General features: G+C 45.9%; 1 protein-coding gene across 2 annotated transcripts; it reads left to right on the forward strand.

Annotated features, from left to right (window-relative positions):
* Window positions 1-14,381: 14,381 nt before the first annotated feature.
* On the forward strand, window positions 14,382-223,925 carry ATF1 (activating transcription factor 1). Of its 2 annotated transcripts, none has more exons than XM_085654542.1 (7): window positions 14,382-14,493; window positions 36,649-36,774; window positions 95,346-95,446; window positions 96,365-96,489; window positions 99,720-99,902; window positions 183,006-183,165; window positions 222,920-223,925. In XM_085654542.1, exons 1-7 carry the CDS (start codon window positions 14,383-14,385, stop codon window positions 223,062-223,064), a joined length of 951 nt encoding a protein of 316 aa, XP_085510668.1. In that variant the 5' UTR covers window position 14,382; the 3' UTR covers window positions 223,065-223,925. The 2 variants fall into 2 exon arrangements, with proteins under 2 accessions (XP_085510668.1, XP_085510669.1); XM_085654543.1 differs by having other exon boundaries at window positions 36,649-36,759.
* Window positions 223,926-243,793: the final 19,868 nt, after the last annotated feature.

The following is a 243,793-nucleotide window of genomic DNA, read 5'->3' on the forward strand; positions in this document are numbered from 1 at the left end:
CGGTCCCCACAGAAACTGGCCTAGCACCGAGTTCACCAGTCGGAACCAGCGAGGCGTAATCGGGTACGGGTGATTCTGAAGTTGATACACCAGTCGGGGAAGTGCCACCATCTTAAAGATCGCCGATCTACCGTATATCGTCAGCGGCATTCGGGACCAGGTCGCACCGTCTTCCCGGACGCGTTCCCAGACCGGCGCCACATTTCGTTCCCACGAAACCGCCGGAACCTCCGACAGGAAGACCCCCAAATATTTGAGTCCTCCATCTGTCGTTTGCAGCGTAGACGCCCACTCTCACCCGGTCGCCCAAGACCCACAAAGTGGACTTACGAGGATTCATATATAAACCAGATGTTTCCCCGAAGATTCGCATTATCTCCAGTATGCGTGGTCCCGACCTATCTAATGCTGTTAGGAAAAATAAAACGTCATCGGCATATACGGCTAATCTGTCCGTCAGTCCAGGGGCCCATTCAAAGCCCCGCAGCTGCGCATCTATACGCACCCATGCCGCTAATGGCTCCATGGCGATGGCGAATAAATATGGCGACAGGGGGCACCCCTGTCTAGTACCCCGACAAATAGGGAAACCGGGGGAGACCGCGCCTGCCACGCGGACCGAAGCCGTCAGGTCAGTATACAGAAGCTTCACATAAGACAGGAACAGAGGGCCCAGGTTAATCTGGCGAAGTAGAGCAAACCGGTAAACCCAGCTTAGGGAATCGAATGCCCTGTTCATATCCGCCAGTAAGAGTGCCGCCAGCTCCCCCTTTCCCCGCACCGCCGCCAACGCCACATGAGCCCTCCGAATATTGTGCCGCGTGGCTCTATGAGGCATGAATCCGGCCTGGTCCGGATGAACCAGGGTCGAGATATGTGGCAGAAGGCGATTAGCCAGGGCCTTGGCCAGGACCTTGGCCTCAACGTTTAAAAGAGAGATAGGACGATAGGACGCATGCTGCTCCGGAGGCCGACCAGGCTTATGGAATACCACCACTTCCGCATGCCGCCAGTCCCGCGGGCATATTTTCGATTTTTAAGCTTATTTTATGCATGTGATCCTTTAAGTGTGTACTGGTGACTGTTCCAGTCCAACTATTTCCTTTTCTGCTTATTTTAGTTTTTGATTGTTCGCTTTCTTTTTAGATGCGATAATGTTTATTATAACCACTGTGATTATTGCTCTCATGACATCCCAAATAATGAGGTGTTTGCATCTTCATTTTCTTTAAAGACACGTTGTTGGACCATTTTTTGTTGTTGAATATTTGCTATTCTTTTGTTCTTCATTCATTCACTGTAATTTCACCCCACGATCGTTTTGAAAAATGTTAAGTTCAGGGAGATGCATGCATAGTTCGAGACTTTTTGTTATTAGTTCTACTTTTGGGTTAACATGAAATGGGACCAGAGACTTTTTCCTAGATAGTCAATTCTTGTGCACGTGTTGTGATGATATGAGTAAAAGGAAAAGTACCTACCAGTAAGGTTGTGTAATTCCCATATGTCACTTAAGTTGTTAATGGAACATAATTGTTGAATTTTGGCTCTTGATCTGTTAGGCCTGCATTTGCATGACACTTTTCTTTTAAGTATCTGATAACAGGGGTGATTGAAGTCCTCACCTAGAATGAGTTTGTCATTTTGTGGTATCTCACTTATTCCACTATTTTGGTTTATCTGGCAATTTGAGACCTCTCCTGCTTGGGGCATATACATTTACAATATAGTAATCTTGACCATCTTTGTGGATTGTGGTTATAAGCCAGCTCACTTCAGTATCATGGGAGCTTGATAATACTGATATACCTGAATTTTTAGAGATTAGTGAATCCACCCTTTTTTTTTTTCTTACGGACTGCTGGAGAACGTGTGTTTTTTTTGTAGAAGGTAGCAGTAATCTCTAAGTTTATAGCAATAATCTATTATATTTAATTTTTTGACTGGGTGATATAGTCCCTTTTGTGTTCGGGGAAAGCATTATAGTCATCATATCCCAAGAGGAGTATTTGTTTCGGTGCTGTTTGAGTGAGTCCATTGAGCAAAAATAATGGGGTGACCCGGTGTCCCTCAGAACCTGGGTGGGCGTATTATATAAATACAATGGTTCTGTCGGGACAGAACCATTGTATTTATATAGTTTGAGTGAGGCCAACAGCATTAAACGTGATTGTAGACCTGTAGAAGGGCCCAGTGAAAGTAGAGGGATAACAATAAAAACAAGTCAAGAATAAGTTGTGAGAAACTCAAAATTCCACACCCCTTTGTCTTCACTCCCCCCACCTTTACTGCTGACCTTTGAGGTCTATTGATGGATAGTGGAGGCCACGAGTGACCATCCTATTCACAGCTCCAAAGCACACAACTATCGGTAGCCTAAATTCCAAATTGCACAAAGAATGAATACCAAAAGTGTTTATAAACATATGAATGTTTGACAATGTTCAGCATTCCATCCATCATCTTTTTGTGTTGCTATAGTCGCCCTAAGTGGGAACGGTATGCCCAGTTGTGGGTCCTGTGCTTGCTATGCCACTGGATTCAAGCTAGTCTGGCTGATGAGGGTTGATACCCTGAAACGGGTCTCAGGATGCTTGTTTTTCGCCACAGTGAGGGCCTGGCCTGGCAGTTTGGGCTGGACTGTACCTATGGGGGAACAGGGTCAAGACTAATTTGCATATGACTGGGACCAAACTGGGGTGGCACGGCGAGCAAAAGAACGATGGAATTAACCCAGATTTGTGTCTAGGGGTGAATGTTTCACAATTTTCGGCATTCCGTCCATCATCTTTTTGTGTTGCTAAACATAAGATATAAACTGTTACAGTGATATGTTTGTCATATATCAATTGTAACTTCAAATTGAAATTTCAGAACAATAGTGAATTGTTTACTCACAGGTATTTCAAATATTCAAGCTAGCAGATCAAATAAGACATCTACAGTTTTTAACCCCATGGTCATAGATTTACTAACAAAACTCCTAAAGTGAAAATTCCAGATAATACTTTTCCGTCCTACCACTAGGCCATAGAGTATGATATCTTAGTTACACATGTAAAAAGGGTTTGGGAAATCTCACTTTCTCAGCAGACTTTAAAAAATGCATCCCTTGTGATGGAGTCAGAGGAGCTCAGTGAAGCAAGACCAACTAGAACTGGAAGTATCTGGAGATAAAACTGATAACATCCTACCCTAGACAATAGATAATGACCAAGATAGTGGAGAGAAATTGACATGGGTGTGGAATTTAATAAAATATCTACTTGTCTATGGTACAGGTTGCATCATAAGTCTACTTGTCCTGTAAAAAAAAAAATACTCTTCTCCCTTAGTATTTAAGATGGTACGGAGGTTCTCTTTGTACTTGCATGCAAGGCAACATCACCACAAATTCCTAGTATTTCTTTCTGTTACTGCATTATGCATATCAGACCATGACAAATTTCATGTCTTATTCATCACAAAAGAGCTGCTCCTAGTGTGATAACCCAAACGAGTTACAAGAACGTCGTGAGTGTGGGCATCTCACAAAAAGATACCTTCGTTTGATGGAGGGCGGGCATACACTTGACGACAAGGATGCACTTCTAAGTGATGGAGTGGGGGCCCGTCACTATGTGAGTGAAGTTAAAAATCATTATAGTAGTCAGTAGCAGTTCTTTAATGTGAGATGAAAACTATATGATATTAAAATATAAGTGCGACGATGATTGGGATGTTTATTGTTTCCAACCGTCTAGTGAATGATCTCGTGGATGGTCGACATGTTTCTGCCTGGGTGGCCCCGAAGGGTCCGTGGCATTCATCAGGACCTAAATAAAAGAATAATGGGCTCCGTTCTTACCACATATGGTAATGTGTCACCACTGCGGGAGTGTGGCATAGGTCACACTTCACCGTCTAAGAGCTGCTTCCAATAGTGAAGCCTGAAATAGAGTTTTTGAAAAACAATGTAACTCGCTGGGTCGTTTGTACCTGTAAAGAGAAAAAGAGGAAGAAAAAGAGACAAAACAATGCATGCATTGGGTGTCGTGCGTGACACAAGTGTGTGCGTGACTTGGTGGCACTCTATTTGTGTACACTGGTGCGAAAATGTGGTGGCAGACGGTGCTGCCACCAGGCTTACCCTAATAGTTTGGACAATTTGCCCCATGGGGGAAGGGGCGGAGAAGAAAACCACAGTTGTTTCCTCTGTAAGAGAAAACATGACAAAACAGTTCTTTAGTAAAAGCGTTTAGTTAAAAAAGGGGAAACCACAGAACGAGATATATCGTCATGTTTAGCCAGACTCGTGAAGTGAGTCAGCAATGTTCCACCTTTTCACATACCCATACTATCTTGCTCACTCTATCATCAATCACTTCAGACACACTCTTACTGTAACTCGTGATCAGCGCGTCCCGCAACCTATACGTCCGCTCCCGGTCCTCCCGAATGTGAGAATGTCAGGGAGCGGGCGGAGTATATAAAGGTTACTTCCCGGTGCTTAATTGGGGAGGGCGGAACAATTACCGTGAGTTGACAGCGCGTGAATGATTCCCGGTGTCCCCGGCTGCTGCTGCCTGGAGCAAGGATGTCGGACAGAGGCGTGTGAGAGTCTCAAGGAGACGCACTTGATTCGATGAGAGGAGGCTGGGTGGTAGCGGCCAATGGTTGGTGCCGAGAGACCTGTGCAGGCGATAGTGCGCTGGACAGTTGGGAGTGGGGATGGTTACTCTCATAGGATGCACTGTAGAAGAAATTCTAAAACCCGCTCTGATAGGTGGAACTGATGCGGGGGGCGTGGTCGAATATCGAGCGATGTAGCCATGGATGTATCGTTGGCATGGAAACGCACATGTAGTGAGTGCTCACGGGGTGGTGGCGCGATCCTCCGGGTGTTGGACTCGGAGTGGAGGTAACTCCGTGCTGGGTATGTGATATATTAATACAGACGATGATTGTGAGGGTCTCATGCTTGACACGTGTGATGGAGATTCTAAACCATGCGGTTGAGTAATGCCTACAATTCATGCAGGGTCATAAGTGGCAAGCGCAACTCTTGGGTCCATGGATGTTTATATGATCATAAACAGGAGCGACCTCCCGTGCAATGAACTTCTACGGTTATTAGAGGACCGCTCCCATACATACAGCAGTCAAGATGCGCTGTGATGAATAAAGCCTTAAAAATGGTATCTCAGTAGTTTCAGAGTAGACGGTCAGTCACCATTAGGTTAAGCCAGAGTGTATGCGTCCCATACATATTAATGCTCACACCAGGTGTTAGGTATGGGAGGAGGGGCTAGAGTGTGGTGTATGGGTCCAGACCATGATGTAGCATGAGTTTTTTATGAAAACACATATACATCGTTGGAGAATGATAGTGTATTCTAAGTACATTGATCCTTCTATCGTGTCAGTTGTAGCCATGGAATATCATCGTTGAGACCCCTCTCATGGGTACGGAGGCGGTAAACCCATCGTTGCTCTCTAAAAAGAAGGTTGGTTGTAAGGTCAGATTTCTCTTTTCTCATGACTTCAAGTATAGTCCAACTGAGGTCTGTTTCTTTGTGGTTTGCTTCGGAGAAATGGCGAGTCAACTTAGTATTGGTCTTTTTGCACCTGATAGTGCTTCGATGTTCGTTGATACGAGTTCTGATCTTCCTAGTCGTCATACCTACATACTGGAGCATGCAGGGACAAGTTAGGAGATAGACAACATTCTCCGTATTACAATTGCTGAATGTTTTGAGTTTCCAGGGTTTTCCAGTGCCTATGTCAACCTCTTTGGTGTTCTTTGTGAGGTTACAAGAGTTGCACATACCACAGGCAAAATGACCCACTACACGTGGTTGGTCCCAGAGTCTGGGTTGTTCAGTGTCCTCCAATGTGGTCATCTGGGCGTGTACCAGTTCATCCCTTAGATTTCTGTTGCGTTTAAATGCAAACAGGGGTGTTTCCCATTGTTTCCCTGCGCTGTTCAGTATATGCCATCTTTTTCTGATGATTTTCTGTATAGAGTTTGATGCTGGTGTAAATGTAGTGACACATACTTGTCTGTTCATTTTTACTTGCTCGGTGTCTTCCAGTAGGGCTTCTCTGGGGTTATTGCTTGCTCTTTTGTTGGCCCTCTTAACCATTTTTCTAGGGTAGTTACGTGCGATGAGTTTGTTCTCAAGGTGTTTCGCTTGTTCTTTATAGGTTTCTTTTTCAGAACAATTTCTTCTTATCCGTAGAAACTGGCCAACCGGAAGGTTCTGTCTGAGGGCTTTTGGGTGGTAACTTTCATATAAAAGTAAGCTATTCTTGTCCGTGGGTTTATTATGGACTTTGGTTGAAAACCCTCTACCAGTGAGTGTGATGTCCAGGTCCAGAAAGATAGCGTGGTCCTTGTGGATGGAATGAGTAAACTTTAGGTGTCTGTCTTGGGAGTTTACCCAATGTACAAAAGCGGTTGCATCTTCTTCTGTTCCATTCCATACAATCAGTACATCGTCTATATACCGTTTCCAAATCTTGAGATGACTTAGAAACGGGTTCACCGGATTGTTAACAAAGTCATCCTCAAATTGTTGGACGTACAGACAGGCCATACTAGGGGCAAAGGTGCTCCCCATCGAAGTTCCTGTTATTTGATGGTAGATGGTTTGTTCATATTGAAAAAAGTTTTCTGTGAGGGCCAGTTCGGCACATTCCATGACAAAGTGTTGGGGAGTGATGAAATCCCATTGCCTGCGTAGAATGATGTTTTCTACGACTTCCAGTGTTCTTTGTTGAGGTATACTCGTGTACAGGGCTTCGATGTCCATAGTTATAAGCCAATCACTGACGGGATCTATCTCCAGATCTCTTAGGAGGCAGAGGACATCTTTAGTATCCCTTAGGTAGGATGCGGCCTCCTTCACAATTGGCCGCAGGAACCAATCACAAAATTGTGATAGGGGTTCCAGCACAGATCCAATCCCTGATACGATAGGTCTCCCCAGGGGGGGGCATCCGATTCTTGTGGATTTTTGGGAGGATGTAGAATCTGGGCATCCTAGGTTCCGTACTGGTCAAGAAATCAGCTTCTTGTCTCGTAACCCAATCGTTACTGAGTGCTTCTTCCACTATGTTCTTTATTTTGTTCATGATATGTTTAGTGGGATCTGTTTGATGTATGGCATAGCTGTTGGTATCCGCTAGTAGTCGTAGGCACTCTTCATGGTACATTGAGCGATCCAGGATGACAGTGGCGCCCCCTTTGTCCGCCGGTTTTATAACGATGTTATGGTTATTTTTGAGTCTTTGTAGGGCCATCCGTTCTCTCCCCGTTAGATTATCAAACCCTTTGGTGTTCTGGAAATCTATGTTCTCAATGTCTCTGAGTACAGCGTGTTCGAATGCTAGTACTTCACACGAGATACTCTGCATAGGAGGTTGGAATGTTGATTTTTTACGTAGCCCTGTCGATTTCCTGCCGTCTTCACTGGTTTCTAGCATTCGAACACGCTGTACTCAGAGACATTGAGAACATAGATTTCCAGAACACCAAAGGGTTTGATAATCTAACGGGGAGAGAACGGATGGCCCTACAAAGACTCAAAAATAACCATAACATCGTTATAAAACCGGCGGACAAAGGGGGCGCCACTGTCATCCTGGATCGCTCAATGTACCATGAAGAGTGCCTACGACTACTAGCGGATACCAACAGCTATGCCATACATCAAACAGATCCCACTAAACATATCATGAACAAAATAAAGAACATAGTGGAAGAAGCACTCAGTAACGATTGGGTTACGAGACAAGAAGCTGATTTCTTGACCAGTACGGAACCTAGGATGCCCAGATTCTACATCCTCCCAAAAATCCACAAGAATCGGATGCCCCCCCCGGGGAGACCTATCGTATCAGGGATTGGATCTGTGCTGGAACCCCTATCACAATTTTGTGATTGGTTCCTGCGGCCAATTGTGAAGGAGGCCGCATCCTACCTAAGGGATACTAAAGATGTCCTCTGCCTCCTAAGAGATCTGGAGATAGATCCCGTCAGTGATTGGGTTATAACTATGGACATCGAAGCCCTGTACACGAGTATACCTCAACAAAGAACACTGGAAGTCGTAGAAAACATCATTCTACGCAGGCAATGGGATTTCATCACCCCCCAACACTTTGTCATGGAATGTGCCGAACTGGCCCTCACAGAAAACTTTTTTCAATATGAACAAACCATCTACCATCAAATAACAGGAACTTCGATGGGGAGCACCTTTGCCCCTAGTATGGCCTGTCTGTACGTCCAACAATTTGAGGATGACTTTGTTAACACTCCGGTGAACCCATTTCTAAGTCATCTCAAGATTTGGAAACGGTATATAGACGATGTACTGATTGTATGGAATGGAACAGAAGAAGATGCAACCGCTTTTGTACATTGGGTAAACTCCCAAGACAGACACCTAAAGTTTACTCATTCCATCCACAAGGACCACGCTATCTTTCTGGACCTGGACATCACACTCACTGGTAGAGGGTTTTCAACCAAAGTCCATAATAAACCCACAGACAAGAATAGCTTACTTTTATATGAAAGTTACCACCCAAAAGCCCTCAGACAGAACCTTCCGGTTGGCCAGTTTCTACGGATAAGAAGAAATTGTTCTGAAAAAGAAACCTATAAAGAACAAGCTAAACACCTTAAGAACAAACTCATCGCACGTAACTACCCTAGAAAAATGGTTAAGAGGGCCAACAAAAGAGCAAGCAATAACCCCAGAGAAGCCCTACTGGAAGACACCGAGCAAGTAAAAATGAACAGACAAGTATGTGTCACTACATTTACACCAGCATCAAACTCTATACAGAAAATCATCAGAAAAAGATGGCATATACTGAACAGCGTAGGGAAACAATGGGAAACACCCCTGTTTGCATTTAAACGCAACAGAAATCTAAGGGATGAATTGGTACACGCCCAGATGACCACATTGGAGGACACTGAACAACCCAGACTCTGGGACCAACCACGTGTAGTGGGTCATTTTGCCTGTGGTATGTGCAACTCTTGTAACCTCACAAAGAACACCAAAGAGGTTGACATAGGCACTGGAAAACCCTGGAAACTCAAAACATTCAGCAATTGTAATACGGAGAATGTTGTCTATCTCCTAACTTGTCCCTGCATGCTCCAGTATGTAGGTATGACGACTAGGAAGATCAGAACTCGTATCAACGAACATCGAAGCACTATCAGGTGCAAAAAGACCAATACTAAGTTGACTCGCCATTTCTCCGAAGCAAACCACAAAGAAACAGACCTCAGTTGGACTATACTTGAAGTCATGAGAAAAGAGAAATCTGACCTTACAACCAACCTTCTTTTTAGAGAGCAACGATGGGTTTACCGCCTCCGTACCCATGAGAGGGGTCTCAACGATGATATTCCATGGCTACAACTGACACGATAGAAGGATCAATGTACTTAGAATACACTATCATTCTCCAACGATGTATATGTGTTTTCATAAAAAACTCATGCTACATCATGGTCTGGACCCATACACCACACTCTAGCCCCTCCTCCCATACCTAACACCTGGTGTGAGCATTAATATGTATGGGACGCATACACTCTGGCTTAACCTAATGGTGACTGACCGTCTACTCTGAAACTACTGAGATACCATTTTTAAGGCTTTATTCATCACAGCGCATCTTGACTGCTGTATGTATGGGAGCGGTCCTCTAATAACAGTAGAAGTTCATTGCACGGGAGGTCGCTCCTGTTTATGATCATATAAACATCCATGGACCCAAGAGTTGCGCTTGCCACTTATGACCCTGCATGAATTGTAGGCATTACTCAACCGCATGGTTTAGAATCTCCATCACACGTGTCAAGCATGAGACCCTCACAATCATAGTCTGTATTAATATATCACATACCCAGCACGGAGTTACCTCCACTCCGAGTCCAACACCCGGAGGATCGCGCCACCACCCCGTGAGCACTCACTACATGTGCGTTTCCATGCCAACGATACATCCATGGCTACATCGCTCGATATTCGACCACGCCCCCCGCATCAGTTCCACCTATCAGAGCGGGTTTTAGAATTTCTTCTACAGTGCATCCTATGAGAGTAACCCTCCCCACTCCCAACTGTCCAGCGCACTATCGCCTGCACAGGTCTCTCGGCACCAACCATTGGCCGCTACCACCCAGCCTCCTCTCATCGAATCAAGTGCGTCTCCTTGAGACTCTCACACGCCTCTGTCCGACATCCTTGCTCCAGGCAGCAGCAGCCGGGGACACCGGGAATCATTCACGCGCTGTCAACTCACGCTAATTGTTCCGCCCTCCCCAATTAAGCACCGGGAAGTAACCTTTATATACTCCGCCCGCTCCCTGACATTCTCACATTCGGGAGGACCGGGAGCGGACGTATAGGTTGCGGGACGCGCTGATCACGAGTTACAGTAAGAGTGTGTCTGAAGTGATTGATGATAGAGTGAGCAAGATAGTATGGGTATGTGAAAAGGTGGAACATTGCTGACTCACTTCACGAGTCTGGCTAAACATGACGATATATCTCGTTCTGTGGTTTCCCCTTTTTTAACTAAACGCTTTTACTAAAGAACTGTTTTGTCATGTTTTCTCTTACAGAGGAAACACAACTGTGGTTTTCTTCTCCGCCCCTTCCCCCATGGGGCAAATTGTCCAAACTATTAGGGTAAGCCTGGTGGCAGCACCGTCTGCCACCACATTTTCGCACCAGTGTACACAAATAGAGTGCCACCAAGTCACGCACACACTTGTGTCACGCACGACACCCAATGCATGCATTGTTTTGTCTCTTTTTCTTCCTCTTTTTCTCTTTACAGGTACAAACGACCCAGCGAGTTACATTGTTTTTCAAAAACTCTATTTCAGGCTTCACTATTGGAAGCAGCTCTTAGACGGTGAAGTGTGACCTATGCCACACTCCCGCAGTGGTGACACATTACCATATGTGGTAAGAACGGAGCCCATTATTCTTTTATTTAGGTCCTGATGAATGCCACGGACCCTCCGGGGCCACCCAGGCAGAAACATGTCGACCATCCACGAGATCATTCACTAGACGGTTGGGAACAAACATCCCAATCACCGTCACACTTATATTTTAATATCATATAGTTTTCATCTCACATTAAAGAACTGCTACTGACTACTATAATGATTTTTAACTTCACTCACATAGTCACGGGCCCCCACTCCATCACTTAGAAGTGCATCCTTGTCGTCAAGTGTATGCCCGCCCTCCATCAAACGAAGGTTTTGGAGGGCGAGGACTGGTCAATGATGAAGCATGACACCAGGTGGTGTGTGAGACCAGTCCGTATCTTTTTGTGAGATGCCCACACTCACGACGTTCTTGTAACTCGTTTGGGTTATCACACTAGGAGCAGCTCTTTTGTGATGAATATTTAATATTGGAGGCTGCTGCTCCTAGAACCCCATGCCTCTAGTTCCCCCCTCCACACATCCAGTGGAGTTCTCTTGTGATTAAATTTCATGTCTTCCCTTGCATAAAATCTGATGTTTGTGCAGCTTCTGAGTGTCGGAATGAGTTGAGATTAGTTAAGCATGTAGTTCTTAAACAGGCTGCTTGTGACAATATAAATTGAAAAGTCAGTGATCATTCAGTATTATCCCTTTGCACAGCTGGTTTTCGAAAATTCACTTCTTCAGTTGTCTAGTTTCTCTATGGAAAATTGGACACATATACCCCATTTTCTTTCATCATACTTCACACAGCCTTAAGATTTGTCTCCATAGTAAAAAGCATTGTTTTGTAGGTCATTTCCTGAAGTATTAGGACATTCCTGGGATGAGAGTGTATAAGGTTACAGGAAACTTTTACTTGGTGCATACTACCCCTCAAGTTCCTTAATGAGTTTTGATAAGTGACAGAACCTAACCCAATTTGCAATAAAGAGTGATCACTGTTTGTTATCAATTGTTTGCAAATCGTTTATGAATTGAGCCCTAGACTGTTATCACATAAGCCATTATGTACAACAGCTATGACTTTCTTGTTAAGCTTGATAATAAATGTCCTCCACATTATCATTCAGTATAAAATAGCCCATTTCACTCAGCATTTCAAACAAAATTAAGCCACACTGGTCTGCCTTACATTGAGATGGAAATAAAACTCCAGGTACATTGATCTGGAAACACAAACAAAACTCTAGTAACATCTTTAGTCTTGTAAACATCAATTGCTTGGTTTGATACGTTATTATTTAGACCATTGTTAACCCCTTCGGCGCTCATGACGGAACGGTTCCGTCATGAGCGTCGGTTGAGCTGTGCTCATGACGGAACCGTTCCGTCATGACCACGCCCGCGCAAGCAGCGCTCAGCACAGCGGGGGAATCCGCCCCGCATGGAAGGGGTTAAGCAGCTGTGCATCTTTTGTTAGTTCCTGTGTACAGCAGCAATATTATTGGGAGCTTATCACTTCTTTATTGAACATTTTCTCAGGATGCTTATAAATGTTAAACATTAACATCAAAATACCTAGGTCATTTAGTACACTGAATCTAATAAAAAACATACGTTGACAATTGAGAGGTAAAATCCGATAACACCATAAGATACTTATGGAAAGGAGAGCTGCAGGGCCTCCACTATAGTGGGACCTTGATGGACTGTTTGATTCGAAGATGTGCATGGTGAGTGAGTACATAATGGCCAAAAAAGAAGGTACAAATTCAAGTGCGATATAAGCAGATGATTGCTGCATTATGTATGCATGGTGTGATGTACTTCACTGTTACTGTCATCTCTCTCATATTTTCTCAAACTTTATTTCACACCCATGCTAGCACTAAAAGGTTACAAAAAGCACTGAAACCTCCACAGGTAGAATTGATTTTTTATGTTTAAAATAAGGTGTACCATGTTGTGTGGAACTCGCATTTGCAGAAATTCAAATATTTAAACATTGCCAGTGGCTGGACAATATTGTCATGATTCACACCCTGTGTGCCTGTGCCCATCATTAGGGGGGCTAGCTGTGGGACTTTCCAGTGCTCAGATAAGCTTCCGGACCTTCCTCTACATCCATATACTTGATTCCAGCTTCTTGGACATTCTAGATCCATTCGGGGTTTTGTGGATGCCAGTCTTTTTTCTTACAAAAGGCTCAGATACCTACAATTCCCTCTTCACTGCTTTGCCTCCATCCATGTATTCCAAAGAATAGTGAGAAATTCAGCACATCTGTGGCTGGCTGGTGCTAGTTTTCTCACTCCTCAGGCATGTGATCATAGCGACCGCTTTCTAGCCTCTTTGGTCATTGGACTAGTGTTGCTATTTGATCGACCTCTTGTTGGTTAAGTTCCTGAGATTTTGCTACCTTTGTCTCCAGAAGAGCCTTGAGCCTTAGCTTTATCTTGTTCTCTTTACTAGCAATGGTGCTACCATGAATCTTCATTCCTGAGCTTGCACTATTTTAGTGCAACCTTTATTCTCAAAAATGTATCTTTCTGTAGTTATCTTTTTCCCACTTCTGCCTTTCTTCCCCTTTCCCCTAGTTCCAGTTTCTAGTTTGCTACCTCCTTATCCTTCCTGCCTTAGCTTCCAGTTTCCTTTTGTGGTTGTTTCTTTCTGTCTAGTGTTCTATTCCCTTTGTTTCCCTTTTTTCCTGCTAAGCACTCATCCTCTCCAGCTCTGTGCCTTTTGTGGCTGGCTATGTTAGGTCTCAGCCTTGCATTTTCTTGTGTGATTGCCAGGATTCGTGGGCACAGCTGAGAACCTAGGATGTGTTTCTCGTCCACTGTGAGCATTGTCTTTGTTACTTTTATAACCTCACCATAGGTCTCCGCTCCACAGACCCTGCCTTTGCATGTATATTCGATCTGTGGGTATTTGCAGTCAATATCTGTAACAGCAGTTGTGGGTGACGAACATCCTGAGCTTCAGTGTTACCACGTAGAGCTCCTAAGTGCTTTGCCCCACGTACCCTTGATTGTTAATGTTTTTGTATATATCGCTTTCATGTCCTGACTCTTAGTTGTTCTGAATTCTGTATAGCCCATAGAAATGGCTGTTCTTTCTGAGCATGACTTCTTGTTACCTTGTGCAGAGCTTTTCTATTGGATCCCTTTTCTTCGCTGACTACCTGCGTGATCTTGGACAGCTCTGTACCCAATATTCTGTTTCCTTTGTAAGCCCTGCCACAATTCCTTGTCAGAGTCCCTTACAAATATTAGATTTTGACCAATAAACATTGCTGCTTTCCACTTTAAAAAAGCAACCGGACACAGTTTAAGATAATTCATATACTCAACAATGTAGTTTCGACCAGAAGATCAACGTTTGTGCTTTATACATTTTCTTCTTATGTTTTTCAGTCGATGATGGAGGAGGTTCACAAGGCCACCAGTAACAGCTCTGCAGCAACACATTCTGTTACCATACCCACTTCAACACTACAAGCGGCTCATCTCTCTCAAATTGCCCAACAGGTAAACTATTCCTTGAAATTATAAACTGGTGCAAAAGAAAGCAGACAATCAGAAAAGCTTATAGAAGTCTAACTCATGTTAAATGGAAAATAGCCATCAAGCATCAGTGGAAAACTACAGATAGACACTAATGAGCAGGTGCTCTTCTAGGAAGAATGCGAGAAACCCTTAAGATGCTGCAGTAAGCTAGGGTAAAACGTCTAACTTGACTAATTTCTGCACTTTTCGCTTTGGTGGTGCTACCTTCAGAATGTGATTGGTTTCAAACTGCCCATTAAAGGTTGTAAGAGACGTGAAACAGTTTGTTCCAGCTCTGCAGTGAATCTCACAGTCTCGGATGGAATCATTAACAGGGGATCTTTCCCAGTACTAGTGTTCGGTTTTGGAAGTCTATGCAGCCTCCCACCACTCTTTTTTCTTCACAGGTGGCTCTTCAAGTGATTCTTGATTGCCAGTCCCACTTATCAAATATGTGGGTCCAGAAGCATGTCAACAGTTAAAGGAGAAGGGTTATCATCTGGTCGGGGCAACGTGTCATTGATTAAAGGGAACACTTGTTGAGTCAGTAGACTCACCTCTCCACCAGACACTCTTCTTTCGGCCATCTCTATCTCCTTTGACGTCCGCAGCCCTTAAAAGAAAGGAATCCAATGTGTTTAGGTCTCTCACCCTTGATCACATGACTTGGCCTTTCATTTCCCCATAGCAGACTGTTGTACCTCTAAGGTTTGATGCAAAAAGTCAAGAATCCCTGGTTAGAGGGGGGCCCAGCCCAGCCTCCTCCGGGCGTGGACGGGCCCACCCGCGGCCCTGGCACAGCCCCATGCACGTCCTGTGCCGCGGAACTGCTGATGCTTTTTGAGCGCGTGAAGTAGAACAGGGGCTCACGGAACACCAAGTCCCCAGCAGTGCGGGAATAGCCTGGGAATCCAGCACGCTCAGGTGAGGAGCAATGCTGCTGGCGTTGGCTGTTACACCAGACCGTGGAACTGCTGGCTTTTTTTGAGCACGTGAAGGAGAACAGGGGCTCCAGGAACACCGAGTCCCCATCTGTGCGGGAATAGCCCCGAAAGCCGGCACACCTCCGGTGAGGAACAATACTGCTGGTGTTGGCGGTTAGGGCTTCTTTACAGTGGACAGTGACACAAGACAACGAAAAATATGGGCGGAGCTTCAAGTCCCTATCTCAATACAGCATGCCTCGCAGAGCAGCGCAAGCGCTGCCCAGGCTCGACCTAAAAATTCATTAAGAATTGGTAATATGAACAGAATATTTTATGAAATTTAACGTCTTCGTGGCCCCTATTTTTGCTGGGAACTGGACGCCTACAACAATTTCATTGCATAAAGCCTAACCACTTCAGTTTAAAATTTCATTGCTACATTTTTCATCATCATCCTCAATTTTATCCAGTGGATATGCATGGGGTTCGCCTTTATTACTGAAAGCAATTTGGATGATGCACAAATGTAGTTTAATCAAAATATACAGGGGGCCATTCACAAAAGTAAACTTACATATGAGTAAATCTACACGTGTAGTTTACTCTTATACTTTAGAGTAACAATACTGCTTTCGGCTTTTCACTCTTTCCAAGCGTTCACAAAAGTGCCCATGTTCAGAGTACACAAGGTGACTATATCAGAAAATTATAGCTACAGTGACTGTTATAATCTTCATTGCATTGCCAAGACTCAGGGGAGGTGCTGGCCCATCCAGGTGGTCTGTGCCCATAGTAGAACAAATCAAGGCAACTTTTATTCTTACTGAGTGGCCCTATGATGAAAGGCAGAACATCAGCAGACAAGTGAGTGTAGATCCTGCATTGGCGATATTTCTTAAGTAGCAACAAGTAGAAATTCTTCTCATACACAGAGGGGTGAATCCATCCAAGGACAGGCGATGAAGTATCCCACTGAGAGCCTGAGGGTGACTGCAACATCGAAGAGAGTAGGCCAGACCAACAGAGGGATCCAGTATCGAGGAGAAATTTACTCAACCCGTACAGAGGTGGTAACGATTAGGGGTGATGGCGCCTTGTTATGGGGCTGCCAAGAGGCAGATGGCGATGCTAGGCCACTTGAGGTCTGGACCACATGCAGGTGGCAAGACAGTAACAAGAGGAATTCCAGCAGCATGACCTGGTATAGGGCTTGGTGGTGTTGTGGTGAAGAACACTGCTGGGCAGGCATCTCAGTGAGGTGCAGTACACTTTCCCTGGGAGAAGTGAACCCTTGCCTGCTGTCTACAACACTTCTCTATGGTGATGAGTAACACCAGACATAGACTATTCTTGTGATGGATCCGGATATACAACAATTCACCGAGCTTGTGTGTGTGGCAGACTTTAGCTGGACAGCCAGGAAGGCAGCTTGAGCCTGAGAACGGAAACTCTAGAAACAGCAAATACTTTTTCTGCACTATAAGAGAACAGAACCATAATTTAATTGCAGGTGTAACTTAGCAGCTGAAATGGGTAGATTTGAAGGTAACATCACAGGGCATCCTATAACTACCTCATTCTGGTTCTTTGGGTTGGTATGGCCCTCGTGAATCACAGAGCTAGAGGCAAGGCCTCCGGCATTTCAGTGGGTTTCAGAACAGACCATGGCTGTCTTATACTTAAATGAATCATAGTTCCTTGCTACCTTCCTTACTGACTCTGGTTAATTGAAAGTGTTAGTTAATCCTGAATGCTTTTCAGCTCTCCTTTACCGATGAAATGAAGTGTGTTCCTTGGTCATTTTAGAGGTGGGGAAATAAGGGGATAGTTCCCAAGTAGCGCTTATGTACAGTTATAGCATCTGCTCTTCCTCTGGGATAAAACTCCAGCCCAAAAATATTCAGACAGTTACCAGTACGGGGGGGGCTTAGTAAGGAGGATGAACAGCGGCAGTGGTCTTGGTCCCCTTCTATCATTATGTGACTGACAAGTGCCACGGAATGGCAATAGTTCTGGGCAATATAAGGTAAAAAGCTTACCAGTGGGTTGCAGAGGGCACGGATCATGTCATACCTATATGGGCAGCTCATGATACAACCATGCAAGGTGGGATAGTAGAGAGTTTAGAGCCAGCACACTTCTTGAGGTGGCTCTCCATTCTCCCTTGTCCAATTTTGTTTGATTCAATACTATTCATCACTTTCCGAGGCCAGCTCCTGCAAAATAGACATATCTTTTAGGCAGCCTATGGGAAACAAATTAGTTTGCACAGCAAACATTGCAGCATCATTGGTTTGCAACAAAGCAGCTTGTCTCAAGGACATTGGTGGGTTGCACACTTTATTATAGCTATGCTTTGAGATAATAGCAAAGCAATCAGTTTAGTACACACAAACCATTCTTTGTGGGGGTACCTGCAGAAGTCAAGAAATCCTCTGCATCCAGAGAAGTCCAAAGTCATGCTTGACTCCGAACTTATAATTTGAGTCTGAATACAGTTTCAAACCTTTTCTCCGCCAAGAGACAGGCTCAGATGAGGACGACAAGTTCAGCAACCTGGGTAGATCTCGCATCTGCCTTGGGTGGGGGCATGGCCTGCAGCCGGCGAAGATTGGCACACTGAGCGAGCTGTGCTAGCTGGCAGCCTATAGCCCCGATCAATCTGTTATCATCCGCATCAGAGGAGAAATTTGCAGGTGCAAAGGACCGGGGAAAACCGATTGTAAATTGACCCCGATCAGCGCATAGTTTCAAAGAAAGTGGAGAGCCGTAACGGAGCTCGGTACATCAACATGACGACGCTCGCTTGCTAACCGCGGACGCGAAGCATCCGGGTGCTGGAGTGGTGCCACGGTGCAGATCTCCCACAAGCAACACAATACCCGGCTGGGCCCCTGGCGCTCTTGGACTAAGAACCCAGGAGGTCGACTGCCTTGATTGGGTGGCCGCGGAGGTGGCCACAGAGTGGGCGGATAAGACGACAGCCAGGCCCGCTGCCTTGAGGCGGAATGAGGGCCCGCTGGCGGACTAAGGTATTTACACGCCCCTTGAGTTGAGCGGGAGGCACTGATTTGCACCCTGGAGTGGAAGAGAAGCCGGCAGCCCGCCCTGAACTGGGAACCTGGGGACCGTTCGGAGGAGAGTCAGCGGGCCAATGGAGAGATAGGCCTTGTTACTCGCATGGGGGAAGAATATGCGTCGACATGACCAGACGCATCCAACAAGGTCGGTAGGGGAAAATTGGTTTCCTCCCTACACTGCCGAGGAGTATCGATCAGAAACCGCAAGCAATAACTTACAGGCAAGAAACCACGACTTGTGAAGTACACACAGGAAGACCTAGTTGCCCTGACCCGAATGCAGCACGAGGCCGCCCAGGATGGCCGGAAGCAAACAGTAATGGTTCGCACCAAGGGCACGGGCCCTGGCCAGGCCAACCAAATCGACAAATACGTGGTGTCAATGGGCCGGGAAGGGGGCCCCACTGAAACCAGAATGTCAGCCGAAGAGGAAGACCACACTCCTGACCCCTCTTTAAAACACATTATGGCGGCAATCAGAGACCTGCGGGGACATTGGAAGCCAAACTTGATTCTGTGACGGAGGAGGTGAATCTGCTTAGAACAGGACTTTCAGAAACTGGCCGATAAAATGTCGACAGCTGAAGCAAGCATTGGGGGCCTACAATCCAAAACGAAATGCCTGGAGGAGCAAGTAACGCTGCTGACCAAACACCAGACAGACATCATGGCCCGGCTGGAGGACCAGGAAGACTGAGCCCACCACAACAATATTCGAGTGGTGGGTGTTCCGGAGGGGTTGGAGGGACCATCAGCAGACCTCTTCCCTGAGGACTTGATCCTCAATACGCTTAAGCCCAAGGGTCTGTCCACCACCTTCTCGGTAGAATGAGCCCACTGCGCACTGGGGCCACATCCGCGCCCTGTAGCCCCTCCCCGCACTATTGTAGCTCGTCTATTACATTTCAGAGATAGAGATGCAATCCTGCATGTGGCACGAAAGCACAGTGACCTTCACCATGAAAATGCCATCATCCGCTTCTTCCCGGATTTCACACTTCATTTCCAAAGACAAAGGCGCACCTTCAACGCAGTGAAACAGACCCTTCGAACACAGAAGCTGAAATATGTTATTCTGTTCCCAGTTAAACTTAAGGTCATAGCCAAGGGTAAGTCGCACTTCTTCACAACACAGAAGAAGCATGGGACTGGCAAGAGGGCTGGAGGAATATCAGGCGGAAGGAGAACAGAGAACGACCTCACTTCATGAAGGAACGCGGCCCAGAGAGAAGGGGTTCCAGCTCACCGCCTGACAAGAGAAATACAAGTGACTCACGGGGGATTGTTGATTAACCGAGGTATCTTAAAGTTGGGTGGGGGGATTTCGGACTGGGGACACTACTACTAAAAAAAGATTTTTTTGGGGACACTCTGATCACAGTAGTCTAGTGCAGCACCAGAGACTAACGACCTAACCTTAGGGGTTGGAGATATTGACACAGTGAGTGTCGACATATGCTCTCCTACCAGAATTTCAAGGGGGGGTTCATCTAATCCGCCTGCAGCAGCTCTTTCATCGGCGCTTGCGGCTCACCCACGACCCCTCGACAGTGGTTTACATAGCACCGTTTGGGCGACAGGCACTCTGTATGTTGGGGAGGCGAGAAGTTTGTAACTTGCCTAGCAGGGATGCAAGGGGGGTGGGTTGGGGAAACTGTTTAGTTTTGTTTCTTAATCTTGCTCAGGACAGATACAACCCTAACAAATTGTATGTATGCACCAGGCCTAACAGATACTCCCCTGACGTAGTGATGCTGCAGGAGATGCATTTGATAGGGAACTACGACAAAGTCCTAGACCGTTTTGGGTACAAATTGATAGCTCACTCTGGATACTCGACACATGGCATAGGTATTCTGATGCTGAACACTCTGCCCTTCACGGTGGATAAAATCTTGCATGATGATGCCAGCAGCTGTGTGGCTGTTGCAGGCAGATGGGAGGGGCGGCCTCTCGCATTTTGCTCGTTTTATATACCGCCGAGATTACGTGCTACTATCCTTTCTGCAATTTTTGGGAGTTATTCTGCTTGTATCATAAACTGGACCAAGTCAGTGGTATTTCCTTTGTCGACCCCCCCCCCCCCCTCCTCCCACACACAACTCCCGGCGAGATGCGCTGCCCCGATCACTACAGAAAGTTTTAAATACCTGGGTATTCAGTTGACCCAAGACCGCCAATCGTTCTTGATTCTTGCAGAAAAACCTTAGTCCCTAACTGACCAGACTCCGCATGGATGTAGTGCACTGGAGAACCTTGCTGCTGTCTTTAATGGGCAGAGCTGCCATTTACAAAATGATGACACGACCGCGCCTTATGTACATACTGCAAAATACCTCGTATCCTGCCCTCCCAGCCTTCTTTAAGAAAGTATCGCAGGAGCACAGTACACTATTATGGCAGGCAGGTGCACCTAGGATTGCCCTACACAAGTTACAGAGGGGGGTGTACAAAGGAGGCTTAGCTATCCCCGACATCAAACTTTACTATTGGGCCTCGCAACGTCTGATAATAAATGACTGGGTCTATACGGCCAAGGAGGAGCCGGCCTAAAGAGTACACAGGGATGCAATGCCAGGCGGAAATTACGAGCTATTCCTGTATGTCCGTAGATCACATTGGAACTGGCCAGAACATATCGTGGCAGTGATGAATTGCTGGACTGAGGCTAATAGGTTCCTAGGGTGGCAAAAGAGATTGACAGCCATAATTGATTATGTATTAACTGATGTGAGAATGTGGCCCAGTATCAAACAATCGTCGCACTGTTAAATGGCCGAAAGTTATGGCAAACCCAGAAGTGTATTCAGAACTCTACGAACAGTTTGTTGCCTCCTTTAATCAATATGAGGGGATAGACCCAGCTAGAATACCTATTTTATCAATCCATAAACAGATGTTTGATGAACTCCAAAAGATCTTTTATAAAGAGGTATCTGTTACTAATGCGACTTATCCTAGATGCAATGTTTGGTTTGACTCTGTATGCAAAGCAACGAAGAACTCACTAAAACTTGCAATCATTGAGGGTGATGGAGGCAAAATTCATAATGCCAGAGGAATCTATAAATCCCAACGTAAGCAGACTAAAAGATATCGGGAAGATAAGTTCTGGCAGGACCTACTTGCAGCCAGTAAAACCAAGGACAGCAGAACCTTTTGGAACCTAGTAGCGCAAAAGAACCATGAAAGTGTGAAGTACCTAAGTTTTAACTTATCACCTGAAAACTGGGTTGCTCATTTTTCATCACTATATTCATTAAGAAAGCCTGATGAGCCAGCCAGTGTGATTAATATAGCTGAAGATACAACTTTACCTCATTCAAAGCAAAAGCCAAATTATACACCCATCTTGTTTAGTCTTGATGAGACAAATAGTGCAATACTTTCTCTTAAATTAGCTAAGACACCTGGGCCTGATACAATTCCGGGTGACCTTTTTAAGTCAGAGCCACTTATCTAGACAATCTATTTTAATCATCTATCAAATGCCATCACGGCCGGGGGAGATGTCCCTGATTCATGGAGCGAGGCTATGATAATAACCATATTTAAAAGGGAGACGCTAATAATCCAGCCAACTATAGGCCAAGAAGCGTATTAGATAATACCCAAACCAAAAAAAAATCAGTCGATAAGTCCTGATTAAACTAACGGAATGGATGGATGAAAAACAAATACTCTCTCCCTTCCAAGCTGGTTTTAGATTGAAAATTAGTACTATAGACCAGATTTTTAGATTTTCTTTTTTACACTGGAAAAATGTGCTTTTACGCCACGGTACGATGTATGTTGCGTTTGTAGATCTTAGAGCTGCCTTTGACCTCATTCCCTTTTCTAATTTGTGGCAAGTCCTGCTTAACCTAGGTGTCCCCAGCAATCTTGTACATTTACTGAGTAAGTTACACAAGAATAATTATACCCAAGTAAGCTGGGGACAGAATGGCGAACTAGCAGATCGCATTCCAATTGAACGGGGAGTCAGGCAAGGCTGTGTGCTCGCTCCTACTTTGTTTTCCCTCTACCTAAATGATGTAGTCAAGGATTTGGAAAATTGTGTAAATGACTCCCAATGCTGAATAACAGGAAGGTACCGATTTTATTATTTGCCGATGACTCATTATTCATTTCTAAGTCTCCCATGGGTCTGCAGACCCTGGTAAACAAATTTTTAGACTTGTGCAATGAAAGGGGTCTCAAGCTTAATGTTAATAAAACAACTATTGGGTAAGGGGGCCAGAAGAGGTAAAACAACTATTAGGGTTGGTAATGAGGTCCTTGAGAGGGTTGACACTTTTGAATATTTAGGAGTACGTTTCATGGATAGTTTTTTTTTTTTTTTTTTTTTTAAAACCTTTATTTGTGCATAGTAAAAGAACAAATACGGGCCTACAACCATCAGGCCGGCCACAATACGGTTGAGCACAGAGACAAACAGTACATCCCCTGTGCGTCAAGGTCAAGATTAGCAATGATTCAGGATTCATACACTGGAGGGATCCTTGACACCAGGGGAAGGAGAAGTGAAGGTTAATTTTAAGGTTTTCAAAAAAAATTTTATCGAGAAAGAAATCAGTAAAGGATAGAAACAAGGAGATTCGAGTCCGCGAGTCGGCTTCATACACTGGAGAGCAGCAGCATCATTAAAACAGCCATAGAAAATCTCATACAGTAAGGCGATGCAGTTAGATAACAGGATCATCACAGCAGTAAATACGCACCCCCTAAAAGCCGCCCCCACTCAATCCACCCCACACCCGGACCCCGAATCGAAACAAGTATAGCGCAGAGACATGAAAGAAAGAGGCCCATAGAACTAAAAAGAGACAGTAAATTACCCCCCCACCCTACACCAATGCGGAGGCTATGGCCTGCCCCCCCCCCCCAGCATAGTGCCTGTCGCCCAATGAACCCGAAATATAGACGAGAGAGAAAGTGGGAATAGAGTAAAGAAACTAAGAGAAGAAAGAAGAAAGGAGGCGGGGAGGAGCCCACGTATCCTCGGAGCGCCCGACACCACCGGCCAACCAAGCCTCCACACACTGAAACCCCACTACACCCAAAGGCGGTCGTGTGAAGATAGCATGTAACAACAAGGAAATGAAGGCAGACAGATCGCGACGAGTGCGCACAACATATGCAAACAATTCCAGTCCCAGTCCAGCCCGTCCGTGAAACTATGATGATAGAAAGTAATCTAGCCCTGGCCCGATCGCGGGCTTACGATTAGACCCGCCCCCTCGTGAATGCCCCGCATCCCGAACAGACAAAGACAATATGGCCGCTTGGAAGAAGATGGAGAAGTAGAGTCACAAAATGGCCGCCAATCATCTATTGAGGTCCCCTTGCACACCATATAAAATCCAGACCTGGCTTGTAAAGTACATGAGTTCCACATAAAAGGAGCCGTAGGCCACCGTGAACGGTTCCTCGAGGTCGTCAGGTGTAGTTCAGCTGGAAGGTCCTGCGGGCACGGTGAGGCAGGCAACAACAAAGCAGGCAGCAATGACCGGGGAAGCAAAGTATCCGCCATTGAGCAGGAGAGCGATTGATCCTGGGCGCCGGGAAAGCCAAACGCAGACACCAGTGGAGCACCGCTACACCCAGTCGTTACTTCCCCGCAGGAGGACCACAGCACTGGCAGACTCACGTCTTGTTGATCACAAACGGGGCGCTCACGACCCGCAGCAGACAGTGTAGAGTCGAACCGCTCACTCAGCGTTTGCAAGCCGACACACAATTGCAGACGAAAGTCCCGCAGGGCAGCCAGAACGGAGCCGTATGTCAGCGGAAGCTGCGCCCCCACAGCGGCAGCAATCCGGGACGGCACTGGGGAGCTGGAGTCCGGTAGAGGGAGGGCGAAGCGGGCAGCGGGCGAGACCGGAGCATCACCCCCCAGCAGCGAGCAGGCAATCAGCGCCATGTTTTACCGCTGAACGGTACCGTGGCCAGGGGGGGGATCGTGACAAGGAGGCAATTCCCAACAGGTCTGCGCCGCAACAGGTGAAAGCCAACAGTCGCTTCCCCTCCCTCGGGCTCTCTTGCAGCCGACTAGACCATAGAAGAAGGGGGTCTGCAGCCTTCCACAGCGTGGTCCACAGAGCGGGGTAGGAGACCCGTCACGCCGGGGCTTACCCTCTAGCTCCAGCCCGTCAGGTGCAGGGTGCAGGAGGTGTCCGGGCGCCTCTCCCCCGGCTCCTCCGGCGACCGTCCGTGGCGTGAGGCGGGATCGGGACCTCGGGGCTCAGATTTGCACCAGCGGGTCCGGTGACTGCGACGCTTCCAGGGGGCCGGCCGAGGCCACAGTAGAGCAGGGGTCCAGTGCGGGGAACAAAGGCACCAAGAACTCCGGCATCCGGGCGGGCTAAGACTTCGGGAAAGCGGCGGCGCAGTCAGCGCGTCGTCGCACGCGTTGCACCTCGAAAATCGGCAAGGATAGGAATCAGGATGATAGTCCGAGGCCAAGGGCCGACGGAGCCGGGCGCTCAAGCGACTGCTCCGGTCGCCATCTTGGCTCCTCTTCATGGATAGTTTTAAGTGGCTTGACCAGCTTATGAAAAGTAAACTCCTTATCAAGCATAGGTCTAATGCAATTCTGAGGACGCAAAAGAGAACGGTGTCTCATGTAGTATCCCCAGTTCTGGAGATTTATCGTACCAAGGAGCAAGGAGCTGCTCTCTATGGGGCTGAAGTTTGGACCCATGTTGGTGCACAGCCCTTGGCACTAGTAGAAAATAGCTTTGCTAGGAAAGTATTATGTCTCCCTCATAGCACACCCCCTTATCCCATTGTATTTAGAATTGGGACTAAAAAGAATAACTGATTTGGCTGCCCTGAAAATACTGGTTTACTGGGTTCGTCTCTGGTCTACACCAGAGCTTGTAGACTATACGGACTCTTTGAGTGAAGTTTTTAATCTATTGGGTGCTAGATCGCTCCCATGGATTGCACATTTTTTCGTGGATGGGAAAATTAGGTCTCCATAGATTCTGGGCTGCTCCCACTAAACTAAAGAACATTGACAAACTTAAACTTAAAAGCACTTATTGGGATTTTATCGATGAAGGTTTGCTAAAAAGTTGTGTGGGATCGCTGACCAATAAATCTCTTGATTTTAAACCTCACTCATTTTTTGAGGAATACCTGGATTTTATACCCTCCGCTTTCCCTAAAAGCCTTTTCTTATGGTTTTGTCTGGGGACAGTACCGATAAGATCTTTTACACATAAATGGAATAATAAAGTACATTTAACATTGACATGTCCAATGTTTAATCAAGGTGACGAAAATGAATCACATTTATTATTCTTCTGCTCAGAGTATTCCTACGCCCCCCGCAGGAGATAGATTATTCCTATTTGTCGTGAACTAGGGGTTACACATTATCAAATATCCTTGAGGATCTTAAAGACCGATCTTTCCTTTAGAACTGTTTTAGCTGTTAGTATATTTTTAGAGGCAGTTTGGTATAAACGCAATGCAATTTAAAAAAATAAACCAGTGTAATGATTGAGTTTTATTTTTGTAATAATTAATTGTTTCCCTGTTTTGTATTGATTAAATGGCGTTTTTATTGTTATTTAGACTTGTATATTTATTACGGGTTTTGTACTGACGCCGCTTATGGTGCTATCTGTTTAATTCTATGTCAGGACTGGAGGCGAGGATTATGCCTTCTTTCTTCACTTTATTCCATTAGCATCATGAAGGTAAACAAAGACTACGTTTCCCATGAACCACAGGGAAAAAAGTAGTCAAAAAAACAACAACATGGTAACAACCAATCAGTAACAAGTATCAATGTCCAATCCAGAGCCAGAGTGTCCCACATAGTCCTTTGCTAGTGTCCCCTCTTCCTCTTTCTTCGCTTTCAGCAAGATAAGTATTCAGTTATTGTGCTGTGTAGTGCTTAACTACATGTGTCTAGCGTTTCTGCTGTGATAATATTTCATGTATAAATCTTTACACATTTCTAGCGTTCTGCTGTGTTTATGACGTATGTTTTCTTGGTTGGTTTGGACCGTATGTCTTGCGCTTTCACTGCGCTGCTACCGACTTCTTTTTGCTTGGTATCTTGTGTTTGAGGGCTTGCGCGCATTCATTTTGCGCTGCTGCATAATTATTGTATTTTAAAGGAGCCGCGGGGTTCAGGGTCTCCTCGTCCCTACGCGGTGCGTTGCTGGCTTTGCTCTTGCGAGCTCCCGCCGCTAGAGGGCGCAGGAGGCGCGTCGCGTTGGTTGTTTCTCTTCAGAGATTCAAACACCGCACGCGCGTGTCTGTTGAAAGCCCCGGTCTGAGGAGTACGCCCGTCTGGGGTCTGTATAGGCGATCGGCGGTGAAGTTAACCCGCGATCGGCCGAATTTGAATACATACGCTTTGTTTTCCCCACTCTGCAGCATTAAAAAGGGGGATTTCAGAGTCCAGTAAGTGGAGATTGAACGCCTCGTTAGAGGTCTAATATCTTCCCTGTTCAGGGACTTTTGAAGGGACTCGGCCCAGAACGGTGTGCACCCCCCTGGCACTGGGGGTGTTGTGTTGCTTGTACCTTTTCTTTGCCAGCAGTGTCTCCTGGGGCTTGAACCCCTGCAATTGCGGCTCTCCAGTTCCGCCAAAAAGTTGGCTGACACCCAGCCTGTTATTAAAGGCCTGCCTACTGGCCATTCTTGTTGCCACTCCATAGTCTTTCCTTGGGGGTAATGGAGTATTACGATGAATTCCGGGAGGAGGAGGATCCTCTGGCAGAGATTCCCTGGGGGAATGCCTTTTATGAGGCAGTTGATTCCTCGATTTACCAGACTGTGGGCCAGGCTATATCCCCTCTAGAGGACAGGCTTTCGCGCCAAATAAATGAGGCGTTCTCTTGCCTGGAACAACGCATGGGTGCTCCGGCAGCTCTGCCTACTCCCTCTGTCCCCATTCCTGCGGGCTCCCCGCCAAGCAAGCTTCCCCGGGTCCCTGGGGTGGATTCAGACGCTTTCGAGCATTTACGGCAGGCTTTCCTTGACAATCAGGCCATACAGCTGGTTATTGTCCCCCGCCCCTCTAGATACTGACCAGGACACATCAGGCGATCTGGACTCGGATCCCGGTCCTCCGCGACCTTGGCTTCCTCCTCGCGCTACTGTTTCCCCTTCGGTCACCTCAGATATGTTGGACCCAAATGATATTATTGATCCCCGCTCTTCGGAGTGGGTCCCTGGGGAGAAGGTGGCGGCTTATGTTGCAGAACACATCCGTAGGCCTTTAGAAAAAGAGGCTCGCATCTGCCTGAGGGCGCTGTGCCCTCGCCCCTCATTGGAGGGGAAAGTAGCTCTCACCCCCGAAATTGATCCCAGAATGTCCACTTTCCTACAAAAGTTCATTTGTGACCCTAAAAAAGGGATAGATAGATCCTGGAGGGCTTGCCAGGACAATCTCCTGGACGCTCTTGGTCCGGCTACCAAAATTCTAGATATAGCTGAGGAGGCCAAGGAGTCGGGCTCTATTATTTCTCCTGAAACCCTATCCAACTGGGCCCAAAGGGTGGTTATTTTTTTGGGCAATACAAATTGCGCCCTCTCTACAGAGCGCCGCAGGTCCCTCCTTATAAAGATCGATCCCAAGCTGGGAGACCAGGCGGATTCCGAGGCTGGCGCCGTGGCTCAAGGGGGCTTGTTTGGTGAGCCCTTCGTGAAGGAGCTCGGCAAGTTTGTAAATACCTTCACATACCTTGACAGGGCACAAACTACCATTAGAAAACTTTTTCCCCGTGTTTTTAGCGGGGCCGGCCGAGGCAGGGGCCGCTCGGCCTGGCGGGGTCACCAGCAGGGTAACCAGAGAGGCTCCGGTCAGTCGCAGGACTAGTCCCGGTTCGGGAATTTCTACCCTACAAGGGGCCGCTGAGGCAAAGGAAGAGGATTCCGAAGAGGATCCACCACCTCAAACTCCGGTGAGTCTTCACATTTTTTCCCCATCAAAGCTAGGGGTGGTTGGCAAGTTGTTAGCAGGCTTGGTTGTCTCTCACGCACGATGCATGGGTTCTCTAAACTGTGCAGGGGTTTCATATAGACTTCATGGGGTCCCCAGTCCAGCACACCAGTCCCCGGCCCATCCAGTTTTCGGCTCCAGATGCAGTCTTGGTGGACGAGGAGGTCGCATCCCTCCTTCGAAAGGGCGCCATTCTCCCCACCTTCCGCCACCCATGAGGGTTTTTGAGCAATATTTTCTTGGTAGACAAAACAGACGGCGGCAAGAGACCCGTCATCAATTTGAGCGAATTCAACGAATGGCTTGTATACCGCCATTTTAAAATGGAGGGAATTCATCTCCTGCGGGACGTTTTGCACCCCCGCGATTGGATGGCCCGTCTGGACCTTAAGGCCGCCTATTTGATGATCCCGATCTTTCCTCCGCACAGGCGGTTTCTCCAATTCATCTGGCGCAACCACGTTCATGAGTTTGCTTCCCTCCCGTTCGGTCTCTCTTCAGCACCGTGGTGCTTCACCAAGGGTCTCAAACCGGTGGTGGAGTTTTTGAGGGCAAGGAGGGTCAGGATGATCATGTACTTGGACGATATCCTTTTGATGGCCTCTTGCCCACGCCAACTGGAAGTGCAACTTCAGATGGCGGTGGGTCTCCTTCAGGATGTTGGTTTTGTCATCAACGAGAGCAAGTCTCTATTACATCCAACCCAGTCGCTTACCTTCTCGGGGTTCGTGATCGACTCAACGTCGTCCACTCTGTCTTCCAGCCCGGAAAATCTCCAAGATCAGGCACGAATTGCGTCGCGTCCTATCCAGACAGAAGGTCTCCCTCCGTCAGCTCGCCCGAGTAGTGGGGCTCCTGTCGGCCTCCATTCAAGTCATATTTCCAGGCCCGCTTCATTACCGGGCCTTGCAACGCCTAAAAGCGTACTTTCTCAGGAAAGGGTTCCCATACTCTCACACGGTTTCACTCACTACCGAGATCCAATGGTGGCTGGACCATATGGAGGTCTGGAACAGCCGAGCGATCTTCGGGTCAGTGCCAGAACTTGTGATCGAATCAGACGCCAGTAGAATGGGCTGGGGTGCACGTTGCGGGGAGTTGTCCACAGGAGGTTTGAGGTCTCCAGACGAACAGAAGTTACACATAAATTGTCTGGAACTTTTGGCCGGTTCGTTTGCCGTACGTTGCTGGACGAAAGACTTGGTGCGGCCGTGTGTTCTGCTGAAGATGGACAACATTTCCGCAGTCCGGTACGTAAACCATCTGGGAGGTACCAGGTCCAAAGCCCTCTCAGACCTAGCGGCAAGTTTCTGGCAATATTGCCTGGACAGCCAGTTAACGGTCACAGCGGAGTAGCTCCCTGGTCGGGACAATTTGGAGGCAGATTACCAATCTCGCCACTTCCGAGACTCCAGCATGTGGATGTTGGACAGGGCCATATTTGCAGCTCTGAACGAGCACTGGGGCCCATTCTCAGTTGATCTGTTTGCGTCCAGACTGGACCACCAGACGCCTCGGTTTTTCAGTTGGAGACCGGATCCGTTCCTCCAGGATTGGAGTTTGGAGCAGGGATACGCGTTTCCCCCGTTTGCGATAATCATGCGCTCTTCAGCTCAGATTCGCAGGCAGGGGCGGACCTGGTGATGGTCACTCCCCTGTGGAGGTCGCAAGTTTGGTTTCCAGTTCTTCTGGAACTTTCCTGGGATTTTCCAATCCTACTCGCCCAGTCTCCCGCTCTTCTCACGATTCCCGACGGGAGTCTTCACCCGCTGGTGTCAGCGGGATCGCTGCTTCTCATGGTGTGGCAGATTTCCGGGGTTGATGGGAAACCTCAGGCCTTTCGCGAGCGGCTGAGAGCCTCATCTCAAAAGCTTGGGCCGACAGCACAGTTAAAATGTACAAGTCCGCGTGGAGCCGATGGGCCAGTTGGTGTATGCGGCGGGGTTACGATCCCTTGGTCGCAGACGTCGTTCATATGGTGAATTTTCTGGCCCAGCTAGCTTCAGATGGGTTCGCCTATCGGTCCGTTAATACCTTCAGATCAGCTATTTCGTCGGGCCATGTACCGGTTAATGGCACACCTATAGGAGAGCACCCCCTGGTTTGCAAGCTGCTTCGGGGCGTGAGGCTTTCTTTATTCCGCTCTGTGGGACGTGAATCAGGTTCTCAATCTTTTTCTCTGCTGGCAGCCTAACAGGTTTCTCTCTCGGAAGGAGCTTTCAGCGAAACTAGCAATGCTCCTCTGTTTGGTTTCTTGCAGGCGTGTCTCGGATGTTCGCGCCCTAGACATTTCCGGAAGGATGTTCACCCCTGATGGGGTCACCTTCACCCTACTACGTCGCACTAAATGCCATACTAGGGTGATCTCGTACCCGGCGTTCCCAGACTCACCGAAGTTATGTGTGGTCAGATGTCTCAAGGCATATGAGGACATGACGGAGGAGTTTTGTCCTCCCGGAGAACGCCAATTACTCATTGCGCTCCGTAAACCCTTTAAAGCGGTTTCCTCACCCACCAATGCCAGATGGGTCGGTGGGTGATGCAAGAGGCTGGTATAAGTCTTCGAGATTTTGGAGCACATTCTGCTCGTGGGGCAATGGCATCAAAGGCGTTCGGCCTAGGTGCACGTCTAGAGGATATCCTCAATGCTGCTGATTGGTCTTCGGACTCTACTTTTAAGAGGTTCTACTTTAAACCAGTGCTGAATATGGCTCAGCTGGTTGTGGGCAAGCTTTGAACAAGCATAATCCTCACCTCCAGTCCTGACATAGAATGAAAAATGTCCTAGCTAACGTAACGGAAAGTTTCAATTCTAGTAAGGACTCGGACCGAGGATTATCCCGCCCTTTGCTCCAGGAGGAGATCCCTCCCCGTATGACAGTAAGTAGATGTTTTCCAGTGGTGATAGTTGCTTTACTGATTTGTGTAACCTGTTTTGCTCTGTAACAGGGTTTGACTGTGTTTTCCCTGGGTAATGTGTCCCTGTCGTTTGCAGGTTCTGACGCTCAGAAACAAGATGTTTGAAGAGTGCGGAGCAGCTGTCGTCGTGCTCCGAAAGAGGAAGAGGGGACACTAGCAAAGGACTGTGTGGGATGCTCTGACTCCGGATTGGACATAGATACTTGTTACTGACTGATTTGTTACCATGTTGTTGTTTTTTTTTTTACTACTGTTTTCCCTATGGTTCATGGGAAACGTAGTCTTTGTTTACCTTCATGCTGCTAATGGAATAAAGTGAGGAAAGAAGGCATAATCCTCGCCTCAGAGTCCTTAATAGAGTTGAAACTTTCCGTTACGTTAGCTAGGAAAATTTTCATTCTTGTTTAACTAATGTGGTACCAGATGTCAACTGATTTTGAAGCACTAGGCACTTCAAACCTAGGTATGTCCCTGATGAGGGTTGATACCATATATTGCCACTTATGGTGCTATCTGTTTGATCTTTACTAAAATATTGTGGTATTAGATGTTAATTGATTTTGAAGCACTTGGCACTTTAAACCGGAGTATGTCCCGGATGAGAGTTGACACCATATATTGCTGCTCCCATTGTATATGGATGCCTGTTTTAACCCATGTTTTATCTTTTATCGTCTGGTTTTTATTACTATTGCACAGTTTGTATTGGAAGTGGCATTTGAAATAAGTTATATTCCTCTTGTGCTGTGGGTGCTCACAGCCTTTAGCCTTGATTGAAATGTTGTATTTGGCAATAACACGATCTATGTCTATGTATTGTTATTGATATTTTTATGTTTTGTTTGAAACTTTGATGGTTGTAATAACCGAATAAAGTAAAGTACCTTAGACAGCCATGACACCTCTATGGTCTGGGGATCAGCTGAAAGATGTCACCTCCCTGGAGGGGTTCAGGGGTTGGCAGGTAATTGGCATTGACCGCCTGGGGGACATATAGAGGAACGGAGCACCTATCCCTTTTGACGATCTCCAACAAGAATACAATTTGGCCCCCACCCAAAGATTTTCATACTTGAGGCTTATGCATGCCCTACACAAACATTTACACCAGGGCATGATCCCTCCAGATTACTCCCCTCTAGAAGATAGGTTGATGCTGGACCCTATCCCTGAGAAGAGGACGGCAACAATATACCAGAAGCTTCTCAACAATGCACAGGACCTGTTGGACTCCCTTTGTAGAGCCTAGCTAGATGATCTGAGAAATATGGAAGATGATGATTGGACAGGAGCTATACAGAGCCCCAGAGAAATTGCGATACGCACACAATTTTGGCTGGTACAGCTTAAGGTACTCCGCCGCTCCTATTATCCACCCACATTGCTCCATAAATGGGGGAAGGCACAGATGATGCAGTGTGTAAGAGGCTGCAATCAGGAGGGTTTCTTCTTCCGCATCCTATTGGAATAATATTTATTCATTCTGGCATGGGCTGGCCCAAGCAGAGCAAATGTTTGCAAATTTCGCAAACCGAAATGTCGCCAGGCGATGTGGAGCACGCTCGCCCCCATCGGTGGTGGAATGGGAAGCTGACCACAAGTGGTGCCAGAGAGCGGAGGAAGTTGTATATAAAAGTAGAGGATGTTTAAGAAAATGGGGAAAAATATGGTCCCCATGGCTGAATTACAGAGGTACATAACAAAGCCTAATTATCTCGCTGCACAGATGCCCTCCTCTGGGGAGAAAGGCACTGAGCTTACAGATGTTTGCCCACTGTCTTGGATATACTTGTTCTTAGACATAATGTTTACTTTCAGGATAACAGTGATTATGTAACTCTTTCAATATGTGTTACCAACTCAGCCTGGTTGTATGCATGCAGACACATTTAACTGTGTAATGTCAATTGAGCTTGTTTAATAAAAAGAATTTTTAAAAAACACATCTGCCTCGGGCAAGTGCTGGCTTTCAACAATTTGATATCCAGTACTTACAGCTTAACCTACAACCATGTCACCTTTGTAATTTCTAAGGCATGACCCATCCAAAAAAATACTTTAGTTCAGTTTGGTATGGATCCATCTGTAAGATTAATGTGAGGATTTGTTACATGCTCAGTTGCAATTCAACATTATTGGGGGTTTCTTTTACCGGTGGTCATCAGAGGTGCCAGGCTGAGAATCGAGCAACAAATTAGTGTAATATGGGAGGCGGATAACAACAGTATTTCACATCGGGACAACTTGGCAATGGAAAGATGTTGATTTTTGGTTGTACAGAACTGAGCAACAACAGAGAAATGTAGAGGAACAATCCAGGTGGAACACAAAGCAATATGTTCGGATAATTCAACAAGATGCACCAGCGGCTACAGAGCAGAAGCATGGAGGGAGAGCTGCCTCTAGGGATTCTAAAGCAGAAGAAGAGTACACTACTTTTTTTTCTGGTCTCCATGATCTTGAACTGGTACCCCAAGGACCAATCCATCACATTTATGACTATTCAGAGTAAATGGTCTTGCATAATCAGGTCACCCCAAGGAGGGTGCAGAGGCAGGATCTTATTTTATATGTACAAACGCAAGTTCAGCTCCTCTAGACCACTGCCAATGTTCATGGGTGTACTTTTTACATAATTCTTTATGGACTTTGCAACAGCAGCGCATACCCAGTGTCCCATTGTCTGCAGGACCCAGCTATACCTAAGACATTTCAGACCTTGAAGACAGCCACTGGACAGTGCAACTTATGGATGGCTTCAATCCGTTCTGATGACAAGTGGCACTTTCTGGCAGAGACCTCGTTACCAATACATAATCAAGATTTCTCCTTGAAGCCTTTTGCCGCTTCTTACATAATTTAGTGAGGAGGTAGTCAATGTTGTAATGATCTAAAGTAACTGAGGCCAACAGTAAGACATCAACTCACTGTATGAATATAGCTGCTGGGAATGAGCAAAATATCCAAATCTTTTCTTAAAGCTTGTTTAGAAAAAGATCGGCGAAGACTACGTAAAGCTTAGAGGGAGTCTCAGTTAAGGAAGTTGAAATCACCTAAATGAGAACATGAAGAAGATCTGGCTCTCATCAAGGCTGCGTATCGAAAAGAAGGATGAACACAGATCCACCACTGTAAACCATTGGGCATTTATGGGGATACAAGTAAAGTGGTGGCTGTGGGCCACAGGAAACATGGGGATAACCATTTGCAATTGTGTGCAGTTCCTGCTCGACTCCGCAGTCATTGGTCTTTTTCTGCAGTCTTTGTATAAAAAATGGACGTATGACATCTGCTGACAATCTGCACCAAAACCCCCTGCTATCAAGTCCTCAATGACTGATATTATCCCTCTGCTTTTGGATCTACAGGATGCTCTTTTCAGGAGTAAGACAGAAAAGCCCGATCGCTATCCTCCAGGATCGTGATTAGCCAGAGCAGGAAAAAAGAACTGGAGTAGCTGCCATTGACAAGGCATCAGGGGATGCCGGTGAAGTTTGTTTCCTGAAAGGAGCATTGGCATTTTTACAGCCTCTCCAGACTACATCCTATTGAGCAACATTGCCTTCCTTTTCTTTCACTTTTTTCTTTAAACGTTTTTATTAACTTAGTGACTGTATTTGATTTTACCATGTGTTCGTTCTTTAAAAGAAGTATCTCCAGGATAAAATAAGCAGTAATTTTTTTGAAATTATAAGCTGAACATGACTTCTGGATTTTGACACACAGCAAATGTGGGAAGATAATAAAAGATGAAAAGGCCTAAAAATAGTTTGTCTTTATAAAATCTGACTCGCCTTAGCAAGGACTTGGCTGGATCAGTGGAGGCAGAGTGAGGGAGGGTATTTCGATATGTAGTATTAATTGATGCCGTAGTATGCAGGTTTGCATAGAGGATGATAAGACGGAAATAAGACAGACCTAGGATGTGTTACAGTCATTGAGAAATGATGGTGGGGTCAGGAGGATTCAGTTGACTGTTACTATTTGGAAAGTAGCCACAATTGAGGTGTTAAGGAGTGTCATTTTTGGACCAAAGAGGGGTGTAATTAAATCAAGTGTTGATTTTAGGAGATGTTTGATGGAGTCCCTGTATTCTGGTGTAACTAAGCTCTTTTGATGCCCCAGGGCCCCATCAAACCCCCTTTCCCACTAAAATTTGGTCACCTCAATCTTGAGTTGTCTGATGTTTTTACGTCCCATCTCTCTCCAGCTGTGTAGGTCTTTGCTACGGATCTGATTTCTGTAGTTTTGCAAATTCATTCCTGTCAATACGTCATAGCATTTCATAATGCCTGATCTAAGGGGTGAATACTTTCATAGAGATGAAAAGAGCAAGTGTATACCCTGGGGACCTCTCCTCGTGCTGTCTAACTTGGGGCCTCCTGAAGGTTAAGAAACAGCTCTCAGTCACCTCCTGGATCTTTTAGGACTAGACCTCTTGATGGGATGGATGTATTACTGTTTTCAGGGGAACAAGGCCTGTGTGTGACCATGTCAAACTCCCTTTTCATTGTGGTTGTCGCTTTTATTTTATTTTTTAGGTCTCTAATTTCAGTCTAGGATCATTTTCCCCTTGGCACCATAGACTTCCACCACGGGGCGCAGTGAGATAAGAACCCTGGGACTTCTTAAGCCTCTCACAACACCAGGGTTCCTGGTCTCAGCTTAGCACATACCCTTTTCCTTCAAGCACACCTCTGCTAATAAGGGGCATACATTATTCACCGATTGGTTGTGTTGGCGTCACTAGTTACATGAACAGATGTTTTTTGTTTTTTTATGCGTGGTACCTTACTTACTTAATAGTTCTCTTTTGAATAGAAACTTAGGCGATCCAAGGAGCAAAGGAAGAATTTTTTATCAGAATAGGTAACATTAATTTCCACATGTGTATGACCAATGCTACTCAGCCATTTTGAAGATTCCTTTTTTCATGGACTTTAGTATTATTTCTAATTATTTTCTTCCTTAAAGAACAGTCCCCTGTAGAGGATATTTACCAGTTCTTCAAATAAAAGCAAACTGTTGTGACAGGCTCTTTTCTCCAGTGATTTACACTGTTATCCTATATTGTATTCTCTAGGCTAGTCCATTAATTGCCCTTTCTCATAAGAAGTTCATTTATAAACATATTCCTTTGATTTTTGTGAAAGTCGCATGATATCTAACAAGCGATGGCTATGCTGTTTTAATTATTTTTATTTTAATGTTCTGAGAATTTGTTCTCCCAATTTTGTTTCTTTAGATGTCTCTAAGAAGTCCTGGTCCTTTAACCGCTATACATGGCCCAGGAGAGCAAATTCAGGTCCAGGGAGTCATTCAGACAGCACAGTCCTCCGTAATTCACTCACCACAGGTACAAACATTACAGGTAATTGTAAACAACACAGGTTCAGGTGCTATGTTCACAGTAGTCCTCCTTTGACATTATAGTACTGAAAAGAATTTTAAATTCCTCAGCAGTAGGTAATTTCCATAATGCCTGTGGTGTAGAAACAGGTAATATGTAAAGTATAATTTAAGCATTTAATTTGCACTGCATTTTTATCATCTTTTGTCTGTGACATACATGAAAAGGTAAGAAAAACACTACTTCTGTTCAGTAGAATTGGTCTAAAAAATTTGAAATAATTGGTCTCGTTTCAGTTAGTCTTCAGAAAAGAGGCTAGGCCATATATCCGTACTAAAATTAGTTCCATGTGATAAACTCCTTTTCCAAAGCATGTTTTATAAAAATCACTTGTGAAAAACATCTTTAATAATGGCATAGTTTGTGTTTGTAGTTTAGTATTTTGACCAACATTATTTTCATAAATTTCAACCTTCCCTTGAAAACATTTTATTCAATTTGTTTTGTTGCATCTGTTTCTATTTACATTGTGTGCGTGTACAGGTGTGTTTGTTTTTTATTATGTTTTCATGTTATTTTTATTGGTGGGGAAAGCCCCCAAAATCCCTTACACATATATTGATGATTTTATTTTTGTTTTGTTTGTTATTTTATTGTTTGATTTTGAAGAGTGTACAAGCCCCAAGTCTTGTTTGTTATATGTTTTATATAGATTTTTCCTTGTCTCTCTTCTAACATACACTATTTACCATTCCAAAATGTTTCATGGCATGTGTGGCTGTAGATACACCGGCTTAGCATAAGTCTGCCGTCTAGTGTTGGGCTTGGAAGTGTGCGAGTTGTTTTTTCTTCAAAAAAGTTTTTCGAGTCACAAGCTTTAGTGACTCCTCCTCTTGTTTGTTGTGCACATGGTTATCGACTCCTTTGTTAGATTGTTTTTTCCGCTGTCGAGTTCGGTTGTGTGTTCCTCTGCTCCGGTGGACACAGTCATTAGGATTCTCTCTAATACCGTTGGTATGCTTTTCAATCAATAATCTATCCCTAATTATAGAAATATAAAATTAACATTGAACTCGTCCAGGGGACTCGATTTGCTAGCTCCCTTCGGGGCGAAAATTCTCGTACACGTCTTTGTCTGTGCCACGCAAAATATCCACACACAGATATACACAAGGTGTGTAATTCCTGTTTATCTCCTGATCATCAAGAAGAAAATAGTGACATCTGTAGATCGTTCCAATCAAAAAAGACTTTATAAGATGGCAAAACCAGAAGACTACAAATGTCATGACGTAGCATCAAAGACCCGCCGGACATTTTTGGTTTGGAGGAACCGTAAACAGAATGGAGACACATCTGTCAGCAGCAGATGAGGGTAATTTCTCTCCAGAACAGAGTTCTGGCTCTGATGCAGAACAGGATACTCTCACATTAGGATAACAAACCATGAGTAATTTGCCCCGTCAGCCTCCACCCCAAAAGTCTGCTGTTGGGCCACCACTGCCTACGGGCCATAGTCTGTACAGACTGGTTGATTCCTGAATGTCTAGCCTCGGCTCAGCTTCGAAGAAACAGCCTACATCGAAAGTCCTCAGTCCGAAACACTATGCATTGGAATCAACCCGACCTTCTGCACTGAGACAATATAAAGCACATGCTACCACATCTTCAGAACTAAAATCTTTGGGTCCGAAAAAGCAACTGAAAAAAACAAAGCTGTTGCACATTCGCCAGACTGTACAGCCAGTACTTGAGCAATTGCATCAGCAGCTGGATTCTCGCCAAAAACACTTAATGATTCTCACTGTTACAGGAAGAATCCTCACTACGCCCACTCAGGAACATGTACAACCTGCAAAAAGACAACTTTTGTTTCGAAACACAATAGACACAATAGATATTCCTTTGCTGTAAAGATGAAAAGGAAATAGGCTAAAGCTATTAGTCAACTTCGCTCTAGCCCTCCTCCAATCCCGGACATACAAACTCCATCACCACAACAGTCACCAATTCATGACACTGTAGATTCACCAGAGGAATCCCTACATTCTTTACATTCTTTTACAGGAGATGGGAGGGGACAATGACTAGCATTCATTACCTCCACAAGACTACTGGGGGGCATTTGACACAGACCCACCAGGTAATACTGATCCTGATCTTTACCCATCCAAACCTTCTCCTCCTGATGACACCACTACTTACCATGACCTTATCAGATGGGCGGCTAATTTTCACAAGGTAGCACTACACACTGAGTCAATAGAAGATGAATTTCTATTTGAAACTCTTTCTTCTACTCAACGTTCCACACAGTATCTTCCCATGCTTAAAGGGATGCTCAGACACACCACATCTATTTTTAACGACCCAGTTAGAGCTAGGATTATTACTTCTAGGGTTGATAAAAAATATATACCTTCCCTAGTGGACCCTACATACATAAGAGAGTCAACTCACACCGGTCTCTTTGATATTGGATACTGCTCGTAAATGAGCAAACTATTAAGCAGCTGGTGAAGCTCCTCCACCGAAAGAGAGCAAACATATAGATGCAGTGGGAAAAAGTGTAGCAGCACAATAATTAAACCATTGGAGAATTACCTACTCTATTGGTCTTTTATCATGATTTGTTAGGGCATACTGGGACGAAATGGAAGAAATTCGACAGTACCTCCCGGAAGACCATAAAAAAAGGCAAAACTAATTGCATCTGAAGGAAAACCTATCTCCCGTACAAATACTAGATCTGCCCTTGATGCTGCTGACACAGCTACTAGAGATCTAAATACCAGCCTTATACTAAGACGATATGCCTGGTTAAGGGTATCTAGGTTTAAACCAGAAGTTCAACAACATTTACTAGCCCTTCCATTTGATGAAGAGCATCTTTTTGGACCACAATTGGATACTCTCCTGGAAAAAATAAAAAAAGATAATGAAACAGCAAAAACAATGTGAGCCCTTCAGACATAATCACAACGGGGTTCCTTTTGTTGCTCCACATATCATGGAGGATCTAAAACGACCTCCACTGAGACATCTACCTCCTATAATAAGACACAAAATCAAGCATTCTCTCCTAGAGGATACTATAGGGGATCCTATAGAAGAAACCATGGTAGAGGCAGATGTAAAGGAGGTATTACCAAACCCTCCACCACCACCAAGCCGTGACTTTCCAACCATTTTCCCGATCACACAACACCTGTTGGGGGAAGACCACAACAGTTCCTTACCGCATGGATAAGTATCATATCCAATCAATGGGTGTTAGATATTATCGAGCATTGTTATTGTCTGAAGCTCACTTCAACACCTCCAAACATTCCACCTCACACCTACAGACCATCAAAAGCTGTAAAAAGAGAAAATTCAAGCTCTATTGAGCAAAGTAGCAATAGAGCTAGTGCCATTACAACAGCAAAACCAAACGGATGGAGCTCTAAGACCCATCCTAGACCTCAGACCTCTGAACAGGTACATACTCTCAGAACATTTTCATATGGTCACTCTTCAGGACGTCGTACCACTTCTCCACCAGGGAGACTTCATGACTGCATTAGACCTAAAAGATGCATATTTTCACAATCCAGTTCACCCAGCACACTGGCAAAACACCATGTTTGCTTTCAACGGACAATACTTTCAGTTCAAAGTGCTTCCGTTCGGGGTCACCAAAGCCCCCAGGGTGTTTACCAAATGCCTAGCAGTAGTAGCAGCTCACTTGCGAAGACAAAACATACAATCTACTGCACCAACATGGTTTTACAATCAATGCAGTCAAATTACACCTGTATCCTCTCCAGATACATCCCTACTTGAGAGCCATCTTAAATTGTCAAACAGGAGTAGCATACCCAAATGCAGCCAATATATAAACTTTCAAAACCCTGGTACCAGAGTTTCAGCCACAAAAACAAATATCGGTGAGAACAGTTATGCGTCTCCTAGGGAGCCATAGTAGTACCTCAGGCCAGACTCAATATGTGCCCTCTACAACAATGCTTAACGCATCAATGGTCTCAAGCGGAGGGTTAATTAAAGGATCTAGTGTTGATGAGCTCTCTGCAATGGAGCAACTCCAAGAATCTGTTACAGGGACGGCCTTTTATAGACCCAATTCCGCAAACAACCATAAGAACAGACTCCTCAATGACTGGATGGGGAGCGCACTTATTGGAAATGACTGTACATGGGCACTGAACATACAGTCAATCCCTTCTACATATCAGTCACCTAGAGCTGCAAGTTGTGTTCCTCTAGCGATGAAAGCATTTTATCTTCACCTCACAGGCAAGGTAGTCTTAATCGAAGCAGACAACATGACTACCCTGTATTATCTGCAAAAAAAAGAGGTGGTGTAGATCTCCACCGTTGTCTCTCCTAGCACAAAATATCTGGAAGTTTGCTCTACCACACATCATTCAGTTGTACGCAGAGTACATACTAGGAGTAGACAACGACTTTGCGGATCTCCTCAGCAGGAAATGTCAACAAATCCATGAGTGGGAACTCAATATAGAATTCCTACACCCATTCTTCCAACAATGGGGACAACCAGACTTAGACTTATTTGTAACACCACAGAACACAATAAGCCTCCAGGTTCCAACACCCACAGTCCAAAGGCAATGCACTTTGGATCAGTTGGTCAGGGATATTTGCTTACGCTTTCCCACCTCTCCTCCTGCTTCCATTTGTAATTCACAAACTGAACAAACATCCCTGGTACTCATCCTAGCTGCTCCCACATGGGCCAGGCAACCATGGTACGGCACACTAGTAGAGTCGCCAGTAGTCCCACATCACCTACTACCCAACAGACAAGACATTCTCACTCCGAACCAAGGAGCAGTAAAGCATCCACACCCCAGGTCTCTCAATCTTGCAACTTGTCTCCTGAGGTCTAAGCATTTGGATACCTAAATCTACCACAAGAATGCATGTATTTCCTAAAAGAAGCACAAAGACTTACAACAAGGGCATGCTATGCAGCAAAGTGGAAATGCGTTGTTCATCATTGTCGCTCAAAAGATATTGATCCACTAAATGCATCACCTCAAAAAATTCTTTGTTACCTACATCACTTATAAGCTGCAGGGTTAGCTTTTACTTCTATAAAAATACATCTTACAGCGTTAGCTGCATACCTTCAAAATGGAGAACAAACTTCTATATTCATAATTTCCATAATTAAAGCTTTTCTACAGGGCCTTAAGAGTCATTCCACCTAGAGCTCAACCCACACCAGTTTGGAATCACATTAGATGTTAACAGAGCACTAATGTACTATATAGATAGAACAATACTTCCGGAAAACACAACAACAATTTGTGGCATTTTCCAAACAACATAAAGGTAAAGCAATTTCCAAATCGGTTATTGCACATTGGATAGTAAAATGTAGCCAAACCTGCTATGCTAAAGGCAAACGACCCCTCCCTATCCTACCAAAAGCCCACTCTACACGCAAAAAGGGGGCCTGTATGGAATTTCTAGGGAATATTCCAATAGCTGACATATGTAGAGCAGCTACATGGGCTACACCACAAACATTTACAAAACATTACTGTGTAGCTGTTTTTGCACGACAACAAGAAAAGTTGGTCAAGCAGTACTACGTACAAACAAATGCGCCAGGCACCGTTTAGTCACCACTTACAGTGAGAACATGCCATCAAACGGTGAATGGTACTTACCCTGTAGGCAGCTGTTTGTGGCATGTAGTGCAGTAGATTCTAATGCACCCACCCTCCTCCCATGTGATTTGTGCTCCTTGCATTTATATACATTTACATTACATTATTATATGGTAATCTCCATGGAATACACTATCCTTTCACTCCATCCTCACCCGCCAAGCGAAAAACAATCTAACAATAGAGTTGATAACCATGCGCACTAAAAACAAGAGGAGGAGTCACTATACCTCGCGACTCGAAAGACTTCTATGAAGAACAACAATTTGCACACTTCCGAGCCCAACACTAGATGGCAGACTTACGCTAAGCATGTGAATCTACATAACCACATTCCACAAACAGATGCTTACAGGGTAAGTAACATTCACCACTCATCATATGTTTTAAATACGTTTAAAAAAGTCTCCAGTAAAAGTTATAAAATGTTGCCAACTTACAAATACATATTATTAAGCAAAATGTATTTTTTGTGCCATAGAAAGTAATGATTAATTTGTTTTAATATATTATTGTAAAAGATGATTTTGAAAAGTACTTTTTTTAGAAGGTGATTTGAAAAACCATGTTATCATATGCCAAAATAGAATTGCCTTCCCATCTGTTTGCAAAAATTTGATTCTTTAGTGTGGCTTTTGTAACCAGGTAACAATCTCAAAATTTCACAGAAGAAAGATGTATTGCTGTCTTCCCCCAAAGCCTTCTTCTACTACGGCTCCACTTTTTATTGATGTTAGATGATCCAGCATCTGCTCAGTCGCCTGACATTTTTATATGTGAAACCCAAATAAATTTCTCTTTCAGGGTGCCCTAACCGGGTTTTCTTAAATCACTTGGTCAGTTCATTTTGATATAGGTGATCACTTTAACTTCTGTTATGCCTGCCACTGTTGTAACTGAAACCTAAATCATTTTACTTGGTCATCAGCCCTTGAAATCAGATGTTGAAGTTGCATTCAGTTTGGAAAGGTGTTTGTCCCTACTTTTTTCCAACGTTATCTTGGAGCAGATCAAAGTGAACTTTCGCCATTCACTTGTCATTACAGTTGTGCGTACAAACCTAACAGTAAATATTAACAAAACCATTAGATTTGCTTTTGTACCGTGTGTGTACACAGGGGTTCACAGCAGTTTTCTACAGTGTGTACACACAGGTTTACAGTGTGTTATATAAATAGGGATATGCACAGATAGATATATATATCCAGTCATTAGAAAAATGTCCATCTCATGAGGGGAGCACATGATGATATTCAGTTGTGGAGTACAGGGTGGTGTGCAGAAAGGTAGGGATGCAGAAATACAGCTGAAGTCGATTTGCAATAGGAAAAGTAGCTCTGGGCGATGTGCTTCAGTGGGGGATACTTGGTCATGTGCCTCAGTGAGTTTTAGGTGATACTCTTACGAGGCCAAAGAGCTTAAGCATTTTGGGGCACAGCGATGTGTGGTAGCGGGTGACGTACAGGCCTCACGTGGAAGTGTGGTTGGTGGACCAGGGTTGATGTCTTAGCAGTGAAGTAGTCTATTGGAGTGGTGTGTTATATTTTTTGTTTGGGAATGCACTTTGATTTGGTTTTGCCAATTTCCTTCTCTTAAGTGAGAAAGTACTTTTGCAGAGTAATTAATCATACGGGAGACCGCATTTGTTGCAGAGTAACCCGATGACCAGTCCATATTATTTTCATATATACAGACAGTCTATTAAAACACTTGTCTGACTCCGAAAGGGTGTCTTTGAAAGCCACACTTTTTTTGCGTTACTGATCGCTGTGTCATTAATTATAGTTACATACTACTTTTGCTGTTGCAATAATAAAGCCTAGAAATAAACATACACAATTTCATGCAATATTCCTGTATCTCTAAAGGCTGTGGAATGAAGAAATTAGTCAAACGGCTTTTATTAAACCAAACCAACAACTTTAGTGATATTTATGCTGCAAAGCTGGAAATTTCTTAGCCATGTGGTGCAGTGCTAAATCCTTGAAGGCAGGATTGGTCCACGATCAATAATGGACTGAGATAAAAAAAAAAATTGAGGAGGCAGCAAGAGAATAAGGCGCACTCCAAAAATTACAAAGTTGGTGTTGAGTTGAAGATGGTATTATTAGAGGTCACTCTGTCAGCAGCACTTGTCCATTGTGCATCCAGCATTTTAATGGCCCTCTTTCACTTTTGCCTCATTGATACCAGTTGCAAAGTGTGAGGATTTGAGTATATTATATGGTATGGCTGTGGGGACTTACCATGAAATACACTCGGAAAAACTGTCTTGGGTCCAGTCAGGCTCATTTGAACAACCTTCAGGTCAACCCTGGGTAGCTATGGCTATCGAGCAGCAGGTCTTGAACAAACCTTCTTAGTGAAAAGCATTTAACAGTACCAAACAACGAAATAAGAAAGCCACACAACACAAAACAAACATGAAAAGAATATATAAAAATTATATTTTTATGGATTTTTAGAGTCCTTGATGAGCATAATCCCCTGGAGGGTTCCGGAGATGCAGTTTTTCCACAGTTTTTATCATTTTTAATATCGGCTGCAAACAAGCAGTGGTCCACAAAGTGCGGAAAATTTTCAAAAGTTTAAAAAAAGTTAGTTTGGTTACTCCAGCCGGCTTGGGCGACCAGATTCTACAGGATAAAGGTCTGACGGGGCAAATGGGGTAGATTTCGACAGTTACCTGGCCACCATTGCGCTTTTCAGTTCCGTTCCAAGCTTTACAGTGCAACCACAATAGACTATAATGGATTGGTCTTGCAGCTGGATGAAAAGATGCTCAAAGATGCTCCGATTGCAGTGTGGTCAATGGGTTCCTTTGTGGCGATTCCTCAGTCTATGGATGATGTGGGGGCAACTTTGGCCACAGAGGTCAATGTCCCACGAAGTCCCCTTAGAGACAGTGGAAGGCCAGCTGCGTCTGGGCTGCTGGTCTCTGCGCACAGCGAGTGGGGCTTATGTTATGGGCATCAACAACAAATTATTGGCCTTTAATGAGATGGTCATCAGAGGGCAGGCTGATCCAGCAACTATTTATCACACCTGCTCGTGTTCAACTACACTCGCTCTCCTTACCTCTGTCCCGTCCGTACTCTGCTATCCTGAAGGAAGTCAAAGGCACCAACCTCCTTTATGAAATCTACATCGGAGGCGCAAACGTTTGTTCTGACACATATGACCTTCCCTTTGAATGGCAAGGGTTCAGTTGAGGCCAGCCAACCCAGTGAAACACCACCAAGTCTTTGGTCTACAGTTGCGCCCCACTGCCCACAGTGCCGCTGAACCAAGCATACTCCGTATCCCCGGTATCTCAAAGATTGCTTTCAAAAAGGTAGAGGACATGGCAGAGGAAAGCAAGAAAGAACCAGGTTATTCATGGTAACCGAGCTAGCCATCCTAGGGCTATTATGGACCTATCTGTCCGGCCAACATCTAGTCCCAAGGTTCAGGACGCAACATCGGTCATTCCAGTACCTCTCCTAATAGAAAACACACTGCCATAGGGAAAGTAGACTTACCCCATTTTCCAGCCAACTGTTGCTCCAAAGGTATTTCAACTGCAAACCAGGTCAGATACCTGAAAACAAGAGTCAACCCCCCACCCATAGGCTTCTTTTCAGATTTATCCATCCAGCCTGATCCACTGACTGTCTGACGGGCACATTCCGCCCGTAAAGCCAACAGCACTCTCTGTGTTTTGTCTTACCTTGTGACAACCACATCACTTCCATGAACGGTGTTGTGTTACACATCCAGCAAGTCGCCCACAATCATGCCAGCAAGGAGGGAGCAATTATAAACATCCACCAACCGGACCAACTTTGTGTCACTTGCCCTAAGGGCTCAGTAGCTGTATTCTTAATGACTCTGGGTACAGGTGCCTCTTTGTCATCATCCCTGCTTATAGAGCCGCGGAATATGCTAGCGAACCCGAAACATCCGATCAACAGGGAATTAGAGAGCCTCACAGGGGCCACTGAGCTTAAATACAGGTGTTGTAACATCAGCCAGCTCTGAAGCTCATAGTAATCCCCGTTTGCATAGGAAGAAATTGTTGTTGATTCACAGTTATACATCCAAAAGTGATCATGACACTTAATAGGAGTGCTATACTTAATTCAATTTACACCTTAGCGGGTCTGGAACATATAGCATCCAATGATCTCTAGTTCTTGGAGTTTAAGCTCCAACCCACGATGCAAGCTAGAGACATGATTGTGTCTTATTGGTCCATTCAGGAAGTTGCCAGTCAGGTCTGAGAGTACAGGGACAAATTCCTGGACTGGGGTATTGAGCTTGCATTCCAAATCCCCTCCGCATTATCCTACTCCTTTACAGCTGAGTCCCACAAACGCTGTCCCCTCCTACAGAGGCATGCTCAGAAGCGTCGGTGCTGATCAACAAAGGAACAGCTATGAGCATTTGCAAGTCACCAGCGTTCAAACTAATGGCTGTCCTCAGCAAATTGTCACCCTACCCCTCACTCCTCAGGATGGCAGTATGGGGCACTGACGCATACGGGAGACCTGTAAAGCATAAGATCTAACCTGCACTCGTACTTTACTCTTGGGACATCAAATGCCAAACTCACTATAATGCTGGGCAAAACGAGCAATGAGCCCCTCAGGCCGGCCATTGGTACCACCACATTTAAAGCTTTTATTTTTCCTATACAACAGGATTTACCTGCTGCGGTAAGAGTGAAATTCCCTGTGAAACGTCCAACTAAAATATGGGGTGCCCTTGTGATTTCTCCTGCAATCTTCATGATGAAGAACCTCCATCGCAGAGTCACTTGAATTCCCCAAACTGCATGGCTCAGAAGCTGGCACTCCTCTTCTGGAACGTAGCAGGTCTCAGGACCAACTGTAACAATATCTTGTGGGCCGACTTAATGGAGACTTATGCAATTATCTGCTTGCAGGAAACCTGGTATACCATGCCTTTACATTTAAACAGCTTCAAGACTTTCCTTCTAGCTGCCTCTCCATTCTCTTTTGGCAGACCCATGTGAGGTCTAGTAATTTACCTCTCAGTAATGGTACATACCAGAATATTTTTCTACAACAGACACAACTTTCTATCAACTGTTTGGCCTCGAATTTAGAGATGATACAAATGTTGGCATTATTAAGTTCTATATTAACATCCCTTATGTCAACAGAGTCAGTGTATTGTCTGAGCTGGATACCACAGACTTGGATTCTTTTATTCATGAAGGTGGGAAAACACTGAACATGGTATTGGGGGGGGGTGGGGGGGGGTGGGAGTATTTTAATGGCCACTTATGCCCCCCGTCTTTTTGAGATGCTTGCAAGGTTTTAGAATCAGAACGGTTTTCACTGTCTCATTTCTCCAATGAGGCCTTTGGTAATGGCCTTACTTTATTTTTGATCAAGCACAACTTGGGCTTTTCTAATGAGTCCAGTGGTGGTAATGTCCCTTCTTGAATACATTTGTGGGTAAAGGAGAGGGTTCCCTATTGATTTTATTCTTTCTAAGCCAACTTATACAACTGTACCTGCAATTTCAGCACCCACTTGAGTCCTTTTAGTGATCACCTGCCGCTAAGTTAATCCATTAATATCTCCTACTGGCAGGCTACTTATCAACTAGACAGGCGTGTAACACACGTTTCTCTCCATGGCAAAAAGGGCTTGTGGATCAAGTGGGAAACTGTAAATACCAAAACCCTCATGTCTAAGTTGGCAGCAGGTAAACTTCCCTTGTTAAATATTTGTTTGGGCAATGAGACAAACCCTATTGACATTATTTGGGCTTTTTCATATCTTTCCGAGACTATCAAAACTGCACTTGATTGGCCCCAATATCCACACTTAGGGAAGCAGAAGGGCTGGTTTGATAAAGAATGCTCAAGCACACACAAGGCACTCATGCTTGCTTTGCAAAAAAAATCCCATAGGCTACCGCAAGAAGTGGTCTAGTGTAGGAAAGCCTACCGGAAGGCAGTGAAGGCTAGGAAAAACACTTTAAAAGAGAAAGTCTGGGAGGATCTTGAGGAAACGAGTTGTAAGAAAGATCTTGGGGCCTTCTGGGGTACTGTGAACTGGCCCTTTTTAAGCAAGGCCAATGTGCCTTTCTTGGCAAGTGCTATATCAGGGCAGGAATGGGCATCTTTCTTCGGAGGGGTTTACTATGCGGGACCCAGGGAGAAAGTGACAAGTGAATTCAAGCCTATTCCTTGTGTCGATCAAAGGTAAAAATTCCAGCCTAAATATCTTCTGTGTTACGATGTAGTGTTGGAGGTTATAAGAACAAGCCCCAGTTGTGAAACCCCTGGGCCCGATGGGGTCCCTTTTGACCTTTTTAAGAGCCAGATGGAACTCTGGACCCCACTGGTCACAAATGTTCTTGTGGCAGCAAGCTGCTCCAGTAAACCAGCCACTTGGTCACAATCTATTACTGTCCCCATCTTTAAAAAGGGGGATCAAGGGCATCCAATCCCTCTCCTGGACTCTACTGTGAATATCTTTGGCAGTGTCCTCTTATCACACCTTAAAAGCCTGGGCTGTGGACTCCAGAACACTCTGATTATCAGTATGGGTTCAGGTGAGGGGCTCGGGATGGAGCACCAGTGCCTTAACCGCTCTCTCCTGGTGGGCAAATATAACATTGCTTTATTTTTCAGGTTGATGGACCAATCCAACACCTTTGATTGTGTCTCTCATAGCACATTATGGACTGTAATAGAAGATATCGACATGGACAGGTCCATAATCAACCCCAATATAGAGAGATGTTGGGATTCCAGTGCATCAGTGCGGTATGATTTGGGGGGTGGAATGCTCGGAGTCTTTTGCCATCCGCAGGGTGATAAAGCAAGGTTGTGTCCTTGCACCTTTTCTCTTCACATTTTAAATCAACTGTCTGGAGAGGGAATTGGTTGAAAGGACTTGCCCCAGATCGGACAGCATCCTATTCCAGCTCTGCTGTATGCAGAGGACGCTGTCCTTAAGAGGTGTACACCCCCTAGCGATGCAGCATCTCCTTGATCGATTCTCAGCCTTTATGGAAGGGCTGAACATTAAAGTAAACATTAGGAAAACTTTTGTCATGTTGTCACGTGGCCCATGAGGACATTGTCGTCTTCCCTAAGTTAGCATGAGCAGGCTGCAGACTGTCCCCTACTTTGCACATGTTACTACATGAGCTTATTTTGCAAATGCTTCTTTTGATATTTTCTCATAAGAACCCACTGTTGTGTTCCCTATTTTCTAGGTTCCTGGGATTTACGCTGAACATTGCGAACAAGGTCGAACAACAATGCCCCTTTTTATTCTGTTCTGGTCAGGCCCTAGCACCTAGACAAAACATACAGATGCAGCTGTTGCTTGGGAACACGTACTTTGATCTTATTGAAATACACGGATAGGAAGCAGACACTTGGAGAGGGACTTTTCCATGGTGCAGAACATGACCGCACCTATGATGTAGAACTAACATCTATAGACTGAGGTACGGGGTCTGCAGATAACACCCAGATAACTTCTAATATATAATCATCCTGCATCTATACAAAAGGAGAAAGGTTAGCCTACTCTGACACTCACTATGACAGCTCCTTTTATAATCTAAGGTTTCCTTGCTATGTTGACTGTATTTGTATTACACGTTTTTATGCTTATTGTGTCACGTATACTGCATATAAGAGCACGTTAGTTCAAATAAATGTTTTAAACTTGTTCAGGTCTCTGTCAGATCTTATTGTGGACAAGTACAAAAGTGTGAGCGAAAGGATGTGTCTTGTAACCGCGATTCCTGAGAGAGTCGGGAGTGTTGTGTTCTGTGGTGTCTTTCTGGCAAATTGCCTAAGCGTGGCTGCTTATGGGGCTGGGATTTCAATGAAGTAACTGGGCTACAGATAGCCGAAAATAGGTTTGCCCGTTGCCTGCTTTCCCTCCCACAATGCACGGCCACTTTTATGTGTCTTAATGAGTTGGGATTAATTCCCTTGGAGGACAAGATACGGACCTGCGCTATTATTTTCTGCTGACTAGTTTGGACCAATGAGTCTTTGGCATTTAACAGAGCAATTATTCAAGACTGACTGCCATTGGGTCAGGGCCTGATATTCATTGGCTGGGGAAGATTATGGATTCGAATTTGGCTCGGTCTACATCAGAGCTGTTTGAGAACCCCTCACCCCTTTTTTCCCTCAGCAAAAGGATACTGCGAGATATGTCCCACGCAAAATATGGGACAGCAACGTGGGATAAAGTTAGAACTTTTCTTTCGGTTATATCTTGTATCTCGCCGGCCCCTTCTGAAGGCCCACAGCCATATTTGCTACTCTGTACCTAACATTGTCAGAATTAACTTTTCTTGAAGTTTAGACTTAATTTATTCCATCGACTAGTGGCATTCCCTTACTACAGTAACTAAGAGCGTAATCTTCATCCCTGCCCCTGTGATTTTATTTCTTCAAAGCACCTTACATGTTATCTTTTTTGCAACTTTTATTCTAAACCTGTTGTGCACGATTAGCTCCTTAGTCAACCCCTCGTAGCCCCCTCAGACCCTCTCACTTAACAGGGCTGTGGCCCTTTGTTTCTATCTTACACCTTGAGGTGTGAGAATGCGGTTCTGGGCACTGGTGTCGTGTTCTTCACATTAAGCCCGCCATTACGGGTTGTAATTTTGACTAAACCCTGCTCTCTATTTTCCTGGAGTTATCGTGTGTGTAGAGCTGGCATATTGGCGCTCCCATCAGTGCATTCTTTAGACATATTAAAGTGGCAGATATGTTTCGCTGGAGCGCATAGTGGACCCTTAGTTGAGGTTTGTGTTCTCCGTTCTATCACTTTGCATGGGTGCAGAAACCTGATTTGGAAAGTTTTACAAAGGTTTCCTGGCATACTCCTCCGAATGTTTTTGTGAATCTCCACTTGAGTCCATGCAGACGTACTTGCTCATGAACTTGCAGATTACCCAGGAAAACAAATGTTCTGATTTCCAACAAATAGCATACCACCTTGCGAAATACATTTCAGAAGTAAAAGCTCGCCAATTTTGGGAAATGTTATAATCACGTTTTATTTATACGCGCATGAACAGAACAAAGGAGAAGCGGTATAAAAAGAAAGCAATGGTGAGATGTTCTTTCAGCCACACAAGGCAGCTGTGATTACTTCACCAGGGCGGACACAAAAAACTGACATGGCCAAAACAAGCCTTCAAAACTGCACGCACACGTTTAGTTCCTTCCTTTCCCTTTTCCTTTATTTTCCTTCCACTCTCCCTCCCCGTTTCTTATTTTCTATTTATTTATGTTTTAGTCTTCATTCTCTCATCATTTCTCTATTCCCTTACCTCCTTACCCTATTAATCTTTTTCTTTACCTCTTTTGTTTAGATATTTTTCTATCCTTTCTATGATTTATGTCTCCATTTGTTTTCTTTGCCTATCATTTCGTTCTTCTTCATTCAACAGTTTTTAGACTTTATTTTGTCCTTTCGTTATTTCCTTTTTCTTACTCTTATTTTCTTCTTTCCTTCCATTTTCTTTCCTACTTTGTCATTATTCAGAAACTTGGCCCACTTCCAGTTAGTAAATAAGAGAAAAATAACTTAAAGTGCATGACTATTCCAGTGTGTTGAAAATGTTATATCTGGACAAAGACAGGGGCAAACACCACTGAACATTCATGAGACATAGGACAGCAGGAATAACACATTTCTGTTTGGAGCACATATCACAAAATGCATATTTGGATATTGTTTTTGCAAGGAAAGGTTTTTTGTTTTTTGCAAATGTATGTCATAACAGCGATCCCTATAATTAAAAATAACGTATAAAAAAATCAACCTACAACTTATGGTTGGGGTTAAGAACCATGTTGATCCCGTTCATGCACATGGTTTAGTGCACAGATCCTGTAATGGCATAAAGCAACAAGCATTGGGAAAGCCAATAGGTCTCGCCTTTGGGATCTTATAAGTGTTTAGCCATGCAACAGTTAATGTTGTTGCACCAAGGATATTGTGCTGCAAATCTAAATACTTATAAGGTCCCAAAAGCGAGACCTATTGGCTATGCCAATTCTTGTTTGCTTTTCTATTGTTCTTTATGTGGATTTCACGGATTGGGGAATGCCAAGGTATGATACTGCCTTTTTTACGTTTGTTTTTATTATGTATTATTGTAGATGTATTTGGATGTTAATTGTATTTTAAAGTATTTTTCTTTTATTGTACTCTTATGGTCTATTTATTTAGATTGAATAACGTCTATTCTGACTTCCCTGAGTATAAATACCCTGTTCAGCAATAAACGGTGTCTCGACATTTTTAAGTATTGTTCAGTTGAACACATCCTTCTCGGTGATTTCACTTGAATGTGCTCCAAGGCTCACTCTACATTTGATCTTGGACTTTGGAGCATTAACAAATTGTTAGTCTTGGAAATGAAAACATGAGCCAGCTACATTTTAAATAGTTATATTTGTTGAGCTGTCTGAGATTTTCGTTAGCATCATGCAGAACAATTGTATTTAGCACTTGATACAGCCAATATGCACAATAGCATCAGGCTCCCTTTCATTTCCGTTCTATGCAGCACATTTCTATCTTTAGTGATGCTCACTTTGAGAAATCTGAACAGCTACTAGTAAGTGCAAGTGATGTGGTATTATACAAAATACCTATTCATAGAAAGGACAAGGGCCCATATGTAAGAAAGGATTTTGCATTTCTTAATGGTCGGAATCGCTATTCCGGGCCATTAAGAAATGCAAAACTGCCTTTTCTTATGTACAAAGGCATATATGGCGTCGCAAAATGCGATTTCTGCCCAGCTCAATAAAATTACTATACTTTCAGTACACCAATTACTCTTTCTTTGCTCACTGTATTTTTAGTTAATGTACTCATCTAAGCTCGCTTCTATTTTCCCTTCTAGTATGGTCTCTAGAAGGTACAGATTTTCTTTCAGATGAGGCACACAATGTTTTATCTAAATATACTTTTATATTCTACAACCTAATTAACATACCTGTAAAGCTCTGTGCTGTTCTTCCAGTTTTATTTCTATCTCTGATCATAGGTTTTTATTCCACATGTCCAGCCATAACTCCTGCAAAGCACCACCTCTATAAGTAGTAAAGCAAGGAAAATGGCTACCCCTCACCATGTGCTCTTACTTATGCTGCTCTAGTTATCAAATCACAGCATTCCCTTAATCTTTCTTTTTTTTTTTTTGCCACTTCTAAATGATCAGTATTTCGTTAACTCTTTCCTGTCTCCTAGTTACACTTCTGTGGTCACACCCCTCTCATAGACCCCCCCCCCCCCAGTCCCCACCTCTTTCATCCCACTTAAAGCAATGGAGATCAGAACCTGTTTTCCATTTACCAGAAAGTTCAAAGGCTTAGTATTTTAGCCTTTTTGTGCCATAAACTATGTGATTGTGGTGCTGTGATTTTGGTGTACTGTGATGAGGATTTTTTCATCCTATGTAGCCTGATGTAAACGGCCGATTCACAAAGCATTTACATTCCCTGGCTTTATATTTGTGGATGTTATACTGCATAACAAAGACTGTTGAATTATTCTGCGGCAATAGGATAGTCCATTACTAAACTTGCCTTTTAGCAGAAGATAAACATAAGAACATTCCTCAAAAACTGTCATATGGACAGAAGTTGCCCTCGAGGCTATTTTTTTCTTTCTCAAATCTCATTATTTTAGCCTACTGACTGATTTGGAAAAAAGGAGCAATATTCATTTACTTCTAAAACAAAAAAACATGTTCTGAATGAGTTTAAGGCTTATCGCTAAACCCTTGTCGCTCCTGAGCTGTATTTGCATATAATCTTTGTCATAAACTTGAAAGTAAATGCAAAATATTCAGAAGGAGTTTTGATGTTAAGTTGTGAAAAGCAAACAATTGAATTTAAAATTGTAGTTATACTGGAGGACATCAAACTTGTAGATAAGAGTTGCATTTTGTATCTTTTGTGTTTAATATGAGCAAAAGCTTTGCGAGAAGGAGGAACACTTACTAGAGAAGCTTGTCGGGTGTGTGGTAATGGAGATGGTGGGAAACATGATTAATGACTAATGAGCAATAAACAGCAGTAGTACAATCATCATAGACTTCTCACTAGATTACTCATTTATTTACTTTATGCTATGGGGCTAGCAAGGGTAGGCCCTTGTTGAAAAGGACATATATGGCCCAAATCTGTGAAATGTGCTATTAGCAAATTGCAATTTAGCGATGTCCTAGTTTGCAATTTGATAATAGCTATTGTGATTCCGTACAAATCGCTATCAGGAAATCGTAGAGTACAAATATTCTGTTTTGCAATTCCCAAATAGCGATACGCAATTTCGTAAATATGGGTCAAGATGTTTCAGAAATCCAACTTTCCCATTTGGTGCCATTCAGTGAGGCGCCAAATTAGGGCTGCGTTCTCATATCAGGCCTCGGATAGTTACCTCTTTAAATAGGAGCTCATAATAGATCACAGTTTGGATTCTAGCTAGACTCTGATTACGCTACCTTTCTGATTGTGCAGGACTCTCAACACATCAGGCCATTGCTGTTTTTCTAGTTTGAAGAAGAGTCTTGTGAATTGAGTTCCAAATTTAGTTTTAAGCATTCACTCGATTTCACATATTACTATAAGTAAACTCTAGTTCTGCAGATCAAGGTGTTTGTCCTCAGTCTGACATTGGAAACGTGGTCACATTGTGTATTTTGAGGCATATCTCTTAATCTCACTGTGCTGCAGTTCCCTTGTTTGCTGTAATTGTGAACCTATACCAAGCACTAGGTCTAGTAACTGAGCATTTATATTTTATTACAAGATAACCTCTGCAAAATCTTGTCAGATTTAAAATGTGCTTTATTGTTGCATGTTAGTTTGGTATCTTGCAAATGCAGCACGGGTTGTGCACTCATAAAATTATATATTACCGTACTCAAATGAGCAAATCTACTCAAATAGGCTGGAAGTAAGCCAGCAGTGACTGTTTCAGGGCTGGAATACACGGTGAGTTTATGTTCTCCCACAACTTACGTGTTCTATTCATGAAGCCCTCTCCAACCTCTCCACTGCCCCCATTGAAAAGGTGGGAAGATCGCCCTGCCCCAAAGCATTGTGGGACTGCAGGCAAGAAGTGTCTTCAAGGGGGAGAAAAAAATAAATAAAAACGTGTTAATAGTATGACTGGGAACCTGGAAATGTATAGGTTTCCAGGTCTACTTCTGTAAGCGCTTGTATAATTCCTGGAAATCGTAATTCTGCATCCAGGCAAGGTTATAGACCTGAAGGTACACTTTTTTTTTTAACTGTATGAATAGGGTCCCTCATTGGTTCAATGGTTACAAGTGGCACAAAATGGTCCTCCAGTGATTATCCTTTACTATTTCATTTATTCATTTTTTTATAGTGGCATTAGATTATGCCTTGGAGAAATGGTATTTAAAGTTGATAAACATTGCAGAGCAGTTAAATAAAACTGTCTATAACCCTTGTCTGTGTTTTATTAACTTGCAGTATGTTTCAGGTGCATTTCAGTTTTGAAGCAAACCAATTGTACAGTAGTTTACTGTCTGCAGCCTTGGTCTATTTTTCCAAGTTCCAAATGTATTTATTTTTTGGGGTATATTGCTTACTTTCAAAGTAAAAGCGTCAGTCTTGCTCATTCTATATGTATGTTCATTTGATAAAGGAGCATCTTATTAGAACTACTGTATGTAATGCAAGCTGATCTTCCAACTCACTCTATTTCCAGAGGGCTCGATCCCTATTGGTTAAGGCTTTGAATTATTGAGCTATCAGGGGCAGATTCTCTGTTGTAGCGGAGGAGCATTACCCCACTTAAAATCCCACCAAAACCCCAGAGATGAAAAATAAAATGGCAATTTATTACCATTTTATTTTAAATCCCCCGTCCCGATCAGAGCATTGGGACAGGGGCGGGCTGCTGCTGAGTGGCAGCAGCAGGGAGGAGGGTGGCGTCCCTATGCACTTTTGAAGTGTGCGTGCCATTTTAGCCAGCCGTCTTGCGATGGCCAGCCACACATGCACACTTTAAACATCTCTAACCCAGCTGTCTTAAGACAGCTGGATTTGAGCACGTGCAGGCCTCCAGAGCGCTGTGAAACGCCGAGTGAGGCCGTTCCCTCGAATCAGGGTGCTGTTCTCATGCTGCAGGAGAGCAGCGCCAGGATTGGTCAAGGGAGTTGCAGCATCCAGTTCCTGTAAGAAGAGGTCCAGAACAGAGGATGTTGTGTTTTTTTAAATATTATTTTTGCTCGCGCCCCCCATAGATGCCAGACGCCACTGTGAACCATATATACAAATTTGAACATCTAATTCATAAGGCTATTCATCTTGCTTTAGCAGCAAACAGCCCTCACCCCACACCCCCTGTGTGAATAAATAGTGCGAGCAATGTTTTGGTGGGTATGGAGACAGTTATAAACTCCACGCTTGTTATTTGATAGCGCCAGGAGACTCCGTTAGGAGTGGCAGCTGCGCTTTATAAGCTATAATTTTCATTTCATTTCACGCTCACAGGAAGAGGCTCAGTACAAGAGTGCGAGACCAGGAGGCAGTTTGGCTTGTGGCACAGAGTAACCGGCTCTTATGCAGTAGCATTCCTCGTTCTTTGCGCTGAGCCGCTTCCTTAGGGCAGCACTTCTTGCTATTCAAAATGTCTACTTTTCAACCATTCCTAAAAATATTTGGGGGTTTTATAAATTTACCCAAAATATTCCAGGACTGGACTTGGAATACTAAATAAGCCTCCTGGAATATTTGGGGGAACGTTTTTCTTTCCCCAAATATTCTAGGATAGAGTTAGAATAATAATTTTGACCTTCCAGTGTCCAGGGCAAGAAACAGGAATGAGCGTATGCTGCATCTAGCCATTATAAGCAAACCCCTTAGGCCAGTATTGTCGGTCTCTGCCTCTACCCGTTCAGTCATTTCTTTCCATTGACACACCCTGTGTGAGCTAATCACACTTCCAAAGTCCCCACGCTGCATATGCTTCAGCACTGGGCTTGGAATGATTAACCTCAAGGGGCTCTCGCACATTTCCTTAGACGTACTCTCATCCTGGACAGGTTTCCTTGCTCTGTTCTCAGTGGTGCTGTAATAATTTTCGGAGCGAGTGTGGTTCTGTCAATGTTAAATCACTGAGCACTAACGTCACATAAAGAGCAAATGAGCCATGCCCATTTGGCAAGAGCTGTAAGGGTGTAGTATGTAGCTGGTGTTGTATTTTGGAACACACTGTCCCAAATATATTACTAAAGCATGGTAGCTCATTGTTATTTACAGTCAGAACATTCTCCATTGAAATAGCCTCTAAATTTGCAAAGGCACACATTTGTACTCATAAAAGTACATGGTGCACAATCAAAATTTATAAATTATGTTTCAGCAAATGATTGTCATTTGTGCATCACCAAATGTCATAATTTGTTTTGATCCTTTTAAAATCTTTGTTTCCATCACACTTCAATAATTTTTTTTAAAAAGGCCTTCATATGTGTTTTGCTAACCAGCAGCATAGCTGTGTGTCTAAGGCCCTAGTGAAAAAGGAAAATGCCCCCCTTGGTGTGGCTTGAGCTTTAAAGTACCGCAATAATCAGGCTTAAGTTAATGTATGGTATTTACCGAGCCATTAAAGTCACATCATAAAACAAATATACATTGATTGATTCTGGATGAAAGGGTCTATTAACATACGTTATAAAAGTAGGTTATTAAATCAAAGAAGATCAATTAAATAGTGTAGTAAGAATAAAATATAAATAATTTCAGTATTTAGATCGTAATCACATAGAATTTAGGATGTAGTTAAAAACAACAAAACTCGCTTCATTTCCCAGGCACTGCAGATAAGAAAAGGCTCCTGCATGCAATCTAAAATCCAGAGCACGCAAAATGGGGCGCAAAAACTGTCTCTTTCGGGACTCGCAGTCTCCTTCCTAGACCCTGCCCCGTGTCCCTTATGGCCTCAGTTACATGTGTAGGCCATGACGGAACGGGTCGGGTGCTTTGAAAAACTGCAGGTTCCAGTTTAAACCGGACTTGGAAGATTTCTTTTGGTGCCTTAAAATTAAGCCTTTTGAAGTTAATCTGCATCTCATAAATATGATAATTTGATTATGCATTCCACTGAGTGAAACATTCAGAAGTTAACTAATACACTTCAGACTGATTGCCCATTATTTAGTTGTGTGGAGGCAGTTTACACAGAATAAAATATCCTGTAAGTAGAGGATATTGTAAATGATCTTGCAGATCCACCGCTAGGCAATAGAACACAGCTGCATGATAACCCTCGCCTTTTCTGGAATAAATGCCCTGCAATGATAGTTATTGTTTAAATGATTTGAGTATATGGTATCCGTTCAGAAATGTATCTCTCTTTTTTAGATTTTGAAAATCTTTCACATGGGATTTCAAAGTTATTGCTTGGTGAGAGAAACTACTGACAAATCTAGTTAACAGTTCCCAGGCAATACACACCCTTTGTTCGTCTGAATGCGTATGTGCTCCTTTTAAAAACTCTCAAGCAAGTAAACTTTCTTCAGTGTCGGATTCCTGAGTTTCCTAAAATGATTAATGATCACCAGGTGCTAAAACCATACATATATTTTGGCTTTCAGATCTGTAGATTTGCTTAAAGTAATGCTGAAATAACTCCAACCTTGGCTGAAGACATGCTTCCTTAGACACTTGCATCTTAATCTGATTGGTTCGGATTAGACCCCCCTCCATAACCTGCCCAGAGCGCAAACCTGGGGATATAGCTCCCACATTCAAAGTGTTAATCTTTTCTCTTTCCTAACTTGAATATTACACGTCCTAACCTGAATTTGCTTATTCTGGGTGTTCACTTCTCATTCTGTCTGCCTCTGTATTCTGGCCAATCATTGACACTACCCAGATTAGACATTCTGATAATGAATTGAATTTGCCATCAATCAGAAGTATAGCTGGGATTAATTGTGTCTCAGGTACACCACGCTTGAAGCTAGCAACACTGCCTCTTTTGGTTTGTCCTGATCGCTTTTTGATGCAGTTCTGTGTTTACTTTTTGTCTCTCTACCAGAGTTTTTGGTGTAATCATTGGGCTTTTACTGAAGCTTGATTTACCGGTATTCTGGTTTGTCCTGCTTTTTTTTGCAGCCCAAGTCTGATAATTTCTCCTTGCCCTACTTGCAAAAATCAGTAACTGTCAACATAAGTTAGTCTTGTTGATACAACTGCAGTATCTCATAACTTGCAACCCATAAATGGAAGGAGGTAGTGGCCTGGTGCAATCAGAGCTCCCACTTAGAATCCAGCAGTCCAGTCCCAAAAAACGACCTCAGGCAGAAGTAGCAACAGATACTATTTGGTCATCACTTTTAAACACCATGCAGCTCTCAGTAAATGCCTGTTAGACCTGGCATCTTTTGGCATGTTTCCCCTCTCTTTTTGCTCTCTGACCTCCTGTTTAGTGGCATCCTGGACTTCGTTTTTGCTGACTCGTCTCTGTGCACTTTACCATTGCTGATCAGTGCTAAGGTGCAAGTTCTCCCTCCGTAAATTGTCATTCTGATTGGTTCTCCGTATTTGATTTACTGGTAAGTCCCTAGTAAAGTGCTCTTTGCGTGCCCAAAGCTGGTACATCAAATGCTACTAGTAGGCGTGCAGCACTGATTGTGCCACCTACACAAGTAGCTTTTCTAATGTGCCTCAGACCTGCCACTGTAGTGTCTGTGCACGCAGTTTTAAATTGCCATGTTGAACTAGCAAGTGCACCCACTTGTCAGGCCTCATCCTTCACTTTTATGACATAAGGTAGGCCCAAGTCAGCCAAATGGACAGGGCGCAGTGTACTTAAAAGGTAGGACATTTAGTGGTGTGCTTTTACATGTCATGGTAGTAATAATACTGTGCATTTCGTTTTTCACTATGGAAAGACTATCTCTTCCAGAGATTAACATGGGGTCTGGGTGGAAACACCTTTCCAGTGCAGATTCCCATTGGAAGATGATATAAAGTTGGAGTTTGGGATGTCTTACCGTACAATTTAAAAATACACCTTTTAGTGAAGATGTTTTTTAAACTGCGTGTTTGAAAATGCCACTTTTAAAAAGTTGTAATTTCTTGCTGAACCATTCGGTGCCTCCCCGTGGAATCCACGTCTGGTTTAGATTGACAGGGGCTGTTTGTGCATTCACTGCAGACACACAAAGAGAGTTGAAGTGTGCCCTGCATATTCTGATGGGTATTCGTGAGCTAGAGCGGTGGGAGGAGTTGTCAGTGACACCTCAATAGGGCTGTGTCTGACTTTCACAATGCTGTCTCCACCACCTGTGATGTGGCTGGACCAGGGCGGACAAAACTGGTTCTAGTAAGGCAAGAAAGATTTTTCTTTTAAGTTTCCCAACTTCAAAGACTAAAACTGGTATAAGTACTGGGGCTCTAATCCCACAACGTTAGAACTCTTTTGGACTAAGGAAGCTGCCAAAAAGAAGAGCTGGAGAAGCTGTCAGGAGGAACTTCCGCTTTGCTGTGTTGGCCTGCTGCTTCTGTCTTGGGTAGTGACAAGACTGGATTGAACTTTCGGTATCTTATTTCCTGAGTTTCTCCAAGGTCTTGAAGTAGAGCTTGCCTACTGTTGGAAGTGTCAGCAACGTCAAAAACCTCAAGTTCATACACCAGCAGCATTGTGACAAATGTGTTTAGTTATGCAAACAGAATAAAAACAACTAGGACGCTGTCAACAATGCCACTGCCAGCTCTGTGACCTGAAGGCACCGCCCGGAGCATCGCCACGCTTCACAACGCAGCCCTGATCTTACCGACTCCGCCACATGTCACCGACACCACTGCTTGCACCATGACCTGTGGGCACCACACCACGCATCGCCTCGCTGCCCTGATATCACCGGCGATGCTCCACACACCGACAACGACGCCACCGCCTGCACCATGGCCTGTGGACACGGCTCAGGAGGTACATGAAGCATCCCCCGTACAATACCGCAGCCCTGGTCCACCGACATCTGCATCATCGACTCCAGCCTCGTCAACTTACGCCGCTGCTTGCACCCCGACCTTTGGGCACCGCATGAATTATCGCCCCGCTTTGCATCGCAACCTAGGGTTTACCGGCGACATGCCTTCAGCAGTGACCATGACGCTGCCTGCACCATGACCTCTTGACACATCGTATCACCCCGCTTCACACCACAGCCCTGTTCTCACTGAGGACGCCGTCACCGAGCTGGTGCCTGCACTGCGACCTGTGTGCACCGCATGTATTATCGTCCCCGCTTGGCATCGCCGCCTGATGCCAGTGCTCTTGACTTCAACCTCACTGAGTTCGATCCGCAATGCGTGTGATTTCAAGGGCCCAACGACTCCTTCACCGACTTCCGGAACCAATGCCTAGTGATGCCGTTGACCCTTCGGAGCTCATCGCCAGGTCTCCGATGCCCTACATTTCCAAAGGTACTGTTTGCGGGACTTCCCGACACCTTAGCTGGCCCCCGACCTCGCTGTCGCTCCGAACTGTTGAATTTATTGTTCACAATGCCGTGATAGCGCCATACGGATCTATCGGCTTCAAGGAACCGCCTATTAAGTTGATTCTTGCAGTATTTATATCTTTATTACTGTATGTTGGATCTTTATCGTTTTGGTCTGGTTTTACACAGATAAATACTGGCTATTTTTCTAAAACTGGTGTGGTGCAATTTTTTTTTGTATTTTCACTATATTACTGTGTATTATGTGCAAATGCTTTACAGATTGCCTCTGAGATAAGCCTGACTGCTTGTGCCAAGCTACCAAGGGCGTGAGCAAGGGTTATTTTAGGTGTGTAACTCCTTCACCCTGACTGGAATGAAGAGTCCCTACTTGGACAGGGTGCAAGCCACTGCCAGCTAGAGACTAACAAGGCCCTAAATTATCAGTCTCACAAAATGGACATTCAGCTATCACTTCTCAATTCTTTTGCAATATTTGTTTCCAGAATGGCTGGGAAACTCAACAAATTGAACAGCTTGATCAAGCGAGCCCAATCGACTCCCAGCTGATGCAGGACAAGGGTAATCAAGTTCAGGACATAACTGAGTTAACTGTGACTCTGAATACACCACATTCCCTTTATTCTTTAGCCAAGCAGGTGGAATCAAAAAGTAACTCTGAACCAAATTTGCATAGGGCTGCCTCCCCAACAGAGCAGCGGAACAACACCGTATTCCACTGCAAGTAAAGAAGGAAAGCCAGAAATAGAAAGAATGACATCGCTGTGAGCATTGGGGGAAAAAGACTGATGCCTTACTACAACCCAGGCTACCCTCTACCCTTGTTAGTCTTGAGCCAGCTTAACACATTACCTCAAAGTCCCGAAGTCACTTACTCATTCATTACTCAAAGGTGCGCAGGGCACATCTCCCCCAGAAAGAGCTAAACCAAAACCTCAATTAAGCATAAATGTACAGAGGAAGCATAAGGTCAGAACTGGAGCTGGTTAGCACGCACAATAAATGGTGCAACCAGCACCCCTTGACAGAGCCCACAAAGCAGTAAGCGCTCGCTGGTGAGGTCAAGGCCACACCGCCTATGCTCTATGAACATTAATGGCCTTGGAAACAAAACAGATGCCCAGCTCCTACTCTAATTACAATCTATGATATCATCCTCCTCCAGGAAAACTAGCTTCAACACCCTTTTCACATGCAGGGTTGTACGAGTCATCACGTCCTGGCTTGCAAAGGAGCTAGATACAGTCACCCCAAGGAACGCCTGTCAATTTATACATCAATAGCAAGTATTGGCTCTTTTAAGGAACGCCATGTGAAGTCTACTGTAACAAATGCAATAAATGCTGTTAGAGTTACAGTCAGCTGCGAGAGAACAGAACTTTAAATGTATATATAGATTCCAGGGAAAGGCCAAAGAGCTCAAAGCTACTGGTCAGTGAAACCACAAGGCTTTTAGAAGAAGAACAAACCTTAAAGTTCATATGAACCGGGGACTTTAATATACATTTACTTGGAATGGTAGTGGATGAAGATCTTATAGCTGCCCAATCGTCACAATGAGATATCCCACAGCAGGGGGACAATCGAGCGGGATAACAAAATAAAACAAGCAAGCAACTTCGGAGGGAGCTAGAGCATCTTACTTTTTGGTCATTAAACAGCAGGTTTCCAGATGACAACCCTTCAGCAGCAACGTTCCACTCGATGATAGCTAGCTCAACACTTAATTATAAGTTTGTCACTCCTTCTTTGTTCCACAAAATCTGCTCATATCATTTGGGTGAGAAAGAAATTGGTGACCATCTCCCTTAAGAAGTCACACTCAAAGCGGGTCCAGCATTTTTTTGTTATTTGGCTGAAGTACCATGTTCAATATACACCATGAACAACAAAAGGATTAAATACATTTCCTCTTCTTTAGACAAGTTCATAGGATCAGCTAGGGTCTGCTCCAACGGCAGCAAGATACATCCAGGAATCCCTTAGCGAAGGAGCTTGGGGGAAACATTTGCCACCCCGATAACGATAAGAAACACACCTCAGGGAGGGAGGTGTCAGGGATACTTCACTCCCTCACAGCAAGAGCAAATAAAGACGCTCAAGAAAACCATAACTAAAAACCTAAGAAACCTTTGATGGAGCCTGTGCAATATTAATTTACAACAAGAGCTGAGTCGTAATAAAGCAGCATTCTAAAGGCTACATTGGGCCATAAAATGACGAGAAGATTTGCTTTGGGCAAAGCTGCTCTTCTACATAAAATGTAATGACTGTGTGCAGTTTTAACATATACACACTCCAACCGCCCGTTTCTATTTGAGCACTTCAGCCACCTTGAGGAGGAGGAAGGAGGGGGAAACAACTTAAGAGCTCTAGAGGAATCTTTGTCTGACCTTACCAACAATAAAGACTAAACACATGGTCAAGCAGCCTATGGCTAGCGGCCATCACAAGACTCGCCCACGGATGCCCTCATAACATCTAAACGGCAAATGAGGAGACAGATATCCAAAGTGGAGTTCCACCTGCATTGTTCAAGCAAGATGCAACTTGTCTGAGAATTTGGAGCTGGTATTTCAGCAGATGTTAGCGGAGGATTCAATCTCTGCCTCATGGAGATGGTCCATAATTTCACCCATCTATAAACACGGTGATAAGAGCAGTAGAAAAAACTATCGACTGGTGTCTTTTCTTGATAACTAGGGCAAATATTTAGCTGGCATCATTTTAGAGGGTTTAAAATCGTGGGCCTCTGGTAAGTCCATCATCCCACTACATCTGACGGTATTCTGTTAACATATGGAACCCACAACCAACATCTTTGCCCTATCCTTATTGATAGATGCAGCACATGGGGCAAAGGTACCCTTGTATCTTTGCCTTATTGACTACCGGTCTGCTTTTGACCATATCAACTGAGGCAAACTGTGGCTTAAACTGGCCAACTGGAAAATTCCAACTGACCCTTTGAAGCAACTGGTTCTGTTCCATACAGATTCATGGGTACAGGTCAAGGTGGGGGCTGGGACGCACCTCTCTAGACGTATTCCAACTGCCGAAGGGCTGAAGAAGGGGTATGTCCTTGCCCCCACTCTGTTTAATCATTTCCTGGCTGCCCTGACATCAAGTCTTGACTCTGATGCCCGAAGTTAGGAGACATGGTTCTCTCTAGTCTCCTCTATGCCGATGACTTGGTGCTAATAAGTCGCAACCCGACTGGGCTGCTCCATCTACTTGATGTTACACAAGCCTATTCAACAGAAAACGGCCTGAAGATTAATTTAGAAAAAACAAAAACAATGTCAATAAGCAGTGTAAAAAGGAAGAGCACCTTACTGGTACTTGGCTAACCAACTCTTGGAGTCCGCAATGGAATACAAATACTTAGGAGTTATTATAAGCAAAAACAGATCATTTAAATCTCAGAAAGAAGCTCTGAGGAGGAAAGGCAACGCTTGGGCTCCAGCTTTAAAAAATCTGAAGAAGAAAGTGGCCAATCCTACGCTCTCTCCATTGCTCCGGGTAATACAAGCAAAACTATTACTGACGATAACATATGGGAGCGAGCCGTTACAAGGTAGAGATGCACCCCCTCTGGACGGGATTATGGTTGGGGCATGCCGACGATATTCAGCCTTCCCAAATACCTCTTCAGCACATATAAGGCTTGAGATCAGGATACAGAAGCAATCTCTGGCCAGAAAGGGGGTGTATATTAATTGCTGGCACAAGATCAAGAGTGCAGAGCTGGACACATTAAACTTGCGTCTTTGGCTGGTGCTGAGGGCCAATGGCAACTCTCCTGCTAGAACCTACCTCAGTGGGTCAATAACACAATTAGACCTACAGAACCTCGGGAAACATCTAAAACCCATTCTAGCTTTAAAAAGATGTAAATAAAGTCATCAAACTGGCCTCATTAATTGAGGGTAAGGCATCATTGGCAGTCATAGCTCACGGCTGGTTTGTTTTGCACAGTTAAGAGACCGCAATACCACAACCCTTCTTTCCAAATGTGATTCACCAACGCAGTCAAAGAACAATTCTTGAGATACTATCTTGGTATATTAATTTTGCTATTACATCAACCATCCTGGAAGTGTAATCTAGCCATTACCTGCTGTCACTTGTGCTGAATAGGGAGAGAAGATCTGCTGCATTTAATATGCATCCGTAAGGAGTTAAAGGATGAGTGAAGTGTATTGTTACGACCACTCTTTAATCAAAGAGGAATCCGAACATGCAGGAAGGTAGTCCACTCTTGGCATGCTATGCCTCTAGGGATCTGCAACTAAACTGCCGTTTTGTGAGGTTCTTAAACAAGGTAGAAAGGAAAATAGCAGCAATGAAAATTCATGGTGGCAATCTAGATGTACAATGATGTACTTGTTAAATATTTGCACAAAGGGAGTTGCACTGAAAGGGCTGCTGTGTGAAGTTTCACAACAGCTGCGGCCATTTGTGCAGGTAATCTTGGAGGGGGGCCCACTAGAATTACCCCTCCCAACTGCAAGCATGTACTTTAAGGACGGTTGGGCCACATTTTCACTTAAGCCAGATGAATGTTCATGTTTACACAAAGAGAGATGCAGAAAAGGACTGCCAGTAAGGCTCCTTAATAACATAAACAAGCATTGGCATAGCCATTAGGTCTCGCCTTTGGGACCTTATAAGTGTTTAGCCAGAGATATCGACTTTGCCTATGTCTTTAAGCTGTGCTGTACTGAAGTCTGCAGCATGCTGAAAAGTCAGAAGCATTTTTGTTACCTTATAGATGACCAAGAAAGCATTATGTACAACTGAACGACCATATTAAAAAAGTATTAATAATAAATAATGTCTTGAGTTTTTCTGTCCTTTCAATGCTGGCAACTTCTATCTGCCTGTCCCAATGGTTGCTTGTTATGGGTTTTTTTGTTATGGAGGCATAAATAACAGGAGGGTGAAGGTTGGGAAATAGTACCTGTATAACAGTCAGTGAAAGAGTCTGTCAGTCAGTCAGTGAAAGAGAGTGAGTGAGTCAGTCAGAGAGTCAGTGAGAGAGTCTCAGTGAGAGAGAGAGAGAGAGTGTCAGTCAGTGAGAGTTAGTCAGTGAGAGAGAGTGAGAGAGTCAGTGAGAGAGAGTCAGTCAGTGAGAGAGAGAGAGTCAGAGAGTCAGTCAGTAAGAGAGAGTGTCAGTCAGTCAGTCAGTGAGAGAGAGTGAGAGAGTCAGTCAGTCAGAGTCAGTCAGTCAGAGAGAGAGTGAGAGAGTCCGTCAGTGAGAGATTCAGTCAGTCAGAGAGACAGTCAGTCAGTGCATGAGTCAGTCAGTGCGTGAGAGAATCAGTCAGTCAGTCAGTCAGTGAGAGAGAGTCAGTGAGAGTCAGTCAGTCAGTGAGAGAGTCAGTCAGTGAGGGAGATTGAGAGAGTCAGTCGGCGAGAGAGAGAGTCAGTGAGAGAGTCAGTCAGTCAGTTAGTGAGAGAGAGATTGAGAGTCAGTCAGCCAGTGAGAGAGAGTGTCAGTCAGTCAGTGAATCAGTCAGTTAGTGAGAGTCAGTCAGTGAGAGAGAGATTGAGAGAGTCAGTCAGTCAATGAGTGAGAGAGTCAGTTAGTCTGAGAGTCAGTGTCAGTCAGTGAGAGTGTTGATGTTGCCTTGTCCTGTGGGAGAATTAAAAAAAACAAATAAAGAACGAGAGACAGAGTGCAAGCAAAACACAGAGTGAATAATAAAAGAGAAAGCGAGAGAGAGTGCATGAGGGAATAAATAATAAAACCTCAGAGTGAGAGCACCAGTAATTATGGAGGGTGTATATTCAGGAGCCCGAAGCATGCTCACTCTCTCCCCTTGGAGATGCGGCGTGCGTGGGGCACTGTGCCCACAAAAACAAAAGCACGCCCTTCTTACCGCTCGAATTCTTGGCTAATAAAAGAATCGGACAAGAAAAGAAAAGATTAAAAGGGAGGCGAATTCAGACAGCAGAGAGATGTTTCCCAAATGTGCAGCTGCAGGAAGCACTGTTTATTCACGGGTCCGTTTATTGTTTTTTTAAGATTTTTATATAGCGCGAACTAGACCAGTATCAGAGCGCTTTACATGAGCACCAGTGCTCATGAAAACATTAAACACTGATTAAAGATGAAAAGATTAAACACTGATGGAAGTGTTTTTATCCCTCTAACCTGCAATTTGCATTGTTTACCATTCTGCCCTGCTAACAGTACAATCTGCCATGTGGTGACGCTGGTATTTCTTTCGTGAAATGTAATTTTGTGGTTGAGGCGCGCACCCACTTTATCCGTTAGAACAGCAAACCTAAGAATAAGAGGTCTTTGTAACTTATGGTCTCCTGCATTCTGAGGGGGCAGATTTTTATCTTCTCAAAAAACCTGAGAGCGACAGGTTAAAACAAATTACTTGAGTCAATAAGGTGCTGTGATTGTGTTGCTCTGCTGTCACCATGTGGCAGAAGACAGTAATGCTGCTGAAGAAAAATGAGTTAGGAATCGAAAGAGTAATTAAGCACAGATAGAGACCGACACACATTGAAACCCAGTCCAAACAAGATGGTGTCGGACTGTTCACAGTCTGACGGACACGCGCATGCCATTTGCATTGGACAAATGGCGAGAGTAGCCATCTTTGTCCATGCAGATGCGTGCAAGTAAGCCCTTGGGAGAATTGATTACAAAAGGCACTCGCGTGGCGAGGGCAGCGCATGAGCTGCTTTCGCCAGGCGAGACCTAAAAATGAAAGACGGCAGCTGAGGTCATCCATGCTGGAAAACTTGGAGCGGCTTAATAAGATTACACCTTCGAACCGAAAACATGCACTTAATGGACGGTTTCAATAATTGTTTTGCACATATGTTAGTTTGACCTGAAGTGGCTTAATAGAACTGTACTTCTGAACTGAAAATATGTACTTTACGGATGGTTTGCTACTTTTGCATGTGTGCCAGGTGGGGTCGTATATTGTAATGTAAATAATCATGGCAGGCACTTGGGTTTGGAACCTTGCATTTTTTTGCTATTTTGCATATAAGACATCTCCGCCAATAATAATGCCAATTTATTTAAACCCTTTGTCCTGTGGAAATGGTTTTAGACTAACAGAATTTTATAATGTTGTTTTAATGTTGCAAAGGTTTTAATTAACCATGCAAATAAATTAACTTGAAGCTTGATAATTTCTCCGCAATTTAAACTTATTGTTTATCTCACCGGATATCCCTATTGTATAGCAATATTTCTATTAGCCATTGTAAAGTAGAAGATTATTGGATGATGTCCATGCCTTACCGCACTCATGTCGAGTTAGCAATATCAAATAAAACAACAATCGAGTCTTAAGGCACCTTTCCCAATAAAATACGTGGTAGAACTTACCTTGACTTTTTGATATTTATGAGAATCAGTCTTTCTTTGTTCCAGTAGGTCTTCAGTTCAGGACATGCCACAAACATGAAAATCGTCAGAAGCTCGCACTTATACATGTGTATTTGCAGTTATCTTATCATTTCATTCTGTTGTGTCCCTCAAAAGAGATTACTTTTGAGAGAAATATATACTTGCCATACATTTTCCATTGTTTGTCCTGCAAGCATCCCTCCTAAATCGCATGTGGTGCTTTAATTTTTGATTCATCTACTGAACATAATGCTTCGTACCATTTCGCAACTTGCTGTTTTTTTAACTGTAAATTTCCCTGTCCATATGGTCAAGCTAATCCCAATGTTGGGTAACTTTGTCAAGATAGTAGTCCTATCTGTGTCCTTTATCAGATCTTTCCATGATTTCAGAGTTGTCTCTTCAACCAGATTACCCCACAAAAGAATGCCTGCTTTTTTTTAATGATTGATTCACTGTGTCCTTTATTATTATGGAGTTTTTGGAGAACCCCAAATTGGTGACCTACTGCTATAATATGTTATGCCCCTATCCAAGTCTGTTGTAGTACCAAAAGTGTTCCAGTATTTAGGGTGTCTTTCATAGATTCACATGCCTCCATCGTTCCCCGTCGTCGGAGTGGGAGTCCCACGGTACATAAAAAAGCAATAATTATGCATATAATAACTAAAAATCCTTGGTAACCTAAAACCAGGAAGTAAAGTAGCCTAAGCAACAAGGAAAAAACTTCCACACCTATGACTATCACAGTCATTATGTACAGTCCAAACTGCAGCCAATTAGGTGACAGCACCCACCAGAATGTTCTCCTCAGAGGCTCAGGCCCTCAGATTTTCTACCGCACGTCGTGTGAAGGGAGTCTCTCTGAGCTCTGCTCAGTACTTCACTGTTTTTTCTGTTTTTTTGCTTACTTCAGGATGTCAACTTCTAGGAGGTCTCTCTTTAGGCCTTGTGAATCTTGTGGAAAGCGCCGGCTATTCTCTGAAGATCCTCACAAGAAGTGTATCTACTGCCTCTATCCGGAACATGAGGTGAGGGATTGTAAGATATGCAGGACCTTCCCTCAGAAAACCCTCAGGGATAGGGAAGGGCGGCTACTTCTGTGGCTACAGAAGATTAAGGACAAGGATAACCCTTTATCTGAGGTGGAAAGTGCAGCCTCTGGGTCGTCTGTATCCTCCAGAAAGAGGATGGCTGAGAAAAACGTATCCTCTCCTGGGGCAAAGGGGTTGAGAAAGGTTCAGCCTGCTAAAGGCTCTGGCTTGTCTTCCTCTTCTTCAAAGAAGGCTTCTCCACCTTCCAAGTCTAAGCCTGCTACGCCCCCGAGAAAGACAGGAAAGTCTCTGGCTTCTAAAAGACTTCCTAACAAGGAATTACCTCAGCAAAAAATGCCGAAGGCGTCGTCGACGGCATCGTCGACGATTATCGTCGTCGACGCTACATCTACGTCGACGGTTACATTCTCATCTCCAAGACCGAACATGATTGACATCGGCTTTGTCTCCGTCGACGCTGGTCTCCGTGGTTGTTAGACCCATCTCGTCGACGAAGGAGATTGTCTCTCGTCACCGCTCCATCGACGGCAAGGACAAAGAAGATCTCGTCAACGACTGCTGCGTCGACTGCCACCTCGTCGACGAAGATTGCCGCGTCATCGACGGCTGCCTCGTTGACTAAGACTGATTCGTTGTCGATGAAGATTGCCTCGTCAACGAAGATTACCTCATCGTCATCGACCTCCTCGTCGACGAAGATTGGCTCGTCGACGGCTAACATCTCGTAGATGAAAAATTGCCTCGTCGTCGAAGACAGCTTCCTCATCGACGCACATCCTTTTGCCGCCACCACCATCGTCGACGGTCCCGTTGACGGCATACTCGTCGACGCCTCTCTTGTCTTCCTGTACAGATTTACAGGTTTGGACTGCAACATCGGCTACTGCTTCATCCACCCAGCCTTCGAAGGCGGCCTCTCTACTACAACGTCGTGGCTCCTCATTGAAAGCCCGGTCACCATTGAAGCTGCCGGAACAGTTATTAGATTCTTCATAGCCACCATGCTGAGACCAGAAGATACCCGTGAAGGATAATATCTATCATCCTCTCTCCATCTCGTTACCTTCCATGTGTATCACCATTGGGACTACATGAGGGTCCTTTCTTGTACATATACCTATATACAAATAACGCGCAAGGAATGTAATATTCTTCCTATGGCCCTTTCTTTCCTGAGACGAAACGAGCTCTAAAGGACTACATATACCGTTTTTGGATATTTTATTTGCCTCTCATATAGTCCTGACGAAGTTCCTGCATGGAACGAAAGGCGTTGGCTGTGCACTGTTCGTGTTAAAACCATCAGAATAAAAAGAGAAAAAAATATTAAATTTTTTGGACTACTTGATTTAATGTGTTCAATTTCAATGAGTGCACCTTCCACCTTTGGATTTACAGTTATTAGATTCTGAAGAGGACGATGAGGAGGATGAATCTGGAGAGGATGACAGATTCCGCACTGCAAGGAGTCCATCAGAACTATTTATTAAATACCAGGATGACGACTAGGAGGAAGAACCAGATACTGAGCCTCAAGCTCTACCTCCTGTCACAGTTCCCTTAGCACAAATGCCTTTGGAATTACTGAACAACTTACAATATATGTTGCAGGACTATTACCGACGCTTTCCTCCATCGAAATCAGCAGAGTCTCTTCCATCCATGCCTATGCCAAAGGTTCCCATGACTTCTTTCCAATCTCCCAGACCACCTTCTCCACTGCCATCTCGTCATTCCCATGATGCAAATACAACAGATGATGACAGGGAAGAGGGAGAGGTGGATGACCAGTCAGTACTGTCGGAGTGGGACGAATACCCAATCCAAACTCCGTAACCGTCCGCTCCGGCCCCTGTGGACTCTCCTCCGGTGGATATCGGAAGTTTTCATCTCCTTATGGCGAGAGCAACAAAGAGATTTCTCATCCCTATGGAGGCAAAGAAAGATGACTGCTTTCTTTACGATTTTAAGGACCAACCGCAAAAGCAGATCAGAACAATTCCAAAAATACTTTATCTGGAAGAAAGGCTCAAAAATCATGGCGACACCAAATTCTCTTCCAACAGTCTTGCCTCGGTTGGACAAAAAATATAAAGCGCCAAGCGCCGGCCAGCCCAAAGCTGACTCACTTCCTGATTGAAGTGTTGGCATCCAGTCAAAGCTCTGCACGAACAGTCCACTATACTACATGGTGGCGCTATCTATAAAAGTTTGAGATGAGTATGCACACAGTGTTTAAATAATTCAATATAAATTAAAAATGAATGTCTACCACCAATGTAATTCTTATAGCTTTGGGTTTCCTGGAGTAGTCAGAATTGTCACACTTGTAGAAGTGAGTTTATTAGTTTTATTGGTACTGTCATTGGCAGCGCTGGCAGGGGCAATGGGTGATGTAAGGGATAGGGATCTCCCTAGAAGAGCCATGAAAAGTATTTGTTATAAATTGAGCACTGCTTGCACCCTGCCCTTTGTCTATCCCCCTTTTAGAAACCACCAATAATTCTTTAGCACTTTGTTGGTGCCTGTTTATAAATCTCCTTCACTCTTCATCCCTCTTAACATGAAAGTTTTTATGTTACAAAAAGAGTAAGAGATTTCCATGTTTGACCAGGTTGTGACTTGTTTCCTACAACTGATTAGTTCATCTGCCTCCTCTAGGTGACTTACATTGACATATTATTAACTCTCATCACTCTCCACATTACTGGGGATTTCATTTGTACCTTGGCTCCTCTAATTGAAGTTCTTCCATTCTTTTTTGTTTAAGTCCTTTGTTTCTCCTCTGTAGTGCAACAGCCAACTGACTTAATAGAGAATGTAGTAGTTTGGTAAGTGATTGTTTTTGCCTGTAAGGCAACTGTTAAAATGTACTCTCTGACAGTATACGTCAGAAAATACGTCAGAAACTTATTTATAATTTTCTTATGGTTACACTGAAAGGGATCTTGATATAGTCTTTGTACCTTGTGTTCCAAATCTGGCTCACACTGTCCTCATGCACCTTCTTTTCTTCAAGTCCTCCCCTTGTTCCTTCTAGAGTGTTTTTCTAACCTTTCTGATGTTTCTGCTTACATTTTACTTTGAAGTTGTGTGGCTGTTTCCTGTTTAGATTTCTCTACTTCTTAAGTGAAGTTAACATATCTTTCAGGACTGTGTCCACAAAGGTATCATCTAATGGATATGTGTCTTGGATCTGTTTTTTATTAGTCTCAGATATACTTTGTTCCTGCTATCGTGCCATAACTGATTACTTAATAGAACCTTTGGGGAGAGGATGTAGCCTTACGGCTAGAGCGGTTGACCTTGAAGCTGGGGAACTGGCTTTGAGTCTCGGCAGGGATGCTCAACATCCTGTGATTCTGGGCAAATCACTTAATCTCCCCGTGCCTAACAAAAATGAATGTGTCCATCTGTAACAAAACTGGTGCTCATGTAAAGCGCTCTGATACCTGATATCTTCGGGTCTAGTTTGCGCAATGTAAAACTAAAATAAAAATAAAAACTTGAATCCACCTGGAAAGTTCCCATGTGACCGCTCCTGAACTGCGTTCTCAGTTGCAATTTCTAGTCCGCTCAATGCCTCATCTATTTCTAGTATTTATATTTGGTATTGTTTGTGAGCTACATTCCTCTACTCCAGCTGAATCAGGATACCTAATTTTATTTCCCCTATGTACCTGGTATTGCGTCTTTTCAGTGACTACCTCAATACTCAAAGGGACTAATGATTTGGTCTAGAACTGTTGAACAACCTCATTTGCGGTCCTCATCCTATTCCCTGTGCGGCTACTTTCTTCTGAACCTAATTTTGATTCTGGCTTGCTAAGCGATTGCTCCTCAGTTACTATATTAAACAAGCTTTGGCATAGCCAATAGGTCTCGCCTTTGGGACCTTTATAAGTGTTTAGCCATTCAACAGTTGATGTTGTTGCACCAAGGATATTATGCTGCATAACTAAATACTTGTATGTTTTGAAAGGTAAGACATATTGGCTATGGCAATGTTTTTATAGCATAACTATGTTTTTAAACACTTATACAAAGTATTGAAAAATCTTGTTATAGCCTTTTTGCTTAAAAAGCAAATGTGGAACAGCTTTACAATTAGTTTTAATGCTAAAGTAGCCTGAAGGCTAAAAATACAAAATGTACCTTCTGAGTAATGTGCAGTAATCTTTCTTTAGCATACATAAAACACCCAATTAGAGCTTGGTAGTTTGGATTTTATTTTTGAGCTATTGGCATTGCTAATATGTGTTGTTTTTTTGGCACCTTATAAGTGTGTAACCAAAGATATTGGCAATGGTTTGTCCAGGAATAACTGACAGATGTTTGTTAGTTTAAATTTTATTGCAAGAATTTTTAGTTAACATTTTTAGTACTTTAAAGTAAGTTGAGTGTAAAAAAAAAATATTTATGATGTACATTTATACATGTTTTACAAATATATACATTCTGTTGCAATATCTTATAATATTTTTGTAATAATGCCATTGCAAAATATTACTTCACATGTCTGCGGTAAATATGGCATAAGTGCATCGGATAAGTCTTCCACATCTGTATTAATCATAAACCAGTCCATTAGAAGTTCATTGCTAATATCCATAGATTTCTATGTTTCAGTATTGTGCACTTGTGTTGTTATTGTAGATGGCCCCAGAAATCTGTGCACACGCAGCAGCCACAGGTTCAAATGAAAGCAGGGCTGACTGTAAGTTTCATCCTTCCTATAACTTGAGAAGAGAGGCAGCATGTGCTAGGAGAGAGTGCTTGTTTATATGGTGTGTGTAGAGAGCAGCCCCTGTTTTTTTTTTTATTTCAAATCTTTTTTATTGAAAAAGAAATAGAAAAATGACAAATACATACAATAAATGACATATGTAGTCCCAGTACAAAACAGACAAATAGGACCTGACATCCGGCAGGTCTATAAGTGATCACGGACAGGTGTAATGCCATAGTCCTCATAAACATAATAATAAAATCAGTAGGTCAGATCATTAACTCAGATCATCACGTCAAATTAAATTGAACTAAATTAGATCAAATAAAGCAAACTAAGATATGTCATGAATCCACGCTAAGCATACCAAGATCCGATTGTGCTATGTTGAGTGAGCACCATTACTGCCAATACCCTAGTTCATGCGCGTTACCGTCACGAATACCTATGTCGCAATCCGCGACGCCCTTTATGACAGTGCATTATCCGCCATATCTCCCTATCTTTCAGTCAGGGTGGGTCAAATGAGAATGAAGATCCATCGAGAGCTTTCCATAGCCTCTTGTGGGAAGCACGCCACGGAGAGGAGTGCAGAGCTGGATTGTCAGCTCCTCTTAGAATTAAACCTCAGAGGCGCTCTTCCATTTACACAGCACTACCTTACAGGCTAGAGTAAGCAAGATATCCAACAACTGGCGATCATTGGCATTATGGAGCTCCTGATCTAACGCACCCAATAGAACATAGACAAACTCTCTTTTAGGTTTGATATTGAAAATATGTTCTATGCAATCAAAGACTTTTCCCCAGAATGGTCCCAACGCAGGACAGCCAAAGAGCATATGAGCTAAGTCTCCTACCGCTGATTCACAGTTCCAACATAGGGGGCTATCCCTCAGTTGGGGTTTATAGAGCTTTTCTGGCGTCCAGTATGTCCTATTAATGATCATGTACTTGGTTTGGGCTAAAATTGGGGAGATCTAATTCGCTAGGGCAGCGGTATGTATCAAATCCCAGTCAAACACTAAACCGGTAGAGTTGGGTTCAGATTCCCACTTGGATTAATTCTTCTTGTGTGTCTTCCTTGGGGCAGGGAGAAGCAGCCTATAAATTTTCGAAACAAAGTGACCAGTCTTCATAAGTCATGGGACATGGGTCTTAAGCCATGGGTCACCCGTGTTAAGGGAGCGAGTAGACAGAATAACTTTGAGTTTCAAAAAGTCATAAAAATCCATCGGTGACAGATTGTGGCTGGCCTGGAGCGAGGAGAACGGCAAAGGATGACCCCCTTCAAATAAGCCGTTAACCAGGTTAACTCCTCTCCTTGACCAATTCCTCCACTGCAGAGGTTTCCCTCCAGTCTTAAATAATGGATTATACCATAAGGACACCATAGTAGTCTTCCTCCAAAGTAGTCCTACTTTATGAGCTTGGTCAAGCCTCAGAAGGGCCCTTCTAGTGTTTAATAAGATGTATTTGGAGTGGGGGAAATGGGATAGATCCATTGTGAGTAATGCTGTAAGAGGAGCTTTACCAATCAGGAATTTTTCAATATCTATCCACATCGGAGTGTAGTTCGAGTCCTCATCCAGCCACTGTGCCCCCTGTTTACAGAGAAAGGCCGTCTGATAATTCCTGAAGTTAGGGAGACCCAGGCCGCCTTTTTCTTTTGATAGCTGTAGCTTATTCATTGATATCCTGGGTTTCTTCCCCTACCACAGGAACTCACCAAATAGCCTATCCACCTTTGTCAAGAAGACCTCCGAAAAGGTCATTGGTAACATACTCGCCAGGTAGTTTACCAATGGGGTCACCATCATCTTTAATGTTTCCGCCCTGCCCCACCATGAAAGATATTTCGGTGACCATCCTTCTAGTAATTTAGATATTTTCTTTAGAGTCAAGTTTTCGTTAACCCCCAATGTTGTGATTAGATCCCTATCAAACTCCAGCCCCAAATACTTAAAGCAGCCCGGTTGCCACGTCAGACCAGAGTTCCCCATAACCTCTCTATTTCCCAGATTATTCAACAATTTAACCTCCGTTTTATATTTATTTAACTTGTATCCCGACACCCTGGAGAATTCGTCAATGGTAGACATGAGGGCCGTTATAGCCTCCTCCGCTCTTTCCGATACAATTAAGACATCATCCGCATATGCATATACAGTCTTCAAACGGGATTCCAGCAATACCTTAGTTAGCTCTCAGGTGATAGAGAAATGGCTCAATGGCTAATAAGAACAGTGAAGGGGAGAGGGGACACCCCTGTCTGGTTCCTTGGTGCAACTGAAACGCTGAAGAAAACGAACCACCAGCTCTAACTCTAGCAGAGGGGCAAGAATATAGAGACATCACCGTCCTTGTAAAAAATTGACCTAGGTTGAATTTATTTAGTACCGCATTCAAATAGTTCCAATCGACTCTATCGAATGCCTTTACGGCGTCAAGTGTGACTGCGACAGTGGGGGTAGATAGCAGTTTTGCTTTTTCAAGTACATGTGCTAGTATCCTGGTGTTATCACTGGACAGTCTATGTTTTAAAAAGCCTGCCTGTGAAGCGTGTATCAGTTTGGGTAGGACCTTTTGAAGTCGATTAGCTAGAATCACGGCTAGGAGCTTACAATCAAGATTAATAAGTGAGATAGGCCTATAGTTCTTTGGGAGCGTTGGATCTTTCCCTTCTTTTGGAAGTACCGCAATGACGGCTTCAGATAGCGTACCTTTCACCTCACCAACATCGCTGATTTCCTGAAATAGGTGCAAGAGTGGTTGTGATATGAGTGAGGAAAAACCCTTATAGAATCTAGCAGTAAACCCGTCCGGTCCGGGTGCCTTACCGCATTTTAACGATTTAATAACCATCTCGACTTCCTGAATCGTGATGGGACCATTAAGGTCTTCTCGATCCGTAGTAGAGAGGGAGGGAAGATTACACTCATCCAAATAGCCCTCAATTTTGGAGTCTACCACCTCTGTATTTTTGGCATAGAGTTGCTCATAAAATTGTTTGAATACTTCTGCTATCTTAACCGGGTCCGAGTGCGCCGTCCCCTCTTGATCCCTAGTGGAATTTATCATATTTTTCTGTATTTTGAACTTGAGGTATGCAGCGAGGCTCTTCCCTGCCATATTTGATTCACATAGTTTGAATTGTTTCCTCCTGGTTAACCAAATCCCCGCTCTTTCACTTACTATTTTGTTATATTCGTACTTCTTATTAGCTAGTCTATTCAGTGTTTCTTCCTTCCTATCAAGCAAGTGTCTCTTCTCCAGTGTGGCAATTTCTCCCTCCAGAGCCTCCAATGCTTTACTGTGGTTCTTGTTTATGGCAGATTTTATTTTAATAATGACCCCTCTTATCGTGCTCTTCAGTGCTTCCCAACGTATCAAGTCAGTAGTATCTCCCATGCTATTATGTTCTAAGTATTCTCTAATAGCGGTCTCGATCGCTACCCTATGCTGTTCTTTGTCGAGTACCTCCTCATTAAACCTCCGGATTGATTGGTGATTGGAAGATTTGACGTTCGAGATGGACAGGGAGATACATGAGTGATCGGATAAAACCCTTGGTTCTATGGATGTTTCTTCTATTCTGGGAATACCATTCTTTGTAAAGAATAAATAGTCAATCCGGGAGAATGAGTCATGCGGAGGAGAGTAAAAAGTATAGTCTCTCCCGTCAGGGTTCTGCAACCTCCATGTATCTACCAAATGGAACCGGGTACATAGGTTAGTGAAAGCCTTATGAGATTTGTTACTTCGAAAGGAGCATCTGGAATCTCTGTCCAATACTGGGTCAGAGGGTAAGTTAAAGTCCCCTGCAAGTACGTGTATGGCTGAATCAGGGATAGTCTCGATCTGCTTGGACAGATCGGACCAAAAAGTCAGATCACATGTATTAGGAGCATAGACATTCGTGACATAGAATTCAGTATCATCTTTAACCAACTTGGTTGTAACCCATCTCCCCTTAGTGTCAGTAGTGGAGGAAAGCAAATCTACGTTAGATTTTTTTGCAATCAATGTCAGGACCCCATTTTTCTTCCCTATCGCCTCCGACCCTGTAACCTCAACAAAACGTTTATTCCTGAGAGTATGAAACTGTGTAGCACTAAGTTTAGACTCCTGCAACAGGACAATATCACCTTTTTGCCTTCGTAGATAATCCAGGACTTTCTGGCGTTTAACGGGCTGATTGAGACCCTTGGCGTTGAGTGAGAGTATTTTCAAGTTGTTCACTCTTGTTACGCCTATAGGAGTATCAATTGTGGATAGTGACATAGTAAATCAATCGTAAAACATGGTGAAATGGTAATAAACTGCACTTATATGTACCACCCTCGGTCTCACCAAAGATACCCAGACTACCACAACATTGGGATGCAGGCAAGAGCAGCGCCTGGTCTGATCCTGGTTAAGTGAGACAACCCTAGGTTGAAAGGTAGCAACAGAGGTAACGCAATAGAACATTCCATCCAGGCCTTGGCAGTATAATCGGCAGAGGCATTGGCAGTAAGATGATTCCGGACCTAGTATGCATGGGATCATGACGACATAAACAACACAAAGGAAAATTAACACAAAAAGCAAACATTTACCCCACCCTGTCCCCCTTCTCCGTCCTCCCTCCACCCCCTCACCCCCCAAACCACCCTCCCCACCCCGAGATAAGCTAGTAGACATGGTGACACGGAAAAAACAGTGTCCCTCCCATGGCTTCAAGTCGTAACCATGTTGACAATTCGGGAACTAACCCAACAATCAAAACAACACATAACTTGTGCGTCCATTAAGCAATATCACTGTTATAGTAACAAGTAACTGATACAAGTATATCTGCAACCGGACCATCCCCTTGGTGGGGTTATTTACCTTCACTGACCACATTAACTATACCGCTACACTGAACAAGAAAGCACAACCGAACAGGCCTCCCATCCACCCCAAAGGACTCAATACAAGACCCCCTTTATAAGCACGGCATTGGATGCATCTCCAGAATACACACAAACGATCCGGGGTATCAACAGGACGGGATGCACATTTACGAATCGGATTCTTGAATGGCTGGAAACCATGAGTGCACTTAGCGTACTATCTAGTGGTTAGCATTCGAACAAGGCACGAAACACATAAGAACACATAATATAGAACTAGTGCATCCCCCTTCCCCATGAACATAGCCCAACAATGTCCAGTGCAACAGCACAACAGTGCACAACAGTGCAACAGGACCCTTCAGCACATGCCCTCATGTGACAGTTTAATCTGCTACGTAAACATGCCCTCATGTGACAGCTTAATCTGCTACGTAAACATTCAGAGAGAAATCTTATTTAGAGGAGGAAGCAGAGGCCAACGGTGGCGTATCCATATGGAGCTCTTCGCCTCCATCCAGAAATTGCCTGAGTTTTAGTGGATCTGTGAAGATCTGTGGAGAACCTTTGCAGGACCTACAAAACCACATTGGTGGCCCAGTGACTTCAACCTTGGACGTAAAGCAAGAAAGGCTTTCCTCGTTTCAACAGTTTCTTTACTATAGTCCTGTGATATATAGACCTTACTTGATTTCCATAGTACGTGGTTATTTTTGCGCACAAAGGATAAGATTTGATCCACATGTTGGTAACGCAAAGGTTTACAAACAATAGGTCGCGGACCTTTTTGACCCGGCGTGATCCTGCCCGGAACCCTATGAGCTCTGTCAAATTCCAGTGGGTGATGGAAGTTAAGGTTGGTTGCCTGCGAGAACCATGCCTCCAGAAATGGAACACAGGACTCGTATGCCTCTTCTGATCCTTCCGGAATTCCAAAGATACGTAGGTTCCCTCTTCGATTTCTGCCCTCCAACTCCGACAACTTCCTTGACATCTGATCTGTGGAGACATGTAGGTGTTTAAGAGAGTTACAGGTTTTGTTCTCTGAGTCTTCTAGACGACTGATTCTCGATTCCGATTCCGTGAGTCTGGCATTAGTGTCTCGGATATCCTTCCGGATAGCTACAATTTCTTCCTTTGTGGACCTCGCAATCTCCCGCACCTCCTCGAGTTTACTCAATATTATGTCCATCGTATCGGTCACATCCTTCTTGCCTTTGATAGGTGAGATCGGATTAGGGGGTTCAGCCTTAAGTCTCTTGAGGTTCTTTGTGTCTTTATCCCCCATTTTGAAACCACTGCTAGAAGTCACTTGACTCGACTACCAAGTAATAGACCGATAGCTCTTATGATGGCCAAGTCAGCCCGTGGCAAGGAGTCTTCCACCGGACACAATACATGCACACTGACACGATATGCACACTAAGCCGGATACCACTACAGGGTCCCCTCTTACCGTTGGCAGCGGCGTGGTTAGAGTCTTAAAACAATAGAGTAAACATCAGCGCTCTACTTGTGACCAACATGTCGTACAGTGGGTGCGGTGTTGTGGAGCCCATTTCTCACCACGCTCGTCACGCTCAGACCCTCTTGCGCCACTAGTATCAGTGACCGACCGTTTCACTCAGCATATCCGAGCCATTTGCGACCTCCTTGCGACTTTTCTGTGACCCATATGCTGCTCAGATCTTGTGGACTACAAACATAGATATGGTGCTTCTAATCTCATCTCACTTCATCTCATGTCATCTCGTGTCATCATGTCATGCACAATGCCATCCCCTCGTTGTCAGCCTCTCTTAGATCAAATTAGCTGTACAAAGCTTCCATAGCACTCACTGGTTAGAGCCAAGGAGAGTGAAGTAAGTCTCCCACCAGGAAGCCCACTCCTGCGCACCCCTATCGCCGTATGATGAAGTATCTGTGAGACCAGCGGCTAACGCTGCCGACTTCAGTGTCCTGAAAGGAGCCTAATATCCGCCGTCACTGCGGCCGCCATTTTATGGAGGAGCGTCCATATACACCAATCCAGCTCTCTACCTGAAACACGATGCACCCATTTGCAGCATTAACAATAAAGTACTTAATACGTTCCAGTATCAATCTCGCGTTGACCTCCTGTAGGAGAGTAGGGTCTGCAATCCTATGATCACCCAGATTTTTTGCTTTTGCTTCATTGGTTTACGACTTTCTCCGGCTGTGGGCCTGCCAATCAGACCCACAGCCTAGCTGTTCTCTCTCGAAATTAACACACATGTACATTAGGTGCATCCACTAATTGGAACTGGGCCGCCTTGTCAGTCCCTGTCTCAGCATACCACAGGTATCCAGGGCATCGGTGTACCCAGGGCCTACCAGGGGCTGAAGCATGTATTATGCCACCCCCGGAATGGCCGCCCAAATCTGACACAACTGGCTGCACGACAGCTGGGGCCACGTGGTGTAATCACCCGTTGCTGTAGGTGTAGTATTCCTACACCTAAACCCTAAAATGGACACATGGATTCCTATCAGTCACTCCTATAGCAGGCCTTAACAATCCTGAAGGCAGAGTGCAGGGAATCATGTGGGACGGTGCTCTGGCGCGAGCTGAGCCCGTCGACGGCTTGCGGAACCAAGTCCTAATAGCCGTTCCATGGTGACGCGGGCCAACTACTTTTAATGCATTATAATCCTTGCGGTTATTTGCTAACTTTGGCATCGCATCACCTATACATGTCGAGTAAGGTGTCATACGAATGGGAATACGAACCCCTCGCCAGTCCTGGTGACGGGGTTAGCATTCCCCCCTTTTAGAGGGACACGACATGGAAGTAACCTTGAACCCCGGTTAAAGTTGACTCAAGCCTCAGCATCACAAAATGGATGCTGCCACCAGACACAAGTCTGACCTCCTGCTGCTGGGAGACCTTCCAGCGAAGGGAGCTTGGACAAAGGGTTTCCTGTCGAGGGCGGTGTTAGCACCATCCCAGACAGGGTTTGTATATCCCAGGTAGGCAGGGCTGAAAGGAAGGTGATTGCCAGTGGCACCCCGGTGCTCACTGTGCATAGCCCGGCTCAAACCAGTTTCGGGGGCACACCAGCCCCTGAGCTGGCGCGAAGCCGGACAAAGGATAGGGGTGTAACCACCCCCCTCCTGGCTCCACCCATAGGTAGAACCTAGTCACGGGCCAGCCCCTTTTTCTTAGAATAAAGGTAGGAGCGAGTCCCCTTCCCAAATTGGATAATCAGATAATCGGATAACTCCGAATCACGAACTACTTTCCACGAAAGGAACTCTTGACTATTTCTGAAGACTCTCCCTTGTGGCTAAGGAGTAGCCACCCTGCACCAGCAGGCACCATCTAAGCGCTTGCGGTTTGCTGTAAGTCTCTCCTACGGATCAAGACTGCCCAGCTCGACGAGACCCGAGTTCCCTGCCATCTCTGACCTTTTACCTCCCTCATCAGCTCAGCTGAGAGTCGTAGGTGTGACGAGACCTGCGGGACCGGCTATCTTCAGAACCTGCACGACGCTTATCTAGCACGCCCACCGAGGGACCCTCGAGTGAGTGCACCTAGGGTTTGAGAAGCCCTAACCCTGAGCAGCTCCAGCATCGAAGTCTGCCCCCCCCAGCATCCCCGATATCTGCGTGGGGGCCCTTCCGCTCCTTGTTGTTCACCGCGTTGTTCGACCACTTGCCGACCGGCTTGTGGCCCTCTTCACGACGCACCACGCTTGTTTCATCACTAGTCTGGGTGCTCCAGACTGGCTCTTGCTCCCCTTCAACGGAGGAGTACCACGGACCCTCCTGGTCCACTCCCGACGCCATCTTGACTCCCCCGCTTGGGTGGCCACTGCCAAGATCCGCTGCCCCTTCCTGGGCCCAGCATCATCGACAGCAGACACCTTCGTGGGACAGCTCGCCCTCCATCCTGGTCGCCGCCGCGCCTCCTGGTCCGAGGAACAGCCGAGTCCGACGTCACCCACTCACCTGGTCGAGGTGACTTCAGCCGGTACCCTCCTGGTACCCACCCGATCGCTGGCTAGCGGTTGAGAACTGAGTCCCCTCTGCTTTCAGGTTTTCCTTCACCACCGATCCAGGCTTGGATCGCTCTGAACATCGTCACTGGTCGCCTGCCAGCAACTTCTTCTTTCAGGCTCCTGAGACTACACGAGGACTCCCGACATCTTGCCGAACTTCACGCAGCCGCAGCCTCCGGGCTAGGTAACTCGAGCATCTCGGTGCTCCATCGCAGGTTCGCTCTACAAGTGTCCAGTTCCTTTTTCGTTTAGTCCCACTGATCGGATCACTCCGGAATCAGTATCTCCAGACTCTAACCATTCGTATTTCACTGTTAGTGTAGATGGTTTCTCGTGCCCCTCGGGCATTTGTGTAAATTGTGCAACTGAAGTATTTTCCTAAGAGTTTTGTAGTGTGCTTAGCTCCCTGACTCATAAAGAGCCAGGGTAGTCTTGTTATAAATAAATATCCTTTTATTTTCATAACAACTTGTGTGGTGTCCTTTCACTTGGTGTTCAAGGGGTATATGTGATGGTAAACAGCTGGCTTAACACGCCCTCTAGAGTTTAGCCTAAAGACTGCTCGTATCCACGCTACTAGGATAGCTGGTCTAAAAGGTTGACTTACAACCAATCATCGATAAGGGTCGTTTGGAATGATACACAGTGATCACTAGAATAGTGAGCACTACATATCAGGCCAACTTCTCACATTGGTGAGCAGCGGTTGGGATTTGAGCTTGCTGTTGTTTTACCACACACGTATCCTAAGAATATCGCAGTGAAAGATCACATAAGTACCCAGGTACATATAACTTAACTTAGAATACTCCGAGTTCTACTGAACCGGCTGTTGTAGTGTAACAGGGCTTAGCACACCCTGACTACAACTCTTAGCAAGGGATCAGTAGGTAAACCCATAGTGTAGGTAGGTGCAACACTTACACCTCACTAGAAAAGCATGTCGGTCCACGGAGAGTCTGCAGGGACTCCCTTAGTGGTCAGTGACCCTCCACAGGTCGTGTCACGATATGCAACTCTTAGCTTCAAGGAGATGCGACAACTGTGTGCCTCCAGGAAGCTAAACCAGGGTTCTAACCCTACCATCGCAATACTGATAGGTCTCTTAGAGGCGTACGATGCTAGGAGGTCCTCTAACCCAGGTCCCCCCAGTGCAGATGGGAACATGCCTCCCTTAGAGGGAACCCTCGGTGACCCAGACCTCGACCTCCACACAGAGGAGGAGGACGAGGACGAGTTATCGGGAGACGAGGCAGACAAAGGTCCAGTGGTAGTCGGCAGGCTTACAAGGACCAACTTAAGCAGGCATGGGAATGGAACTGGGGGAGCCCCGGGCCCACGCTCAAGCAGGCTTAACCTTGGGAACGGACGAGCTAGGTCTCTCTCCAGAGGCTCTGGCAGATCGGTTCATACACATGTCTCTCAGGCACCTTCTCAGAGAGGAATGACTTCCCCTCAGAGGAGGGAGCATGAAGCGAAGATGCGGGAGGTCAATCTGAGGATCGAGCGGGAAGAACTTGCCCTCGCCAAAGAAAGACTTGCCTTAGCCCGAGAGCAGAAATTAAGTGGGTTAGATCCCACTGGTGGCAGCATTCTCAATAGAGAGAAAGACAGGGGTATAGACACTAGACACCTGAGTAAAATAGTGCCCCCCTTTAAACAAGGGGACGACATCCACAAGTGGATAACTGCCTTGGTGAGGGCCTGCACTGTCCAGTGCGTCCCCCCAAGTCAGTGGGCAGCTATACTGTGGCTTTCCTTTGAAGGTAAAGGAAGGGACAAGCTCCTCACTACAAGAGCTGAGGATGCTAACAACTACCAAGTCCTGAAGAACACACTGATTGATGGGTTCGGCTTAACCACGGAACAGTACCGGGTGCTGTTCCGGGACACCCAGAAAATTCAGTCTCAGGATTGGGCTGACTTTGTCGATTGTGCCACTAAGGCTTTGGAAGGCTGGTTGCTGGGTAGCAAGGTTACTGATTACACAGGATTGTACAATCTTATCATGCGAGAACAGATTTTAAACAACTGTCAGAACCAATTGTTGCATCAGCACCTTGTCGACTCGGATCTGACCTCTCCCCAAGAATTGGGAAAGAAGGCAGACAGATGGGTCAGAACAAGGGTCAAGCAGAACCAGAATCAGAACCAGGGTGGTCAGAAGAAAGCAGACCAAAAGGGTAACAAGAACGAACAAAATGACCAGAAGTCTTCGCCAGGTCCCCAACAAACCAAAGAGGGTGGGGGTCAGGCTTCACAGAAGAAGAAGACTCAAGAAGGCCAGTCAAAAAGGTGGTGCCAATACTGTAAAAGTAAGACTCACTGGTTTAGTGAGTGCACCAAGAAAGGAGGACAAACTCCTACCACTGCAGCCCCTAAGGCACCTGCGCCCCCTAGTACAGTCAGCAGTGGTAGTGCGCCTCCCAAGGCATTAGTTGGGTTAACCTTGGGAACCGAGGGGAGTGACGACTTAGTCGGCACGCTCACTCAGGCCGTCCTTGTCTGTACAGGGGATATGGATATGTCCCCTGATGCCAGTCCCAATACTTTGGGCAAATACAGGCAGACACCTTTGATAAATGGAAAAGTGGCTCAGGCCTACAGGGACACGTGTGCCAGTGTCACCATGGTGACGCCTAACTTCGTGGACCCTGGACAGATCATGCTAGGTACCAGTTACCTAGTGACCAATGCCAGCAACGTCACTACCAATCACAGTATGGCAGTTGTTGATTTCTCCTGGGGAGGGGTAAGTGGCCCGAAAAAGGTTGTGGTTAGTTCAGACCTCCCCGTAGAATGTCTGTTGGGCAATGATTTGGAAACGTCACAATGGTCAGAAGTGGAGCAGAGGACTCACATGGAAATGTTAGGTTTGCCAGCACATGTCCTTGCTGTGACCAGGTCACAGGCCAAGAGATGCCCCACTGAACAGGTGCTGGATCCTGGAAGAACGGACCAGACACCTTCCAAGAAAAGGAGCAGTAAGGGTAAGGCTTCGCCTTCCCCCTTGCCCCAGGTCGTGGATCAAGTCTCCGAGGAGGCTGACCTTAAAGAACTGAGGGAAACTGAGCCGCAAGAGCTTGAACCTGGTCAGGTTGAGTTTCTGGGCTCAGGGGGACCCTCCAGGGAAGACCTGGGGAAGGCACAGTTAGACTGCCCCTCACTTGAACCCCTCAGACAGCAGGCCGCTGCTGAGGCTGCAGGGAACGCCACAGGTACCCACAAAATGTACTGGGACGATGGACTCCTGTACTCTGAGGCAAGAGACCCCAAACCTGGTGCGACCAGGAGGCTGGTCATCCCCTTGTCTCTGAGAGGTTTCCTTCTCACCTTGGCCCACGAGATTCCCCTTGCAGGTCACTTAGGCCAGAATAAGACTTGGGACAGAATTGTTCCACACTTTCACTGGCCCCACATGTCCGAAGATACGAAGGAGTTTTGCCGCTCCTGTGTCACTTGCCAAGCCAGTGGTAAGTCAGGTGGCACGACAAAGGCCCCCCTCATACCACTACCCGTGGTGGGGGTACCCTTTGAACGAGTGGGGATCGACATTGTCGGACCAATGGAACCCCAGACAGCATCAGGGCACAAGTTTATACTGGTGGTGGTGGACCACGCCACCAGGTATCCTGAAGCTATTCCCCTTAGGACCACTACAGCACCTGTGGTGGCACGGGCCCTACTTGGAGTGTTCTCCAGAGTGGGCTTCCCTAAGGAGGTCGTCTCAGACAGAGGTGCAAACTTCATGTCGGGATATCTGACTGCTATGTGGAAGGAATGTGGTGTCAACTACAAGTTCACCACACCCTATCACCCACAATGCAATGGGCTGGTTGAGAGATTCAACCGGACCCTAAAAGGGATGATTCACGGACTACCTGAAAAGCTTCGGCGGAGATGGGATGTCCTGATACCCTGCCTCTTGTTCGCCTACAGAGAGGTCCCGCAGAAGGGGGTTGGCTACAGCCCTTTTGAGCTTCTGTTCGGACATTCTGTAAGGGGACCCCTTTGTTTGGTAAAGGAAGGATGGGAGAGACCTCTCAGAAAGCCGGCATCAAACATTGTGGACTATGTGCTCGGTCTCCGCTCGCGGATGGCGGAGTACATGGAGAAGGCGTCTAAAAACCTTGAGGCGAGCCAAGAATTACAGAAAGCTTGGCACGACCAAAAGGCTGTCCTAACTGTGTATCAGCCTGGACAGAAGGTGTGGGTGCTGGAGCCAGTGGCCCCAGCAGCACTCAAAGACAAATGGTCTGGGCCCCACACGATCATTGAGCAAAAGGGAGAGGTCACCTACTTGGTAGACCTGGGAACTCCCCGGAGCCCCCACAGGGTGCTCCATGTAAACAGGCTCAAGGCATATGTCGACAGGGAGGGCATGGGCTTGCTCATGGCCACAGATGAGGGACAGGAGGAGGAGAGTGACCCTCTCCCAGACCTGCTCTCTCAGAACCCTGACGATGGATCAGTAGATGGTGTTGTCTTTTGTGGCAGCCTCTCTGGACATCAACAAGAGGATTGTAAACAGGTTCTTCAATCCTTTCGACATATGTTCTCTCTGACACCCAGTCAGACCAAGTGGTGTACCCACGAGGTCGACACTGGGGACAGTCTGCCCGTAAAGAGTAAAATCTATCGGCAACCTGATCATGTCAGAGACTGCATCAAGACAGAGGTGCAGAAAATGTTGGAGCTGGGAGTCATTGAACCCTCGGACAGCCCCTGGGCTAGCCCCGTAGTGCTCGTGCCGAAACCTCACACCCAGGGCGGTAAGAAGGAGATGAGGTTTTGCGTGGACTACAGAGGTCTCAATGCGGTCACTAAGACCGACGCCCACCCGATACCAAGAGCAGACGAACTTATCGACCGGTTGGCCTCGGCCAACTACTTAAGTACGTTTGACCTAACAGCTGGGTATTGGCAAATCAGGTTAGCTGAGGAGGCCAAGCCCAAAACAGCATTTTCTACCCCGGGTGGGCATTATCAGTTCGTGGTAATGCCCTTTGGTTTGAAAAATGCACCTGCCACCTTCCAAAGGCTGGTGAATCGAGTTCTCACTGGGTTGGACGACTTCTGTGCGGCGTATCTGGACGATATCGCTGTCTTTAGCTCCACCTGGGAGGATCACCTGGTCCACCTGAGGAAAGTGTTAGAGGCCCTGCAGAAGGCAGGCCTCACTATCAAGGCCACCAAGTGCCAGATAGGGCAGACACAGGTTGTATACCTGGGCCACCTTGTAGGTGGAGGCCAGGTTCAACCATTGGAGAGCAAAATACAGGCCATCCAGGACTGGGCTCCTCCAACCACCCAGACTCAGGTTCGAGCTTTCTTGGGCCTGACTGGTTATTACCGGAAATTTGTCAGAAATTATGGATCCATTGTGACCCCGCTAAACGACCTGACAAGTAAAAAGATGCCAAAAAAAGTTCAGTGGACAGCAAGCTGTCAGAAGGCATTCAATGACCTAAAGCAGGCCATGTGCACAGCACCTATCCTAAAGAGTCCAGACTACTCCAAACCATTCATTGTCCAAACAGACGCTTCGGAGCTGGGTGTGGGAGCTGTTCTATCGCAACTGAATTTTGATGGTCATGACCAGCCCATAGCTTTTATTAGCAGGAGGCTGACCCCCAGAGAGAAGAATTGGTCAGCTATTGAGAGGGAGGCCTTTGCTGTGGTTTGGGCCCTGAAGAAGTTGAGGCCATACTTGTTTGGCACTCACTTCAAGATTCAGACCGACCATAAGCCCCTCTTGTGGCTAAATCAAATGAAGGGTGAAAACCCCAAACTACTTAGGTGGTCCATTTCCCTACAGGGGATGGACTTCACAGTGGAGCATAGACCTGGCACTGATCATGGCAATGCAGATGGGCTCTCCAGGTATTTCCACTTAGAGCAAGAAGACTCACCTGGTCAAGGTTAGCTTATTGTCCCAAAGTTTGGGGGGGGGTCATGTAGGAGAGTAGGGTCTGCAATCCTATGATCACCCAGATTTTTTGCTTTTGCTTCATTGGTTTACGACTTTCTCCGGCTGTGGGCCTGCCAATCAGACCCACAGCCTAGCTGTTCTCTCTCGAAATTAACACACATGTACATTAGGTGCATCCACTAATTGGAACTGGGCCGCCTTGTCAGTCCCTGTCTCAGCATACCACAGGTATCCAGGGCATCGGTGTACCCAGGGCCTACCAGGGGCTGAAGCATGTATTATGCCACCCCCGGAATGGCCGCCCAAATCTGACACAACTGGCTGCACGACAGCTGGGGCCACGTGGTGTAATCACCCGTTGCTGTAGGTGTAGTATTCCTACACCTAAACCCTAAAATGGACACATGGATTCCTATCAGTCACTCCTATAGCAGGCCTTAACAATCCTGAAGGCAGAGTGCAGGGAATCATGTGGGACGGTGCTCTGGCGCGAGCTGAGCCCGTCGACGGCTTGCGGAACCAAGTCCTAATAGCCGTTCCATGGTGACGCGGGCCAACTACTTTTAATGCATTATAATCCTTGCGGTTATTTGCTAACTTTGGCATCGCATCACCTATACATGTCGAGTAAGGTGTCATACGAATGGGAATACGAACCCCTCGCCAGTCCTGGTGACGGGGTTAGCATTCCCCCCTTTTAGAGGGACACGACATGGAAGTAACCTTGAACCCCGGTTAAAGTTGACTCAAGCCTCAGCATCACAAAATGGATGCTGCCACCAGACACAAGTCTGACCTCCTGCTGCTGGGAGACCTTCCAGCGAAGGGAGCTTGGACAAAGGGTTTCCTGTCGAGGGCGGTGTTAGCACCATCCCAGACAGGGTTTGTGTATCCCAGGTAGGCAGGGCTGAAAGGAAGGTGATTGCCAGTGGCACCCCGGTGCTCACTGTGCATAGCCCGGCTCAAACCAGTTTCGGGGGCACACCAGCCCCTGAGCTGGCGCGAAGCCGGACAAAGGATAGGGGTGTAACCACCCCCCTCCTGGCTCCACCCATAGGTAGAACCTAGTCACGGGCCAGCCCCTTTTTCTTAGAATAAAGGTAGGAGCGAGTCCCCTTCCCAAATTGGATAATCAGATAATCGGATAACTCCGAATCACGAACTACTTTCCACGAAAGGAACTCTTGACTATTTCTCCCTTGTGGCTAAGGAGTAGCCACCCTGCACCAGCAGGCACCATCTAAGCGCTTGCGGTTTGCTGTAAGTCTCTCCTACGGATCAAGACTGCCCAGCTCGACGAGACCCGAGTTCCCTGCCATCTCTGACCTTTTACCTCCCTCATCAGCTCAGCTGAGAGTCGTAGGTGTGACGAGACCTGCGGGACCGGCTATCTTCAGAACCTGCACGACGCTTATCTAGCACGCCCACCGAGGGACCCTCGAGTGAGTGCACCTAGGGTTTGAGAAGCCCTAACCCTGAGCAGCTCCAGCATCGAAGTCTGCCCCCCCCAGCATCCCCGAGATCTGCGTGGGGGCCCTTCCGCTCCTTGTTGTTCACCGCGTTGTTCGACCACTTGCCGACCGGCTTGTGGCCCTCTTCACGACGCACCACGCTTGTTTCATCACTAGTCTGGGTGCTCCAGACTGGCTCTTGCTCCCCTTCAACGGAGGAGTACCACGGACCCTCCTGGTCCACTCCCGACGCCATCTTGACTCCCCCGCTTGGGTGGCCACTGCCAAGATCCGCTGCCCCTTCCTGGGCCCAGCATCATCGACAGCAGACACCTTCGTGGGACAGCTCGCCCTCCATCCTGGTCGCCGCCGCGCCTCCTGGTCCGAGGAACAGCCGAGTCCGACGTCACCCACTCACCTGGTCGAGGTGACTTCAGCCGGTACCCTCCTGGTACCCACCCGATCGCTGGCTAGCGGTTGAGAACTGAGTCCCCTCTGCTTTCAGGTTTTCCTTCACCACCGATCCAGGCTTGGATCGCTCTGAACATCGTCACTGGTCGCCTGCCAGCAACTTCTTCTTTCAGGCTCCTGAGACTACACGAGGACTCCCGACATCTTGCCGAACTTCACGCAGCCGCAGCCTCCGGGCTAGGTAACTCGAGCATCTCGGTGCTCCATCGCAGGTTCGCTCTACAAGTGTCCAGTTCCTTTTTCGTTTAGTCCCACTGATCGGATCACTCCGGAATCAGTATCTCCAGACTCTAACCATTCGTATTTCACTGTTAGTGTAGATGGTTTCTCGTGCCCCTCGGGCATTTGTGTAAATTGTGCAACTGAAGTATTTTCCTAAGAGTTTTGTAGTGTGCTTAGCTCCCTGACTCATAAAGAGCCAGGGTAGTCTTGTTATAAATAAATATCCTTTTATTTTCATAACAACTTGTGTGGTGTCCTTTCACTTGGTGTTCAAGGGGTATATGTGATGGTAAACAGCTGGCTTAACACGCCCTCTAGAGTTTAGCCTAAAGACTGCTCGTATCCACGCTACTAGGATAGCTGGTCTAAAAGGTTGACTTACAACCAATCATCGATAAGGGTCGTTTGGAATGATACACAGTGATCACTAGAATAGTGAGCACTACATATCAGGCCAACTTCTCACACCTCCCTTCTTATTGTTGCCTTTCTCGCTCGCCGACAAACACACAGGAGCCTCGGAGACTCTCACATCCGCCATTTTGCGTCGTCCACGCGTCGGCATTTACCGGCAAAAACCCAGCATGTCGGGCATAATATATATCCACCCTTCTCCAGTCCTTTATCCAGTCCTACTCACACTTTGATGTGGTAACAATGTGGCCCCCTCCGTTCCTTCGAGGAGGCAGCAACAGCGCCAGCCCGGGGTCCAGCAGGATCATACGGCTGCACGTACTGCTCGTGGCCGTTCTCCAGGGCACTCGCTCAAACCTTGCCGTCGGATCCACTTAGAAGTCTCAAATTCACCCCTGAGGTAGACCTTAACCTCCGATCGCCAAAATCTTCATTATTAGCATTCACGGATTAGTTTGTGACTCCCAAATTACTCCGTGTTTCATTGCCACTGGAGGAGCAATGCGCTATGCCGCCATTTTCTCCGGTGTCCAAACCACGCCCCTCAGAGCAGCCCCTGTTTTAATGTATTATACTAAAATGTATGCTATGCTAGCAGATACTTTTGACAAAATACCATTATTTTTAGTGCAGCTGCTAGATATGTAGCACCGTTATTGGCCGAGATCAACAAGCCACAAAAACAGATGGCCCCAGAAATCTGTGCGCACACAGCAGCCACAGGTTCAAGTTAAAGCAGGGCTGACTGTAAGTTTCATCCTTCCTATAACTTGAGAAGAGAGGCAGCATGTGCTAGGAGAGTGCGCTTGTTTATATGGTGTGTGGGGAGAGCAGCCCCTGTTTTAATGTATTATGCAAAAATACATGCTAGCAGATACTTTTAACAAAGTATGATTTGTTTTTAAGTACAGCTGCTAGATATGTAGCACATTAATTGGCAGAGATCAAAAAGCCACAAAGTTGTTTAAAAGGAACCGGTTGACAAGGGAGGGCGAGACAGATGGCCCCTGCGCGCCACTGCTCGCTCACGCAAGGTGGATGCCACCACAAGCACGAGTGCTTGAAAAGTGCAGCCCGATTTCTAAAGGTCATCTCCTAGGGCAGCGCATTCGCGCTGCTCTAGGCTCGACCTGAAAAGGAGCGCAGGGAGTGTAGGTTTAATGAATTTCTCTGCTTTGTAACTCTTTTCTCTCTTTCTTTTTTTTTTTTAATTCTAACTAGATACCTTGTTTGTGCAGTATGTTTAAAATTCCCCTCTTTTGGAATGCTTTGCCGTTTAGTCAAGGTTAATGGGTGTATTTTAGCAGACATAAGAGTGTTTGTGTTTATTTTGTCTTTCCATCCGTCCTTGATTCTTTATCCAAGCGCTTTTTGTAACTTGCCTCAGTAGTATGTGCCCCCCCCCAATGTATTGGAGGCACTTACTTTAAGTGATACTGAGGTTTAATGTGACTTTTTAGGTTGAATGCAAGTTGTTTCTGTGCTTATTGTGTTTGTTTCCCTTGTTTCTGCAAACATTTGAGGAGCCAATCAGTCATCGAGTTCTTTCCCTGGTATCTGCAGACACCTTTGTGTTTGGCATACAGCTTCTTCTGTTGTGCTGACACTGGCCCAAAGATTAATCCCGCAGCCTCCCTGTCTTGCTGGAGTAGCTACGCGGCCCTGAGCGAGCCGTGGAATGCTCCCAGACTCACTCGCTCACTCACTTGTGTTCATGGAAAATCGGGCACCCAGAGGAGATCTTGAAAAATTATTTGATTACTTTTTGTCTTGCCAGATGCTGATCTGTCTTTGTCAATTTTGTGCCATGTTATGCCCTTCTCTTACGAAAAGATTTGGGGCCTGAGTATGGCCTCTTGACAGGCCCATTGAGACTGCTGTCATGTTCCTCCCAATCTTCCATCCTAACACCTTCGCAGTTGATGATTATGGTGGCAGATGTAGAACATACAAAGTTTTGTCTCCATTCACATCAGCCATGTCATTTATCGAAGTTGAATTTCCAGCAATAATATAGTACATTAACAATACATCTTCTCATTTGTACACACCATCCTTGGTATTTACTGTACAAAGTCTAAATAGAACATAATAGAAATGTAGAAAGCCCACTCACACTCTTTCAATTGTACTCAGAATATCAAATAGTTTTTGCTTGTAATGATCCACACTGAACAATCCCTAAAATAACACTGGCTAAAATAAAAATATATCTCTTAAAAATGTTTTGGCAATTCCTATGAAGTAAATATTATTAATGATAACTCGTGTACTAGCCAACTATGTCCTCTTGTGCCAACCATCTATGGTGTGACATCACAAAGCATTTGAACTTTGGTCTTGTAGTCATTATGAGGTCTTCAGAAGCCTTTAGTGGAAACATGACCTTACAGGAAGGCTGTAGATCTCTTTTATTGGTAATTTGTTTCATCCTACTTTGCTTTCAAATGTTTATAACTTTATGATTTGTTTAATTCCAATCTGAATGTATGCAATAGTATGTGGGTAAGAAGTAACTTTTAGATTTTTTGTTTCTTGCAGAATAGGCCTGCCTTCTAGTCCCAGTGGGTTATGATTTTTACATGTGGTTGAAATTTAAAATGAATGATACGGTCAAATTGTCAAGTTCTTCCAGTAATTCTAGTCGACAGTAGATGGAGCTACATATTTGACTGATAATGTTTTCTAATGCTGTATCTTGAATTTTTTTTATTTTCACCTTTGTTGAACTGCTTTATTCTTCCTAACATGTCATTGATGGTTTAGAAAATGAAAATTGGATATGCTTTTCAGGTTGCCTCTTTATCAGAGACTGAAGATTCTCAAGATTCGTCCGACAGTCTAGACTCCTCAAAGAAGGCCCGCGGAATCTTAGCTCGTCGTCCATCATACAAGTGAGAAAACTTTGAGAGGACATTTTGGAAATATCAGTAGATGAAGTTAAAACTGTAAAAGACTGAGGTGTGTGATTCACACCACCAGAAAACACAATTGTATAGATTTGTTTTCTCTAGCTTTTGGACATTTATAAGTGTGCTTGTCTCACTAACAATTGGGAACATAGAAACTCTGATTTGTGTTGTGCTAATTTTACTTAGTTGATTTACATGTTGCAAAATGCAGGGGATATTAGAAAACGAGTTCAGCAGAAGGATCTAACCCATTGGGCTTCAGTTTATTGTTGAGTGACTTTTTCAGTGTTGCATACTAATAAACAAAGCAAAGCTTCTTAATCTTACACTTTAGTTTAACAGCACTCCAAGACGCAGTCAATGTCATTGTTCTAGCAGTGTGGATTGTAGATACAAGCAAATTATGTTGTGCAATGCCGATCTAAAATGGAATATAGAGGACTATTGCATCAGAAATGAAAATCTTTTTTTGCTGAGCTCCTCTCAACACTTCCCACCTGTTGTTGCCTTTCCTTTTTTCTGAGTGTGCTCGTTTCAACCCTATTGATGCCTTGCAGCGATGAAAAACCCTTTTAATAGCAGGTACATATTTGCCTCTGTGGCCACTAGAAAATCTATCATGGTCATTCCACTTTACAACACTTGACCTTTTCTTTTTAGCACTGTGGTATGGAAACTAATAGAAGTACTTGAAAATATTTTGTTAATATGACATAGCATGTGAAATAAATGAGCCAGCAACCCCACACTTTATTAAGCATACAAAGTAAACTCTGTACTCCCAGTAGGTAAAGACTCATAGCCCTTAAGTCCTTTTGAAGCATCTACATTTTATAGCGGCTTATGAGCTGTTGTGACAAAATACTTTCCTTTAAAAGTGAACCAGAGTTTCTTTTGTAGGAAAATCTTGAACGATCTTTCTGCTGAAGACCAGCGTGAAGACGACGAAGAAAGCGCTGACTCTTCTGCTGTTTCTTCTATGTCTGGTCCCACATCCATTTACCAGACCAGCACAGGACAGTACAGTATGTGTTCTAGTTATCTACCTTATACCTACACTGTACATACAATTTAGTACATGTATAGTTTTTGTTTTTCTTTAACTTGTGTAAAACGGAGACCAGGATAATTCGAACTGAGTCCAGGTTTATAACATCTGAATGCCCAGATCAGTTTTGGCCCTGTCTCTGAGAGTTCTGGCCAGCTGCATAACGATTCAAACTGAAAGCTTTTAAGGATACTAAGGAGATTAGTTGGCTATGTAGAAGATTGCGCACACATCTGCTTTCACCATATATTCCTCCATGGCTTGTGCATTAGAACACAGAGATTGCGAAACACAGAATGCGTTGTGTTTTATTTACAATTAATGTTAACTTGCTAACTATCTTTGGGTTATGATGTATTTTCAAGAAAGTATTGTTGCACGGTCTCTAGCTGTAGTGCAGAAGTAATAATTAGGACTATCCGTATCTTCATATTAAATCACAAATTACGTTGTTTCTTTGTTAGGCACTGTAGAGAAGCTGTTGGGAGAATACCTTTTATTTTTCCCAACAATTTATCTGAAATAAGTATTTGTAAAGTGTCTACATAGCTTTTATTTTTTTTAAATGCCATAATTTCTAAATAGTTTTGCTCCTTGTCATTGATAAATGTGTATAATTCTGTGATGTTCTTCAGAACTTGCTGCCAATATTTTGTGTTTTATAATAAGTTTAAATACACCAATGCAACTCACTTCTGTATTGCAGTTTATCATAGGGAAGCTTTTTGACAGCAGTCGGATCTAATGCATTACATGATTCAAAGACTGCATTAGCGTATTTAAAGGTGGAAAGCAGGAATAATTGAAATAATGAATGCACAGTACAAGGGCAGATAGCATATTGCATGACTTTCTAGAAGACAGTTAAGTTCTAATGGAAACTGTAAAGGTGTTATTTACTGTTTCCCTTGTTTGGGTGTTGAATAAAGGATCTTTTGGCATGCCAAAAAGTGTGATTCATCAAGCTACTGTTCCAAGGAGCTCATGTGGTAGACAAAGTTGGAGAATGTCTGGATACTGAAAGCAAAATAAAGGCCCCTGTTGGCCTGATTTCTTGTCAGGATTTATACCGCAAAAACACACGTTGATGCAATATAGAGAATTAATTGCTTAAACGCCTTTTGTTTTAAAAGTCTGTTATATATTTGTTTTCAATCATATGCATTAAAAAATACAAGAAGAAGCACATAGGGTTCATTATATAAGAAAATCAAATTATATATTGTTGTCACCAATACCCTGTGAGTGAATGTGACATTCAGGTTAAGTTCCACCTTATGTAACATAGGTGTCTTCAATGTATAGTTTGTTGCATGATAAAATCTTGCGTTGCCAATATGGAAATCTCCCAATGAAATCTACTATTGATTGTGTCAATGCAGACATGATATGAGTTCAGTGTGATCAATACTAGGGTAAGTCTCCTGGTCTTTTTCTGATGGTTGACTGTTGTGTAAGGTCTGCCCAGTGCAATCATTCACCTCAAATGTGCAGCGATTGGATGGACGGCCACATTTGATGTGATGTGCTGACTCACAATACTTTGCTTACCGTGCAAAACTGAAATGGCACCTTTATCTCAGTGTATAGATTCTATAGGCTTCTTTTGCCTAGAAATTCTTCCGGGCCTTTTTCCAATTTAAACTTTTATCTCTTCCCTTGCAGTGCCAAAGCAGGCACACATTTAGTTTTTAAGCTGTGCAGTCTGCTTTTTTAAAACGGTAGTTTCAGCAGCTTAAGAGAAGGATGAAGTGTTTACATAACCTCTCCTACTGAAGCATCCACTCAGGCATCTCCAGTATCATGTTAGTGATACTGGGTCTAAGGAAGGAGCCGGACTGAACATCTGGATCCGAGGGTTTGGTCAAGGCCCTATCTACCCTCTGCGGTAAGCCTTGACAAGCCCAGGATGCTTCAGACTTGTTCAGATGAGTTTCAGAGAAGATAGATCATTTGATATCCAACGACACCACTTCTTGCAAATTAGTGGTTGACCTGTAAGGAGTACTTGGAAAAGTGTGCATTCGATTGTTACCTCTTCTGAATAGGGTAGAGGAGGCTCCTGAACATGGTAGGCAACCTTCTTATAGTTAACAGTAAGCTTTACTAGTTTAGTGATCTCACCAGGTATAACAATTTAGTGAACTCACCAGGTACAAAATATCCCTTCCACTGGTGCAACACCTTTTGACCCAGGGCGAATTCCAGGATCTCTGTGAGTACAAGAGCTGTTTCTTCAGAGACCGTGGATGAATTGCAGTGCTGGAAGCAAAATAATTTACCAGACTTAAGACAAAGGTCATAATGGTTAGCTGCTTGAGGACTACTTGCCAGAAACTCATAAATGTTATAGGCCTTCCAGGAAGGGTTGGCCATAAAAAATGATGATCCACATCTCCCAAGTATGTTTGAGTACTGAGCAGCCTCTCCTTATGCCCTACCAAATAAATGGAAAATGGAGGTACTGGTTGTTGTGCTTAGGGATGCATAAGGGAGAGGAACTTGAGCTTAGAGGTAAGTATGTGAAAGGATATCTCCAAATTCAAAGACCACATTCTTCTTGAAGTATTATTATGATCTTGCTGGCACAGCTGACCATTCCGAACCACTTGAAAAGGGTGAGACCAGGAATCCATTTCATGTGCATTAGTATTTTTTTTTTTTTAAAGTCTAACCACTTTACGCTAATCTATGCCACCCCACTGTATGCCACTCCACGCCACTGTACTGTACGCCACTGTATCGCTTTAAACCAATCTACTCTATGCCATTCCACTCTGCGCCACTCATTTCTGTGGCAGTCTACGCTACAACCCTACACTCCACTCTCCTCTATGCCAAGCCACTAACCTTTAGCCATGCTCAACATCAGCCACACTACTGTACAATAAGGCTAAATGTCATTGACAAAGCCAATTGCTCTCACATAGATGTAAACTATTGGTTTTTCTAACTCTTGTGGTTTTTTTTAGTAAAATATGGATAGTATGCCACTTGTAGATATATTGGCCTACCTTTTTTTGCTCAATAATATGGATTTTTTTTTTGTTTTGTTTGGTTCAATGTACTTATTGTAGAATCAATTCTTGGCAGTGATGTTATAGTTATAGTTATAGTAAAACAAAATTCCTAAAAGTCGCTGTTTTATTGTCAGTCTAATTTTTGTTTTTAGTGACATTTAACTTTTTATTTCTTTTCCACTTATAGTTGCTATTGCCCCAAATGGAGCATTACAGTTTGCCAACCCTGGAGCAGATGGAATGCAGGGTTTGCAGGCATTAACAATGACAAACGCTGGTGGTAATCAAGGTGGAACAACAATACTTCAATATGCACAGACATCTGATGGGCAGCAGATACTCGTGCCAAGCAACCAAGTTGTGGTTCAGAGTGAGTATCTTCCATAACTGAGGAACATCCTTTTGTTTTAAAATGAAAGTAAATTTGGGAGGGTTTTTGTAGTACACTCTCTTAGCATTGTATAATAAAGACTATATGGGATCCTTATGTAAAGTCAAGTAAAAAAATATACCATTTTGGTGGTTAGCACTGCTCCATATCCACACACTAAGAAGTTAGCAGAAAAGAAAGCAGAGAGGATAAGAGACTACAAAAGCCTCTATAAAATAAACAATCCAATTGCTCAAAATTGAGGAGCAGGGCACATGGGTGAGCCTGCAAGTTTAACCGCGTACAAAAAAGCCAGACTCTCCTGCTCTGTCTTGCTTTGTGCCAGCATAGTTTTATGTATTTACTTGTGTTTTCTACATGGTCATTGCACTGCTGATCTTTATCACCAGGAAGGCAATACCACGTATCATTACCCAAAACGATTCACCTGCAATGAGACCAAACGTCAACGGATTCAAACCACTCTTTGGCAACCGCAATAGCAAGAGCAGAAACCTCAACAATGGCAGCAGTGTCATCGGAGAAGGTCTATGACAGAAAGAGGTTCTCAGCAGTAACCTTATGCCAGAGAGTCTCAGAATAGCTGTCCGTGACTTATTTTCTTCTCTGCCTCCAGTTGCTATACAGGGTGGGGGAAGGGAATTATCATAGATCCTCTTGAAGGATGGTGAAGCATAGCTAAAGACCGGAATGAACATTTTGCAAAATGGTTCTGCTCTACATTTTTGAGCGTGCCTTCCTGCCTTACCACAGAAGTAGACATGGAAGTTCCAGCTACAGTTCATAAAGAAAAAAACTCAAATTCTCCCCAAAAATTCGGGAACAGAATATATTCCTGCATCACAAAGATGAAAAGGTATCATTATTCAAGACATTTATTGCTTGAAAAGGAAGGGCCAAAAAAAGATTACAGATCAGTCTTAGATTTTAAAAATCAAAAGTCGACTAAAAAGGTAAAGGATCCAGATGTTGACTCTACATCAGATTTTCTCACTGTTAAAAGTAGGAAACTGGATTACTGGACTTGCAGGATGCATACTTCCACATGCTAATAGTGAGAACAATACAGGCTGTACCTGAGATTTGCAGTAGTACTACTACAGAGCCCGTTTGGGCTAAAATTAACATTTTCAAAGCGTATGGGAGTGGTCACCATACACTTAAGGGCTAAAAGGATTTTCATTAATCCCTACCTAGACCATTAGCTGATCAAAGGCAACAATTCTCAAAAATCATGCCAAGATTTTCAGATTACATTGTTTCTTCTGAACAACCTTTGCCTTCAGGTCAGTTTTCAAAAGTATTTCTTGTTTTAAAACTCTTAAAATGTGGGATCACTTCAGTGAACTTTCCTATGGTGCGAACTAGAATTTCAAGTAAGTAACTTTCCCTTTCACCATTATATTGTGTTTAATATTTCAAGAAAATGAATTTGGCCTAGGGTGCATCTATTGACTTGTACTGGTTTTTGATTTGTTTTTGTTTTTTATTTTAAAAGGTTTATGTAGATAAAGGTATAGGTTTTTAACTTTTGTTCAGCACATTGTCATCCTGTAAGGCACTAGCAGCCTTTTTTCTCTCTGCAGGTTTGGGAGTTATACCATTTTATTAGGCAGCTCTGAGGCAAGAGGTTGTCATTTTTATTTGAGTCTTATATCTGGGGGGCTGTTCCTGGCAAGTCGCAGACATGCAAAGGTTGGTAATTTAAAATTGAGAATAGAAATTCTATTTTTTTATTTGTAGGTGCTAGTTTATATCCCCACTGCACTTGATGCATCAAGCCCAAGATTATCTGGTGTAGCAATAAAGTTGAGGGATTGTTTTCTTTATGCTAATACCATAAATGTATGCAAACTGCTTTTTTACATTGGTTATGCTTTTTAAAGTCTGTAATCATTATGAGTATAGTTTTATCATTTGCATTTCATTATTTATCTGTGAGCACTGAGATTGTAAATTAATAAAATTAAAAATATATCCCTAGACATTTCATTTTGCGAATACTTGAGCACTTTGCTGTATACAAAATACCGACCTTTATAACCTCCAAGGCATGGTATTAGTTACAAAGACAGAACAGTACTAGCTACTTTTTAAGTAAAATATTATGTCCCTTTTTGTTGGTGTGTTATCAGTCTGAGCATCAGAAAGTGACACATCTATGTTGGTTAATGAAAGTGTTATGTTGAAGCCTTCAAGTAGTTTGAGCCAGGCCACCTAAGATAACTTGGTTAATTGGTCTAAGCAGCATCAGTTTCGTCTGACCAATACTGTGCGTGTTCCTACTGATCTGGAATCTTCATTTCACTGTGGCCCTTGTCCCAAAACTCCTTTTCCAGGGTGCTTAAGACTTTGGATTTTATTGATGCTACAAAAGAGTCTATGAAATGCATTTAAGAGGTAGTATATAGGCCTATTTCTTCCAGTTGTGTACCCGCCTTGTTATTCGCTTGTTGAAATCGGTCAGTGTCTCTTTAGGGTAGGCCAGTGTAAACTCCAGTGCAGCAGACCAGAGGAGGCATGTCCAAGGCGCTGCTAAATTCGACTTGTTGGTTTGTGTGAAGTAGTGCTATGACTTTGTGGAGGTGAGATAATTAGAGGGTGGTACTATGTTTACTTGAAAGGCCATGCCTAGTTAACAGATTAAATGTTTGTATTGAGATTGGCCCAAAAGAAAAATGCAAATGTCAGTTGGTAAATTTGGGTGTAGTACAGTTCAATCGGCATCCTCTTGTATATCTTGACAGCAAAAGTGAGAGCCATCACCCCTGAAGTACCAAAGTGAAGCATATGTGTAGCAGTAAGATGTCAGGTGCTCCATATCATATGCTGCAAAACGGTCAAGCAGGATCAATCATGATATTGACGTTTTTCATAGGTGATGAGCAGATCCTCTATGATGTTTTCTACTGCAGTTTTCATTCCTGTGACGGATTGGAATCCACTTTGTTGGACTTTAGAGAAATTTCATTTACTGTCAATAGTTGAGTTGTGCCATTTGTACTGATGTTATTGGTGTTAGAGGAGTTTGACATAGGCCAGTATTTGCTTTGTATCCTTTTTGGGACAGTATAAAATGAACAAGATTGCCATGGAGAGGAAATGCAATCTTCGGTTTGAAAACAAGAAGTCGATGTATTTATGTATTGCACTCTACGTCTGATTGGCCTTCATATGGATATGTGCATTGAGTGTGTAACAAATGTATCTGAAAGACACTATCAGTTATAGATTCTTTACCTCAAAATTACCCCCAGGCGTCAGACTTGGTCTGGAGAATTTTCCTTCAGCAGTACCCCAGTGCATCGGTAGGTGGCGTTGGTCGAATCAGTGTCTGTCGTCGGTGTTGTGGTCACCGGGATGACATCACGGTGCCTACTTAGACGCCGCCCCTGCACGCTGACGTGAATATTTTCTTTTTCCTTACCAACCTGGCGCAGGTCCAGAGAGAGCTTGCCCCTGAGTAATTTTTTGACTAAACTTTTTTTGACGAACGGCTTTTTTCGAATCTTCGACTCCTGGTGCTCGAGGGATGTCCCAATGTCAGACCTGATTCGAGCCTTGTGACTCCTGTCACAAGCTGATGTCCGTGACTGATCTGCACCTCGTGTGCCTGTGGTGCCTGGAGCGCGACCATGACCTGAAGTTGTGCTCCTACTGTTGTGCCATGAATCCGAAGTCTTTGCGGGAGCGGCCACAAAAGCTTTTGAAGGCCCGGCAGTCGGCTCTGCATCGCTCCCGGTCTCGCTCGAGGGGAAGATCTCGAGATCGGTCGCGAAGCAATCACACCTCGTCTTCACACTCCTCGGGTAAGTCGAAGCACAAGAAGGTGAAGAAGCACTGTTGCTCTTTGCTTTACCCCCGTCAGTCAGCTGATGCAATGCGGTACTCGGAGCATCGTCAGTCTAAGGCTCCGTCTCCGGCACCTGAGACAGGGGCAACTCCGAGCTCCCCCCCGCCCCCATTTTTGGGATCCTGGGTGTCCCCTGCCCAGCTTCGTACGTTCTACGAAGCTCTCCGTGTGTTTCGGCAGCCCCACTCTGCTGGTGCGCCTTCAGGCCCTGCGGAGCCAGTTGGGGGCTCTGGGCCTTCGATGCCGGCGGCTCCGGCGGGTCCCCATGGATCCAGGCCTGGATCCGATCGATGTCGGTTGACCTTACTCTACCATACCTGGTGCCTATACTGGCGACAACGCACCCGACGCCGGCCGTTCCCCTGGCCGATGCCGTCCCCATCCTAATCCTCGAGATGGACCCAGAGCCAGATCGACGTCGGCCGACATCGAATCCGACGCCGGACGGTACTTTTGTTCTATTGTTCATCCCAAGTGTTCCCTATCGCCCTGAGGGGGGTGATGAGGACTGGGAGGGCTCACTGGACCCTTTTACAGACCAGCTGGAAGAACCAGACTGGAGAGAGGAATTGGGTGACGTCAGTGGCCTGGATAGCTCCCCAGACTTTGGCATGCTTTCTCCTCCTACCGTGGCCACGGAGGAGGGAGCGCCCTATGCAGTGGTGGTGCGAAGGGCAGCAGAGGCTTCGGGCCTGGAGCTCCCTACTGTAGCAGTCAGAACTAACCTCTTGACAGAGGTGCTTTAGCTGGCAGCAACTTCCTCTGAACCCCTCTTGCCCTTCTATGAAGCCCTCACGGATGTCCTTCTGGGCACTTGGTCCAAGCCCAACACAGAGGCTCCTGTGGATTGGACGATTGCCCGCCCCCACAGCCCAGCTCCGGGCGATCCCATTTTCCTCACCCAACACCCTTCCTTCGAGAGCTTGGTGGTCCAAGCCTCTTCTACCAAGGGTGCCTTCCCTTCTTCGCCCCCGGATAGGGAATCCAAGAAGCTGGATCATCTTGGGAAGCGCAAGTTCTCTTCCTCCAGCTTGGCGCTGCGGTCTGTGAATACCGCATGTCTCTCAGGCCGCTATACCCATACAGTCTGGGATACAGTTGCGCAAGTGCTGCCTCAGTGCCCGGAGGAGGCCCGGGCCGTTCTCTCCCAGGCAGTGGCGGATGGGAGAGATGCAGCAAAATTCACAATCCGCTGTGGACTGGATACCACCGACTCTCTGGGCAGAACGATTGCCACGTCAGTAGCCCTTTGGCACTACACCTGGTTGAGGACGTCTGGTTTTTCGGTGGATGTTCAGTCAACCTTGCTGGACATGCTCTTTCCTGGCTGTCGTCTTTTTGGTGACAAGCCAGACTCGGTGCTGGAGCGCTTTAAGGATTCTCAGGCTACGGCCAGATCCTTGAGCCTCCCTGTGTCCTCCCATCCCCCACAGTCTGCCTTCCGCCCCTTTCCTGGCTAGGGAAGGGCCACCCCACCACGTCTGACCCAGTTCAGCCACCGGCCCACGCAAGCTGCATAGTCTCTGCGTGGCCGCGGACGTGGGACCCAGCGGGCAGGCCAGTCCACCCTTTCCCCCCTGCAGCAGCCTCCTAACTCTCCTAGTCTGACCTTTCAGGCACATCAGTGGCCAGTAGGTGGCAGGATTCGCCATCACCTCCCCCACTGGCAATCCATCACGTCAGACAGGTGGGTTTTGCAGATGGTCTGAAGGGGCTACTCTCTCCCCTTTGAGACTACCCCTCCCTCCATGCCACCGTCTTTCGATTGCATGTCAGAGGATCACTTGGCGCTTCTCCACCAGGAGGTGTCAGCTCTTTTGGTCAAGGGAGCCATTGAGAGGGTCACGGCACCAGAGTAGGTCTTGGTTGCTGTAGGAGAGTAGGGTCTGCTATCCTATGGTCACCCCAAATTTTTGCTTTTGCTTCACTGGTTTTATGACTTAGTGTGGCTGTGGGCCTGCTAATCAGACCCACAGCCCTGCTGTTCTCTCCCTAAATTAATGCCAATGCACACTAGGTGCATTACCAATTGGAACTGGTTCACCTTATAGACCCTGTAACAGTGTACCCCAGGTACCCAGGACATAGGTGTATCCAAGGCCTACCAGGGGCTGCAGCATGTATTATGCCACCCCTGGCCTGGCCTCACTATTTGACACAACTGGCCGATCCCTCAGCTGGGGTAAGTTGGTGTAATCACCTCTTACTTAGATATAGTATATCTATATCTAACCTATATGGACACATGGTAACCTCTCAGTCACTCATATGGCAGGCCTTAAAAAATCCTGGAGGCAGAGTGCTTGGTTTCATGTGAGATGGTGCTCTGGCATGAGCTGAGCCTGTCTGCAGCTTTCGGAACAACGTCCTTTAGCTGTTTCCATGATATTGGCATACCATATACTCTTAAGTGCATTATGGACCTCGCGGTCAAATGCTAACTCTGGTTTGGCTTTATCAAAACATGTCGAGTAAGGTGTCATACGATTTGGAATACTACCCCCTCGCCAATTCTGGCGACAGGGGTAGCATTTCACCCTTCTAGAGGGACACGACATGTACCTAACCTGAAACCCGGGTAAAGTTAAAAAGAGCCACAGCATCACAAAATGGATGCTGCCACCACAGACACAAGTCTGCCCTCCTGCTGCTGGGAGTCCTTCCAGCCTGGGAGGTTTGGACAAAGGGTTTCCTGTCAGGGGAGGTGCTTGCACCACCCCAGACAGGATTTTGTGTAGTGGGTTAGGGAGGGCTGAATGGATTGAGACATGCCTGGGGCACACAAGGTGTCCCTGTGCATATGCCAGTTCAAACCGGAGCTGGGGCTCTCCAGCCCCAGCCCTGGCGCGAAACTGAACAAAGGAGAGGGGGTGTAACCACCCCCCTTCCTGGTCCCACCCAGAGGAGGGACCTAGCAGGTAATCCAGCCCCTAGATTTGGAATAAAAGTAGGAGCTGTGTTTTGACTTACCTTATGTGCGCTCCCTTCAAGCCTCTTCACAACTGTCCTCTTAGGCTTCTCACTCTTAAGACTGCCTTTCTTGTTGCCATCACCTCTGCTCGTAGAGTGGGTGAGCTTCAGGCTTTTTCTTGTAAGCCCCATTCCTTCTCGGTCCATCCTGACAAAGTGGTGCTTCGAACGAGGCCCTCGTTCCTGCCTAAAGTTGTCACTCCTTTTCACATCGGCCAGTCTATTACTCGGCTCACCTTTTTTCCGCCTCCGCACCCTTCCAAGGAGGAGGAGAGACTCCACCGTCTGGACCCGAAACGTGCGCTGTCTTTCTACCATGACCGCACAAAAGATTTCCGGGTGGACGATTAACTCTTTATTGGCAATGTGGGTGTCAAGAAAGGTCGGGCGGTGCAAAAGTGTACCATCTCTTGATGGGTCCTCTTTTGTATAAAGATTTGTTACGCTTTCTCTAAAAAGAAATCTCCAATGGGGCTGCAAGCTCATTCCACTAGAGCTACGGTAGCAACTACTGCTTTGTCACGTGGAGTCCCAATCATTTACATCTGCCAGGCGGCTACGTGGGCTTCTATGCACACATTCACCAGACATTACTACCTGGATAGTCAAGTCTGGAGGGACGGCTACTTTGCCCGTTCTGTCCGACAAGGACTTTCTAGTGTGAACTTGGTTCACAGTCCCTCCTCCCTGATTGGTATTGCTGGGGTATCTATTCTAAGGAATAGATCAACAAGTTACTTACCTTCAGTAACGATGTATCTGTAAGAGACATATATCTGAAAGAAACACGTTAGTTAGATTCCTTACCTTAGAATATCCCCAGGCGTCAAGCTGGCTCCGGTGTCGGTAGGTGTCGTCTGCGGATCCGCGTCCGTCGTCGGCGTCGTGATCGCCGGGATGACGTCGTCGGAGTACTTAGATGCCGCCCTTGTGCGCTGACGTCAGTTCTTCTTTTATCCGCGCCAGCAAGCGCAGATCCGGGAAGAGCATACCCTTAGTCATTTTTTGACTAACTTTTTGGACATTTTGTCTATCTTTATCGAGTCGACTTCGACTCCTGGTGCTGGTAGGGATGCCTGGGTTCAAGCCGTGTGACGTCTGTCACCGACTGATGTCGGTTACCGACCCCCACCATTGGTGTCTCTACTGTCTTGGGGCCGACCACGATGACAAGTCATGCCCCAACTGCCAGGCCTTGACGTCAAAAGCTAGGCGGGAGCGGTCCCGCAAGCTCCTCGAGATCCGGCAGTCGGCTCCGTGCCGCTCGAGGTCCCGGTCGAGGAGGAAGTCGAGGGACCTGTCGCGGAGCCACAGTCATCACTGCTCGTCGGGATCCTAGTCCTCACACTCCGGTGAGTCGAGGCATGGCAAAAAGAAGTCGAAGAAGCGACATCGCTCTTCTGACTCCCCTCGCCGGTCGTGCGACTCGGCTGAGGGTTCGGGTGGCACCACCCGCGCGGCTCCGCTGGAGCCGTAGGAGTCGCATCTGGCCACACACCCTCCGGTCCCTGGGCTTCATGCGATTCCGGGCGAGATTCGAGACTTCCTTGTGGCCATGAGGACTCTCTTCCCGCCGTCTAGGCCTGCCGGCGTGCCTCCGGGCCCCGCAGGTCCGACTGGGGGTCCTAGCGAACCAGCGGCTTCGGCCCCGGCGCCGTCGTCGACTTCGGTCCTGACGCCGCAGGCCCCCGTGGGATCCAGGCCTGGATCCCGGTCGATGCCAGTTGACCTCACGATCCCTCCGCTGGCGCCGACCCCCATTGTGTCGCTCCTGGCGCCGGTCCGGGTCAGGCGTCGAAGCGGTGCCGCTCGGCGCCATCTCTGGCGTCGATGGGTGAGCCTTCCGCCTATGACCCGGTTCCGTCATTTCTGCCTGTTTACCAGGACACAGATGAAGGGGAGGACTGGGAGGGGTCTGAGGACCCTCTGGCACAGCAGTGCCAGTTAAGTCCGGACTGGGCAGATGAGCTGGGGGTGGCCAGTGGTCGAGACACTTCGCCTGGCACTGGTTTCATCTCTCCTCCTTCCGTGGCTACGGAGGAGGGTGCTATTTATGCTGTGGTGCTGCGCAAGGCGGCCAAGGCCTTGCGCCTGGAGCTGCCTGCAGCGGCCGTGAGGACTAACCTCCTCACTGAGGTGCTTCAACCGCCAGTAATCGCTTCGGAGCCTCTGCTGCAGTTTAATGAGGCCCTCACCGACGTTCTGATGGGCACTTGGTCCAAGCCCTCCACAGTCTCTCCTGTGGATTGGAACGTGGCCCGGCGCCACCCTGCTTTCTGTCCGTACACCCCACCCCTGAGAGTCTGGTTATCCAGGCCTCCACGTCCCAAACCGCCTTCCCGTCCGCATCTCCGGACCGAGAATCCAAAAGGATGGAACAGTTTGGCAAGAAACTGTTTTCCTCAGTCTTGGGTTGCGGTCCATTAATACCGCATGCCTTTTGGACCCTTACACCCACTCTCTGTGGGATACGGTGGCGGATGTGCTGCCCCAGTATCCAGAGGAGGCCAGGACAAGGCTCGCCCAGGCTCTTGCTGAGGGGCGTGATGCAGCACGGTATTCCATTAGATGTGCACTTGACACCACAGACTCGCTGGGCAGAGCAACTGCAGCGACGGTGGCGATTCGTCGTCAAGCCTGACTGAGGGCCACAAACTTTTCAGGGGCTGTCCAGAGCACTCTCATGGACATGCCCTTTGATGGCCGTCGCCTTTATGGCGACAAAGCAGATAGCGCTTTAAGGACTCCAGGGCTACGGCCAAGTCCTTGGGTATGTCGGCCCAGCGCCAGCAAACTTCTGCTTTTCACCCCTTTCGTGGCCAAGGCAGGTGCGCCCCCGCATGTTCGTCCAGCCACAGGCCGCAGAACCAGTCTCAACGCGGTCGCGGATGTGGATTCCGCCGTGGCGGAGCAGGGGGATAGAGAGCCGGTCAGTCCACATCCGCTCCCGCAGCATCTACCTCAAGCCTTCCTAGTCTGAGCTTTCAGGCCCATTCCACGCCAGTGGGAGGCAGAGTTCGCCATCACCTGCTCCACTGGCGTACCATCACTTCGGACAGGTGGGTGCTGCAAATCGTCCAAAGGGGCTACTTCCTCCCCTTCGAGGCGACCCCTCCAGCCATGCCACCGCAGTACCACCGCATGTCGGGGGATCACTTGCAACTTCTGCAGGAGGAAGTTACGGCCCTCTTGGCCAAGGGGGCCATCGAGCGCGTTCCTGGCCCAGAAGGAGGACGGGGTTGTTACTCCCACTACTTTCTGGTTCCGAAGGGCAAAGGGGGCCTACGCCCTATCTTGGACCTCAGGAGCGTCAACGCCTTCCTCCGGAAGGAGAAGTTCAAGATGCTGACATTAGCTCAGGTTCTGGCTGCCCTTGACCCTGGAGACTGGATGGTAGCGTTGGACTTGCAGGATGCTTATTTCCACATCCCCGTCCTGCCGGCCCATCGGCGTTACCTGCGGTTCACGGTAGGCCACGAGCACTTTCAGTTTACCGTGCTCCCCTTCGGCCTCACCAGTGCCCCTCGGGTGTTCACAAATGTGATGGCGGTGGTCGCAGCTCATCTGCGCAGATTAGGGGTTCCAGTCTTCCCCTATCTCGACGACTGGTTGTTGAAGGCGGTCTCGCCCCGAACAGTCGTCTCCCACCTCCAGACTACGGCCGCATTCGCTGGGGTTCTCCATCAACGTGCCGAAGTCACATCGGAGTCCCTCCCAGAAGCTCCTCTTCATCGGAGCGGTTCTGGACTCGGCGCAGTTTTGGGTCTATCCTCCCGAACAGCGGGTTCGGGATATTCATTCTCTGATTCCGATCTTTCAGCCTTTACCCCGAGTTTCGGTCAGGATGGCCCTACGACTGCTGGGTCTGATGGCCTCCTGCATCCTGCTAGTACATCACGCCAGGTGGCAAATGCGACTCTGCAGTGGGACCTGAAGTTCCATTGGGCTCAACATCAGGGCAACTTGTCCAACCACATCCTGATATCGGAGGGCACTGCAAGACAGTTGCAGTGGTGGCTCACGGACCGCGATTGGGTCAGTGGCAGATCCCTCTCCCTACCCCAACCGGAGCACGTAGTGGTGACGGATGCGTCCCTCCTGGGATGGGGAGGCCACATGGGATAGGCGGAGATCAGAGGCCTCTGGTCTCCGGCGGAGACCCGGCTCCATATCAACCTGTTGGAGCTGCGGGCGATCCGGCTTGCACTGAAGGCATTCCTTCCCTCTGTCTGGGGAAGTGTAGTGCAGGTGTTCACGGACAACACCACCGCCATGTGGTATTGCAACAAACCGGGCGGGGTGAGGTCGTAGACCCTTTGTCAGGAGGCTCTGCGCCTCTGGACGTGGCTGGAACATCAGGGCATCACCCTGGTGGTTCAACACCTGGCGGGCTCTCTGAGCGCCAGGGCAGTCGAACTCAGCCGTCGGTGCATGATGAATCACGAGTGACGTCTTTACTCGGATGTGGCGCAAGGTCTCTTTCGGCAGTGGGGAGAGCCTTGGTTAGATCTATTCGCCACCGAAGAGAACGCGCAATGTCATCAGTTCTGTGCATTGGAATTTTCAAGGCGGCACTTGCTCGGAGACGCTTTTCGGCGTGAGTGGAGTTGCGGTCTGTCATACGCCTTTCCGCCTATACCACTTCTGCCCAGAGTGCTGAAGAAGATCAGGAGCGACCGGACCCAAGTCATCCTTGTGGCTCCGGATTGGGCACAAAGATACTGGTATCCCGAGCTACTCAGTCTGTCTATCGATCCCCCGATTCGACTGTCTCTTCAGGAGGACCTTCTGTCGCAGCAGCAGGGGACGGTCCTCCACCCGAACCTGTCCAGCCTCCACCTCCATGCGTGGAGATTGAGCGGCGGCAGTTGATGCCATTTGACTTGCCTCCTGAAGTCTGCGATGTGATTCTGGCAGCCAGGCGTCCCTCCACTAAAACGATATACGCCTGCAGGTGGAACAAATTTGTGGCATGGTGCACAGCAAAGGCTGTGGATCCCTTTTCCGCCCCTCTTTCTGAGGTTCTCCTCTTTCTTCTTTCCTTGGCCTAGCAGGGCTCTGCTCTGGGCACCATCAGGGGATATATATCAGCTGTTTCAACCTTCTTGAGGCTTCCTGATCAGCCTTCTCTTTTCAAGTCCCCTGTTGTCAATAGATTCTTGAATGGCATTACTGACATGTTTCCTCTTGTTCCCTTTGTAATGCCTCAGTGGGACCTGAATCGGGTGTTAACTTATCTGATGTGCGCTCCCTTTGAGCCACTTCATAACTGTCCTCTTCGTCTTCTGACTCTCAAGACTGCTTTCCTGGTTGCCATCACCTCTGCCAGAAGAGTGAGTGAGCTCCAGGCTCTTTCTTCTAAACCTCCTTTCCTCTCTGTCCATCAGGACAAAGTTGTTCTGAGGACTCTCCCTCCTTTTCTTCCTAAGGTGGTTACTGCCTATCACATCGGGCAGTCCATTACCTTACCCACCTTCTTTCCGCCTCCGCATCCCTTGAAAGAGGAAGAGAGGCTCCACCGTCTGGACCCAAAACGTGCGCTCTCCTTTTATCTGGATCGCACAAAACAGTTCCGGGTGGATGACCAACTCTTCGTTGGCTATGTGGGCGCTAACAAGGGGCGGGCAGTGCACAAGCGAACCATCTCTCGGTGGGTCGTTTTGTGCATTAAGGTCTGTTATTCCTTGGCTAAGAAGGATCCTCCTGTGGGGCTGAGGGCCCATTTCACTCAGGCCACAGCAGCTACTAATGCCTTGGGACGGGGAGACCCTCTGCAGGGCATTTGTCAGGCAGCTAAGTGGGCCTCGCTGCACACGTTTGCCAAACATTGCTGCCTGGACAGCCAAGTCCGGAGAGACGGCTTCTTTGGCCCTTCCGTTCTCCAGGACTTCCTGGTGTGATCTTGGTTCGCAGAGCCACCACTGGGGTTGGTATTGCTGGGGTATCTATTCTAAGGTAAGGAATCTAACTAACGTGTTTCTTTCAGATGCACAAGTTACTTACCTTAGGTAACGATATATCTGTAAGAAACATTAGTTAGTTAGATTCCTTACCGCCCCACCCATCCTCCCCGTTCTGCGAACCGATATCTAGGGTTAAGGTCATCCCTTTCAGGGCCATAGTTTCATGGCACCAGTGTTGGTTTCCTGCATGGCTCTGTGTTCCTGGCGCGGAAAGCTATGTACAGAACTGACGTCAGCGTGCGAGGGCGACGTCTAAGTACTCCGACGTCATTCCGGCGATCACGACGCCGACGACGGATGCGGAGCCGCAGGCAACGCCTACCGACGCGCAGGGGTACTGCTGACGTAAAATCTTTCCTGATCCAGCCTGACGCCTGGGGATATTCTAAGGTAAGGAATCTAACTAATGTTTCTTACAGATATATCGTTACCGAAGGTAAGTAACTTGTGCATCAGTCATAGATTCCTTTCCGCCCCACCCATCCTCCCCGCTCTGCGAACTGACTTCTAGGGATAGGGACTCCCTTGCAGGGCCTTAGTATTGTGCATCGGTGGTCAGTGTCTTTCATGGCTCTGCGCTTCTGGCGTGGAAAGTCGTGTCAGAACTGACGTCCGCGAAGGGGCGGTGTCTAAGTAGGCACCACAACGTCATCCCGGCGACCACGACGCCGGATTCGGAGTTGACTGACACCACCTACTGACACGCAGGGGTACTGCTGAAGAAAAATTCTCCGGATCCAGTCTGATGCCTGGGGGTAATTCTAAGGTAAGGAATTTATAGCAAATATATGTCTTGTACCGATACATCGTTACCGAAGGTAAGTAGCTTGTTCATTAAAGGTTTTGCTGGGTAGCCTCAAGAATGGATGGTTGAGATGACATTGTAGTGTGAAGATGATTACATTGGCATGGCCTATAACAAGGTTACTGTTGAAATGTGAAAATGCAATAAAAAGTTTTTTTTTTTAAATGTATTGAAAGTTTTCATATAGGTTAAACTGGTGTACCAGCAGTCTATAGTACCATATACCATGTGTTGGAAATACCCCACTCCCACACCGGTAAGGGTTGGTGGTAACGGGGTACTTCCAGGGACATACCGTGGTAGCTTGGCTCGAGTGGTCAGGAATCAGGCACCGTGCTAAGCATACGACATACCCATACAATAACCATGCGTGCATCCGTTCCAAAAACGACTCTACACCGTAAAAATTATGAAAATATCTTTCTTTATCTTCTTTTTCTCTTAGTTGCTGATTAGCTAAATAATAACACAATCACAATATACAAGCTTTTTAAATAGTGCAGGTCAAATAAATACTGTCTTAATGATTCAATAAATAAGGGTGATCATAAATAAGGAAGGCATAAATATAAGTGCAAAACATACAGGCAATTAAATATTCTGAGGCAATAAATACTGTAAACCAATAAATATTGTGCATCAATAAATACTGTGGACCAATAAATACAGTGAAGCAATAAATAGGTTAAATACAATAAATACAGTGCCCCCAATAAATAATTAAAAGCTGACAGTGACACTCATAGAATCAGATCACATTTGAGATTACTATGGGCTGATTTGGCCCAGGCACAGCTTGTGGGGATGTGGAAGGCTTGAGGGTGTCTACTCCCTGGCTTGGACAAGGCTGAGGCCTAAACTGAGGTAGATCAAGGGGGGAATACCAGAGACCTGGCTATCTCACTCTACACAACCCCTCTAAATTAGTCTCAGCTCACCCCTGGCACAGTCCAGCTGGTTCCAGCACCTCTCTAACCCCTAGAGTAGTCTCTTAGGATTCCACAGGGCCTTTGGCGCCCTCTATTCCACTTACTGCCCCTTTTCTGAAGCTCCGACGCCGCTGGAGTCGTGTCGACGCCGTGAGGCGGTTCCGGTTCGATGTCGGCGGCCTCGGCACAATGTCAGTTCTTGACGACGCCGGTAGGCGGTTCCGGTTCGATGTCGGCGGCCTCGGCTCGACCTCGACCTCCGATTCGATGGCGTCGGGCAGTCTTGGCTCGATGTCGACTTCGGGCGGCTCCGGTCCGATGGCGACCTCTGTTTCGATGACGTCAGCCGGCCTTGGCTCGATGTCGACTTCCGGCGGCTCCGGAGTGCGATCTCCACTCCCGACCTCCGGTGCTCCTCTCCTCAGGTTTCCGGCGACTCCGGAGTGCGACCTCCACTCCCGACCTCCGGCACGATTCTCTCAGGTTCCGGCGACTCCGGAGTGCGATCTCCACTCCCGACCTCCGGCACACTTCACCTCGGTCTCCGGCGACTCCGGAGGGCGGACTTCACTCCCCCGTTGACGCCGCTCACTCGACCTTGGGTGACTTCCTCCTTGACCTCTGGGACTCCTCACGACCTCCGTCGGCGCCCTCTCTCGATCTCTGGCGGCTCCGGGTACAACGTCTGCTTTTCCAGTCAGCGCCGCTTCTCCACCTCGGGCTCCAGGTCTCCAGGCTACTCGACGTCCGGCTCCAGGGAAACCAGTATCCAGGTCAGGATCTTGCTGTTCTTGGTTTCTAAGGCCTGTTCCTGCTGTCCAGGTCCTTAAGTTGGTTTTCCTTGCTTCTTCCCACACAGGGCTCCAGGCTGGGCTCAGTCAGTAGGGACTAGTATCAAGGGTGGGTTTATGGACCCCACTCCAGGCACAAGTTTCCACCCCTGCTGCCTCACTCCTTCCTCCTTCTGGTTTCTGCTGCTCACTCTTCACCAGTCAGGTGCCAACTGCCAGCTCCAACTGCCAACTCTCTGTCTTAGCTTCCCAACATTCTAAACCGCCTCCAACCGTCACAGGGTTCTGGAATGTTCTGGAAGGTGCTGGTAGGTTCCAGTGGATGCTGGTGATGTCACAGGTGGCCACCATTTTGTGCTCCAGGCCCTCAGACAGAAGTTTCAGGGGTAGATAAAATGGCTTGTGTATATATTGAGAGGGTAGCTGTTCCTAAAGAGGGTCGTGTGTACTTTAGAAGTGTAGACAGATCGGGTAGAAAGTGGGGAATTTCTCCTTTTGAATATAGTGCCCTCACACACCCTTTCGGGTGTCTTGCTTCATCATGGGGCGTTGCTCCTCGTGGGGGTGGCGCTGCAGTCCCCCACGGGCCCCGCGAGAGGGCTCTTTGTCGGAGATCTTTTGTTCGGAGACGCCGCAGTTGTGCATGGGGGGGTGTGGGCCTATCTAAAAGGTGGTGAGTGGTGTGTTTTAAAAATTACTGGATAAAGTATTTGACCTTTATTCGCAACTATACCTAGTAAAGGTTAAAATGGTGATCCTGGAGCTCCTCTTGGAAAAGAAATAAAGAGGGCAGATGTGATGATTACTGCTGCTCTCAGGAAAGTGCATGTGAGTCCTAATAAAAATTGGTCAACATGTTTCGCGCTTCAAGGTGGGTCCTTAAGGGATCCCGATGCGCTTCGTCAGGACCGAACTATAAGTGAATGAAACAATAGTGAAATAAAGGGGAACAGGTTTCAAAAGAGGGTTCTGTGTTGTAAACCTGTGATACCTCAATAATAGGTAAATGCAGCGTCCACGCGCTGGTAGGTAGTCCTTCTTGTATGGATAACCTTTACCCAACCTAGATGGGGTAGAAATACACAAAGAAAGACACACAAATGGATAGGGGAGAGAGAGAAAAAAATAAAACATAACATCTGGTAAACAGGATCTTTGTGATCGCACTGTGACCCAGCACGAGCAGTAAAGTAAAAACCATGCTTCACAATGATTGCATGCAGGTACAGGTAACTAGTGTTGGAAACGTATTCAACATCTTGCTCGGGACCGCTATGGTGGGGTGCGAGTAAAATTGAATCTATTAACAATACTCGAGTGCCACCAATGAGTATTCAACAACCTGTGTAAAAGGACTAATAACGGTCATGACGTGAGCTTGGAATACTATTGACTGTGAGGTTCTTTTCCAAGTGCAGAGCTACATGGTTCAGCCTACCCTGCAAGTATAGGGAATGGGCTCCATCAGCAGCGCGGAGTAGGCAAAAAGAGAAACTGGATAAAGGAAACCGAGATTATCAAAGGTGTTGATAAACTGTCAACAGAAGCAGAGCGAATAAGCTCACCTCATAGGATTCGAGTGAATACTCACGGGTGCTCTTTCGCCAAGGGTGAAGTGACCTACCCCTCCTCCGAACAATGCTGGGATGGAAGAAGGAAGCTTCGAAGCCCCGTATATAAGTACGTTAATTCGTGATTGTTAGTTCCGGGTGGGGGCGGTCCCGGGACACTGAGTGATGACGTCATGACGTAGCGTCATGGGTAGTCAAGGTGATTCTTGGTCCAGCCGGGCCTGATTGGTCGTTATGTTATTTGTCAGTCCTGGTAACCATGGGGATTGTTCATGACGTGGTATTACTGAACATTCGGTTGTTATAGAGACCGGGGGTGTGTCTGGCAGGAGGATCTGATTGCACACGTCGCGGGACTTCTAAAAAGTTCCCGGCATGTTCATGACGTGGTATTACTGAACATTCGGTTGTCATTGAGACCGGGGGTGTGTCCGGCAGTGAGATCTGATTGCACACGTCGCGGGACGTCAGAAAAAGTTCCCGGCATGTGAGAGGGGCTACGTAGAATCTATATGGTGTCTTTATAAAAAAGGGGAGTTTGTTATTATGCCATGTGGATTATAAAACAGAGTAGTGTGGAAACCTCTCAAATGGACCGTGTTGGGGATCATAAAGGGTCTATCATCTGTAGTTTCTGAATAAAGCCTAAGAGTTTTCAAACATGGTTTGAGTCATTGAGGATCGTGATTGTCTCTAAAATTAGAACAATGTATCAAGGTATGGATCCTTATAAAATGTGCGGAATGGACTGAAGGTGTCATATTAGCTCGACCCAAGGAATTTCATCATTCAAGCCCCTGGTATCACATGCCAATCTGTGGACCCATCGTTGCTCCTGTCTGAACAGGGTACGTTTTGTCCAGTTAGGATTAGAGACAATGATGGTCCATCTTAAGCTGTTCGCTGTGTGTCCTCGTTCTGCGAAATGTGTCAATAATTTCGTGTTCGTTTTGCCTCGTCTTATGGTACTTTTGTGCTCCCCTATACGAATCTTAACTGCTCTTGTGGTCATACCCACATATCTCATGTTGCAAGGGCAGACGATGGTATAGACACAGTTGGTCGTGTTGCAATTCGTGTGTCTTGTTTGGCGCCAAGGTGTCTCAAGGCCCAAATCGATTTCTTTAGAAACCATGGTCTCAGCACATGTGGAACAGGAGCCACACGGATAATGGCCTACTACTGGTGGTAAAGACCAGAGTGTTGATTGTGGTGTAGTTTGTGGTTTTGGCCTAGTGTGTACCAGGTGGTCTCTCAAGTTCTGTGTTCGTCTAAATGCGAACAAAGGTGGTGGACCAGGGTCAAATGATCCTGAATTCAGTATAGACCAATGTTTTTTGATGGCCTTTCGTACATTGTTGGAACTGGGAGTGAAGGTTGTTACACAAGTAATAGTGTCTAATGCAGGTTTTTCTTTTATTTCAAGAAGAGATTCCCTGGGGCTGTTCCTGGCTCTCTTATGAGCTTGGCGGATAATGTTTTTAGGGTATTGTCGTTGAGCCAGATTGTTACTGAGAAGATCAGACTGTAGCTCAAATTCCTTTCTGGTGTCACAATTCCTCCGCAGGCGTAGGAATTGGCCAACTGGAAGGTTATTTCTCAGTGCTCTCGGGTGGTGACTGTCATAGATCAGGAGATTGTTCCTGTCTGTCGGCTTTTTGTAGTTGGTCGTGTGTAGGCAACCATTCTCCAATGATATAAGGAGATCCAGGAAGGGAATTTTTTGGCGTGATCTTGTGCTGGTAAATTTCAAATAGGGGTTGAGAGTGTTAACCCAATTGCAGAATTCCATGCACTGTTCTTCAGTCCCTCGCCAGAATAAAATGACATCGTCAATGTAACGACGCCATAAAAGAATGTGTTCATTAAAGGGGTTGTTCTCTCCTAGAATGTGTTGTTCCTCAAAATGAGCCATGTAAAGGCATGCCAGACTCGGCGCGAATGTGCTTCCCATGCTCGTGCCTTGTATCTGGTGGAATAGTTGGGATTTAAAGGCAAAGAAATTTTCCTTAAGAGCAAGGGAAGCACAGTCGCAAATGAATTGTATGGGGGTGATGTAAGGCCAAGGGTTGATGTTTCTGAGGATGTCCTCTAATACTTCCAATGTGGCATCTTGTGGTATGTTCGTGTAAAGGGCTTCCACGTCCATTGTCACTAGGAAGTCTATTTCGTCTGCATTTGGAAAGAGATCGATGAGATTGAGGACTTCTGTGGTGTCCCTCAGGTAGGTGGGGGTCTTACTCACAAGGGGGCGTAGATAGAAGTCGCAAAATTTACTTAGTGGTTCTAGAACAGAATCAATGCCAGAGACGATCGGACGGCCCGGAGGGGGGTTCACCCCCTTGTGTATCTTGGGAAGTGTGTAGAAATATGGGGTCCGAGGGTCTTCTGTCGTGAGAAAATTGGCTTCTTGTTGTGAGATCCAGCCTTGAGTGGATGCTTCACAGACCATGCTCTTAATCCTGGTCAAAAGGCGCCTTGTGGGATCTTCTGTGATTACTTCGTAATATGTGGTATTGACCAATTGGCGGGTGCATTCTCTATCGTAGATCTCTTGGTCTTGGATGACAATTGCCCCTCCCTTGTCAGCCGGTTTGATTATGATATCTCGATCTTCGGTGATGGCTCGGAGTGTAGTCCTTTCTTCCTTTGATAGATTATCGAATGGTCGCTTTGGATTCAGGGCTCCAATTTCTTTTAGGACCGCTTGTTCGTAGGTGAGGACCTCATGTGGTGTCATAGCGGTTGTGGGTGTAAACTTTGATGGTTTTTTCAGACCAGTCTCCGTGGGAGGGTTGTCCGGTTTTCCTTGGAAGAAAGCCTTCAGTCTAACTTTTCTGAAGAATTGGTGAAGTTCTTGTTGGAGCCTAAAGGGATCTTCTCTGGGTGTGGGGACAAATCCCAACCCCTTTTCCAGTAGCGTGATCTCTTTGTCTGTTAGTGGTCTTGATGAAAGGTTCACCACTAAGGTCTCTGACCTCTGGTCTGGCTCCGTACCGTCATTGGTTCCTGGTCTTGCCATTGTACCTTCTTGTAATTTCCTCTTCTTCTGCCTCTTCCTTTGCCCCTCCCTCTGTTGTGAAAAGGTGGGTTCGGGAATTGTTGAAAATGAGTCGGCAGAAGATGATGATTGGGAGGTATGTGCCACATGGGTGGAGGTCCCATCCATTGTCCTGGATAGCCTGGTGGTTGGAAAGATGGATGAGAGAATTGAGGGGGTGGTGCAGGATTCTGGAACAAGGGAGGGCGTGTTGATTGTGGTGTTCCTCTGGTGTGTTGGATGTATCGTTGCCCTTCATGGCTTGAGTCGCTACCAAATGATCCGGTTCTGCTAGATCTTGTGCTACTCCCTTCATCAGAAGTTGTTTCATAGTTCTGAAAGATATAATCCTCTTTTGTATAGGGGTAAACCTTCTCTTTGTTGAACCTTTTCAGGTCTTTTTGGAACTTTGTGATTTTCTGCTTAGTTAGGAAGTCTTTATGTTCATTCATTTCTTCATTTATTTCCGCTAATCTTGATTTAAATGAAGAGATAGAGACTCCTGTTTTTAGGCCATTCTCTGCTATGGTAATTTGGATAAGTAGTTCATCCGACAGGCGTTTCGCCGTGTTAATTATTAACACGAGCCAGTCTCGTGTGCACTTCCATGCAATTTGGGACCATTCCGTGCGGAATGCTAAGTCTTCAAGGAAGATTCTCGGAGATAAGGTAACTAAGAGACCGTTAGGTGCTACATTAGCCCTCAGGTATTCTGTCATCATCAGTCCATGTAAAGCTGTCTTAATTTGTAGTTTCCTAAGTGATGTCAGTGATTTCCAGTCGTCTGCTTTACTGCCTGTTGCCGCGCTGCCATCTTCTCCTAGTAGTGAGGGTGCCCGCAGTATTTCTGCTACCGTGGCGTCATCAAAGCTGAGACCAACGGTATCCATCTTGGTATGGATGTGGATTTTGTATATGCAGGCTACCTGGATGGTATGCCTGAAGGAGTGGTCAGAAGTATTTGTTTGGAAAAGGAAAGAGGAGGTAAAGATAACTAGGTCCCACGGCTGACTGCCGTACGTTAAATTATGCTACAATAAGAGGGGGGGACCGGGAGCGTAATTGGAGATAGGTCCAGTACCCGTGCTCCCTCAGAATCACGTGTATATATTGAGAGGGTAGCTGTTCCTAAAGAGGGTCGTGTGTACTTTAGAAGTGTAGACAGATCGGGTAGAAAGTGGGGAATTTCTCCTTTTGAATATAGTGCCCTCACTATATTCAAAAGGAGATAAAATGGCTCCCTGAATCCGCAGCAACACTAAAAAGTCTGGTGGTTCCCAAAAAGGAAAAATTCAAACAGGGTTTGAGGCAAAAGTGGGACAAAATAAATAATGATGAGGAGGGACCACCCAAAGGGCTGACAGGTCTAACACCATGGGAATGTGAAAAGACTGACCTATAATGGACTGTCTCTCAATAATTTCCTCTCTCAGCTCTGCAGCCCCAATGAATGCAACATCACCTCCTTTACAAACATCAGTTCACTTATCTGGTGCGATGGCTGAAGTGATTCTCCTCTTTTCAAATAAACTGCCTGGTTGCTTTTCCTCAGATTTCCAGAAATAGGTAGCACATCGCTTTTGGACATACAATTGATTGAATCTAGCCATTACTGGAGCTGATATCTTGTAGTAATTCATAGCTCTCTAACCCCCTACCCTATAAATATTTACATTCCATGAGAAAACTAAAGTTAAAAAGGTGTTAACTTTGAAAGGTGGGTCAACAGCACAAAACCTAAAATAACGTGAAGTTTACAAGCTAATGTAACATCTTAACTTTATCTGCCACCCGCATTGTTATTTGCGGGATCCATCTACTCTTGATGACATGATTAACTTGATATCTCCAGGACTTGTTATTGCAGGTGATAGCACGCTCTTATTGTGTCAGTGTACTATCATACTTTGTTGTGTTGTATTTCTACGGGTTTGCTTCCTCAAAAAATCGGAGCCCTTCAATCTCTCATGATCTTAGATGCTTTTTCAGCTATTGGACACTGTAGTATATGGTATTTACTGTGGTAATAAGTGTTAAGTTGGAAAAAAGTGTATGGCAGGTGGGCATTAAGGTTAAGTGACTAAGGAAGTTCATGGTAGCACGTTGATTGAGGAATTTTGTGTCTTTTTACTTTTTTTAAATCCCCATGAATCCTAACTCCCCTTTAACATGATTTTAAAAATATTTTTCTAGCTTTTATAATGGTTGCCTAAAGTATGCAAAAAGTGATGGATGGAATGCTTGAATTAAACTCTGACACTGGTAATCACACTGTGCTGTACCTGACTGATGAACCCTAATAAGGGAGAACTAGTCCTGGATTGCTTCTGTTCTTGTTCAGGGAGGACCTGGCCTGGTATTTCAGGCTGGACTGCTCTAATTGGAGCAGAGTCAAGACTGATTTGCAATGTAGCTGAGTCTAAACTTAGGTGGCATGGTGTGAATTATTTAGATTGACTGGGATGTGACCCGATTATTTACCTGTGGTTGAGATTAATTGAAGCATTCCATCCATCACTTTTTTTGTAGGCTTCATTTTATAATGGTTGAGGCAAGCAACATTTAATCTTTTTTTTAATCTGCTCCTATAGATATTTGTGAACATCACATAGTATTGTAGTTTGGGATGGATACCTCTGCCAGCCATTTCCCCAAGCAACAGACTAGATCTAGAAACTTTGCTCTCCCGTTCTGATTAGTGTCATTGGTTTCATCTCTGCCGTAAGTAGCAGTGTGACATCTGTGGAGCGATATAGCGCCACACCGGTTATCTGATGCAAGTTACTTTTTTATGCACCCTTCTGCGCAGACCCGAAGCTCCTCTCTCTGCTTCTTTCTCATTTTCTATCTTTTCAAATATTTTTTTTCTCAAAATATTTCAGTGTAATGCTTTAGGGGGATGTCACTCCCAAAGAAGTCTGGGTTTAAGCCCAGCCTTTGGTGATTAGGCCCAAAGCACAATTTGTGAGACAAATGGGCCCTACTGCACACCAAAGCAATCCAGGAGCAGGAGGCAAAATTATTCATGGCGTGTATGTGCAATGCAGTGAGCTCTGGGCTCTGACCATTTGTACTTGAGGTTGGAGCCGAATTCACATTCTTCCCCTTCATTGAAATCATCAAAGAAAAATAAGAAAAAGCACAAGAAAGAAGAGTGAGCATGAAATCTCCTCTCCCAAGCACTTCCTCTGTTTGAGAAATAGATTGCCTCAGTATTCTCTGCCTCCATTGTGATCACTCTTGGAAGATTCTCCAGCGTCTCTGGCTGCCTTGTTGACGCCTCCCCAGCACCCTTCCTGGAATTCCCAGCACCAGGCACCAATTTGAGAAAGTTGCAACATGCCACTACTGTGCTGGTGGTTTCTAAACCGCCCCCCCCACTCCCCCCCCCCACTCACCCCTCCCGCCGACACCAACTCTAATGCCACCACCACACTATCCAGCATGATCCTCAAGGTCCTTCCCCACAGTCGTCTATTCTGATGTGGTGTAGGATGGAGACTCAACACCTGCCAGAAGAGGCCAGACAAAGTAACCATCCGGGTCTTGCCCAGTGGAAAGTGTACTAGCACATGGTAGACCCATTCGGTCTATATTCAGACTGTATCCAAATGTCACAAATCCTCCCTCATGACGTCGATGACAGCTGCGAGGCAGCCAATTTGCTCCCTCCTGCTTATGCAGCTACAGCTGACTAACTTGCACTTCAGAATGCCAGCAGTATAGACATGTCTCAAGAGGTGGACATGGAGTGCCCTTTGTGGTCAGCACCCCAGAGGTGGTCTAACTTAAGGCTGTGTTCAGGAAGATAGCTGAGGTGCTAGAGTTAACTCTTCCTACAGTGTAGGCCACAAATATAATTTCCGAGATTTGGCAATGACTGAGCCACTTCTTCCTGTCAATGATGCGGTCATGAAGCCCATGGCATCAGCATGCAACATGAAAATGTATGCCTCAGCAGTCCACAGGCAGAATACAAGATGTTTTTGTGAACAATTGACTCAGCTGCACTTCAGCGCTCATATGTACAATTATTATTCAAAAACGTTTTGCACTCAAATAATTTGTTGAGGTGCATATGGATAAATTAAAAAAGTACAGACGACACAGTGCTCATGAAAAGGTGATATATACAATAATGAATTAAAAACACTGACAAAACCACCCTTCTTCGGTATTCTAGCACTACACGAGGAGATTTATATCCTAGAGTTATAGAGTGATCCAATTCAAACAAAATCATATAACTAGCAAGGGTTGCGTATTGATGCTTCAACCTGTAAATTATTTGTCTTGTCTCATCATGATGTGCTTGTCTGTCTAAACCACCTGAAAAAACAAGAGGGCCCTTTTTTATTGTGCTCAAGTTAGGAATGTGTAAACTATTGCAGTATAACTATTATGTAGGTTTGGTTCCTCAAAGGTAGCGCACCGCTTACCAAAAATGACTCCAAGGTCGGATGTCATGAATAGGCACTATCATAATAGATCGTCAAAGGGAACCAGGAACCACTCTGGACTCTACAAGAAATCCAATCTTAACACACAGTCAATAAACATAAAAATCCCATAACTGATGCCCAGCATGTTTGATTAATATTGCTGAGCTAAACCCATACTTCACATTGTGCATCTGTACCTAATCATGCTGGGGTGTTCCATTCTGTTGCCACTAAGTATAGAAAAAGATAACATGGAATCACAAGAACCATGGGAAATGTTCATGGCGCTGAACGAGAGGCTGAAGGGCCGCAAGGGTAGCTGGCCACCAATCAAATCCTATTTCACACAAATGATTTTATATATCATTTTACAATTCTACCACATTTTGTTATTGCACACATATCAGCCTTCACCTAGATACACACAAATTTGACAGAATGTCCTCAAACACCACCATGTGTCATCTTCATCATAGGACTTCCCTACGCTCTCCAAATAATTGGTTTGATGGAGAGTGGGCCTATGCCCTGAGATCTGGGTGGTACTTACAAATTACTATATAAAGTACCCCTGGTATAAAAAATTAGGTATGGGGAATGAGTACCCCGGCCCTACTAAAATGACGGCATGTCTCTGCCTAGCTGCTCAACCTAGTCCGTGGCATTCATCAGGACGGACATCTGAACCTCTGTGAGCATATACCTTGCGTATATGCTATATGCTAATATACTCGGGTTCTAACACGTGTTACCAAAAGACATATAATAATACTGGACATGGAGTCCATCAGTTTCATTCAGGAAACATTGCATGTGGTGTAAGTGTGAAACTTCACTTGTGTATCACACCCATACAATAAGTGTCATGCTGTGAGAACCAGCTCTCACACACTCACCCTAAGAGTCATCTGGGCCCCATTCATAAAGGGCTCAGGAACCCCTATAGTCTCACACTACATGGAAAAGGAAAGGATTGTCAACCCTTCAAGTTTAAAATTCCAAAAACCCTGTAGAAAACATTACTTCCCACCACTACCCACGTACTACACCAAGGTGCATTCCTCGCCGTCCATCCACTCATACTTGTTCCTTTCTCCTGATGATCGTGGGAGTCCCTAGCAATCAGTCTTAAATGAAACCCACCAATGTGTCAATGTTGATTGTATGATTGTTGGAAACTGGGTTTATGTTGCAGTATCTCCAACACAGGTACCTTTTCCTCCCGTTTTTAGCTACTGGATGCTGGTTTTTCAACTCTGACAGTGCACTGAGGCCTGCTAACCAGACCTCAGTGCCAGTGTTCTTTCTGTTAAACCAGGTGATCTCTAATTGTAAAACAATTGGATAAGGACGTTAGCATCCCTGTAAGCCCCTAGTAAATGGTACCCCTGGTACCTTGGACATGGGTACTAAAGAAAAGTCCCTAAGAGCTGCAGCATATCTCATCACACCCTAAGGGCCCCACACACAAATTCCACACCGACTACCATTGCAGGTTGCATGACATGGTACAAAGTCATGAGTGAAAACATGGCCATGCCAGAGTCACTGCATTTAACATAAGTACGTTACCCCTACAGCAGGCCTTTGAGCACTAAGGCAGGGTGCATTTTATTTTATGTGAGGACATAACTGCATTTTCAGATATGCACCTGTGATGACTAGTTTTATTATTAGATCATGCAAGTGAAGAAGGAAGCCATCTTAAGGTATCTACTGGTCAAAACGAGTTACCCAGCTACATAATGGCTTCACTAAAACATATGGTGTTTGGTATCAAACACCTCGTATTAATAAACCCACATGAATTCCAGTGATGGATTTATTAATACATGCACCCAGAGGGCACCTTAGAGGTACTCCCTGAACCCTACTAGTCGTAAAGTGTGCTGACTAACAGGTCCTGTACAGCCTGCCACCACAGACGAGTTTCTGCCCCCTTAGGAGGTGAGAGTTCTACTCTCTGAAGTCAGAAACAATGCATGCTCAGGCAGGAGGTGTTTAGCTGGAAGGCTAGCAAATCATCATATCAAGGTCAGAGGCTTCAAAGCCTCTGCCTCCTTTGATATGTGATCCTGGCTTCCCACAGACCTGGTGAAGGCCACTCCCTGCCCTGAGACTCATTTAGCACTAGAACAGGAAGGGAATTAGATAGTCACGAGGCATGTTACACTGCCAGGCTGGACACCTCTAGGGCGGGCAGCATGCAATGAAAATGATAGGCAGGATTCCACCATCTTGTGTGTGGTGGAATTAAGAACTCAGGGACAGGGTGATGCCCACTCCCCACAGGAAGTGGTTATCTAGGGTTGAATTGACCCCAGGGTAAATATCCCAATGGCTGCTATCCTTCACTACCCTTACTGCCCTAAAATTGAGTATTTAGGTGGCCCCCTGACACCAGGGAATCAAATTAATATGCTTGAAGAAGAAAGAAGGACAACGAAGAGCACTATGATGCGAAATCTGAGGACTTTAGCACCCCGGGTGCAAAACCCTGTCTTGTTGCTGGACCTCGACAATTGTTTCTTCATTCTGGTCCAGTGCTTGTTTCTGGTCCAGGGATGACCTCGCTTTGCAGTTTGGGCTGGTTCTGTTCCCATGAGGAAGAGGGTCAAGACTGATTTGCGTATGGCTTGGTCTGAACTGGGGTGGCGAAGTGATTCTCAAGAACGATGATGGATTCAATCCAGATCTGTGACTGGGGGTGAGTGTCTAAAAAGTTTCAGCACTCTGTCAATCATCTCTTTGTGTTTGCTTTCCAACATATATCTAATCACATGGACACAAAGTTACATAATTTACATAAATTAATTACATTAAAATAAATAACATTTTACAGGTGTTAGATTTTGGAAAAGAATGGAATTCAATTTCTTTAGTTCTTGTAGTAAATACCTTAGTGTTAGTTGTATACCTACAAACTTGACAGTTTCAACCTTTGTTGTGGCCAATCAGTTCAGATGTATCCCATAAGGCCCTAATGATAGTGCACGGCTTGGGTTCTCTATATGCACGTACAACATGGTTCCTGATATTCTTGGGTTGTTTTTAAGCGAAGAGTGGGGTGGGTCCCTACTTGTGCCTTATATAAGGGGCCAATGTTTTCTGATTATTCTCTGTATGGTATTGTTCATCAGGGTGTATGTGCTCACCAATGCCATCCGTTCATCACTCTCTTGCCTGTTTTTAGGTACCACTAGGTTTCTCAAGGGCAATACCATGCTTTCTTAATGGGACAGGGAAATTACCCTTTTCGGCTACCCGTTTTTTCAGTACTTTATCTTTTAAGAATACCTTTTTTTTTTTTTTTTTTAAATCCTCTTCATACAAACAACTTCTTCGAAATTCTAATAAAATGCTATAGAGTAAATTGTCACTGAGGGCCCATGGATGGTAATTGTATATTGAAAGAATAAATTTGTGCCAGTGAGTTTTCTAAACAAGGTTGTGTGTAGTATCCAATCCTTGTGTCTAATCAAAAAATCAAAGTAATTGATCTCAACCCTGTTGTAGTTTTCCGTGAACTTCAAATCTGAGCTGTGTGTTTGTCCACTGGATAAACTAAACAAGTTCTGCTTCGTTACCAGGCCATAAGAGTAAACCATAGTCAGCATATCTCCTTCAAACGAAGATATGCTGTTTAAAGGGATTCAGTTCTTATAGGAGCTTATCTAATTTAAATTCAACCACATATAAATTGGCAATGTCTAGGTTTAAAAAGCCCCTATCAAAACCCCCTTGATCTGTAGGTGGTATTACTTTATTAACACAAAAATTATTTCTTCTTAATTGCCATACCAAAGAGATAAAAAAAAGACTGAGTGCTCGGATTGGTGTTATTTTCTATATTCGTAAGTGTCCTTTCATTAATGTTAATAGCCGTTGTCTGTGGGATGTTCGTACAAACTACTCCATGTCTAATGTGACAAAGATATCCTGTTGATCATTAAAGTTCATTCCTTCAACCATTGTGATGAATTCCATATGGTCCCTCACATATGAATGCATCTTCGGGACTTTGTCTTTAATGTACAAGTCTACAAACTTGCAGAAAGGTTCTACCACTGAGCCAGAGATAGTTGTGGCTTTGGTGGTGCCAAATTTGCTTAATCACCAGACAGACCACTTTGTCGAGATGGTGGGCAGGAATGGTCAGGATGAGTCCTGTTGGATCCTTAGATCAAGCTTGGACATGATTGACTCTGTGGCCCGGACCATGGCATACTCTGTGGCACCAAGGATGCATGCTTAGCTGCTTTCTAGGGGCTTTTCAGGAGAGGTTCATGTCACATTAATCAATATGCTGTTTGATGGTTTCAGCTTTTTTCAAGGTTAGGAAGATTTGGCCATGGTCTATTTTGAGATTGGCCAAGTAACTGCCAGCCCTTAAGTTTCACAGGCAGTATTTAAAGTTTTGAAGATACTTCAGGGACTTCCTTTTCGTCTGCACCAGCCCTCCGATTCCATCCAGCAGCCTAATAACTTCTTTAGGTAGTATAGAGGCCACAGAAAGCATAGTTACAGGCCCAGCAACCCACCTCGTCTACCACCTGGAAAGTCGCTTTAATTCACTTTTGAAGAAACACATGGAGTTAGGGTAAGAGCCTTTCCTAGGGGCCTGGAAAGCCATACCAATGGACCAGTGGGTCTAAGAAATTATAGCTAAGTGATATAGACCTACGCTTCCAGCAGACTTCTCCTGTAATTCTTCCCCCCCCTCAGTCCCTTCGACATTGCTGCAAAAAGGAAGCAGTGGAGTTGGTCCCAAATATGAAATTGGCCAGAGGTGTGCTACTCTCGATACTTTGTGGTTCCTAATAATGTGTTTTCAAGATCGTCTAGAACACATGCTGGAAAATAGGCTTTCTAGACCCCTGACTAAGAAGTATTTATGTGGGATGTGTTTCAGGTTACAATCAATTTTGTGAAATATTACAGGGATGTTTATTGGACGCCCATCCCTCCTTCATGATTGAAAGGAACACTCATAAACAGTAGAAAACAATGGATGCATATTTAAGATTTATTTTAACATTTAAAATCCATGCAAGGTAACTCAATATGAGCTGTAGCTATAATAAAAACAGAATAGCAGCTGTAATGTTTACGTGTAATGTGAACAGCAGAAAATATTCCAACATATTAGCTGTTTGGCTTTATAATAATCCCACCCTCATATCTGGCTTACTAAGCTTAACTCTGCACCAAATGTAAAGGCAAATTTGAGTTTCATAGTTGGTTCACACTCTCGTACCGGCTTTCAATGATGAAGTTACTGTGCAATATAATAGCATAGTCTTCTGTTCTTATCTGCGCTGGGAGGAAGGTTGATATGCCAGTAGCAAGTGAAGGCTGAATTCTCTTCCGGTTAGCCTTCTGCAAATGTAGACAAAGCAATTCTGCATGACTTGTTTCTCCTCTGTTTTCTGCCACAAAGTTCCTTTCTTCCTTTTCACATCTCATTATATCTGAATATTGTTGAATCTTTTAGAATAAACAATTAGCAGAAAGTGGCATGATGCCCTTTTGCTTATTTTCATTCTGTGAATTTCTGTACTTTGCCCCCAGACCTAGCTCTCCGTGCTGCTGCACCCTCCTGCTTCCTTCCAGTTTTTGTGAGTGCTTTCTCCTGCTTTTTGCCTTTTTTCTTTTTTTTTTACCCATTTCTCCTTCATTTCCACTTTTTTCTGAGTGCTTTCTCCTGCATTTGCCTTGTTTTGTACTGCCTTCTCTGTCCTCTCCCCCTTTTCTGAGTGCTTTCTCCTCCTTTTGCTTCGTTTTTACTGCTTTCTCCTTCCTCTCTCCCTTTTTTCTGAGTGCTTTCTCCTGCATTTGCCTAATTTTTCACTGCTTTCTCTGCGAAGTAGCTAGCAACCCCAGCTCCTTGAGACCCTCACAGATGATTTGAAGAGCTTTATAAATCCTTATTGATAATAATAAGAAATGGAGTTGCCAGCTTTCATGTTCTGCTATGTTGATTTCTATAGCGCGCTATTCACCCGAGAGGGTATCCAGGTGCTTGGGCCAAGTTGTGTATCCTGCTGGTAAAGAGTGCATGATATTCTGTCTGGTGTTCTGAGGAAACCATTTCTTGATCTTTCGCAGCATGTGTAGGATGTGGAAACAGGAGGTGCACACTGCTTTGACTTGAGCCGTCATTTTGAGCTTGTCATCTCTTGAACATTAACCTTAGCAAGGAAAAGTTCAAGGTGATGTCCTTGACTCATGTTCTTTTGCCAAGATTGGACGGCGTCCTTAGACTTGAAGTTCTTGCAAACGCACAAAAGGTGCCTGCAGTTTGTGGTGGGGTCCATCCATTATCAGTTATCGTTGCTCCCGTTTGGAAGAACGTTTGCACCCTAGGTCATAGCAAAGGTGATCACAGTGGTTTGAAGGCACATCTGTCATGATCTAGGAACTTGGCGTCGCTGTACAAAGACAAATAGCTACTGAAGGCGGGTTTGCAGCAGCTGGTATTATAGTACTTGAAGACCACAGCATTCCTCTTTGAGCTGAGCTGAGCTTTTCCTTCAACTTGCTTTGAACCCTCTTGGCGCCTCCTGTTCATAAGGCAGTACTGGATACAACATCTATGAGAACCTTCCTTTCTCCGCAGAAGATCCAGGACATTTGGTATATTCTTCTGATATTTTGGAAGGTAGTTTGTGTTCGAGTCCTGATGGTTGTTTTATTTGTTTACTAGGCCTGAGGGGGGAGGTTCTGCACCACAACCTCTAGACTCTGAACTTCATGCCTGGAGGTTGCGCTAGGGCAACTGAGTTCCTTTCTTCCTCCGCTGTAGGGGGTCAACAGCCAATTACCTCGCCACAAAATCAGTCTACTCAGGATGATGGAACTGTTTTGTGGGATGGTGTGCAGAGAAATGTAGGCCCGATGAATTGACATCTGTCAGCGTTACATTTTTCCCTGTCTTTGGCTCCCCAAGTTTGTGCAGTGGGCATTGTTAGAGGTGATTTTCCTGCCCTACCGGCTTTCATTTCAAGTCTTCAATTGGTCTAAGATTTTTGAAGGGCTTACATATGTTTCCCCTAAACAAATTGTCATGCCCCAAAGAGATTAGAATTTGGTCTTGTGTTATTCGTTTTTGATGAGGGCTCAGTTTTCAGTTGTGTTTGTTGGCCTTCAAAACAGTTTTCCTTGTGACCATTACTTCAGAGTGTTGCGACAGAGAGCTTCTAGCTCTTTGTGTCTGCCCACCCTTTACGTGCTTTCACACTGATAATCTGGTCTTAAAAACTAAAGCAAGGTTCCTGCCTAAGGTGGGAACACTTTTCCATCTAGCAAGGTGCATCACTCTTCTCACCTTCACTCCTCCACATAAGCCCTCACGGAGGACGAGGAGTGCTACATTGACTGGACACTCATAGCACAGCCAGTTATTCAATCAAACGGACAAAGGTGATCAGATCTGATTACCAGCTCTTCCTATGTATCCGTAGCAAGAGCAAGGCGGTTCAGAAGAGGACCTTGTCACATTGGATTGTCCTATGTATTGAAATATATTGTGTCCTTACTAAGATGGAGCCACTAGAGGAAATATATGATAATTTTATCAAAGCAAAGACTTCAACATCTGCCAGAGGTATTCCTGTGACGGATATTTGTTGCACAGCGATATTGGCTTCCCTTCACACTTTTGCAAGGCACTATTGTGAGCATTTGTAAGTGAGAAAGCATGACTTTTTAGCTCGTTATGTGCTGCTGGATTTTAATGTCTGACCTATCAGCTGTGCCCCTACCCATTATCTGTGAAAGACTACTGCTTTGGTATCTATTCAAAAGGTGAGTAATTTGCAGGTAGAAATACTCATCAGAAGAAAAAGTTACTTTTGTTGACAGTCTTACTAGTTGATTCTCTATTTACCTGCAGATTCCTCATTGATTCCACCCACCTCCATGTCCTGAAGTATGGTCAGCTCTGTTGCACTACATATTCATGTTCAGTCTGATGCTATCCTCATCTTTGCCTCTAAGGGCTTGAAAAAATTGACGAAGAACTGATATCTGAAAGTGACAATTAGTTATGGATTCCTCATCTTAGAATTACCCCCAAGTGTCAGACTGAATCCGGAGAATTTTTTTCTTAGCAGTACCCCTGCGCGTCGATAGGTGGTGTCGGTCGACTCCGCGTTCATCGTTGGCGTCGTGGTTGCCGGAATGACGTTGTGGTATCTACTTGGACGCCGCCCTCGCGCGCTAACGTCCGTTCTTTCTTACTCCGCACCAGCCAGCGCAGATCTGGAGAGAGCGGTACCTCAAGTCACTTTTTTATTCAGTTTTTTGCGACTTTTGTCGACATCGTTTTGAGTCGTTCGACTCCTAGTGCACGGAGGGATGTCACATCGGACCGGCTTTAAGGCTTGTGACTCCTGTCGCAAATTGTTGTCAGTCACGGACCCGCACCTCGTGTGCCTTTGGTGCTTGGAGCACGACCACGACCCAAAGTCATGCTCCGACTGCTGGGCCATGAACCTGAAGCCTTTGCGGGAGCGTACCGAAAGCTTCTCGAGGCCCGGCTCCGTGCTGTTCAAGATCCTGGTCGAGAGGGAGGTCGCAGGACCAGTCGCAGAGCCAAACCCATCATCGAAGTCTTCGTCGAAGCACAAGAAAGAGGCGAAGAAGCATTGTTGCTCTTTGCGTTCTCCCCATCCGTCGGCCGACACAACACAGGAAGCGGAAAGTAGTCATCCGGCTCTCCCCGCGGAGACTGTTGGGTCGACTCCAGCCTTTCCGGGAGCCGGAGGGACCCCTGCCCAGCTTTGCAACTTTTACAAAGCCTTGCATTCCATCTTTGGGCAGCCCGACCCCACCGATGCGCACTCGGGCCCCGCAGACACGGTTAGGGGTCCTAGGCCTTTGATACCGTCTGCTTCAGCTCTGGCGCCGCAGGGCCCCCAAGGATCCAGGCCTTGATCCGGATTTCCGCCAGTCAACCTCATGACACCTCTGGCGCTAAATCCAGTGATGACCCCTCTGCCGGTTGTGTCCCCAGCCGGCATCGACCCCGGCCTCCCCTCGATGAGGGCAAAGAGCCGGACAGATGTCGTCCGACGTCGGGATCGGAGCCGACCGGTACTTTTGTGCCCCTGTTCTCCCCTGATGTTTCCTACTGCCCTGAGTGGCTACCAGGGGAGGGTGAGGAGGACTGGGAGGGGTCTGTGGACCCTCTTGCAGACCAGTTAGAGGAACCGGACTGAAGAGAGGAGTTGGGTGATGCTAGTGGTGTGGACACCTCCCCAGACCTTAGCAAGCTTTCTCCCCTACCGTGGGTACGGAGGAGGGTGCATCTTACGCAATGGTGTTACGTAGGGTGGCAGAGGCCTTAAACCTCGAGCTTCCTATGGTGGCGGTCAGGACTAACCTCCTGACCGAGGTGGTTCAGCCGGCAGCGGCCTCTTCGGAGCCCCTGCTGCCATTCAACGAGGCCCTTAAGGACATCCTTTTGGGCACTTGGTCCAAGCCCAACACAGGGGCTCCTGTGGATACGATGATTGTCCGACGCCACAGCCCGGCCGACCCAATTTTCCTCTCTCACCATCCCACCCCTGAGAGCTTGGTAGTCTACTACTTCCAAGGTCGCATTCCCTAACGCACCACCTGATAGGTAATCCAAAAAGCTGGACCACCTTGGGAAGATGATGTTTTCTTTCTCCAGCTTGGGACTGCGGTCGGTGAACACCGCATGTCTTTTAGGTCGTTACTCCCACTCGGTGTGGGACACGGTTGCGCAGGTGCTGCCGCAGTGCCCAGAGGAGGCCCAGGCCGTGCTCACCCGTGCAGTTGCAGAGGGAAGAGACGTAGCGAAGTTCGCCATATGATGTGGGCTGGACACCGCTGACTCACTAGGCAGGACGATTTCCACGTGGGTAGCCCTTAGACGCTACACCTGGTTGAGGTCTACTTGCTTTTCGTGTGATGTCCAAGCCACGCTTTTGGACATGCACTTTGATGGCCGTCGCTTGTTTGGCGACAAGGCGGACAGTGCGCTTGAGCACTTTAAGGACTCTAGGGCTACGGCCAGGTTCTTGGGCCTCACTACCAACCCCCGCCCAGCGCAGTTTGCCTTTCGCTCCTTTCGTGGCTACGGAAGGGGTGCCCCACCACATTCTACCCTGAGCCACAGGCAGACGCCAGCTGTCCAGCCTCTGTGCCGCCGGGGACCCACCGTCGTGGGTCTGGGGGCCAGCGTGCTGGCCAGTCCACCAGCGCCCCCACTGCAGCAGCCTCCTAGTCCGACTTTTCAGGGCACCTTTTGCCAGTTGGCAGCAGGATTTGCCATCACCTCCCCCACTGGCTCACCATCACGTTGGGTTTTGCAGATAGTCCGAAGGGGCTATTCCCTCCCCTTCGAGGCTGCCCCTCCATCCATGCCACCTCAGACCCATTGCATGTCGGAGGATCACTTGGCCCTTCTCCACAGGAAGTTACAGCTCTCTTGGCCAAGGAAGCCATTGTGCGCGTTCCTGTCCCAGAAATAGATTGTGGTTGTTATTCCCACTACTTTATGGTGCCCAAAAAGGACAAGGGTCTGCTTCCTATCTTGGATCTCCGGAACGTCAACCGCTTCCTCCGGAAGGAGAAGTTCAAAATGTTGACCCTGGCTCAGGTCCTGTCTGCTCTCAACCCTGGAGACTGGATGGTAGTGTTGGACTTGCAGGACGCTTATTTTCACATCCCCGTCCTGCCGGCCCATTGGCGTTACCTACGATAGGCCACAAGCACTTTCAGTTTACTGTGTTCCCCTTCGGCCTTACCAGCGCCCCTCGGGTGTTCATGGAAGTGATGGCGGTGGTCGCAGCTCATCAGCGCAGATCAGGGGTTCCAGTCTTCCCCTATCTCGACGACTGGCTGTTGAAGGCTGGCTCGCCCCAGGCTGTCGTCTCCCACCTCCAGACTACGGCCGGCCTCTTGCATTCGCTGGGCTTCACCATCAATGTGCCGAAGTCGCACCCGATTCCGTCTCAGAAGCTCCTTTTCATCGGAGCGGTTCTGGACACAGTGCAGTTCCGGGCTTATCCTCCCGAGCAGCGAGTCCGGGATATTCGAGCTATGATTCCGATCTTTCAGTCTCTATCCCGGGTTTCGGTCAGAATGACCCTGAGACTACTGGGGCTCATGGCCTCCTGCTGGTGGACTATGCCAGGTGGCATATGCGGCTCTGCAGTAGGACCTGCAGTTCTAGTGGGCACAACATCAGGGGAATCTTTGCAATTGCGTCCAGCTCTCGGAGGGCACTGCACACACGCCCGTTGCAGTAGTGGTTAACGAACAGGGATTGGGTCAACAGCAGATCCCTCTCCCTTCCCCAACCAGAGTTCACAGTGGTGACGGATGCATCACTGCTGGGGTGGGGCGGCCACATGGGAGAGGCGGAGATAAGAGGCCTCTGGTCTCCGGCGGAGTTCGTGCTCCACATTAACCTTCTGGAGCTTTGGGCGATTAGTCTTGCACTAAAAGCATTCTTTCCCTCTTGTCAGGGTAAGAGTGGTGCAGGTGTTCACGGACAACACCACTGCCATGTGGTACTGCAACAAACAGGGCGTGGTGGGGTCGTGGACCCTATGTCAAGAGGCTCTCCGCCTTTGGACATGGCTGGAACATCAGGGCATATCTCTGGTGGTTCAACACCTGGCAGCTTCTCTGAACGCCAGGGCGGACGAGCTCAACCACAGGTGCATGATGGATTACGAATGGCGTCTCCAGTTGGAGGTGGTGCAATGTCTCTTTTAGCAGTGGGGAGAGCCTTGGTTAGATCTATTGGCCACCGAAGAGAACGCGCAATATCCGAACTTCTGCACGTTGCAATTTTCTAGGTGGCACTCGCTAGGCAACACTTTTCGTCGCGAGTGGAGTTGCTCTCTTCTATACGCCTTTCCGCCTATACCATTTCTGCCCAGAGTGCTGAAAAAGATCAAGCGCGACCAGGCCCAAGTCATTCTTGTGGCTCCAAATTGGGCAAGATGAGTCTGGTATCCCACGCTGTTACATATGGCCATCGATCCTCCGATCAGACTGCCTCTCCGGGAGGATCTTCTGTCGCAGCAGCAAGGGACGGTCCTCCACCCAAACCTGTCTAACCTCCACCTCCTTGCGTGGAGATTGAGCGGCGACAGTTGACAGCTTTTGACCTTCCTCCCGAAGTCTGTAATGTTATCTTGGCAGCCAAGCGTCCCTCCACCAAAACGGTATATGCTTGTAGATGGTACAAGTTTGTGGCATGGTGCGCAGCAAAGGCTATGGATCCCCTTTCTGCCCCCTTACAGAGGTTCTCCTCTTCATTCTTTCTTCGGCCCAGCAGGCCTCTGCTCTGGGCACTCTCAAAGGCTATCTTTCAGCCATTTCGGACTTCCTTCGGCTGCCTGACCAGCCTTCTCTTTTCAAGTCCCCTATTGTAAATCGCTTCCTTAAGGGCATTACTCACTTGTTTCCTCCAACTCCATTCGCGATGCCCCAGTGGGAGTGGAACCTGGTTCTCCCTTTTCTTATGTGCGCTCCCTTCGAGCCGCTACATAACTGTCCTCCTAGACTCCTGACCCTTAAAATTCCCTTTCTGGTTGCCATCACCTCAGCTCGCAGAGTGAGTGAGCTACAAGCCCTTTCTTCTAAGCCTCCTTTCCTAGCTGTTCATCCGGGAAAAGTTGTCCTCCGCACTAGGCCTTCTTTCCTTCCCAAAGTGGTTACCTCTTTCCATATAGGTCACACCATCACTTTGCCCACCTTCTTTCCGCCTCCACATCCTTCTAAAGAGGAAGAGAGGCTCCACCGTCTGGATCCAAAACGTGCGCTTTCTTTTTTTCTGGATCGCATACAACAATTCCGGGTGAATGACCAGCTCTTTGTTGGGCGCAAGAGAGGTCTGGCCATGCAAAAATGTACCATCTCCCAATGGGTCGTTCTGTGCATCAAAATCTGCTATTCCTTAGTGAAAAATGAACCTCCAGTGGAGTTGCGTGCCCATTCCACCAGGGCGACGGCAGTCACTACTGCTTTGGGACGTGGAGTCTCCCTTCTCAACATCTGCCAGGCAGCTACGTGGGCTGCACTGCACACGTTTACCAAACACCACTGCCTGGACAGCCAAGTCCAGAGAGACGGCTTCTTCGGCCGCTCGGCTCTCCAGGACTTTTTGGTGTGAACTTGGTTCGCAGACCCACCACCGTGGTTGGTATTGCTGGGGTATCTATTCTAAGGTGAGGAATCCATAACTAATTGTCTCTTTCAGGTGAACAAGTTACTTAACTTCGGTAACGATATATCTGTAAGAGACCTAGATTAGTTATGGATGCCTCACCGCCCCACCCATCCTCCCCGTTCTGCAAACTGACTTCTAGGGTAAGGGACTCCCATTCAGGGCCCTAGTTTTTTGTGCACCAGTGGTCAGTGTCTTGCATGGCTCTGCGTTTCTGGCATGGAATGTTGTGTAAAGAACTGACATCCGCGCGCGAGGGCGGCGTCTAAGTAGATACCGTGTCGTCAACGACTAACGCGGAGTCGACCGACGCCGCCTATCAACGCGCAGGGGTACTGCTGAGGAAAAAATTCTCCAGATCCACTCTGATGCCTGGGGGTAATTATAAGGTGAGGAATCCATAACTAATCCATGTCTTTTACAGATATATCGTTACCGAAGGTATGTAACTTGTTCGTCAGGGCTCCTAGGTTGGCACTATGTGGCTCCATTGATATTGATATCCTGCCTGTGTTGTTTTGGGTGCTGAGATGTAGCAGTGCAGGAGAACTGTTGCAAAGTTTAGGGATCCAGTCTGGCACCAGGGGATAATTAAAGGGGTGAAATATGCAGGTAGACTATCTACCATAAAGTTCATTACCTAATGTAAGTACCTGTTTTTTTTAACCATATGTAATGTTTGCCAACCTATTTTTGAAGGGTACTTCTTTTAAGAAGGTTCATACTGTCACAATGTGATTTAATTAAGGTTCACATAACTCTGGCCTTCGCCCTTTGGATCAGATCCGAATCTTTCAACTTTTCCTAAACTGTGGTGCCCAGGACATGTCAGACAATCTTAAACCGAAATAGTCACAGGATTTTGCTCACTCCAAGGGCACCCCCTCAATCCTCATTTTACTTTCTATGTTTCGATGGGGGTTTAGTACCATGAATTTTAATTTTTCATAATTTATTTAAAGACCCATTGCTTGGCAAAAAGATAAAAAGTGATCTAATAGCAGCTGCAATCCACGTGATGTTCGAGATCTTAAAAGCGTGTCATCAGCAAATATTAAAATAGGGACATTCATTCCAGCAGATTTGGGGACGACGTGATTAATTTTTTATAGCCATTCTCTGCTCCTTTAATATATAAAACTAAAGAGGGTAGGGGCCAGCGCGTACCTTTGCCTGACACCACTATTAATATCCTGGATGTGAGGTCCCCACCCTCGATCCACCTAACCTGGGCTAAGATTCCGTGTGTAAAGTGTTCGAAGTTCCAGTAAGATTCTGCAGGATGCCATATGACTCAAGTACAGCCCATAAGTTTTCCCTAGGAACCAGGTCAAATGCTGCCCTTTAATCTATGAAGGTAACATAAAGATGGTCCCGCTTCAGGATGACCTATTTCCAGCATAGCGCCTTAAGCAAAATACCTGGTCCAGGGTACTAACCCTCACCCTAAACCCTGCTTGACAATGCTTTAGGACATGATGTTCGGTTATCAAAGTTTGGAGTCTGATTAAAATCTGCCTAGCAAATATTTATTTGGCTGATGTCAATTAAACTGATGGGTCTATAGTTGGATGCAACATCCCTCCTTCACTTCTTATAGATAGGAACAATAATTGCTCCATGCGAGGAGGTGGGGGATTTCCTCATCTCAGGATAGCATTACTGAGGGCATTCAGATAAGGTATGCATATCTGAGGATGAGACAGAAGTAAGTCTCCCGGAATGCCATCGGAACTGGGTGCCTTCTCTTAGATGCAGTTTCTGCCATCCCGTGCGCTCCGATCTCTCTATCCACTGTGTTGGGCTTTTGCCCTATCTGATCTAAGATACCTCCCTCAGAGTGTTGGGCATCATTGTTTAACCACGCCTTCTATAACTCGGTGAATTGGGCTTCCCAAACAGTGGGTTGAACCACTGTCTCCAGGTAGTTTCCTACAATGCGAGTGCCGGATGCTATGAGATCCTGGAACTTCTTGGTGTAAGTTTCTCCCATTGGTCTTCTCCCCACCCCCTTTTTGCCTTTAATAATTATGCTTTATAGACTTTTCTGTCATTAGAAATCTGCATGTGATCCCCCAATTTTGCAGCTTCAATAACTGCCGTTATGGCATATCTACAGGCACCTGTATGCCATCCAGGGGGATTTGGTCACCAATCATCCCTCCGCCTATCCTTTTAAGGAGCAGTTTCATTTGCCCCATAAATTCACAATGAAGGTCTACAAAGTTAATAGCATGTGTAACTGATATTTCGAAGGGGTTCATTTTCTCCACAAAGAGATTGTAAATTTGTGACTACACTTTGTCATCGCCTGATAGTATAGCCCATTTCACATGCCTTCTGTTGTTACATATATCAATTCTACTTGCAGAAATAGTAGGACCCAGTGCTGGTAAATATTTAAGGGCTCTGGTGTGGAAATGGGAACACAGTGCTTCATGGTCGCTCTCACTTCTTTAATCAATACGGTGGTGACACCTAGAAGACCAAAGGAGCCTTTGAGAAGAATGTAATCTATGTTGCTAGTATACAAACCCCGTTTGAGAGTTGGGTCGATGCACTAATGATTGAATGTGAAGGACAAGTTATTGTAGCCCCGCAGGACCCCACCCAATGTATACTTGAAGTGCGGTCAAATGCTTTTGGGTTATCAACAGTCCACAAACCAGGATCCATGGATGCCGTTGTGATTTGTGTAGAAAGCTGGCTTTTTTTTTCTTTTCTTTTTTGTCCTCATCTCACCTATAAACTGCTTGCAGGACTTATCCGGTCTGCGATGTTAACGAAGCGCCCTCTGACCGCCTGCACTAGTTTAGGTTGTCCAACCAATCCCCTTTTTTTCATCCGGGATTAAGGTGTTAATCATAGGACCATGATGTTTGTCAGCCCATAGGGTCAACCCAGTCTCAGTTCCTGACTCAATCTTATAAAAGGTGCCCAGAGCTTTGGAGGGCTAGGGCTAGAACTTATAATTTCCAGCCGAGCCATAGCCAGTGCAGATTTTAACCAATCTTCAGCTTTCGGGGGAAGGGGGTCTTTCTATTTAAGACAGATTTCCCTACGGGCCAGCAGGATCAGACATAACAGCAGCCCTCTGTGTGACTGTTCCAACTGAACCGTAGACGCCTGATCGTTGGCAAAAAAAATCAGAGATCTGTTCAAAACAAATTCGATTCCAAAGATCTTACAAAGATACCTACACACCCCATCCCAGTATATTCCTAGTTTAAGACATTCATAGAAAATATGTATATCGTTAGCTTTAGGGAGTGAACACCTGGGGCATCTCGGTTCAGGGATTGGGGCAAATTTCGAGATCTTGTCCGGAGTGTAGTAGATTCGATTGGTAACAAAAAAATTGTTTTTCTTCAGACTAGCTGAGTTGGTGTATTTATAAAGCAGAGTCATAGAGGGTTCCAGGAGATTTCCAATATCCGCTTCAAAAGGGGAGTTATTCCAAACTGCCACCTGTTGTGGAATGCCTACATCGTCTGCGTTAATCAAAAACCTATACCAAATCGAAATTTCCTTCTTCAGATGTTGAACGGTTATAAGCACATCTTCCACCTCTCCGTTGCCCCTTAAGTTCTCCTTTTCAGTTTCAAACCAAGATTTTAATTGGATGAACTTAAACTTTGAGAGCCCCAGGCCTATTCTTGCTTTTAATACCTCCCAAGGGTGTATACCGTTTTCATCCCCCAAGTCGGCCCATTTGAGGACCCCCGCTCTTTTTATGGGGAGAGTCATACTGTCCTGAAGACAGGGGGGGGGTCCCGGGGGAGTCCCAAATCGGAGCCTGGGCGGAGTAGTAGCCTATCCCGCATCTGGAACGGAAGTTATACCAGACTTCCAAGGCATTTTTGATCACCTTTAACCTTACTCTTTTAAAGAATCTTGGTGAACCGAACTTGTAGAGAAATCCACCCTTGCCCCCCCCTCCTTCCGAAATGGCCGCTTCCCCCAACAGTATGCCCCATGCACTGGCTGTTGGTTCGCCCAAAAGCATTCTTATAGCCTTAAATTGAAAAGCAACGAGATACATACGGATATCAGGGAGGGCCAATCCCCCTTTGACTAGACGGCGCCTCAATTTTTTCCAAGATAACCTGACACCTTTCTCCCCCCAGATGAAACTCCAGATTTTACTTTGCACCTTAGAGATGGAGTGTTTAGGGAAACCAAGGGGGACCGCATTAAACAGATAGATTAGCTTCGGGAGGATGATCATTTTTACAAGGTTCACTTTCCCGAAGATGGTTAGAGGGAGATTTCTCCATCTTGCGAACACCTTGTAGGAGAGTAGGGTCTGCTTTCTATGTTCACCCCCACTTTTTGCTTTTGCTTTACTGGTTTTCGACTTAGATGTGGCTGTGGGCCTGCTAACCAGACCCACAGCCCTGCTGTTCTCTCTCTAAATTGATACTATGTACTTTAGGTGCATAACCCATTTGGATAGGATCACCTTATTGGCCCCTGCACAGTGTACCTTAGGTACCCAGGGCATAGGTGTATCCTAGGCCTACCAGGGGCTGCAGCATGTATTGTGCCACCCCTGGCCTGGCCTTCCAATCAGACACAACTGGCTGATCACTCAGCTGGGGCAAGGTCGTGTAATCACCCCTTGCTTAGATATAGTATACCTATATCTACCCTTATATATAGACACATGTGTACCTATCAGCCACTCCTATGGCAGGCCTTAACAATCCTGGAGGCAGAGTGCTTGGTAACATGTGAGATGGTGCTCTAGCATGAGCTGAGCCTGTCTGCAGCTTTCGGAACCATGTCCTTATAGCTGTTCTATGATATAGCCTACCATATACTCTTAAAGTGCCTTATAATCTTAAACGGTTATGGTAACTATGGTTTGGCTTTATCAAAACATGTCGTGTAAGGTGTCTAACACTGTGGAATAATACCCCCATACCATTTCTGGTGATGAGGATATTATTCCTCCCTTCTAGAGGGAGAGACATGTTGTAACCTACTTACCCGGTTAAAGTTAACCAGAGCGGTAGCTGGGCCCCAGGAGATTAGATTATCCTGAACCTGCAACTTGAACAGAAACTCTGGACCTTCGACATTCGACGAAAGAAGAAGACTGAAGAATCTCCCTTGTGGCCAAGGAGTGGCTACCCTGTGCAAACAGGCACCATCAAGAGACTACCCTTGCTTTGCTGAAGTTCTACGAGGGACCGACTGCAGAGCCCGACCAGAGCCTTGACTTCCAGACTTCTCCGACCCTGATCCACATCCACAGCCGAGCTGAGATCCGTGGAGGCGACGAGAGACGTGGGACCGGCTACCTGGGAAAAGTGGCTAGTATCTTCAAGCGCAGCTTCTGAGGCACCCTCGAAGTTGTGCACCGGGGATTGAGAAGCCCCAACCCCAAGCACCATCTGCACCGAAGATCAGCCCCCCACACTCCACGAGTCCTGCGTGGGACCCTTCTGCATTTTCCTGCTTGCCGCGTATGTCCGGTTGCTTGCCCGCTGGCTAGTGGCCTTTGTGACGACGCATCCAGAAATCTTCACCGCTGGTTTGGCTCCTCCAGACTGGCTCCCGCTTCCTTGAAAAAGAGAAGCACCCCAGACCTTCCTGGTCTGCACCAGAAGCAAGTCCTCCGTTCTTCGTGGGTTCCGCTTGCCAAGGCTTGGTGAGTCCTAGTCCAACTTCGACGCCGCCGACAGCAAGAGCCTTCGTGGGACAGCTCGCCTCCTGGTCCTGGTCGTCCTCGACGTTCCCTGGTCCTCGTGGCTGCAGCGACAAGCTTCACCTTCACCTGCAATCTTCACGACATCGCCTGGTTCCTTCCTGGTTCCACGTGGTCACTGGCTAGTGACCTTGACTCTGTCCCTTCTGCTTGCAGGTCTCCTCTCTTCTTGATCCCAGCCTTGGGATCCACCGGACACTCGTCACTGACTGCCTGTCAGCATCTTTCCTTCAGGCATCCATAGAAGTCCACGACGAAACCCGACGCAAGTTCACACCTATGCACCCGCAGTCTGTGGGCTAGGTAACTTGGGTACTTCGGTGCTCACAAGGGTTGTGACTATCCTAGGGTCTAGTTTCCGAGTCTCGACTCTCTAGCTGCTTTAGAAGTGTCCCTAAACTGTTAATTGCTAACAACTACTATTTCTATCGACTTTTACGCATTACGCGTGAGTGTTTCCACTCTGCACCTGAATCCCGTGGGCCTCCCACTTCCTAACTGTTGCTAGTGTAGTGTAGCCCCAGCGATTCCCTAGGCCTAGGCCTATCCTATTTCCGTGACAGTGGTCCTTATACCACTTACTTAGTATATGGTTTGCGTGGCCCCTAGGGCCTAACTGTATTACTTACCTGTGTGACTTAATGTATGCTTAAATAAGACTGTGTTGTACTTACCTCTAATCTCATAAAGAGTGCTGAGGGTTTGACTAGAATAAATACACTTTATTTTATATATATATATATATATATCTGTTGTGGTGTCCTTTCATTTGGTATTCAAGGGATTATATATGGTATCACAGCTGGCTTCACATGCCATTCAGAGTTTAGCCTAAGACTGCTCTTGTCCATGCTACCACTAGGATAGCTGGTCTATAAGGTTGACTTTACAACCAATCACCATAAGGGTATTTGGACTGATATAAGGTGTACACTAGAACTAGTGACATCATACATCAGGCCAACTTCTCACATTGGTGAGCAGCGGTTGGGATCTGAGCTTGCTGTTGTAATACCATTGTAATCTTGAGATACTAAATTGAAAGATCACACAGATATTGTTTAGGTACATATAACATAGATTATAATACTTAAGTCCTACTGGACTTAGTGGTTGTAGGTTGAAGGGAGTAACACACCCTGACTACAACTACTAGAGAGGTTTAGTAGATACAACTAGTGTAGGTAGGTGCACACACCACACCCTCACTAGAATCATGTCCCCGAATGGAGATCACACTGATGCTCCCTCAGGAGAGGAGAATCCTAGACAGATTTCTTTTATTATTTTTTCCAAATTGATTGAGGGGATTTTTTCAAGATCTTTCACAATAATAATCCCAAGGTATTTAAATTTAATACTGGTGGCCCCACTTCACTGATCGATATTCCAACACATAACCTCCTTCTTTGTGGAGTTAGCCAAGTACCCGGAGATTGAACCAAAATCTTCCAACAGGGACCCAACCTTAAGTATTGTTATCTCGGGATTGTCTGTATATATAACTATGTCGTCCGCATATAATGCAATTTTAGACTGATATTGCTGAGTCTTGAACGGTGGAATTGTCTCATCTAACCTTATAGCCTGAGCGAGAGGCTCAATATACAGATCAAACAATAGGGGTGAAATGGGGCAACCCTGCCTGGTCCCTCTTTGGATTTCGAAGCTAGGAGTAAGTAGGCCGTTAATAAGGATTTTGGCTGAGGCACCCTGAGAGCACCCTCTCAAGGTGTGAATGAAAATTGGACCAAAACCCATCTCCTCTAGAACCTCCCAGAGGTAAGTCCAGCACACCCTGTCAAATGCTTTGGCAGCGTCTAACGCGGCCACTGCCAGGGGTTCCGCTCTAGTGGTCGCCAAATCGATATTAACAATAATGAGCTGGGTTTGTTTCTGAATAAATCTCCCGTTGATGAACTTTTTCTGGTCAGTATTGACCAGTCCGGGGACTAATTTGCCCAATCTCCCTACCAAAATACCCATAAAGATCTTATAATGTGCATTCAGCTGGGAGATTGGACGATATGAGTCCGCTTTAGCTGGGTCCTTCCCGGGCTTAAGGATTAAGACTATGATTGCCTCCCTCCACGAGCTGGGGATATGGCCTGTTGGATTGTAAGCTGGCTTTTTATCTGATTTATCAAAATGAGATATATCATGTAAAGAGTCCTGAAGTTCCCTTATAAGTGGACAGGGGGGTTGCTATGGCAATCCTAAGGGGTAGTGTGGTTGAGCAGCCTTAGGCTTAACACAGAGGAGGGCAAGACATCTGAAAACACACACAATGGTCAATAAATGAGAACCCATGGCTCAAAATGGAGATCCACACCAATTTATAAATATAGCAAGCATTTTTATATATGTTTAGGCATTGGAAGAAAATTGTTTAGGTACGTATGTTTTTAAATAAAAATATTTTTCAGTTCAAAAAGTCTACACAGTACAGTTTTCAAGTTTGCAATGTTAACCTATAAGAAGAAAATCATATGCAGTTTTATCGGTTCTTGTCAGTGACTTATGGGACCCTTCTCCCGGAGTTAAGGTGAGTGATGGGCAAGGTCCAAGGCACCACCAGCAGAACAGCACCAACAGCACTACGGCGACCGGGTGCAAAGGTGTCAAACAGATCTGAAAGAAACACGTTAGTTAGATTCCTTACCTTAGAATATCCCCAGGCGTCAGGCTGGATCCGGAAAGATTTTTCAACAGCAATACCCTTGCATGTCGCTAGGCGTCGTCTGCGGCTCCGCGTCCGTCGTCGGCTTCGTGATCGCCGGAATGACGTCATCGGAGTACTTAGACGCCGCCCTCGCGCACTGACGTCAGTTCTTCTTTTTTCCGCGCCAGTAAGCGCAGATCCCGGAAGAGCATACCCGTTAGTCACTTTTTGATTAAACTTTTTGAACTTTTTTGGTTCCTCTTTCTTGGTGACGGTAGGGATGCCCGGTTTCAAGCCGTGCGACGCCCGTCACCGACTGATGTCGGTTACGGATCACCACCGTCTGTGTCTCTACTGCCTTGGGGCCGACCATGATGCTGAGTCGTGCCCCGACTGCCAGGCCTTGACCTCGAAGGCTAGGCAGCAGCGGTCCCGCAAGCTCCTTCAGATCCGACAGTCGGCTCCGCGCTGTTCAAGGTCCCGGTCGAGGAGGAGGTCGAGGGACCGGTCGCGGAGCCGCAGCCATCACCGCTCGTCGGGTTCGAAGTCCTCGCATTCGGGTAAGTCGAGGCACAGTAAGAAGTCGTCGAAGAGGCGAAATCGCTCTTCTGACTCCCCTCGCCGGTCGCGCGACTCGGCTGAGGGTTCTGGTGGCACCACCCGCGCGGCTCCGTCTGAGCCGCAGGAGTCGCATCCGGCCCCATTCCCTCTGGTCCCTGGGCCTAATGCGACTCCGAGCGAGGCCTGCCGGTGCGCCTTCGGACCCCGCAGGTCCGACTGGGAGGCCTAGCGAGCCGGCGGCTCCGGCACCATCGTCGACTTAGGTCCCGACGCCGCAGGCCCCTGTGGGATTCAGGCCTGGATCCCGGTCGACGCCGGTTGACCTTACGACCCCTGCGCCGGCGCCGACCCCTGTGGTGCCGCCCCCGTCACGTCTTCGGATGACGACGTCCCCAGGTTCAGCGTCGGAGCGGCGCCGATGGATGAGCAAGTCATCTACCGCCCGGCTCCGACCTTTCAGCCTGTCTACCAGGAGTCGGATGACGGGGACAACTGGGAGGGGTCTGAGGACCCTCTGGCACAGCAATGCCAGTTTGATCAGGACTGGGCAGAAGAGCTGGGGGATGCCAGCGGTCTCGACACCTCCCCTGACACTGGCTTCATCTCTCCTCCCTCCGTGGCTACGGAGGAGGGTGCTACCTGTTCTGTGGTGCTGCACAGGGCTGGCAAAGCCCTTCATCTGGAGCTCCCTGCAGTGGCCATGAGGACTAACCTCCTCACTGAAGTGCTTCAACCGCCAGTAAGCTCTTCGGAGCCTCTACTGCAGTTCAATGAAACAATGACTGACATTCTGATGGACACCTGGTCCAAGCCCTCCGCAGTCACTCCTGTGGACCGGAACGTGGGCCGGCGCCACTACCTGCACCGGGCGACCCCAGCTTTCTGTCAGTACACCCCACCCCTGAGAGCCTGGTTATCCAGGCCTCTGCCTCCCAGACCGCCTTCCCGTCCGCTCCTCCGGATCGGGAATCCAAAAGGTTGGAACAGTTTGGGAAGAAGCTGTTTTCCTCGCTTAATTTGGGGTTGCGGTCTATCAACACCGCGTTTCTTTTGGACCGTTGCACCCACTCCTTGTGGGATATGGTGGCGGACGTGCTGCCCCAGTGCCCGGAGGAGGCCCGGACACGGCTCGTCCAGGCTCTTGCTGAGGGACGGGATGCAGCACGGTACTCGATTCGATGTGTGCTTGACACCACGGACTCGCTGGGTAGAGCGATTGCAACGACGGTGGCGATTCGTCGCCACGCCTGGCTGAGATCCATGAATTTCTCCGGGGATGTCCAGAGCACCCTCATGGACATGCCCTTCGATAGCCGGCGCCTTTTTGGCGACAAAGCGGATAGTGCGCTGGAGTGCTTTAAGGACTCCAGGGCTACGGCCAAGTCCTTGGGCCTCTCGGCCCCGCGCCTGCAAACTTCCGCTTTCCACCCCTTTCGTGGCCAAGGAAGGGGCGCCCCCACATGTCCATCTAGCCACAGGCCACAGAACCAGCCTCAACGCAGTCGTGGACGTGGATTCCTTAGAGGCGGAGCAGGGGGACAGAGAGCCGGTCAGCCCACATCTGCCCCAACAACATCCGCCTCAAAGCCTTCCTAGTCCGTACTTTCAGGCCCCTTCCACGCCAGTGGGAGGCAGGGTTCGCCATCACCTGCTCTACTGGCGTACCATCACGTCGCACAGGTGGGTGCTGCAAATCGTCCGAAGGGGCTACTCCCTCCCCTTCGAGGCGACCCCTCCAGCCATGCCACCGCAGTACCACCGCATGTCGGGGGATCACTTGCAACTTCTGCAGGAGGAAGTTACGGCCCTCTTGGCCAAGGGGGCCATCGAGCGCGTTCCTGGCCCAGAAGCTGGTCAGGGTTGTTATTCCCACTACTTTCTGGTCCCCAAGAAGGGCAAAGGGGGCCTACGCCCTATCTTGGACCTCAGGAGCGTCAACGCCGTCCTCCGGAAGGAGAAGTTCAAGATGCTCACCTTAGCTCAGGTTCTGGTTGCCCTAGACCCTGGAGACTGGATGGTAGCGTTGGACTTGCAGGACGCATATTTCCACATCCCCGTCCTGCCGGCCCACCGGCGTTACCTGCGGTTCACGGTAGGCCACGAGCACTTTCAGTTTACCGTGCTCCTCTTCGGCCTCACCAGTGCCCCTCGGGTGTTCACGAAAGTGATAGCGGTGGTCGCAGCTCATCTGCGCATATTGGGGGTTCCAGTCTTCCTCTATCTCGACAACTAGTTGTTGAAGGCGGGCTCGCCCCAGGCAGTCGTCTCACACCTCCAGACTACGTCCGACCTCCTGCATTTACTGGGGTTCTCCATCAACATGCCGAAGTCGCATTTGAGTCCCTCCCAGAAGCTCCTTTTTATCAGAGCGGTTCTGGACTCGGCGCAGTTTCGGGTCTATCCTCCGGAACAGCGGGTTCGGGATATTCAGGCTCTGATGCCGATCTTCCGGCCTTTATCCCGAGTTTCGGTCAGGTTGGTGCTGCGGCTGCTGGGTCTGATGGCCTCCTGCATCCTGCTGGTACATCACGCCAGGTGGCGGATGCGGGCTCTGCAGTGGGAGCTGAAGTTCCAGTGGGCTCAACAGCGGGGCAACCTGTCCGACCACGTCCTGATCTTGGAGGGCACTGCAAGGCAGTTGCAGTGGTGGCTCATGGACCGCGATTGGGTCAGTGGCAGATCCCTCTCCCTACCCCATCTGGAGCACGTAGTGGTGATGGATGCGTCCCTCCTGGGTTGGGGGGGCCACATGGGAGAGGCGGAGATCAGAGGCCTCTGGTCTCCGGCGGAGTCTCTGCTCCATATCAACCTGTTGGAGCTGCGGGCGATCCGGCTTGCACTGAAGGCATTCCTTCCCTCTGTTCGGGGAAGTGTAGTGCAGGTGTTCAAGGACAACATGTGGTATTGCAACAAACAGGGCGGGGTGGGGTCGTGGACCCTTTGTCAGGAGGCTCTGTGCCTCTGGACATGGCAGGAACATCAGGGCATCACCCAGGTGGTTCAACACCTGGCGGGCTCTCTGAACGGCAGGGCGGACGAACTCAGCCGCCGGTGCATGATGGATCACGAATGGCGTCTGAACTCGGACGTGGCACAAGGCCTCTTTCGGCAGTGGGGAGAGCCTTGGTTAGATCTATTCGCCACTGAAGAGAACGCGCAATGTCATAAGTTCTGCGCGTTGGAATTTCAAAGGCGGCACTCGCTCGGAGACGTTTTGCATCGCGAGTGGAGTTGCGGTCTGTTGTACGCCTTTCCGCCTATAACACTTCTGCCCAGAGTGCTGAAGATCAGGCGCGACCGGGCCCAAGTCATCCTTGTGGCTCTGGATTGGGCACGAAGATACTGGTATCCCGCGCTGCTCAGTATGTCATTCGATCCCCTGATTCGACTGCCTCTTCAGGAGGACCTTCTGTCGCAGCAGCAGGGGACGGTCCTCCACCCAAACCTGTCCAGCCTCCACCTCCATGCGTGGAGATTGAGCGGCGTCAGTTGATGCCATTTGACTTGCCTCCTGAAGTCTGTGATGTCATTCTGGCAGCCAGGCTTCCCTCCACTAAAATGGTATACGCCTGCAGGTGGAATAAATTTGTGGCATGGTGCACAGCAAAGGCTGTGGATCCCCTTTCCGCCCCTCTTTCAGAAGTTCTCCCCTTTCTTCTTTCCCTGGCCCAGCAGGGCTCTGCTCTGGGCACCCTCAAGGGATATCTTTCAGCTGTTTCTGCTTTCTTACGGCTTCCTGATCAGCCTTCTCTTTTCAAGTCCCCTGTTGTTGCTCGATTCTTTAAAGGCATTACTCATCTGTTTCCTCCTGTCCCTTTCGTAATGCCTCAGTGGGACTTGAACCTGGTGTTAACCTATCTGATGTGCGCTCTTTTTGAGCCACTTCATCATTGTCCTCTTCGTCTTCTGACTCTGCCTGGACAGCCAAGTCCGGAGAGACGGCTTCTTTGGCTGTTCCGTTCTCCAAGACTTCCTGGTGTGATCTTGGTTCGCAGACCCACCACCGGGGTTGGTATTGCTGGGGTATATATTCTAAGTTAAGGAATCTAACTAACGTGTTTCTTTCAGATGAACAAGTTACTTACCTTCGATATCTGTAAGAAACATTAGGTTTGAGGCATATGAGCTGCAGATTACACACTTTTGCATAGATCGCCATCTGGTGTTGGGCCCGGATGTTTGAAGTTTGTTTTTCCTCTTGGAAAGTCTTTGGAAGTCACGAGGTCGGTGACTCCTCCTTTGGATCGTATTGCACATGGGCTTCGGCTCCATCCTCAGATTGTTTTTTTCCGCCATCGGGCTCGGATGTGATCTTCGCGCTCCGGTTCCAAACAGCTTCCAGTTCGACGATCGACGCGCAATCCTCACCCTAATCGCTGTATTGTTTCGATCACGATCTCTTCAATCAACGCGCTTTCTCATCGACACAAACCTTCGGTTCCAGTCGTCGACGTCCATTCCAGTCGACATCTTCGGAGACGACATCGACGATCCAGAACATCAGCGTACCGAAGAGGACCTCGTCAGCGCTTCCGAGGCCGACGAGTCAGATGTGGAGGACATCACCTCGGCGCAGAGGGTCATGAGTACCAATCTACCCCCTCCCACACCCGCGCCGACATCCAAAAAGGCTTCGGTCACGCCTTCGCCTCCGGGCCTAGGCAAGACCAGAGACACTGCTTCACACACCCCACCTTCGGGCCCGGTGAAGAAGCCAAGTAAGCCTTCCCGCGGCTCGGGCTCGAGCCAGCCTGCCAGCGGTGCCGAGAAACACACTTCGGCACCGAAAAAGAAAATGGCCTCCACCTCAACACTGAGCTCCGCACCGAAGCCCTCGGTGTCGAAACCCAGCTCTTCGGCACCGATGCCACTTTCGGTGCCGCCCAAACCACACAAGGCCACCGGCATCGACACTTCCAAGCCGAAGCACATCTCGGCGTCTACCAAGAGACCGGAGGGTCCCAAGCCGGGTTCTAAACAAACCGGCACGGAAAAACCTAAAAAATCATCGGCCCCGACGCCTTCGACGCCGACGGACCAAATTACCTCACCAGAGTTATTTACACCGGATCCCTTGCAAAAGACTCTTACCAAGGATCCAAAAACTGGACATTTGACGCTCTCTACTAAAAAGAGACATTTGGAGAAGCCAGCTCCGCCTCCACCTCCAAAGAGGAAGGACTCTGCTACCTCTCCATTCAGAATACCTTCCCCTCCTCCTCCACCTCCTCCTCCTCCTCCTCCTTCCCCACCTCCACCCCCTTCACCCTCACCACCCCCACCTCATCGTTCTCCTACTCCGTCTCCAGACGATGATGATCATGGGGACCCATATTATGATACAGGGGCTGTGCCACAAGACCCAACCCCTACAGGATCTCCAGACCCATGGGACGATTACCATATACCAGATATTCGGGGTGGACATGCATAATGACCCTGTGGAGGAAGATTTCCTCCTAGACACATTCGATACTACACAGAGGTCCACCTCCATACTGCCCATGCTCAAAGGGGTGGTAAAGCATGCGGCAGAAGTTTTTAAAGACCCAGTGAGAGCCAGGGTCCTTAACCCACGTATCGAGAAGAAGTACAAACCTGCTCCCTCAGATCCCTCTTACATCAGAGGACCAGCGCCACTAGATTCCTTAGTGGTCTCTACGGCACGTAAAAGGGCAAACTCACAAGCGTCAGGTGCTGCACCACCACCTGACAAGGAATCAAAATTGCTAGATGCTTCAGGCAAACGCACAGCATCCCAGGCCGCCTACATATGGCGTATAGCAAGCACTCAGGCACTGCTGGCCAGATATGACAGGGCTCATTATGACGAATTAGAGAGCATAATGCAGCATCTCCCTGAAAAATATAAAAGTAAAGCCAACGAGTTGATTCAAGAGGGTAAAACAATCACAAACACCTCTATACGTTGTGCCCTAGACGCAGCAGACACAGCCTCCAGGGCCATTAACACCAGCGTCCTTCTCCGTCCTTCTCCGTCGTCATGCATGGTTAAGAGTATCTGGGTTTAAACCAGAAGTACAAGCCTCTATCCTTAACCATCCCTTTGACCAGGAACACCTATTCGGGCCAAAGGTGGATGAGGCCTTAGAAAAGATGAAAAAGGACACGGATACAGCAAAATCCATGGGGGCCTTACAGTCTCACCCGCCCAGACGCTCCTTTCGCCGCTCATCCTTTCGGAGTACATCCAGAGGCTACTCCTCAGACACAGCATCCACATCGTACAAGTCCCCTACTCAGACCACCTTTACAAAAGGTTACCAAGAGGCGGCTACAGGGGTAACAACAACAAGGGTAGAGGCAAAACAAACAACGCCCGTTCTGCCACACCTACTACCCAATGACTTGCCCCCGCTCCCCCCAGACAATTCCACTCCAGTCGGGGGCAGACTCAGAAATTTCCTTCATGTCTGGGAGACCATCACCTCAGACAAATGGGTGACCCAAATAATTCAGTCAGGATATTGCCTAAAATTAACATCTACCCCCCCAAACATTCCACCCAGGCAACGCCCAATGTCACAAGAACATTCCACATTGCTAAAGCAGAAGGTAATCTCCTTCCTACAAAAACAGGCACTAGAACACGTTCCTGTCAATCAACAAAATTTGGGGGTTTACTCCCTATATTTTCTAATACCAAAAAGGGACGAGACTCTACGACCTATTCTAGATCTCCGGCCCCTAAACACATACATACACTCAGACCATTTTCACATTTCAGCAGGTACTTCCTCTCCTCTCCCAGAACGACTTTCTCACCACACTGGACTTGAAAGACGCATACTTCCTCATTCCAGTGCACCATGCTCACAGAAAATACCTCAGATTTGTAGTGGACGGACAACACTACAAATTCAAAGTGCTCCCGTTCGGAGTCACAACAGCACCACGGGTATTCACCAAGTGCCTAGCAGTGGTGGCGGCACACCTCAGGAGACAGCACATTCACGTCTTCCCATACTTGGACGATTGGCTGATAAAAGCCACTTCATACAACCAATGTGTACACCACACCGCCACCACAATCCAACTACTTCACCAACTAGGCTTCACGGTGAACCACCAAAAGTCCCAGCTAACACCATCCCACATAAAACAATACCTCGGTGCCACCATAGACACCTCAAAAGCAATAGCCTACCCCAATCCGACCAGGATTGCAAGCATTCAGGCTTTACGACAAAAATTTGTACTTCAACACTCCCTTCCAGCATGAGTGTTTATGCAACTGATAGGGATGATGGCCTCTTGCATTTTCATAGTGCCTCACGCAAGACTCCAGATGCGTCCACTCCAAGAGCGCGCCAATGGAACCAGGCCCAGGGGCAACTGACAGATCTGGTGTTGGTAGATGGTCGCACCCATCGCTCTCTGCAGTGGTGGAACACCACAAACCTTTCCAAAGGTCGTCCGTTCCTGGACCCGGTTCCCCAAATAATACTAACAACAGACGCATCGGTCTCCGGCTGGGGAGCTCATCTATTACACCTCACAGTGCAGGGCACATGGACGCCGCAACAAAAGTTACTCCAAATCAACCATCTGGAGTTACTAGCTATCTTTCTAGCCCTGAAATCCTTTCAACCACGGATTTCAGGCAAGGCAGTCCTCATTCGCACAGACAACATGACGGCCATGTATTATATTAAAAAACAAGGCGGCACACACTCTCCACAGCTCTCTCAATTAGCACAGAGCATATGGAGATGGGCAATCTCCCACAAAATCTTTCTCCTAGCTCAACATGTCCCAGGAGTCCAAAACACCGTGGCGGATCTGCTCAGCAGACAGACACAACAGATCCACGAGTGGGAACTTCACCCACAGGTTCTGCATCTGTTCTTTCAAATGCGGGGGCATCCACAGATAGACCTCTTCGCCACCCACGAAAACACAAAATGCCCAAGCTTCGCCGCCAGATACCCACACCCATTGTCCAAAGGAAATGCAATATGGATGAACTGGTCAGGCAAATTTGCGTACGCTTTTCCGCCTCTCCCACTCATTCCATTAGTGGTGCGAAAGCTACAACAGCACTCCTTCACACTGATCCTAGTAGCTCCAACATGGGCCAGACAACCGTGGTACACCACACTGCTGGAACTATCGGTAGTACCACACCAAAAGCTACACCTCTCACCATGCCTCCTAACCCAGAACCATGGAGAGATCAGGCACCCGGACCCAGCGCAGCTCAACCTTGCGATCTGGCTCCTGAAATCCTAGAATTCGGGTACCTAAACCTTCCCCCTGACTGTATGAACGCAATCAAAGAAGCTAGACACCCTACCACTAGAGCCTGCTACGCTGCCAAGTGGAAAAGATGTGTTGTTTATTGCCATAACAACACAATCAATCCTCTAGACGTGTCTATACAACACATCATATGCTACTTACTCCACCTACAAAGGTGTAATCTAGCCTATACCTCCATTCGGCTACACCTCGCTGCAATTGCAGCTTACTTACAAAACAGGCAGCACCTATCACTTTTCAGAGTACCTGCCATTAAAGCCTTCATGGAAGGCCTCAAAAGAATAATTCCCCCCAGAGTACCACCCTCACCTGTGTGGAACTTAAATATCGTGCTCACAAGGCTGATGGGGGCTCCCTTCGAACCTTTGCATAAATGCGAACTGCAATTCCTCACATGGAAAACAGCTTTCCTTGTAGCCATCACTTCCCTTAGAAGGGTCAGTGATATACAAGCACTTACCATACAAGAACCTTTTCTTCAAATGCATCAGAGCAAGATTGTTCTCCGTACCAACCCAAAATTCCTACCTAAAGTCATTTCCCCTTTTCACCTAAACCAATCTGTAGAATTACCAGTATTTTTCTCGCAACCTCAGACCGTTGCAGAGAGGGCTCTGCACACGTTAGATGTCAAACGAGCCTTACTTTACTATATCCAAAGAACACAACCTTTCAGAAAGACCAAACAACTGTTTGTCTCTTTCTCTCCACCACACAAGGGCAACCCCATCTCAAAATCAGGGATAGCTAGGTGGATTGTAAAATGCATCCAAATTTGCTACCACAAAGCAAAACGAACGCTTTCCGTTCCCCCTAAAGCCCATTCTACACAGAAGATAGGGGCTTCCATGGCTTTTCTAGGGAACATCCCACTAGATGATATCTGCAAAGCAGCTACATGGTCAACACCGCACACTTTCACTAAACACTATTGTGTAGATGTGCAAACCAAGCAACAAGCTAGTGTGGGCCAGGCTGTACTAAAAACACTATCTCAAACCACTGCAACAGATACCGGTGGTGGCCGCTAAGGTTGGGAACTGCTATATAGTCTATGCAAAAGTGTGTAATCTGCAGCTCATATGCCTCGAACGGAATATGCTACTTACCAGTATGCATCTGTTCTTGGCATGTGGAGCTGCAGATCTACACACGCCCTCCCCGGCTACCTGTATCTGTTCCTGTCTATCTTATTTAGATACAACACACATGGGTTTCTTCACTGTTGTTACTACGCTCCATCTTTCCCTGCTGGGGATAAACAATGTGAGGATGGAGCCGAAGCCCATGCGCAATACGATCCAAAGGAGGAGTCACCGACCTCGTGACTTCCAAAGACTTTCCAAGAGGAAAAACAAACTGCAAACATCCGGGCCCAACACCAGATGGCGATCTATGCAAAAGTGTGTAGATCTGCAGCTCTACATGCCAAGAACAGATGCATACTGGTAAGTAGCATATTCCTTAGTTAGATTCCTTACCGCCCCACCCATCCTCCCCGCTGTGTGAACTGACATCTAGGGTTAAGGTCATCCCTTTCAGGGCCCTAGATTCATGGCACCAGTGTCGGTTTCTTGCATGCCTCTGCGTTCCTGGCGCAGAAAGCTGTGTACAAGAACTGACATCAGCGCGCAAGTGTGGCGTCTAAGTACTCCGACCACGTCATCCCAGCGGTCACGACGCCGACGACGGACACAGAGCCGCAGATAACGCCTAGCGACGCGCAAGGGTATTGCTGACGATAATTCTTTCCGGATCCAGCCTGACGCCTGGGGATATTCTAAGGTAAGGAATCTAACTAACTAATGTTTCTCACAGATATATTGTTACCGAAGGTAAGTAACTTGTTCATTAGGGTGCCCAATGTTATCCAATTGAGAATGGTCGCAGTAGAGAGAGGCTGCAGGAGGGGACTGGGGGACACGTCCGGTGAACCCAACAAGTGGCTTTAGTTCTTGCACTGTTGGGGGACGTGGGGACACCTTTGGTCCTCTTCTCCTCGAGACTGGGCGTCAGGGTACAGAGGGTTTTTGGGGTGTCTGGTTTCTCTGTCTGGAAACAATTGCGGTTGAGTGGGGCCAGCCAACCGAGGCTGCAGGCGACGTTGGGGAGGCCATGAGGAGTCACTCCACAGTGGAATCGGTACATTGAGGGCTTGGGAACCACGCTGACACTGTTGGCCCAGAACAACACGGGCTGGGGGGCTTGGGTGCAGTGGTGCTGCGGTGTTGGGTTTTGGTGGGCCTGGGGTCCTCTTAGTCTTTCTTTGGCTGTCTGCAGGATGTCAGGGACAGGTCGGCTGTCCCTCGGGAGGTCTTGGTTCCTAGGCGAAGGCTAGCAGGGCTTTGGGGGCTCAGCAGCAGCAGGACAAGTCGACTTCTTGTGCAATAGGCAAAGTCGGCAGGCAGCCCGGCAGGGTTGGCGCCAAGTCACTTACTGGGTTCTTACTGTGAGACTCTTCTCATCTGTCTACTTAATTCAGGTCATCAGGATTCCCGCTTCTGGTGCCAGGGGCTCCTCTAAATACTCAATTTATGAGAGGTAGGGTAGTGTAGAGTAGTAGACAATGTGCTACTTACCCTTGGGATCACTACGCCCCCTATATGACCACTTCCTGTTGGAAGTGGGCATAACCCTGTCACAGAATTTCTAAGTATGCCATCACAAAGATGACTACTTCTGACAAATTGTGTCCACCTCAGTTTAGCCCACCTTAGGGGTGCTACTAGCCTGGGGGTGGCACGCCTATCTGACTAGCTAGTTTTCCCACTTGTCGAGGTGCCAGAGGGGCTCTGGACATGGGGTCATCTATCTTTTGTGTGAGGGGCAGTCAGATTTGCATTTCAAAGGTGGCAGCTCTTTGAAGCTTACCGCCTAAGAAGGCTAATCAGCAGGTCATCCTGTGGGAGGGGGTGTTACACCCTTTCCCGGACAGGCTTTTGTTCTGAGCCTCCTAAGAGCAGAGCCTCTCACCCTAGGTGGTCAGAACAGTGTCTCGGGTGGCAGGCTGGCCGAAACCAGTCAGAGAGCACATCAAAGGCTAGTATGTTTTCAGTGGGCACTTCTATGGTGCCCTCTGAATGCTTGTTTTAGTAAATCCATCACTGGAATCAGTGTGGGTTTACCAATAAGAGATGTTTGATACCAAACATCCCATTCTTCAGTGAAGCCATTATGTAGCTAGGGAACTTGTTTTCACCTGTGTCCAGTACATGTTTTAAAATAGCTTCCCTGGTCGCGTGTACTTGCAGCATAAAGACTGACCAGCATTGGGGTATATCTGCTCATGCAGGTATATCCTCACGTGTAATCACCCCGCCTTAGGGCTGTTAGGCGTGCTGTAGGGGTGACTTTCAAATATTACATGCAGTTTAGAGGATATGGCACACAGTAAGTACTGTAAGTAATGTTTATTATTTAGTTAATTAAAACCATAATAATCTAAAACAGGTAGCAAAAGCACAAAATTACAGTGAAGAGTTAAAAACAGCAATTTAGTATAAAATCGTTTTGTTTTTTAAAAATTCAAGCAGAAAATTAAACATCATTTGTCCAACTTCTGACCCTTTTTAGCAATGCTTTTTGAAGGCTTTAAGAAATTTGATCAGTCTACTATGCAATGGAGGGTCTGAGGAGCTTAGGCATGCCATTATTGCGGCTCTACAGGATCTAATTCTTCTTTCATTGAAACTTGTCTTTAGAAAGATTACACGTTCAACCCGCAATTTTTTACATGTGCAGATTATATGAATAAAGTCTTCTTTATAATGATTGCACAGCCGGCACGATATAGGGCCTGTGTGCCGCCAAGCTGGCTGCTCAGCCTGAGATGGTAATGTTCCAAAACGCAGTGCCATAAGTTGTTTTTTTATGTTAATTGAGTAAGTTTCACATAAATAAGCTGCCGGTGCGAGGGACTTATAGTGGTTTATCACCATCCAAGCATGCGACCTTGATCTTAGAATATTTTTGTCCAATAGCAATGAATGAGTTTTTGAAGCTTTATTTACGACTTGTTTGAACGATTGGTATGGTAAGTTTTTGTTCCATATTTCCGTTGTACATGTGACCGAAAGGGATTTACAAAGGTATTGATTAAAAGGAGAAGATGTATCTTGATTAAGTTCAGTCCAGATGGCCTTGTTGATTTTTGATTTTACAGCATTTAGCTTAAAGCGGTACCAGGTTTTCACCGTCTCATACCTTCTGCCAACGACTTCATTTATGAGACCGAATTCCAGCCGGACCTGAGCTGGGGAAGCTGACCTTGGAATCTGGAATACTTTTTTGTAAATGGAAGCTATTAGTTGGTTTAGGAGCTCTCCATCCTCGCCATGGAACGCCGCACTGGCATATGTTAGAGTTGGCAGGATTTTTGCCTTCATTACGGTGAGCAAGGGTTTATAAGAAGGGCCCTTCAGCTTTTTGGCTAATAGGCTGAACGCAAATATTAGTGCTCTTGTTCTCTGAGACATATATTTTTTGTGCTCCATAAGATTTCTTGTGTTGTCGATATAAAAGCCTAAGTATTTGTATTTTTTTACCTCCTCGAGTTGGACTCCGTTGAGCCAGATTGTCTGTTTTCTTAACTGTTTTTTCCCATCACCATAGTTTTTGTCTTAGTTGTATTTATTTCAAGTTTGTTTTCTGAAATGTAGATTGACATTTCATTCAGGCATCTTTGCAGGCCGATCTTAGTTTGGCTCATTAGTACCACATCATCCGCGTAGGAAAGATGCGAAAGTCTCAGTTCGCCAAGCTTTGGTGGGTGGGAATTAGTACAATCTAGCCTTGGAGAGAGGTCAGATAAAAATAAATTAAAAAGGTGAGGGGCCAGAACACACCCTTGTTTCAAGCCTCTGGTGGTTGTCAGCTTCCTTGAGAGTCTGGACCCATCACCTATCTTAATTCTTAGCCAGGTGTTTGAATAAAATAACAAGATGCCTTTTAGAAGCCTCTCGGGGATACCCCAGGCTCGCAGCTTTTTCCACAGAAGATGGCGATCAACGCTGTCGAAGGCAGCTTTTAGGTCTATGAAGCAGAGGTAAAGATGCAGTTTCTTCTGCTTACACTTGTTTGTAATTAGCGAGAGACCTAAAATGTTTGTCATCGTACCAAGGCCTTGTCTGAAGCCCGTCTGGTTTCCCGGAATTAGGTTATGGTCATCAGACCATGCCTTAAGCTCTTCAAGTACCAGGGAGGCATAATATTTGGCCTCTACATCCAGCAGGGCTATCAATCTGTAGTGCGCTGGGTTTGCTCTGTCTCCTCCTTTAAATAAAGGTGTCAAAATCGAACCTTGCCAGTTTACCGGTATGATGTTTAGTTTCTCTATTTCTTGGTATAAGTTGAGAAGGTGTTTGCCCCAAAACGGAATATCATATTTAAAAATTGCTTGGGGGATTCCGTTGGGGCCAGGTGCGCCGTCGTTTCTGCCTTTCTTAATTACTCTTCTAACTCCTTCAATTGAAGTGGACGAGTAACTTATGGCTGGGATCAGAGAGACATTTTCCTCCAGTGGATTTCTGACCACGTTCAGTTGCTCCTTCTGTTTTGAAGTTGCGACGTCAACTGGGCTGATGCTTTCCAACAACCCAGTGGGCTTCGCATGAACTGCCCCTTGATCGTCGGTGTTTCCCACTGATAGATCTAACAAGGGAGCTTCCCAAAATCTCCCGGATAGAAATTCCACCCACTCAAATTCTTGTATGTTTGAGGATAACACTGTAACTGGTCGATTCAGGTTATTTATAATGGTCCAAAACTGTTTTGAATTGGATTTTTTTGAGCTACAGTGGAGTTCGGCCCAGAATTTGTCATTGCTCTTTCTTTTTTCTTCCCAAATGTCTTTTTTGTAACATTTCCTGAGCTGTCTCACACTGTCCCATGCTGCTGTGTCAGGAGTTGTTCTTTTTAGCGTCCTTATGCATTTTTTGAGTTTGCGTTTCATGATTCGCAGACCTAACGTTGTTGTTTTTTCCTGGCCGATGGGCTGTTTTTGTCCTGAAGCCATTAATGATTTTAACTCAGCTGTGAAATTTTCCCATGCTTGTTTTTTATCCTGGGCTCCAATTTTGCTAATAATTAACAAGTTTTTTATTTTTAGCTGTAATGTTTCAATTGTGTCGTTTGACCATTTTAGACGTTTTAAATCCACTGTGTGTATGTTGCCATCAATAGTTGTATTTACTTGATGTATGGCACACAGGGATGTGTGACATGTTGTGTTTTCACTTTAGTTTGCACCAAGACACGCAGCCTGCGAAAGCAGGCCAGCATGTGCTTGGTGAGAGATTTCTCAGGGTGGTACAAGTCGTGCTGTTGTCCTTAGGGACCCTCTTTAGTACCTTAGGCCAGTTCCCAAACCTTTTCGACCCGTGAACTCCCTTGACTTATTAGCCGTTGGCCGCGGCTTTCCCACCATGTTACTTTTTTGGAGGTAGGGGGGATGTAAGACCAGCCTCAGGAGTACTTCCATTTTTCTCCCTGTAAATAATTCGGGTAAGGCTTATAAAGTTATTATAACAATATGAGCAGTGTTTTGTATTACTAAGGCGAGCCTCTAATAAAATATTCCTAGTTACACTTCTTTGCCCATGCCTTTTTTTTAGAGAACCCTCTCAAACTTTTTTATCCCATTTACATTACTAGATAGCCCCCCTATCCATGTAGGCCCCATTGCCAAAGAGTTTCTGCGCTTGAAGAATATTTGCATGCACTTCCATTTCTACCCATGTCATACATGCCGACACACCTGTCTCAACAGGGTGACTCACGATTATTTAAACCGAATACAGCTTTGTTTTAGCTGTCTCCTCCCTAAAATTGCCTCCAATTTAATGAAAGCCTAATAAATTCTTCAGATTTTTTTTTAAACATCCCTCTTTCTTGCTTCCAAATGTTGACATTATGCTTTAGATGGTGTTTCACTTCTCTGTGCTCATGGAAAGAGCAGGCCTTTCTGGAAATATGTGTGTACTGGAAGTACCTATGGTTCAGGTAACACATGTTAATACTTAATGACAGTGTGTTTGAGAAACAGGACAACTTTACTTTCCTGATGACTTGCTTTGGTGTAAAATGCATTTGGAAAAAACTAAACTATCAGAGTCTAACAAAATACATCTGGCGTCTTCTGCTTACTTTGGGAGCGTTGGAATCTGGGGATTCAGTGAAATATGGAGGTCATCTCCCTGACATGCCATCAATAAAGCACTGTGTTTCCAGCTTGTCACTTACAAATCATCGACATCATGCATTTAAGTCTACTTGGTTTAACTAAAGCCAACAAACCCTTCAACATTAAATGCATTAAAGTGCTTGGTCCACGGCTCCCTTGGCTAGTTCTGATGGAACACCAGGGAGCCATGGTGCACAGATTGTGAACCACTGCCTTAGGCACCAAAGGTACCATTTACTAGGGACTTAAGGAGGGTGCTAAAGGTTTTACCAATTGGGGGAACAATTGTTCAGTGTTGGGAAAGAGCTCTGACACTGGAGAACTGGTAAGCAGGAACCCAGTGCACTTCTAGTTGAAATATCATCAGCTAGCAGGCAAAAATGGGGGGTAACCATGTCAAAAAGGGCCACTTTCCCACAATTTGAAAAAACAGCTCTGTTGTTTACAGTAGCGCTCACACAAACTATACTACGAAAAAGACACTTTAACTAAAAAGCATTTATTTCAACCATCTTATCATGTTGCTTAGCACATCTAAAATAACCACACAGAATATTATTAAAATAGCACAAATGCAGGTTCATCATACAACGCGATGCAGAAGCTGTCAAGATCTCCTTTGACAGTATCTTGCACAACAATCTTGGGACGAAGGACCTCTCCTGACAAGTGGTCAATTGTCTGGCATTTTATAGTACATCTTATCTGAGATTGAAATTGCCTACAAAACCATAGGGATGCCTGACATAACGTATGTGCCTCAAGATGCAAGTCTTAGGCAAATTCTTATAAACAAATAAGGTAAAAACAAGGCAATTCAGACTACACTGTTTGCTGTTGTTTTTGTCTGACCTTGAAATAGAGATAACACAACACTTTTTTCAGACTGATGTCACATCAGATGTCCTATTCATGTCTTTGTCTGCGTATCAGGTGTCTTATCGGTGTCATTGTCTGAATGACTTGTCATTCACTAGTTCTTGGAAAGATAAGGACATAAAACATCTCAGTCAAAGGCAGACAAATCAGTGATTCTGCGAAAATAAAGATAATGAAGTCTCAGCCTAGTCAATATGGAGACTGGCCTTATGGACTTTACATCACGGAATGCCCAATACTTTTAAAATAGCAGTAAACAGTGTTAACATGGTCATAGGCCCAACAACAATATTTGTTTTGCAGCACATCCACCTGCTTTGAAATACCCCAGACGTCATCCACGGATGCGAAAATGCTGAGCTTTCTCCTACACTTAGAGGTCATCATAGCTTCGATTTTATCATGAAAAGCTAATGCATAGTAAGTATTTAGTGAGCCTCTGATAGGGGAGGCGGGAGAATGGACAACATGTGAATCTATGAAAAATACAAATACTGGAAAACTGGAGTTACCAGAAGTAATTTCACTCCAGCATTTCATAGATTCACATGCTTGAATCAGAATAACCACAGAATATCAAATTCCATTAGGTAAGCAGGCTTACCTTTACAGTAATAGATTGCATAGAACTGATTGTTCCACTGAACAGTTGAATGCTTCATTCAATTTCAGACAGAAGTGTTTAGTGAAAGTGTGCCTGCTTCCTCACATGGCTGTCTGGCACATATCCTGAAGAGGTACTTATCTATAAAGCACACCTGTCGCTTACAGGCCTTTTGTGGAATGTGCTTTTGGTCTTCCTCTAAGCAGGTGCTTCGCTTTACTATGACAGAAAGTGATGCAGGCTGACATCCAGCATGCAATCCAAGCTTAAACAGAAAGCAGAGCTGTCTGGATGGCAAAACGAGAAGTATATTAGAGGTGTGATAAATGTGCATAATTTCTGCATAATGACTTGGATTTCAAATGAATTGTGCAAAATGCCAAAGTGGCATTTCACACTAAAGAAAAGCACAAAAACCCAAGTTCCATGAATACAGCTGCTTGTGTTAGATTTATTTGCTTTATTTCCATGCTCAAATTGTTACCCAAAGAGACTAAAAATTACACAGTTTTACACAACGTGGCATAGCGGCATAATTCGTAATGAGAAGTGCCAAACATTACGCAAGATAATGCTGTCGTAATGAAAATTTCTCCTGGGTCTCAAGTACAGCTGGTCTGAAGTTCTTATGTTCTTTATTTAATCTGTGTGAAACTGGATGCACTGGCATATTACCAGTAATTGTAAATATATTTCCCTTGATTTAGTTGGGCTTGAAAAGAAAAAACATGGAATGATGGGTTTGTTCAGATGAAAATCCAAGGCTGCCTTGCACATGAAGCCTGGGTTTTACACGAGGTGACTTTTATGGTGAAAGTTTAAAACTCTTTCACTCTTCTTACAGAAATCGTTGCTAGGAAAAGTGCAGCTTGCCATGATTGATGTTTTAGGTTTGCCCTACTGGTCGGCTTGAAGGGTGGAAGTATCCGTTGTCTAGTTTGTTTTGTTCCCATATCACAGGCAGAAAAACTATGATTAATAGTTCCATAAACTGTTTGAGGGTCCTTTGTGAAATATGGGAGGGAGCATTGCTTGTCCTTCTGAAGTTGCTTCTAAGTGGACTCTTAACCAATGTGTATTTAAGACCATTCTTGTCTAATTGGTACAGATGTGGCAGGATATAGTGTGGCTGAATGGAGTTGCTATTCAGACCTGTAGACTCTCATCACATACAAAAACGCTTCCACTTGAGAGAATCTGCATGCTCTTTCCGATCCACAGCAGGTGTTACATGAAGATGTTTACTTGGTCCGCAATGGCCCAATGCATTCTGTGTAATCCATAGTCCGCAGAAAGGAATTGACCCTGCGCAGAATGATATGAGGCCTAGAAATTACTTGTAAAATGCGACTGGGACTGGCTTTGGCCAGCAGAGATTCGCTGCTAATGTTTGTAGCTTTGTCACACGCTTTACAAATAAATTGCTTTGAGAAGTTGTATGTTCAAGATTGCTCCCAGAAACTGGGTCAATGTAGATGGACGGGTGGATAACATACTGCATCAGCATTGACTCAGAAGGAAACCCAGGATGCGATCAACTGAGTTTTTTGGTGATATGCAAGTGTTGTTGACGGGCATACCATTCGATGGTTCCTGGATGTTTGGAGAAAAGGCTGATTCAGCCCTAGAAGATTTCAAGGTTAGTCGTTTCATGGCATGATCATTGAGACTATTGTGCTAGCTCAGCAATTGCACTGCCAATACAGAAAATTTAGATGCTATTCCAGGATGCTAGCTTATAGACAATGCCTGCTGTCCCAACCTGTACTGCAGCAGCTACTTAGTCTGTTTGAGGCACTAGACATGACCCAACAGAAGCCATTTAATCCAGCAGGGAAAGCAGTCCTCCATTTCTCCCGCACTGCTGCTGTTGCTGCCTATCCACCTATAATGACCCCTCATGCCTGGCCAGTTGGAGATTGGATACTTCATTTCCTCTCTGGCTGGATATTCAGCACATCCAACAGATGGATGTTACAGTTTGTTCAAAGGGGGGTGATGCCTTGCCCTTCATTTCATCCCAACCTCTCCTTCCTCCAACACCAAGAGGGACTTTCTAGGGAGCACTGTGCAATTATGATGCAGGAAATCAACCTATTGTTTTCCAAAGGTGTAATTGAACTGGTACTGGTCTCTCAGAGACGGAGCTCACTTTGGACATCTGTACATTGAATGTTTCTCTGTGGAAGACCCGGGTCAAAGTGCTCTGGCTCAGCTCCTGTCAGCTTTAGAACCAGGAGACTGGATGGCATCCTTCGACTCACAAGACTCATATTTCCAGTCTACTTGCCTTTTGGTGCGGTTCAAGGTGGGCCAGAAACCTTTTCAGTTTACTGTGCTCCCCATCTGCCTTACCATGGCCCCTTGGGGGTTCACAAAAGTGTTGGTGGTGGTCGCCTCCCATCTTTGGCAGTCAGGAATACAAATATTCCCATGCCCTGACGACTGGCTGCTAAACATGGACTGCCGGCACTCAGTGGCAGGCCACACCCGGCCGAAACTCTTGACATCATTTCCCATCAACAAGCAGAAGTCCCACTTAATTCCTAAATTAATATTTCCATTCATTGGGGCAGTTCTGACACTGTGGCATTCAGAGCCTAGACATTCAGGATACGATCCCAATGTTTTTGGATTGGTCCTGGGTCTCAGTGAGGATTGCTCTGAGACTTCTCAGTCTTCTGTAATTGTGCATTCCCTTATGCCAGTTGGCAAATACGGACCCTGGAGTTGAAACCTCAGACCCCAGTGAGCCCCGCATCTGAGGTGCCTCTCTGACTTAATTCAGAACTCGCATGAGATAATTTAAGATCGTTTGTGTTGGTAGATAAATGCCAGGCTTACCTATGGCAAGCCGCTCTACATCCCCTCCCAAAGTTTGCTATGGAGATGTGGTGACTGGCATCACTACTGGGTTGGATGGATCTTTTGGGAGAGGTGGGGATCAGAGTCTATGCTCTTTGGTGGAGAGCCAACTCCATATCATTTTTCTGGAGATTGAATGATCTGTATGGTCTTGAAAGCCTTCTGGTCATTAAAGGAATAGTGGTGCAGGCCTTTATGAACAATACGACCTGCTTGTAGTAGTGCAACAACCAGGGTGTGGTGGGGTCCGGGATCCTGTATCAGAAGATGCTACGCCTCTGGAGATAGCTGGACTGGCAGAATGTCTTCCTGATCGCCAACCATCTGGCATGGTCTGGCGTAACATGTAGTGGCATCTTCATCTTGAGGTGGGGCAGGGCATCTTTGAGCAGTGAGATATGCCATGACTAGATCTATCAACAAGCATGCATACTGTACTTTCCTGCAAGGCACTCACTAAACGATGCGTCCTGGCTGGAATCGAAGGGTGGACTCCTGTACTCCTTTCCACAACTACTTTTTCTTCCCCGAGTTCTGAGGAAGATAAAGACATATTGGCCCCAAGTCATTCTTATTGCTCTAGGCTGAGCTCTTATCCTCGGGTCAGTCTTCCAATTGGGAAGACCGTCTGTCTCAGCAAAAGGAGCTGGGTCTTGGGTCTCAGTCTTCACAACCCAAACCTCCATGCATGGAGATTGAGAAGTGGCTTATATATGGCGTTTGACTTGCTACCTGAGGTGGTTGATCTCATCCTTGCCGCCAGACACCTAACCACAAAGTCAGTTATAAAAAGCTTTGACTTGTTGGTTTTCCCCGAAGCCATCTGTTACGATTCTGGTAGATCTGAACTTGGTCTTGACATTTTTCATGTGCACGCCCTTCGAGCCTGTACATAGATTTTCCTTGATGCTTTTGACACTTGAGACAGTCTTCCTCATTACATTCACTTCATCATGCCTCATGAGTGAACTGCAGGCGATTTCGGTGCGACCGCTTTACACCACCTTTTTCATAGACAAATTGGTGCTGGGGACCTGGGCAGCCTTCCTACCAAAGGTAGTGGTGCCCTTCTACGTTGCCCAATGTATCCCCCTACTGCCACGTTTTGCCCCACCTCACCTCTCAAAAGAGGAATAGAGGGTCCATCACCCACACCCAAGGAGGGCACTGTGGTTTTACATCGATTGCATCTTCGCCAATGTTCTCAGGAGTAGGAGGGACAGTTCCTGCTGCCTGTGATAGCGCAGGTGCCTCTTGAGAAGGCGGTAGCGGAGGCTGAGAATGTGGGGCTGTGGTAGGGGAGGCCCCTAAGAAACATGGTGATACTGTGGCTGCAGAACTAATTTCTGAAATGTCTCATCAACTTCTTCAATGTATTTAAATAAGTGACTGTCTTTTTTAATCTTGTGTGGGTGTTTATGATGATACCTCGGTTCATACAGGAGAGCCTATTCTATTCTGTGGCCTTCTGGTGGAAAGTCATGCAGAACGTAATAGTCATAAACTTGTGAATCCGAGAAATGGCCTCCCGTCTTCTCCACTTATCGATCTTCCATATTCTTCATCATGCTCCTGACTGTAATAGACATCCAGTTAATTTGGACTGTAATCTGCCTCTGAAACTTGATATCCATGATATGGCCAGTGGGTGTACTGGTGCTGAGACGTACGGGCAACTTTGCATAGGACATTAGGGTTTCTAGTCGGAGCAAAAAGATGACATTATCTTGATGTAGATGGGATAGTCACCAGCACCATTAAAGGTAGTGTGTATAGTGGTGGTGGTGTTGTAGTTGTTGACTTCGATGGGGTTGGTGTTGACTTGGGCCTCAACATCACGAGCTTTGTTGTTGATGCACCTTCTGCTCAACGATGAGATCGCCATTGGCCGTGTGCTCATCGATGGTACGGTCAGGGTCCTTGCAGGTGACAAGGTTGTCAGCTGTGCTGTTGGTAATGCCGTCAATAAAAGCAGCTTATATGTCGACGAAAGGAGGCTCACTGTCGACAATAATTTAGGCTGAAAATGTGCCAGGGCAGCAGCCAAACGGGGATTAGCATCATCTAGTGTACAGGACTTTGGGAGGCCTTTTTTCATGCTTTTTCTGAGGAATCTTTTGACTTCACTTTGGTGGAGGCTGGAATGGGATCTTCTTTGGAGAACTCCAGTTCTAGAGATTTCGCATCTTCCCTCTTTTGCACCAACCTCATGGAAGCGCTTGGTGGAGCACTCCATGTCGAATGGAATCATCACTTGACAAGTCTGCATCCCATGTAGAGGGGGGGATCCTTTTCTTTGTAAGGGGGTATAAGACTAGCCTCCCTCCTTGTCCTTCAAGGCCCTGGAAGGCAATGTCTTACAAAGGTTGCAGCGTTTGAAGCCTTATGATTTGGATAAAGACAAAAAATGCACTGTAAGTGTGCGGCAACTAGGTAACAGGCTGAATTGTTTTTGAAGTGAGAGCTCTTCTCCTTGCCTGTCACATTGAAGGTGTCTACCCCTGCGCCAGATACATAGTACACTTATTTTAAATCTTTACAGGATTAATGTTAAGTTCACACAGTAATCACTTGCATATATAAAAGTTGTTTAAAATAAACAACGAAAAATCCCATAGTGCATTCTTTGCATTAGCGTGGCAGTAAGACATCCACGACCTTACATGATAATAAAGCAGGGGTCAATTCGTTCAATCCTCAGACCTCTCACAGGTCTTACAAATCACTGAAGATTCTCTCCCTAGCGCTCAATGGTGACATTGCAGACTTGTGCGAGTACAAATTTCAAGTGATCATAAGGATTACCCTGATCGTTCTTGGTATACTTGTAAAACCATTCCAATGGCTAAACTGATTCCTTCCACTGGTCCTTTAAAAAAAAATGTCAGTTAGAGAGGCTGACAAATTCCGAGCAGAACAGCCAGGATGACTGAGGGGGACTTTGATAGCAACAAAGGGCTAATTGTGCTACTTAACCTCTACAGATAAATATCTAAAATTTGTCGAAATTCACTATTTGCATCCTGTGCAAAACACCTTTGCCATTCCCAGAGGCAAGTCTACCACTGCCTTAACTAAATTATCGGAAGACTAACTCAAAACCATTTATAAAAAATGCTTCAACAGCCATGCATCTATCAGTATTAACTCCCTACCCTATTATTAATATTTTATTTTAAAATTCTAAACCTTACCAACCATGGAGGAAAGCAGTATGCCAAAAAGTACAGGGAAAAGTGGAAAAACACCGAGCTATTGGATACAGTGAATCTAAAAAGGTATACTTCATTCTAATACATCATTTAGTCCTTTGGCTGCTTTTAAATACTTCAGAAATCGGGCGAAAACTGAGTTGACTCCCCCTTTAGACACTGTTCAGTGGACTCATTACAAACCGAATAGTCAGGATTCTAAAAATTGGTTGAAGTCATAATTTCCTGAGTGGCAGCACCTTTTCACATATACAAAACTATGTGGCTTAATGATTCCTGAGACAGTCTGCAGCTACAGTTCTTCCTGCCTCTTCTTTTCCCATACCAGAAGGCTTTCAACAGGATCAGCCCAAATCTAATCTGCATCAATTACAGCCTTGGCCAATGATGCGCAAGCAAAGATATAAACAAAATCCAGACGAAATAGGTCACAGTTGAGTGGACCTGAAGTGAGGGCTGGCTGTAGTCATGTAAGATGAAAAGCCAGAAAAATGTATTTTAGAAAGCAAACTGCAGAGCTCTTTCTAGGAATTCCCTCACAAAAAATGTGTGGTTGAAGATTAATCTTTGGTTGTCTTTCAAGGGGTAATAGTGACCTCTGTATTTCCATCATATTGACTGAAGTCTGGGTTGTTTTTAATGAGGTGTATGTGCTATTTATTTATTTGTAACGTTTTGTATAGCGCGATCACGGCCCTAGAGGGTATCCGAGCACTTCACATTATGGGGTAGGTAGGATACAGTTGTAAGAAAAGACATTCGTTACATATATGGAAATACCATGGAGACGCTGAAGTTCATGGTTGCACATCAATGTAGTGGTCATTTAGGGCACTGGAATAGTGGGCAGGTAAGTAAACAATAGAACCTAATGTATCTTAGGGCAGAAACTTGTTCATTAGTATTGTTTTCCCTAACTTTTTGAATGAAGTGGTAGATGAGATTCGACAGACATCCAGTGGCAAGAGTTCCATATGTTCGGGGGGATGTCCAAGAAGGCTCTGTAACTCGTTCTCTTTTTGTGGAAAATCTGTGGTTTTAGTAGCAGTGAACTTGCACTTTGTGACGGTCTGCATCCCCCTGATAATTCTAGCTTTTTTGCCAGATATATGGGCGTCTTGAAATGTAGGGCTTTGAGTTATGCACACAATCTTTAGCTGTTTTCTTGCTTCGAACGGCAGCCAGTTTAGGGTGTTTAGGGCTGTAGATATGTGATAATTTCTTTTTCTTCTGGTTATTAAGGGAGCCCCTTAGCAGGGCCAAGTTATATTTAGGAAAACCGCAAAAAGTGGAACTTCTGTAGTCTAGCCTCGGCAATACAAGAGCTTGGACCGCCAGCTTAAAGTCGTCCTGTGGTAGGAAGGGTTTGAGTTTCCTTGATATACTCGTCTGGTATTTAGCTCCCTTGGTGGCATTGATGATATAATTCTGCATATTCAGGTGTTTGTCTAGTGTGATTCCAAGGGGTGTAGCAGACTCAATAATGTGAGGAGAACAGTTGACAGTTAAAGGCTGTTAGATGCTTCATCCAGAGGTCGATCTTGGGAGTGTGATTAGGAGGAGCGATGAGGAGGAATTCCGTTTTGGAAGTGTTGAGCATTAGATTGTTATTGGTGAGCCAGTTTTGAGTGTTCAGCAAGGTAGAGTTGGGTGAAATGAAGTCTTCTGGGGAGGAGATTTTCAGATACAATTGAGTGTCATCTACATACATGTGATAAAGAATGTTACCAGAGTTCAATGCATTTGCAAGTGGTTCCAGGAATAAGTTGAAGAGTATGGGTGAACGGTCGGACCCCTGTGGAACTCCCATATTGACGGAGGATGACTGAAAGAAGTATAGATTCACCTTGAATCTTTGGGTTCTGTTGTGGAGGAAAGAAGTAAACCATTGCAGTACAGGCCCTGATAGGCCCATCCTTTGTTCTGGAATGGACAGTAAGCTGTCATGTTTAACAGTGTCGAAGGCAGAGGATATTTATTTTGGTCTAGCATTTTTAAAATGTCATCCATGATGTGATTGAGTGTAGATTCTGTGCTGTAACCTCGATGAAATCCAGATTGGTGTTCATCGAAGAGTTGGAATTTCTCAATGTGTATGCAGAGCAGAGTTTGCACGCACTTTTCTAGAAGTTTCGCCAGAGTGGGGATGTTGGAAATAGAGCGGACGTTGTTAAGTTCAGAGCTGTCTGCATTAGGTTTTTTTTAGAATGGGGGTTACCTGCGCTACTTTTAGGCAGTCTGGGATAGTGCCTTGCTGCAGTAGTGAGGCATTAACAATCTTTGACCATAAGGGGAGAATGGTAGCTTTTATTTCTTTGAAGATTGGAGGTGGTAGTGGGTCGCTGAAGTGGTTAGATGGGTTGATCCCTAGAAGAATGTTGAGGATGTCAATTTCGCTGAGGGGAGTGAAGGTGTGCCAGGAGGCATTGTTCTTGGGGACATCTCCAGGGGGGGACAAACTGATCAGGTCCCAGAGAGGCGAGTGGCGAAGCGATCCTGGTAATTGAAAGAAGAGCCCACTTTGATTTTAGGTCGATTTCAATGCTTTTAGTTTTCTCCACAAAGAATGCAGCCAGTTCCTTGCAGGTTGGAATGCTGTCACCATGGTCTGGCTGGTTAGGTGCGTTGTGTTGAGCGATTGTTGCTTAACGATTTCAAAAGGTTTTTTGGGACGGTTTATGGCTAAAGAAGTCGGTTTTGCATTTTTGATTTTTCTGTTGTAAGAGTTCCTAACTGGTCTAAGGTGTTTTAGGTGTTTGGTGGAGGATATGTATCTCCAAGTTCTTTCTGTTGAACTTAGACAGCGACGTTCAGAGTTTAGGTGTCATTGAACTAGGGTTTGGAGATTGTGGTGGAAGCATTTTTTAGTTGTAAAGGGGTGATAGAATCCAGGATGCCAGAGATGGAGGAATTATAGAAGTCTGTGAGGTCATGTACATCTATCATGCCTGCTTGGGGAGTCAAGGCAGTGTTACATTGGGTTGCTGGGACTCTGGGATCAATGTTTCTGAGGTTCCTTCTCCATTGCTTTGTTTTCTTGGGTTGGTCCCTCTTCGAGGTCACCTCCAGGTTGATAAAGATGATGCTGGAGTGGTCAGACCAGTCACATGGAATAATGGATTCCAGTGTGATGGTGTTCCTTTTAGATATAATGCAGTCCAGTATTTCACCCTTGTTGTGGGTTGGGCTGTCGCAGAATTGAGTCAGATCGTGGTCCGATAGGAAGGCTTTTAGACAGTTCACTGCATGATAGTTTGGGTTAGACCAGTGGAGGTTGAAGTCTCCAAGGAAGATTTGTGTCACTAGTGGGTCATCGTTGGGTGTGAGGATTTCCATGAATTTTCAATGATGGACCAATTGTCTCAAGGGGGTGGTAGAATGTGTGTAGTTTGCAGATAGGGATGTTCTTGCTTGAGGTGTTGATGCAAAGATATTCACTTGAGGGCAAGGTGACGGTTTCTGATTGAGTCACCAAGAGTGTATTTCGGTGTATACAAGCTATTTGTGTGGAGAAGGGAGCCGGGGTTGGGGGGGAGGGTAGGGTGGCATATGGGCAGCGGGTAGGATGTGGGTGATAAGAGGTTGAACAAATTGGGTGGTACATGTTCCAAGGATGGTGGTTTCCTGGTATCCGACTGCACTGATGGCATGCTTGGCTGGGTCTTGCCAGGTAGTTCCACGGGAGGGAGATAAAGCGGATGAGCAGGAGAGGACACACCGGTGGGGGACTCGTAGTACATCCGCGTAGAGGCCGGGGGAGCATGAGTCAAAGTAGGACAACTAATCATTTGATTCAATAGTTGTGAGGGCTCTGGTGTTGCTAGGTCAGGGGACCAGATGAGGTAGAGATCGCATAAATTATGGGGTGGGCTAGGTGACTTTAGAGTCACCCAGGACATTAGTTGAGGTGTGAGAGTGACATTGTGGTGATATGGGTGAATTGAGGGGAGATGTGAGCTCCACTACTTTCTTGAGTGTAGGGAAGATGTTATCTGTTATAGCTAATGTGTCATTTGAGGCTTGTTTCAAGATAATACCGTTGTTGCATTGTTCGCATTATACAAGGGCGCAGCAGATAGTTTGAGGCCATAAGGAATTTTCCTGGTGCCAGTGATACGAAGCAATATATAAAAGACCTTCCTCCATCATGCACGTTTTCTGGAGTAGATGATGAGGTCATTGCTTAGTTTACCCTTGTTGGCGCAGAAATATATATCTGAAATAAGTGTTGCAGGGTGGGTTTTGAGTAGTCGATGTTTGTGCTTTTTAGCAGCTTTTGTTGATAGATTAGGAGTGTAGTTCATAGTGAAGGCATGAAGACCTGTGGGATCTAGCTTTGTGACCATTGTGTGGAGGGTGAAGGTGTCCCTGGGAGAGAACAAGCACCGACAGGACAGGGAGTGGAGAGAGGAGGGACAGGTATGAGGGGAAGATAGGCGATCACACTTCAGCCCCCCCCCCCTTCCTTCTTATTTTCTCCCTTTCTTCTAATCACTTCCAAATTTCTACCTTCTCTTCTCTTCCTTCATCGTATCTCTTCTCCCCTTCATTCACTTAAATCTTAAAAGTTATAGGCAGTCAAAGATGGCAGTCACAATAGCAGGGATGTGTTTCGGAGGGAGCTAGTCCTCTTTTAGTTTCTGTGTACCTCTGAGAGGGGGGCGCCATCTTCTGTGATTGAGCCAAGACTGAGTGACAAAATGTAGGTTTGGGCCTTGAGGACTGGTAGTGCGGGGTCAGTCACAACAGCGAACTCCCATCCAATTATCCTAATGAGGGCGTGCAGACATTCCAGGATTTCCCATTCCCCAGGCACAATCCACAATGCGGGCAGTAGGCAACAGCCTCGGGCTATGGCCCCCCCTGTTGCTTAGTTCCAGAAGGTGTGAACGGGACGAGAGGCGAGAGCGTCCAAGAGTCGTTGGAGCTCGTCTGCTCTCAAAAAAAGCTTTTAGCTGAGACCATTCAGGCAGGGTGGACAGGAGTAGTGGGATTAAGTGCTTTAGACAGTTCACCAGTTGTAGAAGAGAGCTGAGCACATCCATACCATACTGCGATCAATCAGGAGGGGCGGGCAGGAACAGGCGCGGGCACCAGCAATTTGTGCACTCAGCCCCCCAACACAGTGAGTAGATACTTCGGAGGCCAGGAGTCACTAGCCAACTAACTCTCTGTAATTCACTTGACTCGCAGGCTGGTCAGCAGAGGTGCAGCAGCCAGCCCAGCGTGTGGTGTGGGGATCTCGGAATCGGTAGCTCAGGCTGCGCTGATCCAAGATGTCAAGCAGTAATGGAGGGGGAGGTATTCACTGAACGTTTTGTCTGATCCAGCGGCCCTAGGGCCAATCAGCACTTCGCTCGCATCTTGCTCCGTTAGTGGTGGCCATCCCTCGTCATGTACGCCGCAGCCCTTCCAACATGGATGGTTGGAGAATGCCTTGGAGCCGGAACAGCATCCAGATTGTAAGACAAGTGGTTGTTGGGATGATTGTGTTCATCGAGACGTCTGCTTTCGCCAGCTGGTTGTTTTTAACCTAGGTGGCAGGGGTAAGCAGGGCTATGACCTGATGTGCTAGTAAACAAATACTATTGTTGGGCCTGTAGCCTTTTTAACACTCTTACTAGCTATTTTAAAAGGCTGGGGGATTCCCGATCTGACGTTGGGGAATGATTTAAGCATGTGAATCAATAAAATGTCTAGTGTTAGAGAAGTGTGTCTTCTTTTGGAGTGAGGTGTCAACGTTACCTACAGAGAAGCACTTGCGCATGCACACACACACACACCCACACACACCTCCCCCTACAAAAAACAATGTATTGAACTCTGTAGTCACACAACATTAACTATAACTTGTGCCTTCTCCATGCACTGCTTACACCATTTTATATTATATGACTCATACCACCTGAAACAATAGCATTTACAACAACTTATGACATCATGAATCACATCATTTGAGAGCACAGTGCATTGTAGAGTGGCAAGTAGCTAATGTAGTGTGACTACCCAGTTAAAAAAAACTATATGGAGGTATGACTTTAGCATTTCTATTGTTTGTGTAGTTTGTTTGGTTTGTATATAAGAAAATGTAAAGTTTTAGTAATTTAACGGCACTGCGTAAATTCTAAATTTAAGATATAACTTTAGAATTTAAAATATTTGTGTTTAATTTTGGTTTGTATGGAAAGAATGTGGTGTGGAGTATAGTAGAGTGAAGAGGCGTAGTGTAGACTCGAGTAAACTATCATAAAGTGGTGTGGTGTCTTGTACAGTGCAGTGGTGTGCCGTAGAGTGTTGGAAAGTATCGTAGAGTGTTTTAGAATAGAGGGGTGTGTATTATCGTACAGTGGCATAGAGTGGGGTAAAGTGTTGTGCAGTGAAGTTGAGCCCAGTGTAGTTACATATTGTAGAGTGGAGTAGCCTGTTGTAGAATGGACTGGCGTAGCATACAGTGGAGGAAAGTGTTCTCTAGTGGAGTGGTGTGTCATACAATGCAGTGGACTGGTATGGAGGAAAGTGGAGTATGATAGACTGGAATACAGTGAGTTGAGTGGCAAAGAGTAGCGTACAGTGGAGTGGCATACAGTGCAGTATGGGAGTAGAGTGGAGTGGTACAGAGTAGAGTGTCGTACAGTGCTATTGTGTCAAGTAGAGTGCTGTAGACTCGCATTGACAGAAGTAACATTGTTGCACAGTGAAGTGGTATAGAGTGGAGTATGGTGTGGTAGAGTGTAGAAGCGTAGTCTATTGTTGAGTGGAGTATAGTCCTGTTGATGTAGTACAGCAGAGAAAAGTGGATTTGGATAGAGTAGAGTGGTTTCGAGTGGATTTATATAAAGTGGAATAGCATAGGTTGGAGTGGCAGTGACTAGAATGATGGACAGTGGAGTGGCGTAGAGTGGCATAGTGTACAGTGGTGTGGAGTGGCGTACAATGGAATAGTGTACTATGGAGTGGCATACAAGGGAGTGGTTTAGAGAGCAGTGGCATAGAGTGGAGTAGCGTACGGTGAAAAAGCGTAGACTGGAGTGGCATTGACTGAAGTGGGGTAAAGTGCCATAAAACAGCCAAAGATTACTTTAAACAACATGGTTGCTATTAATGTTTGTGAAGGCAGTCATTAGCCAATCACATAATGCCTTGTCATCTCTCTGTTCAGCGAACTTTCACAAAACTACCGTGGTCACAGATATCACTAAGTTAAACTTATAACTTTAAAAATATTGACCTGTACTACCCAAAAGGATCATCTACACACCATAATCTATATACTTGCCATATTTCATTCAAATCCATTCAGCTGCTTTTGCGCTATGAGCACAAAAGTCTATGGGAACTGAATTAGTGGAAAAACTCGTTTTGCGCCCCCCTTGACCAATTATCGCGAAACTTTCTATCATCTGCCAGTGTTGAAAAAGCTGTAGGTCTGGAAGGTTTTGTGGAAATTCGTCCAATGGGGGCAAAGTTATTAGCTACCAAAAATTCAAGGAATTCCATTACCTGGGAATCTTAACTGTAACTCCATAGTGGATACTGCCACTCTGTGATTGATACATATGTGTTTGTGTGTGTCTATGTGCGTGTGTGTATATATATTTATATATATATGTGTGTGTGTGTGTGAATATATATATGTGTGTATATGTCTGATGGATGCATCTGCCTGTAGATTCCTCACCTTTTGAATTACCCCAATGCGCAGCATTTCATGGAAACGTTTCTCCTCAGCTCTCCCACGTCGACCAGGAAGTCCTAATGGAACAGCTCCGCACACGACCCTGCGTGACGTCATCGGAGCCATAAGAAGATCTCATGGGCGCGTTGTCATCAGTTCCCCTTTTTTCGCACCGTTGACATTGAAAATATTTTCCCCCCAGGTCCTCCAGTTCAGGTAGTTTCTTTGTTACTATTGCCATGACTTTGTAGCTGTCAAGGATAACTACTCCAAAGAATGTGGGGGCCAGATGTCCATCACTAACCCCCATTAAGACTGTTTGTGGTGCCTGTCCTTGGATCATGACGTCATGATATGTACTTTGTGCAAGCGGATGCATCTGAAGTCCCTGAAGATAACGGAGGCCAAGTTATTTATGGCTAAAGCCAAGAAACCAAAGTGGGGTCGCAGGAGGTCTCGGACCAAATTGAAGTTGCCAACACCTCATGCTTCGAGGTCATACATGAAGCAGTGCTATGGTACTGGCGTCGTTCTTCGATGGACACCACTCCGAAGTTGGTGTCCCCGAGCCCTAGGCGTCATCTCAGGGATGAGATCTCTCCGACTTCTTCACCGGGTGTGGCTCCGGCCCCGTCTCTAGCTCCGAGGGCTGTGACTCCTTCAGCTCAGAGGGACGTTATGCCTCCTCCAATACCGAGGTCGGCTACTCCAACTCTGGCTCCTAGATCACCGATGCCGCAGTCGGAGCCAAACTTGATGCCCCCATGAACGGCTTCAGAGCTGCTTGTTCCGGATCCGGCATATCACTTTCCAGACTACTGAATCAGATCGTCGCATTTTTTTAAATGCGATGTTCTTCTTGTTTGGGAGGGCTGCGAATCCTACTGGTGTGCCTGCTGGCCCCATGGGCCCGTTAGCATATTCCCTGGAAGGATTTCCCCTTTATTTCCCCCAGGCAACGTTCATGCCCTTTATGCCTGTGGCTCCAAGGAGTTGACCTCTTCCAACGCCAAGCTTATCAACGCCGTTGCAGTTTTTAGAGGGTCGAGTTCCATTGGATGGTTCTTCTCCGAGGCAATCTTGATCCGAACCAGCACCGGTTCAACCTTGGCTGACTTCACTATTGTTCCTTTGGACCCTCCTTCGCAGGTTCTGAAGTCACCGGCGCCGCATCTGGTGCCACCGATGCTGATTTAGAGGATGAGATCCTGGAGGGGAGCTTATAGGCTGTTGGAGGAAGAGGAACCCCAGGATGAACATGTAGGGGCTGAAGAAGGAGAGAGAGTGGAACCTGACCCTGATTTTGAGGATTTGCAAGAGGCTAGTGGCCTGGACACCTCTCCTGAGTGGGAGTTGATGTCACCGAAGGGCCTGCAGCCTCCTGAGGTGACCACATACAACGCTGTGAATTGAAAGGCTGCGGACCTTTTGGATTTGCCTCTTCCTGCTGCGGAGTTAAAATCCAAAATGTTTATGGAGGTTCTTCGTTCATCGACCTCTGTGTCAGAGCCTTTGCTGCCCTTCAATGAGGCGTTAACAGAGCCTATTTTGGATGTTTGGCAGAAACCAATGTCCACTTCTGCCGTTTCTAGGACCGTGGCTTGGAGATACAAGGTGGCTCCTGGAAGTCCAGCTTTTCTGTCCTCCCATCCTTCACCCGAAAGCTTGGTGGTAATTCTCTTCAACGCTGTAAACAGGGTCCTTTTCATCTACACCTGCTGATAGGGAGTCATGGTGCACGGAATAGACGGCAAAGAGAATTTTCTCATTGGGGAGTATGACCTTAAAGTCCATGAATGCCGTATGTCTCTTAGGTCATTACATTCATGTCGTCATGGACTCAGCCAAGGAGGTTGTTCCGAAGTTGCCCGTGGAGGTCCATGGGCATTTTTGGGAAGTGTTATCGGATGGCCAAGGTGCTGGCCACCAGGTAATCCAACCTGGACTGGACATGGCAGACTCTGTGGCCAGAGCAATGGGGTTGTCTGTGGCAACGATGAGGTTGCATGGTTCAGGATTCTCGCACAATGTTTAGGCTACATTACTGGACCTACCTTTTGATGAGTCCTGCCTGTTTGGAGCTAAAGCGGATTCGGCGCTACATCGATTTAATGATAGCAAGGCTACGGCAAGGTCTTTGGGACTTGAGATCCAGCCCAGAAGCTTTGGACAGTTCTGCAGATTTTGTGGCTTTGCAAGAAACGTATCCTTTGGTGGCAGGCAACCACCCCAGCAGGCAAATCCCTTGTGCACGTCCTACAGGGGAAAGGGCGGAGGTCTTCTGCAGGGTTCTGCCCGACAACGTCTCCTCTTTCTCCTCTGCCTCTCCAGCCATTGTTGCAGGGAAGCAGCTCTGGTTTTGCCATCCTAGAGCATGCTTGTCCCATGGTAGGACGGGTGTCCCATTTTCTACCTCAATAAAGGTCTGTAACCACAGACCTCTGGGTCTCAAACATAGTAGAAAATGGGTATGCCCTACCCTTCCAGGAGTTTCCCCCTCCTTTCCCTCCCTATCAGGGCCTTTGCTCGGAAGAGCATCTTCCGCTTCTCCAGCTGAAAAAAGGGTGCAATCGAGGTAGTTCCGGTGCAGGAAAGAGGTCAGGGATGCTACTCATGGTACTTCCTGGTTCCCAAAAAGGATGGTTGTTTATGGACGATCCTCGACCTCTGGGTTTTAATTTTTATCTCAAACAGGAGAAGCTCAAAATGTTAACCCTGGCACAGGTTCTTCTTGTGCTGTAGAAGGAAGAATGAATGGTGTTGATCGATTTACAGGATGCGTATTTTCACATTCCCATTCTGAAGTCGCATCGGAAGTATCTCCATTTTACTGTGGGGGTCTCAACATTACCAGTTTGCGGTCCTTTCGTTTGGTCTTACTTTCGCACCTTGGGTCTTCACAAAGGTGATGGCGGTGGTAGCCGCACATCTCAGAAGGTATGGGATTCTAGTGTTTTTCCTATCTGGAGACTGGCTGCTCAAGGCAAAGTCGCCAGAGATGGTGTTGCACCATTTGTAGGTGACAACACAGATGTTAGTTCAACTTGGGGTTTTTGATAAATGTACCAAAGTCTCACCCGGTGCCATCTCAGCGAAATGTGTTCATAGGGGCAGTACTGAATACTACAGTGAGTAGTGCCTTCCCGCCTCCATAGAGGATTCAAGACATCCAGGCTATGTTTCCACTTTTTCAGATTGGAGTGTTTGTTCCAGTCCTGAAGGTCTTAAGTCTGCTCGGTCTGTTTGCTTCCTGCATACTGTTGGTCAACCATGCATGCTGGCATATGAGGGGCCCTTCAGTGGTGCTTCCGCAGCCAGTGGTTTCAACACAATGGAGATCTCGAAGAGTTGGTCAAGATCTTCAGAGACGCTGCAGCAAATCTGCAATGGTGCGGTGTGCCAGATAACGTGTCCCAAGGGAAGCTGTTTCACCCTCCTTCTCCAGTGGCCGCAGTGATCACGGATGCCTCCACTTTAGGGTGGGAAGCTCATCTGGGGGATCTAGAGGTCAAAGGTCTCCAGAGGAAAGATTGTTTCATATCAATCTTTTGGAATTGCGGGCAATACGTCTGGCTGTCGAGGCCTTCCTTCCTTCGCAGTCAGTCATTTCCGGTCTTAACTGACAACACTACCACGATGTGGTACAGCAAAAAAAGCAGGGAGGAGACGGGTCGTATCTTCTCTACAGCGAGGTCCTGCCACTCTGGTCCTGCGCTCAGGACCGTCAGATTTGAGTAATCACGAATCATTCCTCTGGGCAGATGAACGTGTGTGCCGACAGTCTGTCGCCAATATTCAGCCTATCACAAATTATGTCTCTATTTAGTGGTGGTCCTTCACATTTTCAGGATGTGGGGTTTTTCTCAGTTGGACCTGTTTTCCGCTCACGAGAACGTACACTGCTCGTCATTCTGCAGTCTCCAGTATCCGACGCAGGGAGTGTTGGGGGACGCGTTTCAGTTAAATTAAGGCTCACAGCTTCTTTACGCGTTTACCCCCATATCCTTGATTCTTAGAGTTCTGAGGAAGATTAGCAAAGACCGGGCCCAAGTCATATTGTTCGCCTCGGATTGGCCATGGAATGTGTGGTACACAGACCTCCTTTACCTCTCATTGCACCCTCTGCTCCTTCTCCCTCTCAGGGCAGACCTCCTCTCGCAATCACAGGGGCAGGTTCTACACGCTCACCTCCAGACCCTACACCTTCATGCCTGGAGATTGAACTGGGCAACCTGACTTCTTTCTCTCTCCCACCAGATGTGGCGGACGTTATTTAATTGGCCAGAAGACACTCCGCTGACAAATCTGTCTATTTTGGTAGGTGGGCTAAATTTGTGAAATGGTGTGGCGAGAAATCAGATGATCCCTTAAATGCCCATTTATCTGATGTTCTGAGTTTCTCTCTTTCCCTAGCGCAACAAAGTTGTGCAGTAGCTACTGTTAATGGCTACTTATATGCCTTGTCGGCTTTTCTCGGTTTGCCTGATCAACCCTTGTTGTTTAAATCTCCCATAGTTATGAGATTTATTAAGGGTCTCACTAATATGTTTCCTCCTACTCCTTTTATTATGACTCAGTAGGATTAAACCTTAAACCTTTGCATAGTTGTCCTTTAAGGTTTTCAGTGTTTAAAAGGGTATTTTAGTGACAATCACTTCTGCAAGGAAAGTGAGTGAATTGCAGGCTCTTAGTTCCAAGCCTTTTTTTACATATTGCCATGCGGATAAGATGGTTCTTAGGACCAGAGCTGCTTTCCTGCCTAAGGTTGTCACTCCTTTCCACTTGGGGCAGTCCATCACCTTACCCTCTTTCTATCTTTTCTCTCATTCTTCTAAGGGTAAGGCTGTCCACAAAAGAACTCTGTCTAGGTGGATTATCCTGTGCATCAAGATCAGTTACGCCTTGGCCAAGAAGGAGGCTCCCTAAAGTATTTGTGCTAATTCTACTAGAGCTAAGTCTTCTTCTTGGGCTTTGGCTAGGGGTTTCCCAGTGGCAAACATTTGCAAAGTGGTAACTTGGGTCTCCGTCCACACTTTTGCGAAGCATTATTGCTTGGATTGGGAAATAAGGAGGAGCGGCCATTTTGCTCGTGCTGTGTTACAGGATTTAATGGTATAGGCGTGCAGGCACCCTTCTCCTGGTGCAGGACTGCTTGGGGATTCAATTCAAAAGGTGAGGAATCCACAGGCAGATGTATCCATCAGAAGAACAAGTTACTTACCTTCACTAAAGCCTTTTTCTGGTGGATACAATAGCTGGCTGTGAATTCCTCACTGACCCACCCATCTCCCAGTTGCCTGTCTGCTTATACCGAAAATTAATTAATTTGTATTTGATGTGATTTATTGCTTGGATCATGGAGTTAATTGAAATAAGGAAATGTCTCTGATGTAGAATTTCCATGTTTGCTTTGTTTTGTATACCTTGTATACCTGTGAGAATATTGTTAGTTTTGCCTCAAAGGCACAGAAAAATGGGTGGAACTGACGTCAGCACGCCGATGAGGTCTTCTTATGGCTCGGATGACGTCACGCGGAGTCGTGTTCAGAGCCATTACATTATGACGTACTCGTCGACGTGGGAGAGCTGAGGGAAAAAAAGGTTTCTGGGCAAAGCTGCCCATTGGGATAATTCAAAGGATGAGGAATCCACAGGTTGATACTGTATCCACTAGAAAAAAGCATTACCAAAGGTAAGTAACTTGTTCATATATGTGTATGCATATATGCAATATAACTGCGGTGAGCCTGTCATGTTGTTGCCACCCGTGAATCTGGCGCTGGGGTAGTGGTGCCCTTCGTGACTCATAAGATCCCTTGTCCAGAAGAATATCCTGAATGGATTCAAGTAAAACTTCTCTTGCTGTTACAGCTGCCTCAGGAGATATGCAGGCATATCAGATTCGGAGCTCCTCAACCACTTCCACCCTTCCACAAACAGTAGTGATGACTTCGCCTGTCTCCCTTGGTTCTCCGTCAACCAAAACAGATGATCCACAGCTGAAACGAGAAATACGTCTAATGAAAAACAGGTATGTTGTTCCTATTTGCCGTGCAATTAAGCTTTTTCAAATTTCTCAATGTATAACATTTTTCACATTTTAATCTATATATTTTTACACCAGTTATTTAGAGGTTATCTGGATTGAAAGCATTACTATTGATTAATTTGATCCTGTTTGTGACTTTTTGGACACCTTATATTACAAACGTGGCCTACAAATAGTAACCTCAGTTTGCCTGGGAGGTGGAAGCAAGGGAGGGGAGGTCAGGGTAGAGGAGGTTTGTGAGGATGCAGGGGAAGCTGTTGTTCTTACACCATACATAACTGATAGGTTTAGTCAGTCTTCAGTCATGCAAACTAAAATTTTGGGTCTCGAAGGAATCTGCCAAATTTATAGTACGCATGCACATTAACAGTCCCAAGACAATTCTTCACCATGGAATCTTCCCAATGTTCATTTGCTTTGCCGTCCTTCCTGGTTTTTAGTGTTGGAGTTTGTGGAAGACTTTCTTAAAAGTTTTTTTCCATCTAAATTGACAGTCCTGCGACTCAAGAAAAACTATAACACCCTATCCGTTCTCATTAATGTTTGATGAATTTTGGGACAGTGAACTTTGATGCAAACCTCTTTTGCTGGTATTACAAGTAAATGGGCATTGAGGCAAGTAGCTATTTCAAGCTTGAAAAATAGCATATACAGAAAATAGAATGAGTTCAAGTGAGCATAAAATGTCAAAGATTAAACACTCAATGAAACCGATTGTAAATGTTAACTTACATTTATATAGTTTTGATTATATACTAATTTAATAGCACCACAGGCCTTGACAACCTTTCAAACAAAAAAAAGACATCTCTGATATTTCTTCTTACACCTTTTAACTCTGGATATATAACTAAAAGTTGGATCAAACCTTGCACTTTAACATAATTTTGCTCCTATAAAGATATTTACACAGCTGCTGATTCTGCTACATCTATTCTTTGTTTCAGTTAAGCATGCACAGGTGCTGAATGTGCCATGCCTGTTTAGGTTTGAGGATGTTTGATCCAATCAATCAATCACTGTATTTCGCTAGTACAAAAGAACCGCATAAAAAGTATTCTGCATAGAATATACAATCATTAAAAGTTTAAAATATAAATGTTAAATCCATTGATGCCTTTTCTGTACACTCCTACTTTTGATAGACACACGACAATGCTGCCTTTGCTGTACCTGTGAAGCTTGCACTGGTGATGGCTTTGCTTTGTGTCTTGTTTGTGAACTAAGTTGACATTGATGCTGCCCTTGTATGTCTTCTAGGTGAGGGATGAATATTCTACTGCTGCTCCTACTGTGTATGTATGTGAAGGATGTTTGCGTTGCTGTTCCTGGGCTGTAAATTGTATGTAAGTGAGTAGAGCCTTAGCTGTTGCTACTCCTAACATGCTCTTTTTGTTGTATCAGGATAGCTTGCCCTGTTGTTGCCCCCTCACAACCCTTACTCCCATTCAATGAAGTCCTTATGGATATCTTACTTGGGGCCTGGTCCAAGCTCTGCACAGGGGCTCCCAGTTTCCTTACCCAGCACCCCCTCCCTCCTATCTACCCTGGCCTGGCGCACTCCCTACAATTCCACTGGATAGGAAATCCAAGAGACTGGACACCTTTTGGTAAGAGAATGTGCTTTCCTGGCACTGCGGTTGGTGAACACAGCGTTCCTATTGGGCCAGTAGACTCATACACTATGGTATTTGGCTGTGCAAGTACTGCCAGTGGTACTGAAGGAGGTCCAGGCCATACTCTGTTAGCGATGGGAAACACTGTCCAATGTGGACTTGACATAACCAACTTGCTGGGCAGAGCAATTTAATTGTCGGTGGCCTTGCTGCGCCAAGCCTAGCTGAGAAAATCTGGCTTTTTAGAGGTTGTCCAGGCTACCCTCATGGACATGCCCTGCTGGAGGGCAACTGTGGTTCTGGAACTGCAGCTCTTTTCTGTTGAGTACATCGACCCATTAATTGGTGTACTTCATCAGTGCGAAATGGGGGTTGAGCCTGAGCTCCCCTATGGTGAAACCCTATATAATATTTTGTTGGGATCTTGGGCTAAGTCTGCTACAGGGGGCCCCAGTGTACCGTTCTGTAGCACATAGACATCATCTGCCCCCAGGGACCCGGCCTGCCCACTCTGGGCAGCTTTGTGGTACAGGTTGCTACAGCCTCCTCTGACATTAGCGCCATTCTTATCATCCCTCCAGACAGGTAGCGTAGATGTCTCGGTACTTTTGGTCTGCATATTTTTTTCTGCCACCAGTTCAGCCTTGCGATCACTTAGTACTGCTAGTGTTCGGAGCCAGTTTTCTCACCTGCTGTGGGATTCAGTCTTGTGCCTGCTCCCCTCGCTTCCGGATGAGACCTGGAACGATGTTACCCAGATCCTCCACGATCGCCAACAAGCAGCTAAATTGCTAATTCAATGTGGCATGGATTACACGGATTCTGTTGGGCGAGTCATGGCTCTTTCAGTGGCACTCCACCGTCGTGCCTGGCTACTCAACTCTGTTTTTTTGGAGGCTGTAATCTTCCTTGGTGGACATGCCTTTCGATGGTGTACATCACACAGATTCTGCGTTAGTGTTTTCAGGACAGTCGGGTGGAACAGAATCTTAACTCAGTTCTTCTATCCCATCAGCCTCACTTGTTGCTCCTGTACTAGGCTTGTTCGTATGTAGTCTTCTTAATTTCTCCCACATTTGAGCCATTCTAGGGCAGTGCCCATTGACTTTTTCTCTTTTCAATTTCCACCTACAGGTGGCACCCGGTAAGGTCCTTCTGCAGGTGTTCTTTTTATTACTTCTTCAGCTGTCGATCACAGGTTATGGTCCTTGTTTTCGTATATTGTTTTGTGGCCCTATTGGGCTTCAACGACTGTTGGTGTAATGTGTTCTTCTTTCTGAAGAGGTTTTATTCTACTAATCAAAGGGGGACACTGTTCCGGTAGAGGGGTGCAACATGTCACCCACTCAATGCGAGGAGGAAGAGAAAAGAGACCCAAGAAAAAAGAAAAAGGGGAGAACAAAGAGGGAGGTGTAGGTTCTCCTAGGTATTAGGACCCATTTGTGAGAGGGAAGAACAAGTCTTGCCTCTTGTTGCCCTCACACACCCCGAAGGATGTCATGCTTCAGCATCTGGCGTTTGCTCCTCGTCGGGCAGGCGCTGCAATGCCCTACGGGTCCCCCTAAGGGTCACTTTGGTGGAGAGCTTTTTAGAGAACAGCCATAAGGAGCAGGCGGGTGTGTGGGGTGGGTCCTCTTGGAGAGTGATGTAGTGCGTGCAACGTAAGTTAAAACTGCCTAAGGGTTACCAATAACAAGTTTAATGTGGCGGTATCCTTGACAGAGTAAAAACCCGTAGGTTGAGAGTTACCCCAATCGGCTCAGTGTGCCCAGGTAACTAAAATATAAAAGAGGTCAACAAGTTTCGCGCCTGTGTGGTCTCGAGGATACATGGTGCTTCTTCAGGATCGAAACAAAGTGAAGTGTTGTGCACGTGAAAAGTGAAAGGGTAAATGCCCTCTGAGGATGTCAGTGGGGGCCAGGGAACTGTGTACCCTACAGTCTGGCTACAAAACTAAATAGTTGTGACCGCTCCTGGACACCACCTAGGAGAGAAGACAACAGAGAACAAAGGATACATGCGTTAAAACTGTCTGTGAGGCGTTGCAATGTGCCCCCACAGCATATAGCCAAACTGCACACATTATAACATAAAACATGAGACAAGTATGGTCAAAGTAATGCCATTAGAGCAGAAACCCCTGTGTGGTGTCTCAACTACTATCACCGGGCGGGCCGGGCACACGCCGTGCCAGAAAGCATGGCCGTTGTGTATGTGGCCCCGCCAGCGCCCCAGGAGTCACCCGTGCTCTGCGTTGTGCTGAAGAAAATAAGGGGCCCAGCATTGTGAACGAGGACGTGCCTGTAGCAAGTTGAGGTTGTGGTTAAAAGTTAGGGAGCAGCGGTACTGTGTTTGTATTCTAGTGGGACCTTTCTCCCGAGTGCCTGCGCCGTGCTCTAATGTATCTTCGTATAGAGTGTAGTGCAGATCCCAGGTGTCATGGTAATAAATGATGCCTGGCGCGCGGAGCTCTTGTGTATACCCATGTGCTGGTTTTTACCAAAATGCGGCGATTGGAGACTGCTGCCTAGAGGCGCGTACGACCATGTGTGTGGTCTCGGCTCAGTTTAAAATTAGTTTAAGGAATTGAATATAACTGCAATGCCTCTGGGTGGGACGGTAGTTGCCTGATTGCAATTCAGGGAGCGAAGATGCATTAGGGCACGGCGCAGGCACTTGGGAGAAAGGTCCCACTAGAATACATAGACAGTACCGCTGCTCCCTGACACATACGCAGCTGCGAGCTGCATGACTGGACGTACCGGAAGAGGGCACCTCCAGAGAACCAATTAGCTACACTACAATAAGTCGTCCCTGCCATGACCGCACACTGCAGGCAGACGTACGGACGGGGTAGGTGCGAATGAGCCTGCACCCAAGCAAAATTGTGAGTAAGAACACTGCGATTGGGATAACAGAAATAAAACAGTAAGTTCTCATCCAGGGATACTCATCAATCGTCATAATCTATGAATAATCCCCGCCCATGTGCGGGATCCCGGAGCATATAGAAAATACATATATATACATATATATATGCATATGTGAGAGCTTTCTGTCCAAACCTACCTGCTTCCTGCCGCCCGCTGAGCTGAGCCCGCTAGTTCCCCGCTGCCGTTGCCCCTCTCCATCGCGGCGGAGAAGCGAGGGGACTACAGATCCCAGGAGCCTTTGAGGCAGGAGCCAATCACCGTGTTCGCGCCAGGTGGCGTGTAAAAGGCAGCCCGTCCTGCTGGCGAGTGGGAGAGCTTTTTGTCCAAACCTACCTGCTTCCTGCCGCCCGCTGAGCTGAGCCCGCTAGTTCCCCGCTGCCGTTGCCCCTCTCCATCGCGGCGGAGTAGCGAGGGGACTACAGATCCCAGGAGCCTTTGAGGCAGGAGCCAATCACCGTGTTCGCGCCAGGTGGCGTGTAAAGGGCAGCCCGTCCTGCTGGCGAGTGGGAGAGCTTTCTGTCCAAACCTACCTGCTTCCTGCCGCCCGCTAGTTCCCCGCTGCCGTTGCCCCTCTCCATCGCGGCGGAGTAGCGAGGGGACTACAGATCCCAGTAGCCTTTGAGGCAGGAGCCAATCACCGTGTTCGCGCCAGGTGGCGTGTAAAAGGCAGCCCGTCCTGCTGGCGAGTGGGAGAGCTTTTTGTCCAAACCTACCTGCTTCCTGCCACCCGCTGAGCTGAGCCCGCTAGTTCCCCGCTGCCGTTGCCCCTCTCCATCGCGGCGGAGTAGCGAGGGGACTACAGATCCCAGTAGTCTTTGAGGCAGGAGCCAATCACCGTGTTCGCGCCAGGTGGCGTGTAAAAGGCAGCCCGCCCTACCGCCTCGCGGGACGCGCGCGGGCGGCGCCAGGCTGAGCCCGGGCAGAGGGCGGGCCGTCTGTGGCCGTCTAGGGTCGACTGGGTTCGGGTCGGGCTACCCCCCTGACATCAAGACTATAAGGTACTATGTGTGTTTGCTGGGAACTGTATAAGACATGGGTAAAAGGAAAATCCGGGAGGGTGAGTCTGAGCTAACCAGCATATCTCCTGTCCAGAGTAAGCTGAGGAAGACCAAAGCCAAGAAAAAACGCCTACAACCTGGTGGAAATTGTGTAATGGACCGTATTGATAATATAATTGATGAATGTGGGGAGCTGCTCAATACTTCGACTACATCTGTTGTTTGTGGGAGAAGGGAGGCTGCAAGAGGTCCTGTGGTTGTTCCGGACATGTTTCTCACTAAAAAAAGTGGAGATGATCAGAGTGTAGGGGTGGCGGGTAATGAGTCTGTTTGTGGGGTTCCAGCCATTACATCGGATGAGGCGCTTGTCTCACTTCCTCCAAATGTGATTCCTCATGCGGCTAACCAAATGGCCAATATTGTCTGCACAATAGGTTCTCTATTTTGGGAGAAATTGATACTGATATTTGTAATCCTACATTGCCTCTCATAGCTCCCTCAGCCATAACTCCGGACACGCTCGTATTAAAGGCTAGCTGTGTTTCTAATTTTACTGTTGGTAACTCTGCTCTAGAAGCAAGTGCCAGTGATGTGAAATCTCTATTGGTGGTGGTAAAAAATCTTTGTTCCTTGATAGAGTCCATGCAGAGTAAAATTGAAATCTTAACTGTTACCGTTAAGAGGCTCAAGGAAAACAATTTGGGCTCTGGTATCCATCCTCCTAACGAGCTTTCTAAGCTTGGAGGTGGATTAAACAAAGCTCTACCAATGGTGGTAGCCAGGCATAGTGAGTCTTCTAATAGTAGTAGGAACAATTCTTCCCTAGTGCGAAACCTACCGAGCAATCACTCTGGACTCCTACAATTGTCAAGGGCTGATCAATCTATTAATCGCACCACAACAAATGTAGGTCAAGCTAACAGAGCACCCGTAGCTAATTATCAGGCCAAGAAGCCTGATGGAGGCCCAACTTCTAATAATGTGAGAGCTGGAATTTACACTAGGGGTTGTACTCATCAAGGGGATTCAAAATCTGAACCAAACACTTACACGCCCCACCCACATAAAATATATATGGTGAATGTCCCTAGGCTGTCTTCTGGGTCTGATTATGAAACCAGTGAATCCTTGACCAACAAAGTAATACACTGGATTAGACACGTGAGGGGTTGTCGTTCTGTGATTAGAGCTGACATTGTTGGAGCAAGAAGGATTTCACAGCGTGGATGTGAGGTGGACTATATAGAGGTAGGCTTTACTGACTCTAGTATTGCAGAGAATCTGATTAATCTTGAGTTCAGAAGTTGTTCCCCGGACTGTTCTGCTATCCAAATGAGGTCTACTCCCTCTCGGCCATCTTGGGCAGACGCTCCCTATAGTCAGCTTATAGGAGACTCGTGCCTAGAACAAAATGACTGACTGTGCAACATAAGTGTTGTTGATAACCCCATAGTTTACCCTTTGGCGACTGGAAAAATCTTAAATATCGATCCTGAGCTAGGTACCGCTGTCAGTAAAGACATTCACGGCTTTTCTAAGGAGCAGGAGAGGAGTCCCCAATTGAGTAGTATTGTGGAGGTTCAGCAGGAAGGTAGCGTAATTCATTCAGAGTATGGGTCGCTTTTATCTTGAAATATAGCAGGTCTAAAATCAAAGATAACCGAGCCTGATTGGGCATTGTTTATCAATTTATATGACATATGTTTATTCCAGGAGACTTGGCTCCTTGAGGCCCAGCATTTTCCTGGGTTCTTGAATTTTAATGTTTTCGCGGAAAAGGGCAAAAAAGGACGCCCTTCAGGCGGTCTTACTGTTTGGATCAAGCAGGCCCTTGGCACTATTGTCAAGGAGTTCTCTATCCTACATCCGGATAATCAGCTCCTTAATATTAAGTTTAAGAATGGGAAATCATTAGACATTTATAATGTTTATGCTAGAAGCACTAGTGGCAAGAAGTCTGACACATAGCTTGCCTTGAGGAACTTATGATTCTCTATTCTCAGCATTCCCATGTCATTATTGGAGGTGATTTTAATACTACCTTTGAACCCCTAGTTGGCGCTGACTGGAGTGTTTCGGATGAAGAGGACCGGCTATGGGGCATCCCAAAACTAGATCTTGATCCTGTCAAACGTTGGTCTGAAGTGGCAATTCAGATCAATTCCCTTTGTTTGAACAAAGGGCTTCGAGCAACTAACGGCAGGTCTGAGCAAGACAAAGCAGGGTCCAATACTTTTATGAGTGGTTCGTGTGCCAGCAGAATAGACTACATCTTGCTATCCCTCGAACTGTGGGAAGACTTGAGTGGTATGGTGATCATTGATAGGCTGGAGAGCGACCACAACCCTCTTTCTCTGTCACTCTTGTTTTGGGTGAATTCCACTGTCCACCATGACCTGTCTGTTCAGATTAATCAAGATGCAGTCATTGCGAATGATATGCGCCATGTTAGGTGGGCAAAAGTAGTTCAAAGTCAAGCAAACCTTAATTTTATTATAAGTAGCCTAAATTTTGCTATTCAGGAATTTGGGGCAGAGTATAATAAGAGTGCCCTAGAATTATCCCGTATGACTGGGTTAATGATCCATGAATCTCTTTTTCTCAAACGTAGAGATATTTTTGTGAGGCCATGTAAACGTAACAAAAATAAGTTTGATTCTTCCCCACGTTGGTATACTGCAGAGTGCAGAGAAGCTCGATTGAACCTGGGTATCGCCCTCAAAAGTGACGTAAGTTCCAGTGTCCGCTCTGCAAGATATGCCTATAAGAAAGTAATATCTAAATCCAAACGAGCTTGGGATGATCAAAGATGGCAGGACCTCAGGGAAGCCGGTGCCCAACATGATTCTAGACGTTTTTGGGCAGTTCTCAAGTGGGGGAGTGGAGGAAACCCTGACAAACCCCAAAATTGGGTATCACAAGAAGCATGGGTTGAGTACTTTGAGTCCCTTTATGCTATTGGAGTGGGTCTGAGCACTATCCCTGAGTTTCAAATTGTGTATTATAAGGACGAAGCTTTTACCCTGGGTGATGTCGATAATGCCCTAAAACTTGTGGTTCAGGATAGGGCGCCGGGTATGGATGGAGTTCCAGCCGATATCTTCTTGAGTAATAGTGAATCCTGGGGAAAGTATATATTACTGTTAGCTAACTTGATTGCTAGAGGCGCCCCGATCCCCACCTCCTGGAAAGGCACTGAAATTATTCCGGTGTTTAAGAAAGGGAATAAGTCCCTCCCCGGTAATTATCGACCAATCAGTTTGATTGATACTACACAAAAAATTCTGGGTAGGATGATTTTGGATAAAGTGTTGGACTGGGCCCCTGAACATTCAATCCTTTCCCATTTGCAAGCAGGTTTTAGAGCCCGAATAAGCACCATCGATCAGGTGCTGCATTTTGCTATGCTGCACTGGAAGACCGTACTTTTAGGAGGGGGCAGCCTATATGCCGCCTTTATTGATCTAAGGGCAGCGTTCGATCTTGTCCCTCGGGCGTCTTTATGGGCTGTCCTTGACAAAATGGGTATGCCACCTTTATTACTTTCTTTGATTATCAGACTTCACGTGGATAATTTTGCACAGATTAGGTGGGGGGGTGTAGGACAAGTGACCACTAGGTTTCCTATACAGAATGGGGTTAGACAAGGCTGTGTCCTTGCGCCAGCTTTATTTTCTATGTATATCAATGATGTGGCTAAACTATTAATTGATGCAAGTGTAGACGCCCCTACATTGGCAAGAGCTAAAATTCCTATTTTAATGTTTGCCGACGATTGTTTGATTATAGCTAAAACCCCGAGCGGCCTTCAGAAATCTTTAGGTATTTTTGAGGACTTTTGTCTAGCTCGGGGGCTAGAAATAAATGTTTTAAAATCAAAATTTATGACTTTTAACCAGTCCAAATCCTTCAAGGGTAAAATATTTATGAATAATCTGCCACTCGATCAGGTCCAAGATTTTATCTATTTAGGTATTTGTATTCAACATGATTTGGGTTGGAAGAAACGGATAGATCTGGCAACCCTCAAACATTCTCAACTCTCTGGTGCGCTGAGTAAAGAACATGCTAAATCCCTGACAAAACCAATCAACCTGGCAGTCCGAGTGTATGATGGAAAAGTGGTTGGTGCAGCGCTCTATGGAGTTGAGATATGGGGATTTGAGAATCTATACAAAATGTCTACTTCAGAAAATAGATTTTACGCAATCTTACTAGACTACCGCAGAGTACTCCTTTGTGCCCTTTGTTTTATGACCTAGGAATGAGACCAATAGCATTAATTGCCTCGTTTCGACCAGTTTTATACTGGCGACGATTATGGGTTACCCCGGAACTTGGGCTCTTTGCTCATGGTCTTATGGATATAATCAAGATCGATATTTTCCACAAAGTCAAGTGGCTCCATAGGATACATGAGACACTTAATGAATTGGGTCTAAATGATCTGTGGGAGGACCCAGTAAATGCCAGGTTTCCGTCAAAGCAAGTATTGAAGGCCTTATATTGGGAAAAGGTGGCTGTTCGAGTTTATAGAACTACAGCCCCGCTCTCACTAACTGGTGTATTTCTGGATTTTAAGGACTCGATTTCCCTGGCTACTTTCTGGGATGATATTACCAATCCTCTGGATAGGAAGCTTTATTTCCAATTTAGAGTTGGTAGTCTTCCAGTTAGAGAATTCACATCTAGATGGTCCTCGAATAATATCCTTAATTGCCCGGGTTGCTTGGCACCTTCTGAATCAATCAACCATGTTTTGTTTCAATGCCCATCATATGTAATTGCACGACGGACCTGGATCATACCGATGTGTCGTCAGTTGGGCACTAGGAATGCCAAGGTAGCACTTAGAATTTTGCGTTCTACTGAAATTCCATTTATTTATATATCTGTTGCTAAATTCCTTGGAAGGGCCTGGGTGATTAGGAGCAAAATGTTGGCCGGGCAGATTTCTTAATAACCTTGATTTATGAATTATGATGTATCATTATTTATTTTTTTAAATACGTTTTTAAACATGTCTCTTTTATTGTACTTGTATCTAAATTCTGTATGCTTTTATGACAATCGTCGAATAAAGCTAACTTGACTGACTGAAAACATATACATGCAGCCTAAAATGTTTCCAACATGGTAAAAATGCTGAAATTACATAGGTTTGTATTGTAGTACCCCTACCTTCCTAACCCATAAGGAAAAAAGGAAGCAGTAAACAATTGTCATACAATACTGCTTTATTGCCATAAAGCAAACTTGTAATTGCAGGCATTTGCCTGTAGGCTGCAGCAGAGTACTAAGAAACAAAGAAAACTGACACCTTGCCTTTAAGGCATTAGAGTAGGGGTACCGTGCCTTTAAGACCTGCAGGAGACCCCTTGCTCCCATGATGCACCACAGGTGGCAGTTAGGCAAGTTCTTTTTTCCGGCTCCTTCTATGAGGATCCTGGAGCTTGAGCTCTTCAGTTTTTTCACTGAAAGTGGTTTAATTGATATTTGTCCCCGAAAACTCAACATTTTATGACTCCTAAAGACTTATTCTACTGGTTTTTTGGTCTTACCATAATTTTTTGCAGTCAGAATGTCTGCCTTATTCAGGAAATGTCCTTCCTGTGACAAGAAGATGGCACTGGCAGATCCACACTCTGTGTGTATTGTGTGTCTTCCATCCTCACACAATCCTGACCAGTGTTAGCACTGCCAGAAATTTTCCAGGCGGACTCTGCGTGACAGAGAACGCATAAAACTTCATGCCCAGCTGGAGAAGGACAGAAGCCATCATGGAGGTGACCATGGAGTTTTCAAACCACCTTCTTCAAGCCAACAACACCGAAAACGGCGACATACCACCTCTCCTGAGTCCAGAAAGAAGAAGGTAACAGGAGATTCGCCGTCGAAGTCGCCGTCGAAAAGACCCAGACACTCTTCAGCGTCGAGGGACAAATCACCCTCTCGACGTCGAGATTCTCCGCCGCATGCAAGTAACTCGGCGTTGAGGCACTGCGCTTCGGGCTCGAAGGCTGTGGGTCCTGAGAGACCTGAAAAGTCTCCGTCGATGTCGAGACACTCTCCGCCACCCTCAAGGGGGTTGGCGTCGAGAGTCATGACGGCGAACATCTCACCGCAAGTGGGCTTGTCGACGTCAAGAGCTTCGTCGAAGTCCCATCGCTCGACGTCAAGAAGATCGACGCCAACTCGGCGCCATGGGAGATCGACGTCGAGATTACCAGACCGACGGCGAAGGTCGACGTCTCCACATCGCCGTAGGCGATCGACGTCGAGACCACCGTCGAGAGCGGGACGGCGTTCCCATAGCAGATCCCCTCGATCAACGCCGATGGTGACGCAGACTTCATCAACATCGAGGCATTCGATGTCGAGACAGAAAAGTGCAGCGGCCACAGAGGAGACATCATCTGGGGACCAGTCATCATCCCCAGGACTGCATATTGTGCACATTTCACCGGAGAAATCTCCCAAAGCTGGAGAGAAGTACGGTCTGTCGCCTCGCTGGCTGGAAGGTGTCGGGACAGGTGACTGCAGAAGTCCGGGTTCGGACTACTCTCGCACTTATTCGTCTTCTAGGATCTCTCCTCAGAGAAGCAAGTCTCCCCTCAGAAGGCCAAGATCACCGTCCATGCCCCAATCATGGTCCAGGGGTCATCAGTCTCCCCCCAGAAGACCAAGATCACCTTCCAGGCACCGATCAAGGTCCAGGGGTCGTCGCAGCTCTCATCACGACCGTCCCCATAAGAGAAAACGCACGAGATCGCCCACATGGTCTTCCTCCACGAGGTCCTCAGTCCGGGACTATTCTCCGACCTTCTCCTCGACTCCTCCATCGCGGGTGTCTCCCATCGATGACATCGCGACCTTCTCAGATGTCCTGGGTAGGGGTGCGAAGAAACTGAACATCACTTGCATACCCCTGTAGTTCCCACATCTATCATCTTCGACACCTTACACCATCGCACAGCCCCTAGACCGCTGCTTCCTTTGGTGCCAGGATTCTTGGAACCAGCTATGGCCACATTCCTCACCCCTGCTACGGTGGGCTCCGTACCATCCAGGATTTCCAAAAAGTATAAGGCCCCAGCCGAGGATCCCTTATTTCTCAGAGCTAATCCACCAGCGGACTCCGTCATTGTGGCGGCAGCCATGAGGTCTCATTCGGCATCTGCGTCATCTTCTGTCCCCCCAGAGAAGGACAGTAAGCAGATGGACTCCTATGGCAGGAAAATGTGCAATACGTTGGCTTCTTCCATGAAGGTTGCAAGTGCCTCAGCCCTTTTCAGGCGATATGACAGGTCTCTTTGGGACTCCCTGTCAAGGTTCACCGAAAAGCTCCCCAAAGAAGACCGGCAGGACTTGAGCGAAATTCTGCTAGAAGGTGGGCTAGTAGCCATTCAAGTTAGAAGTGCGGCAGTGGACACTTCAGATCTCGCCGCTCATGGTTACTCCTAGGGTGTATGTTCATGGCGCTCAGCCTGGCTGCGCCTCACAGGCATCAAGCATGATGCACAGAAGAAGATTCTGAATCTTCCATTTAACGGCTCCTCCTTGTTCGGGGCTCACGCCGACGAGGAGATGAACAAGATGAAGGTAGAGCTGGACACTGTCAAGGCTGTAGGTCTGGAGAAGCGCAAAGAATACCGGAAGCGCTTTCGTCAGGGCGACAAACGTTCCTTCCAGCAGAGGGTTCAAACCCCTCAATGGTCCTCCCAGAACCAGCAGAGGTTCCAATTCCAGCAGAGGGGTCGTGGCAGAGGAAGAGGGAACTCCAAGCAGCAACAGTCCACCACTAAGCAGCCTTCCAAACAGTGAGGCATTGCTTCCTCTGCACCCGTTCGCCACTCCGGTAGAAGGGAGTATAGTCTTTCACCTGGAAGAGTGGGAAACCATAACAAGAGACAAATGGGTGCTGAATATTGTGCAGCATGGTTACTTGCTAAGGTTCAAGTCTCCCCCTCCGCAAGTGCCCCCGCAATTGAAGCGCCTTCCTCAACTTCAAAGTCGGCTTTTACAGGACTAAGTATCTATCCTCCTCTCCAAGAGGGCCATAGAGGAGGTCCCACCTGTCCAAAGAAACCAGGGGGTATACTCTCGCTACTTCCTAGTCCAAAAGCGAGGAGTAGCCAAAGAGTACAGACCTGTCCTCGACCTTCGCCTGCTGAACAGGTTTATCAGAAAGGAAAAATTCCGAATGCTAGCCCTGCATCCTATCTTTCCGCACCTTCACCAGGGAAACTGGAAGTGTATCATCGACCTGCAGGACGCCTACTTTCACATTCCTGTCTCAGTGAAACATAGCAAATTTCTCAGGTTTCAGGTCTCTCGTCACCACTACCAGTATCGAGTGCTTCCGTTCGGCCTCCGATCCACCCCACAGACATTCTCCAAGTGCATGGCGGTGATGGCTGCCTCCCTCCGCAAGCGGAAGATCTTCGTCTATCCATACCTAGACGACTGGCTCCTGAAAAGCTCCACACCTGTGCTACTCCAGAGCCATCTCTCATACTGCCTCAACCTGCTGCATTCCTTGGGGTTGCAAGTCAACTACAAGAAGTCAGTCCTTAACCCCACTCAACGGATACACTATCTGGGCGCCTCCCTGGACTCCGCAGAGGCAAGCGTGTGTCCTTCGGAGGAGAGGTTGTCATCAATGCTTCTCAAGTGCAACACTCTTCAGCCAGGCAAGTGTCTTCACTACAGGGATCGATGGCCTCGTGCATCTACATTGTGCCCAATGCACGCCTTCACATGCGGCCTCTACAACAGGCACTCGAAGATCAATGGTCTCGGAGGTCAGGTCGCTGGGAAGATCGTATCTCTCTCCACCAAGCTGCCAGGGACTCCATCAGATGGTGGATGAAACGTTCTCACCTGCTGCAAGGGGTCCCTTTTCATCAGACGCCTCCAACACAGACAGTGGTCACAGATGCCTCAATGCAAGGCTGGGGAGCTCATATGGGCCAGCTTCAGGTACAAGGTCTCTGTTCCTAGTCAGAAAGAAGTTATCACATCAACTTCTTGGAGCTACAGGCGGCCCATCTGGCGCTCAAATCCCTGTATCCGTCTCTTCAATCCAGCCACATTCAGATTCAGACAGACAACACAACAACGATGTTCTAGCTGAACAAGCAAGGAGGCACCAGGTCACGAGTCCTGTCTCTGGAAGCCCAATCCATTTGGCAGTGGCTGCTGGCGAGAGGTCTCTCAATCGTCGCAGTCCACCTTCCAGGAACCCTGAACGTGCAGGCAGACGGCCTCAGCAGAGACTTCGTAGAAGCGCACGACTGGGTGCTCAACAAAGACGTCGCTCAGGAAGTCTTTCGGCAATGGGTAGTGCCGGACATCGATCTGTTCGCAGATGCAGCAAACACAAAATGCCCCGTCTTCGCGTCCAGATTCCCCCAGCAGGGATCACGGGGGAATGCACTTTTGATCAGCTGGTCGCAGACATTGCTGTACGCTTTTCCTCCGCTCCCTCTAATCCCGGCGGTCATACAGAAGTTCTACAGGACCAACACCAGAATGATCCTGATAGCGCCGGAGTGGCCACGCCAGTGGTGGTACCTGGATTTCCTCCAACTGTCAGAGGTTCCACACCGGAGGCTGCCCTGCCGCCCGGACTTACTGACCAAGAACGAGGGGAGAGTGTTTCATCCCAACCTCCCCTCCCTACAGTTGACTGCATGGCTCCTGAAGTCATCCAGTATGGACATCTAGACCTTTCGGCTGACTGTATGGACATTCTTAGAGAAGCAAAGAGGCTCTCCACCAGAAAGTCTTATGCTTTCAAGTGGAAGAGATTTTACCTTTGGTGTAAGGACAACGCTCTTTGTCAGACTCAAGGTCAAGAGCAAGTGATTCTTCCATACTTGTTGCACTTGGCAAGGTCAGGCCTGAAGTACCCCTCTATCAGGGTCCACTTAGCTGCTATCACAGCTTATAGAAAGTCTCCTACCCAGACCTCATTTTTTCAAATGCCTGTGGTCAAAGATTTCCTAGAGGGGCTTAAGAAAGTGTTTCCACCAGTGAGGTCCCCTTCGCCTCCCTAGGAGCTTAACATTGTCCTCACCAAATTGATGGGTGCTCCTTTCAAGCCTATTCATAAGGCATCTTTGCAGCATTTGACCTGGAAGGCTACTTTCTTAGTAGCCATCACTTCAGCCCGCAGGGTGAGTGAGATTCAGGCCCTGTGCTGCAAGGAGCCTTACACTGTTTTCCACGCCAATAGAGTGGTGCTGCGGACTCATCCGAGTTTCCTGCCCAAAGTGGTCTCGGATTTCCACATCAATCAGCTTATCACGTTGCCCACTTTCTTTCCTCAGCCAACCACTCCCCCGGAGAGAGCTTTACATTCTCTAGACCTCCGGAGGGTATTGAAGTTTTACCTTGATAAAACCCTTCCACTTAGGAAGTCTGACCGGCTCTTTGTCAATTATGTTTCAACAAATACCGGGCTAGCTGCTTCCAAAAGATCTATTTCTAGATGGATCGTCTCCTGTATAGCCTTGTCCTACCAACTAGCCAACAAGGTTCTGCAGGGCAGACCACAAGCTCACTCTACCAGAGGGAAAGCTTCTACTACAGCTCTCCTTTGCAACATTCCTATATCTGAGATTTGCAAGGCGGCTACATGGCGCCCGATACATACCTTTACACGCCATTACTGCCTAGATTCAGATGCACAGGTCGATGCCCAGGTGGGGCAGGCCGCTTTGAGGAATTTGCATAACTGCTGTTTGAATGTGATGTTACTTCATGTTCTATATGCTCTGTTGCTCGTCCGCGAGAATTTGGGTATGGGCTTGCTACTCTATTCATAGATTATGACTACTTATGAGTATCCCCTGGATGAGAAGGATTAGTTACTTACCTGTAATCCTAGTTCTCATCCAGGGGTATACTTATCAAAGTCATAAGTGACCCACCCACCTCCCCGGACGAGCATTCTCTTCAAGTTATTGTTTATTGATTACACACCTACTCAGGTGCATGTGCACCGTCAAAATGAACTGACCTAACTGCCACCTGTGGTGCATCATGGGAGCAAGGGGTCTCCTGCAGGTCTTAAAGGCACGGTACCCCTATTCTAATGCCTTAAAGGCAAGGTGTAAGTTTTCTTTGTTTCTTAGTACTCTGCTGCAGCCTACAGGCAAATGCCTGCAATTACAAGTTTGCTTTATGGCAATAAAGCATTATTGTATGACAATTGTTTACTGCTTCCTTTTTTCCTTATGGGTTAGGAAGGTAGAGGTACCACAATGCAAACCTATGTAATTTCAGCATTTTTGCCATGTTGGAAACATTTTAGGCTGCATGTATATGTTTTCACATATGCATATATATATATATGTATATATATGTATTTTCTATTGTCTGTTTGCCTTATAGGCATTCCTACGTACGTTTCTGGCACAAATGATGTGCATTGGGTGAGATTCTGCAAGGTGTATTGCTCCTTACCATGGGGTTTTGCTTAAACTCTATCTGGCGTCCTGCCTTCCCTAGAAGACTCAGAGGGACAGGAGCACAGTCCTTGGCCTATGTTATATTGTCTGCTCCCGGCCTAGGCAGTGTTTCCTCTTATGTTCTTTCAGGGTGCTGGCATTTCTTTTTGAGCTAGCGGTCATTATGCATTTGCAAGAAGGGCGCCTGCCACCTCTGTTTCTCTCAAGTTTCCTTGTTGGAGTATCTTGTCCGTATCTTGGCTATGGGTGGATTACTCTTCTGACCCTTTCTTTCCTGTGCCACTGCCTTAGCTGTCTTTAATCTGTTTGCTACTGTTATTTGCTCTTTTTGGCAGTGTCGTGTACCTTTGTTGTTACAACAAACACTTCTATGGCAGTTCAGATAGCAACCACAACACTTAGTTACCGAACTGATTGTTTTCGGGCTTCATGGCTGGTTTTCATCTTATGGTTTCTTCGCGTACATGTGTTCCTTGACTACCATCTCTTTTGGGTTTGTTTCGTAAGGAGGTTTGGTGATCCTTTTCCTTAGAGTTTCTCTCAATCCTCACAGGCCGTAATGAGATTTCAACTGCCAGGGTTAGTTCTACCTTTTTATTCCTTATTTGGAGATTAATTTTGTTTGTGGATGTTTGCTCTCTCCCCCTTCTCTTCCTTTGGAAGATGTGAGGTATTTTCTTCTCTGTAGTCATGGTATAGTAAAGTTTTTTTTTGCTGTGCTTAGATTATACCTTATGGGCAGTTTTTCATACTGATCTTATGTTCTCTGACCTTGCGCTTGCTTTTTACACAACAACTGTTTACTCTTTCTTTTCTCCAATGCTTCAGCCAGGTCCCCTTTTGTGTTTCTTATATTCTTTTTATTGGGAAGGAGACTGGTTATCTGCATAGGCCTCCCGTGTGTTGCCTTTATTCAACTTGATCTTTTAACAGACCCTGACAGTAGTCTTCATTTTACTGTTCTAGCAGGATTTTTCACACCTGCTGTTTACTTTTTCAGTTATCCCTCTGCCGCTTTATTATAGCCATTCAGTCAGTGGTGGTGTTTCATATTCTATTGTCCTTATTTTTCTAGGGTGTGTGATATCTTCCACTCACTTTGTCCTCTTATATGGCACCATGTTGCTGATTGCCAGCTCGGTCCAAATTTTTACGTCATTGTTGTCACATCTTCGATCCATAACCAATGTTTGTGTATAATTAGATATACCTTTCTATAGGCATATCTGTGATATCTATATCTATATATATATATATATGTATATATATATATATATCTATCAAAAGAAGAGACCCACAGTTGGAGGCCCACGAACAGCGTACACAATTCTTTATTCCGCCAGGCAGCACAGAAAACAACTTCATGGGCAAAGAAGATTCAGCCAAAAGTTCCCCTACGCGTTTCTGGCGTGCTGTCAGTCCTTGATCACGGGATACCCGGGTCGCGGAGTGCGCCCCCTGTGGACGAACAGGTTCAGCGCCAGCACTTTTCCGACGCATTGGAAACATCGTACAATTCCCCCAGGGTGAGAAGAAAAGCATGGCAGCAATGTAAGTGGGATAGAGAAACCCACTGGGTATTTTAAACTGTATTAGGAGAATGGCGGCATAACCTACTAAAGGAGTATATTGGACTAAAACTTCAAGTACCATGCTGCACTATGCAGACACGCCCTGTAGGCGGGTCTTTGCTACAGTGATTTAAACTCACCTGAAATGCCGCTTTTCCATGATGCCATTCCCGTGATCAAGGGTGGACAGCACGCCAGAAACGCGTAGGGGAACTTTTGGCCGAATCTTCTTTGCCCATGAAGTTGTTTTCTGTGCTGCCTGGCGGAATAAAGAATTGTGTACGCTGTGCGTGGGCCTCCAACTGTGGGTCTCTGCTTTTGGAATATATACCAAAGTAAGGTATATTGTGCAGAGAGTCCAGTGGATCCCCAGAGGTATAGCAGAGGCTTAACTAGATAATCACTAACAGCTCTATTTGTGGTAGTGTGGTCAAATAGTTAGGCTTATCAGAGGGTATGTTAACCATTTATTGTATTCACTCAGGCAAGACATAATGGCACACACTCAGAGAAAGAATTCAGACCAATTAGGTAAGTATAAAAAAAGTGTACTTAAGTTTTATTTCTAGAACCAAGCAGAACTTGGCACATATACTTCAAATGCAAGTCAGCACACACAAATGCAATTGTGGTTGAAATTGGAATAGTTACAGGTTTATAGTTGCTTTGAAACCAGTTGAGAATACATTGAAACTACTTTGGATTACTTTTGTGTTACTTTTTAGTTACATCGACTACTCAGTGTTTTATGCCTAGATATCACACCGTGTGTTCTAAAATACAAAGGTAAGTAAGACAATTTATGTTTCAAACACAATTACTTTGATTTCTTACAAAAACAGGTTGACACTTAAAACATTTTTGGGAGCAAAAAACCACAACATGGGTTCCTATGGAGAAAAAGAATGTTATTGGTTTGCAGGTAAGTAAATGACTTACAATGCTGGGTGTCTGGGGTCAGAACCAAGGTTCCCCAAGGTTCAAGGAGGCTTTCGAGTTGCACCACCAGCGGCACTAGGGCCGCCTGGTGCAGAGGCCCGATGTTGGCCATTGGGGTAGTGGGCCCTCTGATCAGGGGCTGCTTATGAGCAGGCCACTCAGTTGTGGGAGCAAAGCGCTTAGGTTTAAGATCAGCACTGTAGGGGCCAACTAACAGCACAGGAGCTGGACCACCAGTGGCACGGGGACGGCTGGGTGCAGTGTGTCAAGGAGATGTTGGGAGCCCTGTTTCCAATGGAGATCTCTGGTTCGGAAGAAAGGCTGTTGGCTTGGTCCCGGAGGCTTCCTGAGGGCGACCACCGGCAAGAGAGGTACGTTGGGTTGTTGAGGGATGCCTGGGCACTGTCTGTTGGGCCACCCAAGGTCATAGGGAGTCGGGTGCAGGGGTGTCTTTAGCCATCGGGTGTTCTTACCACCTCCGGTCGCAGTTGGGGGACCCCTCAGGGTGATGCTGCAGGCATCAGGTAGAAGATTGAGGCAGGTCGGGGATCACTGGGTAGACCTTGTCGAGGTGTTGGGCCACTCAAATTTGGGGCTTGGGCGTCGGGTGGAGAGTGGTGCAGAACCGTGTAGCTGGCTGAATCCAGGGTCTGTGTTGGAGTCTTGGGTTGAGCAAATCAGCTGCTTACTGGAGACAGGGTCTTTTTGGTGAAGGCAGGGTAGGTCTTCCGAATTCTGGATGGCTGCTGGCTGCTGGAGACACCAAGGTTTCGCTGGTAGCAGGTTGAAGTTGGGACAGTTATATTCAAAAAAAGGAGTTTAAGAGGGAAAATGTATACCAGGCCACCCTCCACTCAATCTGTAATACAACAAAACAAACCTGGTTACAACAAGGCACACCTTTAGATCAATTAATTACATTGGATTTCTGGTAGGGTAATGTAACAAGACTATTACTCCTTAATTAGTAGTTCTTCTCATGAACTATCGTAAAATCCTTAGTGCCATACAACATAAACATTTATTAATTCCCAAACGGTGAAAAATATCCAGCCATGTATACAATCACTCAACCAACATCTGTGGTGCAAAATAAACAAAATGTGAGGAAAAAATGAGAAAGTATCTCACGTGCGCAACACCAAGGGAGCTGCTGGCAGGTTCTCACCAGTTTGCTCACGATTTTATCATCATCGATATCATTCTCATAGGAAATAATAATTGTGACGACTTGCATGAGTGCCCTTTTGCATTTGTAAGTAAGTATGACTGTTTGACTGGATCTGAGTGGATACATGAGTGTCTTAGTGGATGTCTGAGTGGGTGCATGAGTGTCTGAGTTGATCTATGAGTGCATGAGTCTCTCAGTGAGTCTGGGAGTGGGACTGGAAGTGGGTGCGTGAATCTGAGTGTATGAGTGACTAGGTGCATAAGTCTCTGAATAGGTCTGTGAGTGTCTGTATAGGTGTGTCAGAGACTATGGGTGTGTGAGTGGGTGTTTGAGTGTCTGAGTGGATCTGTGAGTGGGTGCATGAGTGTCTCAAGGGGTATGTGAGTGAGAGCATAAGTCTCTGGGTGAGTGAATGGGTACATGCATGAGTATCTGAGTAGATGCATGAGTTTTTGAGTGAGTGAGTAAGTGGGTGTGTGTATATCTGAGTGAGTCTGTGAGTGGGTGTCTGAGTGTATAAGTCTCTGAGATGGTCTTTGACTGAGTATGTGAGTGACTGTATGGGTGTGTGAGTGGGTGTAGGAATGTATGAGTGGATCTGTGAGTGGGTGTATGAGTGTCTCAGTGGTTCTGTGAATGGGTGTGTGTGTGTCTCAGTGGGTCTGTGACTACATACGTGAGTGTGTTAGTGGGTCTGCACATGGGTGCGCAACTCTCCGAGTGAGTCTGTAAGTGGGTGCATGAGTATCTGAGTGGGTTTGTGAGTGGGTGCATGAGTGCCCAGGTGGTCTATGAGTGGGTGTCTGTAAGTGGGATATATATATATATATATATATATATATATATATATATATATATATATATGTGTGTGTGTATGTATATATGTGTGTGTGTATGTATATATGTGTGTGTGTATGTATATATGTGTGTGTGTATGTATATATGTGTGTGTGTATGTATATATGTGTGTGTGTATGTATATATGTGTGTGTGTATGTATATATATGTGTGTGTATGTATATATATGTGTGTGTATGTATATATGTGTGTGTATGTATATATATGTGTGTGTATGTATATATATGTGTGTGTATGTGTATATATGTGTGTGTATGTATATATATGTGTGTGTATGTATATATATGTGTGTGTATGTATATGTATGTATGTATATGTATGTATATATATGTATGTATATATATGTATGTATATATATGTATGTATATATGTGTGTGTGTGTATATGTATGTATATGTATGTATATGTATATATATATATGTATATATATGTATGTATATGTATGTATGTATATATATATATACGTGTATGTATAAATATGTGTATGTGTGTATATATATATATATATATGGCTCGGTGAAACTGTTCAGAGGATAAGGAATTTGATAAACAACTTAATGATATGTACGTGAGATTTCAAAAACTGGGCTATCCTTTTTGTGTAGTGAAGGACGCCAAAAAGAGAGTCAGGAAGCTCAAGAGGGAAAATCTACTGGTTCCGGAGGATCAAAAAACAGTACAGAATGAAGATAAGGAAACTGTGAGATTCATAACCAACTTCAATGCATCCAGTCGAGAAATAAAGGTGGCACCTGTGAAGAGCGCCGGAGAGTTTCCAAGTACCACTACATATGGAGCTGACTCCCAGGGAAGGTGTAAAACAGGTAATGTCACCCCCTGGCACTGACCCGCAGAGACTACTACCCAAAGGTCCTTTGGTGTAGCAGCTCCCCTCTTTAGAGACCTCTACCAAGTTACTCCTCCCAATGCTGCTGCTGCAGGATCTGTGCTCGTGAGCCAAGAGGGGTGGCCCAGCCTTGCCTCCTCCTGGGTTCTCCTGGAACACCGAGTCCCTTGCCAACTGGAAATACTGCCAAGCAATCACTCAGTACAAGAGTAGTGAGGGTAAGTAGAATTCGAAAAGCCATAGAAAGTTCCAGAAGAACTGGATACCATACTTGCGATTTCCAGTGCAGTGTCACCAAGATTACATCCGCTTTCTGATGTCTAATCAATGCGTGAGCCTGGCTATCATGGAGAACTGAGAATACACATCTCCATGAAATTGGCTCCTGCAAGAAAGCGTCTGCAAGGGGATCCCGACATCAGATTTAAAAAAGAGGAAGCTGATAATTGAGGAGGGATGCCAAAAGGTCCGCTTGACACGTCCTTCATTGAACCATCAGGCTCAGAAATAAAGAGGGGTCTAGCTTCCAGGCACTGTTATTTAAGATGTCTGGATTGCCAGTAGGGAGACTGATCGAGCTTCCCCAGCAGATAATCTGCTGTTATTGACAACTTGTGATCAAGCAATAATTTCAAAAGCCCCTGGCCAAATCCGCCAGTACCTTGGATCTCGTGCCCCCCAGACGGTTGATGTATCGCATCACCGAGATGTTGTCCATCTTCAACAAGATAGCGCAGGACACCTTGTTGGCCACCAGGCTCCGAACTGCAAAGGATCCGGTAAGGAGTTCCAGACAGTTGATGTGGAGAAACCCCTCTTGCTCTGACCACTGTTTGCCTGTGGTATTACCCCCATAACGGTAGTCTCAACCTCAACAGCTGACATCTAATCTGTTCGCCAGGTCCGGGGCCGATCCGAAAATGACTTAGCCGTTCCAGGCCAACATATGCTCGAGTCACCACTGAAGCTCCATTTGAGCCTCTGGGGATAGGGAATTCTCCTGCATGTATGTCAGGCGCCTTGGGAGGCGTTGTGCCTTCAGGCATTGTGGGGCCCAGTGATGCAGTACGCCTGGAAAGATCGCTTGTAATGAAGAGGACCAAAGGCCCACAATCCGGACCTAATAAAGAAGGGAAAATCTCTGTCTCACCAAGGTTCTGTGCAACTCACCAAGGTTCTGCGCAACTCCCAGCGAATCAAGAGCATCTTCTTTTGGGGCAAACAGAGGCACTGATGTACTGTGTTGACCTCGAACCCCAGAAAGGTAATCTGTTTCGCCTCAACAAAATCTGGCTTCTGGTGATTCAGTATAAATCCTATATCTTGTAACAGAATTTGAGTCATCTAAGTTTTGAGAGTAAAATGGGTTTCTCCTGGTGAATCAGAAGGATGTCACCCAGATATATTTTATTCGCACACCCTGTGCTTGTAGCCATTCCATAACCGGCCTCAACACCTTGGCCGGCAAGTGAATTAGTAAATCTGGCCGTCCCACTGGAATTGTAGAAACCTCCTGTGGGGAGGAAAAATGAGATGGTGAGGTAGAGCCATATCAACCAATTATTGGGCAAAAAGACATCTCATTAGGAGGTGGTTGCCTTTCATTTTGAAATGATGGTATCCCACCCAGCGATTGAAATCTCAAAGATTTATGAATGGTCTCATGGTTTCATGAATGGTCTGAAACCTGAAAAATATTGCTCAGGAAACCCCTGGGGTGAGAACCGACTATGTAATGGGCTCTTTCTCTAGAAGATATTTGACTTCTTTGTTTACCACCTATGTCCCTTCTAGTGAGAAAACTAAAGCACGGTGTTAGGAGTGTTTTTCGGGGCTACCGTGGAATTCTATGTGAAAGCCCCTCACGGTTTGTAGCACCCACGCTTTCCCTGTTATGAAGGTCCAATTGTGGCTGAGCCATTACAGTCTGCCCCCTACACCTGGTAGGGAAAACCGGATATCTCTTACCAGTGGTTCCACATAGAGATTTTGCTGGCTTCACAAAAGTTCCTTTTCTGACCACAACCTCTCGACGGATAAAACACTTCGAATTTCTTGTGGTCTTGCCACTGGAGAGAACTTCTTGTTTGGAGCTTATGGGGGTTGGAGTTTTACGAGTGATTGGAGGAGCGCCCCCTACCTCTTCCCCGCCCTCTAAAAAATATGGTGGCTAAAGACTTTCTTGATGGAACGTCGGGCCTTTTCCAGAGATGAAAAGGTGTTGACAAATCAGGACAACTCCTTGATGAAAGGTTCTCTAACTAGACTTCAATTTGCCATTGGGTGGTTTCATTGGTGGCCAGGTCACCTGGGCTCACTTTTGATCAACGAAGATCGTCGACGCTCCGTTGATAATGCGCAGTTCACATTATCTAGAAACCTAGGCCCCTCTGAGCCAAAGGAAGGGGAAACTTTCAAGCACGACGTGTCGCGCTCCGAGGAATGCCTGGAATGCGAAGGAGGGGCGTGCCTCTTCTCGAGATACGCACGTCTTCCATGCCTCCTACTGGGCTGAAATAGCACCAAAGAGATGCACTATCATGTTGTTCGTCTGAGAGGCGCCATGCTTCGTAGTAAAACCTCCGTCTTGAGCTTTTCCTTACCTCGGGGAGATGCCCCGGGACCGCTAGGAAACTGCATGTGTACCACGCAAGGGCTGTAGTTATTCCTAAGGCGCTTACCACCACGCAAGGGTGTCGGCCTCTGATAGAGACACAGCACAAGTAAGACGGCAGATGGCCCCAATTTTAGACAAACAGTTGTAATAAAAACGATAAAGACAGCACAAATAATATAGTAATAAGACCTACCAATAAGGCCCACATAGCAAGATTAAGGAAAACCACTTATCTGGCTGCTGAGCTGCAATGAAAGAGGAAGTGCCGATCCTTGATGTTGCCTATATATGGGACTGACTCATTGGTTGCTCTGCTGATTGTCTCAAATACTCATGGGAGTTAAACAAAAATCTGAGCCTACAGTCTTGACATAGAATTTGTGAAGAACATCTCTCTTATTGCAATACATCTTCCAGGTCTTCAGAACACAAAGGAAGACAAACTCAGCAGACATATACTGGAATAACTGGAATGGGTACTAGGTGATGATGAAGTTCAAAACATCTTTGAAGCTTGGGGCACTCCAGACATAGATCTATTCAACACAGTATAAAACGCAAACTGCAGAGCTGCGAGCCATGGAGAAATGCCCTTCTGATCAATTGGACAAAAACATTAACCTATCCGGTTCCCGCCGCTTCCACTATTTCTCATGGTCATTATGAAAATGATGCAGTGTGAGATGAAGATTATTCTTATAGTGGCAAATGCCTGAGGCAGTGGCGATACCCATACCTCACAGGAGTGTTATGTTCAAACTAAACCTGTTTTTTCAGGATGGCGGGTAGGATGTTGCTTCCCTGCTTTAACTCACTGGACTTGATGGCCTGGATGTTGAGTTAATACAATAAAGTGTCTTCATTTGGCACTCTATGTGCCTAGAATTACAGGCTATTTTTCCCCCAGTTTGGGAGTTTTAAAAAAGAGATAATATAGTAGTGTTTTCAGCCAAATATACTGGGGTATATTTATGACCTGCATTTTATAGTAAGATTAGTAGTACCAGAATTGTACTGCTCACTTAATATAAAATGCTGTTCACAAACTGCATTCCCTCCACCATCCCCATCTCTTTAATACTCTGACTGTGGGGATTTGTGGAGACTGTGGAGATGTGTGCACATGAATGCTTACGTTTTGTAGAAAATGTAGGATAGACAGAGGTAGTGGCTGGAAAATGCTGAGCATGTACTACAAAATGGGAGGGGTTAGGGAGATTAAAGGGTGGCTTGAGGGGGGGCAAAAAGATACTGACGCACAGATGAGTACGTCTATTTCTATTTTCAAACTGCACTTCTAAAAGTAAACATATAAATGTGAAGTGCGCCGCACAATCAAAATTCCACAAAAAGTTAGTCCATACTTTTCATATGGCTTCCAAGGTAATCTTTGTTTTTCAACGGAATGACACAGAACATCCATTGCGTTTCGTCCACTACATGTGGACTATATCAGGGCATCATTTTTGTCTTTTTAGAGTATTGAAGCCTGAGGAGGGCCAAAATTCATCTTATGTGACCGTATAGATTCCTGGTATGGATATTGACCTGTTCTTCATTGGGTCCCCATATGTGATGGGGCGAGCAGATCTCATCAAGATTCCTGAGTGTGGCAGGAAGGCACCTTGATAGGTGCCCTCTCCCACCTCCTAATCTGGCGTTTCTCCTTGACTGCACTTCTAAAGTTAATATAACCCAAAAAGCACAAACCAGTTATAAATGCACTCCAACTCAGCCTTGGAGCACGTCCAGCACCACGCTTGGCCATTCATAGGTACTGCTTCAATCTCCCAAAGAAAATAATGGTGCCATCAAAAAACAATAGAAATGTTTAGGGAAATATAGGAGCCTTCTTATAAGATCCAGTAATTTTGTAAACATTTAATAAATTATGTGTAATGTTATTTTAGGTGCTATTTTAACATCTGTTGATATGTAACCTTGAATACTCCGGCTGCAGCTAGCGCTGCGGGGACACGATGAAAAGGCGTTGGCCATGGCACATGCATGGGAAGCGCTAGTGGTTGACCTCCAGGGGTGGGGTACAGCAGCGGAGGAGGGCACTGAAGCAGCCGACAGAAGCGTAGGTGTGGAGAGACACCGGATGGATTGCACATGAGGGTGGGGGGGGCTTTCCTTCTCCTTTCTGCTCTGAGCCTGACCATGGGGGTGGGGAGTAGCCCGCGGCCACTAACACGGCTACTTATACGAAAGACTTATCCCGGTACCTGATGTTATGGCACACTGACATGTGGGTGGGGGGAGGGTGCATTTGCTTAGGGGAGTGTTGGGGGACAGTGCATTGGTAGCTGGAAGTGGTCTACACTGTACTATGCAATGGTTTCTATCTGCGGGAGACGACTACCGATATGATGGAGATTGCGGATTGCAATTGTAATTGAGGAATGCAATAAAAATTGTTTTTGCAAAAAAAAAAAAATGTAACCTTGAATACGAATACACACCCTGAACTCATATCAGAGCCCTGAAGAAGTCCCTATTGGGACGAAACGCGTCGGCTACATGGATTTTGAATATTGGATTTTAACAACTTGATATGTAAGTCACTTTCAATAAAGAATAAAGAGAACAAGAATAAAACGATTTGGCAAATTCTTCAGATCATCGCTAACAATTTGTGTCTAACTGACTTTGAGTGGTTATACAATCTGTGTGCAGAATTCCTGTTTTTCCTACCATTACCAATGCTTGTTTATACAGAGGCAGATGCAGGGGAAGAATTAAAGCAGATGTGACAACAAAAGCACACGTGCAGTGGGAGGACGAACAGCCAACACTGATGGTGGCGAGAAGCAAGGGGAGGGAAGCCTACCATCAACAAGCAAGAACGGTTGAGGAGCAAAAGGTCTTATCCAAAGGATTAGGTTTTGTCCCCACCCCCATTACTGATCTGTTCACGCTGCATACTGAACCGGCTCAATTCTTAGGCGCATTAAGCTACAAACATTTTTCTGGTAAACAAGAAATTAATCTGGTGGGAAACTCAGACACTGGCTTGAGGAAAAGATCAATTTGCCAACTAATGACAAACATTACCTTGCAAGATCCTTGCCTTTGTGGAGGCTGTTCGGAAGGACAGTGAGGATATTAATCATGAGTAAAGGCATGACTGGATTACCAAGCATGAGTCCGAATTTCTCATAGCAGAAAAACCAAGAATACCTAGATTTTATAGTTTACCACAGATACATAAACTTAGATCACCCTTTCCAGCTAGACCTATAGTCTCGGGCACTGGGCCGCTATTTGAACCTCTGTCACAATTCTGTTACTGGTTTTGAAACCCATAGATGAGAAATCAGTATCATGTTTACAAGACACAAAGAATGTCTTGTATTTTTTTTTCAAATACTTGGAGATCAATGAGCCGGAGGATATGATAATCACTATGGACATAGAGGCATCCTAAACGAGCATTCCCCAAAGAGGCACTATTGAGGGGATTCTTTATCACCAAGAATGAGACTTTGACCCCTAGATGGTTCGTAGTAGATTGGATGGAATTAGCCCTTACTGATAACTTATTTGAGTTTGAGGGTGTCCTTTACCATATGATACAGGGCACCTCGATGGATAGTACCTTTGCCCCAAATGTCGCCTGCCTCTATGTACATCAATATGATACTGACCACATCTTTGCCTCAAACAAACCATTCGAAGATGACATTAAACTTTGGCGACCATATGTTGCCAATGTCTTGGTGGTATGGCATGGCAATGAGGAATAGGCCAGTTCAGTTTGTCCAGTGGGTAAACACCAGAGATAGGTATCTTAATTTCACATCTACAATCAAGAACAAAGCAATTTTCTTGGATCTTGTCATCCCCATTTATGACACACGTATAGAAACCAAGGTACATAACAAGGTCATGGACAAGAACAGTCTGTTGCTGTTTGATAATGTCCACCCGAGGACTCTCTGAGAGAATCTTCCAGTGGGGCAGTTTCTCAGAATCAGACGTAACTGCTCTACCCTTGAGACCTTTGAAATAAGGCAGAAATCCTTGATGGGAGATTGGTTGCACACAATTAGCTATGGAAACCTTATGAAAAACCCAGAAACAAGCTATTTATTTATTTGAGTTTTATATAGCGCTGGCTAGACCCGGAGGTATCGGAGCGCTTTACATGAGGATCAGAGTTACAGGCTAACATGTTACATTTGTTCAAGAGCAATAAAAACATAGGAAACAAAGAAAAAGAGCAGAGTTACAGAAATTAGTTATGGGGCGGGAGAGGGATGGGGGAAACAGGGAGACGGGGAGAAAATGTGCCCAATGTCCTGCTGGGTAGGTTACGGCCGAGGGGATGAACCAGGGCAGATCTCCTCAATAGCTGAACAGAGCAGCTCCACCGGGCGTCAGATATAATGCTTGGACTCCGCTGTCAGGATAGTGATCAGGTGTACTCAGAGAATGTCAGAGTAGCGCGGGGGGGGTATGAAACCATGGTCCGAATGAAATCCTGACGCCATCTTGAGGCCAGGCACTGTCCTGAGAGGGTTCTGTAAGGAAAAGTTCAGCTCAGAAAAAAAGTCCCCTGGCCAGATCGATATGGCGGGGGGGGGGTTCTCAGACAAGTCTCTGCTGCTATCATGTCAACGTGTGCCCTTACTCGTGGAGCAATGTGGGATGGCTTCCCCTCTATTAATGCCCTCGTCGAGCGCTATGTCCATGTTAAAAGCATCGAGATGGGGCCTGCAGCGTGCGCTGGTAGGATTGCCTGAGTGCAATGCTAATAGTCTGAAGATACTGGCGGCCATGTTAGGGTTAGGCAGCCATCGGCCTCAGCTCCACACCCTACGTTTGCCAGGTACTTGCAGTACTGTACAAGGAAGGATGTGCCAGTCTCCCTTTGCTCTTCAAAGGTCGCAAAAGCTCCAATGCGTCCATGGGCGATCGGGGGTCACGCAGTCCCTATAAGCCCACCGGGTCGCATCTCCCCTCTCACAGGCCAGCGCGGTAGGAGCCGCCATTTTGCCTCGCGCTGGTGGGGGACCGCTCACCTCTGCCTTCAGCTACAAGTGCTCCGGAAAACATGTCCGGCATGTCCGCTGCGACCGCGATTTCCTTTCACACGCTGCGGCCGGGCCACACAAGCAGATGGGGTCTCCCCTATGCCTGGATCTCGTTGGTTGCAGTTCCAGTGTTCAGGGCTGCACCCTCGGTAGAACTGCTCACCTCTGCTGCGGGCGCCCACCGGGGAAGTAGATGGGGGAGCCCGAGAACTCGCAGCTAATCCGTTGTAGTTTCCCGGGGGCCCGCTCCCGATGTCGCGGCCCCCGCTCTGCTACATCAAAACGCTATAACAGAGATTCATTATTGGAGGTAGGCCAAAAGTCAAGCACTGACAGAATAGTGTGTGTGACGACCTACACCCCTGTCTTAAACAAAATACAGAATATTATTACACTGGAGGGTACTGTACAGTGGAAATAAACAATGGTCCCCATCTTTGTTTGCCTATAAACACAACACCAGCATACAGGATATTCTGGTACACACTAAGGCAAGAACTACACTAACACCTCAACAAATCACACTCTGGAGCAATGAAACCCCGGCCAGGCACTACCTGTGTGGGAACTGTGTTGTGTGTGCGTTCACCACACAAGCTAAGGAGGTAGACATCAAGATGGGGTAACCATGGATATTGAGAACACTTGCCAACTGCAATAGTGAGAATGTGATATATCATCACCTGCCCCTGTGGTTTATTTTATTTGGGGATTATCACGAGAAAAATAGACTATAATTAACATGTACGGAAGCACAACACTGTGCAGAAGGAGCACCATCAAACTGACACATTACTACTTTGAATCCAATCACACTGAAAAAAGAACTGTCATGGTTAGTGCCACAATCATGGCCAAAAACATACGAGACGTGGGAAAGAAATTGTTCACTCCTGAACAAAGATAGGATCAGATATGAAACCTGAAAGTTCAAATTTCAGTATGTGAAATCTCTGTGCTTTAAAAACTGATTATAGAAGCAGTTCAGGCAGAACTGGAGCATGATGGGTAATACATTTGAATATTGCCTAAAATGCAATATTTTCTGGGAAAGGAATGTGGCAACTATTTCAAGAGCCATTGTGGTTCCTTTCTCCACTATGTATCTGGCAAACTCTGGAAAAGGATTAAGAAGGTTGCCAGGTATACCGAATAATACAACATTAGTGCTGCTCAGTTTTCCAACAACATTATTTTCCCTTCTCTTCAGAAACAGCACTGGCTTTGTGTTTAAGTAAGTGCACATTTTGGAGCCCTTTCCTTTTAATTTAGGAGCATATGAATGGATGGGATATGAAATCAAAATGTCACACTATATGCCATGTAGAACACCAATATTCAGAGAGAAAGGCTTGCCGAAGAGTCCAGTGTAAATAAGAGCCCTTTTGGATGCAAAATGCTTAAAAGTATAGGGTGAACATTTTTGGACTAGGTTGCCAATGGAAATTGGTAAAGCTGAAAATGAAGCCATCTTTACAATGAATATGCAGATTTGGAATATAAGAAGTGCCATAATAACATTTATTGGTGCTATATGAGTGACTGTGAAAGGATGAGTTTTCCCTGGCAAAATATGAATTTGTTACTTACTCTCTCTTTCCTTTCTCACTCACACATCGCCCACACACAAACCTATTCCACCTGACACCTGTCATTTCAGCATTCATTGTTTTCATGGAGCTATCTCACTGTACAGCTTAATGAGCTGTAAAAGTTGCATTGGATGTATATCAACAATCCACATTCTACTTTCTTCTTGCACATACGTCCACCATCTCCTTCTGCCTTATGAGCAATACCTTTTTTGCCAACTCTTCTAGGTTCTGCACCCAAAACATGGATTGTCACCAAAGATATTGGGCCTCAGATTTGATTCAACCTTTACAATCCCCAAAGTATTTGCCTGAAGATATGTCTGTGGTTCTTAAACACTGTGTCTGCCCATGGATACACTTTACTATGGATATGGCGGAGACCACACAAATGATTTGGTTAATGTTTCTGTAAGCAAAATTTGTTCCAGAGATTGGGCGCCTGATGTATTGCTTAGGTTGGGTATTACGATGGATACTTCTCACCACACATTCTTCACCCTTAGAACATACCAGGCACCAAATTTGATCTGGGAAATTCTCCCAGGAGGAACTTTTGCACGCCAACAGCTGGCTCTGTGGCAATCTGATACTGTCTTGGAAGTGATTGAGCGGGCTGCATATCAGCACCATTGCTGCATGTTGATGTCAGTTACTTTTTTGTCATGCCCCTCAACATAGATCCGGAGCTGTACTTCCAACTTTTTTGGTTCTCCAACTCCATAAAATGATTACTTACTCAGGGGTAGATGGTAAGCCTCTTGAGAAACCAAATCAGAAAAGTATAGGAACTAGGGAGGACCACATATAGCAGTTCCAATACAGAAGGAAGCTGCCAGTGGCTACCAAAACTGATAACAGATAACCAGTTTTGGTTGCCCCTAAGTAAGTAATCTTTTTGGTTTATCTCACGGGAATATTTGACTTATTAGGCATACTACAGCGATATTTAACACTTTTTGTGCAGGATGCCTGCTCCCAACTCCCCCAACCCCTCCAATACTTTCTGTCTTGCTGAGACCTGGCTATTCCTTTGTGGTCAAAACTCCATCGACGCATATAACAAACGTAAACAAAGTGCACCTCTAATGGGGCTAATGGACTATCTTTAGGGACTCGTAGTTGTTTGTTACAAGAAACACGCATGCATTTAGTTTCTTACTCTGTTTTGTGGTTCTTTGCTCACTGCCGTCACTGTGCACGTTTTTGTTGAGAGTGATATGGTGAATATCCATAATATAGCATTACTATAAATTATAATGGTGATCTGTAAAATGAACTTCTTATGATGGTATTAGATGCAGCTGGTTATTTAGCCATTCATATTTTCTATTTGACGGTTTGAATGATATCTACGAGTGCCATTGTTTCGTTTTTGCAATTATACCTAGGCCTCCTGGGTTTATGGGTAGCTTTTGCAGCCGATTAGGTGAAAGACTTGTGGGTCAGACATTTGACGATTAAGATTAATGCAAATGTTTTCCTCTCAATTCCACAAAGAGTTTCGACGCATTTGGTAAAATCAATTTCGGCCGCTAGGCTGGTAATTTGCTCCTTGGGCAGATACAACCACTCTTTGTAACGTGGCCAGCAAGATCATGCCAGCTCTTCCGGAAGACCTTGGGATGTATTTTGTACTAAAGATTCTGGATGAAGCAAAATATGTACAGTATGCTGACATGGATATCAGCAACTATATAGTTTTTGCTGTCTGCAGCAACTTAGAGCTTAGATAACCTGCCAGGTTGCGGGCAACCAAATTTTATTGGGGCATCCAAGCATTCGTTGTGTGCATGCCTTGTGATGGATCTAAACATTTTGGAAATGCATCTAACTTGGCGTTTCATTAGTTTAAAGATGGTTGTGGCACAGCACAATCCTTGGGGCTATTTTTGCCAGCCATCCAATTCCATCAGCAGTACAGAAAATAGGGGTTACTCAAGAGGTCTAGCTTACAAGCAATGTCAACTGTCTTAGCTGGTTCAGGGAACCATCTCATTCTTTTTGAGTCAGAAGACATAGAGTTGGTTGAATGCATTTACACCAGCAGCGTCATTCATCTGCTTCCTCTGCTCCTGCTGTATCAACACCAAAGCCCCTTTAGTATGCCTTCAAAAACCCATAGTCCGCTGGTAGGTAGGATCCAACATTCCCTCCCTTGCTGGAAGTCCATCTCTTCAGACTGAGGGGTTTTGCAGATTTTCAAAGGGGCTATGCAGAACCTCTAATTTATTTTGTGATTCATATCCAGCCCCTGACATCTCTGTCCACGCCCCCTTATCCCCATGCCAGGTCGAATTTGGACAGAATATGCCTCAGGTTTAATGCAGGTAGTCAACCTTCTGCTAGCCAAGAGTGCCATAAAACGAGTGCCTGACTTGAAGAAGGGCTACCTTCTCATGCCGACAGAGGCTTCAAACCTATACTGGACCTCCAGCCAAGAATACTCACGTGGTGTTGATCTGCTTTGGATAAAGATACTGGACATTTCCTTGAACGCTTATTTTCATATATCCGTCCTGCAGTCTCACAGACTACAGTTCATGGTAGGTTCTGAAGACTTCCATTTTGCCGTTGCTGCCTTTCAGCCTTTCCTCTGCTCCTCGGGTGCCTATGAATATTATGGCAGTGGTCACAGCTCATCGTTCAAGGTCATAAATATATATATATTTCCCTTAACTTGATGATTAGCTCCTCAAGGCGGGCTTGCCACAGTCATTCACAAACCACTTCCAGATGACTGCTGCTGTCTTGACCTCCTTGGGGTTTTCCATCAGCGAGCCAAAGTTCCACTTTGTCAAATTCATATTCAACTTATTGACCACTTGGAAACAATATGTTGCTGGATCCCTCTGTCCCAATCGGGGTTCATTCAGGCCATCATTCAGCACAGAGACCACTTTGGATGCAGTGACAGACCATATCAGATGCTGCCTTGATAACAACATTACCTCATTACTAGTGCTGCCAGTCCTCTCAGCAGCATTCAATACTGTCTCCCATTCTAGAATGCTGCTGAAACTGCAGGAGTCTGGTAATCATGGGAAGGCTTTATCCATGATCGGGACATTTCTAATTGATCGCACTCAAACTGTTACTTTGGGTTCATTTAAGTCATGTTCCCTGAAACTTGATAAAGGAGTGCCATAGAGCTCCGACTTGAGTCCTATGCTCTTCAACACATATGTGACCCCGCCTTGCAAATCTCGCCAGAAAGTTTGACTTCCTTCCTGTGTCTTATACTGACGATACGCAGCTGATATTTACTCTTTGTCAAGATTTAAATCATGCTAAAGCCTGTTGTTTCTCTGCAGGAATGTTAGCTATTACATCCTGGATGACAGAAAATTGTTTCCAACTGAATGCCAGTAAAACCGAAATCATGCTGTTGGGAATTGTACCAATTCTACAAGCTTTTCAATAGCTTATCCTCTTCCATGTAAATAAACAGATTCAATCACGATTGGACATTCCTGATAGAATGTTCATAAGTAAGTTTTTAATCACTGTTCTTTTATTCACGACAAACTTCCTAAACTTCCTAGAAACCTTTATCTCGGTTGGTGTCTCATCTTTCAGTGTCTTCTAAAGGTCACGTCTCTAATTCATTCTCACCACTTCTTTTTTTGGGTTGGTGCACTCACTTGTGTAGGGTGTGGTTTTAATTCTTTATGCCCTTCTTTGATTAAATTCTTATAGGGTAAATCACAGTTTCTTTCTTTTTCTGCAGGGGTATGGTATTTTCTTCTTTTCTTAGTTATAACTTTCAGTAATGTATATACTGATTGAATATTTTGCTAATACAGGGGTACACAACAGCCCATTTAATCGTCCTGAAGATGGTCTAACGGGTGTATACACCAATAAGACCGAAACGTCGACAACCTCATCTATTTCCTAGTGTTTTCTTCTCTGATCAGATTCACTGTTCTGTTTATGTAATTTTTGTTTGGAATAGATGTTTTCAATAATGACATGGAGGTTCTAATAGCACAGAATTTCATTGTAAACCTCGGTCATTTTTGTATTTGTTACAAACTTTTTGTACCCTTTTATATCTATATTACATAAATCTGATTAATGAAGAATCCATGCCCGTTGCATTGGTATCTTTTGTAGCTCTTTCGGCAAGAAATTGAGAACTAAAGTAGAGATTTTTTAACTGAAGGTCACCGGCTGGAACCTTGATATATCAATGTATGAATTGTCAGACTGAGTGTAGTTAAGCAAATCACTTGCAGACACCTTTACTTGTTAATACTTAATTTTCCCAAGCCTCCAAGGGTCGATTGGGTTGCCCACTTTCTTTTTCTGTTTGGCAAGGCCCAGCAGCTTTGGAAATCTGAGTGGTGACCCTCTGAACTTGGTCTAGCTCCAACTACCAAGTTGGTGGTAAAGAATCTGGGGGTGTGCCTAGACCAGGCACTTACTAAGAAAGAACAGGTTGCAGCCGCTACTCGCTCATGTTTTCACATACTGTGGTTACTATGGAGAATTTCCCCTCTCCTTCCATATTCAGAGAAGAAGACGCTAGTCCAGGCGCTACCTGGTTATCAGTCGCCTGGACTCCTGTAATACTCTTTTGGGTGCAATAAATGAGACAGCAAATTGCAAGTAATTCAAAATATGGCAGCACGTCTCATTTAAAATCTCCCAGCTGGGACGGCTTCCACCCCTCTGCTGCGTATGCTCGATAGGTTACTGATTCATAAAATAATAATCTTTGTCAGCTGCCTGACTCGCAAGGCATTGCAGGGCAAGGCCAGTGCTATCTTTCAGCTAAGCTCATCCACTATTGTCCTATTAAAGTTTTGAGATCCAGTGACAAAGTCTTGCTTTCAGTTTCACGTATTTTCAAAACGCGTTCTGGGGGCAGATCCTCTTCTTATTTGGCTCCCTTTTTTTGGAACACACTCCACTTCATATACACCAATGTGAAGTTTACATTAATTTTAGGAAGCTTGTTAAAACTGCATTATTTCAGGATTGATTCAGCCTCTTACCTTGCTCATAAGCTGTCTGCGCCGAGATACCTCTTCTGGGGTGATTCGGTGCATTATAATCTATATTAACATAACCTATTAACCTTACACTTGAATGCTACACCGAGACTTCCCTTCATAGAGACACTCCTAGCTACTCTGGCATTCAATACCTTTTCACCCATACACCAAATGACTAATGCAGGCCCTTGAATGGTTTTAGAGGGCCCCACTTTCTCTTCAATTTTATTCAGATCTCTCATGAGATGGCTCAGGATCCTCTGTAGGCGCAGACAAACAACAATTTGACCTGCAGCAGACCACTCGCCGTGCCCCACCCAGAGTACCCAGTTTTGATAGATGTGTCGATACTGATGTGTAGTTGAGTTATCTTGGAGAGGATATCTGAGGCCTCTGGTCCTATGCTGAGCCTAGCTCCAGCTTTGTGCTGTCCAGATGGCACTGAAAGCCTACCTGCCGACCATCAAGCGGAGCCTGGGCAGTTCCTTACAGACAACACAACTGCCATGTAGTGCCAACTGTAACACGCAGGGCAGAGTGGGTCCTGATTAATGTGCACGGATGCCTTGCTCCTTTAGAGATGACTGAACCAGCAGATCTTTCTGGTCACCAACTTCTTGGCAGGGTCGCTGGCACCAGAGCGGACGAGCTGAGCAGACGTCCACTTGTAGATCACAAATGGGATCTTTATCTGGAGGTCCACGAAGCATCTTCAAACAGTGGGGTCTGTCTCGGCTAGATCTTTAAGCAACCTCGGAGAACAGGCAGTGTCAAAACTTATGTAAGCTACGGTTCCCTCTAGGGGAGGCATTGGTAGACTCATTGTTTCTGCCTTGGGTTCCAAACATCAGTCTGTACAGACAGCGCCCGAGTCATCCTGATAACCCCAGATTCAGCTAGGAGAGTGTGGTACCCAGATCTCTCGAGCCTGAACATTTGTCCTCCTGTCCGGCAAACCCTCCAGGGAGACCTCTTGTCATAGCAACAGGGAAGGGTCCTACAATATATTTTCACAACCTACAGGTCCATGCGGGGAGATTCTCCTGCAACAGCTAAGTTCCTTTGATTTGCCAGCTGAGGTAGTGGTTATCATCCTTGTAACCAGGCATTCTTCAATAAAATCAATTTATGCTGGACTTTAGGAGAAGTTTGTGGTCTGGAATGGGCCCTGTCAACTTGATGCTCAGCAGGCTGTACTTTGTGATTTATTAAATTGTTTTGTCGTTAGCCCAGCGTGGCCAAGCATTGGTCACAGTTAAGGGTTACATGGTGACACATTTGGCTTTTTTTATGTTGGCCAGGTCAGCCTTCTGTTTTAAAGTCACCTGCTCTGGTGTGCTTTCTGAGAGTCTGACCCACATGTTTCCTTCGAAGCCTTTTGTCATGCCACAGTGGGACCTCAATTTGGTCCTCCCAAGGATTGTTGTTCCCAATGACATCTCATGATCAAAACTCTTTCTCATTGCAATCTTTTCTGCACGCTGCATAAGTGAACTTTGCAACCTCAGTTCACCACTTTCTTTCCAGATCAGTTGGTGCTGAGGACTTGGACCACTTTCCTGCCAAAAGAGTTTTTTCCCTTTCATATTAGACAATAGTCCTTCACTCTGCAGCATCCTTTGAAAGAGGAGAAGAGGCTTTATCGGTTTGCCCCTAGAAGAGCCCTGAGTTCTTTTGTTTACTGTGCAAGAGTCCACCACAGGAATGACTAGCTTTTTGTTGATTTTGCTGGGACCAAGAACAGTAGAGCTGTGCAGATGAGAGCTCTGTTGAGGTAAATAGTTCTTTGGAAAATACAAAAAGCATGCAGGCACTTTCCGCCATGGTTAAAGCTGGAACAACTGCTGGCAAGGGTAGTGTCTGTCCTAGACATCTAGGCTGCGACATGTGCGTTGGTGCATACTTTTACAAAGCACTATTGCCTTGATAGCCAGATCCGTGGAGAGGACCATTATGCCCTCTCGGTCCTGCAAGACTTTCTGGTTTGAATCCACTCCACAGACCCTACACCTTAAGGAAATATTACTATGGTCTCAATTCTAAAGTGTGGAATCAGCGGTTAGAAGTATCCATCAAGTTACTTCCAACTGGCAACACTGTTTCTGGGGGATACTATTTCTAATGTGTGTTCCTCCACGTTCTTTTGAGTGGACATCAGCACAGCGTAATAAGCACCCAGGCTAGATTTCAGATCTCCATCACCTACAGTTGTAGTATAGTGTTGAGAAAGATTAAGAAACTCATGTCAGTGCGCAAGGTTGTGGCCTATATGCAGTACTGCGCTTTCATTTCTGTGGTGGTACGAGGGTGGCGCCATCTGTTGCCGCACAGGAGTCATTGAGGAATGTGCTGTTAGACTATCCACCAGAAAGAGCTTTACTGAAGGTAATTAACTTGCTGTTCTAACTCTTTCTTCAAGATTAGCCTACTGATCAGGTTCTTCAAGCCAAGCCTTTTCACAAATGTGGTAGTTTAAGCTGAGACTGTTTTCCATTTTATTTTTTTGTCCACCTTATACCAACATACTGAAAGGTTTGCAAACTTAGGACAAGAACTGTTCAGTTGCCTTCCTACAATTTGCTCCACGTGCATAAATAATTAAATGTATTGCGGCACATTTTTGCGGATTTCAAAGGGCCTCAGAGAGTGCACTAGATTAATATTTTATCCTCCTTTATTGTACTGTTGCTTTGATTTTTATTCATGATGTTTTCTTTCCTTCATCTCTCTTAAATTATTTTCGGTTTTATTTCTTACCCCCCATATTAACTGCTATTTATTGACCTGTACTCAATCCATCCCCTAGTTTTCATATGAATGTATTTTAATGCTTGAAATCTTGTCATAATCCGGAATTATATTTTGTGATGTTTTTGTTTTTATGCGATTTAGTGTGTTGGGTCCTAAAACCATATTGACTAACTTAGGTAGTCATGGGAGGCTGCGATAACTGATTTTGAGATGGCAAACCAGACATTAAGTGAGACATAATGATCAGGCATGTGGCAAAGCAGGTGAGCCATAGGCATTACCATTTTCTTTATGAGGGCTAACAAAATATGCTTTTGTTTTCAGGGAAGCAGCCCGTGAATGCCGCAGAAAGAAGAAAGAGTACGTTAAATGTTTGGAAAATAGAGTTGCTGTCCTTGAAAATCAAAACAAAACTTTAATTGAAGAACTAAAGACTTTGAAAGATCTGTACTGTCATAAAGCAGTGTAAGAAACAACCAAAACATGGATACATTGTTTTTTGTGGAGAACTTCATGAATTTTAGATGGGAACTTTTTTATATTTACATTTCTAAAAACAAAAAAGAGAGGTCAAAAAAATTTAACTTTTTTATCCTGTTGTCACACCATTAATAAGCTGTAAGGAAAGTGCTTACAGTATGTGACTGATAATGCAAACTGAAAAAAAGAATAAACTGCCAGTTGGAACAACTGCAAGCATCATGCAACTCAAGAAAACTAAACAAAGGAATTACAAAGATAATGCAGACCATTTTTCATAAAAGTGTGATTGCTGTATTGCTAAAGCAACATCTGAATCCTGCGTAGGTTCTGATTTCTGTTTTTTTTTCATTGGTTTATGTGCTTTAGATATTTGTACGTTGGTCCTGTGAATCCAAATCTACACGGTAAGAAGCTAATTGAAACCGTAATTATTTCTGACAGGATTCGTTCTTTGTTCTAAATGCACACTCTGTTGAATGGTTTTGTTCTTTTGCTGTGTCATCAGTCAATTTTTAAGACTATGTTGAGAAATGCCTAGGTAGTTTGCCTCGAACAGACTTCCAATTGTCTATAAAGCACATAATAAATTGCAACCAAAAAATCTGGGATGAACGGGTACACCTCACCAACAGCCTGTAAGAGGTTTCAGCTATTTTTTATTCCTGGTTACCTGGTGTGTTGAAATATCAATTCAAAAACTGATTTATATGCATTATTGCAAATTTATTGCCTATTTTCTTTCTGAAATGTTTTAAATGTGCTTAGTAAAAAAAAAATCTAAACCGAGATGTAAGGAATACAGTAATAAACTTGCATACAAAACAATAAAATTTAAAAATAGAACACATATTAGGAAGTGAGCTTGTGATATAAGAATTATGAGTTACCATCAAATCACAAAATGTAACTTGCTTCGATGCAGAACATAGAATGAACGCTCATTCAGTGGTAATAATGAGTATCGTATTGTTTCTGGCTACACTGTGGTATTTTTAGTCTATATCACTGCTGCAGAGTTCCCTAGTGGATGTTATTTTGACATTTAAAAAAGAGAAAGTCTTGTAGACTAAAAAAGGAAAGAGACTAATGCTCAGGCCAATTGTCCAAAATTTCATTGGTGCTAAGTGCAAGCAAAAGACATTTTCACCACTGAGCTTACAGCTCTTGAAAAACATCAGAATTTCTTTTTGGAAAGTTAATACTGCACATTGTGGTATTTCACTAGAAAACTGTTAAAGACGTTAAAGTAGAAAGTAACCTACATTGCAAATTTAGCTTTAAAATATCAGATGTTTTTTTCCAGAAGGATATTATTGAAACACTGCATTTTATACATTCCTCTTGATGAAGGTTTCCTTTTAATGACCTTGAAAACCTTGATATGCAAAAAGTGCATTGATTAAAAATTAGATTCATGTCCCAACTAATGGGAAATTAGTGTGTCGATTGGCGAAACAAAAACTGCTTCTTAAAGGTTGAAAAAATTGCACAGCCATGGCCACTTTTGTCTACAGTCCACTATGCATCACTCTCCTTTCTTGGTCCTAATGCTTTACTTGTGTGTTTTCTACCTACCTATCCCAGCTCCTTGTTTCCTGCTGTCCAATGACAACAGATGCCTGAATCTTGTCCTGGAGGCCCTTAGTTTTGAGACCCCCTCTGGTATGTCTTTTGTTCTTAATTGTGGTTCTGGGAAAAACAAAAATAGTTAATCTTCAAAGTCTATATAAGTTTTCTTTTATTAATTAAAGTGTTGTATGCCACTCTAAGCTATGTTAAAATTATGCTGTATATTTGAGAAAGTGTATGCATTGAGCTCAGTAGGCTTGCGTCGTTCCCAACCTCCTCAAAAACACCTGAAGCAGATGCATCAAAGAAGCAGAGGGAATATATATTACAAGGCTGATGGTTTTCTTACGGGCTCCCAGAAAGTACGCGATTTGGTGAAATGGACCAGTAGCAGAATGAGTATAGCGTCTGAAAAATTAACATGAAAAAAGTAAGATCAGTACACTAGTGGAAAATATTCTTACATCCCTGGCCCTTCAGCCCTACATGGAGGGCCTCCACCTATTAGAGGATACTGGATCTGGCTAGTGTGTGATTCTGCACCCTCTGTCTGCACTCCACTGTCCTTTGTCCGCTACATTGAACTGCATGGATACATATTTGGACTAGGATAGAAAATTGATGTGGGCACGAAAAGAAAAGTGGCCCCATTAGTGAATCAGAAAGCTGAAAAAGTGGCCCATGTTCACAAACTGGGGCAGTTTTGAACTTGTAAAGATGCGCTCTCATAGGTGCTTTATCAAGTAGGAAGACTGCATGGATTTGAGTTTGCCACAGGCAATTTTTCTTTTAAATACGTAAAATTAACGGGGAAAAATGTCGCCGCAGACTATCAAAAACCGCCTTGCAAACAGCCAAAAGAACATCCCACCCACTGACCTTTCAGAGGAGGCTATCGTAAGCTGCCTGATTGCCCCATAGGCCACTTCATCCCTGCATGGGCACCATAGGTTTATGAAATTTTGAGACGTTACCTGAACAAATGTTTGGTCAAACAATCTTGTAAATTACTCCTGTCACTTGGTTAATTTCATCTATATATTTTTTTTCAATCTTGTTTGTAAAGCTGCAGTTCTTTCAGCTTTTCCAGCTGGTGTTGAGACTTCTCATAAGATGCATGCGTGTCACCTTTGCACCTATTTAAGAACTGCACTAACAGAGATGGTAGTTTCTTAAATGTCAGTTTTCTTAAATCTTCCGGGGTTGTTTACTTGTCATGCTCTGCTTTTTTTCCATCATCTTCATCTGGGTAGTCTGTTTTTTCTAAATTTTATTGTCGGTGCTACAAAACTCTGGTTTTACCCAAGTTCGCGACGAGAACAAGTCTTGCGGTCTCCTTGGAAGTCCATTTTAGAATACAATCTAAACAAGCATTAACAAAGCCAGGCAGTCTAGCCTTACATATAGCTACAACAACTCAAGTCATTATTAGATGTCCTTTTTGATTCAGAAGAAATAGTGTGATGTCTATAACAAGACTTCAGCTCATAAGAACTTTGCTAGATGTTCTCCTCAAGTAAGAAGCAACTGTTTAACAAGTCTGTAGCAAAGCTGCAGTTGCCATGTTTTTCAGATATCCTTCGCAATGTTGAGATTGTGTGGCTTCAACATAAAATTTACATATCCACTTTTGCTTCTCTGTTTTGTTTCCCTGCTTGCATCAGTGTTGGCAGGGAAACAGAACACAATTCTGCTCCCAGCCGGTGGGAACATTTTTAATTCTCCCGCCCTCTGGAGCAGACTTGGTATTTGCTCCAGTTTGACAGGAAATGTAAAAATGCTCCCACTAGACGGGAGCAAACACACGTTTCTCTGCCTGCGCCAGTGTGTGCAGGGAAACTTTTGTGTCTCAGGGGCACAGTTAGTGAGCCGGACCTGGGGGGAAGGGGTCCCTGAGGCCTTTAAAGGCTCAAAGAGGGGGGCTATGCAGCCCCTCTCCCTTTCTTAATAAATGTAGGAACTGGGGGGTGGGGTACTCGGTGTATGTAGGTCCCAGTATGGGGCCACGTGCCTCCCTACCTACATGTGATTACTCGGTCCAGGAGGTGGTGTACCCAGGGCCTTTTTGTGACTCGGGGAGGAGGGCTGTACACCTCCCTCACCTTTATTAAGCTGGCAGCCCTGGGAAATGGGGTTCCCGGGGCCTTAGGGAGGGACCTCCCCAAAAGAAAATCCCCATGCGTTCCCATCCCGGGACCATGCACACCCCGTGGGTTATTAAAACCAGTGCAGGTTCTCTGCAAATATGCAGCAATTATTCTTTTTTCAACGTCTTTAAACCCAGCTGGGGTCCCTTAGGAACCCCACCACCAGGCCTAGGGGGTCAGAGTATCCGTATCTCTTTTTTGCATTTAGTTTAGGACTTGGGATAAGTCAGATCGTGGTTCAGAAAGAGTTCTTTTTGTGTCGAGTCAGACTTATTTGCAAAACTTTTAGCTCAACCCTGGGTAGCTTTGGCTTCGAGCAGCAAGGCTTATACAAAGTAACCTAATGTAAAGCATTTAGAAGCACCAATCAGCGAAATAAAAGAGTAGCACAACACAAAAGTAATTCAACACCAATTTATAAAAATAGATTATATTTTTATAAATTTTTAGACATCAAGATAAACAAAATCCACTAGAGAGTTCCGGAGATATCGATTTTTAACTAACATGTAGTTCTGCATCGTAGGAGCCTCACAGATTTCAAGTCATAAACACAGAATATTCCCATGCATCTGCGGGATCCCAGAACACTTTTTCTTTAAATCTTAAAAAATCCTTATTCGTTTGAGGTAATATCTCAGCCCCCACTTTATAGAGTTACCTTCAATAAGAAATGACAGGCCTGCTTTTTGGCTGAAATTTTCTGTTATAAAAGATATCTAAACAATGTAAAAAGACTGCATTGCCGCACCTGACAACAAGGCAGCCATGAGTTGAATTGTGAAGCACTTCCATTGAGCACTTGCAGAGGCGAAAATTCTGTAAAAAGGGAACCTGTCAGATCAAGAGTTCACCGAGTGTAACAAAAATACACTGTTACTTTAGGAAGCCAGCAGCTTCCTTTCCCAGCATGCAGTGTTCTCTTTTCCGGCTTATGATGAGAGGCTCTCTGAAAATTCTGTGGGTTATTCTACCCAGTTTATTCTCTAACTTTTCACACAGAAAGTTAATTTTACTTGCTTCATTCGACATCTTTGAAGCTATACTACTTTTTTCACCAATTTTTCATCAAGTGTGGTGCATTTTTGTGAAGTGCCCTGCAAGGAGCACGACAACACCTCAGGTACTACTAGGTTTACCTTTGATGTCGCTTCCTGTTCCAAATCCACAGCTTTTGGCGGGGAGATTGTTGACTGTGGAACACTCGACGTTAACCCATCCCCATTCGATGTCAAGAAGATCAGTATCTGTGACTTCAAGTAAATCGACATTGAGACACTAAGAAGTGTATTTTTTCAATTTCTGATCCCTTTAACTTGGTGATATTAGGGAGACTAGACCAACCTTGATAATTCCTCAGGATGGCCCATTTCTGGAATGTCTTCCTCCTCTTTATTTGCCCCCAAGATCCATTTTGTCTATACGTACAATACCTTGTCCATTGACATCAGAACCAAGACCTACACCAGCAGTGTCCGAACGTACTAAAGGCCATCAACAATACTCTACACCCAAACATTCAGTGCCAAAAACACCTAAAAGAAGAACTCCTTCTCAATCTCCCTCACTGACTAGGAGTTATTCCACTAGTGCCTATTCCACCTACACTCCTACTTTTCCAGCAGCATCACCACTAAGAATGTCTCCTATAAATGGTGTTTTGACCTTCCAGGATGTTTTAGTTAGAGGAGCCAACACACTGAATATACAGTTACAAACGCCACAACGTTTCTGTTATAATGGAGAGGCTACAACAAAGAACCTTGTTGTACTCTTTACATGAAGACACTGGTAGCCATGTTGTAAGTTTCTAAGTCTTCTTTATTGGTTCCAGTTCCAAATGATATCAGTCTTAGTTCAGCCATGTACCAGCTCCTACACCAGCCCCACCAGGAGCAGCCTGCCTAGCTGCTCAGCCCATCTCCAACTGTCATCACTCATCCACACAGGCACCCAGGCATTCCATTCATCACAGTCACACCAACATTCCGTTACCATCTCTCACTCTGGCTGAGCAGCTAGGAAGACCTAGACTAATTATAATTAAATGTAATACTCAGGATATAACAAACCTCACCAAGACCCACCTTACCCTTGGTACTGGGTTATGCAGAGCTTGCAGAAGAAAAATTCCTTTCTCTTTTTTTAAGGCAGGAACCCCTTGACTTTATAAAAAATACTGCCCCTCAGAACAAGATGCTATCTATCTGAGGCAAGACCCTAAGCCTGAGTCAATCATTATTTCTGCAGTTAAAAAGAAGCATCTTTTGGCTCCAGAGACTCCAGTCCCTTCTGAAAAGATAACCAAAAGATTGGATGCACTGTGCAGGAAAATGTTTAACTCTGCAAGTCCATCTGCCCTATTAGCTGGATATGACCGATCCTAATGGGAATCCATGGCTGCGTTTACAGATGTTCTTTCAAAAGACCGGAGAGAAGATTTCATGGAAATCATACAAGAAGGTAAAGCTGTTTCAAACCAATCCATCAAAGCAGCCATAGATGAGCCAAATTTGGCTTTTACTCAGTTTTGTAATGAGATATAGCTCCGTAGATTATCTGGGCTCAGACTGACTTCACTTAAACCAGACACTCAATCAAAAATTATGAACTTTCCTTTTACAGATGCAGTTCTTTTTGGTCACACACTAATGAAGAAATGGAAAGAATTAAAAAAAGAAGCAGAAACCATAAAAGCAGTGGGTTTGGAGGTGAGGAAAAATGTTTACTGTTCCAAATATTATTGAAAGGACTACATGTTTCAATCTAGACAAAGGGTTCTTTCTACTCAATGGTCTTTCCATTTCAAGTCTCTGGGTCTCCAACTGCAACAATTCCAATCTAGGAATAACCCAGGCAGAGGACAACAACATCAACAACAGACAGACTGTACGTTTTTCTCCAAGAACAGACTTGCTTCAAAACAGTGAGGATCACACTCCCTGTCTTCTGTATCCTACTCAGTTAGGCGAAATGTCTCACATTATTTATCATAGTGGAAGTTCATAAACACAGACAAATGGGCCCTACAAATTATTCAGAATGGATACTCCATCCAGTTCAAACATCCTCCACCTACAATACCTCCAAAACTAGCACTAAAACATCAATTGTCTTTATTAAAAAAGAAGGCACAATCCGCACAACAAGCAATAGAAGCGGTTCCTTTCTCCCAAAGATGCGGGCCTATACTCAACCTAGGCACACAAACAAATTGGTCAAAAGACAAAAATTCAGGATGTTGGCTCTGCATCAAATCTACCCACAATTGATGAAAGTAGACTGAATATGTTCTGTGGATCTCCAAGACACATATATCCACATACCCATTCTGAAGAACACAGGATATTCTTACAATTTATAGTAGGAAAATGTCATTAACAGTACAAAGTCCTCCCTGTCGCTCTGAAGTCCGCACCCAGGAAATTCTCAAAATGCATGGCAGTGGTAGCAACTCACCTCTGGAGAAACAAGATCTACATTTATCCTGATCAAGAAAATTGGCTGATAAAGGCACACTCTTATCAAACTACTTCCACCACAAAATCACTGACATCTACAGCAACTTCAACCCCATCCCACCGACCTCAACCACTTTGCGCACCCAAACCAACGCCTCCCACTCCCACCGGATCATGGACTGGAAAGCAGCTTTTAACCAAAGATACCATCTCCATCAAGAGCTACATCCACTCTGGAGCACCCATGGACCCCTGCCCGCACCACATCTACAACCCAAGAAGAGAAGTAATCAGCAGCATTCTCACAGAACTACTCAGCACCTCCATCACCACAGCCACTGTTCACAATGCCTGGAAGCCCGCGGAGGTCAAACTCTTCCTGAAGAAACCTTCCGCCAACCCCAATGAACTCAAGAACTACCGCCCCATCTCACTACTCTTCCCTGCCACGCATTCAGAAAAAGCCAACCCCCAACTTACGGACTACCTCGAGGAGAACAACCTGCTCGCCCCCTCCCAATCAGGCTTCCGGCCCACAAACTGCACCGAGACCGGCCTGATCACAGCAACGGACGACATCAAACACCTCCTCGACCTAGGTGAAACAGCTGCCCTTATCTTACTCGACCTCTCTGCAGCTTTCGACACTGTCACACCAACCTCATCATCAGGCTCCACTACACTGGCATCCAGTGCAACCCACTCTGCTGGATCTTCTCCTTCCTCTCCAACTCAACATAGAGGATCCATCTACCACCCTTTTTGTCCGCACCCAAAGACATCATCTGTGGTGTCCCCAAGGGCTTCTCCCTCAGCCTCACCCTCTTCAGCTAATACATGATGCAACTGGCAGATATCGCCCACACCCATGGACCCAGCATCATTTCTTATGCCGACAACACTGAGTTTGTCATGTCCCTCACAAAAGACGCTGGTACCACCAGTGCCAACTTCCGAAACACCATGTCAGACTTCACCACCTGGATGAAGACCAACTGCCTAAAACTCAACTCTGAATTCTGACAAAACAGAGTTCCTCATCTTTGGGAACAAGCCCTCTCCTTGGGAGGGGGCGTGGTCGAGCCTTCCAAGATGGGGGACATGCTAGTCTGAAGCTCTGTGGGTTGGCCTGACCAATGTCCACCAGCCGCACTGGTAGGGCCCCCAAACCGAACCATTGTCACACAGAACATCGGTCCACGCTGAGCTCTGGGGAGAATGCTACGGTGGGCCATGAGGCATTTCCAGCGGGCGGCCCTAACTATCATGGCAGCGCCCGGCTACAGGTGAGATACCCATGGAAGAGGAGGCCGTTAACACCCCGACCTACCAGCCTCGCGCCCCTTGCGTCACAGGGAGTGTCCGCTGGCACCAGGGAAAGAGATTCAAGCCGATTCTACGGTCCGAATTACGGTGGCGAGACTGACACGCAAAAGCAAGGTGCCACAGGTCATCCCACTCTTCCCAACCGAAGGAAGGAACAGCAACGCAGCCAGAATGCGAGGCTGTTACAACAAACAAATGATGGACGGAATGCTGACAATGCAGACATTCTCCCCCAGTCAAGAGATCTGGGTTAAATCCATTGTTCTTTTGCCCACTACGCCAGCCCAGTTTAGACATGGCCATATGCAAATCAGTCTTGACCCTGTGCCTCATGGGAACAGTCCAGCCCGAACTGCCAAGCCATGTCTTCCCTGGACCGGAATCAAGCTTCCTAGGACCGGTTTCTGGCTATCAGCCGTCATCAGCCAGGATAGCTTGACTCCAGTGGCGTAGTGAGCACGGGTCCCACGTCTGGGAATACCCATCCCACTTAGGGCGAAAAGCGTTACAACAAACAAATGATGGACGGAATGCTGACAATGCAGACATTCTTCCCCAGTCAAGAGATCTGGGTTAAATCCATCGTTCTTTTGCCCACTATGCCACCCCAGTTTAGACATGGCCATATGCAAATCAGTCTTGACCCTGTGCCTCATGGGAACAGTCCAGCCCGAACTGCCAAGCCATGTCTTCCCTGGACCGGAATCAAGCATCCTAGGACCGGTTTCTGGCTATCAGCCGTCATGAGCCAGGATAGCTTGACTCCAGTGGCGTAGTGAGCATGGGTCCCACGTCTGGGAATACCCATCCCACTTAGGGCGAAAAGCGTTACAACAAACAAATGATGGACGGAATGCTGACAATGCAGACATTCTCCCCCAGTCAAGAGATCTGGGTTAAATCCATCGTTCTTTTGCCCACTACGCCACCCCAGTTTAGACATGGCCATATGCAAATCAGTCTTGACCCTGTGCCTCATGGGAACAGTCCAGCCCGAACTGCCAAGCCATGTCTTCCCTGGACCGGAATCAAGCATCCTAGGACCGGTTTCTGGCTATCAGCCGTCATCAGCCAGGATAGCTTGACTCCAGTGGCGTAGTGAGCACGGGTCCCACGTCTGGGAATACCCATCCCACTTAGGGCGAAAAGCGTTACAACAAACAAATGATGGACGGAATGCTGACAATGCAGACATTCTCCCCCAGTCAAGAGATCTGGGTTAAATCCATCGTTCTTTTGCCCACTATGCCACCCCAGTTTAGACATGGCCATATGCAAATCAGTCTTGACCCTGTGCCTCATGGGAACAGTCCAGCCCGAACTGCGAGGCTGAGCTGCAGTGCTCTAGCTCTCCAGAACACCCGGGGCTTAGCGAGGCTGCAGGCGACAACACACGGAGCGACGGAACACCTGATTAGGAGAGACCGGCCCAGACTGTATGAAGTTGCTCCAGGAGCAAGAATGTGCTACACCATGTGAGGCACCCAGCAGCCAGGGATTGACCCAGCGGAGTAGTGCAAAGTCTCAGCTGGCACAACAGGACCCCGATGGCTGCACATGTGGAGGACAGGCGAGAAGAAGAGAACCGGGCGTCTGAGCCTGAGCCGTGTGAGGAGGGCCAGTGATTGGGGCTGTGTCACCACTCACCCTACGACACCCTGTGCGGCAGGGAGGCAGAGACACAGGCTGAAAGAGGTGCACAGACGCGAAGGCCTCCGCTGATGGAACGGTGCCAACGGGGAGAGACCACCTGTGGCACACCCATTCACTTGTGGCGACCGCCCCATCCCTTACACGGCGACACCGCTCCCTCCAGAGGAAGATAGAGGCCTGCATAGTGTGGAGCAACAGAGTGGACCTTCCCCTCCTCACCTGGAACCCACCAGTCCTGCACCCCTGATCACGGTCCCTCATTAAACCTATCGGTGGTGGCCGCAAGGCCCCTGCAACTCGTCGGGTCCCCGTAAAGAGCGCAGGGGGACCACCTCGTGGGCAGAGCTACTACTCTGCACCATAATCGAGGTGTGGTGTGATTGGCTAATTTCCACAGGGCAGCAGCACTGGGTAGGACCCGAGCGACCAGGGGGCCCAGACCCATGGTCTCTCCAACTTTGCCTCCCACAAGTGCCCCACATCAGTGCTGCCACCAGGCGTTAAGGTGCGCAAGTATGCTCTCCTGTCAAACCCTATGTCGGTGCCACACTCGAGGCGCAGGGGGAGATCAGACACTATACAAACCTGCAAATCCACAAAACTACAGACAACACCAACTGCGGACGTCTTCCCTTCTGCGTACGGAAGGCAAACTTCAGCACTACCCGTTTTGTCATACACTAGGAGTAAATCATACACCAGGGTGGACACCAGCCAGTAGATCTGACCCCATTGGACACAGGGAAAAAGTGAACAAGCTACTACCCTTTGGAGAGTGGGCTCCAGCGCACCAGCACAGTGGAATATGGCGAGGTGTCCTTTTTGTCCCAGTGGAACATGAGTAGACTTTCACTCAAATAGTGGATCATAAGTGCCCACCCCGATACACAGCCACCCTCTAGTCACCAAAACCCAGCAAGGAGATTGTAATAATTAAGATGAGACCGAGGTTCAGGAAACACTTCTTTATTCAGGCCAACCGCTCTCGCTCTGGCGAGCAGTTTGTCAACATTCCAAGGTAAGCTTCAGGAGATACCAAGGTGAGTGGGGAGGCGGGGTGGATGGAAGGTACCAAGGTGGGAGGAAAAGGAAAGATACAACACATCTCCTTACCCAACATAACCCAGAACATGAGCAAGGTGAACTTTACATAGCAACTCTATCCCCACTCCATACCTGACCATTCTCAAATTCCACCACATTTCTCCCTTTGTTCTTTACCTTTTGAGGAGGAAAAAATTTACTCTGTCCCAATTGTACCCTAGTGGGTTTCTTTATCGCTGCAGAATCATTGGTGTTAGCTTTTAAATCCTTCACACCATATTTCTTGTCATACCACCCTTTATAACGGGATTGATGTTGCTGAACTTTTACCTGACTTCCTATTCTGTCATAGACAACAGTCTTACCCCCTTCAAACCAGAGGGGGAACAGCTTTGTTCCAGGTTCTCTCCCTCTCAACACCACAAAAGGAGAGATACCCGTCACTAAATTGGGTGCCGTGTGGTAGGCCCACAAACAGTCTCTCAGGGAATTGTCTACATTGAACCCATTAGATATTGCCAGTTGGATATGTTCTTTGATCATACGGTTCATCCTCTCCACTAACCCATTTGCCTTGGGACAGTAGAGTGCCGTTTTCTCATGCTTGATGTTATGGTTCCTCAAAAAGATTAACATTTTCTCCGAAGTAAATTGTACCCCATTGTCGGTCACTAATATGGATGGTACCCCTTCATAAGAAAACACTGACTTTAAGAAGGCAATGAGGTTCTTGGTCGTAGTGGAAGGAGTGAATTTGATATTGACCCAGTGGGAAGTATAGTCCACCAAAACAAACATGAATCTCCTTTGAGGACCTAGAGCATCCATTGGGCCAATTATGTCCACGGCCAATTTTGTCCAAGGTACAGTAGGTACCTCCACAGGGGAAAGAGGAACCCTATGAGTGGATCTTACCTTGTCACTTTTGGCACAATTATAGCAGTCCTTGACCTTCCATTCTACCCTTGAGTCCATCTTTGGGAACCAGAAACTGTTCCTCACTTTTCCTTTTGTGAAACTTCTCCCTAAGTGGCCTTCATGTGCGAGATCTATTATCCTGTCTCTGAGGGCTTCTGGTGGCACAATTTTAGAATTGCGATAAATTTTGTTTCCATGGATGTTCAGCTCATTTCTAACTTCCCAGAACCCCTTTAAGCTCTCCATAACATCGCCACACTTTTCCGGCCACCCATTTATGATGAGACCTTTAAGTGCCTCCATGCTGGAAACCTTCTCCATTTCCTCATTCCATTCCTCCTCTGTAAAAGAGGGTATAAGAATAGAAAGAGTTGGAGTATCTAAAGGGTCTGCCTCCGCGTTGCTTGTGATGGGAGATCTGGATAAATAGTCAGCAAGGACATTGTCCTGACCAGGAAGATACTCAATGCGAAAGTTAAATTTCTCCAGCCCAAGGACCCAGTTAGCTATCCTGGGGGACTCACAAAATACTTTCTTAGATGAAAAAATGTGTGTTAGGGGTTTGTGATCCGTTCGGACCGTAAAAGTACTTCCCCAAAGGAAAAACTTAAAATGGTTAATGGCCCAGTAGCATGCCAAAGCTTCCCTCTCAATTACGGAATAATTCTGTTCAGGTTGGTTTAAGGTGCGGGAAGCAAAAGCTATGATAGTTTCTATACCATCCCCTTTCTGTGTTAGTGTGGCCCCAAGACCTTTGTTGGATGCATCAGTGCATAAAATGGTTCTCTTCCTATGGTCAAAAGGGCCCAGTGCACGTGAGCTAATAATTTCTTTTTTTAAATTGTCTATGGAGTCAGAGTGATTTTTTTCCCATTTGAATTCACAAATTTTTTTTTAACAACTCTCTTAATGAATCATATTTTTCTGAAAAATTGGGAATGAACTTTGCCATATACTCCACCAGACCTAAAAATGACTTTAGCTCTTCCTTGTTCGTTGGTACAGGAGCGTTCTCGACTGCCTGAACCAGACCGAGTTTAGGTTTTATTCCTTCAAAGGAAAGATTGTGACCCAAGTAATCTACTTCCGTGACTTTGATTTTGCATTTATCTTTTCTTACAGTAAGGCCTGCTTTAGTTAGTCTGGTACACACTTCCCTAAATATGGAGTCATGTTCTTTTTCATCTGCACCGTAAACTAACACATCATCCTGGAAACACATGCTGTTCGGAATTCCTTCTAGTACCCTTTGCATCATTTTTTGGAAGACAGCCGCCGCCGAGGCAAGGCCGAAAGGCATCCTTCCAAACATGTATGTGCCAAAAGGCGTAGCAAATGCTGTTAGTGGCCTAGAATCTGGGTGAAGATCAACTTGATAATAGGCCACGGAAAGGTCTATGACCGAAAAAAATTTAGCTTTACCCATAGTACACAACATTTCATTAATGTTCGGAAGAGGGAACCGTTCCACCCAAATGTTTTCATTAAGGCTGCGTAAATCAATACAAAGGCGAATTCCCTGTCCATTGGCCTTGGAAGCTATAACAATCGGAGATAACCACTCGGATGCATCAATGGGGTAGATGACGCCTAATTGGCACAACTTGTCGAGTTCTTCTTTCAATGGTTGTCTTAGAAGCAAAGGAACTTGACGGGTTTTATGCACCACAGGTTTAGCCCCTTGTCTAATTTTTATCTTATGCTGATAGTGTTTCAACAACCCCAGATTATTAGAGAAAAGATTAGGAAATTCATTACAGAGGGGTGACTCTTCCGTGGCTTCTTTAATTAATTTAACCTGTTCCTTGCTATTGGGATCAAGGATAATGCCCAGTTCCCTATGGTGGCGCCACCCTAGGAGATTGGATCCTGAGCTGACCAGATAAACTTTCCCCATCGTGGATCTCCCTTTAAAATGAATTTGTGTCTCCACCATTCCCACTAACGGAATAGGATCTCTGGTATAACCATGGGGTGAAATGTCAGGTGTTGATATGACCATACTAGGTTCTCTATTTTTCTGAAATCATTCACATTTAACAAAGTAAAAGGAGAGCAGGAGTCTGCAAACATTTCAAAAGATTCGCTATTAATTACTACATTGCATTTAGGGTATTCATTGGCATTTCTTCCCGCCAAACTCTTTACTTGGAACACATAACTGAGTTGGTCCTCGCTGGGTGCACTGATAACTTTGACTTGGCTCGATTCGCTGTCCCTGCACACTCTAGCTAAATGTCCCCTTCTGTTACACTTTTTGCAATGAGCATTGCGAGCAGTGCACGACGGATTATTAGCTAGGTGATTACTACTACCACATCTATAGCATTTGAATTCGTTTTGTTCTCTTGGAAACTTTATGGAAGACTCTCCTTTTTGTCTGACTTTAGAAAAATTCTTATTAGACACATCAACTTGAACTGCTGCTACCACTTCCTCAGATATTTTGATTTCCTTCATACATTTGGCAGTGTGTTCAATAGACTGAGCTATAGAAACGGCTTCTTCCAATGATGGATATTTGGATAGCAACTTCTCTTTGATCCTACTATTACTTGTGCACCTAACCAGCTGGTCACGTATGAGTGAATCATTAAGTTCCCCAAAATCACACCTTTGAGTTAGCCCTCTCAAAACTGCTATATAATTTTTTACAGACTCATTTTTTCCTTGGGACCTACTGAAAAATTTATGTCGTTCTAGAACCACATTAATTTTGTCCCCAAAATGATTACCTAACTTTAACATAGTTATGCCATAAACATCAAGGTCATCTTCTTCCTCCAACTCAGGTTCTGGCAGAGTTTCATACACTTTTCGCCCATGAACACCGATATTGTGTAAGAGAAGGTGTTGTTTCCTTAAGGCGGAAAACCTTTCCCCACCCATGGCAATCAAATAGGATTCAAAAAGCTTAGTCCATTCCTTCCAATGAATCTCAGGATCTCCACAGTCATTTAGGAAAGAAGGTGGTTGGCAAATTCCTGGAGTGCCCATATTTTACACAGAAGGAATAAAAATGCAAATGACGTTATCAAGCAATTGACACTAGGGGTCCAAACACAAGCAAATGTTAAAATTTAAACTCCCCACAGTAAGTACATATAATAGTGCACAGCTATAGATCAAACATTCTTTCACCATAAACTTTAAAATTATAAGCATGTATATTAGCCAATAGACAGTACTAATAGATGGCCTAAAATGGTTCGCTGCTGGCAGAATTGTGTTTGAGGTATCACCACAACTTCTCCCGAATAAAGAAAGTTTTCACAATGCGATACACACTTCAGGGATGAAAGCAGTCTACGCCAACAGCATAGGTAATGACAAGTTTAATTTATGAACCCAATGGTGGTAGTGAGGTAGCTAACTTTACCCCAACCTAAAGTAGACAGCCCAGAGAGTTTCGTGCCTCACGGTAAAGGATACTTGTAGGGCAAGTAAAGTACGCCCAACCAATAGCAGGAAGATTCGGGCACAAAGCTGAGACTGAAGCGCTGTTCAAACCATCTTTCGGGAAAATCACAGATCTCCTACCGGCATCCGCAAAAGGAATGCTCCGTCAACCAGGACCCAGCGGAGCACGATGATTCTTGCCCGCTGTATGAACACCCCAGCAGGGGTAAGCGCCGACCACTATCAGTACCCGCAGCAAAGTTCCACCACCGAGCACCTACTTCTTGCCCGCTTGTGGGCGTGGAGGGACGACTTCACTAATCCTCCAGGGCACCGCGTAGAACTCCGCCCGCAGGTGGGCGTGAGGAGGCGTTCAATCTTCGTCTGAACTCGCACCATAAGCTTACATGACACGGAAGCTGCCACGATAATCTCCGCCCATGAGGGCGTGGGGAAGCAACCCAGACGATTCTCCAGCAATCCCAGTCAACTCCGCCCGCTTGTGGGCGTGAGGAGGCGTTCACGGACCGAAAGGAAGCTGACAGGAACAGAGACTCCTACACGTCGAGTGTCAACAGGACGAGACGCTCATCGGAGATGCCTCCCTTCTGTCAGTAAAACCTTCCTCCCAAATGATGGAACGACGTGTATGCTGTCGTACTGGACATCACCCTATTCCGGTACCAACCGCTCCAGAACAGCTATAATTAGAGTTTGCACCGCTGTTCCAATCGTTTTCGAGAGCAAAACAAAAAGGGGAGTTGGCCTGATCTGCCCCCCCCCCCCACAGGATCGTCGCCGGTGTAATAATTAAGATGAGACCGAGGTTCAGGAAACACTTCTTTATTCAGGCCAACCGCTCTCGCTCTGGCGAGCAGTTTGTCAACATTCCAAGGTAAGCTTCAGGAGATACCAAGGTGAGTGGGGAGGCGGGGGTGGATGGAAGGTACCAAGGTGGGAGGAAAAGGAAAGATACAACAGAGATGTGGATGCATGAGCCACTGTCTCCATTTCTGAAAAATAAACAAGGTACTAGCGGCCATCGACCATTCTAGGGTTTCCATGGAGGATAGGTTTGGGGCTCTAGCCATCCTCTTACATGACGACCACTGCAAACTGGCTGACCAGGTCGCAGATGGTGAGAAAACTCTCTCCACTTTACAGCCCTTGGCAAAGTCGGAACTTGAAAAACTACGAGAATTACAAAGTCGGGGTATGACGCTGGAGGAACGAACAGATGATCTCGAACGACGCTCACGAAGGAGTATTATTGGAGTCCTCGGCCTGCCGGATGGAGTAGAAGAATCAGACCCTATCAGTTGCGTGGAGACATGGCTTAGATCTTTCACACCTGACTCAGAACTAACTGCCTTCTTCTCAGTGGAACGAGCACACCGCGTGCCGGCACGCCGCCTGCCTCCGTGTCCCCCCCACTCCTCCACTACTAGTGAAACTCCTTCACTTCCTTTACAGAGATGCAGTGTTGCGAGCAGATAGGCAAAATGGACCCACACGAGTAAAAGACAAACATATCATGCTTTTCCTTGACTACACCTGTGCGGTGCAACTCCAACGATCTTCTTTCCTGGAAGTAAAACGCCACCTCCGCCAAAGAGGGATACAATACTCACTGCTATTCCCAGCACACCTCAAGACGGAACCACCACCTTTTTTTACAGATCCTGCCGAGGCGTTAGACTGGATAGCGCAGCATCTCTAGGAATTCCCGCGCCAGGATCCGGGACGAATTGAACAAATGTGAAAACCCAGGAACAGGCGGCGCGGAAAGAAAGTCAAGCCCTGTTCCAGATCCCTGCCCCAGTGCTCTGTCACAGGACCCCTTGACCTGGAACAGATCATCTTAAAATGCAGAAAGGCCATACAGGCCCAATCTTACTGGCCACAGATGACGAGAGGGGCCCGCACATTTTTCACATCTGAAGAAGATGTCAGTGATACGAACACCTCTCCAGCAGAATTGGTGACTCCACCTTTGGTGACCCCCTCAAAGTGCAGACACGCTTATTTAAAATGTTTCAACTATCCAAACCTAGTTGTGTCAATGTCAATATAAAATTACACCACAAGTAGTATAGTTTAGCCCGACTCTTGGCACCACCAACCATTCAGATTCCACAAATGCCACATGCATTGTTAGCTAGGGCGCAGGAACGGTCCGCCTTCATACTATACCAGTGTGTTAGCATCATGTTTAGTTTGGACATACTGCCTGTTGTGGTAGGTCTCCAGTATTGGTAACATTTCCTTCCCCAGTTTACAGCCTATCACTTGACTTCCCCTCACACTCTGATCCTAACCACAATGGAAGGCGGGTGCCATAGGCCTTAGAAATCCACAACTGCAGGGAAACATGCAAGGCTTGTTAGGCTTCGCCCCCGCCTTCCCCCTTCTCCCCGCCAAAGCTCCATCATAACGCCCACAACTGATACCAGCTTCCTCACTCTAAATATATGTATCATGCATACAGCGCGCAAGCGTTATGCCGTTTACTCATACATTAAACGGCAACAAGTGCAGATAACCATATTACAGGAAACAAATTTAATAGCTGGGGAACTAGACAAACAGCGTAAGCGATGGCGAAGCACCTTATGCGCAGCTTCATATTCAGCATACTCAGGCAAGGCACTAATATCCATTCCAGAAAACATGTAGGGTAGTTGATACAGAGGGGTGGTTCGCTCTCCTGAAGGGGCTTCTGGATGGCCAGCTGATACTCAAAGGCAGCATCTAAGCACCAAATTCCGAGCAGGGAACATTCTGGGACTCTCTATCGGGCATCCTCACCCAGTTCACCACTTTGCCATGGATATTGGGTGGTAGGCTACAAATGTGTACTGGAATACTCATGGAGGGATCCCATCTTCCCCACCCCAACTCTCTGGCCAACATGCAAACAGAACGATACAGTACGTGGGTACGCCACTGGTGGACACCTGGAGAAGCAGATACCCCACAGTCAAACTATTCTCATTCTATCCTGCACAATCTTAGGGTGCGACTAGATCACTTCCGGTGCTTGCCTGTAGTTATTCCCATGACCCAACGTGCAGATTATTTTAAACGGGTCCTGTCCGACCAGGGTCCATGTCTTATCACCCTTAAATATTGGCCGCCCCGGTCCCCACTTGGCGAATGACGCGCAATTGCCTTGAAGACAAAGTATTCTGTCATGAACAAGACAAACACATTCAGAGCTGCTTTGCTGAAAACACCAATACGGCCTCCACAAAGATGCTAGAATGGGACGCCATTAAAGTCCTCATAAGAGGGCCATGTATTTGGCATATATCAGGGATCCGCGCTACACTAGAGCGACGAATACTAGAGACAGAACGCAAATTGGCAACCCTGACTCAGGCAGCGGACTCCGCTCATGCATCACCGTCCTAGATAGCGGATGCCAAAACTGCATATGCAAAATTAACAGACCTGAGACAATATAATTTCAGGGCTCACGCCTCCAGGGTGCATCATGAGGGAGGAAGAGCAGGAGCACTGTTGGCAAGACACTGATTCATGCCCCATAACAGAAATAATCTGTGTACAGGGCCCTGGGGTAGGCTGGCCCAGTAATAGCAGACCAATTCCTCGCCACCCTCCCTCTGCCCTGAATCGCCCCGCCAGAGATTCCCTCCCTTGATGTAGTGATCACATCCACAGATGTGACACAGGCGATCTAAGCCCTGGCCTGAAACAGCCCCAGGTCTGGATGGCCTACCATTAGAATAAACAGCTGACATCCTACAGACAAATTGCAATTTTATTGGCAGATTATAAGATTTTGGGTAAGATACTGGCAGAACTCTACGTCCAAGTCCTCCCATTACTGGTACATCAGGACCAATGCAGGTTTGTCCCAGACAGGTGTACTACTCAAAACACTGCTGATTATATCACGTCCAGGATCGAGTATACGACTGCCTTCCCTGGGCCGCTTGCCTGATCCTGTACCTGGAGAAGGCCTTCAACACCCTGTCCTGGCCTTTTCTCTTTGCAGTACTCCAACACATGGGGATGGGCCCCACGCTCCAAGCCTATACAAGACCACTATACACAAATCCCACGCCTCAGAGCCCCATCTTTAGAAGTGCCTCGAGGGTGTGCATGTACTAGACCTGGCTGTGCTGAGAAGGATGGAGCAGTGTCTTGTGCATGTGGTGAGAGCCAGGAAAAGAGGGTGCAGTGTGATGAGATGCTGTAAGCAGCACCAGCCCGTCTGACACCAACTGGCAGCAAGGGCTCTGCCGCTCTGCACAGCACTGAGTAATACGTGCCTGTGCCCAGAGCCTCCATCATGGAGACCACTGTGTCCACTCACACCTGATCCTTGGCAGGGACAGGGCAGTATTATATTATGTCGCTGTCCTGCAGGGGGCAGTGTCTGGGGCAAGTCATTAGTTTTATGGGACATGTCAGGATAATTCTTTAGGGCCCAGGAGGATGCCTATAGCAGCTATGTACTCCTTGTAAGAAATGTTGCAGCTGTCTTTACTATAAGATTTGTTGAGCTGAACCGAGTTGACATCTAATGGCCTAGCTGTGTATTATTGACCCAGAAGAATAAAGGTATAATTCTGGATTCCCCAATTGACACCATTGTATGATCCAATGCAAGCCACATTATTACTTTGTTGCTCCGTTTCTTGTGTAGAATTCGAAACTCTTCCAAAGGGGTAGAATCAGCTATACTTGTAGACAATGAACTTGTTCCTTGCATGGGAGAGGCAGCACAAGAACACTGTACTTCTCGGGGAGTCCAGGGCAGCTCAGCAGAGGAATGTAGTCTTGCAGGTTGGTAAGAAATGAAATCTTCACACAGCATTATGTTTCAGTGCCCAATCAGATAGCAGTCTGTGCTGCCAAGTAATGTATCCATGGGTATATTTAGTGCAACCAGTCCCTAAACGGGCCTACATAAGTTAAAAAATGTCCGCTTGGGGCTTACCTGGTGAACTGCCCGACTCCTGCGAGTTCACAAGTCCAGTCCTACTGCCCTACTCCAGACATCAACCATTGGACTAGCTGCTGCCGGCACAGCAATAATGTTAATAGGATTCAGACACTGCCTCAGCTCCGATAAAGACGCAGTCCGACTCCAGTGACGCAGTATAAAATGGCTTCCTGCTACCATCCACTCCGATTGCCACTGCTGACTCATGCGCGGGTAGCAGCAG

This window comes from Triturus cristatus, chromosome 4_1 (genome assembly GCF_964204655.1).
Source record: "Triturus cristatus chromosome 4_1, aTriCri1.1, whole genome shotgun sequence".
Lineage (NCBI taxonomy): Eukaryota > Metazoa > Chordata > Amphibia > Caudata > Salamandridae > Triturus > Triturus cristatus.

Bases quoted from the DNA above. Each gene is read 5' to 3' on its own strand.
- ATF1 (XM_085654542.1), top strand. From the start codon at position 14,383: ATGATGGAGGAGGTTCACAAGGCCACCAGTAACAGCTCTGCAGCAACA. The intron at 14,494-36,648 runs GTAAACTATTCC...TTGTTTCTTTAG, and splicing joins TCTCTCAAATTGCCCAACAG to ATGTCTCTAAGAAGTCCTGG. The intron at 96,490-99,719 runs GTATGTGTTCTA...TTCCACTTATAG, and splicing joins GACCAGCACAGGACAGTACA to TTGCTATTGCCCCAAATGGA.